The following is a 233842-nucleotide window of genomic DNA, read 5'->3' as shown; positions in this document are numbered from 1 at the left end:
TCAGTGGCGATACAACGTCTTTAGGTCTTGGTTTTATTTCTGAATCTGTTTCATGATCATTTTTTTTTAATCTAATAGGCAAGTAGGTGATCAGCCTCCAGTGCCAGACACAGGTCATCAACTTTTTGGGTCTAAGACAAGTCAGTTTCCTCACGATGTTTTCCTTCACCGTTCGAGCAAATGTTAAGTGCGCACATAGAAAGAAAGTCCATTGGTGCATTGCCGGGGATCGAATCTACGACCTGAGGTATGAGAGTCGCTGAAGCCACTAGACCAACACTACTATTTCAGTGATATATAAAAGTACAGTAGATATATAAATATCTGTAGTTTCCCATAATAAACCTAAATTAACTAATATACATACTCAGTATAAGAATAGAGTGCTAATACATCGTGCAAGAATGTCAAGCTTTTATACCAGCAATAAATTAAACGATACGTCATACAATAATTAGCTATTGCATAAGCCACTGTACATATAAAGCTATCGGTCTTGCGTGTGCGCATCCATATTTTGCTGTCGATGGACATATTGAGTTATCTTAATTAGCGAAAACCACCCAAGGAATTGAGTTCCGACTGGAGCTTACCAACTGTTCCTTGTAAGATCTGTATGAATTTAGTACTACGGCATAAAACCTATTTCAAAAAAATATATTATTTAAAAATTTTTTTACATAATTCATGGATTTCATATCGGCGGAGATAAAGTGAACAATGAAATAAATAATTTTGTATCATGTACTGAAACTATAAAATAATTTTGTAGCGATAATCTTGTTTTAGTCTTGGGATTTAGCTTTCTTATTAATAATGATATATACATATATTATATAATGATAATTCGTCAATCTATTAGGCAAGTAGGTCGTGCCGTCCTCAGGATATTATCCAACGATTTTTCAACGTTTGAGCGAATATAACAGACATAGAAAGAAAGTCCATTAATGCACAGGCAAGGATCGAACCTACGAGCGAGACCTCAGGACGAGAGTCGCTATTTGAGGCCACTAGGTCACACTGCTCTAAATAACTGAAACTACGAAAAATATAGCAGTTGATAATAATCCATAAAACACCTTTCCGATGTTTGATTCTGAAATCAGTTTTAAACTGGAACAAGTGTAAAGTTTAAAGTTATTGTTGATACTGCAAGCTATTTATTTCTCAAAATACTGTGATAATAATGTTGCTAAGGCGGTGTAGGTTATCATTCAATAAATTAATTTTCAATACGATTAAGACACGCTATCAAGCATCGCGACTGTCTTTACGCCCACAGCAAACAATTAATATTTCTCAACATGAGCTATTAAGTTGTTATAGGTAATATAAAACCAATGAAATTAATGAAAAACAACAGGATTTTAATAAACTTTTAAATATACTGTAGTGAAGTCTTAATTAAAAATATTAATTCTATTATATTTCGAATCACACATTTAAGAGAACATTATATGTACACTGAGCCATAGAATCCACCAAAATAATTTTTTAATAATTATATGTTAAATTAGATATTATTAGATGGAAATAAATACAAGCGGATAAGTAAAAACCGTGACGCGTGTAACGGGTCCTCACTTCGAAGAAAGGATTTTCCAACATTTCCTAGTCAGCCCTGGGCCACCTGTAAGTACGCTAGACATACCGCTTCTTTTTTTTTGGTGCGAATTACTAGAACTATCGAGGAATGACATGACACATCAGTATATTAGTATTCAAGTATAGAATATAAACAAAAAACTTATTATTATTCTGCACTATGCGTTTGGCATCGATGATTGACAAAACATTAGGTTGGATGGAATCTTGTACAATTGTTCATGCCAGTCGTTTTAACATGTCATGTTGATATTATCGTTCGCTGAATTTTAATGAAATTGCCTTAATTATATATATATTTAGTGCCTTTCCGAATGTTTTTCAGTGCTATGTCATATGAACTATGTGTAAAGTGAAGCTGATGGATAGAGCTGCAAAAGCTAGAAGGGGGCATAGAGTACCAATGGTACTGAAAAAACTACTACGGAACTGGAATAGTAGATTAACGAAAAAAGAAAATTAAACAGTAACAAAACACTTGTAAAGATTGGAAATAAACGTGATTTATCATAATTTTCTATTATGAAGCAAATTGTTTTTTAATTTGATAAATAAAATTAAACCACATATTTATAATTATGTTTTATTTAAACAGTCTGCATATTTTATCAGTGCGTTAAATAACATATCAGTGTGTTATTAGTTTATAAAAATATTTTAATGAATTGTCTCATAACGAGAAAATTATTTAACATTGCAAAAAGCCTAATATTAGTAAATTAAGTATAACGCCTTATTAAAAACTGTTTTTCCTATTAAATACTCTTAAATTAAGGCATGATTTTAAAAATGGAATATCACCTCATATGGAGCATCCCAAGTCCAAATGCGTCAATTTTGCAACCTCGACAGCAGAGAAGGCGAAAAGAAACGAAGCCACAATACGCCTAAAATACTTAACTAAATAAATCACTTCAAGGTTGCAAAATCCAAAAAGATAAGAAAATTTAAAAAACACCAAACTGTGTCATTATATTTGCGCAATAAATAACACAAAAATCACCTGTAAATGCAAATTCGACCATGAAATATTGGTACCGCGTATTGTTAATTTTTTAATACCAGCTTTACCTCTGTTAGCGGGTGGTAAGGTGCAATATCTGTGAATGCAACGACTTCGAGTATATGCGAAAATAATCGTTCAGCTCATAGAAATAAGTCCTATATTGGTAACTGCGTTATATTATAGTTAAAAAGGTTACATTTGAAGCGTCTATAGAGAAGTGGGCTGTAATTTATCACCTCTTTTACATTGTAATTGCGTAAATCATGCATTTATGACACTTGGTCACAGTCAGCTTTGTCTCCGATATACCGCGGTTTCGCTCGTTATGACTATGGAAAACATCGTAAATATTGAAGTATTGTTATAAGGCAATACCTGAGGAAACTTTTGTGTTTTAATTTCCTGTAAGAAAAGAATTACTATTAGCAAGAAGAATGCACCGATTTGTATTGCAAAAACTGTGTCTTAAGATACGAGTATACTGTAGGTATATTTTATTTTTAATAATTATAAGTATTCATTTATCTTAGTATATTTATCGTACCTTGCAACGAGGAAGGTACATAGGTGTATTTTATTTATTCTTAGACGACATTTGTTTTACCACTTAAACCAAGGTGACGGATACTGAAGGGCTTTAGCCCTGTCCACATTAGCAAAGTATAGAAATATAAATTGAATTTAAAGACTTAATTAGTGATACCCAGGCACGTAACGTTGACGTTTATCTTATCTGGTAGAGCACGATCCGCGCATGTCCTGCGCAAACGTCGTTTGATATAGCGACCGAAGGATTTATGCTCGTGTACCTACGCGATACTTGTACTGGATGTTTCAGTTTGTTTACTATTTTATAGGCTTCCTACATTCATATAACATGTGATAAACATTTATTATATTAAATGGAAACTAAAGTTAACTTCTATCACAAATCACTTAAATTACCTATTATCAAAATATATCTTTGCTTTACAATATAAACATAAATTCATAATATCCTTAAAAATAATTTTATTTAACTTTGTTTTAACTAGTAATAAAGATCCTCGCTTATATGTTTTAAATAAATGGACAGAACCAATATCTGTATCTATAAGCACAACGTAAGTGTGAAATCTGTAACAAATATTAAGGAAAATATCTAAATACTAATAATCTAATAAATACAGTATAATGCGTCTTATGTATTGTATTCCAACGAATAATCCTTGGGGCAGTAAGGTCGCTCCGTAGAACCTGCGAATTGCTCAGGAAGCTTCTGATCTTCTGGAAGGATCTACGCTGGTGTTAATCAAATCAAATCGTTTATTTGCTAGAATAGTCTTACTACTACTACTTACTACTTACTTAATAGCCGGGACTTTGCCCACAACAGACCGAATAAGCGTCTAAGTGTGCAGATTGAGTCCACATTACTCCTAGAACATGAACAGAAGTACATACATGTCTGAAAGGATAATAAATGTATTTATGTAAATAAATAAATAAATATAATATAAGATGACATTTGCATGCCTATTTATATGTGGCGGATTTTTGTAATTTATGTAACTAATTGTAACACTATTCTATAATAATACAAATAAAAATACTGAAACATTATATAAAAAATTGCTTCTGAGAAAAATGATTGATTGAATTAGTTTTACATACATAATCTTTGTAGTTCCGCTTCTCGCTTAGATTGAATGTATTTTATCTGTGGTCATTAAAAATATAAATTGAATTGAAAATAACAAAACAGCAGATTTTTCAGCTTAGCATAATCATCTAACAAGTGTCCTTTTAATGACGTAATACAATTAGTCACCCGCCTATTAAATTATTCATCGACTATACTAATACCAGCATCGTAAAAAAATCGTAAAACTCTGCGGTAGGTAGGTGCATAATCAATTGATGAGGATATTCGGTCGCTCACGTCTTGTTACACAGGATGACTATTAATGTTATTAGGAATATATAATTATAATATTAACGAATCGATGTTTTAGTTCATTCACTAATAGAATTATTATTTTTTACTGATGTAGGCCATAACATAAAGGTAAAAGTAAAGAGGTAGTAGGTTGTACCCGTCCCGAAATGACCCCAATATATGTAAGCTTTTCGAAAAAACAAACACTAGCTTCGTCATTGTTGAAAGCATGGTAGTTTTGTAAATATTATAGATTTTATTCATATTTGTATTAACCTACATCTTACATAACCTAACCTAACTTCCATTATTGTCTATCGTTGGCTGTTCTTGTCCAAATTGCGCCTCTTTATTATATAATAAAAATAGATAATTAAACTATTTAAATTAAACACCCTCCAAAAATAACGAAAATGAAGTGCCAATTAACAATAATAATTAGAGATTGATTAAATAAGAAATCAAGAGAACAAAATCAAAACCAAATTTGGAAGGAAGACCAAATTTGAGCCTTTTATTATGATTCTTATTTTCAACGTTTCATACTCCCGATGTTTCGTACATGCTTCACTTAGAGATTTGGCCCAGCGTGTCTATGCCATACATTGTCCGTTTAAATAACAGTATTTAAAAGGAATGCATCACACGCAAAACAAATACGTTCTATTCGTAGACACACTTATAAATATTGGTAATGCTTCCGTGACATATTTGGTCATGGCGCCCACAATGACGCCACCGTTGTGAATTGTCCGCACAGTATTGAAATAACATCGCGTTCGTTGTCCACTCTCCACAATTTCACAGTATAGCACGTAGAGCCTTGTTTTAAGCTTTAATAGGTTTAATTAACTTGTTGAGATAACTTCGTGGCGGTCAAATGTATTGCTTATTCGAAAGTATATTTAAATCGTGCAAGTAAAGTCGAGAGTTATAAAGTTGAAATATAAAGGTATCAAATTGGTAGAAAAGGTTTTATGAAACAAAATATTTTACGTCCGTTTATATGTACCAAAATTTTTGTTAATTAATGTCAAGACATCACTTTTCAACGGAATTAATTGATTTTGAAGGGGTATACCCTACTATAAATCTTGATTATAGAAATTGCAAACTCATTTCACCCATTACTCATATCCAGGTTGTGACTTAGTTTGAGTCGAAATCCGTTCAAATGAGACATAATTAGCTCCTCCGATATACCGCAATTTCGCTCCGAAAACATTGTAAATATTAAAATATTGTATAAATCAAATCCTAAGTAAACTTCAGTGTCTTAAATTGACGGAAGGAAATAAGTACTTTGACCTGAAAAATGAATTTATATGTGAAAACTGTATACTATTCAGTAATTTTAGTATATCGGACATTGTAATAGGGCAGATACATATCAGGATCATGAGGACATTCCTTTTTTTATTTATAGACATGCAAAACTCTTTCAATAAATGATTTGAAACATAAATTTAACCTTTTAAAAACGTATACTTATTAATATTATTATCTTATTATATATAATATTTTATCTGGTATTGCTAACACCCAAAATAATATACATAAACATTTGTTTTAGTTACATAACCTAATTTAATCTAATAAGTACATCATATTTGTCTTCTGTGACACTTCGGCCTCTTCCAGCTATTTCCATTATTTTCTCTTGTTAGCTGTTCTTGCCCAAGTTGTGCCCCTGTTCTTTTAATTGTATTGTAAAAATAGATAACCCAACTATTTAAATTAAACACCATCCAAGAATAACGAAAATGAAAAGCCAATAAACAACACTAAAACATAATATTATGTTATTTTAATGAGCTAACTGTCAACACGGGCCTTAATTAAATAAAATTGAAATGAGAATGCTAAATGGATTTTACGTGCTTTCATTAATGTCCGTTTCGTATATTTTCGAACATTTATTACACTGTGCGAAATGTTTCGATCGTTATTCATATTTCGTTAATTCTCCTTTAAAAACAACATGTTTTCATTAAGGCTTCCCCGCCTAAAATATGTGAAATTAAATTATGAAAATTTAAACTATTCATGGAAGGTTTTATCATATGTGAATGTGCGAATTAAACGGTAGCGATGTAGCGTGCGTAGTATTTAAATATGTTAGTTTAGCATTTGATTATTTATTAAGTTTTTATGCTGGAATGTTATTGAAGCCCGGGGTTTTTAAGAAATTAAGGTGTTCATAATAGAATTTGAAATTAACTGGATCTGCGAGAGTGATAAAAATCTCAATATCTAAATCTTGATATAACAAATAATAGATAATCTTTATGTTACAATGATATAAATTATTTAAAAAATTAGCTAACATAATTATGTACTGTTTTCTTTTTCTCTATAAACTGTAACATTTCTTCCCATAAAACAAAAACTCTCGATGAAATATGTCTCTTTAGTGGTTTGTCTGTTATTTTAAAGTGTATTTAAATTAACAGCAGTGTACAGCTAGAATGGTTGAACCTAATCGCTGAAGCCGTGGGTTCGAATCCCGACTTTCTTCTGTGCGCAACACTCATTCGTACGATGAAGGAATAAATACTGAAGAAACCAGCACTACTTAAGAAACGGCATTTGTATATTTATTTAAATAAAACATGTGAGGAAATCACACGTGGTAGAAGTAAAAAAATGGTTTAAAGATGATGAGATAATTAAAAATCATTTTTAGTAAATTAGGTCAGAATTAACTTACTTACTTATTAGGTTTAATTAAGGCTAGGTCGTAATGTTCCATGATGTCAATAATTTTAATAAGAATTACAATGATTTAAAAAGTTTCTGGTATCACTAATATGTAATTTATACTTTTTTCACTATCTAATATATATAGATAAAGAAAAAAGTTTATACACTGTAATACAGAAAGTAACAAATTTTCTCCCACTTTAAATCATATGAATTTATTTTTAATTTTAACAACTTTTAAATCACACCAATACTAAAGAAGTTTAAATAATTGTAAATATCACATAAAGAACCGCGTCTTAATCCAGAAAGGAATCTTTTAATACTCAAGTCATAAACATTTCTTTCTTTCTCTTTGTTTTGTTATCACCCAAAAAACAGTTGTCCTTAAACCACTTAATTTCACATAAACACTAAGTTAAGTGGAAATTTTTACGACTTGTTTTGAAATGCAACCGACCACTGACAAAACAAGTGTTTTAAATTAACGCGCAGTCTAGGCGCGTAGGAAACAAAACTAAAAAAAGTAATGTGTGGAATTGTTAACGAAGTGGAATCTATTTAAATTCAGTGCGGTCATCTAGGTTATAAATTAAAGATCTAAGGTTATGTGGAAGCTTGAGCGTTGCTGCTTATAATAGTAATTATAATTAGTGTTAGTAGCCTATAATCGCAAAATAGTAGATTTGTTAATTTCAGGGAGTATAAGAAAATATACTAGAAAAGCATCCCAACGGCTTTAATATGAAGTGGTAATCTGTGTCATTTAAAGAAATTTTATAAGTTCATTTTCCACCTCTATTTCAATTCCCTAAAGTCCATATTGATTTAGATAAAGTTAAATTAATTAATTATTTAAAATTTAATTATACCTAGTCCATCCATAGGTTCTGTTATGAAAATGTAAATGAAAATGCATTTTTTTCAATTAAACTAACTGTTTAGTCATTTAGATAAATTATTCTAAAACCACGTTCAAGGTGATCTATGAAGGCGAAGACTAGATTATTTTACGTTAGTTAGTAACGAATTGCAGAAAAAGAGCATGCATGGGGAATTGCAAAAAAGGCAAAGTCAAAAATAATTTATTCATATAGGTAACATAATGTACACTTATGAAAGCCAAAAAAAAGAAAAATATACAATAAATGAATCTAATTTTACATTTACTGCCAGTTCTCAAATCAAGGGCGTAGAACGGAAGAGAAGAACTAGCAATAAACTCTCCGCCACTCTTTTTTAGTAAGGAAATTTTGGTTATCAATATTAGAAAAAAAAAATGTTTAAATATAATACTAAAATCAACAAAACACGCGACTCTTGAGATAAATGCACTAAGTAGCCCATAAGTCCTTTCGACAATCCAAAACATAGGCAATAAAAGTAACAAATAAGCTTAGAGAGTTTACTAGACAACGTCCCAGAAACATTTGTTAGGGGACCATGTAATTTTTTACGCGAAACACAGCAATGCGGTACACTTTACAAAAAAGTAGATGAGAATAAACAGACGACGGCGAATGGCGAGAGAGCCCGAATTTTGAATACAAATGTAAATTAGTATCTCCACTAATTACCCCGGCAGACACGTCCAGGGCTATGCGTCTTGTGGACTTACTGAGGACGTAAATTTTTTACCAAGACCAAGAATTGATAGCCCATTTTTCTCATTAGCTGCAAATCAATGCGTAATTTAAGCGGTCGTAACTGTGAATTATTGGTCTTAGAACTAACACTATTCCGTTTTTAAATAGTCCGTATTTTAGTTATAATCATAAAGTAGGTTCCTTGCAATAAGTAAGTTCTATAGAACTGCAAAATCGTTAGCCAATGAAGAATTACATATCCATCCCCAAAGAAATGTCTGAACTAGCTTTTGTGTTTATTAAACATCTTTCAAAGTTAGTTTGTCTAATGATATGATATAAGTACTTATTAAACAAGGTAAATGTGTTCGCGCGCTTTGTATTTTCATCGGTAAATTAAACAATTTTTTACTTTAAAACTTCAGTGTACCCTATACCTTTTCTAGTGAGTAGCAGCCCTTAATATAAAAGCCACGCAAACCTACATATTTAACACATCATTTGCTGTCATCCTCCTATGTCATTTGTCGCAAATTTTCGTATCTTTCACCGTTTCAACAGTTCATATTCCTTTTTTCGTCCTACATTTAAATAAGGTATAATTTTTGGTATAAAATTATCATTAATTAAACAGGTTAAGGTTTGATTAAGGAAGGACTAATTTGAGGGCTGTTGATGAAGTCAGTTTCTCTAGCAATTGAGTGCTGCCAAATATGTGCTATGGTTATAATCTAACTGAACTTTTTTTGTAGGTGTATGAATTTGAATCTTAAATGGATTTATTAAATTGTTGTTGAGAGATGTTTTGGTGGATACATTGATTGGATTGGATGATTCGAACCGCTTCTACATTGAATACGGTCAAGTGTAAGGGGCTGGTACTGGGGAGCTACTGCTCGAATGACCTTCCAAATCACCGCGAAATTGAATGGCATTCGATGTATCAACGACCAGTATTCAGGCGGACTAACCTAACCTAACCTTACTTTTTTCAACATTTTCGATCGTAGATAAACTGCATTAATATTATATTACAATCAATTATAACTCACAACTTGAATTGTGTGAATATTCTTACTGTAATCTTTATTAGTTTAGCTACGTCAAAGTCTTCTGATTCAATATAAATTATACACCGCAGCCGCACTGTTTTTTGGCTTTATCACACCGCTAAATGCATACCTAACCGTTTTCAAATGAAACAATAGCATGTGAAATGCAGTTTGAACCAGTTTAAAGCTGCGTGGAAATCACATAAATCATTTAACTAATAAATAACTCAGCTCACGGTTTATAATAACGTTGCATTGTGCTCTCTGTGCTTAATGTAAGAGACAATTACAAGCGACGAAGGGTTAAATACGTAAATCATGTGTTGAAATACATTTTGTTTAAGTATTGTGCCCATAATATGAAAACCGTACAAAGTTCATATACTTTTAGCAGTCTGTGCTATCTCTGTTGAAATTTAATTGAGGTAAAACAAGGTGTGAAAAATATAAGCAATCATATCAGTTTATTAATTGAGCTCAGTCATTTTATTTGCAACTAATAGATATTACGACGTATAATTGTCTTAATATCACTTCACACACCATTTGATTCCGTTTAGGCTTTTTATAAAAATCGTGAATATATTTCTTAAAATGAATCATGTATTTACAAAACATTACGGTACTCACGTATGACCTCTAAACAAGGATGCATAACCAATCAAAAAATAACATGAAATACAAACATAAGATAATATTTAATTTGATTTTTTTTGACGTTCATAAGTGTACATGTTTACCTATATTTTGAGTTTGAGTTTGAGTTATAAATTACATAAAAACTAAATAATTTTGCTACTCAACGGACAATAAAAAAAGGTCCGTTAACCACGTTTATTAGTTAACTAAAGTAATACAGCGTTTCAGAAGATAGTCCTAGTTGTCGGCGCTTGAAGTGACGGCGGACGATGTTGACTTCTGAGGTACCCAACACAGACGTTGAAGCTAAGGCACTGACCATACTATTATGTAATTCTTGCGTGTATAAGGCATGATTCTATATTATTGAATTCGAAAATAGTACATATGGGTATTTATGGAATAAATTATTTGCTTTTATTAATTAACGTCAGCAGTACATAGCAACCAATAGTACCTACTTTGTATGGGGCACGGGAAAGCTCTTAGCTGTTTGGACGTAGTAAACGTTTTAGCTTGAAACATTCTAAATCAATAGTATCCTTATTAGACCATAATTAAGAATATTGTCTAGAAACTATTCTTACTTGGTAATAAGGTTGGAAATGTAATTCGAACACGGTCGTTTGCTATAGAACTTATAAATGCCCTAAGCGTAAGATAGTAAAAAAGCCATTAAAATTAAACAAGATATATTATCCCATAGTTGCTATGCTTGAATATAAAAGTGTTTTTATTACTGTTTAATAGATAAGCAAACATCGCACGAATTTGGAATAGATAAATACGGTCACGTAAAACTTTTATAGTTTCAATTTAATTAAACAAAAGGAGTGGCAGAGTGTTCTCTCTCTACTGCTCTACAGCCTCAATTTAAGAACCATAAAATCACATTTATTAAATCGAATCGAATCGAATTTAATGACGTGGAATAAGTGATACCATGATGATTTTATGTTCTAAAAACGTATTTTATTTTATTTTTTTTATTTAATATTTGACGTTCATAAGTGTAAATATGAAATACTATATTGATTTTCTAAAACAATGTCACAAGCTTTTCATACCATTACTTTAAGTACACTCAAACATCCGAATTATCTAAGATCCCACAATTTAATCTGAGTCGAGCCAGGCGGAGCGTTCCATAAATTATTATGTACCTACCAACTAAGAATCTTAATAAAGCGGCTGAGCCTTTTGTAATAAATGACGAAACAAAAATAAGGACGGAATACTGATGTAAAGCTGTCGAGGTAATTGCAATTGTGTACATTACCTGGAGATTTTCTTACTTAGAAATTGTTGGAATGGATTGATATCATAACAAAATAAGCGAATTATAAATATAATAATTGAAGCGATTTTTCTTTTTAGATCTAAATTATCTCGTTCAGTATAGTGAACATCGTGAACCGGCATGTCTAAGACAAACAAAGATAAATGTTAAAGAAGTTTATTTGATCATTTTTACTTAATAGATAAGATGGATGAGTCTTCACCCTGATACATGTCGTCATTTTTACATATGAAAAGTCGATTTTTGAGTAAGCTGCGTCTTTTAGTAATGACATCACAAGGCCAACATTTTACCATAGTTAATTTCAGTATCTATTTAAGGCATTTAGAACATTAGGTTTTAAGAAGATGCATTGCAGTTAAATAAGAACAGTTTAAGTTAACGGTCTTAGTCATTTGGTCAGTGCAGAATTCATATACTTACTGCACAATAGTTATTTCCTTAACCGAGCTCGTTAAAGTGTCGTAAGCAGACCGCTGTAACCTAACTATACGTTTTAAGTTAATGCGACTTATATGTATGTGACTCGTTCAATCTGTCTATATAGTAGTAAACCACGTTTGTACATTGACATAGGCTTGTCTAGGCACAGACACATGTAATCATATGTATTGTGTACTTATTGGCACCCGCTTAAAATGTACCTAGACTCATTGAATTATATCTAATTTGCCTCTGAAGTCGTTTACGAAAGTAAGATCTTAGCAAATAAATTCTTATCAACCAAAAACCCAATAACAGTACGATGTTAACATGGTTATTTATAGCAAACAAATTAAACAAGTTTGGTCCATGTGGCAGTTAACTGTAAGCTGGTATAATATAGTATAGTATCAATATAGTATAGTAGTAGTAGTAGTATATATATAGTAGTATCACAATACATCCAGGAAGCATTTCCTGGATGTATTGCGATACTTATTCGTTGAGCGAGGAAAGTATCAGCTCTGGAGATAACCGGCATACTACGAGGTGGCAACTAAAATATTTAATTAGCGCTTGTGGACTTGAACCCCACTGTGAACTTGACATCAAGGGTCTCGACTCGAAAAGGAACAAAATAAAAGTTGGACGAAAGGAAATAAAAAAATAATTGGCGATAAATATGTATTTATGTTAGAGTTAAGTTTGCAGTATAAAAAATAAAAGCATTCAAAATATAATATACAGTATATATGAAGCTAAACGAAAACATGATTAAAACATAATTTAGTTATCTTTAGTTGATCTTCACAATTTCGATGTTTGCCTCTTTTGGTATATCTTTTCTAAACATATATTTTCATACATGAAAGCATCGTGACAGATCCAAATGAATAGACCCCTTTTCAGAAATAGTGAAAAGAGATAATGCTTTCAAAGACAAAAATATCGGCTGGCAGTTAACTATCGGTTGATATATTCCAAAGATAAATGTGTAAATAAATCTCCTATTTTATTCTTACATCGATCGGAATATAGTAAAGATTTAATTATTTTAAGCAATGGCAATCAAACGTTTTATAGGATATTTATAATATATACCCAGATAACAGTGTTTCTTGATTTACCACATTAAAATTGTGATTTGTACCAGTCATTTTGTAAGAAGGAAAATCCTACAATTCAATAAATTTAACCAAAATCTATAATCCATAGTTTAAAGAGTTTTCAATAACGTTATTTATTCACTGTGTTCATTGGACATACTAATAAATTAAATATTAATTAGCCTAAGAATACTTAAGGCCAATTATTGGCTATCCTAAAAGCTGGTCTCCTGTCGGAAGTCGTTAGAACATATTACTTTTAATTCTGATATAAACGGTATATACGCACAGCTCCTTAATCGTAATCCTTAATGTTTTTATCCTTCCTGCATAGTCTTTATCGAAGTCAGTTAAAAATTCTAAATTTAACATGATTATTTCTGAAACATTAATGGGTGAACACGATAATAATCTAAACATTGACATATAATTACTAAACCTATGATGCCGTACACATTTAAAGTTATCTTTCAGACACAATTTATTATCCAATAACTTAATAAAGAAAATACAATCGCAGAGAATTTAAATCACATTCAAGTATAATAACATTAGCGTTTATATCCATTCTTCACGCGATGATTTCAAACTTCAAAACATTACACTGTACAATGCTTTGTACTGCGATGTTTCTAGATTTTGTATCTCTGCCAGACTATTGTGATGCAGTTGTTTTGTTGATTTAGAGGTTCACTGAAAAGGTATATACTTACTAAATTATAGTAAGTACTTAGTTATAATAATTCGTGAAGAGAACAGAGAATCTATTGATGAATAGCATCTGTAAGTAGTTTGCGTGTGGTAGTTGTAAATAAAACAAAATAGAATTAGGCTTGATGAATAAGATTATTGCTGACGTATTAATTTGGTAATTATTTTTTTTGCATGGCTTTAACGTGTGCTCTTAACCTTGAGATCGCGTGTTTGAATTACGGCTGTGCGCCAATCCAATCTTCTTTCTATTAGCGTATGCTAAAATGTGTGTTCGAAGTAAAAAAAGAAAAAATCCTATATGCCTAGGTCTGTTGTGAGAACAAGGATTAATTTGGAATAAGGTTTTTGATTTTGAATTTGATTGGTTAGTTTGACAGAATAGGTTTTTTTTATTTATTTCCCTATTCAGGTAAGAATTATTAAGATATATTTTTTCACAACCACATTTTGTATACAATAAAGTTTATTATTATTATAATGTAAGGAACAATATATCCCATATAAGATGCGAGCAAGGTTTTTTTTTTTTTTTTTGTTAAAACTTTGAGCATTTATGCCTTGATAGTATTTAAAAGAGTCAGCGCAGTGGTTTTATCATATACGTATATTTGAGTAAAATATAGCATTTAAATCATCTTTGTTGAGTTTATTCGAAGAAAAAGAGCTAGAGTACTTAAGGCGACAAATGGCCAAGTTGCAATTGACAGTATTAAACAGCTGCCTGCATGCCAGAATCGGATTGTATTTGTTTTTAAAGGGAGTGATACACTGAACTCGATATGCGAATTAAACAAAATCTACAATATATTATCCTACAAATTAAAAATTATATTTTCTAAAGTCTTAAGACGGTTTTAAAAAGAAAAAATAATACAAGAAACAAACCTTAAATCTGTATTCGACGTATTTGAACAAATTTATATTAATATAACTTCTTAATAACCTTTGGCGTTTGGAGTTCTTTATAAGAGAGCCTTTGATTCTGAATTTGTTGTTATGTATCGGACAACAAATTTTAATTAAAGAAAAAGAAATAGAATAATTAATGGAAGAAAGATTTCATACTTTGAATCGTCAAACATCTAAAAAGGTCAGAAATTAATTTAAAATCCGTATAGTGTAAGCGTATCTTTACAAAGTCAGCAAGTGTGTGACGGCGCCTAGTGGGTGCATGCGAGATACAAGTTTTTCTTTGATAGAGTTCAAATAAATCTGCGCAATGCAGGCGCCGCAGACTCGCTGACTGAATTTAGATTCGAAAACGTTGCATTTTCAAATATATCTACGGGAAAATACCAACTTAATCTTGAACGTGTGGGAAAGCACCGTAATTGATTACTTTGTGATTTAAATAGAGAAATTTTGTTTAATGCGCTTTCAATCGACGTAATGCGTTGTTACATCTTAAAAGATGAAAATAATATAATCTTAATGATGATAATTTCGCGGAAGTTTTCATTCGTCATTAAATATGTATACATGTACAGATAAAATCGTATATGACGACATCGTTTAGAACATCGGTTATATTGACCAAAATCAAAGGTCCCGGCTGAATTCTATTGTATTGAGTTCTTAATCACGTCATCGGCAGTTACGACTATCGATTTTTACGAACAAATATGAGTAGTCCCTCTATATTGTCGTTATATTAGATTTTGACTGTATTGGACAATTGAAATGGAATATTACTATAAAAGATCTCCCTTATAAAATTACTGCATACGAGGTGTAAAACAAAAAAGTAATTTACTGAAATAGAGTAGGTATGTATACTGCGAATAATCAGTGCATATGAGCTGAAAGAGAGCTCTCTATACTGCAGAATAGACGCTTGAAGGTAGTACAAAAGTTATTAAAAACTACGTATAATATGATAAATTGATTTATCAACAAACTTTGTAATCACGCAATCCACTTCCATGTTATTTATCTCAAAATATACGAGTATACGCAACTAATAGGTTTCCTAAATACAATATTTATTATTTTCAGACAATTTCATACTTTACCCGAATGTCCTTTTATGACCAGCATAAGGTGATCCGTGAAAGTGTTTAATGCGTATCATTTCCTATATTTTATTGTTCAGGATAGACAACTTCGAGGGTCATCCTACCCTGGTAAACGTACGCCGAGAAGCGAATATGAATAATGCATTTTTGTTTTGGATTTTTATGAGGAAAGTTTTGATTATTTTCAGTTCAACAAAAGTATAGATCAGAGGTAGGGACTCTTCGATGCGCAAATAATTGGCAAAACTCCCGTTTCAAAGGTAGGATTGGATTGCTTTGCAATAATTTTGAAGTGGGAAAGATATTTGTGGTCCATTATATTTGATTTATTTATGTTAGATACGTGAAATTAATGTGCGACCTATATTCGATTTGCATTTATTTTGATAAGTACAATTATGTAATGGCGAACGAACTTCAAAGTAACTAAAAATAGAAAATATACTTTTTATGATATTTATTAGACATTTTTTTAGTGAAGTAAAAGAGAAGTTATATGCACTTTTTCATGAATTTTAAGTCAATATTATCACACTATTTATCTAAAGAACTATTTAATATCTTTATTGCTTATTTAATTTAATTTCCGGAAGCTATATAGATTCCTGCAAGTGCATACTTTGGTATTGAATCCCTGGAATATAGACGTAAACAATACAACCTGATGTTTTTACACGCTATTATCAACGATTTAATTGGCTGTCCTCACTTATTGTCGCTTTTACTATTTAACACCCCTTCTTCATACTATACAAGACAAACCCAACTATGTCAAATTCCTCAGTCTAATATTTACGTCACTCAGTTGTGTATCGTTTTAGATTACCTATCAGATTATAACACAAATTACCAACAAATAGATATACATATTTAATGTAACTATAACTACTTAAGAAATAATATAAAATACTCTTGTATCTTTTATTAATGATGGCTTTGTTATTTTTCACTTTTATTAATATACTTCCAGACTTGGCCAAGCGTTGCTGTGGATAATGTTTTTGTTATATGTATTACATAGTAGTAAGCTATTCAAGGGAAACTGTAGGAGAACTGATGTGAAACGTTAGTACTTTTAACACAGTGCCATCTGTTAGAATTGTATCAGATAATAAACAAATAATTTGCAGTAAAATAAAATTGACTATAGTTAAAGATCTAAGCTATCCTATCTCTTAAATTGGAACAGACACGGAGTGCAAATTTTATTGATATCGGTTCGGTAGTTTAGGAGCCCATCGCGGACAAACATCGTGACAAGAGATTTAAATATATTAAGATATAATAATAATAATCAATGCAGCTTGGAATTTGTTATACGTAAATTTGTATAGGTATGTTTTTTTTGTATAAATGGGTAGAAATTGTTAACTCTGCTTTATGTTTATATTTGAATGTGTATACCGCTTCAGGATTTTGCGTATAATGTTATTGTTTGGGTATTGTTTAATGAATATCTGTCGCAAGTAAATAAAATTTTAAACATTTTATAATATTTAAGCTTAAACTTTAATTTTAAACAAGTATTGCTATCGATAACATTATAAGGCGCTCTTTTACCGATTACGTCAACAATACAAAAATATTGTATTCGTTTGCTTAATACTCTCTATTTTATGTTATTTTTAAGCAGAAAAACAATAGTCTAGCTATTAGTATTAATAAATCAGTTGTTATAGAGAAGGTGCGCAATAAAAAATACAAATAAGTGTGCAATAAATTCAACTGAGCATTTATCATTTCGCCATAATTCGTCCTCTTACGTAAATATATACGTAGTGTCGACTTAATTCGGGTGTCACAGATTGTTGTTTGTCTTTGTTAGTCTTAATGACGATTAGATTCACCTGAAATGATATTGTAATTAACAATTCTGAAACGATACGGTAAGAGTCTCCAAAGGAACAAAATTAAATTTGCAGGAAAGACTTATATTGGTGCTGTTTATTATTTTCTGCCTTTCTGCGGCTGCTGCTTTTGCTTGTCCGAAGCAGGTGATGGGGAAAACATGTCCACATAAATAGCATATAAAGCCCGTCTTATTTTCCAAGGGATCAAATACATACCATCCGGCCGATTGCCATCGTCTCTTGCGATGGAAATATTGGAATATAAAAAAACAACTCTATATATTTTATGGTTGCTTTTCTGTATATGTTTTATACCTAAAATAACTGTAAGCTTAGCATATCGACTGAATTACGGCGTCGATTTTAGACAAAAAAAATATTTATTTGAAATAGAAGCCAAAGATTGAGCGAATGAAATAGTAATTAAGTATGAACGGATGTCGTGGCGACTTTCAAATTTGCATGTTAAACGAAGTTTCGTTTTTGTTCTCTTGTATTGCAACCAGTATTGAGATGCTTAGTTCCCGTTTACCCTCGGGGATAAGGAATTAGTAGACCTTATTCCAATGGAATAAGATTTATTATATGTAGAAAGTAAAAATATTTTAAATGATATTGTTAACGTCCGAAGCGTACAGATCACATGTATTGATTTTATGTAGTCGCATTCTTTATACTTTTAAATTTTGTTTTATGAATTTATTATATAAACATAGCATTTATCCAGTTTTACATTAGATAACATAATGTTCATGTCATTAGGTTTAATATAAGTACTCGGTCTCCGTTCGAATGAAGGCCTCCTTCAAATTCCAATTGTCTCTCATCCGCGCCACAATTTTTCATTACTTCCCCTCTTATTCTATCATCCCAGTCTTCTAGTTTCTGGTAGGTATCCCCTTTTTTTCTTCACACTGGGCCATTTCAATTAATTAAAAAATTATAATAGAACTACCTGCTTAAATCTGTGTGGTAGTAAAACAACAATGACGGTTTTTTTTAAATTTTAAATAAAATGAGCGTAGTCCAAAATTTGTCACTCAGCCGATCGCCATGTTTGATTTCACATTATACTTATTTGTTTTGTGGTATGTTTTGGTTAGACGCACAAGTGCTTCCATATTTGCGAAATTTAATTCGATTGTTACGCCCTCAAATGTATATTCTAGTACTGTGAAATACTTGTGTCTGTACTTAAACTGTGTGTATATTATTCTGTAATCCTATATTTCATTTCCACATAAAAAGATTTGATTTCGTTCCTATTGCAGGTATCTCAAGAGGTGTAAAACTGCTTATTACTATAGGAATTTATAATTTCCTGAGAATTAGTTGCTGCGCGTACCTTGTGTTTCGGGGCAGAAAATAAATTACGTACTTACGTCGGTAAGCCATATTAAGCGACCCCAATTAGCTGAAATGTGATATATTGTATATACTTTAAGGGGGCAGCGAATCGATTGCACGTTAGCGGACGCTGGCCAAGCATTAAATATTTGGGGTACGCTAATCTGCCATGATTGAATTTGAGTTTGATTGGACCATAACTCTATGTAACTTCTTGTTCATTCTGTGGTATTATAAAACTAAGTCTAATATTGCGATTATTAGATATTTTCTTTTGGATTTATATTTCACGGAAGAGGTAGGTTATAAAGTTGCCTAACGAGTAAGACATTTAAATAAAATCGCTTTGACGGATACTAACTCGAATTTATTACATAACATAATTGACCACGATTTATGTAAACATAGTATTTAATATTTTATTTTTTTAGGTAGCCATCAGCATATGGTATAATATAATAACTACTAAGGATTAAGAAAAACTATTGCAACCAACTGATTGATCTAGTGAAATGAAATGGACAATTCATAAGACATATTAGTTTAAAAAAAGACTATACTCCTTCCTCAACGGCTGAAAACCCGACTGCGATGACTGCCATATTTGGGCGTAGGCCGTTTGCATATCCAAAAAATCGGTTGTCTGGAAAGTCGGCTTACTGACGGTAGTTGAACCAGACAATGTCTTAAGAAAATACTGATTGAATTTTATTTGTTTCATGAATATTTTGTATAGATATAGGAAGGAGGTAAATGGAAATCACAATTGAATTGATGAAGTTACATTTATTTGTACGCATAAATACGCTTGCACTTCAAGCTTTAAATGGAACGCATCAGAGGTAACGACGCGCCGTGAGGTAACGCCGCGCTGCGAGTTATCGCTGCAAGAGTCATTTTTTCGTGCGTGCAACCGGCTCTAACGAATTATAAGACGATGACTCGTCAAAAAATTTTATATTATGGTAATAGTAGTATATACAACAAAACTGACCTTCTATTAAAATACAGGGTCTTCAAGACCAAACACGGTCCAAGAAAAATGTGCTACAATAGATAATGGACATATTTATCTATTTGTTTAAGAATGTTCTTATCCTAAATTGTTTTATACAATTTTTTGTTTTGTTCTAAGACACGTTCGTTTCTCTTTCGAGATACATTCGAGAACCAGGAGTAAAGCCTGTATGAAATAAATCTAGAGGCTGTACACAAAGCGTGCGGGAGCCCGATAGCGAGGCATCCAGTGCCGGCGAAGAGAAGGAAAATTAGCATTTTAATAAATACACACCCTATGGAACAAACCGTCCATAAATTTGTGCGGATCTTTATAATCAAATTCAAACACATTACTCTTATTTTCTATGTACTTGTTTAATGTTAATTTACTACAAATTATATTTTATGTTCAAATTATGTATTTTGCCGATATTGCCAATTTATTTTACCATCTATGCCTTGAACATTAACACCCTTGTTATTAACCTGACGTTTAGGCATCATATACATATTTTTGCACTATTTATTCTTAATAGTTAGTACATTTACTTTTTATTCTTAATAGTGCAATACTGAGGTGATTATACCTATGCATTACAGTGAACAAACCATTTTTTTAAATAATAATTAATATTTCCAGCTGGGGAGCAAGTATGATGCAGCCACGTAGGTTTCATATTGTCTTGCGCGTTCGCTGTTACGTTGATTCTTCTTCGCTGTTCTGTATTCTATTTAAGTATATAATACCTTTTATTTAAGTGTATAACTTTTCTATACCGAAGACCAAGATTACCAATTTATTTTATAAGAATCTTATAAAATAAATTATTGTCAATCAAGGCGTATCTTATAATAAGATACGCCTTGAATATTAGTTTAATTATTTTAACTATGTAATTAATTATATACGTGTCATATATATATACATACATATATATGACTGATGATAAATAAATAAAAAATATACATATTTTTACACTCTTTGTTCTTAATAGCGCAATCTTGAGGTGACTCTATCTGTGTTTACGTGTAAATTACTTTTTGTAGATAATAACTTTACCTACTCTGAATGACAACATATATTTACACATTTAGTTTCACCTTGATTAGACTAAATAACATTTTTAATCAAAATTAATTATGCATTATTTCCGTCACATTGATTTACGCCCAAACCTAATAACATATCTCAATCTATTTTTGACCATCTCGAATAGACATCTTAATCCAAATATACAACAGGGTGCCATCTGTCGATACAAGCTATCCATGGTACGTCGGTTCGGTGTACCTATATGTACCTTTGTATTAAAATTACAGTTCAACTGTACTAATATCCTATCTTAAGATTTTAACTTACAACAGTTTTTAAAATTATAAATAAGCTATTTGATATGTTTTAAACATATACATGTATATTTTAATATTATTTGTACGGTTTTATTTACTTTATTTGATTTATATTGATTATAAAATATCAGTATAAAGAGCGAAGAGTTTGCATTCTATCCATCGCCAAAAATGAGTCATTCATAAGTAATAATAATATAAAATAATGCAATATATGAAGTATGCATACTTCATATATTGCATTATTTAACTAAAAAAGACCAACTCCTTTTCCAACCTCTCCTTTTGACCAACTAAAAGAGACAGAATTTATTTTTTATTAATAAGAATATACAGCTTAAAAATTAAATTAGTACGATACCTGATCTTAGACATCAGTAATACACATCTGTTACCAGCCATTGGCTACCAGTCAATAAATCAGTACATAATAGCTATATGTTTATTGTTAAGCCAGTATATACTCGTATTAAGCAAGTGGATCGCGGTCATCGTAATCTTGGATAAGGGCTGCCGCATAAATCAGAGCGGGTGACGCCTGGGGCCTTTACTTTATCTACTGTGTGCGGGTGACTGTAGATCGCCATTATCAAAGGACCTAGATGTGTTAACTGTTAATATATGCACTGTAAGATTAAATGGCTTATTCCATTTATTTATATTGAAAATTTTGGAGACACAATAGCGATATATTGACATCTATCTGATGAATAACAAGAATGGAAAGCCTAAGCTAAGCGTTTCTTAAGGCAGTTTCGCTGCGCAACACCACGATGTGGAACCAGCTGCTCACTGAAGTATTGCCGAACCAATTCGACTTAGGGTCCTTCAAGAAAAGAACTCACTAATTTTTAAAAGGGCGGCAGCGCCTTCGAATTTCTGAGCAGTGCGAGTGAGTGTCCATGGGCGGCGGTGTCACTTAAAATCAGAAAACCACACGGATCAATGCAATTTAAAACAATGAACGCATAAACTTTTTTTGTAAAAGACATTTTTTTGGAAGTCATATTAACGTCCTCTATTATTGTAAAAATTTTTTTAATGAATTTATGCGTAAAAGATTAACTGAATAATTCAAAGTGTGAAAACGTATATTATTTATTAAGAGCTGCTATTTATTTTGAACCAAAATATAAAGTAGCTAGACTATCTAATAAAGCGTTTAAACCGTACTGCTGTATGTGTATTTGACCACGGGTGTCAATATTGATAGATATTCTTCTTCAGCAATCAAAATTAGGCAGTAAGTGTAGACGATGCAGAAACTGAAATTTCTTAGATCCAAAATACAGCGCCGTAGTTGTCTATTGAGAAAAAAACTAAGTACTTCTCGCGAAGAAATACGATTGCACGCCAAAATGATGTTAAGAAAAAATATTTTCAATTAATAATCATCGTAGATTAAACTATAGGTCTTAATTCGTTTCTAGTTTATCTGATTCTCTGTCCGATAATTGGACTCTCCCCCCGTCGCCTCTGAACGTACACCTCTGACCCGTCCTGAAACTTGCAGCCGATCACAATAATTTATTAACGTGCTATCGCTTATGCCATAGATAAACGCTATTCACAGATTAAAAATTTCAATATAGTCTGTGGGTTGAGTTATGACCAACTATTGTGCTATAAATGTTATTAAACGGTTTTGTTTTATTTTACAGTTGATAAGAGACGACATTCTTAAAGTTATATTATTATAGTATTCTATAAATCAGAGTTTTCGTGTCGTGCCTTAAGTCTTTCTAAAATTCTTATACCTATAAGATACATAATAAATACATTAAAATTTAAAATGTTCACTTAAGAAATTAAAATGATAAGTTTTAGAAATAAATAACCAAGAAATTGTTGAAGAAATAATAAGTAATTATAACTGATATTGAAATTCCTAATAATTTTAAATTAATTTTGGAACAGCCCCCTAACAATCAAATTGCCCATTGGGTTGGGAAACACGGCTGTAAATATAACTCGAAAAACCCACTCCACGGTCATAGATGGCGCTGATACGGAAACATTTCAATTAAACTCTAAACTTGAAGTAAAACTGTTATGTCTATTTGAAATAACAATTTCCGCTGACCATGATTGTTTGAACCATCGAGTTATAAATTATGTAAATTATTAGAATGTGTAACTTTAATTAAGAACTTTATAAAATAAAATATGTTTGTATTATAAAAAGCCAAATAATTTTTCTAGGCTTTAGAAAAAGACGTGATATATATAAATTGATTAAATTGAAACTTTACAATTGGTTTCATGTATTTCTTTCTTTTTTTAATTTAAATATAAAGGGATGCCCAAAAAGGTCAGTTCATTGTCATCCATTTAAGTGGGTGCATTGTCGGCATTTGAGAGAGGATTATACTCTTTCCTTTAAACTATTGGACATCCCAGGGAAGACCTCTCCGGTAGTCGATTACATAGTTGCAAAAGCAAGTGAAAAGCTTACCGTGGAAGACTTCTAGCCATTAAGGTGATGCTGATGAAATGTGCAATATTAATTATCGGCTCCTAAGGTGTTGAACTGAGGCAGGAGACTAGGCATTTTTAATATCAATAATTTTATATTTTACCCGGGTAAATAAGCATAATTACTTTTATTTAGTAACGAGGATGACATAAGAAAAGTGTATTATTTTTTTTACTAAAGCCTCGGTGCACATTAAGAGGATAACGGGCTAAAATTAAATATTATACCAATAAAGGGGACGATGATGGCTTCCCCCATCCGGTCTTGTCGATAATAATTCCTTCGCTACCCAATAAATATACCTTCGACTTTTTCAAGTTAAACCTACGTATATTTTATAATAACGCGCGACAAAACAGGGTCTTATTCTCGATTAAGTGATATATAGAACGATAAATGTCGATAACATGCATTTTATTAACCTCTATTGAGCATTGGTAATTATATTAATTCAGTTTCTATTATAAAAATATTCAAAATTATAATCACCTATACCTATGGTTTTCTACATTATAGGTAAGTTACCTCACCGTCTCAGAGATTAAATTGGTCAACACGTAGATTACAAATTACATATACATACATATACAACATATACCTTTTTGTTTATTGCCTCCGGAGAATATACGTTCCATATTCAAAATACAAAAAAACTTCTAGTCTATGAGAATTAAGACCGTAAAAATTGCCCTCAAAGCGCCAAGCAATAAACGGAATCCCGGTAACGTGCTACGAATTCTGTCCCTCACTTATAAATATCAATTTATACGCCACGTCAAATACGAGAAAAGCCTGACCATTTTTGAGACATAAATCGACTGCCATATATCCCCAAAACGTTCACTTAATCTTAATTTTTTTCGTTAAATCTTTTACATAAAACAGACGTATTCCTTTCTCTACGCTTACCCGACTTTATTAAAGAAATCAATTTTAATAATATAAATTTCTAGTAATCGTTTCTCGTCCTTTAGTGTACACAATATGTTACATACATTAATGTTAATAAACATTAGCTTTCATATTGTAAAGTCCTTTACAATAAAGTTGTATCTAGTAAATACTTACTATAATAATAATTCATACCTAGTAAAGACAAAAGAGACAAGCAAAAAATATTAAATAGTCTTTGAGAAAATCAAACTAAAATTTCGCCTAATAAAGCTTAACTTGTGAACGGCGTGGGTCGTTTATAACAAAAGTAATTCCTCCATTTTTACCAAGTAGAACAAAAATTCTCAACGAATTTAGAGCAATTCCGAAACGCGAAACCAAGTTGACATTAACATTCATTAAATACCGTTCCCGGGTTTAAATTTACAGTCAACAGACAAAAATAGAGCGATATATTAAAAGGATTTACGGTACAAATATATGTAAAGTTTGCCAGATATATTATATTTGGGGTTGGCACCAAGATGGGTGGGTGCGTGAAAACATTCGGCTACGTGCCGTAGCATAATGCCTTCGAAAGGGCGCTGAGGATGCTAAGCTCCCTAATTCGTCTTTCAGGAATCCCTAATTTGAAATGTGGATGAGTTCCAAAATACCGTAAGTTAAATTAAAGCGATCTTGGTCACATTGTAATGAACCTAATATAATATAATGTAGGATACATTATATTATGTGTAGATTTTAATGGGGTTTAATTTTTTATATGAATTGTATGCGTACCCTTGAAATGTAATCTATATTTTATTCTTCATATGGGCTTCTCGTAATAAGTGTTAAAGTATTGTTTTACTACATACATACGTCTTTAATCTACTTCTTTAATTTTTATGTATAACCAAACTAGGTACCTATGTGTTTTCATTAAATTCTATTATAATATTAATAAAGATTAGAATTTTAAACTGTATTAAGAGGAATATTATCAAACCTATTTCAATATATATTTACATTGTACGGAAAATAAATTATTTATTATACTAAATTTAAATCCGTACAGCGTTTCATGCACTTAAAATTTTCGCCTGAAAGTCGTTTGGAGATTAGCAACAAAGCGCCGGCCATATCTTAAATGTGGATCTGTTGTAAACAAATTCGCGCTCTCTCCCCGATTTATGAGTTTATTTATCATTAACAAATTATTATTAAAGCGCACGGGCCTTTTTCCTTTGTCGTTTTTAGGTATTTGTTTGAATTATTGCTGTACATATTCGTAAGTGAGTAATGTCAGTCAGTTTGATGCTTTGATTATTAAAGTGAAATATGACACAACATTTGAATAAGGTTTAAATTTAATGTTAATTTTATTTACATACATAAAGCAATTTACATTTAATTATAAAATACTTCATTTAAACTAAAACCAAAGAAGATTCTAATTTAACTAACTAATTATAATTTAATCGATTTCATAGACATTTTATTAATAATTAGCAAGCGAATTGACGTTAGTTATTGTTAAATCTAATTAAGATTAATAATATTATTTCTTCAGCTCTTAAAAGTATTTGGCATTAAACATTCAGATGACAATATAATATATAGTAGCTAAAAGTATTAATAAATACTTTCAACAATTAAATGCCTCTATAGACAAAATTCTCCAAAAACAGGCTGCCAGTCACACCTCAACCATAACCAATAAAGTGTTTGGGACAGTGTTCCTGCATTGAACCATTATACCACAGGATATATGTATAGGACATAGACATCAATTATAGATTATAATTGGGGATGTGCCTTTTTTCTTGAGGGTCTCAAGACAAGGCACTGACGTTACACCAGCTGGTTTAAATCTTTCAAAAAATATATAAGCATTTATGATACTTTAGTTCACGTTCAATAATTTTTACCTTATATAATTCAGTATTTATTTATATATATATCCACGAGTTACTATCAGAATAGCTATTCCCACCTGTACAAGGGAAGCTCGTAAATGAAAAATAAACACGGCGAGTTTAATGCGTGTCGCTATGTCACATATTATCGTTGTTTGCTTCATATGTTCTCACTGATTTACCACTAGAGTATTACATACATTAATTATTTTAAAAAGTCCTGTGTTTGATTTTGGCGCAATAATATTAGTTGGTAGACATATAGTTGTTATTAAAAACCGGTCAGTTTAAATATATTTTAGGGCTTTTTTATAATTTGTAAGTCAACTAAGCATGAGCGGAATATATTTAGGTTTTTAGTAGTATCTTATGAACTACTAAATGCTTATAAAACGGGAAAAATAATATAATTATTAATATACGTATATTCGAGGTACAGATATTCAATGTAAATATTTTTCCTATTTCCCAAAACATTATTCTGTAGTTCCTAAAACATTATCATGTCCAACCACATTTCATCATAAGTTCAAATATACAAACAAATTACCATAGAAAAGAGATTCAAAAGTTTCCTACACTCGTAGCCATTATAAGTTTCACCAAAGAAGCGCTTTTCTTACACACGTCTCCGTCGCTCGCAATTTTTTTCTCCGCCAGTTTTCTAAGTGCCATAAATCTTTCCCGTAAATAATTGAAACGATATTTTATGCCAAAACATTCTGCGGGTGGGGCGGCACCTGCCCCCACTAACTTGTACCACTTTCTCACTTTAATTTGGTTGCGTAATGTATTTTCAATTACATTCAAAGTAGCAGTGTGATTTGTGGTTTGACTAAAGGAGATTGGAGGAGAATAAATTCTTTCTTTACCTAATTTAGAGTTCCAACTCTCGTTAAATAGACTTTTCGGTTACTTAAATTGATTTTATTGCATTCCATTTTCTTATCTTAGTGAAAATTAAATCTAGGTAATGTTAAAATATAAGCTTATGTTTGGTGTTTATACAAAGGTTCTTGTATAAGCTACATATTAAATGATAATTATCTACTTAATATCGGCGTTATACGAATATTTTGGATCGCCCTGAAATAAGGTAAACGCCACACCAAATTTTGAGTAATGTCGGCAGTAATTCAATTGTTTATTTTTTTTTTTGATAGAAAGGACAGGAGGCTCATCTGATGTTAGTGATGCCGCCGCCCATGGACACTCTCAATGTGTTGCCGGCCTTTTAATAATTAGTACACTAATTTCTAGAATGAAACGCGCAATACTACTACTATCCGATAATAGTAGTAGTGTTGCGCGGCAAAAACAGTAATGGCAAATATCTAAAAGTCAAGTAGTTCATTACAGATAAATATAACGTGACGATTACATACAATTTAAAAAGGTCATCAATAAATTAAAACTTTGTTCGTCATTTAACACATTACAATTATGTGTTATAATGCCATATATTAATGTCCAGGACCCAAGAAGATCAGATAAAATCACATGAAGCCTTCGCAATCGTTGTGTCATAAATAAAAGCTCACTTTTTCACATGAGACAAGAAATTTATCATTTCAGTTGACTTTTTTCCTCCACCCACCTTTGTACAACTCGGATCACGCTTTAAACGCCATTAATTCTCGATAACGCTCACGATTTGATTAAGGTATTGCTTTTAAAAATGAGACAATGAAATGTGTATTGGATTGTTATGAGACATTTGAAAACGACTCCCCATAACAACATATAACCCCACCATATATTAAGCAATCTATGATTATTTAATAAAACTTATAATAAATGTGTGTATACAACTATGTTTGTATAATATACATAGCTGAACGTTAAATGAAGTGTAAATTAAAAAAGTATACAAATAGGTTCCGTTGAATAATATTTTAAAACTTTAATTTACCAATTCATTCGGCCTGATACGTGACTAATGAAGCGAATTTTCGCTTTGTAGATTGTTTTTGTAAATTTTGAATAGTCGCTTTTGTGCGATATTTTAGTCGGGCTATAAGTCATATGTGTAATGAATAAGGGTGATTTGTTTTGGATCTGCACAGATTTATGGGGATATCAGACCTTTTTACAAGCGTTTTTCTCCTCATTCCGGCATTGTGATCGCCTTTTTCTGGTCCTTTATGCGTTTAAGTTTTTTATTGTACTTTACGAGTTATTAATTGGTTGTCACAAGTTTATTTATTTCTCTATTTTGACAGCGTTTTTCGGATTGAAAATCTATCATATTCAGTGGGTCGTAAATTTGGAGTGATATAGTGCTTTACATGGTTATAACTTAGCATACGCATAGTGCGGACGGTTGCGACGCGTTTTAAATAACGGCTGTCGATATTAAAATGGCTGAATGTTAGTACTTTTTTGAGCTCTGCCAAAAGTGCACTGTGTGTATAGAAATAAATTATTGACAATAACAATATACAATACTTTATCAAGTGCTTAGCGAAGCATTATTATATTATAGTTATACCTTGATTTTGGATGTAGATTTTTAGTTGAAGTAGTTTTGTAGTATATATGTAAGTACTTTTATTTAGAATTTTTATAGTTTCATTCCCCTAGTAAGTACCCCGAGTGTCCAACCCTAGCAAGTAGTAGTAGTCCTCCCCTATTTATATTTACCTAACAGAAGACTAACATTCTTAATAGTATAGGTTTAAAGTTATAAAATATTCAATTAGAAATCCCATAGTTTCTTTCCACTAGTAGGTACCCTTAGTAAGTAGTCCACGTCTACCTGCATCTGACGCACCACAAACACACATATTAAACTATGGTTTTTAGTTACAAAAGTATTATAATATGAATCCCATAGTTTAAACCCCCTTCCGCATTTTACGCAACGCTAACATTCATAATGTATGTGCAAAGATCTGTATGCTATTTTCCGTCTTACGGAGCTTCTTTTTTTCCGCCATAAAGCATTGTTGGCTGCTTTATTCCTTGATTTATCTGAGACGTTCGAGAGACAAATAGCCGGATTGTGTTCCAAATTTTTAAAGCCACATTTCGTTTCGCGCGCTCTCGCACCCCCTAATACGTACTTTACTGAGTTTAAATTGACTTCGAGCTTAGCTTAACGTGACTGATTAAAGTCATAGTGACCCATCGACCGCAAAGCTACATAATACACTTGTATATATAACAATGTATATGTAATTATATAACGATATAAAAGGGGCGCTACAACCTTCAATTGCCTCAGATTTCTGTATATGTTTATGATAATTGGTGATCAGCCGGCTGTGCCATGCCATAGATATTATAATATAAGCCGGTTTTCACGGTGTTTTCCTTCACCGAGCGATGTTTAATGCGCACAAAGAAAGAAATTCCATCAGTGCATAGCCGGAGATCGAAACTACGACCTCGGGGGTGGGAGTCGCATGCTGTAGCCACTAGAAGCTACGACACTGCTCTATAAAACGATATACAACATTTAAATCCATCTCATCTTCGTCATAACTTTTGTATTGTAATTTTAATAAATACTAACATAAAATCTTCACCTTTTTTACACACTTCGTATACCTAGTGGTGTCTGCAAAGTACCTTATATTATATTTTATATTATATAATGGAATACAATATTGGGGTAATGTGTTTAATTCACGTCAAGACCATAATTGTGTTCTTGTTGATGATCAAAGACCGCCTAGTCTTTTTTTAAGATTCTTCGGGACTATCACAAATTAACTCTAACTTCGTAATTTAATATATTTATTAATTATTTGAAATTTACAATATCTCTTAAAATAGAACTAAAAAATACAACGAAATACCAATCTCATCATCAAGTTTTTTCTCAACGTTACGATTTGCATATTTGAATCATAATGATGGATCGTTTCAAATATTGTATAGCGGAAAACTATTTGTATCCAATTGAAAGTCAACACTAAACTGCCGCCGTGACTTAATTTTTACCCCATAAACGCCCCCCACGAATCGCGATACCGTATGGAAATTCGCCCGTCGGCAATATTCGGCAATATTCGGGCGGACGTGAGCCCCGTACTAAATTGCCTATTTATTCTTAACTTCATATATTACTTTACGCATGTTGTCTGCGCAAAGCGATATTTATTGTTTGACCGTTATTGCGTCAAATGACGTATTGTTTGCACGGATAGGTTAAGGATGGCTTACTCGTGACGTATGACGCTATAAGATTTTGGTATGAAATCGTAAAAGAACTTATGATAAGCGTACTGAAACTGGTAATATGTAATATTAAAATCGAACTTGTTAGGGCACATTATCAATGGAGCTGATTATTTTAAATTTCGAATTACAAGAAACATTTACCGAGCATTATCCGATTCATACCATACACATACTGATCTCGCTAATACTAGTGTTAATCAAAAGTAATACAACAGATCCCCGTATACAGAGGCTACTTAATAGACCTTGTAAATGAAATTAAAGGACTTCCTTATTCAGGGAGCTTCCTTAATGACTTTTTCCACTTACGATCATAATAGTTGTGTATTAAATACTTTCCTAAATGCACGGGGTGATCAATAACGGTTATTTACGAGCCGCAGACTGGCAGACGAGCGATAACGTCCCTACCAATATCATATCGCCATTACGCTTCTAGTGAATGACTTATTGTATCTATGGTGATTTTTATAGTATGAAGATGGGTTAAGATTGTTCCAAATTTAAATTGTAATTTTCATCGTGTTCTATTTTCAAAGTACTTTTTGAATTATTGGTAACTCTTTATACTTTACCATTGGAAGGTGTTTGTTATAGAAGGAACTTTTTTTTTTTATAGAACCGGGGGCAAACGGGCAGGAGGCTCACCTGATGTTAACTGAACTATTCGTAATCTTGTTCACTGCTTTATTAAATATAACCACACATAACTGCATAAGATAATAATGAGGTATGATGTACCTTTTTTCAATAGATACATACAATATTGGAATACATATTTAAGTAAATCGCTTGACATGCATTGCTTTATATATTATATATAAACTCAAAGTACAGGAACCACGAAAAAATCCACAGCAATATCACCTTGGTGTTTGAATTTATTTAAATTCTTTATAAACTAAAAAGTTAAAAAGATACAATTAGGTAATACAAAAACAAAACGACATTATAACCGGAAACACAGAAGAAAAAAGTTTTTGTACCTAAAACTTATTAGTTAACTCATTCACTACAAGAATGTAAGGAAAACGTCATTAGTTCTATCTTACATATACTTTCAAGGGAGCGTTATGTAATATGTATTTAACATTAATGTAAATGTATGTAATAGTACCACTATTAGGTTTCACATAAGCTACAGACAATAGCGGCAGACCAAACGCTCCCAATCGACTCCAATTTGAATCTAAAACAAGTAATTTTACGCTTTGCAAGAGAATAAGTTGACAGGGACTTGTGGCTGAGTTATGTGACTCAAGATAAACGACGTGGGCGAAATGAAGGCGCGGGCCCCCCCCCCCCCCCTCAAAACCCCTCCTCCCACCCGCGTATAAATTTCCAAGAAAAATCCCAGTTTCGCTACGTGTGATTTGGATTATTAATTGAATGTACGTCTCCAGCAAATGGTATCTCTAAGTAGACACATTTCTGTGCTGTCTTCTCACAATCCAAGCAAAGGTACGAAGTCAATTAATAAATGGTATTGTGTTATCGCTTCGATAATAATTTAATTTATTTAAATAAATACAAAATATATGGGATGCATCGGGCGGCCTTATCGCTAACCGATCTCTTCTAGGCAGCTCTAGTAAGGAAAAAACTAAAAAAATAAGGGTAATGTGCTAGAAATGCATAAATAAATTAAATAAAACAACATTTCAAGTTTTAAACAAAAATATTATAGAATTTACAAGTTAATCTAACATAATATGTAATATATAATACAAACTAAAAGATAATCTAATAATTAAACCAATTTTAAGCCAACTTAGCCAATTTATGTATTTAATATAATAATAAAACACAATCAATCCAAAAAGGTGACACTAAATCGACAAAAATCCAATGAAAAAATTTACGCATAAAAGAAACAACAAAGAAGAGAAATTAATTACGCAAATCAATATTACAAACTAACAATAGAACTTTTTTCAATTCCCTAAATGTACAGTTAATAAGGTCCGACCTACGTAGTTCGTTAGTTAACTAGTCATATACTTAATCATATGTGCCCATTTCAGAAGGTTAGTTCTAGAATAATAATACTCAATTGTTTGACTGCTATTGACGTCTATTCACGACGACGACGTTTAGGTATCGTAATCCCTGTGATGTGAAGAAAAGTACTAAAGCTGAGCGATGCTCGTACAGTACATCAAAGCCATGAACAATTCATAACTACGGAAATCGTAGACGCGTTTTCTAATCTTTTTTCTTCCACATTAATAACATCTATCTTTTATCTATGCTGACCTGTATTATTGTCATAGGGATATTTACAGCGCTCATTTATTTGTCGGTGTCCCCTCTTATTTTCCGTTCGAGGCCAATCGGATAGGAGAGACTGTTGAAAATTTTTCGTAAGCAGCAATACATCTTGTCGCGAGTCCTATCTTTGGGCGAACATTCGGCCGCCCCACGGTTTCACTCATAGATTATTTAACATCAGATGCGCTGGTTAGGCGTGCGTAGGTACTAACTTTATAATTCTCACACATGACGTATTGTGAGCATTTTCAATAAACATAAGTTCAGCCTTAGCCACAATACTTAAGTTTTAATATAAATTTACGACGCCGGATTATCTCTAACATACATACATTATCTCTAACATATATATAACATTTGAATAAATTGAACATAATGTTATTTTTAAACATAAAGGAAATAGATACATAGATAACATAGCATAAATATAAAATTAGAGGTATTAAAATTAAATTGTTCCTTAAATAAGAACAGTAAATAATTTTTGGATTTAAAGAAAACAAAGAATCATAAATCAAACAAAGGTTTTTTTCACTTTACAGAAGTACAGCGTGTAGGAAATGCGATACCTACACTGTTTCTCACTATGGATATCACTTGGGCTTTTATTAGTTAAACCTAGCTACTCATAGTTATCTATTTTTGTAACTAGTGGAGCATAGCCCAGTAAGCCATAGATTAAAACGCGCAGAATAAACAAAGACAACCAAGCCCAGCGTCAATTATACAAAGAATAAAATTATTTTAGTAAAAGCGCATCTGTATAAATAATCTTTGTCCCTTTTCACCCCCTTCGTTCCTCACCCACCCGACGCTGCTAAAACCACTTGTGCCAATTTTCTCAGGGACTTCTTCCACTTTACTTGGGACCTACTTTTTAAATCAAAACGTCGTAAGTCTATATCGTTTGAAAGAAAATACAGCCTACAAACCAATTCATAAAGTTACTTTTTCTGCAACAAAGTAAAATCCTATTATAATCTTTGTAACATTATTGCAAAGTTAGTTTCGGCTTAATTTTTCTTTTCAGTACTACTTAATAGACACAATAATGTCGTTCACTTATAATTACTTTTATATGAACTAATAGAATGTTAGAAGACATCTATTAAGTATAACTGTTATAATTTATGTTAAGGTGTTTTTAAGTAATAGAAAGGAATAATATTTTTCATTTTTGAAAAATGTTTGAAATAGATTACACAACGTGGTGTTATGATAAATAGTTTAATAGAAATGATCTCCATAGTTCAGTTGTTAAAAGATAAATATAACGTTATCTTCCCGATTCCAAATTACGACTATGATAATTAAAAGTTATTTAATAAATAACTTATGTAAAAGCTAAAAAAACTCTTCAGCAACTAAATACCTACCCACTGAGTATAACAATTGATGATTAATAGGTTTCATGATTTTTTAATTTCGAATCGCCTAAAACCTTTGTATATTCGTAAATTATATCGGTCTAAGGCCGCGGCCACACGGACAGGCATAAATCGTGCTGTCGGGATCAGGTGACACCAACTTCTTTATGTTTTTTCCCAAGCCATTTTACGGAAAAGATAAAAATCTTTACATATTTTGACGCTGCTTTACTGGCCTTATTCTCAAATTACACGCGTCCATTACCTAATACCCGGAATAAATATTTAGTAACACGAAACTTGAATGTCAGCAGAATAGTACCGTAGATGACAGTAGCATTTTTCACTTTAATTCCTGCTAGTAAAGATTAAATCGAGAGTAATGAGTGAGAAGTTTAACTGCTCTATCGGTTTAATGCAACTGAAAGCCACCAAGGGACCAAACTCATCTGATGTTAAGTAATACCTCCGCCCATGGACACTCGCATTGCCAGACTGCCTGCGAGTGCGTTGTCGGCCTTTTAAGAATTGGTACTCTTTGGTTCATTTTCTGCCCATAATTTTGTATCAGAGGCTTTATTTTATCGTGATATGACATTTTTGATTCTCTGGAATTGCGGTTTTCCAACCGCTTATATCCCTATAAACATTTTTTTTTGGTTGGATAGTCCTATTATTAAGTAAGACTATGGACTAAGTATATTAACATCAGACCAACACTGATATACCTAACTCTGGTGAAACCGTTATTTTAAAAAAATACTTATCACGATGTAATAATCGCCTTTGTTACAAAATCATGGACTGAAAATGAACCAAAGAGCGTACCAATTCTTAAAAGGCCGGCAACGCACTCGCGAGCACTCTGATTGAGAGTGTCCATGGGCGGCGGTATCACATAACATCAGATGAGCCTCGTTTGCCACCTGTTCTGTAAATAAAAAAAAATATTGAGTGTCACAAACCGTATAATACTAGTTTTTTTAGTAAAGATACCTACATTACATTGTATTTAAAGAACGATATCACAGAATCTATATACAATTTTGAATCTAATAAATCGTTATTGCCTACATTTATCGTAGCAAAGTTTGTCAATCGCACACAAATAGTTTACAACTGTAACATCCCCATAGATTTTTTCAATATTAATCGAAATTCAGTCTTAAATGGCTTGTATTAAGACTTATAATAAGAAATTTGATATATTACTTTGAATCCCTTGTGTGTAAGCGAAGATTTCATTAGATCAATAAATATGCTTATATGAAAAATACCGTTTTTTATTAAATTTTATCGTAATAATAACATTATTTTCTTAACAATTAACAGCAGTTTAAAGCACATATTTTAAACTTAAATATAGTCTTTTCCAAATTTATTCAATGAACAAAGCAAACAAAACAATATTTAAAACAATATTATGAAAACAATATTTAAAATTGTTTAGTACTCAAATGTCTTTTAACGCCGAATAAGGACCTTCAGATTCTTAAGACATTTAAAAATACAATGTTACCAAAATATATTGACTCCAATTTTAGGTTAACGAAAACAAAGTTGTGTACAAAATATCCAAGAAGAATTTCAAAAGAGACAAGCAATGTATAAAACATTAGTAAACATAGAAAAGTAGCGAGAAGCGTCTATGTAGCGTACACCGCACTCGGCAAAACGAAAATATATTACTTTACCGAAGATTTAGGAGTGTTTGGACCGAACAATAATGTCCGGCTTTTGTGGAAAAAGATAAATTGCGATGCACAGGTTACATTGAGCGAGTTTTTCTTTTGTGTACAAATGAAACTTCAGCATGATACGAACTTTGCGACGTTATTAATAATATTTATGTTTCTATTAACCTCTTTTGTGGTTGAGAGGAAATCTAATGAATGTTGTTAGTTAATGTAAAATTTATCATTGAGAGATTTAATGTGTCTACATCGTCATTTATAATTTCGTAACGATTTTAGTCAGCGTAGCAGTGTCGTGTCATGTAACGCGCGTCGTCATATTGATACCTACATAGGATCCTTTCTACATATCTTTGTAAGGTGCTACAAGTTTCAATAAAACAAAACTATTGCATTTATAAAAAATATATAGGTCCATTTAGCATCTATTATAAACATTTTTTAATATGGGTTTAGATTATTTGCGTTGACGCTGCTATTCAAAAAAGGGTCTTACTAGCAGAGCATAAGGCTGTTTCTCCTACTACCGAATGTTTAAAGCGTTGCCTCTGACTAGTTGCAGCATTGCTCCTTCCTTATTACTTCTAACAAAAAGCACTGCTTGTATTATTAATGTTTTTTTTATAGATTTGTACTTATTTTGTTTTAATTAAGTTCGTTACTCACAAATCTCACAATCATAATTTGAGATCTTTTAAAGAGGACTCTTAGTCCAGACTAATTTAAAAAAAATGTTTTCTAATTTTTATTACACTATATAATACTTTCTGTGACTTTCGCGACTTTTGGGTGTTGAATATTTTTATTTCATGAGTATTAAAGACTTTTTTGTCCACTGCCAAAGTTTAAACGCACGCACCATAGATAAAACGATTAGAAAAAAACGTCTCAAAAGGACAATGTTAAATTTAAAAGCGGTTTGTTCATAAAAAACTATTGCTCAGTTACTCGCAAGGTCCGCTAGAATGTTACACTATTACATTTCTTACGAAGTAGCTAATCAATAATGGTCTTTCTCACACCTTTTTACATAAAACTTACACCTCTTAATGATAGCATTAACTTACATTACCAGAAATGGAAGAAGATACATAAAGCTAGATTATTTTCTTACGCCACATCCGAGACTAGAACTCTTCTAGATTTAAATGAATCGTTAAGAATAAAAAACTGATGCGCATATAGCGGAGGAAAAAATTGTAAATGACTTAATTTTAATGAAGCATTTGTTGCACAGGATGTGTAGACTTCAACCCATAGGAAAGATCAATCAATTGATAATTTATATGAAACAAGTACCTAATAACTAACTTAACCTTTAAAAGCTAATATAAAGATGGAATGGTTCATAAAATTTTATGTATTTGTTCGATGTCTTCATTTATTGTTACACATTTTTTTTTCGAATTCTTAATACATTTTTAAACTTTACTGTTGAATAGGCTAGACTATTATACACATTTTAAAACTAAAACTCTCGTTGCTTATAATGATCAGTAGCAGTAGCAGTAGATCAGAATTTTGCGAAAAAAAACTTTTAACTCGAAACAAAGTTTTTATAAAATAAAACTTCAGTCAAAAAGTTTTGCGTTGTCTGCCTTCACTCTTAGTGGAGAGTCATTGAATTAAAGACGGCTTAAAAGACCTTCGAGATTTTTAGGCCTTCTCGAACATTCGCGAAAGGAAAAATATGAATAACAATGCATAGAACTAGCCCATGTATAATGCGGTCACAATGGCCCGCGTTGATTTGGTGCGTCCATCAAGGGACAGTCGTGACTTGCAGTGTAATTGTCGATTACTTCCAGGGCCGCACGACACACTGTATACTAATCTGCATATTAACCCATACCGTTATTGAGAATTTGTGTCTATTCCGTCTTGGTAAAAGTTGCTCCTGTTTTGGCTAGGCGGATTCTTCAAGTGTTTATTGTGAGGACTAAAGAAGCCAGATGTTACGCTTTGAATAAATAAAACTAATTTAAATTTTTTGCAGAACAAATTCAACGCTAATCGGCCGTATGGTTGGTTCACATAGAATGGTTACCATGGAAACCAATATATGTGAAACTACATTTTGTCCACGTTGTGTACTGTAAGAGTTTGTACACACTCTTTATACTTACGTAAGTAATAGTAGTAAATTACATTTTAATAAATTGATTTGTTTTAAATTCCTTGTAAATAAATAGGCAATAAGGAGCATACAATTTTCTATGACTGATAAAAAGATATAAAAAAACAATCCTCATATCAAAATCTGTCATCGTTAAGTGACGAGCGAACATCAAGAAGTCACGCATAAAAATTATGGACATCGCAACATTAGTTATAATTAGGTAATTGAAATGCAGATAGAAGATACAATATTTATTGGTAAAAAAATTATGGGAGTTTAGACTTCATGCTAAAAAGTGTATTGTATTTTTCTACATAATAATGAAATTAGATATATTTAGGTAAGCTACTTGAAACTTAAAATCTCATTTATTCAAATAAAACCGGTTCTATTTTTAAATTTATTAGTAATAGTAGGTACATATTAAACCTGGACGGAAGGAAATAAGAAGAAACAATTATGAAGGTCATGAGTAAAGTGACACAAGTAGACAGTGATCTGCATTGTTAAGGAATTTCAATACACTCCTTATTCTGGGGAATATTATTATTTGATTTGTTAGTAAAGTGCATGCTTGTCTTTTATTTTTTGCTTTATAATAAAATCTGTGTATGAATAATAATTATAACAATTAAATAATAATATAATTACAAAAATTCAATTCAATATTTTACGATGTGTAGCAATTTTTTATTAGTATGCACATTCTAATATTATGATATAATTTCATGTAATAAACATATAAAATTTTAATTTGCGATGTGTACGTCTTTAAAATATTCGATAGTTTGTTTTAATGAATAAATTTGTCAGTTTGGATTTTAAGAACTTATTATGTTTTTTTTTATAATTTAAAAATATTTTTGTAGCCGAGCCAAGCGCCGTATATGAATGTTTGTTCATAGTAAGCTTCTAGTTCGGCGCCATTCTCTCGACTGCTGGATTCCCACTCCGCACTGTTGCAAGCACGCGCGCCGCCCATAAACATGTCACTTCAGGCCGCATGCCGCGATTTACGAGCTCTCACTCTAACACACCCATAATTCAGCCAAACAAAAGGGAAAGCTATACTATCATCGCTCCCTAGCGAATAGTTTAATTTACACACACACGTTCACTAAGTTACTAGCCGTCTTAAATTTTCTCTAGGTTCTTTAACTTACTTTCTTTTTAAACATAAACATTTATAAAAATTCCACTATTCATTATATATTGCTATTATATTTATCTGAAGATGCTAAAAATATATAGTTCACTGAAAACCGCAATCTAACAACGACGAAGTTTATCGTCAGCAGTGCAACGTGGATAATATTTTCATCTCTTTCCAACTCATAATTCCCAGGTCGTAAATCGTGAAATGGCCGCATGTAGGTTACGCACACTGCCCGCGCTATTCCGGCGGGAGCGCATAAAGTATGGTTTTCTCTGTTTTATTGCGTGTTTTAGTGAGCGATAAAGGAGATGAGAATATAGCGGGAAATCAGCTGTTCGGAGCATGCTTTAAACGCGCTCAGGAATGTAGCGGATGAAATGTGCTGCATGACTATGTGAATGTTACTCTACTTCGAATGAATATAATATGTTGATTTTGTTTCCAAAAGTGCTACATTAGGTAATTATATTTTATATTTCAAATTATTCGATTGTAACCCTATGCCATATCACCACGGTATTAATTGTATCAATTTAAATATACATTTTATAATAACGGGTAAAAAGAGTAAGTGACACCATTTAATATTCAAAACTATCTTTTTGTTAAGCAGGAAAAATTATACATCTATAAAAATAATATATGTGATATTTTTCCTATCAGCATTTTTGACTATTAATTTTAATACTGATATGTATGAAAGTAAATTGTTAAATATGCGTTATTCACCATAATACTTAAGATTGAATTATTTATATTTTAACAAATATATATTTTAACCTAACATCAAATTTATCAATTTAAATATTTTTATCAATTTTTAATATTGTATCATTTATATATGTAACATTAAAAAAATACATATCATAAAAATCTATTAAAATATACACAATTAATATCTTATCCAAATATTTGTGTCGAATGACAAATGGCGGGCGCTGCCTAACGCGATGCTGTGGCGAATGATGTACAGAGCATTTATCTCGCTCTGGTGGGGATAATAATGGCCGCTATATGCGTGACGTCGATTGGTTGTCGGGCGCCCATTCCATTACGTATTTTTGACAATTCAGGTATAGAATTGTGCTGTGTTATGTTGTTATAAAAGTCTTAGTGTTGTGTGAAAAAGGTGTTTTATTATTTTGTTAAAGGTTTATTAATTTATGTCTAGAATTCAATATTGTGTACAAATTTAAGTACAAATTTAAGTAGGTTCATAATAAAATAATATTCCCACTAAACTATACAATATATTTTCAGGATCTTAATTTTTTTGTGTTTGGTCAATAGAAAAATGGGTAATATTAGTTGAGGCCTCTGTTTGGGCTGACAATAAAACTATGAAAAATATTTTAACAGTCTAGAATAAAGGCTAAATATTATTCATGCTTACACTGAGAATTATTGGTATCTGTAGGGGATCGGGGGGCACGTTGTTACAATTTTTAGATAATTATTAATATCACAAAAGCTATCAAATAATGTATACATTTGATTTCTTTTACCATTAGTGTGTCTATTCAGCTAGTAGAATAGCTTTGGTAAAATATTAAAATTTACATAATTTTTCCCATAATAGAGAATAAATGAAATAAGTCGATTGCAACAACTTACCCCTGACTTGGGGCTAGTTGTTACAGCTTCGGGGCACGATGTTACAGTAGGTAAATAAACAAAATGAACAATAATAAATCATTTATTTTTTATTACTTCAAAACGTTATGAATAAATTCAATTTTATTTTTAAAACTTGACGAATCTGCACTCGGTAATGTTGTGAAACATTCTATATCTTGCGAACAAGCTGGATTTGGAGAAGGTGAAACAGTAATATTGTTAATAGTGTCAGGTAATAGATTGGTTGCTGTTTCGATTGCCTGTATGATTTCATTTGTGCTTATGTTCAGTTGAGGCGCAGAATCTAGCAATTCCGGATTTTCCAGGTCCAGTGTCAAATTGGAGGTGTTCTGCGAGGCAGTGGGATGATTCGTTTCTGGATTGGGGCGATCAGTGACATAAGAAGGTGCATAATCACTGTCTTGAAAAATATCAGGATTAAAAGGCCATATCCCGGTTGATCCACTCATGATATTTACAGGATTTAGGGCCAATGGCAGTGAATCTTTCACCACGCCTGGGAGATCATGAATCGTCATTGTTTTTCCTGGATGATTATACATCCAGGCCGTCTGTGCTCGATTAAGGTGGTTTTTAAATGGGCCATAAAAGCCTACATCTATTGGTTGTATCTAGAAGTTATACTATAACTATATCTATATATAACCAGTACTTATCTGAAATCTTTATTCGTCAACATTCAAGTTTGCTTAGCCTTCATTTTGTATAAAGTATAACTCTCAAATTTACTCGTTTGTCGCTTAACGAAGCCGATAAAAATATGTCAAGTTTTTTTCTCTAATGGGGATTGGAGACTTTATAGCTTAGATACATAGTTAGTTTGGTGTTTGAACTTCCTTAATATGTAATTGTATTTTGTTAAAATATAATTTTTGTGTGTTCATTGTTGTACCCAACTAACAACTGCATGAGTAATTTCGGTTTGGTATTTTACTTGTAAAGTTAAGATTTTATTAAAAATAAAATTTTATGCCCAGGACAAAAAATAACCTATAATAACAAACCATAATGTTCATGAAGTATCTCTGTGTCCGGAAATGCAATACTTGATAATTTGCAACTGTTATGAAGCCCATTAATTTTAAATAATAGGTCTGTCAAGAAAAGGTAAAAAAAATATTGTGGTATCGTAAATTACCTGATATTTATACATATAAATGCCTGTAACCTGCTTATTTGGGTTAAGTTCACCTAGTTCCAGACAATCCTTTTATTGTTACACAAACAATATTATTTCAATATTTAAGTAAACTCATTGTTACAAATATAATTATTTACTATAGTAATTTTAAATTAATGCTTCATAAATACAAGACTGAATAGAAAAAGAAAAAAATATTTATCAAAACATACATATTGTAAGTAGTCTCATTCGGCACTTCCTTACCTATGTTAAAAATCCTTCTAAGTAAATTAGGCTGACCCAATTTACTTAAATTACTTATTAGTCTTAGGATAGATCGTAATGTTCACAAGTAAGGACTTGTGTATACATATAAATAAAAAGAAACAATCCCATTTTATGCCAACTTCTAGTTACTTTGCTATAACTTGCTGTCAGGCTGATTTTGACTGACTGCTTTAGTGGGGCCCTGCCGTCTTAGAGAGTAAAGGTTTAAGATTGATGGACTCAGTTTCCGCACCAGAATCTCAGCAGGTCCGTTGTGCGTATAGCTCTGGCTAAGTGAGCCAGCCTAGCTCCTTCCAGAAGCACATACGTCTCCTGGGCCATCACTGCGCCGAGGATTTCTTTACGTTTTTCGGCCACAGCCTTGCATTGGAAGTCTCATTCCTCTGCGCAAATATAGCTTCTGCATTTGAAGCCTTTGCCCTCGCAAAGACAACGCATCTAAGAGAAACAGATCTTTATTAAGGTGACAATGGCCCGTAATTGTTTGTTTGAGAACTAATCTCATAACAATGATAGGGACAATTATGGTTGTTGAGGCTTAGAAGTCGCTTTGTTATTTGTCATTTGCCGGCACAGCAAGTTTGGGCTGTCTGCAGTCCGTGTTTCAACCATCCTTGGTTGTTGGAGTTATGTATATCTTTGGCTAATCGCACCAGCGAGAATAGCTAGAGAACGAGCGCCTATGGGCCACCGGGCATCAACCTAGAGCCTCTCAAGTCTCTCAACTTCAACTATGCAATTCGTTCCTCACTTAACAGTGCCATTCAAATATTTTTTACTTTGAAACAATACAAGTACAAAAAATCTCTTTTGCTAGCTAACTAGCAAACAGCTAGATAATGTTCATATCGTAATAATATATTTCTTACTTAGTTATTTTTTTTTAGTATAGGAATTAGAATTATATTTAATTTGTAAGAAATGGTAAGCTCTTTTATTGAAGGACCCTAAGTCGAATGGGTTAGGAAATACTTAAGTGGGCAGTTGGTTCCACAAAGTGGTGGTGCGCGGAAAAATCTACCGTGTTAAACGCGCAGTTGTGTATGTATTCAAGTCTGATGCATTTTTAAATTTCATATAGCATAATAGTTTAGCATATAGTTTCCTTATAAAGCAACGAGCTAGTTTTCCACCTACTTTCGGAAGAAATCAGACTTCTTGCCTACATTAAGGCTGAAACTTAAACAATTAAGTCAAGAAATAGTTTGTCTTCAATCTGTAATCTAGTAGTTAATCCATTATATATTTATTGTCAACGTTGTCCCTTAGGACTCTCGATAAAATAAAGCTAAATCTCCTCAACAGACATACGGTGACAAAAGATTGTAACTATGATAAAAATATTAAATTAAGAGAGGACTGAGTTTGTGTCCAAATGTATGTAAACATTTAATGAGAAACTTCTGATAATAAGAGGGTTAATGGTTAGTTACTTAGTCATATCAGGAATTAAAAATAAGAACTTTGTGGTGACTCTTTATTATTTGTACGAATACAAAGTAGAGCCCTTTTCAAATCGAGCATATTAGTTATCAACGTCTGGTGCATCGAACGATACACGAAGAAACTTTACGACGCGACGCCGCACTGGGGTCGCCCGTGCTACGGCCACTGCCGGTACAATTCTATCGCGGACGGACCGTTCAATTAATCGGGCCGATTAACGTTGTCTCTCGGACATCAATGGTGCTGGATTAACGGAGGGTGGTGTGTCCTTTTCTGTTGGTCGCAGATTTAGTGCGGCGCCGCGTCGCTAGGCGGGGGTGCGCCGTCGCTCGTAAAGCATCGGTCGGCACACTCAACTGACGCGCGCCTCGGCGACTACGCGTTGCGTAACTCGACGCGCCATAAACAACCACTTCTCGCACCTGACGGCCGCACAACCACGTGCGCCTCACGCATTACGTATTGCGCTCATGCCTTCGATAAAACGCTGACACGTGACTTGACAGAGTGAAACCCAGAACTTAGAACTCTTTAGAACTGTGAGTTTGTGAAGAAGTTATTAGCGAGCGGGATGCCGCTGGCCCGTTTGCCGACGGCGGACGGCGGCCGCTCCGCTTAAGGTAAGCTTTATTGCCGATTTATGGGTCCCAACTTGGTTTAGCGTGGAGCAAAGGGTCGCATTCGACTTTTGTTTGCAAAACAAACTTTTGCGCGGGGTCGCCGTTACGTTTAGAACTGTTCTAAATGATTTTAACGGCGCAATAGTTTCGGAGCGCGGGCAATAAATAGCCCTACGTTGAGAGAATCGTTTGAGTCACGAATGAATGAGATGTTATATCGAAAACAAAGTGTGAAGATTTTAAAACAACTATTCGATTTGTATGCTAGCCAATAATTGTAAATATATAAATCTAATTTCCTAACAGCTGAGAGAGTTATTTAAAGTGAGTCGAAACGTTTTATCAAAAGTCGAAACGAATAAATATCAATAAAGTTATCTGTTTATTAAATGTGTCATTATTTCAAATACGCCTATAAAAACGAAAATTATTAATTATGTAAATAGGTTGATACAGACGTAAACGACAGAAATTAATAAGTATTTTGAGCTAATAATTGAGCTATTCACAGAAAAAATTAATTGTAGAGCATAAAACATCTTTATATTAAACTGTATGATTTCAATTTGGATGTAACTTAAAGAGGTATAGAGCCAAACAAGAATCACCCTTAATATTTAATAATAGAGTCGACTTTTGCGCAAGTTCAAGTTGATTGTCAACTGGCGGGAGTTTGAAGGAATTGTACTAAGATTATTGTAGTTAGGAATTATTTGAATTACACCATAATTTATTTAATTAATTATGTTTTCTACAATATACTAACTATATAACTTAAACTTATTAATTAAATGTTAGATTTAGTTTTTTTTATGTATGTAAATACATTACAAACAGGGATTTCTATTAAAGTAATTTATTCCAAAAACCAAACTAATTTATTCTTAAGATAAAAAATTAAAGAAAAATAAAAAATTACACCACACGAAAAATTGTGCCTCATTTTTATCCTTTGAATTTACTTATGTTCCACAGATAGTACTGTTTCTAGCCAAAATTATCGTACTTAAGATAGCCAATTACAAAACGGGTTCCTGGTAATAAATTTTAGGTAGGAAATAAACCAATAGAAATTGTCAGGTGCCATCGCATCAGGTTTTGAAAATTAATTACCTTGTATCTGTTTGCACCATGTTAGTACCCATTAACTAAAATTGAAAGATAAGAAAGAATTACTTTTCTGTAAAAATCTAATTTATATTTAAATTGTACCTCTATGATAAGGTTTAATGTGTTTAGAGCCTTTCGTTAATTTATTTTGATACGTTAATGTTTTGTTAAAATACAAATATTATTTTAGCTACCCGTATTAGTACTCTACATTACTGACACAAAGACAAACTGTTTCTTGTAAAATCAAATTAGTTTTAGCCCAACACTTGTAACGTAATAATTAAAAAATAACAGTTCATAAAGTGGTCGTTGAACTCTATAAATTTATTATATAATATTACGGTTATATGTCTACAAAATTGAATTACCAAATTACTAGTCATTTAAAACTTTATAACCAAAAACAATGCAGGTGTTTATTCAATTGCAGTAGTTTATGGAAGTGATGGATACCTAATTAAGGTTCTTTTTATGGAAAATCTTGTAGCAGAGTCGGATCTATAAAAACTTGTCCAATTGCTATGTAAGGTATAATGGAAAATTTGATACTTTGTCTCATTTATTTTATTGCCATTTATCATCGCTCATGTCATAAGTATATTTTATATTAGAACTCTAGGTAACCTTTTGGTAACCTAGTTAACGTTTCTTTTAAAATTAAATGAAAAACAATGAATGTAAATTGACTAAAAGTCCCCTAAAGAATATTTAGAAAAAAATGGGGTAAAATAAATGTATTTATATTATGCGCGCGCATTTAGTTTTCATAAGTAAACAACAAAGTATAGTCAATATCATTATGATTAGGTTCCATATAAGCAAGTTAATAGGAGAATTTTAATGGGTTCTAAGGGGATACAAATACTCACGTAACGTTTTTCAAAGAAAAAGTATTCCTTGTTAAAATAGCTCGGTAGACCTTTTGTCCGCTAAGACATATAATTGTCATTATATTCTTATATAGACCTATAAAGGAAGAGGTCATAATAAATATAAATTACTAGCTGACCCGGCAAACGTTGTTTTGCCATGTTTTTGTGCCAAAAAATTAAAGTTTATAATTAAGAAAAAAACATAAGGGATGATTGTAGAGGGATGAAAATTTAGAATTGCATGTATTTTTGTATGGTGTATCGTAAAAAAATAAAAACGAAAAATTTTGTCTAAAAATAAATATAAAAAAAATAGGGGTGGACCACCCTTAACATTTAAGGGGATGAAAAATAGATGTTATTCGATTCTCAGACCTAACCAATACGCACACAAAATTTCATGAGAATCGGCCGAGCCGTTTCGGAGGAATTCGGTTACTAACCCCGTGACACAAGCATTTTATATATAAGATATTACAAAACATGGTGGTGTTCTATTAAAATTGCTTATATATATCGTATTGTAAAATAATTTCTTGCATCCAATATAATAAATATATATTTAATATATTGGTGCGCGCTTAAATTTACAAAGTAGGTACTTTGTAAATTTATAGGTACGTAGGTATTTTATTTAGGTAGGTACCTACCCGCATTAACAACGTTTGAACAATAATGATTTTACACAACGCATTTAAGTTCTTGTTATAAAAATCTTATTTACTAAAGTTTAAATAAAACTTACCTTTTATCACCACAACACATTCGATATAAAAGTAAAATATAACTATATTAAAGTTTCAGTGAGAACCACTAGGCATTTTTTAAACTTATGTAGCTATTATTATAAATACAAAGTATTAAAAATTTAAATATATGATGGTAAATGTCATACAATAAAATTGGCTTACATTACATTAATGATAAATTAATGACAAATATTCTAATTTAAAATGGCGGCCATCATGCTTTAGTCGCCATATTGAATTGATAAGACGCTCCCCTAACTTACAACTCTGCGCCAAATGTCATTATTTTGGGATTAGTTTTCTAAATTGGCACGTTCGAAATTTAAATTTAAGTAAGTTTATTTAGATTTCCGGTTCAGTTTGAATATATTTTTTATCTACTTTGTATTTCTTTATTTCTATTTTATATACGCCAGTTTAATAGAGTAGAGAGAATCGCACAAGTATCAAATGACGTCAGATAAATGATAAGGAGAATAAAAACAATGCAATACAGTTTTCCATATTCACTTATCGCATAAAACATATTACGTTGATTTTATAAATAAATTTAATATTCAGCGCATGCGCCGCCATATTTGTCTTATTTCACATAACTGGTCAGATCTCAATCTTTTCTTATTTTTCTGCTTCATCTCGTGTCAAGCATACTTCAAATACGTAAAAATATTCTCAATCAAATTCCATACAATATTTTTTATTATTATTATTATACAATTATTTAATCTACAAAGCACAAAGTATTTAATTGTAATTAGAGCTGTAGAAATATTTTTTGTCATTGGTTAACTAGAGAATTGTATAACAGGTTCCTACAATGTTTTAAAGATCTGAATAGCGAATAGGTATTTAGGGCAAAAAGCCTTGAATATATTCACCTCTTCAAGCCATTCATTGATTTATTCCATTTTGTACTCGGATCCTATCGCCAATACAGCTAAACACAATGTTGTGGAATCGTATTTGAATTAAATTATGCCTTTTTGTGGCAATAAAGCTTGGAACTCATCACCTTGTAGTTTATGGCTACCGGAAGTGAAATGCCACTGCATTTTCCACTTAAGTTTTTATTATAAATATTACACTGTAGGCTTCATTATAAACTCAGTCTTAAGTTTTATTAAATTAGTTAAGTTAAATAAGTTTTTTTCTTTGTAATCCTTAGTAACGTAACGTTCCATCAGTGGTTAAAGTGGCCCCTGCAGTTCTATATTCACGGCTATCCCATAGGACTTTTATTTATATATTCGCATTTAATACTCGCTCGTATGGTAGAGACATTGTAAAGAATCCAGAATGCATGAGACACTATAATCTGTTAATGACAACTGACACCCGTTACCTTCTTAATAATCTTAAACTAAGACCAAACATTTTATTACCACTTTTATTATAACGAACACCGGAGCCATTCTATCTAGCGTTGAAAATTTATTTATAATTGTTCATGTATAAACAAAACAAATACAGCGAAGAACGTTTGACATTAATCGTCTTTGATAGGAGGAAAAGGATCATTGCACGTTTTTTTACAATAAAAACACGTAGTGTTAAAATGACTCTGAATCGATCGTGAAATTGTCTCCCTTGGAGTAATAAATTATCATCTTAATAAGTTAATGAGTGGTCTCAGCAATACCACAGTTTTTGCGGTGTACACCCGTTATTGCCGTATTGGCAACTACACATCTGCCGTACGAATTTTATTATAATTCATGTTTATTTATCGCCTATTTATTTTCTTTATTCGCACATGATGAAGAAAGTCAACGAATTTTATAGACTCGATTATAACTCGTTTTAAATTAACGTCCTCGATTATTTACGATTTTGTTCTTGATTAAAAATCATTTCTAATTTGGCACATAAGAATAATTTATTTATTTAAGTAATCTATATTATGTATATATATTAAACTTTTCATGGTGTAAGTTACGACCTTTCTAATGTTATCTATTCTAAAATACATCTTAATTACGGTAAACATAATTAAAATATTACACTTAAAATTATAGTTTCCACTGGTAATTGTTTGTTTTAAAATATGTATCTTCATAGTTATATGGATGCAGATTAGGTACAAAACAAACACTTTTTACCTGATTAGCCTACTACCGAATAAATAAACATTATACTTAAATATAAATTCAAGTAAAATCCTACATTAATCTATATTACCTATTATAATATCAGTTTTATAATTGGAAAGTTCTTAAGCATTCGAAGCTGCCATAACTAGTCTCTAAATAATTAAATATCATCACTCATAATCGCCCAGCTATTTACATGGCACAGTGTTTAATCGAAACAAAAAGTTAATTCGTAGCAAATTCTCAAGTACCAGGTGAAATACTCCCGCATAACAAAAGACATCTGTTGCTGAAAAATAAGTACGATCATAATCTTAAAACACGTCGTTGGAGACAAATTGCAGTTCAATCTTTCCATAGACATGTATTTGTATAACTGGTTGCTGTGAATCCATCTCAGCGGTTCGGTAACAGAACGCAAATTGGCTTATCGCTAGATATCCCGAAGAACCGTAAACCGGATCGTAAAGTACACTTTAGCTTGAAATCCGCATAATTATCGTACGTTATAAATTATTCTGGCTGGGTATAACTGTATCCTTTCATATCAATATTATTACAAGCTTCTTCTTCTTCTGGAGCCAACTCATTACTGAAGGTATACCAATCTCGTGAAGCGCGTCTACTGGCATGTCTTGTGTCAGATGCAGAAACTCTTCCACACTCGGAATACTCCTACGCTTCCTGACTTTACGAAGCCATGATAATTTCCTTCTACCACGCCGTTTACCCTGAATTTTACCCATTATAATTAATTAAATGATGGAGTAGGTGGTAGCAGTCGCCGCGCAACACGTAGCCCAGTTACGCGAATTTCCGTTGTTTAATTTTCTGCTACGTTTTTCGTATTACAATCTAATAGAATCGAATTCTAAGTTTTTTATTATTCTTATTACTTCATTTGTAAAGGTCAGCCATAATTACAGTTTACCATATTTTATTAATACCTAATACATATAAAACATTCAATTCTTAAATACCAATCATTTTATATAAATTCATTGAGTTAATTAAAAAAAAGAACTGCATTTAATTAATCGGAATTGCCATTCGGAATAATTTATTTATTTCGATTACACTTCTCGTGTATATGCATTTAAAACTTATTTAAATGAACTGACATCATAATTATGATAAGAATGACGAGTATTGTTGATTTATGTTAACAATAATATATTCCCGATTATATATAAATTAGGGCAAATAAACGATCAGTGACTTAATCATTTCGTTTGATTTAAAGATGTTTTGACCTCACACTTCGGTAATGAATGAGGTGGTCGTAAACGGCTGAATCAAGAGAACATTAATGTCAATCAAAAAGCCATAAACTCTATTAGCAGTTATGAACCTCACCGCATCTGTCCGATAGCTGGTTTCGCGTACTGTAATGTGATTAACATAAGTACATTGTTGGTTTTACGTTTTTTATATTCATCACGATTCGAAAAAGCTGTAAATTTCGCTTGTCAACCGATAGCGTCTTTGATAAAGAACACGGAAACGAACTTTTGTTTGAAACCGCCCAAAGAGAGCAATAAATTACGACAAGGTGTTGTTCGTCTTTTGACCGCATTTCTTCAAAATATTAATACATTGTCAAATCCATTAGCATAATAATTGGTTACCTGCTCATTTAGTCAGGTGAATTGGTATTGTCTAATACCGCTTTGTGCGATCTTGTGCAATTCTCTCTCACGACCCCTAAAGATTTGTTTCTATTGTTGGATTTGAGTGTTATTTTTTAAGCGTGCCTTCAAAGAAATTCGTAAACATAACGGGTCTTGTTGATTTGCATTTTTGCTATTTAACATCACAATAGGCGAAAGAATGCAATTTTTTGGCGTTTTTTGTTGATTTACAGTATGCTAGGGTTTTGTTTTGCGTTTCGTACATCACAAATGAACATATGCTAATATTTTAAAACACGCTTTTGTTGTTTGAGTATTCTTTATAAAGTGTGAAGATGTTCTTTTGTTTTAAAAATAATTTAATAGCTCCCGTTTCTATTGTAAGTTGATGCGTTTTATAATTCTTTGCAACGGGACAACGTTTTTTATTTTAATATTCCATTTGTGCAAGTTTATTACATTCTCAATAGCAATAAAACAATACGTGTAAGAAATAACTAACTTGATTTTTTAAACACAAAATTATTTCTACAACTTGATGTTCTAAATGTAACATTTCCATTATATTTTCTCATTAATTGATACTATAAACAAATATGGGTTAGGTTTTTTACAAAATTTCAATGTCCAAAGTCAAATCGTTATTGGATTCCTGATTACAGGTAACATGTTATAAGTTTGTTACATTTTGTAAAATTTGGCACAGCAATGTTTGAGAGGGCTTTATTTTATACATAATTCTATTATTATACATATTTAATCTTATAGGTATTATTTATATAATATACATATTATAATTGCTTTTGCTTACAAAAATCTTGAAATTATTTACAGTGAATTTCAGTAGAAAATTTAGTATTTTTATGTAATAAAGAAGTTTTAGTCCGTCGAAGCTGTGGTATGACTTGAAAATTGTAATATTTCAAAATTACTGAAGAGTCGCGTTCACTTGAGTAATGGCATAACTTTTGGGGAGGTTTGGGAGTTGAGTTGCTGTGCGTGCCTCCACCTTTCTTAAAACTTAACTTATGTTTCTAAACACTTTAATATGATGTGAAATTGGTGGTTAACGAGTTTATTTACCTTTGTCTAAACAATAGAATTATATATTAACAGTTAGTATTTTTTACAATTAATAATGATTTGAGACTAATAAATCATTATTATTATATATTTTATGATACCCCGGTATATTAACAACGCTTAGTATTTAACCAGATCCTAATCAGATTAAAAATTTTATTAATAAAAAAAGCTCTAGAATTGTATACAACACAACGAAGTTTTTGTGTGATAATGATCAATTTTTCCACTTAAAGTATCTTTTTACGAAACAGACCTTTAATTAATAATCATATGTTTTTTCATATCTCCTATAAAATTTTAGTTTTACGTACAATATCCTAAGAATACAGACTTAATTAAATTATACCTTTCCAGAGACCGTTAGCGTTTTCGTTTTCAATGGTATAAGCTCCGGTCCTTTCGTATATATATTATACTGTGGAGGCCGCACGTGGACAGGGCCATGTGACAAACCGGTCTTGAGCAAGCCTAGTAACCTCTAAACGACTTACGTGAGTAAAGGATTCCTCAATTCACTTTTAAGCCTCCCTCCGTAACGCGTGGGAATATGAAAATCGTGTGAAACACTTGAGAAAGTGTTAATGACCTAGATGCGTTATAAGTATTATCTACGCTTATATAAGCATTTGATAAAATTTAAATGGCTTTATGATTAATTGCTGGGCTATCTATAAATTAAGGGCAACTTTAACGTAGCCAAGGTTCAATACTTTGAGATTACTATTAACGATTCGAACTGCGCTTAATTTAAAAAAAAAAACAAACCAGTGGTGCGACAATCTTTTAGGTCTGGGCGGCAATTACTGTAACAATTTTCTAATCACTTATAAATTTAATAGGTAAGATCGATCGACGGCGTATGTCAGACACGCCTGTGTCCATCGAGTTTTGCAGTAGCCATACAAATCATTTCCAGTTTTCCTAAGTGTATACATAGATTATCGTAATAATAATCGCATTTATATCCTATCCAATCATATGTTTAGTACGGTTATATGTACTTTAATTATTGTTTAGAATCAACTAACAACAATTGTATGACTTGTTCCAAATTCACTAATTAACAATGACGTAAGTAGTCGATGTATGCAAAGATGTTACAAGCATTTCGTTCAGTTATATACCAGTGGACAAGGAATTTGTGTAGGTATCAAAGTTAAATTATTACGGTATTGTTAAAGGCAAATTTATTAAGCTGTTCTATTTAGGCGATTTTATGGCAATGACATAATCATATATTCGCCTTATATTTTTAAATTATAGATATATGAGAAGAAAACGTTAAATATATAGATCAACTATTAATATAGAGTTGTTTGATTATCTTGAACTCTCAAAGTCTAGGTTAAACAGTATTTATTTATTATATTTAAGATAACAGTTTTAATATACAATTACTACTAATGCGATAAAACTACACAACTACTCCTTAGTTACATCACGTTACAGTCGAATTAATGAGTATAAGGCAAGCAAGTAGTGGCAAGTAATGTTTGTTTAATAAATTAAAATACCTCTTTTCAAAATCTAGGCTTAATGGTTTTAATCTGTAAATAATTGTATCAAAACAGTATTATAGTAGTAGTAGTAGTAAGTATTGTGTTCATTCGAAATTGTATTAAGATAATTTAGTTGCTACACTACAAGTATTGTTTGAAATAGGCCTAAAAAATCCTGTTTTATAAATACCATGTTTTCCACTCAAAAGGAATATCAGACTAAATTTTAGCCGTTTAATTAGTATAAGCTTATGAGTTTAATTGAAATCTACTCGCAGAGACCGCACCTGCAAAACTTGTGAGTACGTCTTAACTTGAAGAATCTCGCTTCGAATTGTTAGAGCGTCGTCTGCGCAAAACCTCTTATATTTATGCCTTTACTTTGTAACATTTGCGGACTATTTACCGTTGAGGCTTTGAAGGAATATTATTAAATTTGTTCTTGGGATTTTAACTTCGACGTTCTGTATTACTTAAGTTAAAAATTGTTTACACAAGACTTATTAAATGTAAGAAAACCTTCTGCCTAGTATTTTACCTTTTAGATAATATTGTAGGTAATATGTGTTCTTTGTATTTAAGTGGTAAAAATACGGATGTGTATGTCTAACTACATTTTTATAAAGAGGATAATTTTGAATGTAGAATCAGTTGTTTTTTTTGAACTCAACCTTATATAGTACCTACAATAAAATTAAACAGTACCTACTTTTTCCTTTTTTTCTTCTATCTACACTTTTAAGTATGTAGCAGTAACAATTCTTAGCTCAACTCAAATAAACATCCCTTTAACAAACACCTTTGTATTACAAAACATCTTAACGAATCCCTCTTGAATGTCAACACTATCAAGTATTTTAATTATTGTTATCATCTTAGATGTAAAAAGGTACCGTTTAAAATACCATAGCCAATTAAAAAAACTATAAGTACATCACTTTCTAGAATTTGCAACACGCAATTGAAAGGTGTCGGAAAAACGCCAGTAATTCTATGAAAATTGAGTACAACGAAGAAACCCGACTCGGAATGCCACATGCCGTCTCATATCGCTATCGATAACATTCTATTACGAATGAAATTAATCTCTCCGCCTATAGTATTAATGTCTCCTTTTCAATAACTGACAAATTGCACTTACGCTAATACCTTGTTTCCTTAATTGTTTCAAGTTTTTGTTATAGCAAGGTGCGGATAGTACGGGCACGTAATAAACGGCTCATGCTGATTTATTAATATAGGTGGTCTGGAACTTGAATCTATGAGGACCTTGATCTGTATAATTAAGAAATAATTATTTACGATACAAGTAAATGGTTCTCCTTATCGTTATTACATAACGCCCAAACCCAATAACCAATTTAAATCCATTTTTGCCATCTGAAATAGACATCTTAATCCAAATATTGATAATAGTGTGCCAATAACCAATTGACGAATTGTAATAGCCATCTGTCGATACAAGCTATTCATGGTAGGTCGGATCGGTGTATGTGGATAGGCCTTTGTAGGAAAATGACAGTTCAACTGTGTCTGAAGATTTACTCCAATTTTTTAAATAATTAAAAAGCTATTTGATATGTTTTAAACAAAGACATGTGTATTTTTATATTATTTGTACGGTTTTATTTACTATATTTGGTTTATATTGATTATCAAATATGAGTGGAAAGAGCGATGATATTGCATACTATCCGTGGCCAAAAATGGATTGTTTTCGTAGTATTTCGTAAATGCAGATAGGAGATCGATCTACTATCGAAATTGTGTATTAATTAATGGGCTTGGGCGTTAGTCTATATTTCATCAAAATTTTGGTACAAAAATTGTCCGGTATCGGAAAATTCTACTATACTGGATTTCGCAGTGTGATCTGTGATTATATTAAAATAAGCTTAATGCGTAGTAAATTTCTTGGACTAAATGTTAAATTGGCACAAATTGAAGTATCTCCGCGCACGCTATCTATATAGGCATCAGACAACCATTGAACCTAGAACAAGCCTTTGACCTCGCTCTTTGCGAATAAACATATTGCATGCAGGTTATAATATATTTAATAATATATTTATTTAAAGTTGTTAGCATGTTCCAATGCAGTACATAGGCTTATTTGTTACTCTATCATATAAACAAATATTAAAGAGTATCAATAGAGATAACTGCCGAAAAATCGGAATGATACATCAGGAAAAGTTGGAAAACCCGTAATACACATTGTAAATGAATTAAATATGAATAAATTGTAATATCATAATTGTCAAACAAAAAGTCAACAACTACCAATTAATTTTATTAATTATGACTAGAAATTCCAAAGTAATTAAATATATACTTGAAATGTACTGCAGAAGATCTTTTTTTGAATTCTGATGTTGTTTTGCTTACAATTATTTCAATTTTAAAATATTTTATCAACTTATGCATTTCTTGTCCCTAAATTTTTTATAATGTCGCAATTTATTACATTATGTTTTGATTAAATAGTAAAATCACTACCAGCTATAAAATTGTAATGCCGTGAAAAATTAAATTGTAGGCTGTGTCAAACTGATTTTGCTAACGAAATAAACCAATATTTCCATCGTTATTATAACGATAATTTCATCCCTATCGTAATGGTCACACTGAAGTTAGGTAATAAACATTTCGTGAATATAATTCTAAGAATTATATAAAAAGCTCCCTTGATGTGTGAAGTTAGCAACAAAATAGCTCCAGATTGCGAGCGATCTTCGCCTCTATAAATCTCCCCATCACATAGGACCACCTAATTAATTACTCCGGCAGCTAAAATTGTTCACGCCGTTCTGACTACACTTAAGTACCTCCTGGTATGTAGTATATTAATGGCTCATGAACTCCTAATGAGATAGTATCTGTATTTTTTATTTAATTATTATACGTAATTTCCATTCTTTAACTGTGAAAGATGAAATTCGAATTTCGATGGTGTTCAAACAGTTATTAACATAGCTTCTAATTAAAAAATAACAATATGAAATATTGCTTACATTGTTGAGTTAAATTTTAAGATGTTTCAAATTAAAACATAAAACCGTTCCCTAGTAATACGATTCACACCTTTCCACCTTAGAATAAGTTTTGTGAAAAATATAAAACGTAATATTTAAATCCACACAGAGATTTCTTTAAAAAATAACAATACCAAATTTGGAAACGTCCTACGTGACATTTTGTTAGGAATTTTAATGTTAACTGACCAAGCTAGTTTTATCATGATTCATATCATAAACAATGATTCAACATATATTCTATGACTAGACGCGTTAACGAGCTTCTATGAAAATAACATTTTATATTCCCATACATTTGTCTAAATACAATTCTTAGAATAAACATTACAGTCTTGAAATAGTCTAATCAACCAAGACCAGAGTAGATTTATAAAAAGTATAAATTGAGGTTAGACTTAGATTCGATTTGAACTGTCACGTTTATAGCAAAGCTTCTATCATTTAATTCCTCAAAACTTCAAGTATATATTACGATAAGTTAAAGTATAATAAGCGCCTAGACCGCATTGATACCTTAATATACCTGAGAATGAAAATTTGTTTTTAATTTAAACCGTTAATACTTGAAGTATTTATTCATTATGGTATAATTGAAGATTTCACGATGCCGTGACGTGTCGTTGAATTGTTTTTTAATTTGTGCTCGGTTGCCTTTAACCCATCAATCAAGCGTGTAGCCGTTTCATTGCACGCGCCCATTCTCCGTCAGTAACAGGTTTAAACTTTTTAGATTTCTAAACTGTATTGAATATTTATGTGGAGCATTTATTTTGTAGTACCTACTAATATTAAAAAAGTGTGGTTAAAAACAGTCATTAGTTATTTTTATAACGCTAGGTACATCTTTTTACATCAAATAAAATCCAAAAATTATTATAAATTGTAATATTACTTTAAACCAAAACTATTCTTCGTAAATCTATATAATTACAAATAATTTCTATAATATGTTGCTAAGCGCAAAACTCGTAGACTAATTCGAGTATATTTTTTATTTTTATTCCTTGATATTAATGGTATTTATGGAAAGAAAAATTAATTAAATATTTTGAAAAACAATTGAAGGTTTTATTTCTATGAAGTACTCAGGTATTTGTTCTGGAAAACCGAACAGTCTATCTCTTATAGTGGAATGTTCCATAATATCACATAATAATGTGATTGTTTTAAAATTTTAAATGTTCCTGTTGTTCCCCATATATTATTCATATTCATTTGTAAGTATGTATTAAAATAATAATGATGCGTATATGTATATCGTCCACGTTGCTATATATGAGGTATTTTTGAAGTGATTAAGATTAATAGCAATAAAAGAGTTAGATCAGAGCGTCCGTCTTCGTTCGCAGTCACATCAGAATGACATAAAGTCGACTATGATTTATGCATTTACATTTAATTAGACGCGTGCGCAGCCTTATTCTATGTAAATTTGGAGCGGCAACTGAATGAATGATGACAGATATTTCTATTTTAATTTCCATATATAATGCAAAATTGTCGGTGTTCGCTAAACTTTTCTGACTTTTGACGCCGTGTTATAACACAAAAATATTATATTATCTAATTCAATGCATTAGTTATTAAGATATTGACAGATTTGATCTGTAAATATGATATTTTATGTAAGAGCTTAAAAAATGATAAAAAAGCCGTTGAAAGAGAAACATTGTTAATAAAATTAAGACGTTTATTAATTTACGCCACTATTGCATTCAAATAAGTATGATGTTTACTGCAAACTTCACTCATGAAATCCCCGTACCAAGTTATCACTTAATATGTGCAACACTCGTAAACAGTCGGAAAATCCAAGAGTTCCCTCGAGGCAAACCGAACCGTTTGAAGCGAAATCGTATCGTGGTACAGAGACCGAGGACGAGTAATGTTATGAGCAAGCCATTATTGTCTCGGCCCATACCGTAAAACATTACGCAGTCGTATAAACTCAATGGATAAACACGGAGCTGCCAAAATGTATATATTATGAAAATGTTGCTAACTTTCTTGGCTGATCTCAGATCAGGCCGCCTTAAATATGCTGATTAACGTAATGATCCAATCAAGTAAAGAAAATTCATAAGACTTACTTATGCAAGTGTTTAATACGTAAAACATATCTTGACCAATCATAGACATACAACACGATCAATCAATCCATTTAACCAATCACGAGCCAGTACAAAAACAGTAACGTCTTCCGTTTTACTATTTATCCCTTTGTTTTACATTTAAAGTACTTATAGAATATTAAACACTTTAGTTAATGCTATAAATATTAAAATTAAGTCAATAAATCCTCAAACTTCAAACTTGAAATAGATAAATTGATTCAATTTATATATTAAGAGCGAACAAAGTGTTGTTATAAATAAACGTGACGGCTGACGAAATTTCCTTTTATTTGGCTGTAAACGAATTAACAGCTCTATATATTTTTGTTCGAATATGCTTACCGCACAAACTGATTCTTTGGCCTATAAAGTCCCATCAATAAGTTTCTAGGATTGATTGGTCATACAAATTATTCGCAATTCATATTTTAAATAATAATGAAGGAAATAACTTAATTTTATTTTTTTTTGGAAATTAGGAGCCATCTTCTCCTTAATATTGTATCTGTTTAATTATTTTATTGAAATAATAAAAACACAATAGCTTTTAAACTTAAAATTTATTTTAATAGGTGATTTCACGCAGAACTACAATATAACAAAAAACTTATTGTGTTATCTTCAATGTTTGGGTCCTTATTACCCCTGTGACACTTTAAATATGAATAAACAAGAGAAAACATGTATTGTGCTATATTTATTTCATAGTACAGACGATATCGCAACTAGAAGGCTAAGCATTTTTACTAATCATTTCTGCGAGTTTTTAAAACTACGCAAAATAAATCCATAATAATATATAAACGACAATTGTCCCGTCTGTCCACTGTGACAGGCACAAAATCGTCGAATACAAAGCGGTCGTCAACATAAACTAACATCCGGCAAACGGTGATGTATAGCAGCCGCAGAACTATGGAAACAAATCTCTCTACAATATAATTTACGAGCGCAATATTCAAGCAAAACAGACAAACACAACGAAAATAACCGCGCGATAAAAGATGTCGCCACACGCTTAAGATAGACTTGTGATAGAAATAATAGTGGGTGCCTTCCTTCACTTGTTTCTAAAGGGTTATATAGGACATTTTTCAATGTCTTAGTTTTCAATACATCATACAACTGGTGATGTGTGATCTTAATACACGGACCTGTTTAGAATGCGAAAAGATCGGCTAAGAAAGAATTGCGTTAACCTCTGTCTATATCCTCCAGAATTTATAAGACTTTGCTTTATATTGTGACGGTTTTCTTAGACTTATGTTCAGATTATGTATAGGTGTCTTAAGTTTCCAAAATTCATAGGATCAATTAGACATTAAGCAAAATATGTCTCTACTACCATATTATACGTTGCGAAACGACGACGTTTTTCGTTGCAATTAATCACTGCATATTTTACTGTAAAAGCAAGTTGTTTCGACGTGTGTTGTGACTTATTTTTATCTCGCAACAGTTAAATACAATACTGACAAGGAGTTAAATTGATAGGAATTTAACAATCGAGCGAAGCAATTATCACGACATTTAGTCGAAATTCATTTTAACGTGACTCATAAGGGAACAAATTAAATGGCCACTGTGTCCGCTAGGGTTGGCAGCGCGATAAAATGCCTCGAATTGTCCGCTGCCTATCTTCATTCCTGGCTCGATTATTTAAAAAACAAACGCCTGACGCGTTAGTGCTATGTCCTTTTCTCGCGTGATTTCGTGAATGTATCTGTCCCTGTCTCGGCTGCGCCCGCGGTGCCGATAGCCCCGGAATGCGCCGGCTGACTTCAGTCGAGCGGTACTCATAGACAATTTAAGTTGGAGAAATTGGTAACCGGGTACTTCCAAGAACTGGTAATAACGGACAAATGTCGACGTATGTAGATAACGCATTGGCTTGATAATGTATTAGCTGTAGCACTGTCGATACGTAGACATTAATATTTATTCAACTCATGCATAAAATATCTGAACCGTTTGGTACATCACTGCGCTTAATTTTATGGGAAAATTCATTATCTCGCAAGATTAGATTGTAGATACATGATTGGTGAGTATAAAAAATATAAAATTGTATTTTTATTCGATGAGAATGTACCCTTAATGTCGTTTGATATTTGTTACAATTTAGTACCATTACGTTGCACCAGTGGTTTAGTGGTTATTTGATATGGCATAATACTTGGAGATCCGTAGTGTAACTCCCATATAAACAATACTTGTTTTAGAACAGTAACACCTTGCCTTAATTGATTATTGAAACTAACTATCTCTGCCACATGCTACTGGTCACTACACTACTTAATTAACCTAATAAAATAAAGCTTAAATTATTAAAAAGTATATGTCGAAACAATGATAAAACTTTCAAAAAACCAACTTAAAAGCATTTATTCCCGAGAAAATTTTCAAGTAGTCTTGAGCGCTGTATTAAGGGTAGCATAATAAGGCTTTTTGGATTAGGTGTAGCGCTCTTGAGTGAGAATAAACCCGAGGGAAATCCTAGCGCAGCTTTCTCGCTAATTTATTACTCCTTCAACGGCCAGCGGCCTTTGTATTGGATGCTGGTAACGTTAAGCATATTTTTAGATAGATTAACACAAAGTTGTTTGTAATTAGTTCCTTTTTTTTCAAAATTATGTAAGGTTGGTTGATAAGTATTACACTCCTATCTTGCTTAAAATACCTGAAAGTCGTATCTCTATATCTCTTTCTGGGAAGGCCCCACAGCTTGCTAGTTCCCAAATGGTAATGCTTAGTGTAGCGGACTGTTGAAGATTTCCAACAATCAAGGTTGTGCGGTGAATCCTCTAATTATTTAGTCTTTGAGCTCGCCAACATCGACACAAAAACAATTGAAAAATAATGTATATATTAGCTTTAAGTGTTATATTTGTTAGGATGGTAAAAACATACTTCCAAAACGAATTTATCGTCACCATTCGTGCTATACGCCTATGTTTTTATTCCTGCCACGCTAGTACCTAATTTTATACATAATTAATATTTTTTTAATTATTAAAATTAATTCACAAGGCTTATAATGTTTACTTAACTAAATACCGTTTTATTTAGAACAAAACATTTGAGGTGTATAAGATAAATTACGTCCAAGGTTACTGGGGTGTGAGATACACTGCTGTAAATTAACTTTATATAAACAATTACCGACTTAGCTCAACTGGGAGATAAAACAAATAAAATTTGGAGTGAAGCCATCAATAATAAATACAATCTAATTGTGTCTAATATTTAAGATTTTCAAGACAGTCATGTTATTATAGTGTGTAAGTGTGCAAGTGTATTTTCGCAATTTAATACCTTTAAAACTATCATAGCTTTTCAGTTACAGCTCTAATATGCTACTGGCATAATTAATATTCGAAATCGCAGTTCTATCAATTTTAAATAAAAATACATATTTTTTTTAAATCCGTTAAGTCTAACATAAGTATATCGCTGTGAAACCTATATGAATTAATTCACAACATTGTACTGCGGCAGTCCCAATCGGTAAAAGTATTACCTATTTATGTGTGTGAAGGTATGCAACAAGTTATAGTATTATAACCGAAATTATTCTTAGTTTTATTAGTACAACTATCAAAATCGTAAAGAGATAGTTCGGGCATTTTTATAGAATTCAGTTTTAATAATCTGTATAGTATCTGTACAAGTCGGATTTCAAATACTTTTCGCCGATGCGGTATTCCAATATATCCATACCTCGCGTCTAATAGTCGGTAGTGAATTAGTGCGCGCACATTTGTAGTGGAGACACTTCATTATGGGGGCAGGACATAAATCAGGACTTCTAATATTAAACATGCCTTCGTGAGGCAAATTGCGAGCCTGTCTACGACCAGCTTTTGCCAAACCGATGAAGTGCTAATATATTTATGAACACTAAAAATGTGTGAATTAATATTTTATTTTGTTTGAAATAAAAATGTTATTTATTGATTTTGAAACTGTATTATATTTACAAAAATATACTTTTTTTGGAGTAAGGACTCATGGACCGTGGGGTTCAAGTGCACAGGCGCTAATTAAAGATTTAATTTGGTGTTTGGAAGATAATACCCCAGAGCTGATTTCCTCGTTCAACGAATAAGTATCGCAATTCATCGAAGAAATGCTGACAGCGTTAAAGATACACTTCCACAGGGATCAATTGTTTTTATATTAATATTATATTTTTAATTATTAAAAGTATTATAAATATAAATTGTAATTATTCATTATTTTTATTTACATAAAGTACTGTAGATTAGAAGTATTCATATTCATAGTTATCTTATAAAATATGAAGCTGTACTTAAACATTTTCATAAAAGATTTAAAAGTCATATCACTAAGAAGAAGGTTCAGTCAATTAAGAAGGTACTTCATTATCTCTTCCATGTAATTTCTTTTGCACCATCAACCAAATGAGATAATAAATAAATGTTTTTTATGTTTAATTTTTTTTAAACGAGATAAATTTCTGGACCCCTCAGAGGTACTAATGTGATTTTAATGTTCCCACTTGAAATGTCATGTTCTGTAGTCTGTTTTGGTGAAATCTATTTATGCAATATTTTAAAGGTATGATGTTATATTGGACACGCGTAACAAACTGTTTTTAAATTTGTAATAATATCATACGCATTATAACTTACAGTAGGTACACTGTAGGTATTTGTATGAAGCTTGTTTAATTATTTTTAAGTTAAATATAATAATTATTAATTCATTATTGCTACTTTGTATTTTTGATTGTGACCAGACAATATTTAACGTTAGGTACTAAAATTTCAAATATATATCTTTTGGTATCTACAAATTTTATCCTGGCCAAATGTTCTTGAAAGTCTTATTTAAAAAAATAGTCAAATAAGTATGTGCTGTTACTTAACAAATATCATAGATTAGAAATATTATACCTACCTATTTAACTTATTTTAACTCGATTTTCCATTCATCGGATAATCAGGAATTGAGTTCAATATTTCGCTTATTTGACGTTTAATGGTAGCAATTGTAATACGATATCGTTTTAAAAGTAGAGTCTAATGTAATGTTCCTATATTGGCGTCATCTACCGCGATTATTGTATTGGAAATGCTGAAATTTTTACACTAGCACACAATAAACGATTTTGTAATTCACATCTAGTATAGATTTATTAACAAAATCAAGTATTCTTTCAAATAAACTGTTATTTATATTATTAGATAAATGGGGAGCAAGTCTATTTATATTACTTTCTTTCTTTTTTTGACGTTATCGTATTAGTTTCGCGTGTTATGGACAGGGGTGTATATCGAGAACGATTCAAGCCCCAATCTTGAGAAATGTGCGACTTAAAAGGGGATGAAAATGGCGATTAGTTTCAGAGAATTTAGTTGTTCTCTCCCAAAATACATAATATCTAATAGTATTTTTTAAAACCTTACTGATTTAGTGAGTTGCAAATGTAGTTGTATATGGTTAGTGTTTATAAATCTTAAACCGCTTTTTTAAATGTATAAAGTTGCCATTTCGACTTCTATTAGTATTACTCGACCCTAGTAGAATTTATTTAGAAGAATCGGTTGTAATAGTGACTCTATTGAAGTACAAACAATATATTGAAGTCGTGTAGTTACTATATGATGTAAAGAGATAGATGAGTGTTATGTTAAAACATATAAGTAGGTACCACAAGATATAGTATTTATATCTAAATATATAAATATAGGGTAATTTTATAGTATGATTATTTTATATCGCCGTTTCATAAAGTACATATTTAATAGTTAGTTAGTTAGTTATAAAAGATTTGAGAAAAAGATCAATTCATTTTACTTTTCATATGATTCGAATCGATTTAAAACATAATTAAATACGGTGAGCTCTGTTTTTCTAAAACAGCAGGTGTAGTAATACAAGTAGATTGCAAAGTGTAGTGAAAAACATACCAGATCTACAAAATCAAGAGAAAACCGGCAGTAGGTATATGTAAATTTAGAGACATTAAAAAAATTACATTTGGATAAAAATTAAACATTTAAATGCGACAGTGTAAACTCTTGTACCAGGTATCAAGCCGAGGACATTCAGGTTTTATAATATTTAATAACCAAGAGTATATCTGAGTCACAGTACTTCATGAACAACATTATATGAAATAATTTTATCGCCTCGCCAGACGTTTATTCGCCAGTGAATCAACGCCCCGCTAATTTATTGTTTTATTTTCGACGCATTTTCTATTACACATTTTTCTCTGAGTGCATTGTTTCACTAAATTGCTTTTCTGTAATTAGATTTGTGATGAAATCTTTAAATATATCAAGGGATTAGTAATGCTCGATTTATTTTAGATTTCAACGTCTTACGTTCGATGATTGCTATTTTTATTCAAGTATTTTTTTCTTATCATTTAACATTGATATGATGATTGATAATAAATTTATAAAATACAGAATTTACTTAATATAGACTCGATTTAAGGAAAACTTACAGTCTTTTAAAAAAAGCTATGAATGAATGAGAAATGTATACCTACACCGGGCTACTACCTACATTGGGGCTTTATTAATAACCAAACAAAATTAGTATTTACCTAAGTACCTATATCCCAGAAGTATGAGTTTGTGTACAAACATATTTTAATCTAAAAGCTGCATAATTTTTCGTTCGCATAACTTTGTGAAAGTTCATTTAAGGGCACTATTGTATTAAACTAGTGTATTAAAACTTTTCAGAGGTAAGTGGGAAGTTTTCTGCCGCCATAAACACGAAAAACGCATTAAACAAATAGTGCATTAACTAGTTTAAATAGATTCGGTTCATATTAAAATATTTATATGATCAAATGGCTTAAAATTTTAAAAAAGCGGTCATGCATTATAACATATAAAAATTAAGTAAGTCGAATAAGATCTATGAAAGAAGAAAAACGAACAAATATCCCTAAACCTTTTCTTTATTAATCTCTTTTCTTAAGTTTTAAAATACACTTCTTGTAGCTTATTATCTCTGTATCGAAATTAATTAATAAGTATTTGTTAATACGCATTAATTTATTTTTATGTCTATATTTACTGTTTTAGATAAATAGAGCGTAGTAGTAAAACTGGAATAGCAGAATTTTTAATGCGTCATATTTTATACTTAAGCATTTAATTAAATTAAGTTTTAAATCTATTCGAAACCTATGGAAAAGAAAATTATATATTTTTTATATGTACCTATTTAAATTTAGATATTTTTTTAAAGTGCTACTCTTCAAATTTATTTTTAACCTCACAATGAGTATTCTAATAAAATCTGGCACGCTTGGACTTCGAAACACGATGGGATTTTGGCTCCTTGTCAAGTATATTACGACTCTTATTTTCTAACTCAGTGTTGTAAGTAGGTACTTATTACTTTCACATACTAATAAAATCTCAGCACTTAAAGCAGTACCCATTGAAGAGGTTTTAATAAAAAAAAATGAAACTAAATATCAGTAATTATTTTTATACGTAAACAATATTTATTTTTATGTACTAAAATATTTAAGCACAATTCCTCAATTTTAAACAGTCTAAGAATAATATTCTACTTTAACTATCACAAGTGAAATCACTTTACTAATAAAATAATCTATGGTATACCTCGTAAAAAATATACCTACAAATGAAGTCTGTAGGGATTCTTGCAAGAGATATTTATTCGCGGTATCCTTAAAATATTGATCCAAATACGATCCCCACGCATATATCAAGCGGGAACTTAAAACAGTGTCTAACATAACACATGGCGCAGACACATAGTTGTAGAAAGCAATAATTTATCCCTCCTCATCCCGTCTATTCCCTTGGCTCCATACATCTACCATGCATACACGATCTGCGTATAACTGGTTTGTATAGATATTAAGAGATTTAGTCCATACAAGTATAATCTGAAGTTAGCTAAATATCAGAAACTTGGCCGTACTAAAGTGAATGATAGCAAAATAAAGCTAACTTCAGAAGTCAAAGGTACTCAATGCCATTAGTATTCGACAGTAATCTCTTCAATAAATGAATTTCGTAATCTATTATTTTGAACTAAGTAATTATAAAAACATGAACTACTTCACTGATTTTCCGTTAATATGAAATATTTTTTAATATCTACATTAATAGTTTATTACTGACAGGTATAATTACATATATATTATATAGGTATACTTACATATATAATTGTATTGCGATCTATCATATCAAATAGAACTTTTAGAAAGAAAATTTAATAAAACCAAATATGTACTAATGAATACCTACTTTATTTCATAAATTTGGTTTGTTTAAAATTATGTGCGTCATAATATAAAATATAGAAAAAAATATTAATCAAAAAATAATATTTGTTGTATGTCAACTGTAAAGGGTAAATAATTTAAGTATTAGAATTATTGAATTGAGTATCAAGATCCCAAAGTAGGTGAAAATATGTATGCTAGCCTTGTATTGTCATCATTACCAGGACGCCCTGGAAAATTTGAATATTTTAATGTGTTTTACTTGCAATAGTTTTGATTTGTTACTAGAATGCTCTAAATTCAAATTCATTATCCGATTCTGTATGTATTATGTAAGCACATATGCCCTTCTATTCCCCAACAAGCCCATAACTCTACCAAATATGAAAGTTACTCGTGAACAGCACACGCGCTACACAATATATCACGTTTTGATTCGGCCGCGCCATAAACAATACAATATATCAATATGAAGCACACGGTGGCGAAAGGGCGTAATGTTATATAGATATTTATTGTATAAGGCTTTTATTAAGTTTTTTTTTTTGGGGTATCAATGAATAACATCGTCCATTATTTTTAATAAGTTATGTATAAGATATATATAGAATTCTAAGTCGGATTGATTAAATACTTTCATCGGCACCTAGTTCACTTATGCAAAGAAATAATTATTGGTAATGTAAAAAAGTTTGATAGGTTCAAATATATTTCGATAGAAGCCCGTTTTGTATTAAGTATAGGCTGTACGCGAAGGTAATATAGTTAGTGTAACCGCCAGCCCGCCTCTCTGCACTTTACACGGCTTTGTTTAAAACTTTGATTAATTCAACCCATGTTTCGTGTTTTCCGTTGATTAGTTTGTTGCTAACGTTGCTATCTTTCTATTGCTATTTTTGTGTATATTTCGCTTAAATAACGACTGATTGTAACACATATCTTTGTAATGTACTAGTGTTAACCTCTTTTACAAAAATAATTATAATTTTTTTATCTATTCCAATTTAAGACAGTAGAAATGAAAATCCCTATAATTTTTCCGTATATTTAATTAACATCAATAAAACTGTTTTTAATATCAATAAATTCATTTTAAACATCAACAGTAGTATTGCGGGTAAGTAACGGTAAATATGTTTTATACGAGGAATATTTGAAAATTTATATATATATTTGTTTTGGTCAGATTAACTGAGACAACATATATAATTACATTTACCACAAAGTAACGGCTATAACAAAATCTTAGACGCTATCAATCTTCGCCAACCAGTCAAGTGGCATGCTAAATGTCCAATAAATGGATATCGGAGCCACCCAGCCATCAAAACATCGGACTTGATATCGTTATCTTGCGAATTACATTAATTAGAGGCTTGTCGGTAATTAATATTAATTTAAATCACCTTTACTTCGCAACACTGAGTGCGTATCACAGTTAATAAATTTCCTCAGCGCATTGGATGCCCGCTGCCTATGGACTTCTGATAAACTCAAAGAACTCATTTAAAACAACCTGCGAGCCAATATAAACCTTATGTCCCTGCATTAAAGCCTTTTACTAACGCAAAAGTGTTTTGTAAAAGTATGCAATGACTGTGAATATAAGTAAATTAAAATTGTGATGTTACGCAGTGTTGGGTTTGAAAAAAATTAAATTAAGTATTTAGTTTTTAGCATTGAACTTTTTGTGGACCAGTTATATCAAGTGTTAGATGAAATTACGTAATATTAAAGTGTAAGTTGATTAGTTTATTTAAAACCTTGATATTTAGAGAAACAAATGTGTGGTCCGGACAGTCATACAATGTTGAAGATTAAATATATATGTTTAGTGAACATATACATATCTAATTGTTTCTATAGATATTTCCGGCGTCTATTTATATGAACAGTATTACCATAAAATGTTTTTACTTATACTCAGCACGACTTAAAAAGTCAATCGGATAGTAATAAGATGCTTCTTACTTCCGTGGTTTAACATACAGAAAACATGAAGAATCTGCGTTCAGTTTACACTCAAGTATAATTTCTCTATCTTTATTTAGTAAACAGATGACCACATAAGCCGTCCAAAAAGAAATGAACGGCTTCAAATATACTTCTTTTCATTATATATAAATTAATCATATAACCGCATCATTCATACATATGTAATTTATTATTATCTTGCAGACGTATTAAAATGGGACTCGTTTCATGAAAATTAAATACGGGGTCCATTCCACCCTTTGTCTATGACCACATGTGCTTGGGATATGCAAATGATGTATCGGATTTCGGACTTTATACCTTTTTGATTAAACGAGTGGTTGTATATTGTAAAATTATAATGCATTAAATTGTATGTAAAATTATATAATTTAATTGAATTTGTCTAGTAGGTATAAGAGATATGCAAGTTTTTGTTTATTCAAGATTATTATTTTATTTATTTATGTATTAACACTTCGTTAATTTAAAAATTCAACATAATTAAATGAAATAAGGACAACTGGCGGCCTTATTGTTTTCGAGCGATTTCTTCCAGGCAACCACTCATTTTAATATTATGTTGATTACTCTAGATTCTGGGAACGAAATTTAGGGTACGTGTTTAAAGGAAAATGTCAACATGGGTAATGGGCAAAAGACGTGACGTTGGTATTTACTTCATTCTAAAACAAAAAAGAGTAAAATTTTCTTGATGCTGGATTAAGGATTACCTACTTCAGATTATAATTTTTTAAGATTCAAAACAGCTAAATAACCACCTACTAAAAAATGAAGCTAGTTTTAATGACTCAAACAAGGAAAACAATTCTGAAGCTAACAATTTGTCTGTTAGAATGACACAAAACCAAATCCGGACCACTTAAGATTCCAAAGATTACATGAATATAACATTAACAAATGCCTATCTAATTCAACCACTTTGTTTTTATTAATTTTATTTATATACTCAATATTTGGCTGCAATTGACTTCGATTTTTTGTTAGATCGAAAAACGCTGTTTCTTCCTAGAAATAGGGTTCCATTTGGGGTTTGTTTTTTTATGTAAAAGGGAGCAAAACTAGACTCTCACGTTCTCTCTGCGTTGCCGGCATTTTAAAAACTGAAACGCTCTTTTCTCGAGAGACCCTAGGTCAAATTGGTTCGCAAATACATCGGTTGGCAGATGGTTCCACATAGTGTAGGTGTTCGATAAAAACTGCCAGAAAATGCTCAGTTGTGGAACAACAGACGTATAGGTGATACGGGTGGAATTTCGTATTCTTCCACGACGTCTGATGATGAACCATATCTGATGGTTTTAATCCGAACAACTCTTCTGAACACTCTTAGTTGTAAATGCAGTAGAAGATGCAAAAGTTGGGATTGTATTTCAAAAAGGGTGCCGTCATAGTTTTTGCTACTTTTAGTACCTACCTATGTTTTTTTTTTAATGTTTGGACGAAATATATTATATGAATTATATTTAATTAATTTTAAATTTTTGGTTTTGTGTTTTAGCTTCTTTATTTAAGAAACCCCTTATATTTCTTTTGAAATACGCTTAAAATCGCTATGTTTAGATTCATTGGTGAACACGTTTAGAAACAGAAATTGCATGACAAATTTGATTAGAATCGACCAGCTGATAAATGATGCGAACCAACACTGCGTGTGTGCTTTGAATACCATACATTTTTAATGCAATGCACTATTTTATATAAACCAAAGCAGTGGTTTGTACAAGAGTAAATTCATACATAAACCCAACAAAATCATAAGGAAGATTTCGGCATAGCTAACAATTTACGTAGCGTCAGACTTCTAATTAAAGCAACACAAAGCTCTTCCATACAATTCAACTGTTTGTTACGTATAAAAAACGTAAATTATATTAATAAAATCCTCCTCCACCGATCGCCTGAACACTGGAGAGCGTCGTAATGCTGCCGACCCCGTTGTGACAAATTACTGAAGCTCTTCCATCTTTGACGATCTTCACTTAGTTTAATGGCGTCAGAGACTAGTGCCTGTACTTGCGGATACTTGGTCGGTCCATGGTATTGGGCTTCTGTTCTTGGTCTCTTTTCTTTTATTTATCCAGTCATTATAAGGTTAAAATGAGGTTTTAAGCCTTAAGTGTCATTATATTGTTAGGCATTTATATAAATATTTCTAACGATTTTATAACATTACTAGCGGCTTTTCCCGGCTTCCAACGGCTGGATGATGTGTATTTATTTTTTTCAAGAATTATTGATATATGTTCAGTCCAGTTTTTTAGTTTATATTAAATGAGTTAGTGATATAATTAAAATTTTACGTAAACAAAAGACATGATCGAAAGATAGATCTTTTATGTATAAAGAAAGTGTTAAATTCAGACTGTTTCATTATAGAAAAAACGCACAATGAGCCTTACAAGCATGCAAATGCCATATTAATTATAATAATTTCACAATAATAGGAAGAGTTCAGCTATTTTAATCGTTGTCAAAACTTATGGTTAAATAAATAATAATAAAGAAATCGTTCATTTGCAAAGATAGTGGTTAAGTAAGATCGAGTTATTATAAAAATCCGAACAATTAGCTATATACAAATAGGCGTGCAAATGTTATGTTAATTTTTATAAGGCTATTTATATGTAATAAGAACATTAACATGTCATAATAATTGGAACAGTTAAGTTGTTTATAATTGTTGTCAGAACTTATGATTGCATTGTTTTTTTTACACATTATACCGTTCGGATTAAGCTCTTATAAATAAAATAATACTGTCAGTTGGTTGACCTAAAAGTAGGTAAACTAATCGTCAATCGCTACGGTATCTTCAGAGCTGCTAAATTGAGGAAACCACTTATCAACCTGGTTGACAAATCTCTGATGGAATCTCATTGCGGACGATAGCCTAGTTTAATTTATCTACTAATAAAGATAAAGCGAAGAAATCGCTTTAAAATTATTAAGTGTTCTTGTATTCCAAAAATTCTAGTATAGGTATATATGTGTATACAAACTGTAACCGGTACTGTAAAAACTAACATTTAAATTCTACGGATTGTAACAACGATTTCGAATACGTAATATTATGTATATGGTGTAAAATAGATTTATAACAAAAACTCCCCAACCTAGTATGTACTGACACCCCTTAAAACCAAACGAAATTAATAATGAACATGCCGTCAACTAATAAAACAAAACAATAATTTTCACCACATAAACCGCAATAGACAATCAAAAACTTATTCACTAGATACTCAACCCTTTCTATTCGGCTCATAAAATTGTTGAAACGTACAAAAATAGGAACATACCCACATTTGCATAATGTTTCGCGCTTTGTTTTTTCATAGAGCTTCGAATTTCAAATGTCACGTAGGGTGCGAAAACATTCATAATGGCTGTGGGGTGTATTAAAAATCGTTTCGCGTCCTTTGCATTCTTAAGGTTATAAGTTGCGGTCGACGCCATTGCAAATATATTTATATAGCGTAGACTGTTTGCAAGATCCCTTTCAATATTCGTACGAATGATTACGATACATGGTTATTTATTTTATTAACATTATTTTCTTAAATATAAAGATAATACTAAAATATTTTGTAGTTTAAAATACTTTAAGAAAATTTATTTACGTATAGTCTTATAATTTTTAATAGTTTGTAAAATTAGTTCAGATAAATTGTAGTTTTAAAAGTATACGAGTAAAATAATGTATGCAAATATACAAAAGTGTTTAATTCAAAAGTCTTAAGATTAAACCCAATAACCTATCTCAATCCATTTTTGACCTTCTGAGATAGACATCTTAATCCAAAATATTGATAACAGTGTGCGAATAACCAATCGACTGATTGTAATAGCAATCCGTCGATACAAGCTGTCCATTGTAGATCTAGTGTATCTAGTGGACCTTTGAAAAATTACAGTTCAACTGTGCCAATCTATCGTCGTGCCTATCTTAAGAAAAGTTATAAAACTCACACCAGTTTTTAAAATAATTAAAAAGCTATTTGATATGTTTGAAACATAGACATGTATATTTTAATATTATTTGTATGGTTTTATTTTGTTTATATTGATTATCAAATGTGAGTGTAAAGAGTAAAGAGATTGCATTCTATCCGTCGCCAAAAATGGGTTATCTTCGTAGGGTTTGGTTATTGGGATGCAGATAGAAGATCAATCTACTGCCGTGGTCTGATCTCAGATTGTTTTCCATCTGAGATTGTGGATATTATATTATTATATTACTATTTGTTTTTTCTCAAACACGTTGATTTTCAGACCTCGGACGATATATAATTATTGCATTTATACACACAGTTAATTCCGTGTTAATTATGCAAACTGATCGTAACAGTGGCAAAGTTCCTAAATGACAAAGTTGAAGTAAAAGCGAAAGTACTCAGCATTGAAACTGGGAAAGTCCTAGAGAATTTAATAGATTGTGCTACGTGTATCGTTTACGCAACGACTTGATGCTCGCTAACTGTATACGCTGATATTGTTGATAAATTCAATATCCCGCAATTATATCGCTTCAAATAAAACCAAAGACCAACAAAACTATCATTTAACTTACCATATACCTTTGATTGATTTTGTAAATATAATTAGCGTTGTTTCATTGAAATAAGTAGCTACTTACATAATATAAACACACACAGTCACAGTTTGTCAACTTGTCTGTTATTCTTTACCGATGCGGTATAATGCGAAAAATATTGCACTTGTAAATACAACTCAATATGAAAAAACCATAAATATTTGACTGTATATTATGAAAGATAATTCTTTACTTTGAGAATGTTATCTATGTATTTTCCGGAGTAAATGTCAGTTCAAGCGGAAGCAGTTCCCGACAATAATGTTTCCTGTAAACTAGAGACATTTCCGATTTTCAACTTTTTCACGACGTTTTATCGTTTTGGCAAACGGCAATAAGATCTAAAAATATCAATGTTCAGCTTAAAAATATTACGTAAAATTCATTCCAAAAATTGATTGTTTGTATATAGAAAAGTCACCAAACAATTCCATCCTAATTACGATTGCCAACTGATGGCGACGATAAAACTTATTGCTATTAGAATATGGAAATGGAGGCGCCTGCTGCAGAGAAAGTGCCTCGAGTGTTTTTAATTTGGCGCAAAATTAATGAAGATTCCCTTATTTTGTTTTGTGGATCGTGGTATTCAGGGCGTACTCTGTTTACTCTGCAATCTCGTTTTGTTATTATTAAGTTTAATTCGTTTTCGTTTCGCATACGTGAATATAAATCAAGTGTTTGTTTTGAACGGTCGGCTGAATCATTTGATTTATAACTTAGCTTTAGGCGACGCGTACGATGTATTAACGCTACGTTTATCGGTTACATACATCGCACCCCACAATGGGATATTTTTACATAGGGAAGAAAACCAATAAGAACAATAATAAATATCTCTTATCATATTTCGAGTATACTCCTGGTCGCATCGCGAGAGATCCGTACCAATATATCACAAGGAATTTACGAGGCAAGATACGACAAGAAAATTGCAAGAATGGTGGCGCAATCTATCTTAGTTGGGTTGGCTGAGGGAGGCTGGGGTTGTTCTGGGGAGGCGGCGAGGGGTCGAAGGGAAACTTCGAGAGGTTATTAGTCCAAGCATCTGTTGTTGAGCGGGGGCGTGATGAAACTGCTCGGGTACAAGCTAACAAATCTAATTGCTCAGTAGGCGCTCGTGTATAGTAGTGGCTGACAAATGGCCCCTCATGTGGTCGCGGTACACGCCGGCTATTTGTTAAACGCACAGGTCACTGCTGTTGATTTAGGATTTTTCTAGCTTCGCCTATTATGAAGGTTTGTGATACAAATTACTACAACAAAAGTGATAGGTACAGATGTATGGAGTAATTTAATTTGACGTACTTTAGGCTAGATTTGTTTAAAATATGACAATTGGGACAAGTTGTAATGTTCAAAGATTTCATAGAATAGGTGCAGAATTCGTTATATCACAACTTGATACCGCAATACGAAAAGTTCTACCGTGTAGCTCATACAATCTTTTTGTGCTTATCTTACTGTGATTTATGACCTGTTCGGCGTCCAACGGGAAAGAAGGAAGGTATACAAAAGTAATTTATTTTTTAAGGTTTGTTTTTCTTGTCTTTCCGTGCGTGTACTCGCCGGGCAAGCATGATGTTGGCATTTTTGAGTTGTCCCTTATGATTTATTTCTTAGCGTAGGCGGTGCGATCGGAATTTTGGGTCAAATAAATCATTAAATAAGCCTTATATAATCATGCATTTGGAATTTATTCATCGTATATGATTTTAAGAAATTAAAATAAACTTTAATAACTCTGATGGAAGTTATTTTAACGTCGCCTTGAAATGTCGCTGGGATTGAAATTGAGGTCGTACATTAAGCTAAATGAATACAGAAGCAAAGTGGTATGTATTTTAAATTTATATACCAAAGGTTCAATGTCATATTCGTATTACCAATAGTAAAGTGAAAAGGGCATATTTTAAACGAATTCAAAATGAGGAAAGAACTTATCTTGTGTAAACGTGTATTATATGCAACACAGTAGACTACATATATTATTTGATTTGTCTTCTAAAAATTACGTTATTGTAAAAATATCTCTTTATCCGTCATATAATAAATCTCCTTTTTAATTAAAACAAATATACTTTTAATGTTTATTATTAAAACGACTTAATATTTCGTTGTTTCTGAAACTCAAAGACGAACCTATGTAGATCAGCTAATGTCGATGATCCCAGATTCAGCTTCAAGTGTAAATACTATTCTTTCGAAATGTACAACTTAAAATGCAAGTAGCGTTAGTTGCCTACCCACCAAATACCCGTAACATAATCAGGTTTTTTTTATAGAACAAGCAAACGGGCAGGAGGCTCACCTGATGTTAAGTGATAACATGGACACTAAAAATTACTACTGATACAAATAAATTCACAACTAACAAAAACGCGACTCGTACGCCGATTGTATAGTTAAAGACATTCTAAAAATAAACAAAAGATAATCAAAAAATCATCGCTCGTATTACGTTGAAGCAATGAGTAATAGGTGCGTATATTTTTTCACACGATTGCCGATAACTATCTTTATATTCGATCAATTAGGACTCTTTACCGACCGGACGCACCATAATTCATTATTCATTACATGACGATGCGACATATCGAATGATTTATTATTTAACACATTACTTTTTCGACTTAATTAAGACTGTATTTTGTCCGCAGGTATGTCCAGATTCTCAAGTTAATTTGCAGTGAAAGCAGTGAGTAACTAGTTTTATTTAATTGTCAGACATTTTTGATGTTACAACTGTATTCGTCATAACTTACGTGTTAATTAAGTGACTTAAAAATTTTATACTGTTATTTTACGTGTAAAACTTAATGATGTCAAAAGGCCACTCGACATTACTGCTTTAATTGAGTGGGATTTGTCCCATGAAAATATCCCACGAATTTTCTTTGAATTTTTATATGTTACGTTATAATCGTTTACATATACATTTAATTCAAGGATATACAAAATCAATCAATACTGCGCGATGTTATTAAACTGAGGTTTAAATTAAATTTATGGTAGGAGCATGCTAAACATTAAAAAGATAAATAAGACAAAAAAGATGGTCTCTGACCAAAGCAATTGATGCTCTAAAGTGGGCGGGTCATGTAGCGCGCCTTACAGATCACAGGTGAACTTAAACAGTAACTACATGGAGAGGCCAACCAGGCAAACGGTACAGAGGCAGACCTTACGAGATAGGATGATGATATCAAAAAAATCGCGAGTCCCCAATGGATAGCTCGGGATAGAGAAAGATGGCAAGCCTTGGAGGAGGCCTTTACAGAAGAGGGCTTCTGATACAAACTAAATGTTAAAAATATTTACTAATATATAGGATAACCAGATATTAGTGGATCAGGAAACAATTTAAGGGTGAAAATAAAATAAATATATATATATGTATTTATATATGAATTTTTTGTTGAATAGTAATTTTTTTTGGCTCACCTGATGTTAAGTGATACCGCGGCCCATAGACACTCTCAATGCCAGATGTCTGGCGAGTACGTTGCCGGCCTTTAACAATTGGTACGCTCTTTTCTTGAAGGACCCTAAGTCGAATTGGTTCGGAAATACTTCAGTGAGCAGCTGGTTCCACAATGTGGCGGCAAACCGCCTTGAAAAACGCGCAGAAGTCATGATTCATGAAAGTATAGAAAAATTAGCTTCGGGCTGTGTCCAGTAAAAGTGCATTGTATTATGAAGATTGTGGATCTAGCCAAGCCAAGTAACGGGCTAAAGCTCGTTGCCAAAAATCACACGATAAATAATAGAGGGGCAAGCTGCATGCATTATAGCCTTACCTTATCTTAGTGAATTTGAAGCCAAAAATTGTCCATTAAGTATGCATTAAAATTACCTGTCTCGAATGAAAAATAAGCGAAATTTATGAGCGTTTAAACCGCTTGTTGGTTACGTGACAAATTGCGGCGAATAAATGTATATTAAGGTCGCATCGGAGATGTCTTTGACGCATATAAAGTAGGAATAAACAATCTCATATCCTACTTGTCAAATATTATTCCAATGTTTAATACGTAAATATGCAGTAGTTTTATCAATCCATACTTGGCTAAGCGACCTCATTTTCCTTTATAACTCCAGTTTAAGGTAGTAGAATATCTGTTTCTACTGAAAAATAATTGAATTTATTTACAACACACATATACTGTATTAAAAATATTCTGAACCTACATATTGATAATACTAATTAAAACTGATTAATTGAAAATTTAAAAGAAATTGAAAATTTTGGTCTAGTGCAGTGTACCTTTAACGCCCGAACCCAATAACGAATCCACAATCTCAGATTGAAAATAATCTGTGATCAGACCGTGATTGTCGATTGATCTCTTATCTAATATCAATATCAATCCGTCGATTGGTTATTCGCAAACTTTTATCAGTATTTGGATTAAGATCTCTGTCTCAGATGGTCAAAAATGATTGGCAACGTTACCTCGCTGTATTGCGATACTTATTCGTTGAGCGAGGATATCACCTGTACTATCTGCTAGGTGCCAACTAAAATCGTTTATTAGCATCTGTGCTGAACCCCACAGCCCGATCTCTACTCCAAAGGGAACAAAATCAAAGTTGGAGAAAAGAAAATTGAAGAGAAAAGAAGGAAATTTGAGCTGGTTATTATTTTCCGCTTGTATTGCAGCAAGCGTCCGATGGACATTAGATTATTGTTATCTATCGAAAATGATGAAATCCCAAATATTTTGTTTATTTTATGTCCGTAACATTTTATCGAAACGCTTACTGTTTATTCAATAAATTATTTGATATCTGGTTTTTATGCTTGGTTGCATACAAATTTCTTAATTATACAATTAAATTACGACGTTTACGTATCGAAAATGTTCACATCTTTAATTAACAGCATTCCAATCACACTTGAAACGGTATAAAAATTAATTCTAGCTACATGACAAGATTTTATCAATTTCAATTATAGGAAATGTATGTGAGTTTTATGTATTCTAAGCGGGCGATCGGTCCAGCCTCCTCAATTAGATGCGTTGCAGATAATGTTTTATAACTGGATATTTTTAATGTAACTAGGTAGTTTTCTATTTTACTATTCAACTATTATCCAAGTGGAACTAAATTCACTGATTAATTGTGTGTGCGTACGAACTTAGGAAATATTTATTATGTATTTAACTATTACGCCAATAAAGATTTTAATAAAACGCCACATATAAATTACTAATACTTTACACACACTTTGTCTTTTGTATTTCCTAAGGTAAAAAAAACTATACCAGCCATTTTTAATTTTAATAAAAAGAGATTGATTTCCATTAAAGTAAAAAAAGTTTTTTAGTTTCTCATATATATATATATATATAGGTAGGATAGGTATAGATAGAAAAAGTAAAAATAAATGAAAAGACTTATATGTTTGTATGTTTGTAGAAAACTACCATTGGAAAGCTATTGTTTTCTGAACATAGGCTGTATTTATTTTCAAATTATTTTAGATATAAAAGCCACGCGAAGCCGGGGCTAGCGCAACTCATAATAAAAAGACAATGCTACGAAGATGTGTCTGTGTGCATCTAGGCTTAGTAACGTACTCAAACTCTTGCCAAAGGTTTCTATATGTTATTGGCTACTATAGTATAAAAGCAAAATTTCAAAGGATTTTTATATATCTTTTCACGTTTTCCCATGTCGTGTTTACCGGACATGCTTTTCAAAGGGCCAGTGTATCAACCCACTCATTGTCAACATCATTGCTTCGGTAACTGCCAAGATTAATACAACTGCCCTTACTACTGGATTTATGTTGAGAAATTTATAACGCATTAATTCACATGATTTTATCGGTTAGTTTTGGGTTGCACTGAAATCTTAGTATCAAACCTTAAATATATATAAGACTATATGTCCATACATATTATTAATTTTTCTCTCATAATCTACTATATGTTGGGAATAAAGTACTAAGGTACAATACTACGTTCCTCGCTCTCCTTTTTAAACATTTTAAAATACTAAATACACACCCGCCTTATTCTTACTTACCACAGTAACACGCTTTTGTTTTTTATATGAATTTTAATTATTTCAATCAAATCGACTTTCAATGGTAACATTGAGCCAAGAGTGACTTGGTGCCAACGATCAACGATTGTTATTCACTGTCTTAACGTTGACAACGCGCGCTTACGAATACCCAATGTGGGGAATTCTTATTAAAACGTTTAATATTAAAGATGTTTCTATTTTACGCAAAATTATAGTAGGAATATAAAAACATCGAGTTTTATAGTTAATTTTTAAATAATAGTTGGAATTTATTAAGGAAATAGAAATAGAAGATATAATTTAGGTACTCATTTGTATATACCTATTTATATCATGTATCTATTTAGACATTGTATGATAATATATTTCATAGTATATTTTTATATGATATGATGATATTTATTACAAAAATCTTTAATAATACGTATATAAAACGAGTATACCAAGCAATAGTGGAGCTATGCTACAAAATTATTATACCTATTCGATAAAATTTCATGAACACCTTGAAAATACATGTTTATACTAAAAACCTACATATTTATCGCTTCTTACAAATTTTTGTGTAACCTGTATTTATTAACTTAATAATTTATTAAATCCATTTCCGGATCGCCTAATAAAAATTCTTCCTTCCAATTCCAAGAAATAAATGTTGAATGCATAATATAATAAACGTATACTTCCGACAAAAAGGGCCTTACCAGATAACAGTTATATTCGATAAATGTATTCCAAACACACCGTAATCTAGAAGCAAGTCACAACCGTCCTGTTTAGTTTAAAACTCCCGGCTTGTCCTCACATATGAATGAGAGCGTTCTATCTACAGACAGATGTATTCCCATATACAAAATCACATGCCACGCACTTGAATAGATATCTCGATACAAGAACACATCAAAGCATATCGCAATAAAATATTTTAAAGTTAAAAAAAGAAAGCGATTTAATAGAATACGATCCTAATTACGATGATACGGTATTTTCGAATTTTAAAATGCAATTAATCTCATTTGTTATGTCGCTGTTATTAACATTGGAATTAGGAGAAACCGGTCCATGAGAAAGAAGTGGATTCTCCGATTCAGCGAAGTGCAAAAGTTGACGCGGTGACGGCCGCTTATTAAATCTTTAACAGCCTTATTACATTAGAAAAAGTGTTATGCTGCTGTAACTTAAGTAATTTTAAAGGACGCAAATAATAATGAAAATGTCTGGGATTTAACTGTTGTTTCACTTAATCGATTTTAATTATACGACTTATTGATGAAAACTTTTTAATGAACAGTGTTGGCTTCAGCATGTGACAGTCATTCATGAGGTCTTAAATTCGTACCGGCTGTTCACCAATGGAAATGGAATGGTGAAGAATAACATCGTGAAAAAACCGGTTTAGACCCAAAAAGTCAAAAGCGTGTGTCAGGCATAGGAGACTGACAAATTATTATGAAACAGATACAGAAATCTGAGGCCCACACCTAAAAAGGTGTTAGCACCACTGATTTATTATTTCAATGTATAATTTACATTACAATCCAATTCCATTTTTAAATAAAATTGATTGCATTCATACGTTAAATAACATTTGGCATGATCATTTTGATTATTAAAAATAAAACGATACATGGTATAATGTCTTCATCGATAACTGATTTATGTTCAGCACGATCAGTTCAAGACGAAATTGCAGCCGGCGGCACCCCTGTGTAATCAGTGTAGAATTATAAAGCCATTGCAACACCGCAGGCTGTATTTGCTGAGAAAGTTATCTCAAAGCCTATGACAATAGCCCTTTGACTAATGTAATAATGTCTTGTTCGGGACGTATAACATTCAACAAGGAAAGAAATGCGTTTATACAATAATATTATATTCTTATACTAAATGTTATATGTTTATTTAATTCGTCTGAAATACAAATATGGATGCCTAGGCATTAACTAAACTGAAACGCTAACAGCATTACTACAATCTTGTTTATTATTTTTTTACTTTAGGTTTTTAGATTTAGTTTTGATATTGCGTTTTATTGCTATTTGGCCTTATATATTGTGTATGGTGTATATATGTTCCTTATTTTTATGTGTTTTACCTGTCTTCATTTAATATTGTAATTTTTATTTGTAATGTCACATATTGTCGTGTTTCAAGCAGTATAAATAAATAGCCTGAGTTCGTACTTTGCCAAGAAAATTGGATCATTTTTACCCATTTATTATTTTCAAAGCGATGGTAAAATAAAGCTTATTCATACAAAGATTCTAATATCCAAAAATAATTTATCATATAATTTTTAGTGACAATCATTATAAACAGATCGATAGCTAATTGAATCCCGTGTAAAGATAATAAAACAATACAATAAATAATAATAAAGTGTCTAAAGAGCATTAACGTCATCCAAAGGGTTAATAAATACAAATAATAACATCCAAACCATTCAACGAGGCTGTAAAACAGATGTATACTGATATATTTACACTAGCTGGATGGATGCCTATCATTAGCCAACGTCCTTGTTTACGAAAGCACTCGAGTCGGTAGCTATTTTAAATCTCTTTTATTAGTTTTAAAAAAGGCAGTTAAGATTAGACGTTCTTGGGCTTATTGGTATTTGAAATATTGGGTGGGATTCACTTCCAGTTTGTAGCTGTTAATGTTAAGTGGCCATTAATAGAAATTATGAATGGGGTTGTTAAGTGTAATTTTGTCTTTACATGAAGTGTTATTGAAAATATTCGTCGGAAATATGAGCTGTTTTAGTTACTTATCTTCATAAATCATCTTCCACAGGCCGGCAGTTGTTTGCTGTCTGTTGATAAACACAGAACCTAAAAGTACGTAACCTTAATGAACGCCAATTTCGTTCTACGCATTTGTTCTTTTTCTTATTAAAAATACATATAAATCACATCTAAAACAGTGGTAAAATCCCCTCAGATGTATCTGTAAATGAATTTAAACGCGCATAACTAAATCACATTAAGAACTGGTGTTTAACAGCACAATCTCCTCAAAGATTGCGAGATAAACGGTAAAAATGACTCTGTTTAAAGCATTTTTCTCTGGCGCAGTTTGTCATTTAGCACCCTTATCGATGGAGCTGCCAGATTCCCGTGTTTAAGTCGCTCGAATTAAATCAACCGCGTTGATTATCGTGACAGTATTTTTATACACTCGCGAAATTTATATCATTCGAACAGTCTTTTGTTTTGTACAATAACACATCGCTCGCGTCTTTTATTTACCGTGCGATCGTTTGTTTAGTTGTTTTGCTCGTTATTTACATGCCCGTCGTTGCGGAATAAAAATCGATTCAGCCATCGAGCAATAACAGAACATAAATGGCGTTGTAACGCCTACGGTGCTGAGCGTAATAAAATTATATTCTCATAAAATTCAATATAAACACCATGAAAAGGCTGCCACGATTTAAGTTAACATCTTCATTAGAGATCGCACGACCTCTCGATTGTTGGACTCGAATCGAGTATCGGTAATTTGCGTTGTAAGGGTCCCGGTTTGTTGGTCTGGCTGATTCTGAATGCTCGACAATTTCTTAGACTATTCGTTGTGTAATTTTCGATTGCCGATTGGCGCTCTCAAGGTGCTCAGACTCCACGTTGTAATTGAGGCTTCGGGCAGCTCGTAATTTTAAAATTGCTCGCTTTGAATGTTTACTTCTTATTGTAATGCAATTCAACTTAAGAGAGTTTTGCTTATCCGCATATTAAGCCATTGACAGTGGTTTCTTATTGTGTTAACTTAACTAGAAATTATTTCTTTTTAGCTTATATTATGTATTAATTGCAATTTAGTTAAAAGGGTCTTATGTAAATTGTTCAAACTACGGCCATTTCGTTTCTAACTAAATTTCTGACCTTTTCATTTGTCAGGTGGGATGATTTACGATCCACCTTACCACAACCTAATTCTATTCCAAAAGAAAATTGTATTATCCCGCCTCGGACAGGTAACAAATCTTATTTTTTTATAATTACTCATCGCATTCGGGCTATAGAACTTTATCACCACCTACTCGGCATCCCGCGGTTTCTCGCTCCCCAAACTTAAATCTAATACGACACACATATCGCTATCTCGCTCTTGCCTATCACAGTTTAGCGGCGGTGCTAGCGCTATCTCGCGCCCCACTAAAATAGACTGCCCAAGCGCAACGCGCCGTGTCAAAACTTTTGTATAATGGCTTACGAAATTTTCCCCTACCTCGTGACTTTTTTCTACAGTCGATCTTGTCCGTTAGGGTCGTAGAGTTGTGTTAGGGAATTATCCTATCGCGTTATCTCGGATTATATACGCGAATGCCATCTTAAACACCTACTGTCATACTATGAACAACAGTGCCAGTTGTAAATAAGGTTTTGTATAGATCATACGTGTCTAATGGTGATATTGATAACAATTTAATTAATGATCCAATAAGATAATAGACACAGTGCTGTGAGATAATATGTGTGCTGTGTTTTCGCTAAATTAAGTGGCATTGACTTATAAGGATTTATGTCTATTGTAAGTAATTTATTGCTAATAGATAGGTTTTTGATTATAATGTATTAATTATATATTACATATGAGGTCTTATTAATTTGACGTAACCTCTATCTATAAATATATAAAGTGGTTTGAAACTGGTTTTATATAATTAATATAGTTAGCATTATAATTATATGTTTTAAGGTTTGGCTGTATTAGGTTTATTGAAATCGAAACATGGAGATGTTATTTAAATACTTAAAGATATATCACAATATATATGAAAAATTTTAGATTATTAAATGCGTTTATAAAAAGTAAGGTTTCTCAATCTACTTTATTTGTCCAATTGATTAAAACGACAATAAAATAATGTGGACAACGATTATAGTTGTATAAATAAATTATAAATTTCGGCTCAAGTCAAACCCTTTAAGATCAAGTTGGAATGTATCGAGATAAAAGATGTCATCCAGAATATGGACCTAAAAACGACACAGCCAAAGGTTTTCTACCGAAGGGATATTTAAAGAAGGACTCTAAAGTTATAACAACAGGATTCAAATTAGCTAACTAAAAGTGAGAATTATTTTTGCTTTTTTTGGACCGTTCGGGATAAAACTCTTGACCTAGCGTTGAGAATTCATAATAATATCGAGTCGCATCCCATGCGTTATTCTTCGAAAAAGTTTTTTTGCGAACTAAAATTATTTTTATGTTTTAATTTGCTCCATTCCTGATTATACCGGTTGGAAAGTTAAAGTATCAACGTGAATAAATAAAAGACTGCTATATCAAACTTTAATTTATATATCAAGCATCGGTTTTATAGTAAGTTTAATTATTATGAGCAGAAATGAGCTATTTTTGCTAGAACGACTGCATATGACGTCTGACTTTTGACAACTGAAAATACTTTCTCAAGTTTTTAACCCGAGAATTCTCATATACCTTGTTTAGCTAAATATCTCAGAACAGGCCAGGATAGCTTTAAGCTTATTTTTGTCGAGCATCCTGAGATAGGGAAAGCTTTTTGTCGCGAGGAAATGAAATTCTTATCGTGCTATGAAGGAAAAGCTTACTTCACATTTATCCGTAGAAAAAATATACAGAGGGGGACCGCAGGCAATAACTGCCATCTGATTGGTAAAAGGAATCAAGAAAATCTCTCATTCAATCTGAAAATGTATCGTAGTGAATATTGGTGGTAACTTTTGAATAAAAACGTAGTATGGGTGTATGAACAAAATTGTGTTGTTATTTAAACTCACCGGTTCTTCTAGAAGCATCTAAATGAATGAAACTTAAAGAAATGTGAAGACGAATTTATCGCAATATTTACATAACTGGGTTTTAAGTAGTTTCGGCCATAGTGATTGGGTAGAGAGATAAATATACCGCTGAGTGTGTTCTCGTGTTGTAAGTAAAATAACTGATATTATTAAATAAGTATTATAATGCATATAAAATTAAATCTACCGAAAACATGTTTCGTATAGATATTAAATTTCATTTATTCATCTATGCTAGTTTAGTATATTCCGGTCTTTTGCAATATTCAGTATTTTTCGTAATAAATCCATTAAGTTGATTTACCCCTAAGTAAGCAAGAAATAAGAAAACTAATATTTTTAATAATATGCCGAATCAGAGTTAAAACTTTCAACAACAATGTTTTTTATCCTGACGCTACACAAAATTTACGATCGCTCTGACCGAGCATTGCGTGCCTGACGTTTCTAAAAATGTGTCAACTTTTTTACAAAGTTCTTTCATTTGGCCTTCCAATAAAGCCTTGTGATATTTTTCTATTGTTCATTTTTTTAAAGATATCTATAGATTCTATAGTTCAACATGAAAACAACAGAATGTTTTAACAGGCCTTTGTAGCACCCAAGACGTTTAAGTATTATATTTTTTAGAAAGTATCAATAACAAAAAACGTACTCTTTCGTTTTTATTTGCACTTTTATATATGCTTTTATAAATAGGAAATCCTTTTCTCAGAAATTCTTGCCATTACAATATTATATCATCAAAGACAGATATATTTATAAGCTGAAGCCAGTACAGACTATCCTCTCTCTCATGAGGTAACAATAAATTCGATTACACATTTATAATTTCAACTAAAGTTTAAAAAAAAACACACAAAGATGGATAAATCAACACTTCAAAAACGTATTTATAGAACCTAAACCTCAATAATTATATTATTATAAAATTCATTTTAGTGATTTAAATAATTAAATCATATAAAAATCATGTCTTTAAATAAGTATAATAAAATGGGGCCGTTTGGTCGCGATAATATTCTAATTCTCATCTAAATTCGCCGATACTATTTATCAGAATGCACAAAACGTATTTTGCATAATCGGTTTATTTAAAATTGATAAATGCCCCTTGTTGAGACTTGGGAGCGGTCGCAGAATTCATAATCGTTTAGTTTTCCGCCTTCGTTTTAAAGACCTTTACATTTTTAAAACGATGTTGTGTTTTGTTTTAAACCTAAAAAATATACCCGTAACATATTATGACTTCCGCAGTTAAAATAAAAACAAGTAATAATAATATTTTTATTGCAAGTAATGTTTCATATCAATAACAGCAATAAAATTACAATTTAACTATTTCACTTCGTGTAATGGAAAGAATGAGAAAATGAATAATTTCCCAAAGTGTTGACATCTCCGTAATAATGTCTCGGGTGACATTTATATTCATTCAATGCAATTTATTAGTTGTTTTTATTATTCGAATACAAATTTTACACTATAAAGATATTAAATATCTGTTATTCATTGTCTACCTATAGTTTGATGAAATTCTAATACATTGAGATAAAACTTTGAATAATACGTCTCGACTGTGGCTTCTAACCTCTATTACAGCATCTGATTACGTGGTCGCCGATTCTATGACAAGTTTATGAGCCTGTCAAGCAATAAAGTGTACGGAAATATTGCCAAATAGTGGACGGAGCAAGCATAGAAAAACACAAATACTGTCATAAAGAACGCACCTTGTCACCGCAAATGGAAAAACCAAATACACCTGAGTTTCGTATGCTAATTACGTAAGCCAATAGTTTTTTATACACCAGCATGTTCCTCTTGCTTCGAAATTCAAATTTAGAGGTGCGTAGGCGCACAAGAATTAGGTGGTGTTTAAAAAGATTAAAATCAGTCGCACGTTTGAGTAGGCAGGATGTGATATATGGTTATATCTAATATAAATTTTGCGTTTCCCGACGAGTTTATCTACTAATGAGGCCTCGGGAAACTGTTTAATTTAGAAATCAATGTCTAAATCAAACTGTCAGTACGCTGGGTATTTAATTAGGTAGAATTTAGGAGCTAATTAATGTCAATTAACGGAGTAGACGCTGAAGAGAGTTAAGCTGAGGTAACTCTTTGTACATGTTACATATGTACAACATAAATGAAAAAATACTATTCGTATAACACTATAGAAAAATCTAATGTGATAATAATAATAATAATATCTATAGGTCTACGTATGTAGGTATTCATAAATAGATTTGATTTAATTTTATTACTGACAATAATTATCTAATAAATATATATAGATAAATGGCAACTGGTAAGCTACGCATTAGTTAAACTCAATATTTCATTGTATATAAACATAATCTCTGATGCTGCATATATAGATACATAGATAATATAGAAGCGATTCTACCTGAACCTATCACTAGTGCAGCTGCTCTTCAAACTGACAGCTATCGCCCCTTGCGTTACTTAAACCACGCCCACCAAGAATCTAATTAATAACCAAATTGCTTTTTAATTTAGACTTAATTTACATTTATGAAGATATGCAGTTTTATTGTCTTATGAACGTTCTGTGATGTAAAAGATATCTTCGTATCGCTTTCTTTTTATTTTTGTGTCCCGCGGCGCGTCGGGCCCTGCCCTAGTCTCGAGCTTTGCCCAACCCTAATTTTAATGGCTGCTATCTCCACATCCGGATGTCGAACTGTAGAGTGAGCTTTTTGTTAATAGATATTATAGTTAAAACGGAAACCCCGAAAATACTAAGCCCTAATTGAATAATGTAAACATATTTAATTGTAATTGAAAAATTACTATTGTTATTAAGATAATCTAAAGAATAAATAGACCTCGGTAATCCAACTAGAATAGAGTGTTAATCGATCATTTTTTCCGCCATATTTATTATGATCAATCAGCATGCAACGTTACATGGGCAGACGTTTTTTCTCTATGCTCTCAGCTGCTTCAAAACATGTCAATGGGAATTATAACACCGGAGGCGTAACTAATTGCTGTAATTAAACTGCAATAAATCAGTCATTTATGGGTTGGTTATGTAGAGTAGCCACATTTATCTATCGTTTTTACTCTTTTACATAAGTGGGGATGGACTCACAATAGGTAATTACTGTTTAAGTGTATTTGTTTTACGGAAAAAGTGCCTTTGCCGTGTTAGTTTGGCCCTACTAACCTTTCGGTTCTTAATGGAATTTTAATAAAATATGACGTTTGTAATTTAAAAATACTAAATGTGTTTCTTAAAGAATTAATTTGGCTCTCGATACACATATTTTTCTATCATGTTACAGTATGAACGTTTTAAATTGCGTGGAATGTTTACAACCGCATAACTTCTCTACTAAGTAATCAAGTATGAGATTAAAAATGAAGTTTAATATGGACAAATTAATCAAGTCGCAATAAATCATTAGTAGGTGGGTAATATACTCCGGTCCCTCAATTACGATGTTACAATTATCTTAATTTCATGTAACATCAGAGGGCATGGCATAAAGTGCACTTAAATTACTGAGATAAGCCTGCCATTAAATCTGGTACTTTTCAGACTAAATTAATTAACCCCACTCGGATCGGATTCGTGTGCTGGAGCGTATTAATACAAACTATAAGTCATCGGAGCTGCACTCGTGGCCAACCCTTCCGCGCAAGCTGATGCATGAATTACGAGTGTCGGACGGGCCTCATAGACCCAGCCGCGCCGTGTTCGATCGATACAGCTTTTTGTTATATTCAACCCGTAATTGCTGAAAAGTTTTCACGCCGTAGTCCCGGTCACGCGTATTTTATTACTATGAAATTGAATAATTTATGACGCAATGCACGGTGAGCGTCCATTGTGAACGCTTCGCAGCCGCCGCTGAATTTTAATATTGAAATTATGTATTTATACACGCGGGATTGTGCGATTAGTAACGCCGAACCCGAGCTCGTCACAGAATGACATATGCGAGAGAGGCTTAATTGCGTCCTCCCTAAAGCCTTATATGAGATTTATGTATATCCAATCCCGGTCTCCTAATCCCGCTCTTGCCCGGGTCAATTCGACCCCGGAAAAGGTTTTCCCGGTTATTTTCCGTGGAACTTTTAATCCTGCCGAATACCGACATACATCATAGAGGATTAAGAGGTTTAAATTGGAAGTTACCGACGTCCGAAATAAATTTAAATCGGCTGGCAGCCGGTATTGTGATATCGGTGCTGATGCTAAATAGGAACCGATTTTATCCATTTCTAGCTAATACAATTTAAGCTTGGAACAACAGATAAAAGGCGTTAATGTCATTGGTCATAAATCTCAAATTTGACTTTTCATGTAGACAAAATAGTTTCCAGATTATAAATCATACTACATAAATAGAATATTAATAATCGAATGCAATACGATCGTTTATAAAAATCGATTGAAAAAGTATCCCTTCTCACTTGACTGCGAGATTAAAGGATATCAATAAGGGTGCTATAAATCACTAAAACCTCTGACTGCGAACGACCCTTTGGAGTGGACACCCTTATGAAACACCTGACCATGATATTATGTATTATATGGCTTAGATAACTTAAATATAATATATGGTTGAATACGGCTATACGTCGGTACGTCGGTGCCCAAAGTAACAAGAAAACTGTCTTTTTTGATGACATATATATGGATGACCTAAACCTAACCTAACCTTTTTTAATACGCTTTATCAAACTTAAACCATACTAGGTATGTATTTGCCTTTTATATAATAGAATTTTCTATTATAGTCTTGTAGGTCTTATCTATAAACTTGTTTTTAATCAAGTACACATTAATTACACCCGTTTCTATGCGAATAGACATTAAATATAGACGTGTAGGTAAAATTGGCATTCTTACGACTAATACATATTCGAATATAGAACTCCACTTCTTTAAGCAGCATAATAAAACGTAGTTGATAAAATCATCAAGATTTTTCACTAGATGGCGTGGAAATCATGATTTGAATATTAATATGGTTTAGATTTATAGTGAATGTTTAAAAATGAAGCGACAAAATTCTCGCAGAGAATTAGAGCAGTTAATCATTAATGAGCTCATTTGTTCCTGCCAAAATTATTTATGTTGGCTACACCGTGAATGGCGCGCTTGCCAAGATGCTTAGTAATTTAATGCTTACATTCTAGTTGATTAGGTTTGCCTAAACCAACAATTTTAAATGATATTACACCAGTGTATATTTAAAATTGCTTGTAAATAGTATACCTGTTTCTGTTAATTAATGACGGCTCAACAAAATGACTAGTTAAATTTTTGGGTAGATATGTAAAATACTTACAAATCAATTTGACAGATGATATACAGGAAAAAATGAATTTAAGGTTTTAAAAACTGTACTCTACAGATATTAAGAACTGTATTATTTCTATCAAATAGAGTTATTATAAAGGTACACTTTTATTTTCAAACGATGGTTTCCCCCGTTTCCTGTGTTCTTTTTTCAAAATAATTTCAAAAAGAAAACTTTTCCAAGATTAATAGAATATCATGGTCAAGTTTTAAGGCCTTTAATTTTATATAAAGTAAAAAACAATAAAATAAATAAATAATAAATACATTTGTAATAAAGTAGTGAACTGTTTAAAGAAAATGTCAACATGACTAGATAAATGTGCTTAATAAAAATGTAATTTACACTACAAGACATTGTGTAACATCACAGTACAGAAACAAAAATTAAATAATTGCAACAACACATAAAACATGTTCATTTAAATGTAATTTATCCTACAAGATATATAAAGTATGCTGTTAAAGTCTTTAAATGCAATAGTAGCTTTCTATAATATTAATGAGCCTCATTTTTAACTTTGAAACCACATGCTCGTTTATATTAAATTTACACTATATTGTGAAATTCCGCTACCTTATAAAGTTACTTAAAATTTGTAAAGGCAGCTAATCAAGTGTGAAGTGGGTTCAGCGGGGGGCGTTTAAAGGGTGTAATTCAAAAGGGTTGCCACAGGACTTCGGTGATAAATGGTCGCGTAATTGTTCCCACATAATGTACAATAACTCGTGTAGATAAACACTAAGCCACAAGAAATATTTATGATACTGTAGATAGAGACAAATTGTGGCTTCTGCTAGCTAATTAATTGTTTTTAACGGAAGTATGGCCAATAAGGGTTCAAATTTGAATATCAGAGTAGATTTTACTAAGTTTGACTAGTCAGTTCCTTATTTATTCAGATTGTTTTACTATAAGATAATCAGATAAAAAGTATTTGTTCATTTACAGATTATAATGTTCATCACATATAATAACCTACGGGCTTTAGATAGATATGGTTCTCGTTCCATGTAGTATGAGATTAGTACAATGCCGGTATGTGCCGTGGTCATCAGTTTGATAGGCACTATGTTAGTTGTTGTGGGGAATTGGGTTTTACCAAGAGCCTCATTGAAAATGTTCTATCTAAAAATACTGCTGCCTATATATTGCGTTGAAGAGGAGATGTTGCTTGAAATATATTTCCTTTGAAATTGCATATTTAGGAACAAATCGCTACAACATTTACTCTAATAATATTCCAATGCGCTTCCTGTGAGGTTTTTTAATTGCACTTATTACTGCCACGCTTTTGAATATTTGTGAATTATTGAATTTTGACATGATAAATTGTTATTGACTGTAATACTCCGAGTTTTTCGATTCTAGAGACAGGCTTTCACGAAAATTATTCAATAAGCATAACCATCTTATTTATACGTTCATTTCTGTCATGCTAGATGGCGCTTATTTTAATTTATTTTACTTTTTACATATTACATTGAAGTTTAACTTAACTAGGTAGTTAAGCGGAACTTATAAATATCAAATATTGATGATTTAATTAAGATCATTACACAGTTTTTTTATTTTATTAGAAACTATTATTTAATAGACTTGGTTTTAATATTGAATAAATAAAAAATAGAATATAAAAAATTGTATATATTTATTTTTATTTTATTTATTAACACTTCGTTGCATTACATAAAAGGAAAATATTAAACATAATTTAATGACAAGCAACTGGCGGCCTTATCGCTTTAGAGCGATTTCTTCCAGACTAGATTTCTAGCGACTTCTTCTTATATACTTTGTAAACGAATAATGTCATTTTAAATATACATACAGGTGAACCTAATTATATCTGAGCAACACTACAAATATTGAATATATAGGTATTTATTATTAAAATAGTAAATTACCTATTTTTAAAATAATTTACTGGCAAGGGCAGGTAACTAAAGTCTCAATATTAGAAATCTATTTTAAACTCAACTACCAAAGTTTCTTTATCCTGATTCTTTTTTAGAAAAAAAAATAAGCTACTTTTATCTTGAAGTTGAATAATAACAATACTTGTAGGGGTAACGTACGTACCCCTAAAAATTAAAAATGGCCGCCTGTACAGCGTTCTCGATTGGTGGCAATAACTCATCCCGCCGCCACCAGGGGCGCTGGCAGAATGTCATTTGTCTATGTCAAACCCCTCCTCTCGACAAGATGTAGGGTACAGCTGTACAATAGATACTTTATAGATAATAGAATATTTAATTTTGATCCTTGTACGAAATTCCAAAAATGTTTAGTTTAAAAAATATATGTTCTTCTTTTAAATATTAGATTTTTAGTAAACAATCACAAAATTCAACCTAAGAACTTTTAGAAATGTTTATAATTTTTTTACCTGCCAATACCAATGCAATATAATATACATTTTTAAATAACTTCCTTTAAGAATACAAATAAATAAATACAAAATAAATAACTGGATAAAGCATGTCAACACACATAATTTAAATCTTTCCTAACCAAAATTATGTACAAGTTAAGGGACAAGTATAAATTTTGATTAAATTTATTAAAAGGTGTTAGACGAATTTAGATCTTATCCTTAACATATTAAAGAACAAGAATTTAAGCGTTAATAGGAAAAAAATAGAAGCATTGCGTGTTTGAAGGCAGTATCCGAACACACCGCACGCACTTCTCCGAAATTATTTTAATAAACCAGATTATGTTGAAATTTTTCTCTTATTGCCTGCAGTGATTACAAGTTTTATAAGAAAATTCAGGTTAAAAGTATTTATACAAAACGTATGTATGGAGTGAGAATAACTTAACATTAACACGCGCGATTTCTCCTTTGGTTATCCAAATAGATATGTTGTCAATAATGTAAGTAAGGTGAAGGAAAACATCACAAAGAGAATGGTATGTCTTAGATTTAAAAACATCGACGGCACATGGCAGGTATCCCCTTGTGTTTAAAGAAAAAATTCATTGTTGAGAACCAAGCACCAATCATATTTTAATAACGTCAAGGGATTTGAATAATTATGATAAACTTCATAAGTATTCAAAAAACAATAAACTAAATCATTCCATTCCTTCGTCAACACCATATGGATAAAAATATTTTATTTAAATATGTATCGTTGTTATGTTACGTTATTTTGATAAGTGTTCCAGAAAGTACAACGAAGACAAGCCAGATCTAAATCTTTTTATTTTAATCTTACATTTTAAGGTTCTGTTGCTGACCAAAACCTGTTTTCAGTATTTACATAAAGAATTTAAAATAACTAGTTTTGGTACGTTACTAGGAAATGTGAGAGACGTTATATATACTCGTATTTTCTTAGAAATAATGTTGACAATGTAATCATGTTAATTTAATAACAGACTTTGTATATAGGCAACTATAAGTACATATAACTTTTTAGATTTGGTTTTTATTTCTCTTCATAAGTATGGAGAAATATTGTAATTACAAAAGTAATAGAATCTCTTTGCATATCAATTGTATGAAGACGCCAATCTCTTAAATACTGATGAAAGCTTAGCTTTACTAGAAATATGATATAAGGGAAAAATTGCCAAAGGGTGCATAATAATAGTAAACTTCACACACAAGAGGCTCGTTTTTACACGGATGATTTAGTAGGTATAATACTACAGCTGGAAAAATACATAAAGTATATAAGTTTTATACTAAACAAAACTTTGTGCTTATAAGAAACAACAATACGAAAGCTATTATTCCTATGCATAATTCGCGATGCGTTAACCTCTATTAAGTCCAACAAGAGTTGACCAAAAATAAATCACCGACGACAACTCTATCTTTGAAACAACAAAGCATTCGCAACGATTATTATCTCTAAAACAAACTTAATGCATTTACGGGTAGCGACACGCTCTAGAGACATTTTAATGCACACCAACTAATCAATGCAATACTTCTCACCTCTATTTCTATCATAATAGAGTTGATTTTAAAGCAATAATTCATACGCGTGCACAGCTAAGTTAACAAAGATGTTATTGCGGGCGAAGTCGTCCTTAAGATTAATTGCGTAAAAACTATTTTTAAATGGATTAATTGAAGGTGACGGGGCAAATGAATAGCAGAGGTACGGTCGTGATTGCCGATCGTGATTGCAACACCGCTGCGTGCCCTTTGTACACGGGTTCTGTAGCCGTGAAAAATCACTTGTACATATGCCGCCCTCGACGTTCTAATCTATGAAAGAATTGTGATTGCAATATTGGAATACTAATTGTTAGTTTGTTAACTTGAAAATGCTCTTAAACACAGGAGGTTACGGTGTTCTGACAACTTAAGTGTTTATTCGTATCACAAAACCTTCATTCAGTTAGTTTAGAAATAAGATATAGTGATATATTATTTTTATATGTAAAAATATTATATCACTATTTAGTATTTCCGAACCAATTCGACTTAGGGTGCTTCAAGAAAAGAGCGTACCAATTCTTAAAAAGCCGGCAACGCACTCGCTAGATGGTATTCATGGGCAATGGCTTTCATGGCATTAAGAGTGTCCATGGGCGGCGGTATCACTTAACATCAGGTGAGCCTCCTGCCCGTTTGCCCTCTGTTCTATATAAAAAAAAAATATAAAAATCGTATGAAACAAATTCTAATTGGTTTGCTCAGTAAATTAGAATATTTTTTTTCCTAATACGACGAAGAGTTATCCAGCCTCCTTATAGTAGTGGACAAAATTGTGATTTTCCGCTATAACTAAATATTTACAATGGTTTTAATAAATACTGTTGTTCGACCTTTATAACGTGAAGTTCAAAGAGAACGTTCTCATCTGTTATTCAGAAAAGGTACTAGAGAACACGGATATTCTAAAACATTATCTAGAAACGATAGTAATAATGTTCTTGTGCATTCCTGTATTAAGTTTTCCTTCATAGTTTCTTAAATATTTATTTAATAACACCGTAAGTTTAAGCAGAATAAAATGTAGCCTAGTTTGGTCTTGGTCTACTTAGTCTGTCAAAATCGTGATTTGGGCATCTAAAATGCAAAATTATTTACTACATCTTGCCAGCTGAAATCTTTCCGTACCAATTCGTCCTTCGTCCTTGAAGAAAAGAGCGTACCAGTACTTTAAACGTCGACAACGCTCTTAGGAGCATCCTGGCATTGAAAGTGTCCTTGGGCGTCCGTATCACTTAACACACGTTGAGCCTCATCTCCATATACCTGTTAATTAAAAAAAAATCTTGCCTAAACTTGTGAGAATCTTTAGCTTTTAATTAATAACGCCTTTAAGTTTAATTAAATTATATATTTTTTTTAATTCATCAATAGTTCCCCTGCTTCTTAGCCACTCGGTCACATATATGCCTAATTGCGTGCCTGACAGGCTAGTATGTAGGGGTCCCACAAAAAAAATTCATCAATAGCAGATATATATAAACATATCTTGTTTTTATTAGTACCTAAAAGATAACAAAAAACGGAAAAAAATATCAGAGAAAAATATACCAAAACATGTTGGGGTTACGGACTTAATTAAAAGCGCCAAACAAGTAGATATAATAACAAGTATTTTAAGCATCAATTAGTATTTAATCCATCGCATGAACGATACAAAATATACAAGATATAATAAATAAATAAAACACAAAACCTAAAAACCATAATACAATAGTATAATTGTTGTACATGATTATATATAGTTTACAGTTAACACGACGTTTCGCAGTACAATACCACACTGAAAAATGCAAAAACAGAACAGAAAGTCATCAATATATTATTTTTAGTGTACATAAATAACATCTCAACAAGTCAGTATGTCACATAACATTTCTGAACCATTTGCCCTTCAGGATATAACGTGATGTACGGCCTTGGTTTATGTTTTGGTTTGAAGTATTTGTTAGATGTATTAACTTGTTTACTATTGGTTAAGTATAAAATCTAAATAGAATTGTCAGTTTTTAACATATACACTTCTGTACTCTATAATCTAAATTTACATATGGTATCACAACTCAAGAGCTTAGAACACAGAGCAAGAAATTGTCTTTCATTATTTTTTATTCTGTTTTACGAGGTGCTTATCAAGTAACCATTGCCAAGATATTAATTCTATTACTTTTTATTCGATGAATAATATATTCGTAATGTCAACAAAAAGGAAGTCATCAAAAGTCAAGTAAAGGTTTGAGGAGGAATGGAAAAAAATCTGATAAGATAACTTTAACTTACTTATGTCCTAACTTAAAATGCAATCGATCGTAAAAATTCAAATGCATAGTAATTGTTTGCTTGATTTTTACTGTCGTATCTTGTTTGATTACAAATGATTGAAAATGAATTGATCTAAGATTGTTACAACATTGGCTAGAATATATTTTATGTGGCGTTTATATTATTATACAGTATCAACTGTACAATATTGCCAACGAGATTATTTCTCGTTGATAAATTTTTGTATTAAGGCCGGGTAATCAGTTCAGAAGAGTTGTTCGGATTAATACCTGCATTTGAGTTTCATCGTCCGACGAGAAGGAAGAATACAAAATACCATCCGTATCACTTTGAATCCCATCGTTTCACAACTGGTGCGGGTACCACCACTATATGGAACCAGCTGCTAATTCAAGTATCCAACTCAATTAGACTTAGGGTCCTTCAAGAAAAAATCTTACCAATTGCGAGCTTTCTGGCAATATTAGTGTCCATGGGCGACGTCATTCTCCCGTTTAAAACAAATATTTGGGGTACACTAAGCTATCCTAGTAGGTATAGCTTGAAAAGTGTTATTGTCGATAAAAATATTAACAGTTAAGGAAAACTTTTAAAGTAAAACTTCCGGGAAGCATCGGTGTCGCAACGACTAGACCTACATTAGAATTCACCAACTGATCCAAGATCACGTATGAAGTTAGAATAGAACCATAATACTTTTACGATCCCTTGTCTGCCATACTAGGAGGTGTTCGAATTTAAATTCCAATCAATTCGACTACCATAACATTCGTCATCAATTGTTTTTCTAGTTATTTGAATTATCTATGAACGGGTTAAAATTAGCCCACTAAACGAATAAATAATTATCCAGTGGCGGTACAGTCCTATTTCATAGTTTTTCATGTTTTATTTATCATTGTTCTTTTAGGTAAGCTGTATTAGTATCTGCCTTTGATGTCAGGAAAAAGCCGCTATCCAATATTTAATAACATTTTTCTTATGCTGAAACAGAAATTATTCTTACTGTGCAGTTTAGTTTTAAAATATAAGTAAATAAATAGTATGTAAAAATAATTTTCAATATTCCATTAAAGCCAGTCTTGACGTTTTATAGAAATATCGGAAATCTGTTAGCTGACGCTTGACATTTTATAGTATGGGAAAACAGGGAAAAATATGTTGGTGCTGTGATAAGCCTAAACTCTTCATTAGCATGCATTTGGTATTGACCCAGCCACCTTTGGCTGGCTTGAGTTTATTTACTAATGCTAAACAGTGTCAAGAGGATGGGACCAGCTACCCACGACACAGGGAATGCTAGTGTAGCTAGTGCACTTTCTAATTGTCGCCCACGGACACTCACATTGCCAGAAATTACCGGCATTTCAAGAAATGGTACGCAGTTTTCATTAAGGACCCTAAGCCGAATTGGTTCGTAAATACTTCAGTGGGCAGCTAGTGCTACATAGTGGTGGTTCGCCGCAAAAAATACGTATAGAAACGCTCTGTTATGTACCAAATTTGTTTATTATATTTTTTTTTCTTTCGTACCTTTCTTTCTTTCTACATGTCTAAATTCAAATTTATACAAATAATAATTGCTCACATACAACCAAAATTAATCGACGTCGTGCAGGGTTGAGATGTCAAGACGCATTATAACGCAGCCATAAAAAAAATAATTATTACTTTTAAATTTAATTTTAAACTACTATTTTACCATTAATTGTGGACTAAATAACCAAAATATTAATAATAATTTAACAGAGGCTATGTTGTATTCTGTAGGTTAGGCCAAAAGCCTCACGCATAAAGCAATATTTTCATATAGGTACATAAACGGCAACATGTGTAATTCCAGCTGAAATCAGCGTTGTAATTCGTGCATACATAGTTAATCATTCGTTAGCTCGACAATCTGCATATACGAGCATCCGCGCATCTCTCACTGTAATTAATAATTTCGACACTCGCTGATTAACGTTTAAATCAATCTTGACAGTTGATTGACAGATTGTGTTTGCGCCGGTAGGATCTGGTTTTGAATTTGGAACTTGGTTGTTTTTGAACGAGGACGGAATTTTGTTCTACAATATTAAATATAGGATATAAAAGCAGTTTTTTTTTTAACAAATAACTGAGCAAAACAAATAGCTAACCCAGCGGCCCGAGGTTTCAACCCTGGTATTAGATTCTAACTCTGGCTGTGCATCAATGGACGCTTATTATATCAGAAGGCTGATCGCCTACTTGCCTATTATAAAAAAACCTCTTGAACCTGATACAGAAGTGTGACCAAGAACAAGAGTTGTAGCGACACTGTTTTTGATTATTGTATTAGCAAATAACAGTAACTTCGAAAAAATTAACAATTCAATAAAAAAAAATCTATTTATATAATAAGTAATACTTATTTATTTTATTTTATTCTAAATTTTTGCCACTCACCACCCCTGTGTGAAACCAAAAGTATTCCCGGACCAATTCGACTCAGGGTCTTACAAGAAAGAGCGTATAAATTATTAAAATGCAACGCAATCGCGAGCCCTCTAACAATGTGTCTATGGGCAGCTGTATGAATTAACATTACGTAAGCCTCCTACCCTATGACCGTGTCATAAAAAATAGAAGTTAAGTATTACGTCTTGCAATTTTTGGACATTCTTGACTCCCCCCACCCCCCGTACATGTAACGCACCGTAACGTTTTTCTGTACCCAATAGTAAAACGTTTCGTTACCATCCAGTGACTTATTACACCTCAAAGTTGCCATTTATGTGGTGAAAATAATATTAAAAATAACGCATAATTAAATCCCCGCCCCGCATCGTAACGTAACGTAACATATCAAAAAAAAATACAAATAGTTTTAAAATGCTCGTTTTGCCTTAATGTAGTCGAGTAAATAAATAATAAGAGAGTAGCCAGTCGTTTAGTTAAATTATGGTCCCCACAGTAATCATTGATTAAGATAATCACCTGTTATATTGTAATGCGGGTTAAACGACCTGGTTATGTCTACTTTAACCGATCCTGGAGCATCATTGTTTTTGCTATTATTAGTCATTTTTAATGAGACCTTTAAGTGATACAAAAAGAAATTTATTAACTTTACGTCGCTCCTTGAATGATGGTGGCATCTTTAATGTGGTTGATGTGCCATGAAAGAAACAATTTACTATAGGGCAAGGAAATATTAGCTAATAAAAATAGGTATAAAAACTATACGAACTAAAAACTATCAGTTCTGCTGCATGCGTGCTAATAAACACACAATTTAAAAATTTCTTCTATCGGTAAAAATCCTATAGCCAGTTCGAACTTAGATCGCCTTCGGATTACAGCTTCAGTATCATCAGCTTTTATGAGAAAGAAAGTTACCAGTTGTTCTTTATATAACAACTAAGTGATATGTAAGGTGGGGTAGCATCGTTCATACACCGTATCTCTGATATGCAGTGTCATCAAAGACACGTTCTATTTCAAATTTTCTTTTTTTTATATATGTCTAAAAGACAGTAAATGACTAGAAAACTTTGTGAGAATTAGTTGAAGTTTATGTCAGAAGGCTGATTCTACTTTTTTCAAATCTTCGTTTGTTTATTTTTTATATTTTAACATCAGTAACTAAATAACTAGAAAACTTTGTACGAATTAGAATTGCGGCTGCGTTCAAAAGCAAATGAAGGCGTTTAAAACTAAGATGTTATCTAAAACCAATCAACTTGTATTAAAAGGGTGTAACAGCTCATAAAGCATAGACAATTTACATTTATCGTGTAAATAATGCAGTTAAGAAATTATGTATAATAATGTTTAATAACACCATATCTCGTTGCTTCATTGAATAGATTAACTGTGGTCATTATCGCTAAAATTTTAATACAATTGTGTGTTTATAGATAAACAATCTTTTATGTATTTTAGTAATCGTAGTAGGTTACATATAGGGATAAGTGGTAGAGAAAGAGAAAGTAAGCTTTTTTGTTTCCTTATTGATAATTGCGATGTCTCTACGATTTTCTTTTCCTTTTCGTACCATTTGTTTTTCTCTTCTTCAGTATTGTTTCATTTACTAGTTAATTTTCATTCAGTTTTGCAAGTTTATCGATTCTTTCTAGAACGTTAGACATTCATAAAACTTATTATTTCCTAGTATCATCTAACAATTCGAATAACATTAAAAATGTATCATTATTTCAATAGAACAATAGATCTTATCTTTATAGTATCAATTACTACAATCCCTGGTCACACCTCCATAATTCGTGATCGACACGAGTATTTTCATCAATATATCCGATCAATTGGTATGCGAAATGCCTACACATTTTGCGCGTTGCATATTGAAATACAACGCGGTAGGTGACCGATGCGTACTCGGCTTTAATTGAATAGATTTTGAGTCACACATCGACTCTTAATTGTCTAATTTGTAGCGAAAACAACGGACGGATGGTATGGTATGCAGGACTTTCTTTTGGTACGGGATATAAATAAGACTTGTGGAGCATAGCAAGTGGATTGTATAGGCTTAAGGTATCTATGATAAATATTCATATAACAGGAAATATGACACACATCGTCCAAAAAGTCCAAATCTATTTCATTTACAGTTGACATTAAAGTTATAGTTATCTGTTTGTTAGATACCATATAGTTTAAGAATTTGTCAACCTAGAGATAACCTTTATATTACTAGATTTAATCGTTTAGACAGACACTGTGTGTGTCTACACACGGAACAAAACAGTTCGGGTCGTACAGTTTTGTTTCTGTTACAACCAGCTCTAAACAATTATTTATCAGCACCCGAATAATGTCTTATATGTATAAGCTACGGAGGCAATCGGAATATTGTATATATTTTTTTATACCTCTTTAATTCACTCTTCAAGCTAAATCAACAACTCTATATTCAGAAATTTTAAATGAAATTCTTCCTTTCAAACACACGTTGAATTCACACACCCACAAAAACTCGTGCTTTAGTTTTAGTAATGTTTTTGTATAATTTCTGTCCGCGATGAATAGCTGATGACCTGTTACCACTTCTAAGATACTATTATAGATACCAGCTTCTCACAAAGATGTTCAATACATGCAGCATATATACCCGTGAAACCCGTTTACAAATAAAGTTTAATATTAAAATTATCGCAAAATAGTGTTTTATCTTTACCAAACAGCATCAAAATTAGTTCAAGTTCAGTAATATAATAACTCGTTTTTATGATCATAAACTAGGCTTTCAGTTTTCGTGTCACAATTCACCAAGTACGCTGTTGTAATCTTAATTGGTTAAAAAGCAATTAAAAGTCAGTACATTGCTATTCTTCAGTGCATGTCGTATGTTTTTGTGCACCTGGGTGGTCATGACACTAGGACATCTACGCCTTTACGAACGCTGAATATAAAAATTTATTTTTATAGTACTATCTATGACTAACAGTTGAACGAAAACTCCGTGCGGACAAAATCTATGAGACATCTGTCTAGTGAAAAGCCTATAAACGAAATTGATTTGTTGAATTGACCATTCCTAGAATGTTTTTATAATAGGGGTTAGTAGCATCACCTAATGTTAAGTGAGACCCCATGGACACTCATTCTGCCCGCAAGGACGTTGTAAATGAGATATTATATCTAATATATTATGGACGGGTAATAGCCGCTATGTGATGATAAGTAGAGATAATTTTTTTTAATAGATGCTTAATACTAATTAAGTAAAAAAAATTAACGTATATAACATTAATTACTGACTATATGAGAGTTTTCCTAAATAAATATTCAGTTATTTCGTAAAGTAATTAGACACAAAAAATATAATTAAAGATTTAAAAATTCCGGCAAGAAATACGCTCGCAAATAAAGACAAAAGACGGCGCCCATAAATCGCAACTGAAAAGTAAGCAAACTATAGTTGCATAGGAGTACTGTAACAGTAAATAAAAAGAGCAGAACTGCACGAAAATGCGCTTTTAAATACGGAGGACGCTCAACGCGGGCAAGCAAAGACATTTATGTTCACTAAACAAGTAGTAAAAGTCACTACTTGAGCGTTTTTATGGCACTCATAAATGTCAGATTGTTCGCCGGGGTTTAGCCGCCCGTGCAGGCTTCGTGGGCCGCACCGTAATTGATTTCACATTCAATTTGAATGTTTTAATATTCACTTGTAATCTTATAAGAAAAGTTGTTATCTATTTAATTATTATATTTTATATTAACTGAATACGGCGTATAAATGGACTACCCGGTGAGTTATAGCACGTTATGCAAAAAAGTAAGTTGATCTATTTTTTAATATGCAATTGTCACACGCGTAGACAAAACTCCTATGGTTACATTATTACATTGCTTGCCATTGCGAAAGAACATGGTGTTGAAAGAATGACAGTTTTCCATATTAGGCCTCTTCTTTCTAGCGCCAATACCTATTGCTATACTGAATGTTCAAGCACTTTCTGATATGTAAAACATTTTTTATGAGATAACACATGTCTTCGATCAAAAGCAAAGCCTGGTTATGCATATCTTCATCTCAAGATCGGAATGTCTTGAACTGACACGAATTCGATGTCAAATGATGCGTAGTTTTATCAATAGATGACACCACATGCTATTTGCATTCATAATTAATTATTTAATTAATGTATTGTTATTCGATAACCTATGCACTATGGTATTACTTGCCTGCTATTCGGTGAAGCTAAGAATCTACCAAAAAAGATAAAACTAACATTGGTCCAGACAATCTTGAGTTATAAGTTGTGTAACTAACACGACTTTGTTTTATATATTTAGATACAAATGACAAATCCATAAAAAATCAAACAATTTGAAATCGAAATTATTTCTCCTTCTTTTTTTAGAAATTGACCTTTTTTAGATTTGGCCTTTATGGTAAAAAGATAAACTAATATTCCTAAGGCGGCGGAAGTGAAGAATTCTATATGACGTACATAATAATATTAACATTCGAAATGCGATGTCAATCGTCACTTTCACTAAACTAATTATTTTAGGCACTTTATGCAATATTAATTTGTAATATTCTTCCTCAGGTACTCCCATTTCCCGGTTCTTTAAGGAGAAGATAAAATTTAATGGTAAGCATTTATAGAGTCTTAAATATGTTTAATTAATAATTAATTAATTATTTAATATATTTTACTAGATTCTTAATAAATTTAAAAGAATTAGAACCAGACACATTTCTGACCTACTTATGATTAACTAAAAATAACTACTCTTTTAGTTAAGTTAACAAAATTAAATAAAGAGTTACTATGCAGCTTTATTTAGTAAAATCACCATTACCTAGCATTCGAATTTCGTACTTTTTATAACCAATTACAAAATATTATCCATGTAATTCTTAAGTATTTATCTATATATCATTTATGATTATAAACTTAAAAAAATTGACATAGACAATAATAATATCTTATTTACTATGCTTTAGAAGGAAATCATTACTCAATTTAAATACGGATATTGTACGTGATTAGCAATAACCGCTCGGCGATATTCGATATTAGTTTCACTGAATTTGTAAGTAGGATTACAGTAGATTTGTAAAATTACGGTAAATTAAATGTTTTGGGATCTTAAAATAATACGCACAAAGTATTTTCTTTAAAACTTCTTTTTAAATAATAAATCTAAAGCTTTTTAGTATTTTAATTAACGGTTATGAAATAGTTTGGCTCAATACCGTACTCTTCGATATGAGTCAATCTACTGTTATTCTAGCTCCTACGTTATTTATAGTGGTATATACTGTAGTTTCAGAGTTTTGAAGCACTGGTATTGACGATTTTGCGTAACAAGAGTCACCTGTATAAGGCAAGCGATGGACGTGAGAATAGGTTGTGGTTTCCGAGGTCCTCTATGCAAATTATTGCATCATTAGACACTTGGTAGGCTTTCGTGTTAGACGCTGTCGTCCGTGCACGATTTCAGATTGACACTTTGAAAGTTACGCGGTGTTTTGTTTACTCTACATATTCGAAATATTGTATTGAAAAATTGATTTCGAATTTGGAATCCATAAGCTAATACGATTTTAAGAGCCCTTAACAAGTGTTCTATTTTCAAAAAGGACTGACAACTAAAAAAATCAAAGTTTTGTAACGATGTATATTAAACACACTTATTAATACCTAGTCTAAGTTTAATGTCTATACATCACACGTGAATTGCTCCATATTGGAATTTCAGTTCTTTGATGGCAATTAAAAAAAAAACAAAATCCGTTCGCTGCGTATTCATAGTTAAGATGTATCAGATTTGTTTGTACCTAATAAAACCTACCTTACTGCTTATATTAAGCAATATCTAATTCCTATTCAAAATCAGCCGAAGACAGCCTGCTGCGTCTGCGCAGCGTCGCGGACCGACGTGTGTATAGTTGTAATACGACTTTTATTGACGTCGCGGCTCCGTTTATTGCGTTCAGCTTATAGTAAGGGATTATTTGATAATCACCGTCATAAGAGTTATTAAGGTTTTAGATAATTTCGCTTGGGGAGCAACTTAATATTTTCATAAGTATCTGATTGTCCTCATTAAAACATGTGTAATGGTTCAGAGCAAGAATAAAATAAAACAGCAACGTTATCGTCGTCAGACAAATGTCGGAGAGTAAGTACCTAATGGTAACACTGTGGTACAATGATTAGAGACTTTAGTGGTTGTAATGTTTTATTTTTTTTTAATTTAGACAACTATAGATAACAGAGAGACAGAATTTTCTTAATCGCCTTCTGCAATCGTTAACTATATCCTTTCATCCTATATCTTCTAGATGCGATATGTGTAAAGGTTTTATTTATTCAACACACTTCGAACGCTTTCATGCACTGTCTGCTGACTTCTCATATTTCATAGCGCTCAGCCAAGGCTGTTCGTTATTGCCTATGCGCTGATTTTTAGGTTTTATTTACTAAAGTGTTAAAATCCGATTAATATTTATTTTATAAAAAGGTCGAAAAAGGTTAATGATATTTCCACTTTTATAGATGAAACGGGCTCACCTGATGTTATGTGATACCCATGGATACTTTCAAGTCTCAATATCACAGGGCTCGTAAACAAGTGACGTAAAATAGAAATAATATTTCCACGTTTTTCTTAAAAAACAGCTTCTAGCTAAAAAGCCAGAAGTCTCGCTGCCCGCTTATTAAGTATACTCTTTTCTTGAGAGACCCTTAGTTGGGACATATACTTCCAGGTATAATTAAATAGATAGCTTTTGTTTGAAAAAAGTTCCTATTTTAAATTTCTACAAATATCGGTATTTCCAGTATAAGATTACTCTAGATACATGAATGTTTATTGTGGTGTAGGTGCCAAACACTCGCGAATCTATTTGCGAGACACGTCCGTGCCAGTTGTATATTGAATTTTATACACCATGCTGGTGGGCCAAGCGTATATACCATACTGATGAGCTAAAAAATATATAACGAATCCCATTATGTTAGTTAATTTTATCATTACTGTACTAAACGTTAAAATTTAAGAACCAAAAGCGCATCAATGTATTAAAATCTTAGGATTGTTTAAAAACAGTACTAGAAGGGACGGTGACCCACCCTGCAAGTACCCCAGTACTGCAAGACCCTATCTTCCCTAGTTATTTGTAAAAGCGTATAGCCCGGTCTGTGAACGATACTTGCTCAAGTATCTTCACAAACCAACAATCATCCGCCTAATCGCATGTCGGGAAGCGGATAAGGCTAAGCTGTTACAGCATCTCGACTAAGGCGATAGTCCAATATATTATATAACCCTCCCGCAGCAAGCAGTCACGCCGCGGTGGGGTATGCGCAATGTATTTTCCAAAGTAAAAAAAACATAGTGTAGCGATTATTGTTTATTCATAACAACTCAGCAATTGGTTCTGCAACCTTTTGAGGTTTGGACCTCAGATTTGTGAATCTGTTTCATGATCATTTGTCAACCTAATAGGCAAGTAGGGAATCCGCCTCCTGAGCCTGTAACACGTCGTCGACTTTGTGGGACGAGCGGTTTCCTCAAGATGTTTTCCTTCAATTTTTTAACTCATATTATATTATTTTTAATGAAAACACACCTTTGAGGGATAATTCTTTGTAACTGAAGACAACTCAATATAATACAAATTTTGCTATTACAACTCTTTTAAAAATAGGTTGAATAATTGTTAAAATCCGCAAATACGCTCGCATCAACTTAATAAGCTGTTAGTTCGGATATTTCAATATTAATATTATTATGATTGATCCAAAGCTTTAGGGAAAGTTTCAGTTTAAAGTGCATATTTAATACTTTGCGTTGGCTATTAGCCAACCACATAGAAAATACTAATCACTAGGTCCCACCAATCGAACTGCGCCAGAGCATGTCTGTGATGGTTGAGGCGATAGCATTGTCCGGCGTCTGCGCACGCCGATCGCGTCGCCGATTGGGGAGGCCTGTCGTTTATGTGTCGCCGGCTTGCACTATCTGGCGGGCCATCGCACGCAAATTATAACCGATACCATTATTGTAAGACGCGAGTGCTACATTCACACAAGCTATTGTACTCCTAGAAAGTAAAGGTATCGTCGTTAGGTTAGGAGTCTGTGTGGGGCTTATGCCCAAAGATGGAAATGGACTTAATTCTTAACTAAATCTTCGGCGACAGCTGCGATGACTTCATTTTTATAGAACACAGGGCAAACTGGCAGGAAGCTCTTCTGACATAAAATGACTCCGCCCATGGTATCAATGCCAGAAAGCTCCCAAGTGCTTTACGCTCATGTACACTTTTCTCTTGAAGGATCCTAAGTCGAATAGTTCGGTTCGCTAAGGATACAACTTTCGACCTTCTAATACGTTAGACGGGTTGTAGTTTTAAGTTAGAGTATAGGTATATAATCCTTCCTCCACATATGTCTGAATTAGTAAAACAATGACCAACAATAATAGTCAAAAAATATTTAGATTGGTATGGCTCCGCTCCAGCCGAAATTAGAAATAATATACAAATTTTCATAGCCGGAAAAAATGTTTTGCGCACGCATTTATAACGTCAATTTGTGCTTGAAGGCACATTAAGGTGTTCATTTCCGACATTAAATGCGTTCACTGAATAATTCACTAATTGGTAAGATTTTATCTTGTCAATTACAGAAGTCGCCGACATCACCTACCTACTTGATTTAACATAATTGTTTATTTATTATTTTAAATGTGGAAATATCGGAAGATATCTCAATACGTTGTGAAATAAACGGCTATTGTATTAAATATTCATTATTCTGCGGTAATATTTATTATAATACTTAAATTAATTAAGCCTACGCATTATTTAAATTAAAATATATTTTATGATTGTAATATTTTATAATAGTATTTCATTAAAATCTAATAAACAAAACAAAGGAACAGGTGAAAGCCCTTTATACACAAGGTTATTACACTTAGGCTTCACGCGACTCAACAGCTGTTACGTAAAAGAGCGTTTAACGGCTTTAAAGCTATAAATTGGAACGATATAAGGTCAGGGTCCCCATATAAACGTTCAGTGCTCGATGCACTATACCGCAAAATAGTCATTCGATTCAAATAAATTACCATGTAATGGCGGGCTAATTTGCATACTCTGGTCATTTACCAAAATCTCGACAGCCAAAAAACAACTTTATTAGTCGGACTTAAAATTAATTTTTAACTAACCATGGAGTTTCATTCAAACTTTCGTGTTGGTGCTGCTGTGCGGATAAACTGAGAACTATCACGATTTTTGTTAGTTCAACCTTTCTCGAAGAGATGGCGCTAGTGTCGGGCAATTCTAAGGGTTGTTGTTTGGGTATAACAGGGGTTGAAAACGATTCCCGAAGTTACACAAGGGGTGCGTTTACAAGTTATCGTGATTCGCTGTGAATGTAATAGATGGCGTTGACTTTTCAGTAAAGGGATGAAATAAATTAACAGATGTCTCTGTTTAAGGGGTTACAAATTTTCAGTTAAATACATTCGTTTTTACATTAAGTAAGTATAAGTAATAGTTTTTTTTAATACTACTAACATACTACTAACCATAATAAGCTATAATTGAGTTGTGCATCTGGCACTTTATCATATAAGTATATTGGAATTTCTCATGTTAAAATTGATTTAACTAAAAAATTTGACATCGGTAAAGTCAATGAATCTCGCGAGATTTTCAACAGAAGTCTTCAAAGAAAGTCCCTATGAGAAAAAACTAATCAAGTTGCGCAAGCTTTTCTCACAAAACATCAAAACAGTCATTTAACTATTCAATGTAGATAATGCAACGGCTACTGTAGCCGCTTTTAAATCGCTCCATTATACTAATTTAACAATAAAAGTGAAAGCTAAAAACTTCATGCAAATTTCATTTCGCATAAACATACCTGGCTTCTCACTTTTGATGCATTGTATCGAAATACAAGTTGACAATGCCAGTCGTAAATTGTAATCTCCCGTAGGAAGTGACCCAATTCACTTTTGTTACCGTCAAATATTGTTTGGCAATTGTTTTTGACTTACCTGTTCATTTGTGCAACGCCTTTAAATTCGCTTTCAATGTAATTAAGGATTTCTCTTAAGATAAAACGTTGCCGGTGTCCCCAGACCTGGTGCTTTTCTCGCTCAACAAAGTATCGCAGCACAGCGAGAAAAATCCCTCCAGCGTTAAAACACAAAAGGAACCAAACTTTTTAAATTTGTTTTAGCTTTCCATTAAATTATTACAACTATTTATTTTAACAATATTGTAAATACTCTATAGGTAGTACAAACAGTAACAGTAAAAATCTCAAAACATACTTCAAATAATACCTATAAATCGAATGCATTTTTGGAAGTATATTTATCATAGACATATCGTCTGATTAGGTACTATAATTACAATTCTACTATGCCACAACGTTTTGTCGTCGTCACAGTCGTAACCTCAACCCAAATTGAGAAAAGATTAGTACAACTTGCACCGCAAAACATCAGGGAGATAAAGTGGGAACGTATTCCTCAAAACGTCATTAAAAACATCGTAGACAGCATGCCTAGAAGATTCAAGATGAGTGTGAGCAAGATTTTGTCCTAATAACGTGTGTGACACACGACGTTTTTACATTTGTAACTTTATTGAATATATGATACAAATAAATAATAATATTTTTGTCTTTATTGCCGAACACTTCTTATTGTTTCAGTTTCAAGAAACCATCTAAAATAATTGCCAGAATTCACTTCACGCATATTATAAGTAGGTATACAGACTACGTCAGACGTCATCTTATATTTATTAAAGTGAAATCGACCTTAGCAAATTTCTCTTGGTGTTTAGCAAAATAAAACAAGCAGTGTTTAAACTTTTGTATAAATTATATTTGTACGCAATGCAAAGTATACGGCCGTTAAAGACTGAATTTCTATATCGATTCACCCTCATATCGATCCGGATCTTCATTCGTAAGTTCTCAGTTAACTAACCACTGTTTAGGGTCTTTCAAAACAATGTTTGAGTCTGCGAACAATTATACACCCCAGTCATAAATACAAAGACAATTCAAGCATACATCCGAGAAATTTAGACGTCTCGTGCACTAAGCAAACACATATGATTTATAACCAAACACGGGTACCGTTGACGTTTCCACGCCATAAATCGCGTCCCTTCAAGGCGAGCGGACATCGGTTGGTATATGAAGAGCATGGACTCGACGACAGTGCGGATAAGTCCGGGTATAAACGCTAGGTATACCCGGCCCGCTGCCCGGGTTCCCGGGTATAAATCTGGCACATCCGGCTGGCTACCGCGCCGGTAGTGGCGACGATTATTCACCCAATATCGAGTTTTGGCTTCACTTGCTAGCTTCTAATCTTTGGTTTCGTCGCGACTGGATTTATGACTACACTGCTTGCTTTTTAATAGAGCGAGGATTTGATTGAACTAGGCAAAGGAAGAATTTGATAAATCTGTTTAATATACAACGACTACACATACCATTCATTCAAAACGTTTTCTTTCATTATTAAAAGATTTAATTATTAATGGAGTTTCTATATTAGTATAAATATATTTTACTCTTCATCCCTTAGCAAACAAATAAATCATTCAGACCTAATTCAAAGGTAACCTAGCCAGTCCTTTATGTTTCATAAATACTAAAGAATTTTCGTGGCGTAACATTCTATTCCTAGTTATATTTATCTTAAATTTATACAAAACATTTCGCGATTATAATTTAATTTTTAAGCATTTAATATGTTACGTTAATATTTATCATCATTATACATATAAATTAAACACATATATATACAACTGGAAAAGTATTTAAACGTACAATAAGTGTATATTTAATTGAAGGTGTATTAAATAATTTTAAAATTCATTGCGATTAATGTACCTACTGCCTTCGCCTATAAATCACATCGCCATTTTTGTTTTCAACGCACCGATAACTCTTTTGTCACGGGGTGATGTTGGGGCCAATGGATTTATTTATATTTTCTTTTGGAAGAAAATTTCCTTTCTGGAAGCTTCATGGGTCACTGATCAGATTCGCTGCCGTTGTTCGCTACGCCTTCTGAAAAGCGGCGTATATGAAAGTTAGATATTAAACTGATTCGGAGTTAAAACTTAAAATAATCCGGCTAAGGCCGCGGTATCACTTAACATCAGATGAGGCTGCTTTGCCCCTGTTCAATAAAAAATACTTACTAAATGTACAGTTGACTAATCGTAATACCGGTCGTTAAAAATTTGGGTTAAATATTACTTTATAAGACATATGAGTATTATATATAGCTGCGAAAAGAAAATTTAGTTTCATACCAGAACAAATATATTTCTACATAAGCAACACTTCGAGTATATTGTTAAATTTTCAGTTACAACCTTATTCGTTTCCATCAATATCACCCCACCTTTGCTTCGCGACCCTGTTCGTAGCTGCACCCCAGCGGGCAAATAATTGTTTATTCTCGATCGCCACACACTTATGTACGTCATCCATTATTTGGCAAACTACTTTAAGTAATGTAGGTTCGCTGTTGCTACCATTTACAAATTTCTTTAACAGAAGTAAACTATTGAGTTTAATTTTAAATTTCGAATGCCACATGTATCAACATTTAAAATAAAAGAACTAGAGATTATTGACGTAGCAATTCTAATTTCGTATTTCTATACTCAAATTGCGATTTACAAAAATGTAACCTCCGATTTAAAAAATACCTGTTTTTGCGTTCTATTTTTAAAACTGTTTACTTCATTTTATTCAATTCAATGATTACATAATATATTCGAATAATATTCATAGACACATATTCATTAACATCTACAACTCAAGGGCTTCCTCATACATAGAGGAGTTGACATAAATAACAGAGCATAGTAAAGCGGCGCATAGACAACACAATAGCAAATGTCGGGGCTCACTCGCGACCATTGTACCGTGGCGCGGGAGGCGTTACGAATCAATGGAGGGAATTATCGGAATATAAAACTACATAGACCCACCTTACACAAATTATTTTAAAAGAAAATGAATGTATTGATTGATTTTATAACGTAAAACATTTAAAAAAAGTATAGTAATAATATTAGTTACGGAAGTTACGGAACTAAATTATTATGTTATTTAAGTAGGTACACATTATTTTTGGAAGTATCTTCAACGCGAATAAAATGCGAATCAAGATAACAAGGTACAAAAAACGAATCGCGCTAGGTCGTGTATTCAAAAATAATATAAGAAACTTATTAACGTATCTACAGATTTTGCTGTGCCAGATTAGTCCGTCCCACGCAGCGTATCGGTTGAAGAGGTAAATGAAATGCTATCCGGAGGGGAAAACTTAAATTACTGAATTTGAGGGTCAAAGAAATAAGTCTTTTTAGACATACTACACGCTACATTGGAGCAATTGATTTAAAAACGTTCAACTATTTAAATTAAATTGTATAGATTTTTTCGCACCCTACAGCTTGTTCGCTATGTAATGAAAAACATCGATTATTTAGAACGCGATGTTGAGAAACTCAAATCTCTGGTAAGCAGGGCTACATACCGCCAAATTTAAATCACATACAAAATATCTTTTTACACAGACAGACACGGAAAATGCTGCCACAGGAACCATGCTTTTTTAAATGATATTAATGCTTTTTATATATTTACATACATTTGTATTATGATTTTCTTCATGGCAATTTTACTGATGACTTAACCGTTATCAATAATAAAAGTGCTTCATTCATTATTATTTTAGTATCACAGATTATCCTGTCTTGTTTATTATCTATAAAAACTTAAAAAAAGCAACTTATTTCTTTTTTGTAACAAGATTACAATCTACCTAATAAAGTTATCAACTAGGAAGTAATAAAATAAATTGTAAACCCGAATCATATAAAGTATTTGATAAATGCATCACATTACGAATTGCTTAAATTATAAAAGGGTCGTAGCACCTAATGATACCATTTACGATTATCACTGACGATCGCAGGGCCACACCGGGCTAAATGCCGCCAAATTCAAAAGTAGAACGTCATAATCAAATACGAAAAAATCTATATTTTCGTTTATAATTTATACTCTATCGCCAGTAAATAAAGCTTACATTAAACCTTTTTGCTTTTTGATAGAAGAAAACATCTGCCGTTAGCTTGAATTTTGTAAAAAGAAGAAGCAACAGATGTGACATGTTGGATTCCTATAAGCAGATGTTTATTAAATTCCCTCATAGATTAAGTCGGTGCTTTTGTTTTGTCCGGTCTGATTAAACAATAGAGTTCCATATATGGCCACTATATTTGTAACATGCGGGCAATAAATTAGTTCGACAGTTTTTACTGCAATTGTCGCCTTATCTTATACAAGTGTAGTTTGCGTTGTCATGATATGGAATTAAATTCACCATTCATCACGTTAGCAATAACCGTAATACCTTTTAAATGGCAAATAATTAAATATTCACATTTTTTTATTCTTAAGAGGATAACAAATTTTGTTTCGTCTGTCTATATCTCCTTACATTCTTCTTTTGTTTTGATCGTAATCTATCTAATCTTGCAACATATTAATTTCAAAGGTGTAGTAAACATTACTAATACCCGAAACGAATCAAGCGTTATATCTATAAAAAATCTTAACGAACTTTTGAAATTATCGTGCCGTTTCACGGTCAATTTTTATATCGCGGTTAGGACTGGCTTAATCTAGTTCAATCTGGTTTTAGTGTCGTTTGACATGCAACCCTTCGTGGGCTGAAATTAGATAAAGAGGGAAAACAATTTCGAGTGTTGGGAAATTAGACCTTGGAAAATTTATATGCGATTTACTAAACTATTTCTGATTTAATTTGCGTGACAGCGTTTTTGTATTTTTTATATTGCAATATTATGACTTAAATTTAAAACGCAGATTTGTTGCCAGATTTATTAACTCATTGTTTTTGTAAACTATGTTTCATCAAATTAAGAACCAAAAAGTGTTATTCTTATTAACTACACTTAATTATTTTTAAGATTCCTTGGCGATATAAGTATATAATCTTAGCGTAATCAGTTTGATTGTCTAGCATGACGTCACTTCCATGGTCCTTGGCTCTATACAATAGGCGCCACGGGCTATCCGGCCGCGCCCTACCACGGATATAAAATTTATGAGGGGTACATTCTCACTCTATAATTACGTATCGATTCGGGGGCCCTGTCACGACGCCCAAATATTATTCATGCGTCTTCAATTACAGCTTTCAAATTACACTAACGTAGAATTTTATAACGTATAGTCGTTAATCAATTATATATGTTCCAATTTTGTCTATTACACATTGTCTATACGCTTTCGAAGCTAGCCATAGAATATTAACTTTTTAAATTTTAATACTGTAGCCTCTTTTTTCAATCTTTTAGTTCTTAATTCAAATCCATCCGAAAACTTATGTACCTACATAAAATTACACGGAAGAAGTACAACGCGGACTTGAATACGACTTTAGGTTTATTCCCTTCATGTATTTTAAATTTACCTAAATCGTATAGGCTTCAACGCTTACAAATAATATACCTACGCTTTTATTATTGGCGTTACGAAGATACCTGTTTGACTTGTTAACAAATGATTTCACTGTAAGCAAGACAATAGGTAAATCTTAAAGATTCTGAGACAGTTAACATTTAACACCCACAGACAGATTTTTGATAGATTCTGGCGAAAGAGCAGTGTTGGCTTCAGCATGCGACTCTCATCCCAGGTTCGATCCCCGGCTTGGCATTTCTTTCTGTGTGTGTAATTAACATTCGCTCGAACGGTGAAGAAAATCGACCCAGAAAGTTAACGACGTGTGTCAGGCACAGGAGGCCTGCTATATTGCCTATTAGATTGAGAAAATACAGTAATCTGAGGCGCTATCCTAAAAAGGCTTTTTTATTTATTTATTTACTGATGAAACACCCTCATTAATATATATGACATAAACAAACCTTAGGCAGTACTCAAAATGTACGAAAGGGAAAGTATGACGCGTGATCACAGGACACAGTCCCGTTGCCACAATACCTGTTGCAGTCTTATTTACGACCCAAAACAATCGCTTTATCTTGCGTCCATAATGCGGTTGTAAACCCCGATTTTTTTCTCTTGCATAACAGGCTTTGTTTATAAACAGTGCAATTCAAGGACTCTGTACCTTCGTAGTAACAAATCAGTCGTCGAACGGCGAAGATCGATATCAGTCTATTAAAATTCATCTCGCGTTTAAGCGAACAATTTATAGCGATATTTAAGTAATATTAGTTTAATAAATTATTGTTCTGTTTTTGTGTTTGTTATCTGTGTGTAGATATAGACAAAAAATGCGACGCGAGAAATGGCGGCGGTTTTTGGGTGAGGGGAGTGGGGACAGAAACTAATAATAACTGTGTGTCACCCCATCACCGGCGTGTCCTATTTTGCCGCACCTCCTCACGTCATGTGAACTTTGCTCAACTTTGATCTACTCTGTGGTAAGGTTATAAAATTAAAATTAAACTGAATCATTAAATTTTATATTTGTATAGTACATATTATATAAGCCTATGTCTTGTAGATTTTTTCCTGAGGACCTTCAACTGGGATCAGCCATGAAGTTTAAGTTATTAATCTAAATATAGTTTAATTACACTTACTAGCAGTTAATTAACAGATTATGTATTAGAAAATAAATGCAAATAATTTTAAACATAAAACATTCTTCTTTAACTTAAGAATGATTTAAGAAGTTTATTTTAAATTTCGGCGCAAATTTTCAAAGACCTAGACTAATTAGGAATTATAATCCGATAATTCATTAGTCTTAAATGTCTTAAATTTACAATGATAATTAATATTCCTTATTATTTTCTACAAAATATATTTTAAGTAATAGAAACTATTTATATATAAGTAAACACTCTTAACTATTAAATGTTTACTAACGAAAGCCAAACGTTTAAAAAACCGAATTAGACGCATAACTCAGGTACTTGTTTGGTTAATAAATAAAGGCACGAAAAATATCTTATAACGTAACTTCGAATAGTTAAAGAAAGCGATTAAGTATAACAAATATTGGTATGCAATACTATGCTTAATACTTATGAAGTACTATACGATTACTATAGAAGCTGTCGTTAACGTCGTGATGTCATACACTTTTCATATATATCAAGTTTTTTTTTAATATACATCAATTCATTATATTTGTAGATAAATTTCTCCTCAATAGGGAATACGCAATCTTTCGGACCCGATCAGAAATCTTAGGTAATTATAACATGCCTTTGCTGGTGTAAGTCACGAACTATCTAGTTTGGTTTTAAAAGTTTAAGCTCGTTAGGGTACATTCGAAATATGTATATAATAGTATAGATAGCGTGGCTAGAATCAGATTATCATCGCGGCCAAGTTAAGTTTGAGATACACTGAGCTTTTTATATGTATTAGTGTTATTAGCGTTGCTAGTGATCATTAGTGAAAAAATAATTTCTATTTCCATGATATTACACAACATTAGTTTACATTTTCAAGTTATATTAGTTATTCGTATTTCAATTTATATACTTTTAAGTATATTCATCGAGTGACAATGACAAACAAATTGAATATAATTGTTCATGTTACGTACGTTGGGTATTTTATGTATGCGAATAATTTTAATATAAGCCTAATTAACGTCGTTTAATTGTATTATGAAGACTACCTTAATAAACAACTATAAAAAAAATTATACAAAAGAAACAAAAATCCATCATTTTACCATAACTCCCTTACATAGGTAGATAACAATATATACATAGTTAGGATATTTGTTAAAGGCGTAAACAGATTCATGGAAGTATAATATAAATATATACATCTAATTATTTTTTACTATTACTATGCAGGCTAAGTAAATTGTACACATACTATAGCACAACAGTGGACAAGTAAATAATAAATATTAAGGATATCACTTATAACAGTTTAACAAAGAATGGTAAAATTATGGCAAAAATTATGGGCTAGGAAAAGTGTTACAAACTGTTTAATACTTAAACAGCTCCCGGTGTGCCACTAACTTTAATCCGAGGCCGTGAGTTAAGCGGGCCGATAGTCCTGGATGTAAACATGCGAAACACGATCAACTTTACACGCTACTTTTATATTTTACCACTTAAAAGTCTGAAATCTGCTTCGATATCACATAACATTCTTCTAATTAGACGACAGTACTAAATTTAACCGAATTAAAATTTATTTATTATTTTTTATATAAATTTATGTTGTCTTAATATGAATGTATTTTCTTGTAATTTTTATATTCTTGTCAATACAATATTAACAATGCATAAAACAAAATAGTCACTCAGTATTAATACATTTAATTATCACAAATGTACAGTTGTCTCTTTTCATCACAATGTTTTCGACACAATAGAAAGAGAAATAATACTATTGGTACAGTGATTGTATATATTGGCATTTTACATTGAATATATCATAGAGCCCATAGATAAAAGAGATTTAAAAATGTACAAAAAAGTTGAACATCCGGAATGCTAAATGAAAATCAAATATCGAATGTGGAAGTCGCCCTCGAGTCTCGCGAAGATTTATTATATTTGTCCTGGGCTTATTTCATTATAGTCGCAGGCCTATTTTTGTTTTTCAATTTAAACAACGTATTTTAAATGGGCGTATTGAATTTTATAAAGGGGTTTTTTAACGGAATTATCCCAATTTTTCTATCTGAAAATTGTCTTTGTTTTTTCATAAGATAATGTGCCTCAGTGTTTTAGTCGGCTCCACACATGGGTAATCTACAAATATCCCAAAATATCCATCTGGTTTTAGTTCGCGGGAAAAAATCGTTTTAGTAACCTCTTTAGATAAACTGATTTGATACTCACGGGACCTCATAGCTTAATAACTTATTACTAAAATATTCAAAATCCAAACCAAAATGTATTAACTAGAACTAAAAGAAAGTTTTTACATACTTTTAAACCAATAAAAATGTAATTCTACGTATTATTTGATAGGTATAGATATTAACGTCTACGTTATTATACGAAATTGAAGAACAAAAATATAGTGTAGGTACTCTTTGAGAGTACGTTTAAGAGTTGCTTTCTTCTGAATACTACGTACATACGAATAGTTTTTGATCCTTTTGCGATCACGCTTAGAGCATTTCATTGAACTTTAGTTCATAAATTACTAAAGGTGTAAATTTTCAATTAGCAGTATCACTTAGTGGAATGAGTATCTGTCTCGTTCACACCCGTGAGCTTATCAATCTAGCGCGAGTCGAACAATAGCGTCGCATGATTTATACAGCCGTTTAGTGGAAACATTACGGATAATTATACCACGATCGCGTAGTCTTAATGTTTTCGCACTCGTGATTGGTTGGTTGTTTAGATTGAGTATTATTTGCTAGTTGATGTAATTAGTGTATGATGGCAATGCATTGTAAGGAATTAATTGCATTTTAATTGCAGTTTTTTTTATTATACATATTACAATTATGAAAACATAAAATTGTCGTAATTGCAGGATACACACGCGTTCAAGTAGGTAAAATGTATAATAGCTACTCCATTTAACGTGTCCAGAGCAACAAATAATTCAAACAATGTACTTGAGTTTAAAATACCTTAATCATGAAACCTAACTACTATTCGAACTTCGTGGAAACAAATCTTAAATTGCAAACTGTCAATTGGAGAGTGGAGAACAAATCCCAAGACGTTTCGCTCGAACTACACCTCCACAAAAGCCGAACAGAAGTAGGAGCTCAGCTCACGAGCTTTTCAAGGGTGGTGGCTGCTTTCGGCGGGAAAGCTTGAAGGGGGTGGGGTGGATGGCTCGTATTGATTTAGTGCCGTCGTCGACAAAGCTATGTACTGTTAGGTAGATCGCTTGATGCGCTTTCTTTGAACATAGCGCTGCTTTCGCTTATTATTTTCGCAATCAATATGAATAATGTTCCAATGATATTTGTGGCGTTTGCTATGTTTTATTTTCATAGGTAAAATTGTAACCGTATTTTCCTGTTGAACACGGAATGATATTTTATTATCTAATACTGAAAGATTCACATTTTTACCTACATTATTTTTCATATGCTACGTCAATAAGGCTTGCTTATGTATTAATAACTTAGTTATACGTATATTGAGTTGTGTACGTAGCGTACATGTCTGTAACAATTACAGAAATACAACATACTATTCACATATGCTACTTATATTTAAAATAGCACGGTCAAATTCAACATTTTCAAGGTAGGTAAATCCTACTAGTTACACTAAAACTTTAAATAACTTAAAAGTAAAAAAAAATCAAGCATTCACGGTTCAAATAACAGGATAATTTAGAAAGCGCTTTTCGTAGCTGCAGCGCTGTATTCCCCGGCGTCCCCTCGGCGTCGAAGATTTAAATGGATATTTAACTTTAGTCTCAAGGAACCTAAAGTCTATTGCTTTTAACGTCCTCCGAGTCCGAGGGGTTTTTTTACAAACTAAGAAGCTTTTAGCAAATGGCTTAAAATTGTCTGGATTTTAAAACTTGTGAAACTTTTCTATTTGCTTAATTTTTTCTGCGCGTTGCCAATTGAAACGCGAAGTTATATAATGATTCTATTTACTTTGAGGTATGGGGTATTATTGAAAGATTTCTTATATAACAGTATTTGATCACATTTTAAGACATTTGATACATATGTTCTAAGTCCAGATTAAAATGAATTATTAACAATGTCCGATGGTGATATAAATATCGTTCAATCGCCTCAGACTGTATTTTCTATATATGTATCATGACCATTTGTCAGTCTAAAAGGCCTGTGCCTGACACACGCCGACGACTTTTTGGGTCTAAGGAAAGCCGGTTACCTCACGATATTTTTCTTTCGGCGAATGTTAACAGGTGTACAGCGACCTGGGACCTGCGGAATGAGAATCGCACGCTTAAGCTACCATAGCTATAATATATTATTAATTTCTCATAAAATAATTTTTCTATAATTAATATAAATGTATATTACATACACACAAAGATGTTTATATGACGACATTGGATTTTTAAATGTAACTCCGTTTACAGTTTCCTCTAATTAATGTGAACAGGTTTAATTAAAGCTAAATTATTCCACTTAGTATTATTTTGTAAGAGCTTAACATAAAATAGCTGTTGTCGGTTATAAATGTCATTACATCATTCAGAAGATGCTGCATAGTTCATAATTATATAGATGAAAATAGAAAATAAATCAGTGGGTAAGTAAGTAGGGTAAAGCTCTCAGATTTATGTATCTGTTTTATGATCACTTGTCAATCTTATAGGTAAGTAGGTGATCAGCCACCTGTGCCTGACACACGCCGTCGACTTTTAAGGTCTCAGGCAAGCCTTAGTTTCCTTGAGATGTTTTCCTTCACCGTTTAAGTGAATGTTACGTGTACACATCACATACCCAGATAGTTCATAGATTATTAATTTATATTATTACTTACAACTTATAATCGAAACTGGATTAAACGTAGTTTAAAACAGTTTATTTCAAATAAATCTTTCAATGATCCCCTCTAGCAAAATATAAAAATTAAACTGTATTAAGAAAATCCTTCTAGATCTATAACGAGCCCTCTGCGTAAGGTTAGTCTGTGTAACGTAAAAAATTTATGACCACAATGAGGTGCGCCTACGTTTATAACCTATTTTAGGCGCTTCCCGCGTACAATCACGATTTTAATTACCCAAATAGATAAGAATCACTATTGTTTAGATTCGCTCGCAGAGAACCCTGCCTAATTATTTTAATAATCTTTTTAAATTAAATTTTCTTTGAAATTTCTATAATATTCGCAATGCTCAGAGGAGTCATCCAGGTATACTTTAGAGAATATCTTTTATTTATAAGTTCGCGAACAATCTACATAATGCGACCAGTACTATATTTTCCAAATGATTCTTCGATTATTTTAAAGAATTTCATAGACATTAGAGTCTCGTGAATCGTTTTTGAGTCGTCAGCTTTTTACCATAATTTTAGTATGTGTTCTTAAAGGTAGTAACAGATTTAATAAGCATACTATTTAATTAGTAACATCAAATACGTAAATGAAATGTAGGCTCATCAATACATAACAGTTTTGTCGTAATTTTAATCATCATAATAAATTCAATACTGTAATAAACATTTTATAGTTCTTCGCATATAATGTTACCTAGTTTCCGCTTTTCGATTTGTACATCAATTATTGAAAACCATTCGCCATACTTTCAATATTCTCGTTCTAAGATACCTGTTAGTAAAATTTTTAAATTTCGATCGACTTGTGATTTCCTGTAGTAGGAGGAGTCATAGGCCGGAAACCAGCGGGTGTTCACTCTCATAATTATATTCACGGCTGATATTTTCGAACTTTCACGTGAGTTCTTTATTTAAGGGATTTTTTTCTTAAGTTTTGATTTACGCTGCAACTGTGAATCTGTGACTGGGGTGTCGAGAGTTTTATGTGACTTTCAAATTTATTTTGTTTTAAATGATCCAGTAGTTCGGCTTATTAAGTGATATATCGTGTGTCAACAATATTACGCTTGTTAACTATATATTTCGATCTTGAGTATTTTAAATATACTCCTTTATTCATGGAATTCCAAATTCGACGCACTCTTTTAAATTATTCTTTTGTCTCTTTTTGCCGATTGTGTTTACGCTGAGATAAGAAGAGATGAGTTATTAATATAAAAGATTTAGTTTAGAAGATTAACAACGCTAAATTATATTTTATTATGTCGTAAATTTGTGTTTTATAAACAATAGCGTCGACCGAATAAAAAACATATGTTTACGTAATATTAGCATAAATAGTTAAATTGTTAAATCAATTTTTAATGTTGTAAAAACAGTTTATTTGTTTGTATTTTATATGAATAAAATATAAGTATAAAACATGTAACTCTATCTATATAAAGGATAATTCTAATTGTAAGGTACACAAAGTCGAAGCTAACAAGCAAATAAAACAAATGAATCCTAAGCCTTATGCGTCGACCATATTAAAGCTATTTTTACAAGGAAGTATTTATCGTAACTGTTATAGAGAATCGAACATAAGGCTGAGACGTGGGCCACGTAAATCTTTTCTTCCTTTTGGTCCGGAAAAGTGCAAGGGAGCGAAAACTAACAGAAAACTAATGGCTTCACTTTTCTGTAGCACTCGCCCGAACTAATTGTTTTACTTCGGAAAAACTTAAAAGATAAACTGTATTATTTACTGAATTGGATTAAATATATGTTCGTAAAGCTTTTGTTTCGAAGTATTGATTTATTAACGTTGTCACCTGTAGCTTAAACAAGGCATGGTAAAAGGGTTAGTTTAATAATTTCTAATGCATATCTAATGCGTTTCAATAAGTGTAAGTTTCGTGCGATGCCTGTATAAACAACAGACAATATTTAAAGACTTTTAAGTTTGTATTTTTATTTTTTTCTTAAAATTAAGAATTTGATAAAGTATAGAATTCAATATAATAGTATTCAATAAATAACTATATCATATATATTTAATATATCTCCGTGTATATCATATAAATGAATACTAGAAGATTTTCAATCGTACTTAAAATAGTCTGCTGATAAGGCAATACTCATTAAAATTTTCTCCTAGTTGTGTCACGGTTCGTGTTTCAAATTCGTATAAATCTTCAAACTCTTCGTCGGAAATAGCACCTCGTCCGTGCATAAATCACGCTCTATTTAAGCAATCTCAAACGAAAAATCAAAAATAAGCCGCATGCATGTCCACTTTTTATTTTTGAATTTGGAATTTATTGCCATGGTAAAGTAGAATATGTTTTTCTTATATTACGAGGACATCTGAGTTTGGTTGTAAAAATATCCAACACTAGTTGATTGGAGTCAAAATTCGAGGTCAAAGAATAGAATTAAGTTAAACTATAAGTGCACCTTTTTAAAATTTAACATTTCCTAACTTGAAATAATCCATCATGTATTTTGAATCGCAATCAATGGATTTTCCTGTTCCATATTCAAAATATCGATATTGGTATTACGTATATTTAAATATACAACCTTCTTAGTATCTTAAACACTATAATATTAACATCAAACTTAATATATAGTATACAGAAAATTATGTAGCATTTAAAGTTTGAATGATAATTTGAGGTTTTTGGTACTGTACAACAATTGCATTCGATTAATTTTTATTAAAAATAAAAATTAACAAAATAATATGAATTCCTAAATGTTTTTTCTCGTGATATCACTAACGTGAACTCATTCTGCAAATATAAAAAAATATCGACCCTGCTCAAGGCAATATATAAGCGAAATGTTTTTGGAGACTTATACAAACAAACTCAACCTTTAGAGTTATATACCTACTCAGCGCTAATTCTCGAGTCTGAATCTTACTCCAAGTCCTTGGAGAACTCTCCGGTTGCTTACCACTCCGAAGTGTGAGTATCGCAACTAACTGTAGGTCGCATCGCATCTCGTATATAAAATCTACAAAAAATATGGTTCAGTTATTTATAAACTACTAGCGACCCGCCCCGGCTTCGCACGGGTGCAATGCTGATACTAAATACACTACAGAAAATCTGTGAATGTTGTATATAAAAATGTGGGTTATCCATAAGAGATAGACATATACCATCACGGACTTTTCTGTAGACCTTTTCAATGTGTACAATACTCAGTACATTATTTTGATAAAACTCGTTTATCATGAGTTTGCAATGTAAGCGGAAATTATGTAATTATTTACGATATCACATTAGAAACCTCAAAAATAACAGTACTTCTCTACTATTTAATGGATGTTATTATACATATAAACCTTCCTCTTGAATCACTCTATCTATTTAAAAAAACCGCATCAAAATTCGTTGCGTAGTTTCAAAGATTTAAGCATACAAAGGGACATAGGGACAGAGAAAGCGACTTTGTTTTATACTATGTAGTGATTAGTCGAAATATTTGAATTTAGAAATATTTGCGACATGTGATCTACTTACCATGGGAATGACACCAGTTGTATATTCTAAAGGAAATAAAACCGGCTCCAAACACGAGTAGAATTAATTAAGAAACATCCTGATTTAATTTAGTGCGTTGTAAAAGTTTTAGTACACTGGAATTTTAGCTGGAACTATTAAAATTCTTTATCGATAACATTATGCATATTCATTTTTAAATACCAAAGTATAATTCATGTAAATAGGGACACTTTCTAGATAAATTATATTTAAATTTTGTTAATGTCGTGATGATTTCATTTAAATTATTTCCATTGGCATAAAGCTAACTCTTCTTCAATGTATTCTAAATTTTTTACTTACTAGGCATAGAGGATGTCTTAGTTAATCACCAGATTGTTCTAATCGAATCCATACATTTATAGCCAATGGATTAAAACGTGTTTAATTATACATTTTTAACATTTAAATTGTTCAGACGCGGTAATGGCTTGCAAATTAATAACTTATAAATTGATTGTTTATTGATGTTTTATATAAAGCTTAATCAAATGAATAATTCCCATCTTAAACTAATAAGTCAAAAAAAAATGTAATTAGACCGTGTTAACAACCGCTGATTAAGTTATTATTTTTAAATATGAGCATTTTATATACTATAATCTTGCTAATTTAAAATTATATCATTAAAATTTGGAGCGTTTAGAATAATTGCGTATGGCAATTAATCTTTTGTAATTTGAATTTTAATAATTTAATTGTAAAATAACTAGACTGAAACTTCGGTTTTGGGTCAAAATTTCTTGCAAATCATTTTCATTTTTAGTAAACTATTTAACGCAATATTTAAGTAATACCTTCGTAGATATTACATAATCATTGTCCTTTCCTACTTACTGTATGTTACAGTGCAATACGGCTTATACTTTTGGGGAAATTGGTGATCAAAATTATTTCTGAAAGATAAAATTTCAAGGATAAGATTGCATGTGTTTGGCTCGGTCCTGTCTGTATAACAGTTACAAGGGAAGGTTTTGCGTAGTATAAAGATTACTCCTGAATATAAATAAATGAGAATACCATTACCAAATGTATCGAATTAGTATCCGCAATGTCTACAAGCCATAGTCACAGACAAAAAGTATATCTTATGGGAAATAGAAAGTTTTACTCTATAGATATTTTTGAATTACAAAACACAACATCTAAATTGTAATGTAAGGACATTGACAAGGGAAAGATTCGTGGTACTTATACTTATTGATTTGAGACTGTGTATGAAGATGGGCACATCTGTAAAGTAGAGGCTTTATCCGACGAATTAATTAAATCGCTTTAACAGCACTATAACACTACCCGTCGACGTATTTCCGGACCAGTATGGTTCTTCAAGATGAGTTCTTGTATGTTTTTCCTATCGAATTATATAGTAGAAAATCACGAGAGTTTTGTCATTATATTTCTAGACAAAGCCATATTATTTATTACAAACAAAACACACACACATTAACACACAAAATAATAATAATCAAAGAGAAAAAAATAAATAAAAGATATAATGAGAGGTAAATTTTTTCATCTCAAGTAACTAAATAAACAGGTACCTTATCCAAAGCCTAGTGCGTACTATGTTAATCATGAGGTCAAGAGCAACTTTGGTTGTTAATCAATTTATTCTTTATTGTAATTCTACAGTGAATAAAGTCATTATAAGGATACCGGCAGTCCTAAAAAATTACGTGTGTTATCAAGTATAAAGCAAATAGTCTAAAAGTGTACCCAAAGAACATAAAAATATATAATAGAAATTAAGGATCCAACAATTAAATGTTATCGAAAACTGATCGATATCTACCGATACTGTCAAAAATCGTTGGTGGCACCTATTTAATCATGTTGATGCACCTGCCACATACATATTCATTAACCAGATATCGGCTACCGTTCGCTATCAATGTTTTCGCGACATTGCAATGAATACGATACATTAAATTTATTAACTGTTTTATCAAAAGGCCGAAACATGGGTTTTGGATGAATGATATCTTGTTGCATATATGTTTTAAGTTAGTTATTTGAATAAGTCCAGTCAACTTCACATTATTTTTAATAAAAATGGTGTATAGTATAGTTTCAATTAAAATTAAAATATTTGACTACCCGTACAAAAAAATTTCAACGAACATAATATTACATTATTCTTACTATACTCAAGTCTTATATTATTTTATCACTACATAAATATATATTACGTTATCAAATTAATATTAATAATATAATATTTAGCGCAAATAATTAATAGAATACTATTGTAAACATTGGTATTTATAACCACGTGGTAAATAAAAGTGTTTATTACATTATTTACTTCCTTTAATTAAAAATTAATAGATGCTTCACCGACAGGCAAAGTCAAAAGCTTAAAATCATATTATGGTAATTTAACCAATTAGAATCGCAGAACGAAAGAAATATGCAAAACGGAGACGAATTTAATTTAAAATGAGATCCGTCTACGTTCCGCTTGGGCCCGCGTCGATCGGAACGAAATTGAAAAAGAGAAAAAAATCCGAGAGTGGAATAAATAAAAATAGATATCCCGCTACAGCGCAAGTCGCCGTTGAAATGAAAATAAAACAGCACAATGCTTTTGTGGACGAAATAAATTAAAAAGTGTGTCGCGATTTTGCGAGCAAACTGTAGTTTCGAAACGTACCCTGTAGGTATATTGAATAGTTTTCGCGCAATATTTCAATGATGTTCAAATTAAATTCTATTTGTTGGAATTATCGCGTGTACAATCATTTAGTTTAATGTTTGTGCATGCGTACACTATACGGAATTATAGGTGTATAGTATAACTAAAAATAATGAATATTTGTAGTCTATATAATTGTTTCTCTTTAGTAGTCATCCACCATGCCTACAAAGAAAAATGAAACAGTACTTCAACCAATAGAGGAACGCATCCTTAAAATATGAACCTTTCATAAATGGAGTTCACTCAAATCGATCATAGCTAATGCACTCAAAACAATGTCTACGCATTAATAGGGGGAAAGTTTTACCTAAATTATATTTGTGGGTCGTCACGGTGTCCCGGGGTGAAGAATGAGGGGGAGGGCGATTAGAGGGGTCCTCCGGCCTCATCGTAGGTGGAATTTTGTTCCCTATTCATAGACACGCCGCTTTAGAAAATGACGAACGATATTTTTTCTGTAAACCAAAACATAAATTTTTCCCTACAGCAACATAGTAACACGATTATCACTTTACTCAATAAATAAATATACTTATAACGATCTATTATGAAAGGCTTTGTAAAATTGCGTGGATAATATTTTAAGTAGGTATGTTTATTTAGAAAGCCTAGATTTCTTATTTGTGTTTGCGTTTCTTATAAAAAAATATTGTATGAATAACACTCGTACTATAAATATACAAAGTCTACCGAGCACTTAAGGCGAAGGGCAATAGGGCACTTTGTGAACGTACACCGAAGTTCAAATGTACTCCGCCTAAAACCAAAGTTTTGTGTTAAGGAGAGCCACTTACTTGTCTTAAAAGATATCATGAATAAACTAAACAGAATGAATTTCACATTATGTACTTAAACACAAATATTTATACCAAATTTGAATACTGTCTTTATTTATTCATTAAGTTAGCAATAAATAAAGTTTTGTTCATTATTCGCTGAAGGAACTCACTGAAATAAGCTCGAAGCTATATCAACCACGTATGCACGTTGACGAAGGTAACAGCTCGTTAGGCAAGCGTAAAGATGCTGTTAAAGGAAGTTTGTGAAGAATTTTTAATCAGGCGACATGAAGCGGGATGAGGGGCGGCCTCGGTCGGTCGGCGCGGCAGTGCGCCGCGCGCGGCCGTCGCGCCGCCCGCCCTGCTGTCGTGCCGCCCGCCCAGCAGTCGCCCGCGGACGCTTGCGTCGCCAGCAGTCGCCGCCGCCCCAGCGATGCCGTCCGACGCACGCTATTCCGCGCGAATAGCCACGCTCGCGATCTAAGCCCCCGCGCTCACCACGAAACTGAATAAGTTCGACAAATCCTCCTCCTACCTGGACCACTATATAGACGGACGTGTTACCACATATAGTTGGATAGTTTTTCATTTTCTAGTACAAAATTGTATATCTTCGGTAGAGAGATGACATTAGTATTTTTAAAGTACAAAGTATTATGTAGCAGCGCCGTAGCGTTTATAGATTATCTTCAAATAAATACAGGGTCAGTTTTGTATGAATTCATTGTGATTGTAGATTAAGCTGAAACGAGAACTCTAATTTTTTTCTGTGTTAATCAGGAGTGTTTTCAGGTAAGCTTGTTTTGTGAAAGTCGTAAACTATGCACATTTATTACACCTATCTACACCATTGCAAAATCGCTTAAAATAATACAAAGCTGCGCCAACTACCTTAACTTCGAGAATTACATATCTTTTATGATTGATTACTTTTTTATTGTATTGTTACGAAGCTGCAATAACGCAATAGTTTAAGAAACGAAAACCGCGGCAGTCGACCGACAACATTTCGTACCTTCGCGATCCGGGAATTGTTTGTCCCGCCTCAAACAATATATATTTAGACTGAAACAAATGCCGATCGTAAATCGAATGCCCTGCAATTGTTTTGAATATAGACATGAAACATAGCAGTAAAACAAAGTCGATCGCTGTATGTAACTCTGTGCGCGCCCAAACTTTGATTAATAATTTCCCAGCATGCATCTGCGGTTCATTATGATGCATTGTTTTTGTTTGTTAAATAAATTACATGATAGATTGATATAGCACCTGAAGTTTACATGAGGAATCGCCGGTCGAATGGCCTTTGTTTTTCGCTTTCTCTTAGATCGTTAATCATTTTATCATTTCGCTTCGAGTAATAAATAAGAGAATAAAAGAGGTAGACGATCGAATAAAAGTTTATTAAAATTATCTGTTAATCGGACGATGTCATATAATTCATGCGTCTCCAAGTGTGAAGAACCATACAAATTTAAATTCACACATACATATCACCTAATTTGCAGTTAAATGCTACATTAGTGTCGCTCTCTATGCTCATGGGAAATGTTGAAGAGCCAAGAAAAAATATAAAACGGAAAGGAACGTCTTACTTTTTTAAATGTCGTATTGAATTTAAATTGTAAATTAATGTCCAGTGTAGTTAAATACTCTACAAATATATGTGGTCAATTGAAACAATACAACAAAAATCGTTTAACAATAACAGCAATTTTTTTTAAAAAACAATGACTATAGTAAATCATATCTAAATTCTTTTTGTGTCAAGCATTTTTGTTCAAAGTTGCGTCGACTAACGGTGCAATACAATGTCTCAAAAGGTAACAATGACGATCTTGCGCAAGATTTTATTTTGTTCACGAAAAATCGTGAACATTTGAAATTGTATTGTTTGTGGCGCGAGGGTGGCCGGTGAAAGCTCGCTTTGTGATTTTAATATGCGAGACCTCTTATTTGTATAAATCGATGGTTCCTCAACTTTTCATTTAAATATACATTTATTTTATATTAATGTTAAGGCTTTCTTATGTTTTATACTTAGGTACATAGAAGAACATAACAGTAGTTTATGTAGCGTTTGTTTGGACTTTGCGCACACGAATATATACACTTAATTTGATCCTAAATTTAGTTATAAGAAATATATTGATGATTTACAGTATAAAAATAAGTTCTTTGCAATATGCAGCGTTCATATCAGTTGCAGGAAAAAAGGTTAAAAGAAATAAAACATGTTACAATACGCCAATAAAAACATCGTATCACCACAACACAGCATGTCTGCCATTTGTGCACGATTGCAAAATAAATCATTTCTGAAACAAGTAATTAAAATACTAGTGGACGCCAGAATCAGGCATTCGAAATAACGGGTGGCAGTGAGATGCAAAAACATTAAAGTGTTATTGCGAATATGCATAATTGTATGAATATGTTTAGTTAGTCTTTTGAATATCCTTTTAGTTATCCAAAAATACACATCTATCCAATTTTGAAATATTATCACAGTACCATCTAATTTTATTATTATTGTCTATGTCTAGGTGTGTCTATCTTGCTATTGCCTTCCTCGGTATATATTTTCATACATCACAGTATGTTTTATTTAGCCCTCTGCGCTTTAAAAATTTCGCCTTTCACAACTTAGGTTGTGAAACTTATATAATAATAGCAGAAAATTAATTTTAAATTATTTACATTTTGATTCCGGCCTGGAATCAAACCCGATACCACACGGTCACGGTAGTAGGTTAAATACAGGAATCCACCTCAATTTGTTTATCTTAAATTCACATTTACAACCGTCTATGACCAGATTTCTAAATCACATTAACATGAATAAAATGAGCCAAATCAAATTCAAAACATAACAGGAAGCATAAATTCAATAAAAAAAGCGGAAAGAAGATCGTAAAAAAAACTAGACGCCACAAAATCAGCTGCTCGACGACATTTATCACTTTAATCATAAAACAAGCTGTTAAAGCAACAATCTCAATATACCAATTAAGGTTAGTATTACGAGCTAAACGGTCGCCGGCAGTTAATGCTCAAATGGCTCAGCTGACTACCTATAAACAAATAAGCAACCATTTGAAAATTGTTGCCCTTTAATAAGTGTTTTCATGCTCGTTAAATTTAATAGAATTTTAAATGAAGTGACACCTTCAACTCACTGTCGTTATTGTGTTAAGTCACATTATTGCAATTATATTTACATGATCAGTGCGTTTCTAATTCCTACAGATACTTAAAAATCGTTAAATAAACATATTTTGTTTGAATTCTCGACCTCAGCGTCCATGTTCAAGTTTTATTAGGTGTACGGTACCCCGACCTTAAATGTGATATGATACGGCAGGCCACAAAGATGTTATAAAAGCTTCTATGTCCATTCGAAAGCTATCTTATATTTCTTAAATAAATTCAGAATTAACCTATATATCTGTAATAATACACTAACCCAATTTAGTGTCGCAATACATATAAATATGCGACATTTTTTCCATGAGAGTGATTTATTGTTCAGTTAACGTTATGTAAATTATATAATTAATATATTCTACCAACGACTCATCAAATTAAACCCACTTGTAAACATAATTACTTAAAATCAATCAAACGTGTTTTAAAATATTTTTTGGCTTTAAGCTTCTATTAAAGTATATCGTTATTTGTTTGTTAATATAAGATAATACGTGCCTTTATATATAGACATCATTTTATATGAATTGATGATTTGTGTGTAAAATTAATTATTATATTAAAAAATTAAGTGTTGATTATTATATTTCTGTATGTATGAAAACCTTTTATGCTGTTTTTTGCGAAGCCTTGACCAGGTTTATCGTTTTTGTTAGACAATTATTTTGCTTTCAAATTATCAATTCAGATTTTGGTACATAAAACAATATAACTTTTACAATGTATTTAGTATGTTTATGAATTTTATAACAAGTAATAATTAACTTTTTATTATATTCAATCGAAAATCATATGTCCGTTTTGTAAATTTGTATTTGTCCAATTGACGTAAGTACAACGAATAGGTATTAAGACATACCTATAGTACGATTATGAATGGATCAACTTACGAATGTGGTTTTGAAAGTTTATAAAGTTTATATGGTAATACTGATAGAACCTCATTGAACTAAGACCATCACGGACAACCAATACAAGCCTGAAGGCGAATCGTCTATATTTATAGGAGCCAATTAAGCAAACGCCATTGGTATCAGCTCATCTTATAGACACGGATATATTGCGTGACTGAGAACACAGAGTTGCTTGTCGCCGCGTGCGCCGGCTTTTAAATTGTTATGTATCAGATCCCACATCTTCACCTAGGGTTACCAATAACATTACATTTGGTACATTAAAAAAAAACATCTAACCTCAGTATCACGAGAAGTAACTCAACAAAAATTATGATCACAGGTGGCAACCCTATGCCATGTTTATGATTCCCATTTAGTACGTCTTTATCAACTATTCAAGCAATGCCATGAATTTTATTTGACCACGATACCGTGTTACAATTTGTTATCTATTTTTATTTCGTAATAAAAATCGGGATTAATGACATGTTTGCATTAAACAATAATCCAAAAGTCCACTTTAAATCACACCTTAGTCTTTCCCAACTGTGATATTATTAAATTATTTTGTTAGAATTTATTTGAAAATCATTTGACATATCCGAATAAATTATATATTAAGCGGTTGGAAATTTTAAAACAGCTTCTGTATTAAACGACTACTATTATTATTGACTTCTGACTGCTGTTATTATTAACAGGTTAATAAGCGTCGAAATAAAAAAAACACGATATCTTTAGGATTACAAAATCGGTTTGTACGTCTAGGGAATCCGCTTTTAATGAAGTAATTTCTAAATTAAACTAAGATCCAACGATATAAATTAATATTAAGGCACAAAGATTGAATAACTGTAAAACGTGGCAGACATTTTAGGTCTAAAGTCTATCTAAGAAATACCCGATGAATGAAGATTTTCTTCCAATCCCTGTTTGCTATGCGGGTCGTATCAGCCAGTGATTTTTGCTCGATGTCGACACAGCTCGAAATGTATTAGTGGATTTAACGCCTACAGAATAAGACCCTTGAATGTGATCGGAATTCTCTATTGGATAACTTTCTGGTACTAATCTTGATAAATTGCTTTTTTCGTAATACTAGACTGTTGAGATTCGACCTAACGACCTATACTTGTAGGAGTTCTGTTAGGAAAGAGAACTTTATAATTGTCATCGACTAAATCTCTTATTGTGTAATTCTTTTTATTCATTAAAAAACTATATAATATCATCCTGATTAACTGAAGGGTGTTGAAAGGTTTTTCCTCGAATTGGATTTGTGGTAAATGTAAAATATCCAATCACCCATTAAATTACCGTTAATATTTGATAAAATACCAAGGCACTCAAGCAGAACTTGGTGTTATTATCAATAGTAAACATACTAGAAATTAAAATTTCATTTGTCAAACTATAAATACGGCTATAGTAAAAGTAGCTTCCAAATTTCTTCTGAATTATTAGGTAGGTAGGTCTTATGAAAAACTATCGTAGATTTTAAGATTCTCAGTAGAAACGCGGAAATATATATATATTTAACCTAGCCTGCGTGTTTTTAACATGATTAAATTTTAAGGGTCTAATTTATTACCACGGCGAACAATACAGTTAATTATATTTTCCGCGCATTTTTCAAACGTAAATAGAGAACATAAAATTAAGCCCCGATATATTTAAAAAGAAATAAAGTTTATTTATCGCTAGAGACACTCGTGATGTGTCTAAACGTAGACTGAGGTGGGTGTTTCGTGGGTTTATCTTGAAAAATATCAGAATAAAGTATGAGTCACAGACTGAAAATTAACTAGGTATTTTCTAATTGTATCCGCTTTATAAAACTTGAAATTCTTGCAAGGATTAAAGATTTCTTTGTTGAAATGATTGAAATATATCTGTAACGACCATTGCTGCTACAAATTAATTATATGCCTCATTTATTCCTATGTTTGGTGAACGCTTATACAAAAAAAAGCAATGGTGCAACAACCATTTTAGGACTGCGCCTCAAATATCTGATGAGCTTTTTGTGTCTTACACAAGTGACTTTTTGGGTCTAAGAGAAGCCGGTTTCCTCACGATTTTCTTTCACCGTTCGAGTGAATACTAATTACGCACATAGACAGAAAGTCCATTGGTGCACAGCCGGGGATTGAACATACGACCTCAGAAATAATAGCTCGCACGCTAAAGCCACTAAGCAAACACAGCTCATTTGTCAAGCAATTAGCAAGCCGTAAAAGCAAGAAAATAATTAGATCTAAATCATTGTACAAGAATTATAAAATCCACGTTCTAAAAAAGACATATTTCATATCCCATGTGTCTATTAGACCCTCGAATTTCGACAAAACCGGTAGCAAGCGGTAACATTCGTTGGCCTAATGCGATCTTATCAGTGGGGTAAAGGACCCGGCTTTACCACTTAAATCGATCCTATTTATAACTTTTTGAACCACTTTCTACAGTAAATGAATGGACAAAGGCCTATCCCTGTTTGTAGTAAATGCTTCCGTAGTTGTCAATATTGATAACGTCTATGTAGGTATATCATATTTAACATACTTAAGAGTTAAATAATTAAAATAATTATAATTTTGGACAATTATATATACGAGCATGTAAGTAAAATGTGCCAATTCAAATACTTTTACTTTTAAAGTTAAGAAATCAATCGTAAATAATTACAGAATGTGTTCTAATTTTGAATGTAAATCGTGAAGTGACCTTCCATTTTTAAATTTACGCTAACAAGTAGGTATAACTCATCAGCTATCAAATTAAGATTTAGGTGCTTTAAATTCGTGATACTTGTTAATTTATATTTTCCATGTTCCCATCTGCATAATTATTTAGAAAGTTCTTTCCGGGCTATGAATTTTAATTAGATAAAAATTTGCAATTTACAAAACGTTGCATTTTTGTATTAATTAAGTTTTGCTAATTATATTTTTTGTGCCGTGTGATCGTGACGATAAAAGAATCTTAATTTAGGATACATCTTGGCTACTGGAATTTTTACCATTTGTATACATAATTTTTAGTATTTTATTTTCTTGAATTTCGTCATCTACGAATAGCCTTTACATTAGTATAAAGCCTTTAAGATTAGTCAGGTGATATCGAATAGATTAATGTGTTCTATTAAAGGCAAAACATTTTTTTTAGGACCCATAAGGAATAACTAAACTTCACTTACCTACTGTATTATTGCCATCTGTTTTTATCGATATTGTTTGATCTTTATTTTCTAGTTTCACACTTACACATTACCAGAGACATATTTATGTACCTACTACTTAAAATATTGTCTATATCAATTTGATTTTGACCACGAGTTTCGTAACTAAGACGTCTGTTATTTTATAAAAGGGATAAACACACACTCATTCATTAAAAACAGATGTTAAAACCAGCTATTAAGTGATGTAAATGTGTTCAATTAAGTACCGTATATACTTTTTAAATTGTTTGTAATAATAATGTACGAGATAAATAATAATTATTTTTATTGTTTCAGGTAAATCATTGAGTTAATACTGGCTAGTATTAATCTGATAAGCTTGAACATCGCACGATATTGCAACTTTTAGAAAGCTACCACAACAAAGAAAATCTTGTGCAATACTCTTAAAAAATCTTATAGACACAAAAGTGAAAAAGCATTGAACCCCACAAAAGCTCTCAGGTATGTAGTTAGACATAGAATGGTCTTCCCGACGTGTGAAATAGAAATAGTTATTTTTGATAGGTGTGAGGGGGACAGGTGTATGCAACTGGGTTGCGCCCTTGCAAAGCTTAGCGCTCAGCTGTCTGTTCGAAGCGGTGATGTTTGAAACACGGGACAGGCGGAGCTTAGCTACAAATCACTCAATGTCACATTTTGACATTTGAGATATTAGGTCTTTTTTTCTATAACTGCGCCACCTCTTTGTACTTATATGTATCCACATGTAACGGTAATATACTACTTTTTAGAAATATTCAAGCTGTAGTATACAAATGAAAGTCGTCGGTTTAGATAACGTCCAGTTTCTATTTCCAAGGTTAAATAACTGCGATCTAAATAATTTACAAAAAAAAATCGATTCGTACTAATTTGGTCAGGTATTCTACATACAGATAAATTAGACATTTCTGAATCACAAATATGTATAATGTCAATATTTAATAAGAATAGCAGATGTGAATGAAATCATCACAAAGTAAAGACTATTTTCAAGACTCTTTAAACAGTATGTACCTAATCATATTTCTTTATAGGCTGTGTTTTTGAAAATTTTATAAACAAGTTTATCATCTTTTTATATCTAACGTACGTGGGTTTTTGGGGGTAAAGCTTGACAGTTTCGCCGCGATCTTCACTGTACGACCAAGTGTTAATGGCCTACAGAAAGGCCTTCTGTTTTTTAAATTTACGTTTGTTTAATAAAACCTTCTTGCTCAACAGATTTTATTTTCATTTTCTTAAAACTGTGACTGGCCATTAAGAATTCTCACGCCTCATCACGGGAGCAATAAAATTTACGACGACTTGGCCGTGTTAACATTGTCTCACCTTTTTTAAAATTCTAATACAACGGAACAAACTGGATCTGGCGCGCGTCCTAAAAACGATACGAGTTTATGCAATAACTGTAATAGGCTACTCAGATTTATTTTGATTATCAATAAGCCTATATCTATAGCTATATATATATATATATTATTATTACTATATATATTTATAATATAGTACATGCATACACAAACAAGAGGCCAAAGTTGTTATATTAGAAAATATTTTATTTTTTTTGTTAATACTATAAGCCAAGCAAAGTTACTGTAAAAAGTTCCTAAGATACTAAATTAGGAACTTTTTACAGTAACTTTACTAAAAAAAAAAAGTATTGTAAATTTTTTAAGTAATTACTTAATACAAAAGCACCAAAAACTTCTTAACAAATTTAAAAAATATAAACGCGTCTATACCACAGATGTTTTTCAAAAGCTCTAAAACCTGTCAATTCCAAGAAACAATTCCACTAAAAATGTGGTTTTGACCGCACAAATGTCACGTCCGCATTGTTGGTGATTACGCAAATAGTCCAAACAGTCTCAAGCTTTGGCTCTAAGACAATAACTGTGTGCTGAACATAATTAATTCCTAACTCCGAATTGTTGAAGATCTTGCCGTTATACTCGTAAACACAGCGGGGCTTAACACTTGCAAACTTACGCCCTCACGCCCCACGAACTTTATTAAAACGCATTAAAGACTAATTTAGAACAACTGAACTTCGGGTCACAAACTTCACGCATTCTAAATTCAAATTTTTACTCATAGACAAAACAATACACATAATGAATACATTATAAGTAATTACCACAGATCTGTTGCCTGCGTTTTGTTCTAATGCAATTTAAAATTCTTATTTATGACGCCGTAAACTTTAAAGCAAAACACAAAACATAAAAATTATTAATTTAATTTAAGACATATGATAATTAATTTGAATAGACTTTTTGTTGCATCCGTTTATGTCATATCCTCAGTATAATAATATTAATAAAATATTTGTCCTTGATTCCTAATATTTCTTAACAAATTGATATTTTAAAGGTTAAACTAGTTAATTTACCAAAAGTTTTACCGTTTGACGTCAATACGTTTCGTTATCCGTTAGTCGAAAATAGCAACAGTTACAATCGCAGTATTGCTGAGTAAGCAATCTTAAGCTCCCTGACGAAGGTTGTCTCATATAGCCGACCCCTGGTGCGCTAAGACGGCTTGATTGATGGTCACTTTATTGAAACAATATACTTTAAAAATACCCACGCGATAAAATAAAACATCTTAATATGATTTTATCAAGTAATATTCCAACAAATTTAATTTGTTGCTAAAACGCACCTGGTTTTTAAGTTCTTAAATTAATTGGTTATGCATGTTTTTTTTTATTGAACACTTGCAATATTACAAAACTTTAGGAATCTTAGACGAAACGAGGGCGTATTTCGGTCCTCCTTAACAAGCAGTTTCTTCCAACCCTAGTCCTATTATTACATATATTTATTATTCAACTACTTTTAAGTAGTATAGAGGTTGAACCGCCAAAAATTTCTAATTTTTAAGTCATTACGTAGTTCCGTTTTCTTTCAAAATATTAAATTTCAATTTATATTAATCAACGAAGTTATAAACACGGTTGCAAGATTAATCTAATAAAACTCACACATCAATCTAGATTTACGACACTGGTTATCGAAATTACCGGTTTTAATCAGACAAGGTCGTGTTTAATTGGGTTTTTACAAGGGCAGCTTTATTGCTTTTAAATTGTGGTCCAAACGTGGTGTGCTTAGTTGCGCCAAGTTAGTTTTATGACACCTCAATCAACATTTTTATTGTACTTTACGCTCAGATAACCTTACGGAAGTTTGTTAAAAAGTTCAATTTATTATTGCAAAATACTTTTATCGAATTAAATAACTACTACACATTTTTTATATGAAAAATGTATAGTTAAGTTTATTGTGTAATATGTATTTCAAATTAAATAAAAAAGCTCTAAAAAGTATTAAATAACAGTAAATATTTGTTATTTATTTCGATAGGTCTAACTAATAAGGAAGTTAAAATTCTTTAATAATAATTAAAATTTTCAAATGAAAGACAATTTTGGTGGTGGATAGACTAGATTAAGTCAACAGCAGGCGGTAGGTACATGGTAGAGTGTAGCACAGTGCAGACAATAATGGCTTTAGAAGAGGCCTTTGCCAAAAAAGGGCACACAGATATCTAGGAATAAATGAGAATTTAGATACATAAATTTAAGATAAATAGGTCTGAAATAATAGTATTTTACTATTATTATGTTTGGTAACTGTTTACTTTAGCTCAGAATCTTGATCTTGGTACATAGTACATCAGCGTGGTTGCTCACGGGCCTAAGCCAAGTGAATTAGCAAAAATAATAAGCCAGTTGGTCAATGGGATATTATCTTGAATAAAACTTGTGAGTTATTCTTATTGTATTTAATATAAGTGGTTTTTGAAGAATGAAATAATAATAATTATTACTATAATAGTCCATTTATATACGGAGTATGAAGATTTTATCAGAAATCGTATCGTTTCTTTTATCGTTGCAGAATAATAGATTAATATATACTTACTACTATAGGACCAAGCAGGCGCCTATCCTTGAACATAGACGAGTACAATTTACTGGTCGAACTGTCAACCTCCTTCTTCGGATGATAATGGTGATAATGAACAATGATATTTTAAGATCTTTAAATTAATGTATAATTTAAAAAAAATGAGACTATTTGTCTTTTAAAAAATTATCGATCACATGTAGGTATGTAATTCCACTTTGAATTAAAAGCTAATATGTAAAGCAATATTTGTCAGTCGATACGAATGTTTTATATGTTTAGTATATAATCAAACTCTGCCCGATGGTTCGTTCTTAGAAAAACAAAAGAGATTACTCATCCGCTCGAACTCTATCTGAGAATTCCTCGAAGCTATCGCGCCTTAAGTAACGTCAGCAGAGTCAATACACCATATTCGTATATTGCCAATAAAGTGTATACGAAATTGTATTAGAGCATGTGTCTATAACATGGCTGATCATTTCGACTTTTCAATTTTACGTATAAAATGCTTTCGGGTATATTCATGGCCAAATTATGATCATTTACGAGTGAAAATCTTTGGCATTTTATATTTAAAATTTAATCAAGATGTATATTACCAATATTTTTTGAAATTGTTAGAGTCCACAACTAACCGTATTTATAATTATTGAAACTGTATTTAATCATATCAATAGAATTAACACAACAACAAACTTCAAACCGCATCATTTATGCCTCGTTACCAATACTACACAAAAGAGTCGATTCCTAACCGACTATCCCTACCCACCCCAGTCAGAATAAGACGGAGAAAGTTTGAGTGACGTACCCCCACCCTGCCCCCTCGAGGATTTATGGCGCCATATTGGATTGGGACAAGATGACACGATGCCCGGATAATTTGGGCAACGCTATCACGTGACGGGACTGAAACAGCACTTTAATTATGATATTCTACAGTTTATACTTCGATACTATCGAGTGTTTCAAATTGCGAAATAAACTTACGACCGAGACCATTTGGGTGACCGATTTAGTCGGGAATTTTGAATTTGGAATCTTGAATTGGAACGCCGTGCTGCATTCAACTGAGTGTATCTGAGAAACTTACTAACGCGTTTATGTGTGACTAAACATAGCAAAAAGTTTATAGACGTTATATTTTTAAAAATGGAATTTTCTTTGTTACATCTTATGGTGTGTACTTCATAATCTATATCCACTTTAAGATTAACAAACCATACAAGTTTTTATCTGTACGTGAAGAGCTACAATAACATATTCATAAGCTTTTTACCTCGAATGAAAGATGTTATAAACAAAGCGCTCATCGGTGTGGCAATAAATAACTGCCGGGTGCACGCACTCGCGCGCAGTGTCTCACTTGACACGCATGCGCCGGTTTTGCGTGCCAAAACCGTGCATCTATGCACGCGTATCGTAATATATATATTAACACGGAAAATGTAATAAGAGGTACATATTTCGTTTAACGCTTGCGTTTCGCCATAGATTCATAATTCCCAAGAATTTTAACTTCCAATAGATGGCGCTGTATAGATATACATATAACAATTAGTATTAGATAAAAAAAAATATTATAGCAACATAGGTAAGTAAGAAAGTAGTAGTTCAGTATATTAAAAATTATATTTACACAATACAACATCTGAGGATATTTTTCTATAAATAATACATAAGTCAATCAAATCATATGATTTATGTACCCAACGATCGAAGCACTACTAATGACTTAGCACCCGAACTGCGAATTTGCTAAAAGAAATCTCGTTAAGATGACAATTTATGGTTTGTTTTTGCTAAATGAAATACTCGCGACCCGGGCTAAGAAGACCTTTTTGATTTCCTTAATGGAATCTTTTCGCTAGGGATTTTAACGATGCGTTCCATCTTACGCAGTAGTAAGACTTAACATAGAAATTTTAATATGTAACCATGGATAGTAAAATAAAATACACCTAGCCGATTGTACATTTAAAGATCGTTCTGTAAATATCTTCCTTAAAAAATTTTTTTTTTGTTTTTTAAATTTAATAAAGACAAAAACTTACTTTAATCATAATTAATCGATGAAACAAAATTTTGTTTTAGTGTTTAAAATTTTAACAAAAATTTGTATATGACATACCCCCTTGCAGGTAATTAAGTGATAAAATAATTTATTTAACATTAATCAAATCTTGATTACAAATTTTCGTCTACATTACTTAGATTTGGCAGAAACTTTTAAGCTCGGAATATTCATAGTATACAAAACCAAACATCGTAATTCCGGTAAAAGTTTCTTTGTAAAGCAGCGAGTCGGATGTATTTCAGAATTTATGACAAAGCGAATTTCTGTACCAGTTTCTCTTTTGTTTTTTTCACCACAACTCCTCGCTGCTTTCCATTAGTGAAAATGCGTTGTGAAAAGTCTGAGATGAAAATGAAATTGCAGCATGTGCTTTTCAGGAACGCTAATGCACAGTTTTTTTATTGCTAAACAGTTTTGTATCAATTTTGAGTGAAATAAAAAAATGACGATTATATTTTTGAAATTAAAAATATATATAGAAGCTACCAGCATATAGTTAGTTTTTAGCTTAGACTCGATATTATGGTCTAATATAATAAAGAGTCTAACTAACATATTATATTATTTCTACCAATGTAAATTTTAACATATTATGATGTAAAATAAGCTTATATTATATTTTCTAAAGCTACGTTTTATTAAGTTTTCCTTTCTTTTTTGCTTAGCTATGTCATATGTCTTAAGGGTAAAGTCAATAATATTATTATAAGTATAATTTCGTATCGTAATCTACTTTAAAAACTCTACTTACATTCTGTTATTGTAAATTAATCATGGTTTTCTTGAAGATATAACATTATCTTATCATATATTCATAACTTATCTCTATCATAACTCCTCATTATTTTTATCAAAATTCAAAAGCGATTTATAACTCAAGCCACCCACGGGCATAAAAAAACTAAATTTTAACATTCATATCATTTCCTTTAAACATATGTAAATGAGGTGTATATAAGTGAAATCAGGTTGTTGAGGTGCGATCGGAGCGTTTCTTATTGATTTTAATCGGTTGATAATTTATTTTTATGACATGCGACAAACCAGACATTTTAAACCGATTTAAGTATTAACGTTTTGATATTTTATTAGTTTAATGATGCCCAAGGTTCTAAATAGGTTTACTAGTGGTTATACAAAGGGTGGTTAAAAGAAATAGGAAGTAGTGTATTAACATCGGCGATACCAATACGACTTATGTAAGTTACTTAATGCCTCCGACGACTACATAGTCGGGGAATTGTCTAGAAAATATTTTAAAAAAATAAGTTTACTAAGCAATTGTTTTCTTTACAAACCTATAATATTTAATATTTTCTATTATAAATGCAAAATTCCAGTGATTTAGAATCTATATAATACTTTATTGATCCTATCGCCGTATGAAGTATAAACTAATTAGAAATACAAAAACTGTTAAGTTCATAAAAATATATCAAACATCATTAACAACATTAATTAATAAATTACCAACGCTTCTATATGCATTATCATTAAAATCAACAAATTTATTTACACATTCATAAGTCGAAAAGTTTAAATTATAGTTCATCATCATCTGAACCACTACCTTAGGTAATTCATCATCTAATTAATTCAAATATAACAATTAGCATGTATATAATTAGCAATGTTATTAATCAGAGTGATGAATGATTGATTATATGAAATGTTATATGTTGTTGATAAATAACATGTCTCAATCATTTCCTGATACAATGGATGACCCTCTATCAAATAAATTATCTATTCTATTTTTATTTCGTTGACTATATAATTAATGTATATATATAATTATCGCAGTAAGTAGGGGTACTAGGTACTTTCCTTAAAATTTAAAAATTGTTCAAAAGTCACTCACACACAGAAGATTGCTTTCTTTTTATAGACACTTACGCTTCCAGACAGCTCACAATTGCCGTATTTTTAAGAATTGTTACACTCTGTAAGTAGGTTCCCTGAGTTGAATTTGATTGGAAATACTTCAGTATCCGGTATACTGTATAACTATTGAGTTGATTTACACCTGATTTTAAATTATTACGCCTGTAGGCTTGAGTATCGATATTCTTAAAGCTTAGGCAACCGACACTAAAGTAATTCGTTTGTACCTTTTTCACCATTTTCTTGCTAAGTTTTCGTCTTCACCCTCTCAGATTGTATAAAACTTTGTACTCCAGTTTGCTTATATATTTTACAGCACAAACTTTGCCAATACACATGCAAAAAATATTAAACTGTACTATACGTACAATAAAAAGAAGAATAATTAATTGAATTTTAAACCATTGTATACGTAACACAATGCAATTAATAAATTATAGACCAAAAGTGCACAGGTTTTAAGCTCGCATCTTAGCCAATACGTAGAATTCATAATCAAGCTTAAACATTATCCAATCAATTGAGCAAATTCAAACACCAAGAATGCTATATTACAAATGGCTATGTACTGTTTTTATCGCGCGTCGCTCTATTTTCTATTTATTTCGTTCGCCTCCCGTGGTTTCCGTTTCTCGACCACTCCTGCTTTGTTCTTCCTCATAATAAATAATAAACGCTAGTTACATTCGGGATATTCGTTAAGCTTTTATTTAGACAAAAGAAGTCATAAATATCTGACTATTCGTATTGTCAATGAGTAATGTTTACGAAATAAATGCGAATTTTATTATATATAAGCTAAACTAAAACCTAAGTAAAAATACAGAAACCTGGATCAATACTGGTTTTAGGACACTGAGGATAATAGTAGCCTTAAATTATAATTTAAATACTTTAATTTTCACGTGAATTTACTTCAAGTATTATTAATTATGCATCTATAAAGTCAAAAAATGAAATATATTTTTTTAATACCATTAAGGCAACCCATAGTCAATGAAAAACCAAATTGATATTACTATTTAATATGCAGATATAATGCTAAACTATATTTTTGAATCTCGTATTAAACTAGATAAATGATTTATTACCAATGTATTATAAAAATTGTCAATAGATTATTTCACTGCGCACGCGACCGTGCACAATGTATTTCTGATAAATAGATAAATGTTGTATGTAGGGCTAAATGATATCAATACAGTGATTTATAACCATAAAATTAGTTTTACTTTTCACAAAATGAAAATAGATTATAAATCATTCTGTATTTTATTATCTTTTAATGAATTGCCTCATGCTAAAACTACATCGGAAGAATGAATCGGAACCTCTGACTTTGGCAGAAAACAAAACCTTACATGATAATACTATTGCTTATCTATAATATATTTTCACTAATTATTTTATGGCGTTAAAGTCCTAAACTACCACTGTTCAAAACTCTATAGGTACCTACCAGGACAAGAGATTTATATGTATACTTACATACTAAACAGAATCATTTATCCATAATACCTTACGAGACATACTATAAAAGATATTCCATAATAGATAGCGAAAGAATCAATTTTATTGGTAAAACAAGCGTCTGTTGATTTATGTCCTCCGAACGTGTTCCAACGATACCATGTCAACCGTCGAGTTCGCACCGTATTTCTAGATAGTTCTTTGTCCTATAATACCTCATTTATAAGCTTTTATAAAAGTACTTATTAGTAGAATTTGAGTACAAATTATATCTACTAGCGTAAACACCTATGTTCTTTACTAATATTTTGATCAGTTAACACGTAATAAAATATGTGTTACTGAAGTAAATAATTCTGTTTTAATGATAAAATACCAGTGCCATTATGAATCTAAAAAGGTATATTTTATCTAATAATCTATTCAAATATTGATAAGCTTTTAATGTCTATGTTATCTTCATAATTTAAAAAACGTTACCAATTTGTAGATGACAGTAAGTAGGACAAATACATATTCATTAATCATTAATTAAGTTACATTAAAACCTTGTACGAATTCTTTAAATTTTATCGAATAGTTTAACGTAATGCAATACAGAATATTTTATTAAATACAAAAGCTCCATCATATATTAATACAAAAGTTTTGTCGATAAGCATCTTAACAAATTCGTTATAGACCATTTTATGCAATAGCAAAAATATGATGGCATTTATTCATTTTGTTGAATTAAACATTTTTATTAAAACCGGAAGTCAATTGACTTACGATTGCTAATAGCAATGAATATGTTTAGTTGCAACGATTAATAACAAATAAAGGAGTATTATTTTGATAAATAAATCAACTCTATAACAAATAATTTAATAGACATTACAAAGTTAATGTTTCATAAATAAACATATTACATTTAGTTACAGTATAATTTTACATTCAAGGGATATTTGGTTATATGATAAAGATGCGATACTTGACTCCTAGATGGGGCAGATGGGGCAGATGAGCATGGGCTAGATGGGTGCTACAGTAAGTCTCCATCGTGTTCGGTCTTGAGCCTCGCATTTGACAGCGCTCACCAGCAACTTATCTTTGCGTCACCAGCAACTGGAGTCAACTCAGTCTGAACTCAGAGCCTTTGGAATATCCTTTTTCCTTTTCTAATGGCGTCACTTCATCTGTTGGCTCTACCAAAGTTGTTTATATGTTAAATATACTTTTGATTATTTATTAGAAAGGCCTTGAGTGCAACCAAATGGAGTCTGAATGAAATATATTATTGCAGTTTCGATATTCATTTGTTTTCTTATATACAATTCCAAAGATGTGTTTATTGACAATCGTTATATTGTTAATAGTAAGTACACGCAAAACGTTTTGTACTCACAATCGACAACTATTAATTTACACGTTCACTTGCCAATTTGCTGTATTTTTTTCACCATTTGTCATCATTAGCGCACTTGGAATAATACTTCATCAACATACCGTTGTCTGACGCTCTTCGGAAAGACATAAATTACGGTCATCCACTTTTTTCAACAACAAACGTTGTGCTATTGAATTTTTCTTTCATTCAAACCTGCACTAGCCACGCTTCATAAATTCCGACATTATCATCTATTACGAACGTAAAAGCATATGACTAAAATATCTCAAGGAATAAAAACTGTACCTACTGCATAATATTATAGTAAATAAACAAGAAATTACCAAACAATACACGGCTTCTAACGAGCCGGTGCCTTTACAGCCAGTAATTAAAGAGTGATTTGATCTATTTATGTGTTTGTCGCTGTATTAACTTTTTTTTCTTATACAACTGATGGCATAAAAAAAATATAGAAAAAGGAGACTCACTTAATGATAAGTGCTACCGCCACCCATGGACACTCAATGCCAGTGGGCTCGCGAGTGCGTTGCCAGCCTTTTAAGAATTGGTATTGGAATTGGACCCCAAGTCGAATTGGTTCGGAAAAACTTTAATAATACTTTAATCTTTCAAGACCAGAGTCTGAAATACACTCGCACAAATTCTAAAAGGATTAAGGTCACGTATATTGAATAACAGAGACACAGATATGCCATTTTCGTGACTTAGATATAAACCTGATAACTCGTACGTTGCTAAACTCAATTTTAGTGTCGTAATATAAAGTATATGGTTGACCAATTGAGCCAGATTGGTTACTTGTTTCCGAAAGGTTTCATCAGTATTGATTGGCCAATTAACTTCTAAAACACTTCTGAACCGCCGTCAATCATTTTAATTAGTTCGGTGTGATAAAAGCTACAGACCTAGCCACAAATCCACGTTCGGCTTAAATTTCTAACGGGTCGTCCGGACGGCTGTTTAAATCAAACTTGATCATACTCGGGTTCTAAAAATACACCGCGCGCGATCACTTCTCCTCCACGCTGTAAATTCACCGCTAATTTACAGCCCCACACCGCTATAAATAAATAAATATTGGGCTTCAGTATATCCTCTACTGACAAAGTGTGGCATTGTTTTGTCGGTCTTGTCATAACAGATCCTTCGGGAGAGCACTTAGGAATAACCAGCGATGTCTTGGATATTCTACAGTGAATATTATCGCTTGCTGAATAGTGCTGGTATATTTAGAATGTAATTACAATTTCTCTTTCAACCAACTGTCACTGTGAACAATGGTAGGGAAAATGTGATTAGATTCGCCTCTATTAATTTGGGCGCCTACAAATTATTCCGCCACTGAAAAGTTATTGAGTGCCAAATGGATTGAAGATGCGGAACAGCCGGGTTGTCTGCTCCCGTGCCAGGTCTTTGGTGGTTTTAACAGAAATTCTTAGACATTGTTGCCGTTTATCTTTCAATCGGGTTAAAATATCTCACGGATTTTATTCTATGTCCTTGAAATCCTGTCTAACTCGCCTATTTTTAAGTTTTTTCTGACCATAATTTTATACCTGCAGTTAGTACGGGCAGTTTATTTAGTACTATTAACTATTCTTATGAAAAAAATATTTGTTACGAACTGAACTATTTAATTATCACCCAAAAGTGCACAGGTCACATTGAACTTAGCGTTTGGTCTTTTTTCTCTCAATCAGAATTATCTACTGGCTTACTCCATTAGAATATTCTGGAAGAGATTACTTTTTCACGATCAGTAACTTTTGCACTATAGTTAGACAGTTGTCAGTTGTGAATTTAAAAAAAAACTATTGTAAATAAAGTTTTAGATCAGATAAGGATTTAAATGAAAGGCAAATTGCGCATATTTCTCAAATCTAGTATGACCTTTAAGTTCATTAGAATGTAAGAAAGTAGCAGCTGCTTTTATCGTTAAATCAACTTGCAAATACAAAGGGCGAGCTTAAAATATGTATTGTAAGATTATCATTACTCAAATGATCATTAATGCATTTGTAACGATTGCCGTTAATTCTAACGACTTTGAATGCTCGGTCATATAATACTTTCATTTTTTAAAAATAAAAAAAATATATAATATAATTAAAAATTAATTTGTGTATTTTTGATGTCGAAAGGTTAATAAGTCGATAAATGAATACATTTACGGCCAGTCTGAGACGTAAAACTTACGCGCGTACTCAAATATTTGAATACACAGAGCTTCTTAATCAAATAAGATGTGTATTTATAGCCAAAAATAAATTCCCAATTATGTAAAACTATACGACTTGACGTAGGGAATCCATCTATTGAAATATCATAATGTTGCCAACGGGCGGAGCTCGGTTGGTGCCAAGTATGGCGGGCGCGTTAATGTACCGTCCAAATCACAAAATGCTCTTATTGTACCCAGTCTAGCCATTAGTTGATCTATGTGGACACACACGGTGCATGTCAATCTGTACGTAATGATTAAAATTGTTGCATCTACCGTTCGGATATGATTTGATATTTGTCTTCGAAGTGTGCCAATAATTTGACAACGGAACGCATTTTATTGTGTCTATTGTGGATCAACGGTTGAATAAAGTAAACAACAATGCTAAATGACTTATATTTTTTATTTGAAGTGCATTTTTTAAACGCAATGTGTCAATCTCCTTCCTTACATACCTTTTATAATGCAGTGGGTACTTCTATAAAGTGGCGGAATTTTTAAGTTAAAAGTTGTGCGATTTCCGTGTATATGAATACTGATTACCAACTCACAGTATTTACAATATACAATATCCTATAAAGTAATAATAATTATTAAGAATTTATAAATAGGAAATTTAAACAAATTTAATTTCAATGTATTGTGATTATTCTTACAGAGGAAAACACAGCTCTATCAACAGGGTCACCGATACCTATCAAGCACCAACTAAAATTTTTAATTAGCACCCTTTTTATCTTTAATCTCTTATTAATTTTAATTAAATTTTGATATATTATTTTGACATTTGCATGTTAATTTCATAGGTTCTTGTGTAATTTATCTATCATATATACCACTGGAAAATGAATTTATATATAATTAGAGAATAAATTAGCAAGCCGGACAAACAAGTTGGATAAATATTAACTTTTAAATTTAACGCAAAATGAGGGGGGCTATTCTTACCACAGTCTAGTATTCTTCAAAATCAGCCACCACTTCTCATAATGGCATTAATTTTTACTGTATAATAACTACGAGAATATATGCTTTGCTTTAATCGTTTGTAAATTACCTGAGTAATATATGTTTATGAGAATTGCTACCAAGACACAACCAATATATTTATAAGAATGGTCTGGAGCTACTTCAATCGATATTCATGATTCACTCGCTTTATTTTATTGCTACTAACGTGTTTGCAATATTAAATTTAAGATCACACACGTCGTCTTTATCGGTTTAGCAAATCTATGTTCTTATGTACACTTTTCCTTCTAGCAAATTTGTATTCGGATTGTAATTCAAATAATAGCTGACACGAGTCTTCATCTTCGTACAGTTATAATAAGATCTTGAACCCAAAATTATTAAACAGTTACAGTATCAAATACGAAACCTCAGAATTCTTTTAAAGCTGGCGCAGATAATTCCAAAAGAATATATGACAAAAATCACTATTGACTACCGTTTGAGAAAATTTTACGAAATTATATAATAATAATAATAACAGCCTTTATTCAGATACATTTTACATTAATTATTTTATATACATTTGAACAAGTTTCCATTTTAATCCAATTCTGGTGCATCTGTGTGCCCTTTTTTTGGCAAAGGCCTCCTCCAAATCCCGCCATTCCTCTCTGCACTGTGTCACTCTCTGCTATGTACCACCTTTAATGTGTTCTTTAATGTGGTCAATCCACCTTCTCAGTTGTCTCCCTCTTTTGCTTTTTCTGTACCTTGGGCACTAGTTAAGCGGTTTTTTGCTCCACTTTTCTGTACCTCTTGCGATGTAAGGCTTTCTTCCTTTCTTAGAGTGAATGTATTAATTGTTGCAATATGCAGGTGCTGATTGTCTTTTTGGCGATTGACTATTTTGAGAGACGAAATTATATAAATTCTTGCAATTTAGGCATTTGGCTTAAACATTCTAAATAACACATCTCAAAATGGATCTCTCTTAAGCATTTCGTACATCGGTAGAAAACCGCTCAAATCAGATGCCGGGATTAAGATAGGATATGTAACGATATGTATGTATAGGGCGCGTCATGTTTTATTTATCTCGTGATACAGTCGTGAGATCGCTCGCCACGTTTTTTGCCGAACTGCCGTCAGTATTGAGACGTCTCTGTAACATGCACTGTCTTGTCCCTACAAGCGACATGACACTAGCAGACATTTATTTTTCCATTTTTCTTAATCAGCCTTCACACGTTTTTCCTGTTAGACTACTGGTTTCTAATAGTTCGCTAATCATGTCTACATATATGTATAGAAAATACTGTTTGTAGTTATAGTTAACAAGTCCAAATACTGAAAAGCTTTAGAAGAAAATGACGATGCCAAAGAAGCATAATATTTTTACTATCGATACATCTGCCGGATGATATTAAAAATCCATTCATCACTCACAAAAATATAAGAATTCAGATTCACACTCAAGGACGGGGATTGCAGAATCCTGAGACGTGGAGGTGTTTTGTATCCCACCCTCGCCCGCCGGGAGTCACCACCCTTTTGACAGGAAATGATTGTCTAATATTAGCTTTGTCATAAAGCTCCGCTGTTGGGATTTGAACGCTTACAATGACTATGAATAGTGAAAAAATTTACAAAATTTGCAGTTCTTTCATAAAAACAAATATATTAAATTATGTCATCAATCCACGCATTCGTAATTCAAAAAATAATCTCGGGTCATTGGCCGCGTCTAGTCAGTGGCATCTAGATTTTTTATACATCCCCGATTAACAGAATGTCTAACGGACCGGAGTTTTATTTAGAATAAAATTTATGGTTCTATTTCGACTTTCGTCAACTAACGTTTGAATAGACGCTTCGAGATTTTGTGTGGGCCTGCCGCTGACAGATTTGTGAAATACACGTATCCGACACTTTACCGGGATATTTCCGTGCTATAAATCTGAACTAAATAAACGTTTATTAAGACGTTCTATATATTGTAAGATACTTTAAATTGGATGTGGATGTCATATAACAACGCAATAAAAGTGAAATTTATCTAAGAAATTGCACCAGCAACTTCTACGTGTATTAGAACCTTCAAATAGTTAGAAATAGATAATGCTACTTTTGTAATCGAAAAGTAAACAGGCTGTTTGTATTAACATTTGGACCTAAAAATGCTAAATAATGGTTGGGATCTCTCTCTCTTCAGTCGGTTCCTCATGTCTTATCGTCGTGATCAGTAAGGAAAAATCTGGTGCGGATATTCTGTTTTCAGAGGTTTCTGGACAAGAGATGTGTATCTCTTATGACAGTGTATAGTTTTAAGGACGATGAGTTTTTCACTTTATTGGCCGGACTGGTTGATGAACAGCCGCGTGTACTTTTGCCTTCTGTGTTACCAATCACGATCAGTTACTCCAAGGCCAAAATAAGATACACTTTAGTGTCGGCGTGTGGTAGAAATGGTGAGTCCGTTCGCAGGATCAATGTAGTCTTAGCATTCACCTCTAGCATCACATCTCAAAGGTATCAATCCTTTGCCTTTCTCGAGCCAATATAGTCCACGTTTCTCCGGAGAGATATGGAATACTAAAACCCGTATCATAGATTATGAATAAACAAATGAAAATTGTACTATTTTTGTTCGAATAGCAATAACTGAAACGCGCGTATTGTGCGATTCGCGTATAGATAACAGAAATAATGGGGTTCAAAAATGAAATTAATTCCAGGTTGATGATTTCAAATTGAAAAGTCACATCGGCTCGCGCCATAATTCATGATCCTGAAACGTGTCCGGGCGGCTGTGTCGGACAATAGGGTTGCCACCATTGTATTTGCGGTACGTTTATTGTCCGCACGTTATAGATACAAATTGGAAAATCTTTACGTAAATCAATTTCAATTTGATATAGGCTTTTGACTACCTTAATATGTCACATATCAATTTATACGGAATATCTATCTAACGTAAAAGATTGTCTGAACTATCAGTTCATCTATTCAGTTTAACGAGCTTTGAAGGTTTAGAATGTAAACATTTGTATAAATAGAAAAAAAAGATTTAAAATAATTATACTTAAAATAAAAGAAGTGATAAAAATAATTCTAAATAAAACCAGTTTAAATTATCATTTGAAAAGTCCCTTTGCGTTTCCTTCTACATATTATATGGTTTTGACAGGATATTTTGGCTTTAAATTTATTTAATGAATATATAATTTAATATAAATTTTGTTCAACCCTAAAGTAGGTTCGTTCACAGTCCTTTACCAGGCGACTCTTCCGCTTCACCACGCACTCTATCTCTGGAGGTGGCTGCTTCATTTTAATACATTTATATTCCATTAAGTATATAATATAATATTTAATTTGAAATCATTATAAGCAAGGGAATGCTTAATTTAATATTCAATAATATTCCATTTGTATATCTCAACTAGTTTTATGAATGTATTTTCGAAAATTGCCCATGGTTATATCTCTTCTCATCATAGTAAAATATAATTAGACAGAATAAGACGAAAGATTAATCTACTCAATGTCTATAAGCAATTCAGTTTTTATAGGGGTATAAAAACAGACTATTATACGCAATCGTAAATTATGTATATATTATATTATTATAATGTGCGATACAGTTGAAAGAACTTAATAACTATATCGATTATATTATATTCTGCTCCATTCTTGCACTTATAACTTACATTTGAATTCAATTCATGCAACATAACATGTACATGCTACATTTAATTTGAATCCCTGTAAAAATAAGCGTTTTTGTAAATAATTAAATAATCTTAGGCAATTTTCCTAAACTTAAGATGAGTAATGTAGGAGTCTTGTATAATGTAAGGAATAAACATTATAAACTACAATTACTAAATGTTAGACAATCTTTTAATTTTAAATTTATTGAAAAAACTAACCCAAGACTGAATATGTGGCATATGTATTATTTTAGATTAAACTTGGTTTTTATAAGATTTCGTTTTTCCTTACTGGGGCTGCCTGGATGAGATCGCTTGTTAGCGATATCGGAACATAGAATCCCTTATAATTTTTATGTATTACCTAAGTATGTTATTTGTTTTTCTATAAATGTCACGAAGTGTAAATACTCGCGCTAATCATAGTAATTCTTGAAGACGGCTTAACGTATGTATATAGATTGCTTTGACATTACTAATTTTACTAGAAAACTTTAACCCGTTTTGGATAAGTACTAAATGATTTTACTTTTCGAAAATAATTCTGCTCTTGAAAAGCTATGTGAAAAAGTTTTGTATGTAAATATCTACCGGTTCGTGTCAGGTCTCATGTATAATGCAGGCTCTGTCATGAACATTTGTCGACCGCACTATTTCAAACTACTTTTACCAGAAAATAACTTAGTACAAAAAAGAACTTCCGTAATATAATTACCGAATGAAAATAAGTACGCTAGCTTTTAAAAAATTGTATCGAATTCTTAAGCTACTGTGTTTAATTGCTAAGCCATTTTATTATATATGTAGACATTGAAAAATACGCTGGCATTACATGTTAATCCTACTAATTATTCCTGCGAGCTAATTAGAAAAAACACAGTAAATCATTTTATCCACAAGTCTCAGCTATGTTTGTAATGCTATCGTACAGAAATATAATGTCCTTATCAGACGTACAAATTTGCCATAAGTCAGAAAGAGAAGCAACTAGTTCAAAAACCCGGCCCGTAATTTGCCTGCACGAAAATTTCAGTCATAAATCATAATAGTTTTAGACAGTCTTGGGGTAAAAAATGAACCGAATTGGAAAGTGAATTGTAAGGCATGGCGAGGTTGGCCTGTTATTAGAGCAATTATGTTATTATGTTTGGCGTATCTAATCCGAAAAACTAAATTGGAGTCGCTGCCGGCAAACGCCCAATAGGTTCAATCATTTCTAGCCGTGGGTCGCACGAAATTCGTTGCGGAAGCAATAAGAAACATGAAAACCTCAACCAAATTATATAAAACCTAAAAATCGATCGAAAAAACTAGGGTGCGATTAAGTATAGTTTCGAGACCCTCATTTCGCTACGGCTCATAGTTTTGGACAAATTAAAAAGGGAGCTTTGATGCTGTACATAGTTTCAAACAACCCCGTTGCCCTTTAAAATCCCTCATTTAACTCATATATCATTCGGTATGACCATAATTGAAGTGATGGATTTGACGTCGTTAGAATAAAAAGCTTAAAGCCAAGGAAAAAAAGCCCACTATGCTCTGAATATTTATCAACGATTGCCTCTTTCACAATTTGTATCTTTAGCATACATTGCTCGCAAAACAGGTTTACTCGTATGTTATGAACACGTTGTGTTTTCAAAACGCGCCGTCCTTTTGTATTATCAAAATATCAAACATGAATACCAAATAAGGGTTGGGACAAAAGAAAAACTGGCATGATTTTAATTTATGCGTAAACGAGTACATGAAAACGTAATAATAGGATCGTGTTTGGTAAATATATTAATGTAATAACTCTCTCGGGACATTTCAAAGTTGCTGGGGCCTATTTTCTAAAATTTCACGGTGGATAGATCATTCGGTCGTGGAAAATTGTTAACATCTTCATTATGCCTGTTGAGTGGCTCTTGATTGTGAATGGTGGACTTTTGTCATAGAATCGAGTGTCCAATTATTTTGTCTGAATTTGACCGCTGGCCATTGAAGTTGTTTCATAAAGACAATTTATTACTGCTACATCTGTTGAAATACAAATTTGAACTAGTATTGTTTTTTTACTTATTTCAGCCAATAAACCGACATATAGGACCTTCTTGTTGTACATTCGTACATTATGCCTATGTATAATTACCTAACCAATATTGTACATTGTATACTTTCTTTTAGACTTTTTTGTAGTGACTCAATGACCCTATTGTTTTCCAATTTTTATCTCGGCTATAATATTTAATGTTGTCAATGATTTCAATAAATTAATTTTTATTAATTCTATTCAACTTTATAGGGTGCATTTGCGTCATTATCATTTTAATTATTGTTTTTGCTGATATTTCTTCGTTAACTTTGTTTTTATGTTCAACGGTTATTAGCTTTGGCTCTTTAGTGCTTGGGTCGTTAAATGAATCGTTTACTGAATGATTACATACATTTTAAACTTTGTTGCGACTTAACTTCCCTCAGCATTTTATGGTGTTTACAAACAATTAATCGTGTATTAAAGAGAATAGTAACTCGCGAATTATTTAAGATCATATCAATGAACTTGACATAGGTTCCTTATTACACTTACATATCTATTCAAAACACAGCTGACCTGCACTATCTAAGCTAAAGAACAGATGTACTGAGGTCAATGATAAAATGCCGATGACTTGGATTTGTCTTTCCCTCTAAGATAAAGAATAATATTTTATTTTATGACATTCGAAAATATAAACAACTGATATGATTTATTTACTATGTATTTTAATTGATTGTTTTATTTATTTTCTTTGTTTTGTTTCAGGTAAGCTATGAACGAAGTATGGAAGGAATAAAATTGCATGTTACCAGTCTCTACATTACGATGTTATCTAAAAATGAATCCACAAACACTTAAATCATTTAATTACTCGAAAACGCCTCCTCAAATCGCATCTTTCACGAATGTTAAATAAGAGATCATTCAGCTGATTCCAATCGCAGGAATGAGGACGCAGCTTCAGTATGCGCCCATCCGTAGCAACGTTGCATTCACACGCATTTCGCTAATCTCTCATGGGATCAGCTACATAGGCGCGTGTACACTCAATCATAACCGGCCATTTTGTAAAACCGATATACTTCACATTCTCTTTTGCAGTTAGGCATCATTTCGTCTGGCCACGCTAAAAGCACGCTGCATGTTCGCACTCCCACCCGATACAACACAGGCGCGGAGTTCGTATGATTCATGAAACTCGCTTGTGAGAGTGCCCGCACGCTCGCGTTCGGGAAATGTCAGTGTAGTTGTGTCTATCGCACGCGGCGGTTGTCGGTGTGTGCGTGCCAACTCATGGCAGCGGACTATGACGGCTCGTAGATTTGACAGCTAGCTCAATGCGGGTTCAGACGTTCATTAAACGAGCGTAATTTCGTGAAATTGTTGACAGTTTACGTTAAAAAAGTGACGATCGTAGGCGCGCTACGAACTTCGCGGTTAATGAATTTGCGCGATTTCGCGCGCTCTTGAACTTGATGATGTCCGATTGAATTGTGACATTTCCGTTTGTTTTTCCTATTCGAAGTTATCATGTTGGCAATTAGGCACGCTTCGTCGGAAATCAGTCTGAGGGGTAACGGTATGAATAAAATATTCCCCGCGGTTTGGTGGTCCCAACTAGTTGGAATGATATCACTTAAGTGTAAAAAATAAATTGGACTGTGACCTCATTTACTATATTTAATAAATATGGCGAAACACAGATGATATTAGATAGAATCAGTGATAAAGTTGTGATGTAGAATTTTTAAACTATTAACTTTTTGTGATTTCGTTTAAATTGTGACTTCATGATTTGTTTGTTTAGTGTTAATTGGAAATTTTGCAACGTATTTAAATTCGTGGTAAGTAAGATAAAATAAGCTAAAAATACAATATTCTTATCAAAATGTAATGTCGAACACAGTATCAAAATTTTTCATACATAACATATTTATTTTTTTATAAACAAATATATCGTATTCACCAATAATAATGTCATTGGTGGAGTTGCTCTGATTTATCAATACTTTTATTATGCAAATCAATTAATTTTCTTGAAATATTATTGTCATCACTGGTATTTTATTTCTAATTATCCAAGAAATTGTGGTTTAATAAGTTGAGCATTATTAGTACCGATTTTGATAAGAACACTTGGATTGTATACATTAAATCTATATAAATATTTACAATATTCTTAACCAACACAGTAATCATTCTGCTTAAAAATTGATTAATTGAATATAAAATCAAATTAACAATTTATTCCTATTATATACGAAAAATCTTATTTGAATATTATATAATAACTATCTCGCATCCTAATTGCATATACAAATCACCTTCCTTTTCCTTATTTTTTGTCATGCTAACGCACAAAAAATACCTACTTTAAATTCCGCATAAACACATAATGTGCCCGTGACGTCACAAAATACAGATATTAATAAAACTTATTATGTTGTCGACAGTTCCTTTAGGAGTTGCCGACAGGTATCAGGGACATTAATCAAAAAGTCATTTGAAGGACCAAATAGAGATGTAGAGTTTTAGCACCGCCTTTGATCATCAATCAACTTTTTACTTAACGCGGAAGGTTGTGTATATAATTCTTTAACTCCATTTTCCATTTGGAAAATTGTGCGTGCGCATAGAGAATCGTATATAATTCGATAAAAATAGTTAAAATGCACCTTTGAAAAAGCTATGAACCATTTTACTTACCTACTGATTTTTTAGATAAACATTTTCACTAAACCAATGAATTAGTTTTGTCCATAAAACTTTGTACTAAACAGATATGGTAGCTAGCATAAATATATTTATTATTCAAAAATAAATGAGTTGCAATTTAATATATAATTATGAATATCTAATGATATTGTAATGTCTAGATTTTTATTATTTATAGTATGTATGATAAATTGTCTTTATTAAATGAAATAAATAAATTTTCCACTTTAATTTAGATATTACAGTTGAACAATAATGAATTAATAATAAAAATCTTAGTTCATTCACAGATGATTTATGTATGTTCGTACGTTGTGTGTTTGTGTGTTTACGTAGGTCTTAGATTCAGTGTCTATATGAAAAAAATATGTGTTTCCATGTCCCATTAGAGCTAGATATAAACCCACTAATAAACCCATCTGAACTTTATAAGGATAACTTAAAGATACAGTTTGGTTAAAAAACAATTTTTATCATCTGTAGATATCGAAATATAAACTTGTGATTAAATGAACTAATTAATTTCTTAGAATCTGAGAATTTCAAGTATTTTTCAGAATAGAAGAAAATGTAGTCAAATATTTATTAAAATAATGAGCAATAGCAGTTTTTAACCCCTATTATGAACTATAGAAAAGTTTACTTTATACGTTACAAGTGTGTTGCTTATTCGCGTTAAATAGAATTTTTATGCCCATTTTAGTGAAAATCCAAGGACCATGAGGCAACGTCTGATAAGAAATTATTTAAATTTAACTAAACACATTATGTAAAATGCTAATTTAATAGAATAATTAGCGGAGTGTAACAATAATATTTTCAACCTTTTTTTTTTATTTCGAACAGAAGCTTCTCGAAATTGTTATTTAGGTTACCGATATTTCAAAACTCTTAGGAAATTTATATTTCATTTATTTAAATTTCATGGCTTTAACTATAATTAAATGAAAATATGCATATACGAGACAGGTAAATAAATACTTAGGGTCCTTCAAGAAAAGAGCTCACCAATTTTTTAAAGGCTGGCAGCGCGCATGTGAACCTTCTGGTAGTGTGAGTGTCCATGGGCGGCGCATCATAGCATCGCGTGAGCCTCCTGTGACATAAAAAAAGGATTATAAATAACACAACTATTACTAAACCGCCTTTTTTAAGCCCGATTAAACACAGATTTTTCAAAGAAACATTTTCCTAGCATTTTAGGAAGTAGTACATAGACTTCCTAATTATTTATTGTGTTTTTAAAAGTGTTCATATAAGAAAAGAATCAAGAATAAGATAAATCCTGTGGCTCCAAGCTAAAAGTATCTGCATCTGTATGTAGCTTCTTGAATCTTGTAATAGGACACATTGAAAGAGGACACACGCATATACAAAGTTAGAGTTACATTAATTGAGTACATACTTTTTGTAACTAAACTTTGTAACCTTATAAAAAAGCCTTCTGACTTTATTCTGAAACAAATCTCTACACCTTCCTGACCTAAACCTTTTTATATAGGTTAAAGCATGTTCTTTTACTCTAAATATAGACAATAATCATAATCTGAAATTCATACAATTAACATACAAAATATTCTTGTTTTTCTCTAGGGGCTATTATAGTAACGGTACCTTTCACCGCTATCTACTGACCATCACATGGTCTGCTTTTCGACTGCCTTAATAAAACTTCATGATTTTAATGTGTAGCAAGAGATGATGCGATAATGCGCCGTGACTGAGATCACGACTTTCTATGTAGAGAAATCATGACGGCTTTTTTGAATTCGGCACGCCCTTGGAATTCCAAATTTAAATTGATAGATTAGATTTTGTCGTACATTATGAATAAAAGAATATCCAACTACTGTTGTTATGGTTACAAAGTTTCATTTGATGATCTGTAAATTGATTATATTCAGTATAATAATATAATGGTATGAGTATAGTGATTGATATCACAGAAATTTAAACATACCTATTTAATTATGTATGTATTGCATTGCACATAAACTAGGATTTCATTAGGGGAATTCTATTTTCAAATTTGATTAATATAGGTAAGGTTAGGTTAGCATACACATATTCTGATAGAGTATATTTTAAATAAAGACAAGTACATAAGATACACAGTAATTGACAAATGTCTACGTTATTGAAGTGCCCTTTTATACGTCAGACTTCGGACCATTATCTTATCAAACCCCAAGAAATACAGCTATAATAACATTCTAGTGAGGTACAGTGTTTCTTGCATCTCCCTGATGGGGAGATTACTTAGGCAATATTTATGATGAATTAACACGAAATAATAATAATATAATCCCACCTATTAATAATACTAAAAAATTACTATAATAAAAAACCTGAATTTAAGTCGTATTCAAAATTCGTAATAGACAGATTAGATTTAAGTATATACCTATTACGATTTATCCAAACGAAGGAGAGGAATTAAATAATCTTTAATTATTATGAACGAGCTTCAATGAAGCCGAGTTGTATTGTTTGAAGTGATAACGCCTACCTCCGTATCGGTAATTTAATATCATTTGTACATGTCAACAGCTCCCACAAACGGAACGGTGGTCTCATTAAATATTTTAATTAACTTTCCACATTCACAAACGTCTAATATTTATCAGAATTGAAAATTTAAATATCGAATTTGGTAATGACATTTTATGGGTACAGATATTAGAATTTTATAGTAGTGTAATGTAATATATACTATAGGGTAGATAATAAATATTAAATATTGGTTTTTATAATTTCGTTAAATAATGTTTTGTCATGCGTGTAAAACTGAGAAGAAAGTAATAAGGATAAATTAACAAATAATTGTATTACTTAATATTTGAACCTGAATATATTAACTTAATTTTTCTTTATTCTACCTCGTAATTCCAAGTTATCTACATCAACTCTAGGGCGAAACGAATTCGATTTTTGATATTGGCAAATTTATTTACTGTTAAGTTAATTACTGAAAACGGTATATCGTATATGCTGTCTTATAGACCTTATAGCAGATCGTTGTTTCGACTTTGCGCAAAAGCGATAAAAACTTGGAGAAACTTGGAGGAAGACGGAAGGCAAAAGATCACATCACCAGTTCACCAACCAGACTGACCGATCAAGTGAAAGAATTATCGTCCTCATCTCGTACACTGTCATAAGAGGGGCTGGACAGAATCCGGTGCAAACAGATAGTCCGCTCCAGATGCTTCGTTATTGACACGAGACAGTCTCCAATTTAATGAAACAAAAAATCTACTAAGTATATATTAATATGATACTGTAAGCAATATAACATCTGAATATATTCATTATATGAAGTATATTATTTACAACGGATATTGCATTACGTATTTCTAAATAACTTGAAATATCCAGCAAAAACCTTGATTATTTATGACGCTAGAAACAAGAAGCATTTGTCAACGTACTTATAATGAGAGATGTCAAAACATGACAAAGTAGTATGCATCAAAGCCTCAAACATGACTCACAAGAGCGAATTACGTTGCCTTGATAAATTATCGCTAAATAAAGATAATCGGCCGAGGATTGCCGGTTTGACATGAGAAGTCGGGGATATTAATGTGTATTATAGGTCTCGGAACACCCGCTCGTTTGTACGGCGAATTTGTAAAATTATCGACCGATTTGAATATTAATCTTGAGTTTGATGTATCGAATGTTATTTTATCCGTATTACAGGCGATCAGAATTATTTTGCACAAAACGGTTTGGATTTTTTATTCTACAGTAATCAATAATAAGAGTCTGATAATTTATGAACTATAAACTATAATATTACATTCAATTTAATTAAGAAATGTAACCGAGCGACAAAGGTCATAAACCTGTAAGCGTACCCGTAGCTTCAAAAATAATACGAACGATGGATTTACGTTCAAGAATTGTAATTATTTCTATGAAATTCATAGGCAGTACTGTAAGGGAACTAAAAAGTATTAATGCTTCAAGTACTATTCGTTTATAAACAAATTATTGGGAGTCAAATAATTTCTGTTATTTGGTACCTGACATTTTTATATAACACTTTTACACTTAAAATTGTTTTATAGCATTTTATTGCATGTGACGACGTTTATGACTATTTACGCTTGTTTATAAATTTAAAAATAGAACCTTCACTTCACTGGTTTTTAAATGTCGAACGCATTTTCCAAATTTAAAATTCGAAGGCTTCATTATAATTTTCAATATATAAAATTTACCAATTCAATGTTATATAATTAAAAAATGTCGTTCCTTAATTAGATATTACTAAGGCCCTCAGGCTGTATTGTAATTAATCGCTGTAGTTGGTAGGTGTTACTTGAAATAGCCGACATATTATTTATGTCGTGCGACATTATTAATCTTTATAACGTATTATTAAATCATAGGGCCTCAGAAAAAAAATTGTCAAAGATTTAAGATTTCGAAAATTTGGCGATTTTGACATTAGATATAATAAATTAACGTTTAAGTACAATATTCCATTGTGAATATTTGTTAACCTGTTTATGCCTATTATATGTTGCAGTCATGCTAATCGTAGTAGTAGGTACTACTATTTAAACCAGTTTTTTATTTCCTTAACTTCCAACTATTAAAAAAAGTAATTTTAAAATAAGGATGGGTTTAAATCATTCTTACACAAAAAGGGAATCGCCAGCCAGATATATTAGGAGTACTTTTTGTTTTACGAATAAAATAAATAAAGTCCGCTTATAAAATACTTTTTACACTTACTTTTAGGAATGGTGTTCTAAATTCAAATTTGATACTAAGATAAAACTACGCGAAGTTTTTTGAGGAACGTACATATATTTCATTTTGATTTCTGCCTTATACAACTAAAACAGGTGCACTGTCTCATCAATATGAATCCTATAAATTCTTTTTACTGTTTACAAAGTATCTGCAGGTGTTGAAATTTCCTATACTATTACAGTGATAAATAACATGCATTTATGTTTATGGAGCTCCTTGACTTAATTTTTGATTTAAAAAAAAATGGAATTTTGATTCTAGAAACGGTCGTTTTATAAAGCATTTACTGGCATTTGTTTATATGGAAATTTAAATGTTACTCTTATCCATAGATGTAAGAGCTTCAATTAGTTATTTTTGTGTTTGATTTTTTTATTTATTACTATGTTAAGTAGTGATATTAAAAAGACAACACGAGCTTTTTCATATCTATGATTGAATACAGAAAATGAAATAAAAACAGATTCTTATATGAAAATCATCGAAATGAAATCCGGTTACAAACTTTTAATTTGTATCATGGCATTGTATTCAAATTGCATTTGATAATTGATTTTATTGGTTTATCAAACGTATACATCGGACAATGAAACCATTCTTGCGATTGACGTAGAATACCTACAAAGTTTGATTGGTTGTCAATATTTAAATATCGAACTGCAGTTTTTGCGCGATAACTAGCTAGCGTGGTAGTCACTTGGCATGGTTCTTCGTACTAAATAAGATGAGAAATATTTGTTTACGGCCTTATGTGTGAGTAATATTTATTAAGATACCTCCAAAAACCTCAAGTAGCTACGCATGTTTTGTCCTTATCATTCGCATCTCTTTATAAATGCGTAAACGTGAGAAAGCATTATGTAACCAATTCAAGCTTGCAAGTACGATTATATGAAAAAAAGTTGGCGGTATGCCCTTTAGGTCTTGGCTTTAGATTCCTGTATCTGTCTCATGACATTTACATAATGGGCAAGTAGGTGAACAACCTTATCTTTTATACTAAAATTATTTAACCAATCTGAACTAATAATACATATAATAAAGAAAAACTTTTTGTTATAATGCCAACAATAGCCATATATTTCAAATAATTAGAGACCCTAGTCAGCATTGGTGCCTTAAATTATATACGAAGCCAAATTGAGGTTCTAATTATTGTCCTGTAGAAATATTTCGTGCACATTTTGTATAATATTGGTCCAATTATTAAATACAAATTGTATATCTTAACGTATCATTGCAGGCGCTGAATTTTAACTTAGATAATTATGTTGATAATAAGTTTAAAAGTATGATAATAATACTTATTTGAAATTAGACGCAAATTCTCTTTTTTTTACCTGGATCGAAATCCTTCAATCTTCAGCTTTATGCTTTAGATTATTGCTTGTGCTTTATGCTTTATAGTTTATAGTATTGATTATGCTTTAGATAGTTGACTCTAAGAGCCGATTCCTTCCTACAAGCCAACAAAGTTTAGGTTCATCAAGGTCTGGATGGCCTTACCACAGTAAATAAAAATCCTTAAATTTGAATAGTAGTAGAAATTTGTGTAGACCAAATTAAAAAATAAATTAAATATTATTTTTATTATTTATATTTAATTCAACATATGACATGCTGTGTAAAACGATGCTTGTATTTCTGTGTATATAACCCACAACCATCGAGTTATACATAAGCAGAACTTAGACAAAACTGAAGGTGTTTTGCTTTTAATTAGTATTTCAAAATAAGTTAAATTTTATTTACATTACAGTGGCTAAGTGTAAAACAGGTGCTCGACACTGTCACAACTGTGTAAACATTCTAAGTACACATTATGTAATTTAATTTGTTTGTCTTGTTCTCGATTGTGTTCGCCTAATCAACGGATTTAAATAAATTAGCAATTACTTTTCTGTGATAGAAAAAAATCAATTATAAATTATGTATTACTTTACAATTTAACTAACTTTACCTAATTAGTATGAAACCCAGAATGGTCTTCGCGTTAGAATGTGCAAGTATGTATTATAATTCTATGTGAACTCATGTTGATTATTTACACAATAGTTTTTATGAATTTAAAATGATTTTTCTGGGGATAAGACTTGCAATCTGAATAACTTTTTTTTTTTCATTAAATTTAGTTTACTGAATGTGAATAGTTAATAATTATTTAGTAAACCAGCTCAGAAGATGCCACTGAAATGCGTACGGAATGAAATGGACTACAAATGTTGTTTAGTCTATAGTAACATTATGTATTCACTCAATACCGATCATGTAAAAAAAAGTAGCAAAACTCCTATGAATTAAAATCCTCTCCCTCTCTTAGTAGCTCATGTCTGAGCGACACGGTCAGTCATGGAGTGGACTATTTCTTTCTAACGGGTTCTGTCTAGGGCCTCTCTTTCCTCACGATGTTTTTCACAATGAGAGCGAATACTAAGTGCACAAATAAAAAGGAAGTCTATGTCTAAGAAGAAGGTAGTCTAAGGCACGTGTACACCCGTGGAACTTATGCACATACGACCTCAAGAATAAGTCGCACACTAAAGCCACTAGGCCAACACAAAGCACTTGCTTTAACTGCGAGCTGTGTTGGCGAGTACTTACTCACTTCTACTTAAAAATATTACCACTATACACCACACCACAAAGAGTAAATCAGTGGAAGACTATAGAATTTTCGAATAATTTTTTTATATATGAGAATGGCCTCACACAATTTTTCAAAGTAGAAAATGCTAATTGACATTATCTTAGATCTATGGCGTCATCGTTATCATATTATGAAACTTTTTGTTAATACTCGCTAATTAAATTTAATATTTTTCCCTTACTGGTTTAGGTAAATATAAAATTAAAGTATGTGCTATGGAGCTAGAACAGTATTATGATGAATTTTTCTATAAATTCAGGTATCGCAAAAAATTTACGAATAAATTTGAATTTGGAATAATATTGTTATACCCGGACACGCATAGTTCCTTACTATACGCTGTGGTATATAGAAACTTTCCGAAGCAAATTTACGTAATTTCAAATTTCGAATGCAACCACTAGGAATAGGCGTAGCTAGTGATGTGCCGTGCCGAGGTGTTCCCGCGATAACTGCTTCGAGACACGCGATTCGCTCCGCCCATCACGCACGCAAGCCTTAGTATGACTTTCGTATTATGAATTACTTTGGCCAGTAATATAGACAGGTATTATCTGCGTTATCTTTATTCGAAGCGAGTAATACACCTTAAACATCTACTTATAAACAGTTGGCTATTTATAATCACACCTGTTCAGATAATGTTTAATTTAACTGTCAATATACTTACACTTTGCAATTTAAACAAAGGTTACTGAAAGTTTCGTATGAGTAAGTGAGGCAATGACATTTTTGTTTGGCAGAGAATAGAACTCAACAATCCTCGTTAAACTTCATGTGTATTAATGTTCAATATGTGGTTTGGTAGAACGATAGAAATAATAATTTAATATAAAAAAAACAAACTCTCTTCATAGTATTGTCTTTTATTTACATAACTTTTACACATTTAAAGAAAAACACTTTTTTAACGGATTATAGATATGTATTATTATATTTAAAATTTAAAATTATGTAAAAATAATTATAAGTTTAAATATAATAATACATATCTATAATCCGTTAAAAAAGTGTTTTTCTTTAAACTCTCTTCACTCAATTTATTTTTTGCTTTATTTTGATTCCAATTTAAAGTTGATTTTATATTCGAGCAAAAAAAACTTTAATTACGATTCTAATCATCTACCAAATACAATATTAAATTTAATAGAAACACAAACGAAGGGTATGTATTAACTGATAATCCAAGAGATGGATTAACATTTTGAATAAACGCAAAATAAATTATGCCTAAGGATTTTATGCACTCAATGTCCGCGTTAATGCAGCGCTTCTAATAAAACCCAAGTGCAGAACTAACACTCGTTCTTGATAAACGGCAGCCATCACTGCACGGCGCGGCCTATTATGAGTGCGTGACGTCACCGCCCCGCCCCTCCCGCTTCAATCAAATCGGGAACCCTCGTCATGCCCCCACCCCACGTTTCGCTTTACTGACTCCGCATTTTTTTGTCATAATAATAACGTCGAAAAAATCGCACAAAAAATTCACTGATTCTCATTTCGTCCCATCCCTATCGGAGCGTTTCTTTTCGACCTATTCGTTAGGTGTTCGATTTATAAAATGTTCGATATTCAAATTTATAAATTGTGCTCCGTAATAAAAATATGTCTGTATTATATTATATAGCTGGTTCATTCGAAAGCATTGTATATCATAAAGATGTTAGCTAGCACTTGTGGAATACGATTTTTTTATGTTCTATGTGAAATGTATACCTTTTTGGGTCCTTACTTACCTCACCCAACTTAAACTGATATTTATAATATATTCCATATTAGATAGGTAAATAGAACCTAAGTCAGACCTACGTAATTTGGTAACATTTATTATTATATACTAAACTTACCTACTAACATATAACCATGAAGTTATTTTCTATTTACATACAGAACTAAATTTTGCAACCCCTAGAAGAGAATACAGTTCTCCTATAGGTACATGGTAACAAACAGCGCCATTTTGCATTAGATCTATCCCGCATTTGGAATCCAAAAATAATTATGAAGGATGAGGTCCGTCCCTGATATTGCAAATATAGTTACTTATCCTGCAATTATTCCACCAAATCGGTTTAATAATTTCAAATGCTTCCGATTTGCCGACAGCGAATTGTGTTACTTCCGCCATACAATGCAGTCGTGGTTGGTTACACAGAAAGCAAAAGATCACGTGACCGTTCACCCAGCAGATGGACCGATAAAGTGAAAGACGTGGACAGAAGCCGGTGGAACAGCTAGTTCGCCCCAGATGCTTTTTTGCTGACCGCTATGCCCATATATCAGAAGCCGACTAAAGAGAGAGAACATTTAGTCATTCAGATTACATTGGCATAATATATATTTTATGCTGTTGTAATTTTGATTATTTAAAATATTGCTTTGAAAACTATTGTGTAAATAAGTAAATCGTTCCAGTTGGAATTGAAATGCTCCTCTTACATAATTATTATATTCTAGTTGGATTTCCTATTGGAATGTATTAACAAATTTTTAATAACCAATAAGTATTATTTAAATTCAGAATAATAATATTGTAATTATAGAACTTATTATATAAATCTCTTGCTGCTAGTGAGAAATAAATACTATGACATGACATCTAGGGCCAGAAAGCTTTCGTTTATTGATCTACTCAACAACAGATGTCACTACTAAAACTTTAAATATTTAAAACTAATACAATTAACTTCAGGTAGATGGTGCTAATCAATATTAAATAAATTGAGAAATAAAATTGTATATTTATATAATATTATAGTGATAAAATACAAAAATGTATATATTTTTATAAAGTGTAATTAAATCAAAGTTTTTAACAATATACACGAATTTAATTGGGAACTATTATTATTACTAACTATTAACATTTAAAAAAATTGAATTCGTTATATTATAGATGCATATAAAAAACTAAAATATACCTAAAATATAATTGTTACAGTTAGTTATTAAGCAAAATTGACTTAGCAAGATAATCTACTAAAGACTATCACTTAGATTATTCTAAAATGATGTAATTGTGAATTCGCAAGCAAAAATAGGCGAACTGTAAACAAAATTATCTCTTATACAGTACCTAACCGACTTCTAGCATTTACTGAATTTTATACGTCCAGTTCTAAAAAAGTCTGATGTCTTCCGCGCTGCATCCGCGGGTGGCGCCGGGAACCCCGTTACGTGGGCTTGCGGGGGGGGGGGCGGTTTCGCGCCCCTCACAACGGCGGGGCGGTCGTTGTGGCGGGCCTGGGGCGACCCTGGGCCTCGAAATGCTGTGGAGCGTCTTCGCTCTCGCAGCACTCGTTGTAGTGTGTCGGTGAAGCTGGGGAGTAACTCGCGGTTATACCGCACCGGGTGAGATCCCCGGTTGACCCGAGGGAAGTGCAGCGAGGGACCTGCGGATGAAGTCTTTTGTGCGCGCCGAATTGCCGGCGGAAGAGTCCCAGCCCATTTGTTTACAATTAGTTGTGTGTGGAATTTTATTAGGCATCAAAGTCGGCGGTGTTCGGGAGGTGGTGTGGAGCGGGATGAGATTCTGGAGGTGCTGGAAGCAGGAGGCGTCCGCACGCTCTCGCCAGCGCGCTGATGAAGACATCCAAGCTCTCGTGTTTGAGGTCGTTTGATCGTGGAATTCCTTACGTAGCGCGGCGCTTCGACATACGCCGCAGTGTGGCGCTCTGCACGTCCCGTAACAGAATACGGCCCGCAACCGACACGGCCCGCAACCGGTCCAGTTCTCGAATTAACAGTCATCGTAGTTCTACAATAAAATGATAGATGGCGCTGCATTATGTTTATTTATAGTTTGTAAAGATGGCGCTCAAATTTAATTTAAAATCTGTAATAATATTTCAAATTCCGTAAATTGCTTTCATTAAGCAGAATTGCAAGTTATATCAGGAAATCAAAACGTGTATTTGAGGATAATATATTCGCGGATATCCGACGTTGGCTTTTTGGCTTTATTAGTCAGTTAAAATAAATCAATAAAAAGCATGGAAAGAGTGTCTGAGTCTCTTCATGCTTATTCAGGAGTTTGTACAAACCCAATATATTTAATAGATATAATGACTTAAAACCATTGTAAAAGACGTTTGTATAGTCCGATGTATTTTGTAATTTAATCAATATTAATTAATCGTCTTTTATATGCATTACCAATTAAAATATCTAAACTGTATCACGCAAATGTTTACTTAGCAATTACACGAAGGTGTCGGTGTCTGTATCACATCGTAAATCACATCTGCGTGATATAACAATTAGCCGGTATGATAGCAATGTTAATTAAACTGCAATAATACCGTGAACAACCGATTATTGCATTGCATTTGTGTAATTTGGCCACATCTCTATTGTTTCGCCGCCAAATTTTCATGAGTAATAGTTCATTTCTACAAATACACATCTTTTTACAAAATCACTTGACAAGTGCGTTTTTTGTGAACAATCAAATATGTAACAGTTTGGGTCATAGGCCAAACTTATTTCTCTGTGAGACGGTATTATTATTATACTTATAGTTTTTAATCATATTAATATTAAAATATTTATGTAACATACAGTCTGGTAATTTTATTAAAGGGCGATTTAGATTTTTCTTATTGACATAATTCAAACCGTAGAGACAACGCACAGGAATGTCCGGCATTTTGATTGCGTCGCATTTCATTGATAGCTCCGTTTGATTGCTGGATTCCTGGTACCTGTTCTAGAGATGTATTCTATCTTTAGATTTGATATATACACACAAACCTACCTTCTTACATGTACGTATATGCCATCTTAAACTTCGATTAGAGATTTTCATGATTTTATTTGTATATTTCTCAATATATGGATTTTTTTTATAGAACAAGGGGCAAACGGGCAGGTACCTCACCTTATGTTAAGTGATACCGCCGCCCATGGACACTTTCAATGCCAGGCAGCGCGCGAGTGCGTTGCCGGCCTTTTAAGAATTGGTACGCTCTTTCCTTGAACGGACCCTAAGTCGAAATTGGTTCGAAAATACTTCAGCGGGCAGCTGGTTCCACAAAGTGGTAGTGCGTGGCAAAAACTGCCTTGAAAATCGTGCAGTTGTGGAACGGCGGACGTCGAGGTGATACGGGTGGAATTTCGTATTCTGCCTCGACGTCCGATGATGAAATTTCTGCAATTTATGGCAACTGGATATAATACTAATCTTGAAATTAATAAATTTAGAACGGTAGCAATGTATGATAAAACAATATCTGTTATATAGTAGGTATATAAATAAGAATTAATGGAATATAAATTCATATACTAAATAAACCGATAAAGTATTTTATAAAAGAGCTTTGAATACGTTTTTTTGTAAAAGTATCGCATTTTACGTTTTTAAAGGCTTCAAGGCAACACACGTTTTCCTCTCGAAACCGTAAAATTACATGGCAACTCTTGGGAAAACCCGTCACATTGTATGAAAAATCACGAAATATGAGTAGGTATGAAAATTGCATAACTTGCTTGATTAAATTACGAACTTGGCGTGGTTAATTAACACTGTACATAGGATTTCACTCAGCGTCACACAACCCCAAATTTACACTGGAGGCTCATTAGGTGACATCTCTTTGATGATATAGAAAAATTGTACACATATTTTCATATAAAATTATACCTGTATTTCCCCAGTGATGACTCGTTGCTCAGTTCGTAAAGCCAAATTAATTTTTAATGATTCTATATGTGCGTTAATCTTATCAAGACATTATATAATGCTCAATAACACTCAGATTCTATATTTAAAATTGATACCTTTATATTGGCATTTCAAATATGGAAGTATAGAAACTTGTTTTGGGATTCAATAGGAAAATTGGATCGTTCGTCGTAGGTACATAACAAAAAAGTTGATTAATGATAGAACTGTGTGGTGCTATTGTTATGTTTTATCCATGTAAAAATATATACCTAAGGTCTGTGCCAATATGTTTTGTAACTATTTGAGAACCTACTAGATATATCTAATTATAATATCGTTTAAATTATCCAGTATCAAATATTCCAAAAATATTTTTAGAACAAAAATAAATCATGACCACTTTATTCCAACAATAGCGTTAATTGACAAATAGTGGAAATGATAAATACAGGCGTCAGAAATTTTCCTAAAATACACCCTTTGATCGTCATTTGATTAACAGGTACCGACTGTCGCCCGCGCAACAATATTAATACTTTTAATATTTAGTCTATTATACTTTGTCTATGATTAATATTACGGAAGAAATGGAATATTCACACAATGTTCTAGCAGAAAAAATATTTGCGTATAAAATGCAATTTATAAAAAACCGTTTGAAGTTATCTGTCATCTAGTACATATGTATTTGATGTTAACACGGCATTAAAATATTATTTATTATATTTTTTTGTTAGATAGAGTGCTAGACTGTGGGTGTTAAAACCCCGGCTATTCACAGATTTCACGAGCTTAAGATTTGCAGTCAAGGGGTTCTATAATTTTATTTAATTAATTAAAATTGTAGTATAATTATCTAAACAAACATTTAAAAAAATCAGTTGCGGTTTTTAGGTCTGGGCCTCAGATTTCTGTATGTTTGATGATCCTCCTGTGCCTGAATGCCAGTCGACTTTTTGGGTCTATGGCAAGCTGATTTCCTCACGATGTTTTTTTTCACCGTTCGAGCGAATATTGAATGCGCACAAAGAAATAAACTTCATTGGTGCACAGCCGGGGGTCGACCTACGGACTCAGGAATGAGAGTTACACCAAGAAGACTCTCAACAATACAAATCTCTTATTTTTCCGTTTTTAGTTGCAAAGTTTAGTAGCAAAGGTAGGCTGTGTGACATTGACTTGGAATACATTAGTAGCTTTATAATAAAATGTAGTCCAACATTAAATATTTGTAACTAGGGTTTCGATGTTTTTCCACGTAAAAACAATTAAAACGACACGTAGATTACGGTCTACATTTTTTTAATAAGGCCGCGTTCGCACAATGCCATAAAACTTACTTATTACAGTTGAAAAGGGCATGTGAACTAGCTGACTCACACAAGTTTATAAATCAACGCAGGTTATCAAATTATCAAAAGCACGTGGGATTTAATTTCCGTCGGTCAGTTTAAAGACAAGTTTCTTGAACCAGGTCGAAGATTTTATCTTAACCTCATAATTGTGGGCTAGAACAGATAAAAACTAAGTAGATACTTGGAATTCATTTATGTTACGGTTACGAGGAAGTGCTGATGGCAAAATTTTCTATATTAAGGAGGTTCTATATAAATAATTAATAGTCAATGTTATTATAATTGTTACCTATAGGTACTTGGAATTAGAGTGTTGAACATTTTAAGTGACATGGTTTTTATAGACGTATTACAAGAAATTTTTCTAGAAAACAGAAAGTTTGAAAAGATTATTAAATTTTTTAGTTTTATTAATGTTTTAATACATAAATTATTCTAGTTATTTCTACTGTAGGGAAAAACTGTAGGGGAATACTTTACTAAAGTTTCTTCATTGTATTGTATATTCCTATCAAGGAAGCATGTAATTAAAATATTTAAATGATAACTTAAAAAATCAGAGAGTATAAATGAAATTTTTGAATTTTAATTATTCCAATGCGCAGCTGGTTTGCCCCTCATGTAAATTCTTAATCCCAAAGTTAATGAACGTCATATATTTATAAGTGTGTAAACTGAACAAAGCTAGTCTGGAATGTAAATGGAAATTGAAAATTAAAAAAATTCGGGGTCCTGCCGCCTGGGGAGCGGCGAAATCGTAAATTTAAATTGTCCATCCCTCAACATGCAAATTTTCCGAGTGCCTTTCAATTCCAACCCACTGTGAAGTATTAAGGCTTATGAATTTATAAATCACCTCATACATTTATATAAACTTCAATTTACGAAATCATAAAACGATGCTTTTTACGTATAAATCGCAATGAACCTATCATTCAAAATACTCTTTGATTTAGCATATTATTTATATAACAAATAACATCTGCAAGAAACATATTGTCTAGAGAGACGCCGCCATCATTAACTGTCGCTAATGAAGCTTGTGCATTTGAGTTTTAAATAACTTGCCTCCGTTCAAGGGGCGGGTATCGGAGCTGAGTACTTCTCTATGTAGATTTTTTACTTAAAGGAAATGTTTAACAAACCATATCAAAATTTTTGCTTCATAACTTTACAAAGACGTCCATTTACGTAGTTCAGTTTTAAAGTCGCTAACGAATGGAAGCTACATCGTACAATTTCATCAAAAAACTACAGTAGATCGACGTGAGGAATTCGCCTTTATTACTGCTCACATTATACGACTAGTTTTTATTGTTGGTAAATTCCAGTAGCTGTCGCGTTAAGTACCCTATAAATTTCATATACTACAACCAGTTAAGTGAGATCTTACGATAAAGTTGTAGATTCAGTGATACTGACATATCAAAATACAAATTAACGTCGCTGTAATGTTACATCGTCGGCCTCGGCTTCCTTGTCACTCATGCTCCATCAACTGCTTCGAAACGTCGAGGCTATGACAACAGGTCAGCCATATGACGCGGCTGTAATTCATCTCCCTGTCTCGTTTTTGAGGAACTGTTTCCTTCGGAGGGACAAAGACAGACATTTCTTGAGAATGCTATATCTGCAGAGAACAGAGGGTCCTGTATAGACAGGTTGTCGCTAATAGGCGTTTACTCAAAAGATATGCGGTTTATTAACGTCATGTGTGTTCTAATCTCAGGACACGTGTTAGTCTCAACATCGCCAGATCCAAGGCATAATGTGACGATTTGCGCGACTCCCGGAAGAACGCCAATCATAATATTTAATCGATTGACATGACGCTGATTGACACCAGGAAAAAGAGTTTAATAATAGATTAACTAAGTGCATTAAACTTTCTTTCCAGATTCGACGGGCATCTGATGAGGAGACACCGTCCGTTCGCACCTTGTGAAGCCTTTGTGGATTCGAGCATTGCTGTGTAGTGAATGGAATCCGAAGTGTGTGTGTGACTGAAAAAGTGATAGTGTCGGCCCCAGTGGCCGAGAACCTGCGACGGAAGATACGGACGCGAGCCGCGCGGGCTGCGGGCCCGCGATGAGCGCCAACAATTGCGACAGTATGACATATTTCTCAAACGCCTACATGCCGGACATGAGGAACGGAGGTGGCCATGACCACCAACAAGCCCACGCGCACTATGGAGCTGTCCCGCAGCAAGGACACGAGTTGGAAGGATGCGATCCACAGCTCAGACCTGCACAGCACCATTATTCAGCACAGACAGCACCCGGAATGCCCTATCCTAGGTTTCCACCCTACGATAGATTGGGGTATTACCAGCAGATGGAACAGAATGGCTACCGGCCTGATAGTCCATCCCAAATGGGTCACATGGGCCCTAAAACGGATGGATATGGACCAAACGGCCATCAACCACCGGCTCCGGCCGTTTACACGTCGTGTAAGCTACAAGCGGCGGCGGCGACGGCGGGTGGAGTCCCAGGGAGTCCACCCCTGGAGCAGGCACAGCAGATGCCCCACCACATGCATCCGCAGCAGCATATGGTGCAGCATGGGGTACCACCACACCAACAGCACCTCATGTATCCAGTGGATGACATGCAGCATCAGACGCAGATGCCACCCATGCATCAGCAGTCCATGCACGGGCAACAGGCGCCCCCTCAGCAAGCACCTCCAAACACCAACGCGTCGCTACCTAGTCCGCTATATCCCTGGATGAGAAGTCAATTCGGTAAGTTTCATCTTTGGTCATATAAAATAATCTATTGAAAGTAAACGTTTATCTGGCTAACAAAAACATCACCGCAACTCGTACGCATTGATGAAACAATGAGTGCCAGAAACAATGAAATTCCTTCTGTGCAGGGATTATTTATGGGCTTAACAGGCGTTCAAAAGGAATTTCACTTTTCATAAAATTTACAACTTCCGACACAAAAGCGTTCACCTTCTGTTTTGCTGACACCAATGCCGAACAATACGCCCTCGAGTTGCGCTACCGACTCCTACTGTTTCTGAATTTGTCTGAGAACTAATTTATGACTTGGTCGCTTGATTTAGGGCCTTTATTGTAATCACATTGCCTCTCATTTTAAGTGAATTGCAAAGTTTAGTTTTCGTCCTACAATCGTCAAGTAAGCTTCGATAATGCTTACAAGTATAGAAATATTAACTATGCGTCCTACATTCGCGCGGAGTGTAACCTTCAAACATAAATTAAAGTGTAACAAGAAGTGTTATTAGTGTAAATAAATGGTATGTTAATTAAATATTCTTAAAATTTGATATATTTTAAATCAATGAACCGTCTAATAATGTAAGTCCGCGGAATTTTAAGCAGTAGGTACCTAGTATAACTAACTAACCAGGCTTTAACGTATAAACAAAAAATAATAATTACTATGAATACTTTAAATAATGAGTTTAAAATTTTATTGATGTTATTTTGGCGCGTTAGGGAAAAATGATGCGAGCAAAATTTTTACGATGCCCACCGTCACAAAAAACCGACTCAACTTTTAAAATAAAAAATGTCTATTTCCTTAATTATGTAGAAATATTTTTGGTGATATTTAAATATATTTTATTTAACTAGATAATGCGTAATAATGTGTAATGATAAAACTTTCAATGTATTAAATATCTTTTTTTTAATGTTGGTGTCGTTTTTTCTACAAACGTAGAATAAGGCGAAAGATAATTTTTTTTTAAGATTTTTATCTTCTTACGCCAAAACAGTACAACTTCTAACGTGTATATATAAGTACCTACACACATGTTTTTATTATAGTGATATGTATTATAAGTGTATATGTATATGAATTAAGTAAGAAAGTTTATATGCATTATACACACAAATAACTAATATTTTCAATATTTATCTGCATTAAAGTAACATAAAGTACTATAGACATATTAAAAATATTTAAATTTGCAAAATATCCTCACGACCCCATGTCATAACCCTTCGCTGGCCAAAACCCGAATCCGTTGGCAGAACTTGCCAATTTATACTCTTAGAAGTTAGCTCCAAGTTTGTCGAAGTTAATTAATTTCGAACGTTTGATGAGGCAGAGATGGATTTTAACTTTGCCTTTGTACTACGTGCCAGCAGATATCTAATTTGTTTGTCAACATTAATTATGTTTTACAATGTTCTTTGATAATGTGAGTTATTGATACAAATTGAGTAGATCATGAATGAATCCATAACAGATATTCAAGGTTGCTGCTGTCTTTGCTACTAATATTTGAATATAGTAATTAAAAATTTCTTCATCCTATTTCATCAATACTTATATCAATCAATCAAAATATTTTTATTCATATTGGTACACTTACATTTATACACTTATGAACGTCAAAAAAATTAAATATTTTTATGAATAGAGTAATCTTATATCTATATTATATTGAAGAGGTGTGTAGCGTACTAGTAATCAAACTTATGTACATAAATAAAAAACACATAAAATCAATGATGCTACAACATTTTTAGGTCTGGGCCTGAGATATCTGTATCTGTTTTATCGTTTGTAAATATTATAGGCAAGTAGGTGATCAGCCTCCTATGTTAGAAACACGATTCGATTCGGGTCTAAGGCCGGTTTACTCACGATGTTTTCCTTCACCATTTGAGCAAAACAAAGTCCATTGGAGCACAGCCGGGGACCGTATCTACGACCTCTGGGATGATGCTTTATACATAAATACCTCAGACAAAATAATGATTTTGTTTCGTCATTATAAGTCGATATTTTTCATAAGCTAAGTACTTCACTGTGACCACTTAAACACTACCTTACTTCATAAAAAGATAAAAGATAACATTCTACATACTGACAATGTATTTAGCGCATGACATGTACCATTCGCAACCTCTTGACAGCACATTTAGAACGCTTTGAAGCTCTTAAAACTATTCCATTTATTAAAAAAAAGTCCCACCAACCACGGAGTTATAAATAGATGTTAAATTGTAAATCATTCTGGAATGCATCACCTACGTAACAAGTATCTGTTATACTATATTTGAGTATCGTTTGACCAATTATGACGGAATCTGAGAGATTTATTGCTTCAGAATATCATATCGTTCAGAACGTGTTCATATTGAGATTATGAATTATTTTTAATTCTCTTAATATTCCATGCGTGGTCCTAAATTGCACTTATCAGGCATATTTTATAACAGTTTTCTCTTTGAATTCCGTTAAATCATACTCTCAATTATATAGCATATAAATTATATTAGGTAATTATTTAAATAAAAAATGTAATCTACACGACATTTTTATCATATTCTAACAATATTAAAGTGAATGTCATACGATACTAACTTAACATATGTTTTTACTTTAAGCTGTTAATCTAATTATAGTACTTCAATAGCGAGCTATAATTGGCTACGTCATTTGAATTATATAAATCACTCTTAGGTGGCATCTGAAGTCGTTTAGACCGGAAAATCCACTTGAACAATTTTCTATTCCTAGCACAAGGTAGGCCGCGATAGAATTGAGGTGGAAATGGAAATATAATGGAAATCACCCCCTGTCAGCACAATGCCGACTTGTTACATTTCATTGTTCGGTTATCAGGCCTCGGGCTTTTGTGCCCGGTCGATGATTGAATAGAAGAATTTGTTTTGCCCTCCGCTTTCTGCTGCCGAAAGCTAGAATCGTTTGGTAAACGATGAACAATTACAAATAAATGTCGGTCACTCTTTGTTAGACTTAAAATATGTTTAATCACATGGATGTAATAAAAATACGTTTTAAATTAAGAATCTAATGAGGTTACGAAAGACAATCAAACGCATTCAAATCATTATTACATAATGTAAATAACAATTTTCAGCGTGATTTGTATAAACCCTTAACCATTTTGTAAATAATTTATTCTATTCTGTTCTGCACAGTAAACTCTGTTGTTAGAATAATGTTCAAATATGTTTCTAACGTACGGTATCTATACATTACATAACGTTGCTTGGTACAATGGCGTAACTGCGGCGCCAGTTTTCCTCCTTTCCGATAAACTCCATTGTAAGAACTTACCTTTGATAGATCCTCGACTGTCGAGACCAACAATGACGATAAATGTGCCCTCAGATTGAAGTTGGGATTCTTTTCGAGGGTTCATTTTCTCTTTTCAGTGTACCACGTCATGAATGAACGTACTTAACGTTAAGGAATTCGATTTTTAAAAATTCCTCCATAAAGTTTTTCATTAAAAGAGGTTTGGTTCCTAATTTATAAAGGTATTTTTTTATTTGATTTATATTATGAGCCATTTTGGTAGTTTCAATATTTATGTTGTAATAAACCTACTTACTTATAGAAATGAATAAGTGACTTGGTATTTAAAATAATCCTGAATGTTTATTTACTAACATGCAGGGGATATACTAAGAAAATATATCCCCTGCATTATATCGTTCCCCTGTCCACACGTGCATATTTGCATAGCATTTTTTCAAAGTAAAAATACATTTCTGGTTTTATTTAGTGATCCGGTTTTGAAACAGATGAATTGCTTTTCAAATACAAAATATTATTTTAGACATTTCTCCAAATATCAGCATTTATTTTAGTGTTTTGTTAATAATTATCCACGTGCATGAATTTAACGTATAATTTTTAATAAGTCTGACCTCAGCAGGACTTAACAATGAAATTGAACGTAATACTGCATTAATACAGAAGATGGCGCTGTAGTAATTTCTTAATATTTTGTAACAATAGCGATTTGGATAATTTTCTCAAACATTAATAAAACATATCTGAAATTAAACCTACTTCAGAGATAACTATTAAAAATTAAATTGAATGTTGTTATTCTGCATTTAGGTTTTAAATTTGGATGTAGTAGTAGTAAAAAGTAAATAAAAAAATACCTACATGATATATAGATTTTTTGTAATCTATAAGTGAAACAAAAAAATAAAATCGTCTGAAGCTTATTAAAAAACCATCACAGCCCATAATTATAAACCTTTATCTGAGCCCTCAGCCAATCCCATTATTATTTACGTCCGACGAAGGTTAACGCACACATAGGTAGATTATATACATATTGACAATATTGCGTGAATGTGCGTGTCACTTTTTATTGCCATGCTTTAAGTATTTCCCAAGAAAATAGGTCTTCTATCTTCAGTTATAACGATGTTCGAATAAACGGATCCTTTTTAAGTTTGCCTATAAATACTGATGTTAATTCAAAGAAATAATTATACAAATAAAATGTAAAATTACTATTGAATACGCGATGTGTGGAAATGTCTTGATTCTTTAATATTATTATACCTAAATATTTTGCTATTAAAATGTATGTGTAATATGTGTCTTGAAAGATTTAAAGCAGTTTAAAGGAAATTTTGTTGACAGCGTTGGCAGCATTATTAAAATTGCTGCCTTCCTTTTTCTTCTTATATCGCCTTCTCGCTCTTGCGCTAAGTGAGGTAAGCTCTACCCTACATTAATTAAACGTCGAGATAGAACGCCAATCAAACTTTGACCGCTGCTAAGCCGATGAAGCCGAACTTATTATATGGTATTAAAATTCCATTTAGCTCCGTGAACCATTTCAAATTGAAACAGAAACGTAATAACCCATATTAAATTATGATTGCGTCTTCTATCCAATAAGGATATTGCTACAACCGAACCTCGAAACAATATAGTAATTGCGGTCGATATATTCTATCATAGCTATAGTCCTATAATTAGGATATTACATGTCATTAGCTAATAAAAAAGGGCATCACATGGTGTGTACACATGTGTGAGTTGACAGCACATAAATCATATATACTTGCGTAGCGATATCGGAGGAACGAAAAAAACCCCTCGTTTCCTGCCTAGATCACACATGACCGGCCTGTCTATCTGCCAGACCCGTGTCAAATATTCTCTGGAGCGAAGTCCGCCCCTCTCGCTTTGGGGGAGACCCCTGGGGACGCGCTGTCCCGCGGCGAAGCTCATCTTGGAGCCCTAATGCGTTCCATACACATAGATGAAGTTTTACCCACACATCGCGCCCTCTCGAGATTATTTCGTTTCTTTTGTGTAATGCTTTACGATTGAATACTTTCTTTTTCATTAAGATTTTCGCGTTCGTGACGGACGTTGAAAAATCACCCTCGCCAGCACCTTTCATAACTTTTCGCTTCGTGATCCAAAGCGATTACTCACATTCTATCGCCTTCTCAAATATTCATTCGTGTTTTGCCCGCTGCAAATTATCTTAATGGTTCTAACAAACTGTAATTAGACTGGGGATCGCCCTTCGAAAGCTATTGCTGTATTTTTATGGGCTGACATATGATTAGTTAATAACCGTATTCAATTTCCGTGATAGAAAAGTTGATCATGATACGGGTGGGACGTAATTGAATTCGAGTTTGTATCGATCGCTGGGTTGGAGTGAGTCGGAGGTCGAAGGCCCTGGGTAGGAAATCCCGTCGACAGGCGGAGCCGGGTGCGGAACAAAGCTCCGGTAACAAAGACGTCACCGGCCGTGCTAGCGACGCGGAGTTATGACGTCCATTGTGAGCAACAATACCCAACAAACGAGTTTGTATAAGCTATTAGGTACGCGCATTAATATATATTTTTTGTTCAGCCGAAAATTTAGCATTCCATTACGAGGGAGAGAAATGAAACCCGCCGCATGAATTATATTAAAATATATTTGAATATTTCATTTGACACCTTTTTTGCGGGCGGAATTTCGCTCAATCCGGCCGGCGTAATTTTTAGCGAACAGCAAAACGAAATTTTCGGTGAATAACATTCCATTTCGAATGCAAAACACGACGGGAATCAGCGTCGACACAACACTGACTGATGGCTTTGTATTCGCGATATAAATTCTTTCCGAGCTCGGACCAAATGTTTTTGTATGATTTACCATTTTCAACGTCAACATATATTTTAATGGAAACATTATCTGGTGTGTTTCCTGGGAAATATTTTTGGTATTACAAAACTGATTTGGACGTTTTTTATTGACGGCAGCAGCACAGTCAATAATAAATAAGTATAATAAGTAGTTTATATTCAGACTGAAAGCACTACTTCTTATGTAAACAAATAGTTTTCAAAAGATTTTCCAACTGAACATTTTAGAGAAAATAGCATTTTCCAACGAAAAACTAGCAGTCCACACAACAATAGCGGTTATATAACAAAAGTCATTAGGCAGGTTCGTACATAGTGAACTGCGAACGCAGATTATGTCTACGGCCCGCCCAGCGCACGGATGATTAATGTCCTAGCTTGAAAGACTCCCACATTTTTTTGTTTTTTACCCGTATCGATCAATTGTTTCATTTCCTCGTAATCAAGATTCGTATTTCCGTAGGGAATGTTATTATGAAATTCAAACATAGTTTTCATATAAACCTTAAGTACCTACTGTATTTCATTCAAAAATGGAACGTTCAATATTTAAAAAGAATTCGGCGGACAGTGAAATGTGTTTGCAACAAAATTTTAAATTCGGTGCCATTATCAATACTCTCACAGTTAAAGAGGTATTTAAGTAAAGCTTAACATACCGTTCAAATTGCATCACTTAAATTTAAAGCAACTTAATTACATTCGTGTATGCAATAAAGTCTTCAAGTTAAATCCTTTTTGCACGATGCTGTATCAATTAAAATTATTAAGCAGGTTTAACCTTCGCCAACGAGTTCGCTGGAAACCAGCAATTTTATTTACGACGTGTAAGCGTTTAAGAGAAATTGCATTAATCTGAATAACCGTTTGATATCATGTACGATGTTGCAATACAGTGAGTGGTGTAATCAATTTAAAATGTTATAACTCGTTATAATGTTGAAACAATTGCAGCTATATCACCCACGGGATAAGGGTGTAAATGAAATGTCATAAAAGTCGGACTTACTCGTTTGCGTCGAGCTGAAATATATGAAATTGTAGGACATGAATTATGGATTGTCGATACCGCTTCAAGCTGTTGCTATATTTTTTTCGTATTTCTCGGGCGCGATACCGCAACGAATTAAATTAAAAGCTCTTTTCAGTTGTCATCCCTTGATGAATTTGGTATTTAGGATTACACATTTTATTTTACACTTAAATATTATGAATGGTGGATTTAATCAGTGAGCCGAGATCGCTATATTTATCAACGACAATTAATAAGAAGGATCGCAAGTGATTTATGTATGTTACGCGAATTTATACATAATTAATTAAAAGTAATTAATATAAGTTTCGTTTACATTAAACGAATGATAATGTAAACGCTAACTAGAAATTCGTAAGATTAAGCAATTATACATATTCTAAATTTTAATTAAATTCTATCATTATGAAGATTAAATATGAATTAATAACGAACATATTTGTATTTCCCAGTGTGTTTCCACACTCAAGTTTCATTTTACGCTATGATTTCTTAAATTGCCTCTCTAAAAACTTTTTTACTATCAAATGGAACCATACACAACAAATGCTTTCAGTAATCAATACAATTGCGATCCCGGTAAAATCCGGTCAATAATTCGAATCTTCATACGGATAAGTAGCCCTCTTGTATCATCTCCATGTTGTAAAGAGGTTATTAGCGTTCTCCAATAAATATTTATGGTAATCTCTTGGCTTTTGGCTGTATATAGGTTAGGCATGTTAGCTTCTTCCCGATGTTTAGACAGAAAGTCTATTAGTGCACAGCCTACGTACACTAATGTACTAGTACCTCATGGATACGAGACGTAAGGTGAAGCCACTAGCCCAACACTGCCCTTTAAAAATATAATTATAATAATTTCATTAAGACAGTTCGATGTTACTTACGTACGGTATTTTTAAAATTCCTGCTTAACTAAAACAGTAATAGCCATCGTTTGAAAAAGGAATGTTCCGAATCTTACCGTGGTTGTATCGATTTCATCACATTACGTTTGTCTACGATTATATGAAAATAGAGGGTCTAAATGATTTATGGGCGCCCGGCGTCACATGCAACAACCCTAGATGCGTTTCCGGTACAGACGCGATGTTTGAAAGCGATTTGTAAAATATTTTTACCAAATTAAAAAAGCTATCCTTAAATAGCTTGTTTGTACGTATAACCTCGGATCAGTTTCAAACTGAATAAACATGACTTCAACTGAATAAAATCGTATTAAAACATTAACAGAATATTGATTTATTTTCATTACGAGAAGGAATGACGAGAAGATGTCAATATTTTTGGTAGTTTTTGATATTAAAAATTACCAAATGGTGACTTTTCACACTGAACTTAAATTGATGACTACCTACTGTTACTGCAGTTGGTAACATTTATTTGTATGAATTGCAATCAATCTTTGTATATTTATATTAAAAATGGAACCTCCATAGGTCGCTTACGTAAAACAAAATTGTATCCTACCACTGAAGGAACAAAGAAAGTAGGTAGGTACAGAAGTGCCGCACGCATTCACAATTAAGTTTTCATATTCGACGTGCTGTAAATACTTACTAACGGTTTAAATCTGACGTTGGAATCATGTTTTATGCATGTGAGTGCGATGAGGCCACTGTAACATAAATCCCTAAGGGAGAGGGATTTCATGAGCTTTCACGTACGATTCTGTGCTCATAAGATCGCCCATCCGTACTTATTTATATAGCTGCTCACGACTTTGCGTTAATACTTTTGTGCATCGCTTTACAATTTGGTAGTGTTATCCTAAACATATGCTTTAAAATCATTTGATTAAAGAGGTTGTACACCAATTTCTTTATATGTTCAAGTACTATTTATTCATTTTGAAAGGCACACAGAGACAATTACAGAGAAGATACAACATACAAAAAACACAATACATGCATGTGCATTGATGCAACAACCACAAATGTGCACATAATTTTAACTAAATCATTACAATTCTAAAAGAGATAATAATAATACAATAATAATTAACGACATAAGAAAAAATAATATAAAAAAATTCAAATATGCAACTTAAAAATGTAATATATTATTTGCAATTGTATTTGGTGACTAAAGAACATATCACTGGTTACTACTCAATAAACGATTATTTGTGTGAGACATGGTAATTTATATAAATTTAATTATGTATGATAATTGACTTAATTGATATGAATCTGACTAATAATGTAAAATCTAAACTAAGATAAATTTGCGCGCCACTGTGTGTGGCAGAATATGCGAACGACTGACAATTGTACCACCTTGACATTTTGTACCATATTCGTGCAATGAATAAATTATTATTATTATTACGGAATATACACATCTAAAATCCAAATATGACGTGCACAAAAGGTTGATCACTTGATAAATAAAAATCAAAGAAATCGGTACAGAAATATGTATGTGTAATTTTTTGTGGTGGCTACAAAAACAAACAAGTATTTTATACATCTTCAGCACTTGAAAAGCGTTGCTACTTCAAACAGTTTTTGCTTAATCTGGTTCGCACTTACGTTTAACTGGAGCTATTAATAAACATTTTTATGTCATTGACACTTCTCAATTACAACTGAGCCATAAATAAATGTAAATACATTTATTTTCTGCTCTCTTTTAAACACAAAAGTAAATAAAAATACATAGAAAGAGTGTTAATTAAGTTAAATTGCAATTTGAATTTTTATTAACGACGAAAATTCAAACACTTAAATTTTTTACTGTATCAGTTGAAGATACTATTTAAAGAGATCACTATTGTATTAACAGTAATGTAAATAACATTAAAAAATTATCACTATCTCTGGAAATACTCAAAGCCTATCAGCAGGCCGTAAATTATTGGTTGACCCTAAAATTAATTTGCGAATTCCGTAATCAGGCCGGACGTAGGACATGTGGAGCTATCCTATCGATATTTACATTCTTGAATGCGTCCCAAAATCCGGCAGCGATGAGGCTGTTATCAATTTCCTGTGCAACAAGTGGCCGATAATTTTCAACCCGACTGCATTCTCTTACATTCTTCTGCTCGTTTAATGAAAATCCCGTGGATATGTTGAAGTAATTTTATGCATATTGTAACGAGTTGCAATGGGATAAAGATTTGTATGACGCACTGGTTATTGCCCGTTAGTTTATGGGAACACGGGAAATAAATCGCGGATGTTTCCTTTCATTCTTCTGAAAGATGAAGTTAATATACCTACTTATAAATGTTCCTTCTGAATCAGTCTGATCTAACATTTAAAAAGGCTTAATTTAAAATATGTCATAGAGGGACGTGTCTTTCATTTATGTATAAAGAGGTCGATATACTTGAAATTGGATCTCAGTTTGATTAGGTTTCTAGAACGACTTTATACAAGTCCGTATCTTTTTTACATGTCGCTTTGTACTTTGTTCGTATTCTACATAATCGTCTATTTTTCAATGTGAAAAATTAATTAAAAAATAAATAAATAAATTGCGCTTCAACCATTCTAGGTCTGCGTCTAATCCTTCTTTATGTGTTTCATGATCTGTTGTCAATCAGACGAGTAGATGATGTGCATCCTGTGCCTGACACACGCCATCGATATTTTGGGTCTTAGGCAAGCCAGTTTCCTCACGACGTTTTTCTTCACCGGCCAAGCAAATGTTAAATCCGCACGTAAACAGGAAGTTCATTGGTGCACAGCCGGGGATCGAACTTACGATCACAGGGATGAGAGTCACACTCTGAAGCCACTAGGCTACACTGCCCTGTCTTACATCACCAGTTGATATATTCTATCATGACTGTAAATATGATTTTTTCACTATGCACGCTACTTTTGCGTCATTTTGTACGTTTCCATTTTAGAATTAACAAATTCCTCGAAGTTCGCGTGTAGATGTTGTAATGCAACCTGTTTTGCGTGTTTCTGCAAAGAAAACAATCAAACTGAGCGTGTTAGGTAGAATTTTGTTTTCAATTTTAATTAAAATTTTATTTCTGGTTTATGAAACTTACAGATACAGATAAAACAATATTTCAGTTATTTTGTAAAAATATTTTATAATTATAAAATGTTGTAATGGACAAAGCAATCTTATTGGATATGTAACGCAAGTTCGTTTCGGAGAAGTATCGAACAAGCAAAAACAATTAACAAATTGATAAGCTCAAAACAATTTTCAATTAAGTCTGGCTGAGTGTTCGCTGTTTACAAATAACCACCATTTATCAGGAATACCTATGCAGTTTTTAATCTGCCTCGGGCCAGATGATTAACTGCCTTGTTTCTTTACGAAATTAACATTTTTTATCGTCCAATTTCAGAACGGAAGCGGGGACGGCAGACGTACACGCGATACCAGACCCTCGAGCTGGAAAAGGAGTTCCATTTCAACCGGTACCTGACGAGGAGACGACGAATCGAAATCGCCCACGCCCTCTGTCTCACCGAGAGGCAGATCAAGATCTGGTTCCAGAACCGGCGCATGAAGTGGAAGAAAGAGAATAAGACCAAAGGAGAGCCAGGCTCGGGAGATGAACCGGACAACATGAGTCCACCCACCTCCCCCCAATAAGCCTCCATCGCGCGATCAGTGAGTCCGTTCCAAATTCGAACGGCCGTCAGTGTTCATTTATTTTCATACAAAAATTGTGCACGGAAGCGATCGTTAAGGAGTTACTAGGACAGTTTAATTTGTATAAATTGTATGTTGGACTTTTCATAATATTACAATACTAATACGTAACTTAGTGACTTGACATAAAGAGTAATGATAGTGTGATGAAGAGATTTTTACAATTGTTAAGTATAAATTAATTTATAGAACAATCTCAATACCAATAATTACCAAAAACGCAGTGTGTACGAACTGCGACTTTATGTGATTTCATTATTTATGTAGTTGGAAATTTATTAAACTCTGATGAGTTTATTTCTTCTTCAGCGGGATATTTATTTTAAAATGCATCACTTACACTCTCTACGAATTTATTTTAAAAAATCGAATAAGATTTTAACTTTACGAAGTTTTATTTGACGTAAGTGAATCATTTTACAATAATTCAACGAAAATCTTTATTTTAATGTTATCAAAACACAAAACCGTAAGGACCTCTTATAATTAACCATTGATAAGACGGCAATTAGTATCTATATTGTTATTATTTAATATATTTGATGTTTTATTTCTAATTAAGCTATCGAAACGCTATTTTGTACATATAAAAACTATAATTTAGAATTTACGATTATGTACAATTGTTTTAGTGTGAATATATGATATTAGTTCTCGTTTTCTCTGACGAGTTTATTGTGAATCTTCTCTGATTTTGATTTTAACTTCGTTGAGGGAAGGCCAGTTACACGTGCAATGTATACGATTTTGACGACACATATACGTAATGATTACTGATAATAATAAATCTAATAGGAAATTTATATACTTAATGTAAAGTACGACTCATGTTTGTAATTAATTATTGGATGTTAATGCGAACACAGAGAAATTCATCGGAGGATTAAAAAGTGGATAGTTACCTTCAATTTCTTAAACTTGACTTATTTTTCTCATTCTATACGAAATGTAGGCTTGGAATGTACAGTGTACACAGTATACCAAAGTTAGGGAATAAACTTGGTTGTTCATTATAAATAGTAGATGCGTCGCCCTTTCCTATACAAGTCTTGGAGACATGATAAATGGTATTTTTATAAAATCATTGCCTAAAACCGATATACGTAATGAAGTATCGTACATAATATTTACTTATAAACATTAGTTTCACTACTATAGTGTGATTTGGGTAATGTTTATTTTTCATAGGTTTTAGCGAAACAGTCTCAGTGATCGGTATACATTTAATTTGTGCTGTGTTAAGTAAATGTAATATAACTGTATATTGTCGATATTAAACACGATATTTATTTATTGATTCGCTTAACTAGGTTTGCTTACACTTTGGGTATGTTTTAAGGAGTCTGGCTGGGATTTTAACTGTCAACTGTCAAACGTCAGATTGATACGTAAACGTATTTTGACAGGTGTCAAAAGAATCACGCCTTGATATGAAATTTGGATGATTTGCTCAATGTTGTTTTTATTAAGCTTATGTTTTGGTTTAAGTAAATTCTATCCCATTTAATTTGGTCAGTAAAATCCCATGTACTATATAAAAGCTAAGACAATTCCATCTAAAATTCTGTTTGTTCGTATTTTTTTTAAAAGATCCCTTGCCAGATGTGATGTTCACGATTGGTTTGTAAAATTTTATAATCAAATTAATTAGGTTATTAAAAATAAGTTCTCACAACTAGTTCTACGCAGTCTGTAACGTAAACGTAGAAACCTGCGTATGCGCAATTTTATTTACCTTTGTCCTATCGATTCGAAATTTATGAAATATAACTATAATTAGTAATTTAATAAGGTTAGGCGAGACGATATTGTCATAAATATATAAATACATGAAATTAATAAAGCATAATGATTGTAATGCAGATTTTTATTGTTCATACAATTTTTCAATTTACCTAAGCATTACAAAGGAAAATTCTACTGAGATAGTCAGTTGTTTAAGACCAAAACTAATATGTATAGAATTTTATATAACTTCTAACGACTCCTGTTTGTATCTTAAGTACCTACACCAGCCGTTATTGCTATGAGTCGTAGCTTTATTGATATGTGAGGTAAAATATAAAATATATTATCTATTATCTGTCAAATTTGCTTTCTACATAAAATAGTATCGTAGTACCAATTGCAAGTGGTACTTGGAGTTAGTATCCGAGTGGAAGTTCATAAATACTACTATTCAATCAAATACAATAAACAAAAAAAAAACAAATAGGATATTGAACATAATGATAAAACAGATATACATAAGTCATATATAGTCATAAACAGCTAATGAGTAATGACAATTTAATGATTTTGCGTGGGTCTCGATTGGTCGTATACCTTTCTGTTTCTAGGTGTGGCCTAATCACTATTTAATAACTAGTGCATATTCATCATAATGTGTTTTTGACAAGTTTGAAATTGTGGCTATTATTTCAGTCCTAATATGATGTGAAAAAATTACCTTAAATTAGGAAATATGTTGCGGAATTTCGATGCGTTAACTACTTTTATTCATTCATAAAAAGGTAGAAAATCTAAATAATATATTAAAGTTTGTTTTGTACTTCCGTTATATTTATCTAAGTATATTGCCAGATTACCAGATTAGATTGAAAAATTACTGGGCTGGTTTAAAAAAACACGATTAGACATATGGACAACGTCCGGAATAGGCATAATTTAAAATATTATGTGTGTTAACAACCCTTAGGAAATTTTTCTTTTACAATTTTAACCTCTTAAAATGTATTTCATACAACAGTGTTTTATCTCATTTATTTACTTACAGAATGACGAAGATAGCAATTTGCCTATTAAGAGAATTTTCTTTTTGTTTCCTGTGTGTTGTTCCTTGCCGTTACTTATGTGTTCACAAATAAGTATTAAGATTTTGTCCTTTACATGTTCTACAAACTTCTTTAAGATTCTTTCATACGACAATGTTTTATCTCATTTATTTACATACAGAGTGACAAAGACAGCTTTATGCTTACTGAGATAATTTTTGTTTGGTAGTGTTTCTTCCAAATCATGCATATTTAATTTAAATTACACATTACCTTAATCCTTTAATACAATATTTTGTTATTTTTATATAATTTACATAATGTTATTAAAGAGATGGTACATGGCTATTTTAAGCGTATAATATTTTAATAGTATGGTTGGGTATACATTTATCGAAAATAGATCGCACTACCAATGGGGTCAAAGTTCAAATTAAATTGGTCAGTCAGTCATCTCAATGTGTCACAATGATAGCCAAGTGTTATTTATGACGCCCCTCGTGCCATTGCACTTCATTCATATTAGGTTCATGGCCATATCGCCATTACTTCATAAAGACCATATATTCTTGTTTTAAACTCTAAATACTATGTTTTATAAACTTTACTACAGAATAAAAATATATACAAGACATTTTTGCAGAGACGATTCTATAAAAATACTATCAACTTTCAGTGTACATAAACTAAATCAATGTCTTCGTACTATGGCCGCTAGATGGCACCACTTAATTTGTAAATTTTTAATGTCTTCCCAAATAAGTTTGAAGTTTTGTAGTTTGTCCATAATTAATATGCGACATGTTTAAAATGATTCATATTCTTGTAAATTCTTGTATAAAATATTTTTATTATTATAATATATGATTTAATTTACCATCAATACACATCTAAATTCATATGAAGATGGTCCTTAAACTTACAATATGTCTCATAATAAAGACATAAATCTTTTGAGCGTCCTTGCCTCATAACATTCAATTTTATTGACTGCAATAAACTAAACCAATGCTTAAATCAACGCTCCTGTAAGCAACACCTTGTAAACATTTAACCTCTCTCTCGCGCTTAAGCTTGCCCCGGCGTATAAGATAAGGACAGTAACTTTTTGACTGCGACGTCATAGTACAGAAGAGCTGACTAACCTTTGTTAATAAAAGAACTTTATTAGAAGAATATAAGGTTCACTTTTAATTGTGAAATAAAATTTATAGGTTTTTAATGGATCTTTAAATCGCAATAACGATTTGTTTATAGTTTGTTAAGCCGGCGATCCTTTGTATGAACTTAATTTATGATGCATTATTGAGACATTTATCATTTCGGTGTGAGAGTTGAATTGTCCATTGTTTAAATGGGGTTCAATTATTTTGGTATACTTATACAAAACATTACAATGTTTTGTATAAGTATTACTTGGATGATATGTTTGAATATTTATAAAAACAATTGAAATAGATATTTACTCTTGCATTTTTAAATTCATAGATACGGATTTCCAGTTTTTAATCAGCAGCGTTGTGATTTATGTAATTTGAAATTAGAATGTGGTATTCGTAGCGTCGCGTCGTTTAAAAATAAATTTTAATCTATGACCCAAGAGAATTCTACCCAACGCTTTCTAAATTCAAAATTGGCGCGTAAGTCAGCCATTTTGTTGTGGGCGGGGTGTTCTGCGCTCCGCCTCTACCACACCCAAATGACAACCACTCGGACGCAGCCCAATCATTTATTATATCGTACGGTGGGCGCCACAGGTATCGAGCACTAAAAATGTTTTATTAAATATAGGTTATTTGAAATAAACGTTATTCTGAATAAATCCTATGAGAAATATCTGATACGCAAAAGTTTTCGCAATTTTTCCTAAATAACGAAAGTACCTAGCCGTAATCTTATCCTTAACCTAAAACTTATTAAAAATACTATTTGTAAAAATATAATTTATGGCAAAACTAAATAATACATAATCAAATTCAATAATAGTGTGTGTATATAAGTATATCTATATACAATAAGGTACTTAATATCAGTAGGTTCTAAAATTATTTCTAACGTTGAACCGAATTAGTAGGTTTGTAATTTACCCATATTGTTTAGAAGATTCAAAACTACATTTATTGATTGAAATTTATCGACAAAACTTATAACCACGGGATACACAGCAGCGATGCATTTGAAGATGTCATTCAGACGCGTGTGATCATCTCTTTTCCTTATATGGTAAGTAATATCTCTATCTCCTTTTGTCAGCTTCCTCTAGTAACAGCAGATGTTACGTCAGAAGTTTAAGAAAGTATGAATTCGATATAATAAAGACACCTATGTTCTGCAGGGAGAGAAATACACTACTTACTGAAATTAAATATTTTATATACATTTTGTTTATAACTTTTGTATATAGTAACTTGTGCGTAAGGTAGACACAATTCCGCTATTAATAATTTTGTCTGTTACGGAGCCAAACTGTTATTATTGTGCCGGAAATCGCATTCAGGAACTAATTTATACCTACGCTATGGAATTCCCTTAACCATGAAAGTCAATATTAAAATTGGAATAAAAAGGTCGAATTAACGAAATTATATTTTATTCATTATTGAAATTACGATGTGGGGGAATAAACATATTTTATATTCAATATATTATTCTATAAATTTTACTGGAGATAATAAGTATATTTAGGCCGGCAACGCACTCGCGAGCCCTCTGGTATTGCCAGTGTCCATCAATTATCATCAGGTGAGCGCAAAGATCGTTTGCTCCCTTTTCTATTGAAACAATATCGTTCTTTCGATTTAACTTTAAAAAACTTAATAATTCTCTCTCATCTCGACTGCTCTATTAATTGTATAAATAACAGTTGAATTATGTTAACTAAATCATTAATTTCAAAACTTATGCGTCAAAAATACATACTACTCGGTAAAACATAACCTAATTTAGCTATAAGTATATATATGATTAATATGAATATAGTTATTGCAATTATAATGTCATCAAGTGAGATAATATGCTTCGATTAATGACATCTTAATGATAGGTGCGTTTATATGGGCGTTTAAAGCGAAAATTATATCATTATCATTATACTTGAGGAATGACATAATGATACAAAAATGATGGTAAGATATGAAGTTGCCTGTAGTAAAATTACGAACATATTTACTGCTTGTTAATGGGTTTTGCAATTTCTCATTTTTAATTGATATTGATAGGTAAGAATATTGTCTATGGCTTATGCGTAAGGAAATGTCAGTGACAGTGTTTCGTGTTGTTTATGCTTTGAAAATTTTACACTTATAATAATAGCGAAGGCAAACTAACTTTGTTGCATAAAATTACAAAAATAAGGTGTAGCTTGATTTAAATCACTTATTTAAATAAGATATTCATATTTACAAGTTTCATCAAAATCGGTTCTCCAGTTTTTGAGTTATTTAGAAATGATTGTCAAGTACCCTTTCTTTTTCATGTCAAAGGAAGGTACTAGCTGTTCACGACATAGTGAATACTGTAGGGGTTAGAAGACTTTCTTTTCAACTAAAAAGCTTTTTTTATTGTGTTAGAAAGTTATTTCTTTTGAAATCCAAAATGGTAAGGTATGGTAAATGAACAGAAATACCTGTATGAAACTTAAACGGGTTTCATCATATATCATATATCTTATTAAATGAATTTTATCATACCTACACATTACTTTAGTTAATAAGGAGATAACTAATGCCAACATCTACATAAGAAGATAGTGTATTACAAACGAAGTTATCTACTATAAAGATATTATTAAATCTCTACACTTTGTTTATTTACACGAATCGGGGCACTTGAGCCGTCGGATATCTAAAAATAGTCCCGACGGGAATAGAACCGACATACCGCATTGTTACATCGTCACCTGGTTACGGTTAAATTACTTGGCTGCTTTGTATGAGATATAAATTTATCTTCTAACGCGTTGATTATAAAACCGTACATTGTTGCAATGTTGTGTAATTCCATGTAAATAGATACTTAAATATGAGTTCTATATAATAAGTTAATCCACCGTTGAATAAGCTTAAGGCAGTAGAAACAATTTGCTTTTGCAAAACTTGGCTATGAAAAAGTGGCGGACAGTTCCTTATCAGTTCTATTCGCCCGCTCTACACCCTTGATGTGGGAATTTTATTTCAATTATTTAATATTATCGCATAATTGAATAAATTTTGCTTGTAATGTACAGTGTAAACTCTTTATAACGTTATCCTTCATAACAATAAAGTCCCTGTAACATTGAAGTGAGCCCAACTTAGTTGGTTTGCGTTAAAACCCACATATTGAAACACTACAAAGCAAACAAAACAAAACAAAGCTTGGCCTGCACATACTGAATGATGGGCAGAATCCAATTAAGGAGGAGGATGTTTCAAGGAAAGTAACCACGATAAATGTATCAAAAATAAAAAACGAGACTTTTAGTCTACTTTAAAATATTTTTTAAACTAAAAACTATTCGGGATTATTTAGTATTTTCCGTAAAATTCTTACACAAAATTAGTTGCTTAGAGCTTTCTTTAAACATAATATATTCTATTTGTAATTGCATCTGCCATAATATAGTGATTAAATTATCAAAATATCTATTGTTTTAAATTACGCCTCAAAAAGTTATTAAATAAAGAAAATATTTTTCACACGTCATTCAATCTGTGGTTCTGTCATTGCTGTACCTTTTGTATACATTCGTGTGAAGTATACAATGAAAATGTTTTACCACTGGTATAGTTTAAAAAGGTATCTTCAGGGATACACAATATATCCGGTTTATCAGGCCAAGGCGGCTGTCGAAGTTGTTCCGTTTAATATCCGGTCCGGATCTCATTCCGCATGCAGCCTCCGCCCGTCTACCGTCTCTAAGCTGCCTACATTTCTATGTCCATCTATAATCTATCTACATTCTAAAAGAGTATTAAAATGCTTTTAAAGTTGATATTTTAAACCTCAATGGGGCTAATATGGTTACACAGTCGTTTAATAGTTCCAATTTAAGCATAAAGCATATTAAATTTGCGAGAATAGATCCTAACTCAGTGTCGATGGAGGCCGTAAGTAAGGCTTTAACAGCAGATTTTTTTACAACTGTTGTGTCGATCTAACATTTATTTATACTTCATTACCTGAAACATGCATAAAAAACGGGTAACATAAGTTATCAGGCAAAGGGAGGCTTTCTTGTTAACAAGCCATTTCTTCCAGGCAACCCTAGTAAGGAAACATCTACTGAGGGAAAAGTACAAGAAGTGAATAAAGAAATAACAAAGAAAAAACATAAAATTACATGTAACACTAGATATACATACATATTTAAAAAAAGCTACTTGAATCTAAAATACATTCTAACATTATCAACATTTGAAAATTTCCTTTTTTAATCTTAACTCGTGTCAAGTAAAACGATTTAATAGTAATTGTATTTAGAGGCATCCTAAATAAAAGACAAATAAATAGAAATGATTTATTCGATGTGTAAAGGTATCGTTTTTAATTCAATTTTAAAAGATAACGTATAAAATAAATTAAGGAAAAATGTCTAAGTTCGCAACGTGGAAGCACGCTGAGAGCAGCATGGGGTAAATCCAATATAGATAATCCCCAAGATACAGCTTATATACATCTAGGTACCAAGTACATATTTAAAGAGATTTATTTTATATAGTCTGTTCTAAACAGTGGCCAATGTAGAACAACACACGAATTTAAGCGCGAAGTAACTATGAATTGTGCTCGAATTTCAAATTTCCACAGACGATAACTTTTTAATTTCGAATTATTTTCTCATCCGGTCGGCGCGACTGTGGTTTCAGGAATAGAGATATAGATCAAATGCACGTTCATCTTTGGTTTACTTGAGATTAAGGAAATGCGCCCCTTTTTCAAAGGAGTTCATAGATTTAGGAAACCTGTTGTGGTAAATGGAATAAATTTTCACTATTTGTATTACTATACTAATGGTAGCAACAACAGAAGCAGGCCATAATAGGAGCAGAATCCTCTTAAGGATTAGGCTTTCATAATTATTATTTAGTTAGTTGGGACATTTCACATTTACTGTATTATTGTATTATCGTAAGCTCTGTCAAGTATCAATAATTTAATTTATTATTTTATCTAATTAGAATTTCCGTCACAATGAATTAAACTTTATAAAATATAGCCTAACCTAATATGTATATTTATCGGCGTTCCGATATCTCCAGTATTTGCCTATTTATAATTAATTATTGCATATCAAGTACTTCTCATGCACTATATAATATAAATATCCTTGCCTCTATAACCATATATTGTCATAAGTATGAGCACTCATATAAAAGTCAGTCAATGTAAAGTAGAAATCATTTATGATATACGTGAACGAATAAGACGAAACTTGGATTATATTACTCACCAACACATAATTGTTAATCCGACGATACAACATAGTTATATATTGAGTATCTTAATTAAATTTAAATCTTAATAAATTAGATATATGCTATTAATTTAATATACAATTTATATGACTCTCTCGGTTCCAAATATCAAACGAACCGCGATAAAATTAATGCAACCGTCTGCCGTCTGTCTTGCACATACTAGCTCTGCCAATCTATCAATTATTTTTAAATGTATTTCAGCGGAGGCATCTCGGCTATTTATATTAATAATATATTATATCCATCAATCTAAAACCGTGTATGTTGTGTCACAGTCAAGATTCCTATGATATGAATCTATTTCTTATTTATACAAAAAAATTGTAATTTCGTTTCTATTGAGTAAATCTCTAGTCCATTGATATAGCGGGTTTATTATTTATTAAATCAATACTATATTTCACTATCGAAAATCAAGGATCTGTTATATAGTGGCGTGGTTCCAAACCTATAGGTCACGCGTTCTTTCACCGCCTGTGTTCCAATACCTTCTTGTACTGTAAAGAAAAATAGGCATATCTTAGAAGTACAACATCTATCTGCCATTGAAGACTAGATTCCAATCTTAAATAATTTTTGCTTTATTGGTAATATTTCTAAGCTAACTCGTTCAAGTAAAGCTGTGTTCAGTTTATGTATGTAGATGTCATATAAATCACCCCACAGCATTCAGTAGACATCAAAAACAAAGGGCCCAATGTATGATTAATATACGGAGGCGATGTAAGGATTTCCTTGGCTAATGAAATTATTTGGCTCGGGGTTGTGATTAAGCGTCGCTCAGATATGACGTGGAATTTAATTTTATTCACCTACAGGGATTTTGACTAATTTGAGGCTGTATGTTTCATACTAGTGTCGGGTTTATTTTAATTAATAAAATGTACTAATTGTCTAAGTAATTCGTAAACTTATTTGATATATATATATATATATTCTTACCTATAAAACGCCGAAAGTAGAAATGGGCCAATATATATTTTGGCTTCGGATAGAACCAAGTCACCTTGCCATGAAAGCCCTCCCCTGGAGCCGTCAAGGCAGAAAACGTGGCCACCCACATCAGATACCATTTTTGAGGCAAAGGAACCTGGAACATAGGTGTTTAAGACAAGTAAGTCTTGCCTCTCGCTGAGTACCTAGTATGGAAAAGCTTCCGATATTTCTTAATAATTAAGTAAATTCGCATTTAATCCCCTTGAACTTATATGTTAAAGGTTTACGATATAGTAGGTATATATACATATGTTACCAATATTAACTAAAACTATCCTTTAAACATTAAAGTTCCTTTTTTAAATCCAATTAAGTGCGTAAATATTAGGCATATTGCATGGTGTAGATAATAGACCGCCGAAGCCCGAGCTCTCTGAAGAAGAAACGTGGGAGGAACGCAAAATCGCTGGGCTTTATCAAAGTTTCTGGGGATAAATAGATGAAGGAAGCTCTGAACAGATCCAAATGGAAAATTCAGGAGAAGGCCTTACGCATAGATCAAAAAGAAACAGGAACGAAACTAACAACAATTATCGTATATTAAGAGTATAATTTCAAAAGTAACACCTATATGATAATTCTTAACAGTATTGAAGTAGGTACTTTACAGAATTTTATTCGTATTATTCTATTAGGATATGGTATAACTCAGATTTGTCTTTGATATGACAATCTACAGAAAAAAATAAATGTTCACGATCTCTACACCCAATAAACGTGGGTAGAATCGAATCGTCACAATAACCGTTATCCGCCTTGTAAGTGTTGTTTGGGCTTATTATGCAGATGAATTCACAGAGTGCCGTGTCCAGTACAATTTGACCTTCCGCGTCTCCTTAATTATTATTTAAGTACAAGGGCGAAGCATTCATACGCAAAGGGTCACGTTAATCTGGGTGGCTCCTAAGCCTAAGGTGTGCGGCGCTATTGTCATGACCAATTGATTAATGTTGTAGTTTATCTACTGATATGACAACAATGGCGTCTTCCCGAACGTAATGTACTTGATACAACCCTTGTATATGGTGTTTAATATTTGATGATGATTTATCTGAAACAAAACATATAGTTATATGTTTAAGTACATAAACGTCAGGTTCAGTTTATCACTGATTAAATTTACTAATGTTAACATACACATACATAATTGTAAAAGATTTCCTAATCTAATATAATTTTTTACCTAGGGAGATAGAGAATGGCTGGCACAGCAGTACTTTGATTGCAGTGGAATTACCGCATCTAACACCATACCGGATACAGTACCGCAGTAATGGACATCCAGTAATAGAAAGGCAGCAGAAGCATAAAATAAGTATGATGTATCTGAAACAAAGCATATGTATGTATAAGTATATAAACTCAGGTTCAAATTATTACTAATTAAAAGTATATTTTCTAAATGATTTCCCATACAGAATATCAAGTGATGAAGATAGGATGATAAGAATATTTTAGGCTTATCCATCTTATTAGCAGAATTGTCCCATTGTAAAACGGTCAACATCCTGTATCTACGATCAGTTATTACCAAAATAACACAACACTCAAGAGCCATCTTTGTTGATCTTGTGTTATTAATTAAATGCAGTTAGATTCTTGGTTCATGTCCTCGTATTACCATGCCTGCTCTCCCATGAGATTATGGAGCGAAAACAACAGTACTGCTATTGCCTATAATTTAATTTATTTTTTCTACATGGCTACAACGACTACTAAACTGCCATATTTAATGTTATTATAAAGCAAACGGGCTAAGGGCTTGACTCCTATAACTATGTAGGTATATAATAGTAATACGTAATTAAATTAAATACACAACAAAATCTTCTTCATGGTTCTAATCTTCTCCGTAAAGAATGTATTGAATAAGGGCCTCAAAAACTGCGCATCTGTCTTGCGTTATTTGGCTCCAGTTTCAGCCAGCTATTCGTTTGACATCGTTGTCCCATATCCCTTTATAACCTTTAATATTATAATTCATTAAATAACATTCACATGCTTCCCAATAAGGAGTTAAATAAAAGATTTTACCATTCAAAGAATGTGTCAGTTGCACTGACGAATAGTCCAAGACCATTGTATGCAAATGATATTCATGTTCACATTTTGATAATATTGATTGATCCACACAACGTCCACTTGTCTGACACTTAACCACCAGTTAAGCATGATATACGACCGGTAGTTATTTGATGATGATACATCGTCTCAAGTTATAATACGCGTAGGTTTTAAGTGAATAAGCTTATTACTAATGTAAACAGAGATACAAGAAAAAATGTAAAACCAGACCAGACTTCGACAGTAACCTTGTATAACTCTAAGGTTCTGTTTCACAATGATCGAATAAGTTTCAAATAAGCTATTTATTACTTATTGGTAGGATAAACAGTATTTTTGCGTTTCACGACTGTCGCGATTCGTCATGAAAAGTTAAGTTTCTTATTCGGAACTTTTATCTTCCAAATAATTTATGTGTTGCATAGCTATTTGGTACATTGTGAAACAGGCTCTAAATTTTTGAATTTACACAGATGATAATTTTGTCATGTTTTTATACAATTTTATGTTCATCTATAACTCTAATTAATTGTTCATATTTTATAAAGACATGTGTTGTGTATTTTGTGATTATTTAATATCCCACATATCTTGATTATGCTATTTATGTCCGTTAAGTAATCTTTTAATGAACAAAAAAAACAAGACAGCGCCCTACTATTCCAATGTATTCTTGCAATATCAACAATCACTCAATTGACATGTTATTGGTATTATTAGATACTATTCAAAATTAACATTTTGTTGTTATATTAATCGAAACTAAAACGATAAAGGAAAATATTATTTTTGTTACAAGTAAACACAAAAACTATTGGTCCGAAATCAAGACTTTTTTCTATTAAAAGAATGATTAAGTAATTTCAAGAAAGCCCAGTATTTATCTTTAATATTAAGCATATGACTCAATTACTTTGTTTTATCTAACAACATTTATTAATATTTCAGGATCAAGATTAATTTGTGATAATGTGTTTGGTTTCCCTGCATCCCCCTCGGTGTCATCACGACCTTTCAGCGATGAAGATTCCTTGACAGCTCACACACATCGCTGCCTTATGTCAACAACTGCTTCGTGGAATTTCATTTGAAGACATATACTTTAAGGAGCGTGCTCATTTATGATCCCCACAATTTGATAATACATATTATTATCTCGGATTATATGCTAAAATTGTCATTTTTTGTGGCTGATATTAACATAAAAAACATGACTTTGTGTCATTACACACAGATCAAAGTATTCTTTATTTAAAACATTTTTTTAGCTATTAAAAACTCTTTAAAATAAACTATATCTATATGTTTTATTTCCTAAAATGATTTTATTGCACCAAACTAGATGTCCTTTGAGAATCTATTTCACAAAATTGAATGATCATAATAAAATATACAAGTAATGGACAAACGTAGAAACATCTTCGTAAGATCACTCTGTTAAGCGAAAAAACATTTCGTGATAAAAGATAGGAAAAAGCGAATTTTATCTTAGGAAAGTAAGATCCAAAGCCTTAAATCCACGTTTAAGAGTGTAAATGCACTTATCTTTCACGCGATATTGCGCCTAATATTAACCGAATAGAGGTTATTGTAGATTATTTACTTAACCGTCCATTGCGTTATATTATTTGAGTGTTGCACATATCCGTGACTTGTTAGAAAAGGAGATCGCTTTATTCAGAAAGGGACAGAATAATGTCATTTTGATTAATACGGAGTCATTGCTCAGAGCGGGCTGTGTACCATTGCTAAGTAATGACCATTCCATAAAGACATGGTTAAGGTTAAAAGAAAATTACTTTATCAACGCCTTGTTTGAAATAAATATCCTTCAGGAAATATTGTTGTATCGAAAACGAGAAATTGAGATGTTAAGATGTTAAAAGCCGACTTATTGATTACTACAACCGATGTATACCTGAGATTACTTTATTGTTTCTTTATTAGGGTAATATATTGCTTTATAATTAAATATAATGAATATTAATGACGCAATCACTGAAGATATTTTGATTTGTTTTATTATCTTATACTTCTAAGATGAATTTATTGTATTCCTTTCTTTCGATTGTAGGAATTAACTAAAATTCAAATTAAGAATAACATGTCTTTTAATTAAAACCACTGTCGGCAAAAACGGTACCTAATGTTAAAAGTAGATATGTATAACGTTCATTGGTTAAAAAGGGTTGAGCTGTCACATTGGTCTCCCAGCAAAGCAAATGACAAATGGCTTGAGATAATCTGTGACAGATCCATCTTAGTAAAAAAGCCGACATCTGACACAGATAAATAAGATTATTCAGGTACAACCTTGATGTTTAGTTTCTTGTATTAATTATATGAATTCTCACAATGTGTATTTTTATTGTTCGATGTGACTCAGTTGCCAAATAAAAAAGGTTAAGGTTAAATGATTTGAATTATATTAATACGCGTCTGAATTGACTAATTAGTATCTAACAAGTAAATGAAACATTTTTATTCCGATAATGCATGATATATAATATACATATTCACTCATTGTTCGTGATAAAATATTCAGTCACAAAGTAAAGGCAATTTAAAGAGATATATACCTATTGGTAGCCAGAGAAAGCTATGACTAATAGCTATACGTGGCAAATACTGAAAGTGCTAAGAAAATGCAAAACGTTTTAATGTTGCCAATACTATTATCGTTTTTCGAAGTAATCTCCGTGCCTCTCTACACATCTTCGCATTCGATGGAACCACTGAGAAAATCAGTGGGCATATTCTTTCTTAGGGGTCTCTTCTATTGCATTTTTCTACGCTATCACCGCATCATTAGGTTTCAGCTAGGTATTATGTTGTAGTGTGTAAACAGACACACTGCCAGAAGGAAAGCACTTTGCGGGCCTTTTAAGAATTTGTACGCTCTTTTCTTAACGTAAAAGGATTATACGTCGAATTTCTTTGGAAATATTTTAACGGGGAGCTGATTTTAGGTGGAACATAATATATTAGGTATGTATCGCAATAACAGTTTTTTTTGTGAAACAGTTTTTCTCAGAAAAGGGAGCCAATCGACAATCAGATCGCTTGTGAATTCCGCTTTCGAAGAAAATAAAGATTTGCGGGTCTTTTATACGCTCTTTTCTTTTCTTTCTAAATACTCAATGGAGAGCATTTTTAGAATAATACTCACCTAGGTAATAATATTTAAGTATTTTTATATACAGCCTAATTATTAAATGTGGTCTACGGTAAACATGTTTGTCACTGCGGTTATGTAAATTATTCTTATAACCATGGGAACAAATTAGTGCGTTCTAAGGGCCGTTTAAAACGTACCAATTTAGTGCCATAGATTAATATTAACTTAAAAATGTGAAAATGTCTGATATAGCTTTATAAACACGTTGACCGTACTCTTCTTATCATAAATAAAGGAAGACAAAAGGGTTGAATACAATCAATAATGTATGGGTAGGTAAGACCACCTCAGCAGTTAGCTGAAATGGTCGCACCATTAAGGACTAATTCCTTGTCATTTGCCTGCGGCTTCAGGCTATGGTCAGATTGCTACGTAGGTACTGCGATTTTGTAATAGCTGAGGTGAAAATGACCGGTTCATACTGGAGGGTTATTTTATACACACTAATGTTTGTATGAATGGTTCGCTGCCTGTAAAAATATGTACCGTTTTAATTGAAAAAAGATTAGAAATGAGCAATATGTTTTGAAGCAAGAAAGGGCAAACAATGTGCATAAATACTTATAAATTCGCTAACTATAGGTAAAGTACAAGAATTACTATTAATTAAAACAAGCTTAAACTGTATTTCTTGTGACACATTCTATCGGTAATAAAGTAGATTTTATGTTCCTTGAAAAAAAATATTCTTATTTATTTCGTTCCCTTTGGAGTGGAAACTCTTGGGTGAGGTTTAAGTGCACAGGCGTTTACAAAACATGTAAGTTGGCGCCTGGTAGATAGTACTAGAAACCCCAGAGCTGGTGCCTTCCTCAACAAATAAAAATCTTATTTCAGCAAGAAAAAACTTCCAGCATTAAAGAACAAACTGTTAAAATTTGTTCTAATTTTCTATTTATTAATTTTGAATAATTATTAATATTACTATGTCTTCTGTTTTTAAACTTATTTAAGACTGAAAGTATACAATAAGTATAATAAGGTTTTACATGAACAGTCCACAAGACAATTGATTATGCGAAGTAGAGAACGTTTAACAAAATGGTGTCGCTATTACAATGTAGGTAATCCCGGCTTTGCCCGCGGCATACTGTGGCCACCGGCATTCTACCGGCGTGTTAATTAGGATTTGTTAAAAACTTTAATTCCCAGGTCTGTTATTCCTACAGCATAGAGCTTAGCAAACTTGTCAGCAATTCTACTATCTAAATATTTAGTAACATTGGGACATAATAACATTTTTAGATAATCTATCGCACACTTATACAAACAATCCATCAAATAAAAACAGAAGAGATACGAAACGTCAGCCCCTATCAATCGCCACAAATATTTGCTATTGCTTCGTAATCTGTGTGCCCAAGTTGGGCGACATCGCCTATGGAACAAAGATCGACTCGGAAATTAGGTATATTGATATTCAATACACAATAAATGGCCGCTGTCAAAAACTTGCTGTTCGTTCCAACGGTCATCCCTGCTCGTATCATTTGCCATTGAAAACGCAACTATGTGTGTCCCTTTTTGACTGATTATATCGTGTGGGTTAAAGGGAGTAGGGGCATAAGTGAGCTTAGCGCGCCTTTGTCACAAGGACTGAACTAATTTTTCATCACACAGCCCACGACAGTTACAAATGCGGCCGAACTGTCTCCTTCTTTAATACTTTTGATATTTTTCAAGGGTAGTTCGCCCTCTGGCGAAAAAAGATTTTCTCTACTCAGGGGAGGCTGAGAGCTAAAAAGGCAATTTGTTTATATTTTAATGCATTTTAAATAGGGCTCCATCTAATATTTAGTGTTTATTTTAAAAAACGTGTTTTATTGATGTATATTTAAAAATTAATGGGAACTGCTTCTCAACCTACTGAAATAACTATTTTACATATGAAATAATAACATTAATTATATTGAATATTGTTCTATTATATATTTTCTTTTACAATAAAACACAGTGAAATATTCATTGACTATCATTAATTAGACAAAAAATAACAATTGAATATCGAACACGCTTTCCAAAAGCTAATTTTATACTCGATAGATTTTGAAAGGCACGTAGAAGAATCTACATGTTTAGGTATCGTCACAAAACACCCTTCGCATTATAATTCGCCCCCCTTGCCAGATCTGTGGCCAATCAATCACTGTACGATCTGTCATGTTCGGTTTATGAGAAAAATTGTTAGGATGCTCCCTTACACCCCAATCTCCCCAAGTTATGGTAAGGTTTATATAGTGCTAAAAGTATTGATATTAATAAATAATGCTCTCATATGAGAGTGGTCAGGTTAGTGGAATATTACAGGAAGTATGTTTTTCTAATGTTTGTTCATATAAAATATGTATTAAGGTAGCCGAACATAATATACTGATAGTTTGAAACTTTAATTTTATTCCATTATTTATAATATAGGTATACGTATACACTTAAAGGCTATTATTATTAGCCCTTTGGCAGTTTGAAATAAAGCTTCGGGAAACGCAAAAACATTTTCAAAGCACTTTCCTTAGACTCATTTGTCTAAGCATTGGAGGGGTCAGCGTGGTGGTTCTCACGGTGAACTTCTTAGGAATCAACCTTATTACTATTAATCCAAGTTAATTAAACCTTTAACACATAGAGAATACAGACTATTTTCCTACACACGCCTGTTTATAGGTATTCGGATTTACCGCTAATCGCCTAGAAAAAATATTTGCCGATTTTGCTCCAAGTTTTTTGGCGGTGATAAATGTGCTCGGGGTATGTATTTCCCAATTTTGGTGTAGCCCATTAAGTCTATTTCTAGTTTTATCTGAATATATTTTTAATACCGTATACATTAAGATATTAAAAAATATTGTGTATTGTGTTCGTATGTCTAAATTATTTTCAGAGAACATTAGTAATATATATATATAAATAGAAACAAGTAAATAACTTTCTAGATAACATGAACCAACCAGTCTCAGTTAACTAGTATAACATGTAACTTTTCTGCCATTAATAGGTATATTTTATTATTGATGAGCTTTTTAACTTAATAATCATTTAGCTAAACGAAACTATCGCTTCTTTATTTAACTTTAACTAAGTAAAGCAATACTAAAACCTTTACTAATGTATATATTGTGTATCTAGACAATGCTCAAAATATATCGAGCGCAAGTTATTATAAAGAAGTCTTAAACGATTTTTGTTACTTGTATTTTATATGAAGCTATTTTGTGTGGGTTTATATGATCAGCGATAGGTGACCAGAATCGGTTAGATATTGAAATTCAAATGGACACCCGTGATTTAGTATTCATTTGATGTGATGGAGGCTTTACGCCGCTTTAGGTTTCGCTAGGCGTCGCCTTCTCGTACATCATACCGTGATACGCTTGGGGATTGTGATGGAGATATAGTGGGTATTAATTTTATATTAAAGCTTTTTTTTAGCTTATAGCAACATTGTTTAGACTTATTAAATCTTTATTTTTAATTAAAAGTGAGATTCTGATTCGCGTATAGAAAGCGTCATATGCGTTACATAAAGGGATATGTATAGTATAGGGATATGTACAGTATAGGGCTATGTAAGAAAATGAGTTAACCTTGTCGGATGTCGAATACGAAATTCCACACGTATCACGTCCTCGGACGTCGTTCCTCAACTGAGCTTTTTAAAAGCTGGTAGAACCAGCCCACTGAAGTGCTTCCAAATCAATTCGTCGTAGGGTCCTTCAAGAAACTAGCGCACCAATTACTAAAATGCCGGCAACTCACTTGCGAGAGGCATAGCCTCTCATAGTGCCTCTATGGGCGGTAGGTATCACTTAATTATAAGCCATCTGCCTTCTGTTCTTATAACAAAATAAAATGTAGGTAACTTTACTTAAACACAGATGCTATCATTTTTTTTTGTCATAAACATCCATTTGAATATATGTGCAAGTGTGGAATCTCGAACACACGAATTAACATATGGAACACTAAGACTATTAGAATAATTAACTTGAACTTAAAAACCATAATTGTAAGATGGGCTGGCCGCACACTCTTTTTACGAACTTAATCTAAAAAACACAAATTTTTAACCAATAGCATTGATATAATGTAAGAAAAATTACGATTCTAAATTCATATAAAAAATGTTTTTAGTATTAGTATCATCTATAAAATACTGTACCCACTGTACCAAAACGTAATCGAGATGACGGCCCCGTAATCCCAAAAGATTTCCACTTGGCGCGAGCATCGACTTGCGACGCCCTATCGCTACACATTCTAAATAATAAACAGCTTCTCTACCTTCTTAGCCAGTCTTTGAGTAGAATTAGGTATAAGCAAGCAAGGCAAGTAGTTTAAATTAAAAAAAAATAGTGTACATGCAATCATGAGTTAGTAGTTAGTAGTTAGAAATGAGGGATGATTAAAAAATTTACGAGTCCTTTCTCACTACGATCATTCGATGGAAAACATTTTACGTATGAAAACCTATAAAGAAAATTTACAGATGATTAATTTTTTTTTAAATAGAACAGGGGCAAACTGGCAGAAGGCTCACCTGAAATTTGAGTAATTAAATATAATGTTTGAAATTATTTACTTGGAATTACATAATACAAGATATTCTTATAACATATCATGAACATCTTTTGACTTTTATTTTAAAAGACACTTTAAAAATCTTTAAAAACCTAGAATCTGTGTCCCGGGACGTAGTGTAGTCAAGAATAAATGATCAGAGAAAGGTAGAAACTGCACATCGTTGACCTTACATACAAATATCTAACTCGAAAACTTTACTGTTTTCAGTTCGAATTAATCTCTTTGAATTTATCCATTGCTTCTTTAGAACTATTTTGAATAAAGAATACGGTAGCAACACTGCAGTGTAATGGAAAATAATAGTTTTCTCGCATTGAATTTCAGAGTTAAATTTCAAGCAATTGTTCAGTAGCGCATTGATGCATGTGCAGTGCGCCAATGGGCCTTCGATTGATGCTTTCAGACGCTCGACGTATTGCAATCGTTATGCACCTAATGTCAAATCGACGGTACGCTGCTCTCTATCTGTGTCTGAATGTTGAAGGAGTTTTATTTCTTTTTACGAGTTAAAAAGAGGGAATGAAAGTACATGGACAGTTGAATGTTGTCGTTTCTAGATAGAGATTCTTTCTTTATATGATTTACTAATATGTGTTCTTGCTTATCCATATACAAAATAAATAACTCAAGAGGTACAGGATTATTACTTTATAATACTCTTTTTAAGTTAGACTGGTTTAATTATTATTCAAATTATATCGATGTAGACATTGAGCATTGTGTACGCTGTGTTAATTAATGTTAATATTGTTTAAACGTACACAGTGTCATAAAATTAAAATATTGTTATCACTGATGAAAATAGGATAGGTTATTTTTAATATTATGACCCTACCGTTCAATAAAATCTACTGCTATTGTTAAAAGAGTATCTAAAAGTTGCACGCATAAAACCATATTTATCAATTTTAATTAGTTTCTATTTTGCCTTAATCATTGCGATGTTACCGTAGGAAGCCCACGCGACTGGTTAAAACATAAATCTGGCTGGGCGCTCAGTCGCGCGGAAACTTTTTGAATTATTAGTTTTAATTTCCGGCTTAGATCCGTTCCAGTATCTGTCAGGCGACATACACGGGTAAACTTGAAACTTGAGTTTAACAAACCTCGTCACTCGAGCTTTATATACTTAGCAAATGCGGTGCTTAAGATACTCATTTGTATGGGAGAGAATTTCTTTAAGGTGGCTTTATTTTTAGATAACAAGCGACTTCAGTAAAATATACCGCTGTTTCTAAAGATGTAATTTAGATAAAAAAATAAAGATAAATAAAATTATTATTACAAAAAAAATATTTTAATAATTTTAAGTTATAAATGAATAAATGCTACGTTCAAAATATAAAATGTATTTTATCTATTCCCTTCTAACAATTTCAAGACCCTAGTAGAAATCAGTTTAAAAATATTCTTTGTAAAGCAATTATGTATTTTTTACTTTATTGCGATGAAAAGAGCAAGAAAAGACTCTCATCTCTGAGATCGTAGGTTCGTGCCCCGGCTGTGGACTTGGACCAATGGACTTTCTATTTGCACATTTAACACTATCTTAAGCATTGAAGGAAAATATGGTGAGGAAACTAATACTGGCTCTCTTCGAAGGTGTGTTTCGCGAAGAAATTTATTATTTCCCAATCAGAAATGATCACGGATCAGATCTGAGACTAAGGCCTAAAACGTTGTAGCGCCATTTGTATAAATGGTATTGCAAAAAAAGATATATTGATTAATTGAAATATACAGGACAATTACTTTTCGTTTAATTTTATCATACGCCTCCCTCAACAGAAGGAATCAAAAAGACCTTTCTCAATAAATCCGTTGCTATCAGATCGACACAATTCTTAGCACTCTATTAAAATTGCAACAGCTTATTATTGAATGGTATCATAATTACATACTGGTAATAGCCACCGGGCAGGCATATATTACGCCGATCGCAAAGTAGATACGTAATATGTGCGAATGTTGAAAAATTTGGAGCTTTTCGAATAACAACTTTATTAAATTATAAGGCTGTGTAGTAAAGTTAAACTAATTATTATGTTCATAAATCCACTTACTGTTTTGTAAAAAATTTAATTTGTTATACATTTTAAATTTATTATAAAACATAGTATTACCGTGCTTAAATTTAAAATAAATCTTGTTATATACACACAATCGTTTAGCAAAGGATTCTTTAATGTTACTTTAAATTTATTGGTTTAATAGCAACGCACATTAAATGGCTGAAATGAAAAATAAAAGAGAGAATCTATCGTGCGAAAGGATTAATAAATACGTCTAGTGGGAAAGCCGCGTTTTCACCGTGCCCTTTCCGCGTTTCCACATTTTTCATGCGATAAATCAAAATTTTTTCACCGGTAGAGCTTTTCCGTAGCGTCCTTTCGGCTTGCTAGAGCGTTATGTCATTTTTTTCGGCCACGGGAGTTTGCACTTAGCAATTTGCGCTTTTGTTTTGGAAATTTACGATTAATTTGTACGTGACGTGGAAATATACTCGAGTGGTGTGCGTATTGCGTAGATAAAAAGATTGATCGTTATTCATAATAGTCACCTACATAATATATTGACATTATTACGCACATAATACCTCTCATTTTTTCTAAAAGTACAAGTTAAAAAATACCAGAGATATATTTTTGTGGCAACCAATTTAAGTTTTAATTTTAATCAAATAAGTAGCAGGTCTAAAGCGCAAGGAGCACGACTTACATATTTTTTAAATATTAACGTATTATAAAAGTATTCAAAGATAATTTATAATACAAGTAATATCTTATTTTCGAAGGTGCTTGATTATATTTATCTTTCTTACACCGCAAAAAAATCGTGACGTTGATTAATTCATTCCAAATTAAAAATATGCCGTAAAAAGCGGATTTAAAATTGCACATACAGTTTACCGTAAGCAACTTAGTAGGAGCAGGAACAAGTTTAATAAATTAAAATGTGCTTAACATAATTGTCAAGACATTAAATTTTTATTAATGCAATTAATTTTTAAAAATAGAACGTATCACGATAACCGGCGCCAATTCAACTCGACGCCAACGAAAATTAAATTTAATTACCTAATCATAATGAACAAAATATTAACGCTAAAAGTAAACAAATCTGAACGAAAAATGGCAGATATGTGATTATAAGTTAAGGGGTTTAAATGAAGACAACAACCTCTTTAATCTAGAATAAATGGTGGTCCAGACCGGTTTCGAGTCGGAGGCGTAAAAGTAAAAAGAATAATCTGGTCCGAAGCGGGTCCAAAATATGATAGGCATCCATAATACAACATGGCGGCTAAGCAGATATGTGCCTCTCTATCACTCGTATTGGGATCGTGTAATGGCATTTCACTTTAAGTTGACCACATGTGGAGTGTTCCGCTAAGCCTAACCTTGATATCATACTCTCGATTATATAGGATGTTTTTAATAACCAGGCATTAGAAAACGTAGAAAAAATGTATTAAGACTACAGTTTTTTTAAAACCATGTTTTCCTATGATTAAATACTATTTGGTTCCGATACTAAAGAACGTAGATATTTCTAAAAATGTTTTTATTGCTATACCTACTTGTACATAAAGTATTCGAAATAAATTATAATATTTAAATATTTTTAAAGAAGCATATGACTAAATTAATAATAATATTTATTGGGCTCTTCACAATATTGCCTGTCGTACAGTTTACATGCTGCAGGTATTGATCATTATGGAGAGCGGCTGATGCCTATAAGTGGACTATAGAATTTCTGTAGTAATATCTCACCAGCCTTCCTCTCTTCCTTCCTTTCATTGTGGATAGAAAATAAACAAAGAGATGACTACATACTTCGACTAAACTAAAGTAACAAATCGATCGTAGTAAAAAGAGATTATGCTTTATAAATCAAAACACCCTATAAGGAATCCCTCCTCGCGTCCACTCAACCGGCGCAACATTCCACATTATTACTAACACCACCTTATAAATAAAACTTCTTACGTGACTCTACCTGACCACAAATCTTTAAAAATATATACGTACCTCGTTGACATCTTTAGTTGTTACATAGGGACCGGTTTGTCGGTTAATCTTATTTATTCCATCGACTATCAATATCTTTCGTCACTTGATTTGTTCTATAATTTAACTTATCTTACATTCCTGGACTAGTACGTTCTAAATTCAATTGAATACTGACTTAGGTGAAGTGAAAACGAAACTTGCACAGTGTTTTTTTGAATTGCGAATATTCAAATAGGCTGCCCGCAGGTGGTCAATTGTCATAGAGCCATTGTCTTGCACTTTCGCATTCTTGCGTGTTTAGTTACACCTTTACACTTTCGATTTGTATAAAAAAATCTCCTATTTGTTGTTATGTTTGCGGATTTTAAGGTGGTTGTAAATCAGTAAACACTTTCTTTAGAAAGGGCTGCGCTACAATTATTCGCAATGCCTGTAACAAAGAAAGTGGTTTCAAAAGGTGCCTTTAATTTTAGAATTGTCCCAAAGTACTTCAAGTTACTTTTTTTATTTTTTAAAACTAAAGTTATTTTAACAAAAACTTTTTAATGATCTGTCGGTATTCAGAATTCAATCTTTTATATTCCAGATACATATATGCAAATTTTGAAATGTGTAAAAGTACAACCATAAAACCATAAACCAATACATTAGTATTGAAATAAGAGGCGTAACCCTGGTGTAATTCTTTAAGAAGAAATCTTTATCAGTTTTCTATCCGGACAAGTGATCCACGCCGACGATTTTTGAGTCTAAAGAATGCCGCTTCCGTTACGCTGTTTTTCTTCACCGTGCGAGAAAGTGTAAATTTCGGCTGACTTAATGGTTATATCGTGCGACTAAACAGAGCTTGCAAAGTCAAAGTCAAAAATAATTTATTCATGTAGGTACATTTATAAATTATATATGAATAAATATATAATTATGAATATATAATTGACTATATTTTTATGTATTAGATGACTATTCAATGTACATTTATGAACGTCAAAATAGAAATATGCATGCCTCGAATTTGTCATTTACTGCCAGTTCTCAAATCCAAGGCGTAGAACGGAAGATAAGAACTGGCAATAAACTCTCCACCAAGTTTTTCTTTTACATAACGTGCATGCAACGCATTAACAGCATTTCATATTTTTTATTCGTTTACCGACCTTCATTACCGATATACAATGACGTCATTATGAACCGCTCTGACTGTTGACCCTAAAGCTTTCACCGAAGAACAAAGCTTTTATAATATCTAATATTCGATACATCATCTATCACATCGCCAAAACGTCCCCTCTTCACTCACATATCATTAATCAGTATCTATAAATACATTAACACTTGTGTGTCTAATTTAACCGTTTTTTAAAATAGCTATAGTATAGCGTATGGCGCATTTTTTATGGACTTCCGATGAAGATACTACTGTATGTAAGTGTAATTATAATGCTTTCTCTATGCAAAATTGTTAATTATGGTAACATACGCCGGTCCCTTGCCACCGTCAACGTCCCAAGTCTGCTTGAGCCGAATGGAATTGCAAAAGACGATGGCAAGAGATTGGACGATATGAGTTTGATTCCATGAAGGATGGACCGATGCAACCTGTTCAGATACACTGGCCCCTTCCCATCTAAATGGGACCAACAACAGAGCTGGTACGACAAATAGGCGGGAAATATTAAAAAGGTTAGTTAATATCACTGCAGACCGAAGAGCTGGCAGCTACCTCGGACAAAGAATTAGTCTAGCTATTCAAAGGGGGAATGCTGCCAGTATCTTCGGAGCCTTGCCTAAAGGGAATTTAATAATATATTTTAGTTATTACGTTTCAATATTAGTATATTTTAGAATTACATTTAACATATTATAGTAATAAGCACGGATACCTTTATTAACGATGATTTATAAGCCCCAAAATGTTTCTAAAAATTTGCATTAGGTATGTTTTTAATTACCAGAAATACTCGGACCAATCTATGTATTCAATTGCGAACTCTTTAAACCCGTTTAAATTTAGTTGTTAATTTGAATAAAATTTCATCGCCGAAAATGGTCATTTTAAATAACATCGACATTTGTTTGCAAGCAAAATCAGTAATGTTTGTGTCAACAGGCACTCGTACTAAGCTGCCTTACAAATTAATGCCGTGTATTTCTAAAAGCATTAACTGTAAGTGTCAGAACATAAAACTGATGAGAGCGCAATATATCCAGCGCCGATCGCACTCGAGCGATTCGTACATTAATGGATCGGATATGAAATCAAAATTCTGTTTAATTTCCAACGCTTCTTTACCAGCTACGTTTTTTAGTTAATGTTTACACCTCTTAATTTTATACGTGACTTTTTAATTGGGAAATTTAAATGACTTAATATTTAATTTATATTTTCTAAAAACTAGATCGCTATGCCCTGAAGTGATTGTAAAAGTATAAAATGTTAATTTTACAGTACATGTAGTACTATTAGTAGTACGGTATTTGCCGTAATCATCAAATAAACAAAGCAATCCCATACGAATTCAATATGGAACAATACATGCAAGCTTTACATGCCGTACTAACCGCTAGCTATTTCCGCTATGCTATTACATTGCATACCCTTGTGTCGACACCGATTTGTCACCATCGATCCTATTCGCCACTCCGCTGTCCACATACCACGCATTCGCTGTGTAATAGTTAATTAATTGTTTCATACGCCTACTAAGCTAGTCACTGTAAACGTAAAAAATACTTAAATTTAATTTAAAATATAAGTTCCGATCTTTGGTAGTTTAACCTTTATAAAAGGAATTGTAGTTGTGACTAATCTAATATATGTATTTTAATAAATCACACCTATATTTAATTGCGATTAATATGGCTTTGTGTGTTATTATGGTTATAAGTTTAACCACCAAAATAGTATATTGCCTGTATGGTAGCAAAGAGCAATATTTTATAAAGCGCGTAAATACAAAATAAAAGTAACTTTAAAAACTTGGCATGGACTAATTTATCTTTTCCTTTTCTTAAGAAAGATTAAGTTTGCAATTAAAAGTATCCAACAATCTTCTTTGTCTTGATCGGCCAAGAATGTCAACGTAGAAGCTTTTAGCCTTAGTGAGAATTAATAAATTTTATAAGGTAAGAGTTTAATTGTAGGGCTATCATAAAACCCACTTCACATATTAAAATGGTTACTGTTATTATCATTAAATTACATTAAAGGCCTTATTGTGTCTGTGTGACTTTTAATAGTGTGTGTGTAATAAGAGTGTTAATACTAGGATGTAGGCATTATTTTACTCAAATATTAACACATGTACACAAGCTAAAATATAATATTTTCATATATATATTTTAAAAGTATCTAATAGTTAAAAATGTTTTGTAATTAATTGATTTTAAAAGTTACCTACGCGTAATGGACATTAAATATTTTTTTAAAGATTTAATAAAGGTAGTTTAACCTCTTGAATTAAAGCAGTAAACATTTCAATACACGCTAGACAAAATTAATATTGTCCTGTCATACGCTGTCCTGAACGCATTATTCCTTTACGTAAGCACTTTGAGTTTAACTTCACATATAAAGAAGTCATAGGAGTTAAGATCCGATATCATACAATAAATGTTTTTATAAGAATGATTATCCACAACATAGTTCTTGTTATCGTGACCATAATTTACCGTTTCGCTCAATAATTTTGCTACAGATGTAAGTGCGAAATGGGTGGACATCGCATGTTCCAAAGTAAAAATTAATTATCAGTACTAGCCTCTTATTAATAACATGATTACCTGATTGATATTAATGACGTTTCTGACATTGAAATTGATTAATTGGCTCATTATAATTAATTATTGTTACAATTATTATGTTTTTATCGATACTAATTCGTTTTATTCGACTTAAACATCGCGTGTGTGAATTAATGGGGTAGATTGGGGTCTTTAGTATTCCTTTCGCTTATCACAAATTATATGTTAGTGTATCATGAAATGTCAATTTCTTTGTGAAAATAAAGGTAATTTTGAAGTGTTTTTGTTATTTAAGTAACGAGTATACAAATAGTATAAAACATGACTTATTAGCATTAAAAAATCATATTAATATTTAATCATATACATTTTATAATGAATTTCAACTTTATCAACATGCAGTCACATACGAATCTTTGTAGAATTATATAATTTTAACAATTCCTTATTACTACGATCTACCCATACGTCGACCAACTAAAGTTCCTTGGAAAAATTACAAGGAAATATTGTTTGTAGGCGGCAAATACTCTTTGTTACCGCTCGAGCAGGCTGATTTCTTAAATAATGTCGGTTTGTGTAGGTAGGAGGGCCACATAGCAGAGTGCAATCAGTCTTATTCCGCGCGGACGCGCCTCGATTAGTCAACGCCCGCTGCAGAGACAACCACCCCATCCTCCTCTCGGGAGTGAATATCGATTGTTCCTAATCGATTTTCGCTAAAAGTATCGATTACGATTCGATTAATATTCGATGTACTATGCACAAACGTAATAGAATAGTGTCATTATACTGAAGGTCAAGAAATCATATGTCTCAAGATTACATGCTACTTTGATATTTCGAAAGAAAATAACTTTGCTGAACCAGCCAAACTCCTTATATTGAGTTGATAAACAAGCATTTATGCTATCTGTGGCTTGCAAACAAAATATTTAACATTAAAACGCAAGTGTGTAGTATTAGTATATTAGCAAATTGAAATATTTATATTTCACTTATGTAACTTTATTTTTGTTTATTGTGAGTTTAATTGCCTAATATTTAAATATAAAAAAAATATATAAAAGTACATTTCTATAGCTATCTATAGAAATGTACTTTTATATATTTTAACCACCTACTTATTCTGTGTCTATGCATAGTTCGTCAATCTGATACAATTTCAATGGTTGAAGTTGCAAATTATTTAGCTCATTTAATTTAAAAATCATCATAGATATAAATCTATTTTTTAACATTATTTTCCGTAATACCTAGCTTTTACAAATAGCCACATTTCAATTAGAAGTGTAATATTTTATAAAATAGTGTCTTTTGTATAATTCATAGTTGAATAGATCTAGCAATTTCCTATACGCGAACATGGGTTGAATTGTATCGTACACGAGATGTTCCGTTGTTAAATTACGAACTTTAAAATTACTATCTTCATGCAAGCGGCTTCGAGGGAATTTTATGTAATAGGTACCGTGGCGAAAATTACTAAAATTCTTGGAATTTTGTAAGTATGTACCTATGGGTGATTTAAAGGTATGTCGTAAACTTGAGTCATTTATAATTGTATATAAGATATCATTTTGTTGATATCACTTTTTGGATCTCAGAACGCGTGTTATCGATTTTCAAATTAGTTAACATTTTTATATATAAGTCATATACTACTGACTATACTAATCCGCTGTTATATAATATATATTATATATATAATAGCGACTGGCTCGTCTCATTTATGTGCTTTACCTACCTATAATACGAAGAAAAGTTTTCCTAAACACGTATGCTGCACGATATATACTTTTTAGAATTTTACTTTTGAACCCCACCTATAAAACCTCTGTGTATCTAAACAGACGATTAAAAAATATAAACATCACATATTGCATTTGGGCATTCTTTGCCCCTGAAAGTAGCAGGGGTATGTGGAACTCTACCCACATCAGAATGTCTGTCATTCAGAGATTGGGTGAACAATATCCACTAAAAACCTCTTTGGGTAGTTCCTACAAGGCTGCGTTAGACAGGTCCGGATTCACTTTTTTACTTATTAGCGGATTCTAAGGTCCTGAGGGCATAACTGTTGTGCTCAAAACCTGGCGCAATAAACGTTACATAGGAGGTAGGAGATGGACATAACATCTACTATCTACTTCTCTTCTAACTCTAGGTTTCATCCTAGAGCGTTCCTCTCTCGTTCTGCTGTCTCCTTCAGTTGCATTTTGTGTTCCCAAAAGGATACCACTACATTCTATACTTTGTCACTGACAAATCTATCATATGTAACCTCTTTAGTAGGTTCGCGGTATATCATACCACTACATAATACTTATGAATTTTGTATCTCCAAACACTCATACAAACATAAACATAATCTTTGCCCGTACTACACTCAATCATTGCGGTGTTTATTTTTATATAACGCCGTCCATAAATTATACGATTATCAATACGCTTCATCAATGTCCCTGTCACCGCGTTCATTATTGGTGTTTCCATCAAAACAAGTTTCTCGTTTTACCATATTATCTATCCACAAGGAAACACCTCACCTTTATCAAAATTCATTACCTGTATTTTATCCACGCGCACCTTATCATGACTTTTCTCGCTGCGGCATTATAATGAAGAGTTTAAATTTAGGAGTAATGGTTGACCAATAAGATAAAAGCAAGAGAGGTGCGTTCACACACTTAAATAATGATCTATAATCTCCTTAAAGCAATAGACATAAAGTTAAAAATCCAATAGCTATGTGTAAAAATCCCTTGTAAGTGCGTAATGACGGACGCATTGAGTAAGGCATACAAAGCAGCCGGCTACCAGAATGAAGTTATCTTGAGATATATCCCCGAATTAATGACCAACTCGTTACTTGTATTGAGATGTTCTGATCATTATGATCGTTCAAAGGTAATTACGAAATAATGTCATGCGTATGAAAAAAGTTAATAAGGTGCTTTGGCCAATTTGCTACTTAGCTTGACGCGTTCTGGTTTTACGTTATCCAATTACAGCATCAAGCTCATTTTAATAATGAAGTATATTCACATAAATTATACATTTGGAATAAGACCAAATTTATAATTTAAAAAACGTATCGGTTAAAGATTTATGGTCATATTTTCTTTTAGAAGGAATTTTATCTAAAATAACAGGTTATAGACCACGATATTCCGAAGTCCATTATCAGAATCGTGATTCAGCACTCAAAGGTACTGTTTACTTAAACTAAGATAATACAAGTTGTTAAGGACTGTGCTATTTCGTTATTTTCTAGTTATTAAGTAATTTAAACATATTATGCAAATCCTTTGAAATATGGAGTTATTCGTTAGTGAATACGTGTTTCTGAGCCGGCTTTGCGTAGATTTATTTTATTATTATTGACAACACACAAGGACAAAACATGTAGGACCTAGATTTAAATTGTCATTTCTTATTGTGTCATCAAAACACTTTCATAAGTTTCTTAAATTTATTAGTAAATTAGACATCTCTTTTATGACAGGATCATCAATTGATTGTATTGAAAATTTAATATGTAGTAATTTTTCAGGTATATTCTCAACATATTAGATAGTTTCTTTGTAATGGTATTTTTGTTATCTTGATCTCTACATACACGAACTTTTATGTGAAAAACTATAATTCCCCACTTTTCTACGCCTAGTTATTATTTTACACGGAACATAGCTTTTTTATCATCATTTCATATTTTACGTTTTAACTCGATGTAAGAATGTTACAGCAAATAAACTTACTTCACTATTTACTTGTTATGTACAAGCTAGAAGCGTTGTGATGTTAATATTTACATTATATTAATAACAACATTCTAGTTTAGGTATATATATATTTTGATTTGTACACAAAACTAATCTGCTAACCAAATGTCCATTGAAATGTTACGACAGTTAACAAAAAATCATTATGCAATGTGCAAAGCACAAGTGTATTCAAATGAGGCTTGCTTCATAAAATGTCAAAGAAATGTCATATAAATCATAAAGACTATTGTGCAGAAGGCTCCTGTTATTGTCTAGACGCCTTTGATAGGATTTCGCAAAATCAGGTCAGGATCACATGTGCACCCGGGCTTTGTTTTGCGCCTTTGTGCAATCTTCCGGGTTCCAAATTTAAAATTGTTTGCAAATTTTTTGTTATGCTCCTGACTGCACTTGAGTTTCACTTTTTCTTTTGTTATTGCCAAAACAAAGATGGCGATGCACTCCGTGCTGAGTATAAAAATTATTAAAATTAAACGCCGAAAATGATTATTATATGCAAATACTAAAACTATTCTAATGCGTGAGAACTCAAACGTGTCAAACAAAACAAATCACCGTGTCACATCATCCATTTACTTGCAAATTTCGTGCAAAACTGGAGAAAAAAGAGGCGAGATAAAGGTACAAAAGTGTTCTATTCTAGTCGCCAAATGAATAATTACCTTTCACGTCTCTCCTTTCAATCTGCGCTCAGCGATCGATCAGCGTCGCGAGAACTCTTTCAGTCGTCACCCTTCTGCCGCCAGCTCAGGTAAGATGCAATTAATCTGAAACATCCGAAATCAGTATTGCATTAAGAACGAAATAAACCCCGCAGCCTGCCGTTTTTTACGCCGCGTTTTCTTTTCCATTCAGATTTTTTTGACAGCACGAAAAATGAGACTCATTTATTTGACTCGTACACAATGTAGGTCTGTTTGAGTACGCGAGTATTTGCTATAAATACGCATTTTTCTTTACATCTCCTTTCTCGATGTGGGGTGAGCATTAGCCTCGGAGGCGAAATCCCAGTTCTTTTGTTCGATTTCGGGGGAGTTGATGCCTCGCGTGGAATCCATCAGAATAATCGCATCATGTATAATGGATTTTGTTGTCAACAACGATAAAGCGCTATCGCGACTAGCTAATTATAAATTTGATGACAATTGACTTACATAAAAACATTGTCAATGTCACAAATACCAGATAATTAGATTCGTTATGAATTTCAAAGCGTGCTTTCCAAAAATGAACTCGTTAGTTAAACGTTTTGTCTTTGTAATTTTTACATAATATCTTTTGTTATACAAGAAGGGAACGTGTCTTGTACGTGCATGGAAAATAATAAGCTATGGTTTTTCTAAACCAAATTTCTGTGGTCGTTGTGTCCATACTAACTGAAACGCTAGTTCTTTGTGTGATAAATCGTTGAACATAAATAGTGTATTGTCTTTGCTCATTTAGTTATAATTAGGTAGCACAATTTGCTCTCTTGCATCGTTAATTAGGTTGAACGCTTGAACAATGTCTGTTAAATCAATTATGTCATGACTTGAACTGAGGTGGTCTGTAAACTAGTTAAAATTCTTATTCACTTCTTGTCAATTCTCGGTAAATAATAGGTCACACTGGTTATACATAATCATCGGTTAGTTTTGGTTCAAATTTAATATTATGAGGTAAAAAATAATTTTTATTGTCTTTGGGCAAGAGACTTTACTATTATGCATTATTGAAGCGAAAGTATTCTAATTTGTGCAAAAATTAGATAGAATAAGATACCAAAAAACTACACGTCAAACTTCCGTATTCGCTTGTGTTTGAGTCGGTTAAAATACCTTCTATGATCATATATAAATATATCTATATATAGTTATAATACGACCTATATCAAACGCTTTAACTTCATAAAAGTGTCTTAGCGAAACAAATTAAATTCTTAAAATCAATCAACGGCCTTTTTATGATATTAAGTATTCATACATTGTCACACATACCGACTCGTGGATGACGTTCATAGCCAAACATAGCAAGTGACCAGATGTTAAATCCTCCAGTGAAACTTTTATACAATATCAATCAAACAAAAAGAATGAACAGCTATTTGTCCAAATGCTAAATTAATTAAAGCGATGATTAATATAATGGTTGGCTATAAAATGTAATTGCTGTTTTGAAGTTTTTACATCTTCTTCTTGTCTAAATTAATTTATAAACGCAACTGAAATACGGCAAACAATTTGTGACGAGTTATAGGTATAATAATTGTGGTTATTTAACTTGTGGTTTAAGAAATGGTTTTGTCGAATATGTAAATGAATGTGTGTTAAATGTCACTGTTACAACAAAGTTTATTGAACTTTATATTTTATATACATCATTATTGAATCATAGTTTCAAAATAAACCAATTATGTATAAATAGCAGAGAAGATTTCTGATTATATTTAATCGTATAGTATTAAGCTATATATATAGAACATAACTGACTACATGGGATGCTTTAATATTTTTTTAATAATTTTTTAATAAAAAAATATTAAAGCATTAAGAGCAAAAAAAAATATTTAAGCATTAAGAACAAAGCAAGAAATTAACTTTTTTTTAATTACAACACCTAGATTAACTGTTTGTTTTTTTCAACTTATAGTAATCTTTTTGCACTAAAATTAATAGTATAAAACAAAGTGCCTTACTGCCGTCTTTAGTTTTATTTAATTACGCAACGGATTATCGCAGCTATAATAGATAGCTATTATTAGGAAATTTACAAGGATGCTTCATTTGTATTACAATTAAAAGCTCTATTTAAACCAATAACATTTCCTAATTATTTACTTTTCACTATTAAGAGATTAATTTTTACTTACAATTATCCTAGTACTGTCAAAATTAATATTATAACGAATTATAATCAGAACCCTTTTACAATCAGGTGACACAATGAGAGATGACATTTCGTAAAACAATGAGAACCTCTCCCTTATAATGGGATGAAATATCTGCGGTAACAATTTATATTTTAACAGTGGATTCAACTTGACAATTTATTAATCAAACCGATTACCCTCGCAAAACCGGGCCTATTGTGAAAATATTGTCAAGCAAAACAATTCTATGAATAATTAAGGATTTATTTCACACAACAAAGGCATAAAACAATAACGCTTCAGCAGGACAAAGGGGGTTGTGAGTGGCCCTTGACCCTTTTAATGTGGGTGGACTCTTGGACATGTCTTCGAATCCAAAATTTTGTATGAAACCCATTCCATACTGGGTTAGTATATTAAATGTATAATATCTGTTTACGACACATCATCAAAATCTTTTAATTATATAAAGATTACCCCAGTCTGGTTTAATGCAATCTCCAAATATTATTTTTAATAAAAACCATCCAAATCCTATAACATGTACAAAGGACCTTTTATGTTACATTTGTATTTAATAATAATTTAAATTGCTTTTTAATAAAAAGAAATAAGAAAGAAAAAGTTTAAATAACAAAAAAAAGAAATAATTTAAGTAATACTTTTTTCACAATATGTTACAATATCATATATGTTTGCAAACGTCCCACAAACAAAAGATGAATATGAAAACAATAGTTAATATATTTTGAATGCATAAAATCCAAATATATACAAGAACACGAGCCAATAAATAACCAGGAGAGTAATTAGACAAAAATCTGTGTTGTTGTTTAATGAAACTGAACAAATAAAGTCTAGGACTTTATCTAGGCTTTCTTGCAGAAATCAATTAGAGCCCATTGGTTTTAGTCACCGTCTCCGACACATGTCGAGACCCCACTTCCCTCAGCTTTTTCCATAACGACCTGTGAGCCCCTCCCTTCTTTAGAGAGAAAAGCATAATCCATCACTGCACGTCACCCCTATTTTGGTATAACCCATCCCTCTCGCACGCGTTATTAAATCTCATATCCGTCCTAGTCTCCATCGCTAGGGGTAGTTTCTCTCAGTCGCCGCTTGACGGGTGATCATTTTTCTTGTGGCTCGCTCAATCATCGCGTCACTATCTCCTTCCCTTTCGTTTCTCAGCTCTTTTTATTGACCTCTCACTCGCACGGGCCCTTCCTGTCTTTCTGTGTCCCTTATTTTCTGTTAGCGGTGCGTGTTCCATTCGGTGTCAGCCGACCAAATATGGCGTCTTTTGTGTTTGATTTTGACGTTTTAATTTTTGATAAAGCTGTGGCCTTAATTAGTTTTTATTTGCATCGTTGATTGAACTATTATTATTTAGTTTACATTAGGGGTTTAATATAAGTTCTAGTTATTGTTGAAAGCGAACTTTAGAACTTCCTTTGTATATGCTTTAAAAAGGTAAGGATGCTTATGACAGATTATAAGTAAAAATATATATGAAATAGACAATATTCATGCTTATATTTCTACCATATTTTTAATTACAGCGAACAATATTGGGCTATATATCAACGCCCGGACAAAGAAGCCAACTAGAGCGGATCGCGTCGAAAACGTATGCAAATGCATTGACATGCTTTGTTTCTAGTATAAGTAAAAAGAGACCAAACATTTGAGACAAAAAATTTGATTACTTATAGAGAAGATGAACTACATACAAATAATACTAATAACCAAATACATATTTTAACAGACAAAATTGTGTATATATCTACGATTCTAGGATTTATACAAAATAATAGTTACAATATGATTTTTAGTTTGTAAGAAAAAATGCAATATCGTTTAAAGGTTTTCAACTTCCACAATGACATCTTCGCCGTCATACAACTATGACTTTGTAGTTTTAACAAATTTGCATATATCTCCAAAGAATATAAGACATATAAAGTTGCATATTCATTACAATAAATAATATTTATATACAGTTTTTAATACTGAAGGAAAGGAAAATTATTTCTCATCACAGATTAAAAATAATCGCATAGTATTTTCCATATACTATCAGGGCAACCGCGCAGGGGCGTCCAAAGACCGCCCGGGAACGGCGTAGATTGACTTGTCAGAATATTTGAATTTTAATCCCGCTCAAACATCCTGTAAGCTTTCATTTATTCATGAATGTGTTTGATCTCGGCGTGAATTGATTGTTTTAATTACATTTAATACACATCCATGTAGAAAAGACAATTTACTAACTTTGTAAGAGAAGTTTATATAACTATTAGCTACAAAATACATAGAAAATTACTCTACCATTCTAAGGATTGAATGTTACGTTTTAACTGTATAACATTTGTTAAATATATCTACAACTTCAGTCTATTACCTTTATAGACAGAATGAAAACTAATAAATTAATTAATGCACAATTTTGTTTTCATTCATTAAAATAAATATATAAACATAAACTTAATTAAAACAAAACAAAACCAAATAATTTAATTATAAAATTATTAATCCTCTACCCTAATGCATAATATTGAAATTTTACATAATTTCAAAAAGGCTTTTACCACCTTGAATTAAAATTATATAATTGTGTTGTTTATTTACGGTCATTATTAAGAAATGTTGAAGGTTTTGTTTTATTCGTCGGCTCGTTACGCATACACGGCTGAGTAAGTACCAACACTCGAGAACCGAAGCAATATAAATATTCAATAGGATCCTGAATATGTTAATCTCATTGGCTTGTAGATTGCTCTGTCGTTTTTATCTTATACGACATTTAACTCCGGTAATTCAATTTAGTCTATTTGCATAATGCCGTCCTATACCTAAGTAGGTGAATATGTAAATTGTGTTGTCATCTTTATTTATTTGCAAGCGGTGGCATTGAAGTCTTACGGGCTTAGAATCTGAAAAAAAAGTTTTAATAGATTGTGAATAGTCGATAGTGTATCTATTCCAATCACAAACACGCGACATCCGTTGCGTTCCACCAATTGCAACTTTTTGAAATTCACTATCGTGTCGTCTTTTGTTTTAGGAGATTATTAAATCATAAATATTATATAGATTTCTAAGACCAAGTTGCTGATACATTATAAGGCACATAACCCGTATCTGTTGTGATTTACAAAAACGTTTAATGGTATTATACGTCGTATTATTATTTTTCTAGGTATAAAACCCAAGATGGGTCTTCGTTATTATCAATGCTTTGATTTATAAAGCTATAAGTAAACATAACATGTGTCAATCGATTTTTCTATGTTTATTTATTTATCTGCATCAATCCAGTCATACTTGTAGGAGAGCTCTTGATTAATCGGGATGTATACGTATATATATATCGTATTATTATATTTACTATCAAAACACGTAGGCCACATTAACACATTATCAAAAAGGTTTCATCACATTCGTATAGAGATATCTAGAATTAATCGGCCTCTGAAGGCACAAAGCAGTGAAATATTACTGGCTCGTTATTCACAATGGGTACATCTTCATCAACTATTGTTTTTTTTTTCACCACACACGGTATTGTTTTGTGAGGACTGGCGAACGTGTTTCTCAGTCTTTCTGCTCATTTATCAGTATCTTTGATATAGGTAATGTTTAATGAGAATTTGTATTATTCATTTTCAAGGTTGTGAGTTGTTTAATTTGTATTCTAGAAACACAGGGTTGAAGAAGGTAAAGATAAAATTTGATTATCTTTTGTGTAAGCGAGTAAAACTCAATATACCCTTTAATTGGTGTTTATAGCAGAATCCCCTCAGATTAAGTATACAAGAGGAGATTGCGTGAATAAATATTAAGACGTAAAAAACTGTATCATTAGATATAAAACAAAATGCTGTGAGTCAAAATAGTCAAATTGCTCCTTTCTATTTCTAGACCAAACCAATTGATTTTATAATGACGATAACGTTTTATCATTGTCCAATCAAAAAGATTGGAAAAATGTACCCCTTAAATGAATAACAAACTAATAACACGATGAGCCCCATCATGTTATTAGTATAATAGTTTTTATGTGTACTTTTATCTATACTAGTGTAACATATATGACCGAGAAAGGATATTACTTTGGACCTAAACCATAAATGTCTTAGAAATTAGAGGCCCAGTGAAGTACACCATGAGCGGTGTTTACGTGTTTGTTTTGTTAGTAATAAATGTTGTGTCTATGTCTATGGAACCTTTTAGAATTTTTATACATTATGACAAACTTAGTTTTGGTCGCAGGTTAGTTGAACTGAATGATAATTTAAATTCATTCTCTCCGCCGCCCGCGCCATCATTTGGACAAATGTTATGTCATTTATCTAAGGGACGAAGTGGGGTACACCGACTCTCAGCGATTTTTCAGAAATTTGTTTCTTGCGTCCACGAACATTGGCCCCATTTTCCCGTAACATTTTCGAAACAGATTCCGAAAACGTCTATGAATGAGAAGTGCGTGTAAATTTAAGTCTTATTACTATTACATTAAGTTTGAAAATAGTTGTATGTATTTTAAAACGATTTTGTGAAGTTCTGAAAATGTATCTGCAATTGAAAATGAACCATAGGTTTTACTGTTTTCCGGTTGGTTTTTGATTTGCTTTATAGTGAGTGCGTATTGAATTAAAACTTACTGTATTTGTATTTTGTTACTAATTAATTTAATTATCTTTCTCATTGTCCGTATGTTTATTCAATTAACGTATTATCTTTAATGATCAAATGTAATTATTGTCAGTTAAACCCTTTTTTAATTCGCCATATTAATATATTTATAAAATGATTATATATTTAAAAGAAATGTTTACTTACGAAGGCGCACAGCTGTATAATAAACTACCCACGAATATAAAAAATATTACTTCTTTCAATGCATTCAAATCGGGGCTGGGTGAATATGTCAAACAAAATTACTTTTAATTTGATTTTCTTATAATTGGTTTTTATTCGTGTGTCTTTGGTTACCTTTACTTTTAGGTTTGTTGTATGTACGATTTGTGATTATTTGAGAACGACTACAATGTTATGTTTGCCTTGAGTATTCTTCTCATGTAAGTGGTATTTTTGCCTTTTTTGAGAAAATAAAGTCTTTAAACCTAAAATAACTTTATAGTGTTAACAGCATCGGCTTAATCTATTAATAACTTATAATTTATTAGATTATCACAGTAATTATGTTACAAATTCGTGTCCTTATAGCTTACAACAAGAAATTATTATAGTAATTGACCTAGACAGTATAACATGTAAATCGTAGATAAGTTTTTTAAAGAAGTTAATATGTTTTCCTTAGTTAACACGTCATAATATTTTTAACCTAAGAAAAGTCGGTTGCTTGGATGGTTTCCTAAGTGGAAATTAATATAAAATGTTGTAAAGTATTTTTGTTGGAGCGCTTCTGATTTAAAAGCTGAAAAGTAATATTAAAACGCTCGCTAAGTTACGTGAAAATATTCTTTTAAAAATTTAATTAAAAGGAACATGAACAATTCTCTGTAGCAAAGATAATATTGGGAGTTTTTTTCTAATTGTGCCCGGTACGCCCCAGAGAGGGGCGATATGTCGCGGTACTGCGCCAAAACCAATTTCAAAAGACCCAGAAAATATACAGACTACACAGAGATGTATCACGAGTCTTAGGGTACCTAGTGTTTAACATGTTAAGATATACCTAATCGCGAAGTTATAATACCTAAGTAAAATATTAGAAACGTTTACGTCCGACTGAGTATGAGGCAGGTATTTTCTGCAACTTTAAAACCTGATAGTATGATAGTTGGCACGTAGGTTAAATGTAATTAGCCTTATGTATCCGAAATATAATTGATCGCCTAGAAATAAAACTCAATACCTTGACAGAATTGTTTTTATTACTCTTCAATTATAAGGAGTTTAGTATATGTGTATGTTCCTTAAGATGAATAGGAAATTGGCAGCTTGATGGCTGGAAATCTTCCACAGTCTGTTTCACAAGGCATTATCTTTTGCGAAGTAGCGAATCGACTCTCAGTGGGGGTTTTCCCTGAGAGATACGACCATACGATGTTCAAAGCTCGAGTTTACACCTGGCTGGCAACGCATCGTAAGTGATACTAATAAGGCCTACCTAATTTGAGACACTCATATGTCGATAAACTATTTAAAGAAGGGGATAAAGAAAAACAAGGCATTATTATTTGGTTAACATATTTTAAGTTATTCAGAAAAAATACGTATTGTAATCTTTGATGAATAATCACTCAAAAAGAGTATTTACTTATTAAAAGTATTGCTTGTAAAAGCTACGCTATTTAAAATTCTTGTTAATATGCAATTAAACTGTCATGTAAAACCGTACTGGGAATCCAGAAAGAATGTTATAACGAAACATAAATTTACATATAGATTCGTATCTGCTCCCAAATGAGACGACTCCGGCCCTGGCCGAGAGTGGCGCCCCCTTGCCGCGAGTGACACTGACGGATCGCGGCACATTAGTCATAGTCGAAACCACCCCCCCCCCCCCCCACACCCCGCCATACGTACCCTGTTTATTTACTTTTTGTAACGGTATTGATGTTTAATTATAGACGTGGGGTAAGTTGCTTTCAGCATAATGTTTTGTTTGTAATTTTTCATGTTTTATCATATAAAAATCTAAAAATAACTCTTAGTTAATAGCATATATAAAAATGTGTTTCAAAACTTAACGAACGACGATTGAAATTTAATGAACTTCTAGATAGTTCATCAATTTTGATTTGTTTATTTTCTAACAGAAATACAACGTTAAAACATTTTATTGTTAATTAACATCTTATAATATATTGAGTGGTAATAACTGTGTATACACACAACCTTTGTAATTTTTCCACTTATATAAAAGAGTATAATATCCTTTATACTCTTTTGGAAAACACTCTTAAAGCCAGCACCACAATACTTGGCGTTGACATACTCGCATTGAACGACATATTTTAGTTAGCGGACATTTGGAGGGAAAGGCTGGCAATGTCCATGGGCGGTACACTTTAAATCAGCTGAACTTCCTGGACATTTACAAAAGAATTCAGTCAAATAGCACTTAGCGGTGGTGGTATGATAAAATGCATCTCCGATTAGCGAAAATTAAAGACTGAAAGATTAATTACGTTTTTATTAAGAAACAAATCTGAGCTACCGAATCTTTAATGATCTCCATCAATCAATCATCATTCCTCCATCAACGCTTACCTGGAGCCCCTTATCATGACGGTAATAAATGACTTTCTCCTATCTGTTAATTAAGATTTTCGCGAGCTCTCACCTACGACGGATGCTTGCAATTTAACTTAGATTATTATTTTGATCGTCAAGTTTACGTTTCAATTAAGAAAGGAGAGTTTTTCGTGAGTCGATTCGAAATTCAAAATTGTGGTAGATTTTATGACGGCATGAAGTAATTTTTTAAATAATAGAAACACGTGCAATTATGGTATCTTGAAAGTCGTAGTACCCATGAGTAATTGCGCAAACACAATTTTACCACCGCTGTATTGTTATTTAGGGCTTTAACTGTCTTTTATCCGTACCATCCCGAAAATTTTCGCTGGTCTTGATGACCAGGGACATTGGAATTTATCCCACTGGTGTAAGGCCTATAGCCAGTCTCTATAGCCCAAATCTGACCCGATAACAACAAATCCTTACATACTTTACATATATATTCATGTATGTAAATCTAACTCTCAAATTGTATAAGAAGTGCAGGAATTTGCCCAACATTGATTACAGTGTAAGAACCGAGGTTACGCTTGATAGTTCGTTGATCACCGATAGAGGGCGGGCTGGGTGCAATTTGTCAAAGAGGCACTCATTAAGGGTCCATGCGTCCCTGAAGGTTGCTTAATCCAAGACTTTCAGTCTTTAAGAGAGACAGTGAAGATCCAAAAAACTATTACGGTGGCTGAAATTCATCCAATGATAAAGGGTATGCGAATGTTAATCTGGTAGGTATTTCTTCCTAATTATATTTAAGTCTATAAGAAAAAATATCAAAATATATAATAGAATCCTTGATTCGTTTGTATGTATACCTACATGCATTACGTTTGCAGACAGTAATTGATGGTCGACGAATTTTTTTTTCAAAAGGCAGTGGAAAACTGAATGCCGCTATTATAACAACATTAACTGATAGTCACAAACTTATCACGACCGCCAATCAGAAACGAGAATTCAAAATAAATCGATGTTACGTCCAATCATTACTCTACGTCAGGATCGACTCAATTAAAATATCGTTAATGCTTGAAAACTATTCAAAAATAAGCCTTAAGTTTCGTATTATAAGTGATATTTTCGTGTGACATCCGAATGCCTTCTGATGGTCATTATGGTAAATGTAATATACTATAAAACCACGAAATCGGCGTGTCGGAATCAGAATAAAGGCAAAATAAACAGTGGATGAAACCGCGGTACGCTAGGCGTACGTTTAAAATGAAATAAAGCTGTCATTAAAAAAATATCAGCCCAAATACATCCACAACCTTTAGTTTACATCTATTTTATCGTGGAATTTTACTGCTGTATTGTTTATACAACAGTTTTATGTATATAAAACTGAATCGTAGTATCAAAAAGCAGTATTAGCGTGTAGCAGAAAACTTTCAGGCCACTTTGCCTTAGAATAGTGTGTATCATTTCGAGAGATTATTTGTTTTTCCAATACAGAAGAAATATTTATACGTCACACAGCGTAGAGAAAACGATTTAAGCTTAGACTCACGAATAAACAAATGACTGGTGAATGAAATCAATGAAATAGACACGCTAATAAAAAAAAACAATATCTTAGATGTTTTAAGCTAAGGTAACTTTATATATGTATATAATTATATATGTACATACACATCTATGCGCTATTTTCCAGGAACAAAATGTACCTAACATTATCTAAGTTGAAATTTTAATGTAATATGTTTGCACTTATACGATAAATTACACGTAATTTCGTCATGATACCTGTCCTGAAAAAAGCCGAGGCAAGCGTCTTGGTGCGTCGCAAATTACTGTCATCATCTTCTCATCAAGCCGTGGGTATACGTTGATGTATAATGGCAAAGAATATAAAATATGGGTATGGTTTTAGCAACGTTTTTAATATGTATTGAGCGTATTAATCTAAATTGTTATTATAGGAAGCATAACTAGTACTATAACTTTCTCGCATTACAAAATAGCAAGTTTTACTTCAATTTAAGTTCAAATTAAGCCTTTATATCCTTCCATAATGTAATAGGAGGCAAACGAGAAGGAGGCTCACCTTGCCAAAGGGCTCGCGATTGCGTTGCAGGCCTTAAAACTTGGAAACGTTTTTTTGCGTAATAAAGCCTTGTGTAAGCGTAAGATGATTTTCTCTATGCAAGACCACTGCAACTTGAGCGATACGTCGCCTTGCTGTCTCGACACCGTCCTCTGCAACCTTAGTGCATTTTGGGAGACCCATCATTGTTTTAGTTTATTTAATCAGACCAACGGGTAGGCCATCGACCCCAATTTCTTTTGCCATCACTTCTCCATACCATTACCATCTTGACAAGACTATTCGGTTCTTTTCTGGTATTATGATTGGTGTATAATTATATTCCTACAAATAAACACATACTTAAATTTATATACATGTCAAAGGAGACGTTGACTTTATTATTTTTATTAGGTGTCTTATGGCAGATATTTGAAAGTCTTATCACTTATTAAACAAGTTCCCGGGGGTTAAATTCCAAGACTGCCAATATAGAAACAAATTATATATTGCCCATTTTTTTGTTATCTAGATTACAACTACTAGAATCTAGTACTATATAAATCGTGTGACGTTTGACATTACACAATGTTTACTCTTTGATAAATAAAATACCGCTTCACAGCGGAGAGAAAACGATTTAAGCTTAGACTCACGAATAAACAAATGACTAGTGAATGAAATCTCTAATCTGCATTATGAACTTAAAGAAAATTCACAAACAAATTTTCAAAAGTTTAAGAGAAAAATTAAAAAAAAATTACAGCTTTAAAGGAATAGAAGAGCACGATAAAACGTTATGTTTTTTTATTATATTTTAGATATTGTATTAAATTTTTATAAAATTAATAGTATAACTGAATCGCAAGTGCGTATGACTTGAAAAATTCAAAAATCTCCATTTTACTTATTTTTTTTTTACTTTCGCTCTTATGTCACTTATTTTTGTTTGGTCTTATCATCTGCGTTTAAGATATTAATACATGATATGATACGCATACCCAACTTGACATCGCGTATCATATAACTAATATTAAAACTGCATATGTCGTTAAGTTGCACCTAAACATTGAAGAGATATTCTAGGTTTAAGACTTGTACTTGAAAAACCACGTAATAATAGTTATGTCCTTTTGTCTACCCAACTGTACATTAGAAAGGTAGCTGAACGGTTGACGGTGACTAATCGTTGCGCATGCGTGACCAATTGAAATGACTTTTGAGCAAATGCCCATGCTCAGTAGCATTGGGTGTTTGAAGGCTTTCGATTAAAACGTGGATAATTTTTAATTTAGTACATAATGGAAAGTATTAGTCTAGTTTGGGAGCTTTCGTATGAGCCCTGAATTCTCTTTTGGCTTTTAACGACAACGTCAGTTTTAGACTCATCACTTTGGTGGCTATTAATACAGATTTCTTTACATTCTTACTAACATAGTATTAGAGATAATTTGTCAGTAAAATATATGTATTTAGTAAAAAAACTGGACTTAAATAATTATATCAAATAACCGATGTAAAGAAGTAAAGTATCCATCTTACATGCAGACTATATACAATGTAATACATATTTGGTTTACCACAAAATTGATTCCACCACCTCTCATGGAATCTGATTAGCTTTTTTTATTTAAACTGTATATAACAAAAAAAATTCAACGGAATACATTTTAAATATATTACTTCCCCATTTCATAACTGATATACACCCAAAAGCAACCGTGAAGGAAAATTACCAAAATGATTTGAAACAGTGGGTGGAACCACACACCATTAGTGGTAGCCAATGGTCGTTACCAAAAAGTCATTAGTGTCAAGTTTCACCGCTATATATGGATACACGCAAATTAGTGATTTAAAAAAAATATGAACATTTGATTAAGGAAGTTGGTAGTGCGAAAGCAATCAAGCTAATTTAAAAAGGTTTTTAATTATGATAGTTTTTGTTTACGCTAAAGACTGTGCAGTTTTATTTAATTCATAATTGTTTCTTTACTAGATGAAAGACAACAACACGAATCTATCAACGAAAATAATAGACAATAACAACAGCTACAACAAAATATCTTTATTCGTCTAGGTAAACAAGTACACTTATGGACGTCAAAAAATTAAATTAATTATAAATTTACATTTACTACCAGTTCGCAAGTCAATGGCGTAGAGACAATAATCAGACAAATACGTTGATTCCAAAGTAATTGGAATCAACTTACTTTATATGAAAAAAACTCAGACGATTCACCTAATGCCTGCCTGGTTCAGGTGTTAAATGTACAAGGATATAATCAGTGTTAGTGTTGCAAGTGATAGTTGCATATGCTACAAAACTATTTTTTTTTTCACTGATCCCGAAGCTAGAAACTAGTGAACTAAAATCTATGTTTCAGGTTACGCAATGAAGAAGAGATTATAAACCGAAGAGATAACTACGAAGGAGGTTTAAGAATACACTGAAGTTTATGCTTTGTTAAACTTAGATTTTTTTAAATATTCATTCATTTCTTTCGTCATACAGCTAACAAATTAACAACAACAACAAACAATTACACTGAAACTATAGACAGAGATGGAATACTAAAAACAACTAACTACAAAAAGGTTCAAACATTTACAAAAGGAAACAAACAAATAAGTATTATTCAATACATTTAACTAATATTATTGTCTTAAAATTTAAATTTTCCTTTCATATCTCCCAAGGTCACCTTAGAGTCGAGCTATAAAATGGCTAAAACATTCATTATATTTAAGATCATTGCAATGTAAGCTCGCATTGTCTTGTTAGACTTTCCATACATTTTAAAAGGAATGGGAAACTTTCCAACTAACCATATGGAACTTTGAATCTTATATGCCATCCATTTGACGTTTATGTAATATTTCTAGCCAACAAATAATGTTGTTTTTCTCTCAAATTATACCATAGTTAACTCTTTGCCTATATTAAGTAATTTATACATATACCTACTCACTACATCATAATCAGATAGGTACCCGAATAAGCAAAAATAAAACATATTCTTAAAATAATCCTTTAACCTGCTACCTTATCATAAGGGTGCATTCTTTAA

General features: G+C 32.2%; 1 protein-coding gene across 7 annotated transcripts; it reads left to right on the top strand.

Annotated features, from left to right (window-relative positions):
• The first annotated feature begins 44309 nt into the window (after positions 1–44309).
• LOC110992175 (homeotic protein antennapedia) lies at positions 44310–188876 on the top strand. Of its 7 annotated transcripts, none has more exons than XM_022257889.2 (5): positions 44310–44794; positions 104299–104343; positions 135919–136086; positions 174335–175186; positions 186719–188876. In XM_022257889.2, exons 4-5 carry the CDS (start codon positions 174526–174528, stop codon positions 186967–186969), a joined length of 912 nt encoding a protein of 303 aa, XP_022113581.1. In that variant the 5' UTR covers positions 44310–44794; positions 104299–104343; positions 135919–136086; positions 174335–174525; the 3' UTR covers positions 186970–188876. The 7 variants fall into 7 exon arrangements, with proteins under 7 accessions (XP_022113581.1, XP_022113578.1, XP_022113582.1 ...); XM_045629217.1 differs by lacking the exon at positions 44310–44794 and adding an exon at positions 84135–84404; XM_022257886.2 differs by lacking the exon at positions 135919–136086.
• The last annotated feature ends 44966 nt before the right edge of the window (positions 188877–233842 follow it).

Source organism: Pieris rapae, chromosome 8 (genome assembly GCF_905147795.1).
Source record: "Pieris rapae chromosome 8, ilPieRapa1.1, whole genome shotgun sequence".
NCBI classification, from domain to species: Eukaryota; Metazoa; Arthropoda; class Insecta; order Lepidoptera; family Pieridae; genus Pieris; species Pieris rapae.
Note: the sequence above shows the minus strand (reverse complement) of the source record. Positions and strands in the feature narration are given on the sequence as shown.

Excerpts from the sequence above, each read along its gene's own strand:
- LOC110992175 (XM_022257890.2), top strand. The coding sequence starts at position 174,526 with ATGAGCGCCAACAATTGCGACAGTATGACATATTTCTCAAACGCCTAC. Across the intron at positions 175,187-186,718 it reads CTGGATGAGAAGTCAATTCG|AACGGAAGCGGGGACGGCAG; the intron begins GTAAGTTTCATC and ends GTCCAATTTCAG.